The 288,358-nt window shown below is 42.7% G+C and overlaps 2 protein-coding genes and 1 pseudogene across 2 annotated transcripts; all 3 read left to right on the top strand.

Moving 5' to 3' along the window:
* The first annotated feature begins 10,203 nt into the window (after positions 1-10,203).
* On the top strand, positions 10,204-55,863 carry LOC124776506 (allergen Cr-PI-like). Its single transcript, XM_047251529.1, has 10 exons — positions 10,204-10,380; positions 14,618-14,748; positions 15,053-15,211; positions 28,182-28,359; positions 35,284-35,591; positions 35,674-35,829; positions 42,934-43,098; positions 43,186-43,314; positions 43,404-43,716; positions 55,171-55,863. Exons 1-10 carry the CDS (start codon positions 10,212-10,214, stop codon positions 55,572-55,574), a joined length of 2,112 nt encoding a protein of 703 aa, XP_047107485.1. The 5' UTR covers positions 10,204-10,211; the 3' UTR covers positions 55,575-55,863.
* On the top strand, positions 40,242-40,359 carry LOC124778565 (annotated as a pseudogene).
* Positions 55,864-158,547: 102,684 nt separating the features above from the next.
* LOC124776659 (allergen Cr-PI-like) lies at positions 158,548-279,381 on the top strand. Its single transcript, XM_047251750.1, has 10 exons — positions 158,548-158,743; positions 173,291-173,424; positions 173,507-173,665; positions 186,596-186,773; positions 197,503-197,813; positions 215,761-215,919; positions 225,790-225,951; positions 226,041-226,169; positions 258,911-259,226; positions 278,277-279,381. The coding sequence occupies exons 1-10, from the start codon at positions 158,671-158,673 to the stop codon at positions 278,678-278,680; spliced, it is 2,025 nt and encodes a 674-aa protein (XP_047107706.1). The 5' UTR covers positions 158,548-158,670; the 3' UTR covers positions 278,681-279,381.
* Positions 279,382-288,358: the final 8,977 nt, after the last annotated feature.

Here is a 288,358-nt window from a genome sequence, read left to right as displayed (position 1 = left end):
TTTTAGCTATAGCGATCAACGGTGTCGATAAATATTTTTAGACAGAACGCAAACTTTTAGTTTTTATTATGATATCGAAAAACAGGCTTGTTTATCACTGCCCTTTAGTCTCGTCACCGTCTGCGAAACTCTTTCCACGAAGGTTTCCCTTTAGTTTTGGCACGAACTAAGAAACCTCTTGATACGCGAGGTAAAAATGCGTCGAAGGACTGCAGCAGAACATATTAGAAACGTGTTGTTGTCGTACGGTCATTTTTACATGAAACGTGTTGTTATAAGGTCATTTTTGTGTAATAAAGGAAATCAAAGCCAAGGTATTTGGCGCCTTTCATTTTAAGCAGCTTTCCTTTCTTATCGTAACTGTTGGACGAATAGTGGAGGTGGGATACTTTTACTTCGCTGTAAGTGCTTCTATTACGCTTGAATATTCTAAGACATGGCATCCGTAAGAATGAAAACAAACTTTGCGTTCAGTGGGATTGAAATCTGCAGTGCCATTCTGAACTTTTAATTTTGATCACAGATATAGTGAACTTGAAATCTAGTGAATTGCACACTGTAAGGTAATGGAAAGGCTACGAACTGTTTTCTAAATTGTATTATATTTCCGTTATTACTTTTTTCATGTGCTTAAACTTCAGAAACAAGAAGTTCGTCGTAATATAAACATACTAGACTTATCGTTTACGAAGTTCGAAGAAAGTGAACTAATACGAGGAGCTGTTGTAAGAAAGCTTATATTTTACGCAATGAGTATATTCGCTTATATCGGACATGCTTGATCTGTTTGGATCCGTCCCCTCGTTCGATATTGTATGTATCGTATTGTATGTTAACCGGGGGCCTAGAAACGACGGAGCGGCTGCGTCCCCGCCGCAGCCGCAGTGGTCCACAACCCCACGACGACTACCGCAGTCCTCTTCACCCTTCCGCCGCCCCGCACCGAACCCATGGTTATTGTGCGGTTCGGCTCCCGGTGGACCCACCCCCCTTCCCTCCCCCAGGGAACGTCTCACACCAGACGAGTGTAACCCCCTACGTTTGCGTGTTAGAGTAATGGTGGTGTACGCGTACGTGGAGAACTTGTTTGTGCAACAGTCGCCGACATTGTGTAGCTGAGGCAGAATAAGGGGAACCTGCCCGCATTCGCCGTGGCAGACGGAAAACCGCGTAAAAAACATCCACAGACTGGCCGTCTCACCGGACCTCGACACAAGTCCGTCGGGCGGATTCGTGCCGGGGACCACTCGCTCCTTCCCAATCTGGAAACCCGCGCGTTAGACCGCACGGCTAACCGGGCGGGCCTCTTTCGATATGATCAAAATCACTAGCCCTTCATTTATCAAGATTTAACTAGCTTAACACATGTTTGGAGCTGTGTCACTGTCATCCAACCCCCCCCCCCCCCCCCGAATTGTAAATTGCTTACTTTCTCCGTGGCATTGTGCCCTCTAGGAGATCGAGACACTGATATTCATGCCAGCAGGACCCTACAACGGCGGTCCTGCTGGGATCATCCAGTAGCTGAGGAGGGTTCCTCCGATGACGCGTTGCAGGATTTCGTCTGTTACCAAGCGTGATCAGTCCGGTTCATGTCAGCAGGTTCGGCAAGGCACATAATTCGGTTGAATGTTGCCTGCTGAACGAAAGTGTTCATATGGAAGGCACGAAGCATCCGTGCATTACCGTCTTCATACAGGAAGCCATCCCTGAAATGTTATCTGCAGAACTGGACAATAGGTGGAGGACAATGTCCAGTTCCTGCACTGACTTCAAATTACTCTCAATAGTAATGAGACACGTCCGGCTGCTTTATGTGATGTCGCCCCAAAACATGTCTCACTGTATCAATAAACTTGTGGGGCTGCCCGACTGAGATGTGCATAGGTACCTTACATACACCTCTACGACAGTCATAGGGTGTCACACAAAACCTGTACTCGTCTGGAAAGAGAAACCTACGCCTTAAAACCTCGTGTTTTGCAAAAACAGACATAATGTCTGATAGCATAACCGCAATCAGTGATTTTGCAATGTTACTTAGAATCCGTCTCGATTGCAAAATGTTTATATTCATATGACCGGTTTCGGTTCCTGTAGAACCATCTTCAGATCTGATATTTCGGTTACAGGAGTAACCCGTCCAAATACAGCAACTTTCACATGCTGCTATATTTGGACGGGTTACACCTGTAACCGAAATATCAGATCTGAAGATGGTTCTACACGAACCAAAACCGGTCAAATGAATAAATATTTTTCAATCAAGACGGATTGTAAGTACCATTATTAAAACCTCTTCGGTACCACTGGTCTAAAAGTATGTTTATTCATTAAACACGCCTGATACGTGTAATGAAATTACTAACAAGGTTAATAAAATGTAATTACTTTCTGTAATTATTGACTAGATTTTCATAAAAGCTATGTATTGTACACCAATCACACACGTGAGATGAGACTCATACTACAAAACAGTGGAAACTACACTACTGGCCATTAAAATTGCTACACCAAGAAGAAATGCAGATGATAAATGGGTATTCATTGGACAAATATATTATACTAGAACTGACATATGATTATATTTTCACGCAGTTTGGGTGCATAGATCCTGAGAAATCAGTACCCAGAACAACCACCTCTGGTCGTAATAACGGCCTTGATACGCCTGGGCATTGAGTCAAACAGAGCATGGATGGCGTGTACGGGTACATCTGCCCATGCAGCTTCAACACGATACTACAGTTCATCAAGAGTAGAGACTGTCGTATTGTGACAAGCCAGTTACTCGGCCACCATTGACCAAATGTTTTCAATTGGTGAGGGATCTGGAGAATGTGCTGGCCAGGGCAGCAGTCGAACATTTTCTGTATCCAGCAAGGCCCGTACAGGACCTGCAACATGCGGTCGTGCATTATCCTACTGAAATGTAGGGGTTCGCAGGGATCGAAGGAAGGGTAGAGCCAAGGGTCGTAACACATCTGAAATGTAACGTCCACTGCTTAAAGTACCGTCAATGCGAACAAGAGGTGACCGAGACGTGTAACCAATGGCACCCCATACCATCACGCCGGGTGATACGCCAGTATGGCGACGACGAATACACGCTTCCAATGTGCGATCACCGCGATGTCGCCAAACACGGATGCGACCATCATGATGCTGTAAACAGAACCTGGATTCATCCGAAAAACTGACGTTTTGCCATTCGTTCACCCAGGTTCGTCGTTGAGTACACCATCGCAGGAGCTCCAGTCTGTGATGCAGCGTCAAGGGTAACTGCAGCCACGGCCTCCGAGCTCATAGTCCTTGCTGCTGCAGATGGTGCAGATGGTTGTTGTCTTGCAAACGTCCCCATCTGTTGACTCAGGGATCGAGACGTGACTGCACGATCCGTTACAGCCAAGCGGCTAAGATGCCTGTCATCTCGACTGCTAGTGAAACGAGGCCGTTGGGATTCAGCACGGCGTTCCGTATTACCCTCCTGAACAGATAGAATCCATATTCTGCTAACAGTCATTGGATCTCCACCAACACGAGCAGCAATGTCGCGATGCGATAAACCGCAAACGCGATAGGCTGCAATCCGACATTTATCAAAGTCGGAAACGTGCTGGTACGCATTTCTCCTCTACACGAGGGATCGCAACAACGCTTCACCAGGCAACGCCGGTCAACTTCTGTTTGTGTATGAGAAATCGGTTGTAAACTTTCGCCATGTGAGCACGTTGTAGGTGTCGCCACCGGCGCCAACCTTGTGTGAATGTTCTGAAAAGTTAATCATTTGCATATCACAGCATCTTCTTCCTGTCAGTTAAATTTCGCGTCTGTAGCACGTCATCATCGTGGTGTAGCAATTTTAACGGCCAGTAGTGTATTGTATTTATGTCCGCAGCTCGTGGTTTCGCGGTCGCGTTCTCGCTTCCCGAGGACGGGGTCCCGTGTTTGATTCCCGGCAGGTTCACGGATTTTCACCTGTCTTTGTGTTGTCCTCATCATTTCATCCTTATTCCTGGCGTTGGGTAGATTGGACTGAGCAAAGTTTGGGACTTTGTACGGGCCCTGATAACTGGGCAGTTCAGCGCCCCAAAAACCAAACATCTTCATCATATTATCTTTGTGCTGCAAGGTGTTAATCTTCCATTTACAGTCTGTAGACAATCAAATAGGATTGGGCCAAGACGGACAAGAGATGAACAAATGAATGAAAACACACACCTGCTAGCCGGCCGCGGTGGCCGAGCAGTTCTAGGCACTTCAGTCTGGAACCGCGCGATTTGCTACGGTCGCAGGTTCGAAACCAGCCTCGGGCATGGATGGGTGTGATGTCCTTGGGTTAGTTAGGTTTAACTAGTCCTAATTTCTAGGGGACTGATGACCTCAGATGTTAAGTCCCATAGTGCTCAGAACCATTCGAAAAAACCTGGTCAACCTGGACACTGGATTTGCCGTTCATCACTGAAGAGTTAGGGAAACAATACGACATCGCAGTGCCTGTGTTATTCTAAATTACAATGAGTGGTCATTCGGACATGCACACATCGCTGGCGGTGTATGGAAGTTTGGTCTGCCCGTAGGTTGTACTCGGAGAGCCAAATGGTAAGGCGACCACTCGCGATAAGCGGGATATCCGTGTTCGAATACCGGTCCGGCAAAAATTTTCAGTGACTTCATTACAGTCTGCACCTGATGGTTCTCCATATTCGCAACTGCGAATACATTTAATGTATCAGGGAAACAATGCCTGATTTAAATTACTGACGATGCAGAACGCTGAAACTTACTGTGGTAGGTATCAACATCTTAATAAAGGTTAACAAAGAATTGGCACTTCTGTATTTCACGTAACATCAGCTCCGTATGCAGACTAAGGTTACCACGTCCATATTTTGTATACAATACGCGAGGTACGAAGAGGATATTCAGGTAAAATTCGCGTAGTACGGTGTTAGGTGTATGTATTATTGTGCGTACGAAACTTTTAGAATCAAAATTGATCTTGACACGTGGAGTCTGGGTCGACACAACGTTCCCAGAGGCGTCCAAAAAGGTAGTGCGGAATAATGATGCTATGATGTACACTAGTCGGCGGTCAACTTCCCGTGTTGACAACCCGCCTGGCTGCAGAGTGACAACGTCCGCACGCATGGTCTAAGTAAGACTGAAACGACCTTTCAGGGCACGCTGACGGACTGAACCGTGCAGACCAGCCGCAATGTCCCATTCCCGACTGGAAACACACGGCTCTCTGCTGAAAAGCACTCACATTTCCCTTTTCTTTTAACTCTATTGCACAGGTGGAGAGGTACTTAGCGAGATCTTCTTCTAGAGCAAGTATTGAGAAAGAGGTTTCCAATAAAAAGTATTGGCTGGAGCATAAGCCGCGAAAAAATTGACTTAAAAAAAGGATCAATAAAGGTAAGATTGAGTGGAAGGAAGGTAGAGAAAGGAAGAAGATCTGGAGTGCTGGAGGCCACGAAATCAATAGATTATCCGTAGATTAAAGAAGAGAAGGTAAGTGGAGAGCTTCATTCGATTCCTGCTTTAAGTCGTTTATACCAAAGAAGAAGAATATCCGTTATTGGTCTGTGTTACATTGATGCGGACTGAAATGATCGGATGTATCAGTCGTATTTACAACAACAACAACAACAAAATACAGACAATGTACATATGCGTGGTTAAAAATTTTGAACAGTTTACGTAAGTGAGACGATAGAAAATATCTCGAGTTCTGAGAAGTCTTTCATGGATTATACCATCGTATAAGAGTATAGGCGCCGGCCACTGTGTCCGAGCCGTTCTAGGCGCTCCAGTCCGGAACCGCGCTGCTGCTACGGTCGCAGATTCGAATCCTGCCTCGGGCATAGATGTGTGTGATGTCCTTCGGTTGGTTGTGTTTAAGTAGTTCTAAGTCTAGGGGACTGAAGGCCTCAGATGTAAAGTCCCATAGTGCTCAGAGCCATTTTTGAAGAGTATAGGCGTCCGCAAGAGGGGAGGGGCAGCATGAGGAGGGGTAAGAGGAGAAACTCCACCCCTCCCGCTACGATCTGGAATACAGAGTATTAATTCATCACAGATTTCTAACAACCTCTAGAAGTGGGTGGATAACCATCAATTCTGTGGGTGATTATAAATTTTTGGGTCATCTACAAGAGTTAGTTTTTATATCATGGCACATCTCGAAACTGACCAACTCATTTATATAAAAATTGACACTTTTACAGTCTTATTCCTCCACCTCACTTTCTCCCGTGGAAAAATTTCTGCTGAGGCCTATAGTCGCAGATATCGGAAAATTGTAGCGAAACACAGGAAATTCTGAAGAGCATCGACGCTTGGTGTAGCGACTGGCTGTTGACAATCTACGTAACCGGATGTGACGTATTGCTCTTCAGTGAGCGTAAACACCAATTATTTTTGTTTCATTATACTTCCTCTTCTTCGTTGCATTGTCCCTTACTCTCTTGAGGGTCGGCCGTTGAGTAAATCTCATGTGCAAGTGTGACGACGTTCTCTAAACGATTGTGTAGCGTGTAACTGAGGTCGAACATGGGTACCAGAGCGGTATTTACTAGGGCTGTTGATAAAACATCGTTATATCGATTTATTTCCATTACACATCGACTTATGTCGGTATTGTTACACCCACGACATATCGATATCGAATGGCTATATCGAGTGCCTACATTTTATTTTGTATAATATTTATTTCGTAATTTTCGGTAAATATTCGAAAGTCTTCTTTTGGCATTGTAGTAGAACACAATTTTACTCTCACTGCGTGAAGGGAGCGTTACTTCTTTTTGACCTTCCATAAAGTCCAGTCTTTCTCTTCGACGGTGTAGCAAGTATAGTGGTCACAAAGAAGAAGTCCGATTGCACTGGGGGGTCGCGGTGTGAATGGAATAACAAGATTTCCGATGTGAAGAAATAGCACACGAGTTCGTTAAAAATATTTTTTAACCCAAGTGGTGTGCTATTTCTTCACATCGGCATTCTTAAAAAACAGTTGCTGCAAATGATGAACAAAAATCTGAATGAGAAGATTGTCGTTTGCGGTGGGAGGAGACTTGTGAGGGAAAATATCGAGGTAATCGGCGCTCGGCGCTACCAACAGAAATGGCAACGTTTAGCTTCACCATGCGTTCTTGACACCACAACTGCTAGGTCACTGGCGTTAGCAGAAATGAAAAACAACGAAGTCGACACGAAATGTTCCGGAGAAACCCGATGTATGACGAAACCGAACACGGACGACCCATCGGACGCCTTTTATTGTGCCACTTACATGCAGTTACCACTTTTAGCAAAGTGGTTATAGGCAAGCGTGAACGTGCATCGCTTCCTTTTCAATTCTTGCTTTAATGGGGCTAAGCAGGTTACTAGCTTGCTGACGTACAAGGTATCCAATAATAAATCAATACTTAAACATACAGATTTAAAACCGGCAGCGTATGTGCAATGTGCAGCCTATATTTTTGTAGATCAGTATGGCGATAAATTTTCCGTTGATGTAACGGTGCCTTTTTACGATTTATCGCATATTTATCTAAATGAATGTCAGAAAGCACCTAAAACCCACATCCAGGCTGGACAGCTCACCAGCCGTCGTTATTCCGCGGAGTCGAGGTACTGTAAGTAGGGTGTTTAGGTTTTTATGTTTGTAACGCCTCGTAGTGCTCTGTATGAAAATCTCTGACTGCGCTGTGTGCAGTCTGTGGCTGGTTGGACTCATTGTAGGAATATTCGCTTGTCTAGTGTTGGGCAGTTGGATGTGAACAGCGCGTAGCGTTGGGCGGTTGGAGGTGAGCGGCCAGCAGTGGTGGATGTGGAGAGAAAGATGCCAGAGTTTTGAGAGATTACTATAAGCGGACGACCTGGACGTGTGCCCGCCAGGAAAAGGAAATTTGTGAAGATGGTTGTCTTGAATTGATAGATATATATGATGACTTTTGAACATTATTAAGGTAAATAAATTGTTTGTTCTCTATCAAAATCTTTCGTTTTCTAACTATGCCTATCAGTAGTTAGTGCCTTCAGTAGTTATGATCTTTTATTTAGCTGTCAGTATTGGCGCTGCTGTATTGCAGTAGTTCGAGTAACGAAGATTTTTGTGAGGTAAGTGATTCATGAAACATATTGTTAGTGAAGGTCATTCTTTTGTGGGGATTATTGAGAATCAGACTGCGTTGCCCTAAAGAAATATTGTGTGTCAATTTAGTGATGATCAGAATAAGTAAAGAGAAAACTGTTTAGGTACGTTGAGTTTTAGTCAGCCGTTTGAAAATCATATAACGTAGAAGTTTACGAGCAGAGTCATTCATAATTTTTCAATGGGACGTTTCAGTACGACACGAGGCTCGCCTATAAGAATTCCAGAAGCGGCACGTTAGCGCGTTTAGTGGTTTAGTGTTCGATTACACTGCAAAACCGAACTTCGCGTAGGAGTGGGCGGCCAGAGCGACCTAAAATGGAAGGACGACGGACAATTCCTTGCCAGACTACAACACGTTACAAGCTTCTAGTTCTTGTAGAGAGGACTGAGTACATAACATTTTGAATAGGAACCTACATACGGAAACTTACTTGGCAACAATTGGAAGGGAAACCTGACGGAACATCCATTTAACATTCAAGCACATTTGTTGGTATTAACACTTAAACATTACGTTTTAACATTACTCGAAAACAAAACAAAAAACCGCATCCTTTATGTACAGAACAGTACTGATGAACTACAACGGCGGCTCGATGTGGCGACCACCAACGTTGTTACAGACACTGTACCTACGAAGCGTTCTGGCACGCACTGTCCTTTGCACCAGTGTTTTTTCAGTTACTATTGCACCGGCCTCAACTTTTGCCAGCAGATTTTCCTCTGTCTCGGGTATAAAACAAATACTGTGTTCGTCGGGGCAGAGACTACTATGCCTTGTAAATTCTTAAGTACCACTAGTCATAAAATTTGTTTACTCATCAAATATTTCTATCACGCGTAATCAAATGACCAACAAGGTTAAAAAATGTAATTATTTTCAATCATTATTAACCAGCTTTCCAAAAAACTGTGTGTTGTATACGACACACATACACATACACTTGAAAGTCATTCTGCAAAATACTGGAAAGTACTATGATAATCCTGCAAGAGGATAACATTTCATGAACAGTCTTTTGACAAGCTGCATTGGTTCAAGATGGATAGAACAATTAATAAAAACACGCCGCTGCTGAACGTCGACAATGGGTTTGCTTACCTTCTCATGATTGGGATTCACAGTCATATAATATTTTTTAAAAGACATCACAGTCGCCGTTGACAGTATAAAATATTTATTATTACGATTGTAATTTCGGCCTTGTGCCCATTTTTCAAGTAACGCAAGATCCGTGTCATGCTCATCGGATCTGTGAAACTCTCACAGTCAAAAGGCTGCATTTTGACGACGACATGTACTCATGTCAGATAGTCTAACATTCTGACAGAATGTAACTTTTGCAGTGTTACTTGAAAATGGCCACAAGGCCGAAATTGCAATCGTAATAGTAAATATTTTATACAGTCAACGGCGTCTATGATGTCTTTTAAGAAATGGATTTGCTGTTGTTCATTGAAGGCTTCAGGGAGACAAACCCCAACTTCAATAACTGACGATGCAGAGCGCTGAAACTTGCTGCTGTAGTTGGTAGCAGGTGAAGGAAGATTGACGAACTATTGGCACTTCTGTCTTCGCGTAACGTGCCTTTTGCATACGACCCCACAAGAAGTTGTCAATAGGATCTACATCTTGCAGTCACGGCCACACGGTTGGACACCTCTGCCTATCCATCTTTCAACAGCAGACGTATCTTTCAACAGCAGACGTTGAAGTGTTATTCGTCTGAATTGAAACCGTTGTAGATCGAAAACGGTAGTTTCCGGACGTGGGTCCATATGAAAAAATGTTATGCACTCACTTCCATATACAAGTCTTAGATATCAGTAACGGGAATTTCCGAACGCCCAACATAAAAAGTGGCTAGTCGCCGTACTTCTTGAAGTATAGGGCTGCGGCCTGCCAGCCACCAGCGCGCCACCTTCTCCAGTCATGATCTCTCACAGCTTGGGGGGGGGGGGGGGGGGAGGGGATGAAGGTCAGGGCACGAGCGACAGGGACCGGTTTCCAGGAGCGGTGCGCGCGCACGGGTCCACGGCAGGCCGGGCGATGACGCGCCGACGGTTATCTGCGGGGACTCACAGAGTACTTAAGGCGGGGCGAGGTAGCCCACTGCAGGCCCAGCACCAGCCGCCAGCTGCCGGCATGTGGTCGACGCTCCTGCTGTCTGCTCTCTTCGCCTGCGCCTCCGCCGCCGCCCTCGGCGGCTCCACGGACGGTGAGTGCCGCCTCTCTCGCGGTCACTGCCTCTGAAGGCTCACACTCGCAACTCCACTGGTCTAACGAACCGGCCGGCCGCGCCCGTCCGCCAGGGTGAACAGATTGGGCCGCGGAGCGCTCTGCAGTCTAGGTTTCGCTTATTTTAAACCTACATACAAACTCCGCAGGCCACCGTACGGTGCACGGCAGAGGGTACCATGTACCACTACTAATTATTTCCTTTCGTACTCTACTCGCAAACACAGCGAGGTAATACGACTGTATATATGCCTCCGTACGACTCCTTATTTAGCTTGTCTTCACGAGGGCTATTTGGAAAGTAAGGCTTGACTGGGCGCGAAATCCCATGAAGCTTTACACAGATGTGTTGGGTAGTGCCCTAATATCCCCTTCGATCGCATCATGTCGCTCTTTTCAGTTATGAATGAGCACCCACAGCCGGCCGGAGTGGCCGTGTGGTTCTAGGTGCTACAGTCTGGAGCCGCGTGACGGCTACGGTCGCAGGATCGAATCCTTAGGTTAGTTGCGTTTAATGGTTCAAACGGCTCTGAGCACTATGGGACTCAACATCTTATGTCAGAAGTCCCCTAGAACTTAGAACTACTTAAACCTAACTAACCTAAGGACATCACACACACCCGTGCCCGAGGCAGGATTCGAACCTGTGACCGTAGCAGTCCCACGGTTCCGGACTGCAGCGACAGAACCGCACGGCCACCGCGGCCGGCAGTTACGTTTAAGTAGTTCTAAGTTCTAGGAGACTGATGACCACAGCAGTTAAGTCCCATAGTGCTCAGAGTCATTTGAACCATCTTTTGAGCACCCAGAAAACAGTTGTTCCCGCATAGTATGAGGGTCTGGTGAGGGATTTCGCCTGTTATTATACAGCCCACATAACATAACTCTCATGTGTTTGGTTCTTCATGACAGTTCTCGGCCGCCCTCGGCAGGAGCAGCCCCTGCATTCAGTGGGAACTGTTTCATCACCTACAATACAGCTCGTAATTGGTTCCCCCTGAGTTTAATCTCTGCTGAAGTGAACCGCTGGCTATGAAGACAACATTTTGGTGGTGGTGGTGGTTAGTGTTTAACGTCCCGTCGACAACGAGGTCATTAGAGACGGAGCGCAAGCTCGGGTTAGGGAAGGATTGGGAAGGAAATCGGCCGTGCCCTTTCAAATGAACCATCCCGGCATTTGCCTGAAACGATTTAGGGAAATCACGGAAAACCTAAATCAGGATGGCCGGAGACGGGATTGAACCGTCGTCCTCCCGAATGCGAGTCCAGTGTGCTAACCACTGCGCCACCTCGCTCGGTCACAACATTTTGGCACAGACATTGAGTTGTAGACTAGTTTATAGTGCAACGTCCGGGGATATAATGAATATGAAACTTCTTGGTTTATTACTACTACCTGACCTCGGCTCTGTTTCAATGTGCGAATATACCCCCTGTATCGTTTGCATCGTTTTAATATGATGATATATTTTATTAATAAAACCCTTATTCAATCAGTAGTTTGCTACCTACAGAAATGACAATGCTTTGATTATGGTCTGTTATTAAATCTTACTTTTACTCATTAAAAACAGGATGAGCAATATTCCTAACCTGAAACATTACAATCAAATTAAGTCCCTAAACTAACTATCCCACCATTGGCAGAATGGAGACTCTATCCCTAATCGTCCCTTTCCCTAACTTAGTAGGTTAATACTGGCCACGCAAGTGGTTTTACTGAAGTTCCACCTAGACGGACACGGAATCAGAGAACTCAAGCTAAGAGCTAGTGAAACGCATACGCAGTTTCAGTTACAGTGCCCTACTTTGCCAGATGTTTGCTCTAATATCACCATAATTCAGCACGTAGATTACGACAGTCGTCCCAGGCACCAGCGTGATGCCGCATTTCCCCGGTGAGAGCTCTTGCGGAGAGGACCCTCAGCGACCGCCTCGCACCACCGCCGACACCAGAGTCCCGATCTTGTTGCCGCCAAACTGTGCGGTTCCTCGCACATGTATCCATACGCGTTTTATTTGGCCAGTCAGGACTCTGAATTTTTGCGCGGTTCTTGTTGCCATCAAACTTTTCCGTTCCTCTCACATGTTTTCCTACGCTTTTTGGCCAATGGGGAGTAAAATTTCGCACGAATCTCCCGCCTTTCATGGGCGCGCCGTATTTGCGACCCGTTAGCCTCAAAGGCGGGAAACAGTCTCTCTGTGTCTCGCACTTACGCCCTCTCTCTCTTCTTCCACCTGTGAGGTCTCAGGCTCGCCCAATACCCCCTGTGGTCACAAGTGCCGCTCAACCGACAAAGCAGCCGCCGTGTGCAGCATCGACCAGCTGCCGGCCACCTCGCTTGTTCGACATCACAAACAACTCTTTCCTGTGTCCCTCCAAACTGCTTTCCCAATGATAATATGCACGGTTCTAAAATCTTACGTACCAGTATTGACCTTGATATGTTGACATTAGTATCGTTCTCTCAAATGGCTATCTCTATCCGCGCGTTATTTGTCATATATTATTTTCTGAATACATATCATGTAAGGTGCTAAAATCCGCCACCTTACAATAGAATTGGCGGAAAACACAGGCGGCTGCCTTCTATGACTGGGATATTGGAACGTTGGTACAACGTTGCGACAGATTTCTAAGTCGGAGCGCCCACTGTATAGAAAAGTAGCTGGAAGGTAGCTGTTGCAAATAAAACTTTTTTGATTTTCACAGGACCTTTCTTTCAGAATAGCTTTGGTATCTTAGTAGTACTTAAGCGAAGTATACGTTCGCGGCAGTAGAATCAGTCTGTAGTCAGCTTAAAATTCCGGTTCTTTAAATTTCCTCAGTAATGTTCTTCAAAAAGAACGCCATCTTCGCTCCATGGATTCCTATTTGTGTTTCCGAAGAGTCTCCAAACACTTGCTTGTTATTCGAAACCACTGGTAATAAATCTAGTACCCCGCCTCTGAATTGCAACTTCGCAATAAAATCGCGCGGAATTTTCGGCGTAAGTACCATAACCACTTAACCTCAAGTATTTATTTTCGGTGTATTTCAACGTTTGGAGGTTAGTTATTTTCACATAGGGCGCTTCTAACACTTTTTTCCTTCCGTAGGGCAACAACACACCAAAAATACTTCGCCACAGTGGAATAATAAAAATCGGAAACGGACGATAATGTAAAGTGTATCTTGAAAATCATGTGAACAGCCGTCTGATGATGAACTTGCCAGTTCGAAACCGGTAACTGCGCAATTTACCTAAATAAACAGCAGTGTTAATAGTGGATAGTTGCTGTTTTCTTCTTTGTAATAATTAACCTACATTAAGAGAATAGAAGCTTTCGAAATGTGGTGCTACAGAAGAATGCTGAAGATTAGGTGGGTACATCACATAACTAATGAGGAGGTGTTGAATAGAATTGGGGAGAAGATGTGTTTGTGGTACAAATTGACTAGAAGAAGGTATCGGTTGATAGGACATGTTCTGAAGCATCAAGGGATCACTAATTTAGTATTGGAGGGCAGCGTGGCGGGTAAAAATCGTAGAAGGAGACGAAGAGATGAATACACTAAGCAGATTCAGAAGGATGTAGGTTGCGGTAGGTACTGGGAGATGAATAAACTTGCACAGGATAGAGTAGCATGGTGAGCTGCATCAAGCCAGTCTCAGGACTGAAGACCACAACAACAACATGCTGCCACTGGTTGCTCCGACTAGGATGCAAAAGTCTATCTGGGAGCCCTTATACATCTCCCATACCGTCCCGATCTCTCCTCATCGATTTCCGTATTTTTGGCGCTCTGAAGAAAGACGTTAGTGCCATCGATTCGCTTTGGAGAAGAAACGCATGCCGTGTTACCATCATGGTTCAATAGGGAGTCGCAAACATTTTTCCATGACCGTCTTATCTGATAGTGGGACACATATATTGACGATTATGGCGATTATTTTTGAAATAATAAATACTTCATTAACTTTACATCAGACTCCTTCTTCATACAATGCATTAATATTGAAAAGCGTTTCTAATCAAAATTGTGGGTCTTTCCTAGCCTCTAAAAAGAGATAAGTTTGTTTCAATTTAAACCTAAGTACGTTTCATGAAATGCTCAACGCTAAATCTATCGAAATACGAAATTTTTCTCTGAACTGCTACCTAATGGGACCTATACGGTTAGTAATTAGAACACTAACTCCATCTTACATCTACTGTTTCTGTATTTTCAACAGGTGCCGACTTCGCCCATCATCAGTTGGAGGTTCTGAGGCTCTTTGCCAAGATTCAGCAGCCGGTATTGATCCCAGAACACGATGAAGTGTTGAAGGCATTTAAATGGGAATCCATGAAGGACAAATTCAAGGTACGCATATCAGTTGTACTTAGCAATAGCCGGCCGGGGTGGCCGTGCGGTTCTAGGCGCTCCGGTCCGGAGCCGCGCTGCTGCTGCGGTCGCAGGTTCGAATCCTGCCTCGGGCATGGGTGTGTGTGATGTCCTTAGGTTAGTTAGGTTTACGTAGTTCTAAGTTCTAGGGGACTGATGACCACAGCAGTTGAGTCCCATAGTGCTCAGAGCCATTTGAACCAACTTAGCAATAACGGAACACACTACTTACTGAGAAACCCTAAAGCAGAAATGTGTAAGGTTACGGGTCTGACCGTTTCAGGATCCCACCATGCTGGAACGCTTCATGTACTTGTACGACCATCACGTGTTCCTGGAGAGAAACAAGGACTTCAGCATGACGTATATGGCACACTTCTGGCAGATGAAGCAGCTGTACAAACTTCTTCATTCTGCCACCGACTTCGAAACTTTTTGGAAGGTAAGAGGGAATCTACACTATGAAATAATATAGTGTAAATGAGACTGAGAAAGGTATCAGGACTCGCCAAACACGTAACTGGTAGAATGTGTGGAAGGGTAAGTCAGGGCTAACATACCAGAGAGTGTTTAATTATGCTCGGTGTAAAGCTCTGTTTCCGTTGCTTGTTCTGAGTGCACTCATCATGCTGTGTAAACAATTGTCTCCAACGTTTAGCATCTTATTTCATTAGATGTGTGTCCAATAACATGAATTTTCTTGGATGTCGGAACTCCTGACTTTATCTCAGAGAAGTACTCAGTTCTGTAGCTCGGTATACACTATGAGAAGTTCCCTTTTCTTGTTCCAGTCGTGAATCGTGCGTGAGAAGAACAACAGTTGGTTAGTTTCCGTATGACCCCAAATCTCTCTAATTTTACATTCATGGTCTTTCCGTAAGACATATACATATAAGACGAAACAATATATTAGTCGACCCTTCTAGCGAAGCTACCACTCGCTATTTTAACAGCAAATCACGCCGTGAGACATAACGCTCTCGCACAGCGCCTGTCACTGGGATTGAGTGCGAACCTCCGTCACGCTTCCGCACTTATTTAACGAACCCATGACAAAACACGCTGCTCTTCTTTGGATTTCCTATATTTCATTTATCAGTTCCACACTGTAAGGGTCTCATTCTGAGGAGCAATATTCAAGTAGTTATCGAAAGTACATTTTGCAAGCTATAATATTCATGAGTATAGTCCACTTCCTGAGAATTTTTACCATGAATCGCATCTGTCTTACGATTGTTTTTATGTGTTCCTTCCATTTTAAATCGCTCCACATACGTACTCTTGGATATTTAATGGCTATAACTGTTTTAGTGACTTTTTGACAATCGCTTAATCGAAAAATAACTGATAATTCCGCCTATTTTGGCGTAATACTTTAAATTTGCTTCTATCGAAGATTAAACGTGAATCCATTTACTAAGAATTAATCCTCTGGAGATCTTCTCAGTACAGACAGCACTATTCGCGAACAGTCTAACAACGTTATCATTTGTGTTCGCACGAAGTTGCTTTTACATCCGATTATCTTTCCCCTAAGAACGACATGCTACATTCATTTTATGGTCCAACTCAGCCACCAACGTGGTCTGATATTCTGCACCCTTGCTTTTTGTTCATTAGGCTACAACGGGGAACTGTATTGAAAGTTTTCCGAAAGTTAAGCAACACAGGATGAACCTTGGTGCCAGCGTCACCTATCATCTTGCTCCCGTGGATGAATAGAGTAAGCTGTTTTCCACACGATCGTTGTTTGCATAACATTGACTCAAAATGTGGTAGAAACCTCAAAGAGATTCTCGTCGTATATAAAGTGTACCAGTGGAAAAAAAACAGCCTATACCGTCACCGCGCCATGGCGATGGAAATGTCACCGATTATGGTGCCACTAAAGCGGAGTTACTAAATACACTTTTCTGTAATTCCTTCAGGAAAGAAGACGAAGTAAATATTCCAGAATTCCAAGCCAGAACTGCTGTTAGCATGAGTGACATAAAAGTAGGTATCTTAGGTGTTGCGAAACAACTCAAATCACTTAAGAAAGGCAAGTCTTCCGGTCCAGATGGTATACCAATAAGGTTCCTTTCAGAGTATGCAGACACAATAGCGCCTTTCTTAGCAATCATATACATCCGCTCACTTGACAAAAGGTCTGTTCCTAAAAACTGGAAATTAGCACAGGTCACACCAATATTCAAGAGAGGAAACAGGTGTAACCCATTGAATTACAAACGCATATCACTGACCTCAATTTGCAGTAGTATTTTGGAGAATATACTGTATTCGAACATTATAAATCACCTTGAAGAAAGTGACTTACTGATACATAACCAACATGGATTCAAAAAATATCGTTCTTGTGCAACACAGATAGGTCTTTATTCCCACTAAGTAATGAGTGATGTCGACAAGGGATCTTAGATCGATTCCATATTCCTAAATTTCCAGAAACCTTTCGAGACTGTTCTTCACATGCGACTATGAACCAAATTGCGTGCATATGGAGTATCGTCTCAGTTGTGTGACTGGATTCGTGATTTCCTCTCAGAGAGGTCACAGTTCCTAGTCATAGACGGTAAATCATGGAGTACAACAGAAGTGATATCTGGAGTTCCGCAAGGTAGTGTCATAGGCCCTCTGCTGTTCCTGATTTACATAAATGATCTAGGTGATAATCTGAACAGCCCTCTTAGACCGTTTGCAGATGACGCAGTAATTTACCATCTAGTAAAATCATCAGACCATCAATTCCAATTACAAAATGATCTAGAGAGAATCTCTGTATGGTACGAAAAGTGGCAATTGGCACTAAACAAAGAAAATTGCGAGGTCATCCGCATGGGTACTAAAATAATTCCGATAAATTCTGGGTATACGACAATTCGCACAAGTCTAAGGGCTGTCAATTCGACTAAATACCTAGGAATTACAATTACGAGCAACTTAAATAGGAAATACCAAACAGATAATATTGTGGAGAAGGCGAAACAAAGACTGCGCTGTGTTGGCAGAACACTTAGAAGAGTCGACAGACCCACTAAAGAAACAGCCTACATTACACTTGACGTCCTCTGCTGGAATATTGCTGCGCGGTGTGGGATCTTTATCAGGTAGGATTGACGGAGGATATCGAAAATGTGCAAAGAAGGGCAGGTCGTTTCTTGTTATCGCGCAATAGGAGTGAGAGTGTCACTGATATGATACGCGAGTTGGGGTGGCAGTCTATTTAAGAAATTTCAATCACCAACTTTCTCTTTCGAATGCAGAAATATTTTGTTGACACTCACCTACGTAGGGAGAAATGATCATCAGAATAAAATAAGAGAAATCAGAGCTCGAATGGAAAAATTGTGTCCTTTTTTCCCACGCGCCATTCGAGAGTGGAATGGTAGAGAAGCAGTATGAAAATGATTCGATGAACTCTATGCCAGGCACTTAAGTGTGAATTGCAGAGTAACCATGTAGATGTAGATGTAGACACGTGTTGATTCCCATAGAGATTTTTGTTGTCCAGGTAGGCCACAACACACAAAACGTGTTCCAAAATTCTGCAATAGGTTGAGGTTGGCGATACAGGCCTAGAGATGTTTACAGTTGTTCGTCCGCCCTTCTCTTAAGAAGACCTGCACTTATACTAATCACCTGGAACATTTAATTTTTCCAGTGTCTTACAACAGACTACTTTTAGAAACGGGGAAAGCTGTTTCACATTATCTAGAATCGTACAGGAATCCCATCATGAGCAACAGTCTTATCTCCTTCGACCAATTTTAGCTGATTTTGTATTCTCATGCCACTTAATTCGATATCTGCCATTCTGCTGTTAGTGCGACGATTTTAAGGAGTAATCGCTCTACGAATTTCCTCAGTTAAGCAGATTAGCAGCACGAAATTTAGGATTTCAGCTCTCTATCATCTTTCGTTTTTGCTGTCAGTATGGTCCGTGATTAACTGGTGAGATGACTGTGCTGCATTCGCTGTCATAAATTAAAACAGCAACTGCAAAGGATTTTGTATCAGATAGGTGCTTAGAATTTTATACTCCATTTCGTTGAACCCTTTACGCATTATTCTCTTAACACTCATTTTGGTTTCGATCACATTCTCTTTGTCAAAAACGTTTAGGTCTTGTCTTGAAATTCTCTATGTTTACCGAGTAGCTTGGTTTCTCTTTGTCGAAACGCTTTGGTTAGGTGGTGAATTTCTCTCTGTTTTCGACGTTACTTTCCTATATGGCTGTTAAATCCGAAGGATTTTTCTCAACTATCAAATGCTTCTCACCTTTCTCACCTGTCGGTTTAAGGCGTGATGTTCAACACTCTCGAATTTTGTCCATTTATACTCAGGCGATTGCCTGATTATGATAGATGAGGTAGACAGAAATCTGTATCTTGTCGCATTTACTAAGCGGGAATATTTTCCTACCTTTCTGAACTTTCCTACTGACGTATTCAGTGATGTTAACCGGCCGTATGATCACTAACTCCCTTCTCTACGTTATTTGAAAAGAAAAGTTCGGGCCTGTTCGTAGTCATGAGATCTAAAACGATACCCGCTTCAGTGGGTCCTCTAACCACTCAACATTATTTCTGGATAAGGCATTTAGTACATCACACGAAACGCTGTGTTTACTACTCATACCAATCACTTGAGTCCCCAATCTTCTTTTTTTTTGTGTATCATCGGTCTTCCGACTGGTTCGATGCGGCCCACTACGATTTCCTCTCCTGTGTCAACCTCTTCATCTCAGAGCAGCACTTCCAATCTAGAGCCTCAATTATTTTCTGGATGTATTCCAATCTCTGTCTTCCTCTCCAATTTGTACCCTCTGTAGCTCCCTCTAGTACCATGGAAGTTATTCTTTGATGTCCTATCATTCTGTCCATTCTCCTTGTCAGTGTATTCCATATATTCCTTTCCTCACCGATTCTGCGTAGAACCTCCTCATTCCTTACTTTATCAGTCCACCTAAGTTTCAACATTATTCTGTAGCACCACATCTCAACTACTTCGAGTCTCTTCCGGTTTTCCCACAACCCATGTCTCACTGCCGTACTTTGCTGCTCTCCAAAAGTACATTCTCAGACATTTCTTCCACAGACTAAGGTCTGTGTTTCATACTAGTAGAATTCTCTTGCCCAGGAATGACCTTTTTCCAGTGCTAATATGCTTTTGATGTTCGCCTTGCTCCGTCCATCGTTGGTTGTTTTGCTACCTACATCGTAGAATTCATTAACTTCACCTACTTCGTGACCATCAATGCTGATGTTAAGCTTCTCAATGTTCTCACTTTTGCTACTTCTCATTACTTTCGTCTTTCTTCAATTTTCTCTCAGTCCATATTCTGTACTCATTACATTTTTCATTAGCACATCATCACTATCACTCAGGACAGCATTATCATCAGCAAATAGTATCACTGATATCCTTTCACCTTGAATTTCAACCCCCTCTTGAACCTTTCTTTTATTCCCATCATTTCGTCTTCGATGTACAGGGGGCGATGGACAATTTCCCTGTCTTACACCCTTTTCAATACAAACACTTCGTACTTGGTCGTCCACTCTTATTATTCCTTCTTGGCTCTTTCACATATTGTATATTTCCCGTCTTTCCCTATACCTTACCCCTCCATCTAATAGTATAAAATGATCAAGAAGAAATTAAATTTTCGTGGAATGTTGCGCTACTGCGGGCCATGTGACAGGGGTTTTGTAAGAGCACCTATTTACCGCATCTGATCTAGGGAAAAACTTCTTCATGAATGACAACGTTCACACAGCGGTTCTCCAAAAGATCCGTGACCAAGGCTCGGATTTCTATTGTCGAGGAACTGAATGTTTCGGAACGTTAATGCTTGCCCGGTGTCGGCAGATAAATAGGATATTTCAGTGCCTGTGTTGTTTAAAAGTGCGAGTCATTGTTCTTCGGATATGCATGCGTGTCCGAATGAACATTACATCGCACTTCTCAACAACACAGGCACTGAAATATCGTCTCCATTCTTATTGTTCCCGCTTAGTTCTAGTATACATTGTATATTATTGAATATATTGTATATTATTACATTTATAAAAACATAGCGTCTGGTTGGTTATGATCAGCTTAACAGATTTAACCCTTTGTTTTGGATTTAGGATTCAAATTACACACGGTGTAACAAAAATCCACGGCACAAATGACAGGACACATACCTCATACGTAGACGAAGAAATTATGTTATATGAACATGGGTCTGGGAACGCTCTGTTTTCATGTTACAATTCAATTTCATCTACACGTTAATCATGAGAAACACACACGACCAGAACGTTAGAATCATGGGGAACATGCACTCTCGGCGACGTCTGGTTACGTTGTGCAACACCAGTGGTTTGTTTTAGATGTACCTGTCGCTATGCGACGTACGTCATTGATTATTTACTAGTAACATCAACTATTCCAGCAATCAGTACGACCGTTTCAAGCACATAGGTTACAGCGTAGAGTTAATCACAGACTTGGCTCGTGCAATGGTAGTGTACACAAATGCAGACCTGGCAGATGCCCATTTTATGTATGGATTAGCTTGTACCGGCAGAAATTTCGTTACTGACGGATAGGTAGAGATGGGCCAATGGCCTAGCCTCCACGCTCTCCAGACCTAAACCCACTGCCGGCCGGAGTGACCGAGCGGTTCTAGTCGCTACAGTCTGGAACCGTGCGACCGCTACGGTCGCAGGTTCGAATCCTGACTCGGGCATGGATGTGTGTGATGTCCTTAGGTTAGTTAGGTTTAAGTAGTTCAAAGTTCTAGGGGACTGATGACCTCAGATGTTAAGTCCCATAGTGCTCAGAGCCATTTGAACCTAAACCAGAGCCATTTGAACCTAAACCCACTGACCGTTTACTTGTGGGGGCATTTGAAAGTTCCGTAGTACAAAATGTTTTCAGAGTCTCCGTGCCTGTATTATGGGAGGCTGTGAAACTATAAGCAATATTTCAGGGAGACACCAGCGCATCCGATATTCACTAACAAGGCGTGTTGATGCTTGAATGTATGCTCGTGGAGTGCATATGGAACATCTCATTTGAGAAAGAGCTGCTTGTGGTATGCTGGTGTGTTGTGTTCATGAATGATTAATGAATTGGAGAAAATGAGTTGTAACAGGGAAACAAAGCGTTTCTAGACCCATGTTCATAAGACATAATTTCTTCGTCTACGTGTGAGGAATGCGTCCTGCAATTTAGACTGTACATTTTGCTACACCTTGTATTACTCATTTCATAACGCTAATGCTTCAGTATGCATTGCCAGCTGTTCAAGTAGCGATTGGTTTCCGTTTGATACGAAAATTAGGTTTTTCGCGCCATCTCTATGCTTACTGGTTAATGGCGGCTAGTCGTCAATGATGGCACTCCACTGGGCTACCAGCTCCACATAAAAGCACCGGGTGTATTGCCACACAGGCGTTCTGCTGACAGTCTGCGACCAGCACAACCGCGGTCTATATCTGCAGACCGAATCATGGCATGTTAGAAACTGCACGAAATGCTGGACCCTAGATGTGAGCAAAAAAATAAATACTGTGACTAGAGGTGTTACAGTAAATGAGTTCAAAGGCCCCTTGCGACGGATGTAGTCACCTTATGATAAAGTAGAGAGAGGTTTTCGAAGGTCATCTCACGACATCTGCGCTAAGACCGACGAACGGGGCACTTTTCACCATCACGCCTTCTCCAACCACTGACGAAGATTAGGTCCAGAAGCGGAAAAATAAGTCCGAGTCGAACTCCTTCACAACAATTTGCGTCAACAACGTCGTGAACAGGCTTTACTGACTACTCGTCGTTACTCGTAGAGAGATGGTGCACGTTCTCAGCCATAATATAAGAGAAAATGTCGTTCTGCTTCCAGTCTGGTGCAAGTGTTTAGATTTGACACCACTTGGGAGGCGCGTTCTTCATTTTTGATACTTTTTTCTATCAAGCAGCTTCTTATTAGGCCTCACCCGAATGGGCTGATCCCGTTCCAGACCTCCTCGTTACAATAATTTCTGACACAGTTACTATAAATCTAGTGCAGAACCTCAGCGTTAGTAACCAGCGGCGCAAACCACAAGACCGTGGAGACGGTCTGCACACCCATAGAAGCTCAGTCTGTAAAAGGATGAGGCGTTTTAATGAATGAATTTTCGACTGCACAACTTATGACGAGCTACGCGATAATTTTAAGATCTGAAGATTACTGATAACACAATCAAAACCGGTCAAATCATTATAAAAAATTGCTATCTAGGCTAATAAAAAGAAATTTATATTAAAAAGGACAAATGAACAGCCTCAATACAATACATCTCCTCAATTTTTCAGATGACATCTCGTAGCTTTTTGTTATCAGAACTCGTACAACATTGAAACAACAAATTAATCCGAGGTTGGAATTACCGCATAACGTATTTCTTTTTAATATTATGGTTTTCGTAGGCGACCTTGCAGTTGTTCAGGATAGCGAGATCCATCTATAAATTGAAACAAATTTGTAAAGTCTATAACATGAAAATATCCATTCGAAAAACAGGAGTGATGGCTTTCAAAGGGCCAATAGCGCTGAGAATTAAGACCATAATAGGAAATAAAACAATTGAACAAATTAGTCATTTCAGTTACCTTGGAAATACAATAAGCTACCATCACCAGTTGTACGATATTATATGTCAACTAGCTCCGCAGACGATGAAGAGATTGAAGAACTGTATGATGAGATAACAGACAGTAGGTAAAGTAAAAGAAGGAAAACTATTTGGTGAATATGAACCTGGGGGGGGGGGGTATAGAATGAAAGTGAAGCAGCCGAGATAATTTTGCACAGAGCATAACTTAATCATCGCCAAGCCAACACTTGGTTTAAGAATCAATCAATCAAGACTTGGAGACACCGGAATGTTTCACATCGATTAAATAATGGTAAGACAGAGATTTAGGAACAAGATTTAAAATTGTAAGACGTTTCCAGGGGCAGAGGTGGACTCCGACATGAATTTATTGGTTATGAACTGTAGATTAAAACTGAAGAAACTGCAGAAAGGTAGGGATTTAACAAGATGGGACTTCGGTAAATTGAAAGAAGTACAGGTTGTAGAGAGTTTCAGATGGAGCATTAGGGAACGATTGACAAGAACAGGTAAAAAGAATACTGTAGAAGAAGAATGGCTAGCTTTTGAGAGATGGAATAGTGAGGGCAGCAGAGGATCAAGTAGGTAAAAAGACGAGGGCTAGCAGAAGTCCATGGGAAACACAGGAGATATTGAATTTATTTGATGAAAGGAGGAAATATAAAATATGCAGTAAATGAAGCAGGCGAAAAGGAAAGCATACGTAGAGGTCAAATTTAAGGATGTAGAAGTATATATCACTAGGGGTAAGACAGATGCCGCCTGCAGAAAAATTAAAGAGACCTTTGGAGAAAAGAGAACCACCTGTGGGAATATCGAGAGATCAGATAGTAAACGAGTCCTAAGCAAAGAAGGGAAAGGCGAAAGGTAGGAGGGGTATATAGTGGGTCTATACAAGGGCGATGTACTTGAGGGCAATGTTATGGAAATGGAAGAGGATGGAGATGAAGGTAAGGTGGGAGATATGATACTGCGTGAAGAATTTGACAGAGCACTGAAAGACCTAAGTCGAAACTAGGCCCCAGGATTAGACAACTTTCCATTATAACTACTGATAGCCTCGTGAGAGCCAGCCATGGCAAAACTGTATCACCTGGTAAGCAAGATGTATGAGATAGGCGAAATACCCTCAGACTTCAAAAAGAGCATAATAATTACAATCCTAAAGAAAACAGATGTTGACAGGTGCGAAAATTACCGAACTATCAGTTTAATAAGTCACGGCTGCAAAATAATAACCTGAATTCTTTGCAGAAGAATGGAAAAGCTGGTAGAAGCCGACCACGTGGATGATCAGTTTGGATTCCGTAGAAATATTGGACCACGTGAGACAATACTGACCCTACGACATATCTTAGGAGATAGATTAAGGAAAGGCAAATCTACGTTTCTAGCATTTGTAAACTTAGAGAAAGCTTTTGACAATGTTAACTGAATACTCTCTTTCAAATTCTGAAGAGATAAAATACAGGGAGCGAAAGGCTATTTACAATTCGTACAGAAACCAGACGGCATTTATAGGAGTCGAGAGCATGAAAGGGAATCAGTGGTTGAGAAAGGAGTGAAACAGGTTTGTAGCACATCCTCGATGTCGTTCAGTTTGTATATTGAGCAAGCAGTAAAGGAAACAAAAGAAAAATTTGGAGTAGGAAGTAAAATCCGTGGAGAAGATAGAGAAACTTTGAGGTGTGCCGATGACACTGCAATTTTGTCAGAGACAGCAAAGGACCTGGAAGAGCAAATGAACGGAATGGACAGTGTCTTGATAGGGGGATGTAATATGAACATCAACAAAAGCAAAACGAGAGTAATGGAAAGTAGTCTAATCAAATCAGGTGATGCTGAGAGAATCAGATGGGAATGACTTAAATTAGTAGATGAATTTTTCTATTTGGCACCAAAGTAACTGATGACTGCCAGAGCAGAGAAGATATAAGATGTAGACTGGCAGTGGCAAGGAAAGCGTTTATGAGGAAGAGAAGTTTGTTAATACCTACAATAAATTTAAGTGTTAGGAAGTCGTTTCTGAAAGTGTTTGTATGGAGTGTAGCTATGTATGGAAGTGAAACATGGACTATAAGCTTTCGAAACGTAGTGCTACAGAAGAATGCTGAAGATTAGTTGTGTAGATGACGTAACTAATTATGAGGTACTGAATAGAACTGGGAAGAATATAAATTTGTGGCACAACTTGATTATAAGAAGGGATCGGTTGGTAGGACACCTTCTGAGAAATCAAGAGATCAGCAATTTAGTATTGGAGGGAAGCGTGTAGGGTAAAAATCGTAGAGGGTGAGCCAGAGATGAATACACTAAGCAGATTCAGAAGGATGTAGGTTGCAGCAGTTACTCGGAGATGAAGAGGCTTGCAAAGGATAGAGTAGCGTGGAGAACTGCATCACACCAGTCTTTGGGCTGAAGACCACAACAACAACCAGAGTGAACTTGACAAGAAATGGCAAAAATATCAAATGATTTATGGAACAATCAATAGAACATTTAGAAATAAAGTGAGGAAAGAGATAGAAGTCCTGTTTTACAAGGCAATGGCCACTCTCTCTTTGCTATTTGGAAGCGAAATCTGGACAATTACTAAAAAGCAAGAAAGTAGAATCCAAGCGACAAAAATGAAATCTCGTATGCTATAAATGAGAAGATGATGTCCAATCGTCAAAGCTATTTAGAACATCTACAAAGAGTGCCAGTTTCGAGTAAACCAAAACAAGCCTTAAATTTTAAGTCTTTAGGACAAGATCCATAGGAAGACAAACCGGAAATGGCTGGATACTGTTAATATTGTGTGCCAAGCCATTAATATCCAACTTGAGCAACAAGGCTCCTAACACACTTCCCTGGGCCACGCCTAAAGTTACTTCTGCATTTGTCGTTGACTCTCGCTCCAACATAACGGGCTGCTTCCTCCCTATCAATAAATTCTCAACCCAGTCACAAATCTTGTCCGATACCCTATATAGCTGCACTTAGTAAACGTTGGTGTGCTACGAATGCAAATGATCTTCGGAACTCAAGAAATACAGCGTCTATACCTGTTTTCAGTGATCCATGGTCTCCACAGTGGGGAGTGAGAAGTGCACAAGTTGCATTTCGCATGATCGATGGTTTAGAGGTCTGTGATTGTTGTTGTCCAGAAGTTCATTCAATCGGAAATGCCTCATTTGTTTTGAGCTCTGAAAATTGTCTATGGCTCTACTACAGATGGACGTCAAAGAGTGTGGACGGTAATTTTACGGATGACTTCTGTTATCCTTCCTCATCTACATCTACATGGATACTCTGCAAATCACACTTAAGTGGCTGGCAGAGAATTCATCGAACCACCTTCACAATAATTCTCTATTATTCCACTCTCGAACGGCGCGCGGGAAAAACGAACATCCGTATTTTCCCGTGCGAACTCAGATTTCCTTCATTTTATTATGATGGTCGTTTCTCCCTATATAGGTCGCCGTTAACAAAATATTTACGCATTTGGAGGAGAAAGTTGGTGATTGAAATTTCGTAGGAAGATCCACCTCAACGAGAAACACCTTTGTTTCAATGATGTCCACCCCAAACCCTCTATCATGTTCGTGACACTCTCTCCCCTATTTCTCGACAGTGCAAAACGTGCTACTATTCTCTGAACTTCCTGATGTACTCCGTCAATGGTATCTCGTAAAGATCCGACACCGCACAGCAGTACTCCAAAAGAGGACGTAGAAGAGTAGTGTAGGCAGTCTCTTTTATAGATCTGTTGCATCTTCTAAGTGTTGCCGCACGGGGTAGCCGCCTGGTCTAGGCCGCCTTGTCACGGTTCGTGCGGCTCCCCCTGTAGGAGGGTTGAGTCTTCCCTCGGGAGGAACCATAGCGTAAGAAAGCATAGCTTAACTTAGTTTAAGTTAGATTAAATAGTGTATATGCTTAGGAACCGATGACCTCAGCGGTCTCCGCAGTAGATCTGTTGCATCTTCTGAATGTTGTGATAATAAATCGCAGTCTGTGATTCGCTTCTCCACAACATTTTCTACGTGTTCTGTCCAATTTAAGTAGTTAGTAATTGTAACTCTTTGGTATTTAGTTGAATTTATTGCGTTTAGATTTGATTGATTTATCGCGTAACAGAAGTTTAACTGATTCGTTTTAGCACTTATGTGGATGACCTCACACTTTTCATTACTTAGAGTTAGTTGCCAATTTTCACACCATACAGATTTCTTTTCGAGATTGTATCTTGTAGATGAGTGTGACCTGTTATTAAAATATGAGCTAACTCTGCTGCAAATTGTGTACAGAATATGACAGAATCCTATAGGGTCTTTGAGTGTTGTTTAATTTTAGAGAAAACTACATTGGCACAGTAATGCATCTTCCTTAGGAAAGGAGCACTTGAAAACGGAGTTCGGTACTTTTGCTTTCGCTCTGCTGCCCTCAATTTCAGTTCCTTTGTCAGTAGTCAGTGTCTGGACACTAACTTTGTTGTCACTGTCATCATCTGCCTATGGCCAGAATTTATTTGCGGTTTGCGAGGAACTTCTGACAGGATTATGCTATGGTAGCCGCTTAGTGTGAGGGTTACTCCGCTACACTTGAATCTGTCATAGAGCGGCTGGTAGTGCCATGGTAACTTGTTCTGTGGATCCCCAACGAGCTCCAAGTGACAGTGCTTAATACCTTCTGTCAGCTGGCTATTAGAGTGTCAGGAGGGTGCCGATCAGTACCGCAAGCAGCGTGATCAGCGATCTCTTGTTGCACGTGCTGCAGATGGCGGTGTGGATGCGCTACCACATGAACGAGAGGATGTTCGCGCACGCGCTGTACACCGTCCTGCTGCACCGCGAGGACACGCACCACATGATGCTGCCGCCGCCCTACGAGGTCTTCCCCGAGTACTTCGTCACCAGTGACGTCATGCAAATGGCCTACGACGCCCATCTCAGAGGTGAGTCCACTCCGCTGCAGTACATCTCTGGGGCTTACAGGCCAATTAGCTTAGCCACACTGGCAATCTGCGCTGATCAATCAATAAAATTGTAACACCGTGAAGTTGGCATGAAACAATCTCCAAATCGGCGTGAAAAGTGCTACATTCTTGGATATGTGAACTATCGGCATCTCAGCAGAAACTGGTAAGAAAAACGCCATCAAAATTTTGTCTAAACGTTACTCTGTGGGTTCTTATGCGGAAATCGCATTTGAATGTTGGTTGGTTGTGAGAAGTTCATATTACGCCTCATATAAAAAGAATACCGTCTACCACCACTTGCAGGAATTCCACAGGGGGAGGATCTCAATGGTCCCATGCGACTAGCGCTCGAGAGGGCAGCCCTACCCTGTCAGTCCAAAAAGTTTGTAGATTCTATTAATTCATGTTATCAGTGAGGCAGATTGTTGTTTTCATGTTGAAACTGTTCTATATAGTTTCCCCCAACCCAGCCCTGCACTTCAGAACATGGCACGGAATATTCATACAGCCGTGTGACCTTGCCAGAGAAGTCCTTCTTTGGAACGTTGCTCAACTAGCGCATTGCGTTGGTCTGAATGTTAGTCATGTCTTCAAGTCGTTCACCCTTCATCTGATTTTCTGCACTTTGTTTTTTAGTGGTAGGTTCCAGAGAAGAACTGTCCGCTTTTTGCATTGCAATTCAGTCTCGGCAGGCGTCCACACTTCGTTGATTTCGTTCGGGATGCAAGGTATGCGGAACAAACTTTGCACACACTTATCTCTTCTTCGAAGCAATCTAGAGAGTTTCTCGAACACTTAATTTAGATATGTTCCTCCTTTGCGATTTGTGATACACCAACGTTGGCATACTACTGCGGCCCGTTCACTGCTTAACACTGCCTGCTCTCCACTGCTTGGTGGAATGCACACCTGTTGCTTGCAGTTGTTGGTTCCAGCTGCCACTGTAGTTACTGCGCCGATGTCACTTACACTCCAGGAATAAAATCAACCTCGCAAGTATTTGGACGGGCGATGCATTGTTCGCTCAGCTCCGCAGAATCGTATGTCACGTAACTTGGGTCCGGGAAGACGGTCGATCTAAGGCCCACCTCAGGCTGGGCCTGCGAAGTAAGATTTTTTCAGGATTCGTAATTCAACAAAGCATGAGGGAAAGGTTATGTCTGACAATAAGTTTTCGTTATAAGTGTCGACATTCAGGGGGCGGATGAGGAAGACCGCCTTCATAGAATGATCTCAAGGAATAAATGTATAATTATAACCGTCCAAAAGCAGGCATACTCTTTCACCACATCAAGTAGAATTTTATTCCGTGTCTAGGAATAAGACACGGTAGTTCCTTTACTAGAAGGAACAATATTTGGCTACTCTTTCGTACTTGCTATGGTCGAAACGGGCCTTGAATCGAAATCCCTGACCTCTAATTTTTCATCTACATCTACATCATACTCCGCAAATCACTTAATCCTGTGTGGCGGAGGGCACTTTTGCACCACTAACTGAGCCGTCCACCGCTATTCCACTCATAAATAACGCGTGGAAAAAATGTTTGTCGATAAACCTCTGTATTGGCTCTAACTTTTTAAATTTTCTCCTCGTGGTCATTACGCGAAACATATCTGAGGGGGAAGTAACATGTTGTCCGACGCTTCTCTGGAAGAGCTCTCTCGAAATTTCAATAGTAACTCTCTCCGTAGTGCACAACGTGTTGTAACGTCCGACACTGGAGTTTTTTCAGCGTCTCCGTAACGCTGTCTAAAGAATCCCGCTACGAAACACGCCGCTATTCGTTGGATCTTCTGTATCTCTTCTATCAGTCCCACCTGGTAGGGATCACAGATAGATGGAAATACTCTAGAACCGGTCGAACAAGCACCTTATAAGCCACTTTCTTCGTGGACGAGTTACATTTCCTTAAGATTCTTCCTATGAATCTGAGTCTGGTATCTGCTTTTCCCACTATTTCTTTCACGTGTTCACTCCACTTAAAGTCGCTCTGGATAATTACTCCTAGATATTTTACGGTAGATACTGTTTCCAGCTGTTTGTCATCAGTAGTGTAGCTGTACAGTAGAAGATTACATTTCCTATGTATGCGCAGTATTTTACATTTATTTACTTTAAGGGTCAACTCTCAGAGACTGCACCATTCATCAGTTCTTTGGAGGTCATTCTGCAAATCTTTACTGTCTTCTGGCGCTGCTGCTTTGTTACAGACGACCACATCATTTGCGAAAAGCCCTAAAGAGCATCAGACGCTTTCTACTAGATCATTTATATATATTGTAAATAGTAACGTTCCTATCACACTTCCTTGGGGTACTGCGGAAGTTACCTATACATCTGTCGATTTTGATCCGTTAAGAGCGATGTTTTGAGTTCTATCTTCAATTAATTTAGCAACAGCAGCATGAAGCCAACGCGTGATCCGTGACGACCTTTCGAAAACCACATGTTAATGTTATGAATTTATTTGTTCCCTCACGGTGGGCATCACAGCTTCTTTGTTATTTCATACGTTTCATCAACATTGTTTTTGCGTTGTATGTTATTAAAAGAAGAAATATGTAGTTTTAGTTTATTGCAGGAAAACTAAGTATTGATTGCAACCGAAACATGATTAGTCTACCATATGTTAACATTATATCTGTGTGAACACTTATTTCAGTAGTCAAGTCTCTCAATATGTGACGACTGCGAAAAAGGAGAGAATGGCGGAACATGACCGTTACTACGAGAAAATTACGTTAGTGGTTACAAAGAAATGGGAAAGGGTTACCAAGCAGCCACCACTGAGGATAGATAGACGGGGAAATAATTCGCTACACGTGAGGAAAAGGGCAAAGGAGGATCCCCTCCATATGTTAGGTAAATCACTGGGGCATTTATCACATGATCTGTAGCTTACTACCGTCCACATGATGGATCCCTCAGTCACGTATAATTACAGTTCTGTTAAGAAATGCTCCAGCTAATCGCTCGCCACTTGGTCCTAGGGCCAGGAAAAAAGCAAAAACATGTCTCACAAAATCTGACCGTTGTAGAAATACTCATTTCACTCGCGAAATACTGAATCGGATGAATGGGATGAATTTAATTAACGCGGTTATCAAGTGTTCCACGTGGTCTTAAGATCAGTGACAAAGCAACAAGGTCATGTGCCACGAAAATTATCAGTTTCAAAAATATGCACTTCACTTACGAAATACTGTAACCAGTATAAGACTCGCCGAAGGCTAAACAAATGTATGGAAAGCCGATGAATTTACTTAACGTGGTTATCAAATGTCTCCACGTGCGTGAGAGCTAAGTAACGGAGAAAAACTCGGATGCTGAGTCCAACACAGATCAACATTCAATGAATTTCAGACACAAAAGGATAAAGAAAAATGGAGATAAGAATAAGTAGATGAACAAGAAAGCGCTGATGCTTTCAAATCTATAACTTAATGCAGAATCACGACTTCGTGTAATTCTGTGTTCGCTTACTCATCTACTGCAGAACTACTGCTCCTCTACCGAAGTCATCTTCTCTCCCCTGTTCAAAGTAGCGACCGGGCTTCATGGGGGCGAAAAGTGCAGGTCGCCATTCTGGTTAATGACGCCACGCCAAATTGCCGCGTCAACTTTAAGCTATTCTGACATGGTTAGGTTGGGTTAGTGTTGTTTAACGTCCCGTCGACAACGAGGTCATTAGAGACGGAGCGCAAGCTCGGGTTAGGGAAGGATGGGGAAGGAAATCGGCCGTGCTCTTTCAAAGGAACCATCCCGGCATTTGCCTGAAACGATTTAGGGAAATCACGGAAAACCTAAATCGGATGGCTGGAGACGGGATTGAACCGTCGTCCTCCCGAATGCGAGTCCAGTGTGCTAACCACTGCGCCACCTCGCTCGGTATTCTGACATGTAACCCGAATGCAGTAAGATGGCTCGTGATTCACCAAAATGTAGGGAGAAGAATCTCTTTGCGTCATGAAACATGCAATAGAGGCTATGTTTAAACCTCGAAGAATGCACTGATGACCCAAAAAGTTATGACCACCTGCTTATTAGTTTGTTTGTCCGTCTTTGGAAAGAAATACATCACTGATATCTGCGTATCAGGGATCCGACAATTTTTTGGTAGGTTTGTGGAAGTATGTGGTATTAGATGACTACGCACATATCACGTAACTCGCGTAAATAATGGGCTGATGATTTGTGTATGCTGTCATGGCGCCTCATGGGGCCCTAGATTGGTTTGATAGGATTTGCATCAGGCGAATTTGGCCACCGAGACATCAACGTGAGTTCACCATAATGATCCTCAAACCACTGTAGCGCAGTTCTGGCTCCGAGACACTGAGAATTATACTGTTGAAAGATGACATCGCCGTCGGGGAAGAAATCAAGCGTGAAGGGAAGCAGGTGATTCGCAGCTGTCTGCGTGTCTTCAGTTACCACCGCGGGTCCCATGAAAGCGCAGGAGGATGCCTCCCATTGCATAAGACTGCTCCCACCAGCCTGTGCCCGAGGCGCGAGGCACGGTTTGAGCCGCCGTTCACCTCGATGAGAATGTTTGTGGAGACGACAATCGACCTAGTCTAGCACAAATATGATTCCCCCGAAGAGCCGACATGTTTCCGTTGATCGATGATCGAATCCCAATGGTCCCTTGCCCACTGCAATCCTAGCTGACGATGTCAATGAGTCAACATGTGGACACGTAGGGATGGTCTTCTGTGGGGCTCGTACGATGAAGGTTGTGCTCTGAAACACTTCTGCGTGCACCGCCATTGTGTTCTTTTGGCAGAGATGTCACAGATCACCATCTGTCCTACTTTACAACAGACAGGCTCCCGAACCTCACTTCCTGTGAAGAGTCGTGGACGTCCTTCCATGTAGCGCCTAGTGGTAGTTTCACTGTCCCACGTCTTTCCGTAGATGCTCAGAACAGTAGCATTAAAAATTCGATCGGCTTCGCCGTTTTCGAAACATTCGTTCACAGGCCCTGCGCTTATCTCAACGGATTTTCCCATATGCAGCCCGTATCTTCGCTATGGTGACCTCTCGTACGTGTGTGCTTCGCTTACATACTTTTGTTATCACGTAACGTGCCCGCAACGTGACCGAGCGTCATCCAGTGTCGAGGTCGCAGTGGTCATAATGTTTTGGTTTATCACTGTAAGTAAGGGGACTTCTTCTGCCCCTACAAACAAGCCACACTATCAAGCTAAATGGTCTCGGCGCGGAAAGGACTCCATTTTGGCTACTTCAGAGAGACTGCAATTTTTAAGAAAATAAATACCTTGTTCCCATCCTCTTTCACGTATCAGAGAGATTGCCAGATAAAGAAAATGATAAAGATACGATCAAAGGATTAAATATTATAGAAGTATGAAAAGTTTGCGAAATAACGCACGTGGCTTCCCTTGCCTAGCAACGAAGAAAGGAGGAGGTGACTAGTGTGCCGTCGACAACATGGTCATTAGAGACGGAGCAGCAGCTCGGCCTAGGTAATTATGGAGAAGGATAGCGGCCGTGCCCTTTCGAAGGAACCAGCCCGGCATTTTCAGGAAAATCACGGAAAAGCCAAATCAGGGTGGCCGGACGCAGATTTGAACCGTCGGGCTCCCGCATCCTAGTCAAGTATGCTAACCACTGCGCTATCCTGCTCAGTGTCAGCGAACAGATGCGCGTCAACAGCGGCAACATTTACCGCAAACATAACGTCATTTTGACGTCACGCGCAATATCGACGACCGCTTGATCGGTTATTTATTTCTGTATTTAACGTGATCAGATTATGGGCATCAGGCCGTCTCTTACATCGGGCCTTATTGGTTAACCCCAGAAAAATTCACAAGAGTAGAAAATTGTTAAACTTGTTTATTAAATTATCGTTAAAACTCACAAGGTCTGTTGCACTTAGCCGGCGAGATTCTGATGTTGGCAGAACCAGCTACGTTTCGTAGAATTTGGACACAAATGCTTCGGGGATGCCGCAGAGGACACTGGTTTCACGGCTTGAAGCAGCGCGCTAGGTCTTAAAGCTGTAGATCGGGTTGTCTTCGACTTTGAGCACAATACAGAGGCTGAGCTGAACTTAAAATTTTCAGCTACTACTGCAGCCGTCTTCTGCCCTTGCGCAACTTATGAATGGAAAGCATGGGCTGTCACTGCTTCCATCCATTAAGGTGAGGTGAGTGTGACGTCACTTAATTGTAATCAGGCTTTCATTCTGCATATATAATTTTCACAGCCGGCTAATTGCAACCATAGTGTGATTAGATGATATTATTGATTTTTGTTCATGCTTTTCCAGGGCTTTTCTTTAAATCACTCAGATTTTTCACTGTCATTCGCCATGTTCATGACACAGGTTCTTAATGTACTTTTAGGTCGCCACCCTTCTGTGCCAAGGCTATAGTTGGTATATGCAATGCCTTCTCCAATTGTTAAATGGTAGTATCTTTGATTCAGTGGACAAATAATTTGTTTCGCAATAAACTAGTTTGTTATAGTGACCATTAGTTACCTCTCATAGTTTGATAGATAACATCATTAATATGTTCTTATGAGGTTCGGTGTCCAAATTTTCACCTTTAATAGCGCCAGCACTAGTAATTTTCACTCAATAAGGCGTTATTCGCAGTGCAGCCCCGTTTCTTTTGAAATACGTGATCGTATCGGGACCTTTCCATCCCTGAAGGTCATCGAGGATAGGATCTGTAGCATCTCAAATGTATGCTAAACAGCTCAGACAGAATCTCACAAAGTCATAAAAATTCTGAGGCTTGCTATTACATTCCGTTTTTCTTCTTACTGCTTACAGTGCCTTACTTGTGTACCTATCGTTACAAAGAATATTGCTAAGTGAAATTATAAACACTTTTTAATTTGAAATCTGCCTCATGCACACAGGCCTGGATACTAAAGAGGATGCCCCGTACATCATCGAAGCCAACTACACGGGCTGGATGGAGGCGCGAGACACGGAATCCGTGCTGTCATACTTCCGGGAAGACGTTGGGCTCGCTGCATACTGGGCTTTCTTCGGATACAAGTTCCCCTTCTGGGTGAACACCGCAGAGAGCTCCCAGCCCATGCTGCAGCACCGGGGCCGGCTCTTCTACATCCTGATCCGGAACCTTCTGGCTCGCTACGACATGGAGAGATACTCCCGAGGCATGCCACCCGTGTGGCCGGTCGAACTGTGGGAGCCCGTTGAGGTGATTAACAAGTCGTGCATGAAGTAAATACGTAACAGTTCCTCCAGAGTGATGAATCAGATGGATATGGTTCTTCTTACAGGGTTACGATCCGGAGATCAGGCACCAAAGTGGACACGAGTTCCCGGCCCGCCCGGAGGGTCTGAAGCCCAGAAGTACTGACGTGTTGTCCATGGAAGACCTCATGGACTGGGAGAGGAGAATTCGCGACGGCGTCGCCATGTCAATTTACCTGGACGTAAGTACCCAGCAGCAGCAGCTGCGAGCTACATAAATCAGTATGTTACATAGATTACGTCCAGTTCTGTGGCGCTATGAAGCTTCTTAACGAGATATGGATAATAAACATTAATACCTGTAATAGGATAGTGACGAAAATAAGTTATATAATTCACAATCCTGCATATGGTGAACACATCGCATTAATTACTAGCTCGACACAAAATAATGCAGTGATGTAAATAAAATCAAAGCACCTGGAAGGAGTTGTGTGACATAAACGAAGGTTGGTAGGCGTGTTTGCACACCTGTATGATGATTGTTGGAGGTGAGGTTCAAATGGTTCAAATGGCTCTGAGAACTATGGGACTCAACAGCTAAGGTCATCAGTCCCCAGGACTTAGAACTACTTAAACCTAACTAACCTAAGGACACATCCATGCCCGAGGCAGGATTCGAACCTGCGACCGTAGCAGTCGCGGGGTTCCGGACTGACGCGCCTAGAACCGCACGGCCACCACGGCCGGCTGGACGTGAGGTCCGCCAATTATGTATAACACTGTTCTTTCTCAGTACCCAAACGTGTTTCAGCACTACTGTTCCATCATCAGTGGGTTTACGTTTTTATTTATTCTACAATGCGAACATTTTTCTTAAATGATTATAAATGTATGTACATCTTTAGTTCAAACAATAGATGCACATAATTTTATAATCATTCAAGAAAAATGTTCACATTGCAGAATAAATAAAGACGTAAACTCACTTATGATGGCACAGTGGTGCCGAAACATGTTTGGGTACTGAGAAAAATCGGTGTTTCGCATAACTGACGGACCTCGCATCCAACAATTTTAACTGCAAACACGGCCAACAGAAGGAGCTGCAAATCAAAATGCTGAATGATGATGTCTACCCCAATTTCGCACCAGTCGCTAAGAGTGGCACTTTAGCGCTAATATGAGGACGCAAATCATATTTGATTTAAACGCACACTGCAACGGTCGTGAGCGTTGGTGACCTTTCAGATCAGACGTGACGAGCTGATGTTAGTCAAGAACGCCTTTAAAGTGACCAAGGCAGCATTATTGATTTCTCACTGATTTTGGACGAGGTCGTGTAACAGGGCTACGAGAAGCTGTCCGTTCCTTCTGTGATACTGCAAAAAGACTTGGCAGGAATGTGGCCAATGTGCACGATTGCTGGCAGCGCTTATCACGAGAATGTACAGTCGTCAGAAGATCGGAGTCCAGACGGCCATGTGGCACTGGCGCAATATACTGCATCTGCAGCACCACAGTGACACAACGGACTGTTACAAATCGGCTACTTGACTGACAGGTCCGAGGCAGACACCTTGTAGTGTGCGTTCCACTGACCCCAAACCATCGCAATCTGCGACTTGAATGGTGTCAAGCGAGAGCTCGTCGGAAGGCAGGGTGGAGGTCTGTTGAGTTTTCTGATGAAACCTGTTTCTGCCGCGGTGCCAGTTACGGCTGTTTGTTGGTTAGAAGTAGGCCAGTTGAGGGACCGCAGCCAGCCTGTCTGCGATATAGATACACTACATCTACAACTGAAGTTATGGTCTGGCTTGAGATTTCTTATGACAGCAGGAGCACAATCCTGGTTATCCCACGAGCCCTGACGGCAAAACTGTACGTCTGTCTTGTGATTAGACATGTTGTGATTTCGTTCAAGAACAGCATCCTAGGGGCTGTTTTCCAACAGGATAGCGCTCGTCTACATACCGCTGTTGTAACCCAACGTGCTCTACACAGTGTCGACATGTTGCCTTTGTGGACCATGGTACTACTCAATTCTTTAGAAAATCTAAAATTACAATCTGATTACAGTTATTTAAAGGAAATAGGAAGCCCGGGATCACTGGTGATGGACAAGCTTCTGATTGTTTTACATTTGTAATTTGACTTAAAAAAGAATTTATTATAAACTTCAATTCGGACATTTGCCCTCTTATTGATGCAGTATACAAATGTTCACTTTAACTAAATTACATACACACGAATAAGAATCATATTTTGCGTCCGCAACCAAAATCATAGATAGTAGGAATGGTGAATAATCAATCATAAACAATCTTTCTTGTTTAACCATATCTCAAAAGACTAGTAACACTATACACTTACAACCCAAAGTTACACAGTCACATAATACCACAACTTCATTAAAAAACAAAGATCTTAAAGCTTAATAAAACTGAACTGCCCACATAAATGTCCACAGTGAAACATGCTTATACTAAAAATGCAAAGTGGGCCAACCGAGGTCGCAAAACTGGCATACAGGAAAAATAACAAGAAAATGGTTCCAATGGCTCTGAGAACTATGGGACTTAACTTCTGAGGTCATCAGTCCCCTAGAACTTAAAACTACTTAAACCTAACATAAGGACGTCACACTCATCCATGCCAGAGGCAGGATTCGAACCTGCGGCCGTAGCAGTCGCACGGTTCCAGTCTTTAGCGTCTAGAACCGCTCGGCCATCCCGACCGGCGAAAAGTAACAATTTGCACATTCATTAAAGATACACAAATGATTAACATAAATGTTAAATAAGAATGGCTATTAATAACTCAAGCAGTGGCCTCACTTAAGTAACTGACATAATGACTCAGAATGATTCCCAAATTGCACTTAACTTTAGACAACAGCGTTAAGGCCCACAGCAGTATTTGGAAGCAATAACGCTACGGCCGTCAGGCAATACGAGCGTTCACTCTCTATGGCTTGTGCACAAGCAGGCGGTATATATTTATACATAGTCCGACCGGCCTCACAATGAGCGGTCCTGACAAGAATCATAACCGCACCGAGGTCAGGAAACGAGCAGACTTAGCAAATGGCCTGCAGCACAAATAGAAAACAAGGTCAAATCACAGCCACACTGGAATATAGAATAAGCAAGCCCCCAAATTCTTATGGAGCAATACTCTAACCCAGTGAATTAGCAGGAATCTTAGAGATCACTTGCAGTTGCCTTACGGCACTTTCAACATTAAATAAACATACCAAATCCTGCCGTGATAAATGATTAAACCATTAACTCTACTGCTGCCGTGCGCTTACACAACCCCAACCAGTCCAAAAGCGGCCACTGTGTCCTAAAACAAGTTAAAATTTGCACGAAAGCCACTTAAAACACACACTCCACAGATGATGAGAAACGAAATGAGGAACAGCAGCCTTCTTAGAATAGCCGCTGTGGCACCAAGTTGAGAACTATCTCCGGCAGCTACCCATGCCACAACAAGTTTCAACAATCTTCTTAGTTAAACACAGAATAAAAGTCATACGTAACTTGGAGATTGCAAATTAAGAGCTGGGAAGCTGTTCAGCGTGAGACGACGAACCCACCACAATTTTGCGCTTCAAGGTGCTCAATAATCGGCACCGTACATCCGGCGCGACAAAAGACAGGGGCGGCGAGCACGGCGAGGCCCATGCAGCACGGTTAGGGACGCGGGCTTGTTTTCAACACCAGCTTGCTCGTTGAACGCCGAACAGAGACTCTCTCGTCACACGTTCACCCGGAAAACCGCCGGGGGAAACAGACAAAGATAGCAAGACAGCCGAATAAGTGAGTAGAGCACTCTGGCTCCAGCCGCCACGGCTCACTTTGCCTGTTCGATCACCACATCTGTCTGATACATCATCGGACGACAACTCAAGGCGAAGTATTAAGCAATGTGCGAATGGACGGTGTCATATTAAGAGGCGGGTAAGAGTTACTTCATCTCGTCAGTGGCTGTTACGAGGTACGCCCTGGCCGGACATCTTGTTTCACCGACAGGACTTTATTTTCCCTAACCAGCTATTCCGCCATTCAGAGTTGCATGGCTTTCCGGTTCAACAGCAAAATGACTCCCTGCAGCGAGTGGCGCATTGCGCCGCGTTATGTTCCCCTTAGGACATCTTTGCAGCTTTACCTGCTTGCTCCTTTCTTCAGATTAGCAAGTGTTTTGGAACCCAGCAGAATGAGACTGTTTCCATGCTATTGAAGAACGAGCGACCTCGCTACTTTTTCTCCACTTGGTACTTTTGTCGTAATGCTGGTAGGGCATTAAGGGAGTTATAGCAGATGAGAAAATTGTTGCTCTAAAGTTTCCTTGTCTGCTCCATTGTCTTGAGGACGGCATGTATCTCTAGAATAAACAGACTGTATTTATTGGGAAGGCAAATATTAAGGGAACGATCGGAGGACAAGATGACACAGGTAAGTAGTGCCTGCTATTTTGAAACCATAGTGTCTGTCTAAAATGAGATAAACCAAAGATTTAAAGGTTACATCTGGAGTGATTTCTGTTTTAAAATCTGTCAAATACAAAGTAATTCTGGTCCTTGTCAGAAGATGTAAATCTGCTCAAACGTCATCTAAAACTTGAAAATCAGCCACGCCACACTCTTCTCTAAAGCAACGGCCTTGCCGCAGTGGATACACCGGTTCACGTCAGATCACCGAAGTTAAGCGCTGTCGGGCGTGGCCGGCACTTGGATGGGTGACCATCCGGGTCGCCATGTGCTGTTGCCATTTTTCGGGGTGCACTCAGCCTCATGATGCCAATTGAGGAGCTACTCGACCGAATAGTAGCGGCTCCGGTCAAAGAAAACCATCATAACGACCAGGAGAGCGGTGTGCTGACCACACGCCCCTCCTGTCTGCACCCTCAGTGAGGATGACATGGCGGTCGGATGGTCCCGATGGGCCACTTGTGGCCTGAAGACGGAGTGCACACTCTTCTCTAAAAGGCAGACTTTCTCGCAGATGCTATAGGGTTCTATAATTAGAAAGGCTTTCCATTACCCATTAGTGGGACACGAACAGTATGGTATGCAGGCGTCTGTGGATCGGATGTTCTCGTACAAGATCGGCGCACAGTGGGCAGTCGACTTCTGACGTTACCCGGCGGATCACCAGAGGCCTGGTACAGAACTGGCTCTAAAGGCCTCGGTGGACAATCTTCCTTGTGCACCACGTTCAACATTTCTAAATAGGAGGGTCTCGCAAAGGCAATACACCTTGCATCCACAAGTCAAGCCGAGGTAGCACGTAGGCTCTCGAAACCGGGATCACGCAGGTTCGGTCCGCTTTGGATAATACATTTTGAAACATTTAATGCTTTTAGGGCCTGTGCTTACACAATCCTTTGATATCACAATAAGTTACACTGAAAATCAAGTGTGGGACACAGAAACATCAACATTCCTTTGAATTTAAGGATAGTATCCCTCACCCTCAACACAGGAAAGTTAAAAACAGAAGCGAGCAGTTGAAAGGACACAAACAGACTTCAATGATGAAAAATTAAAATATATCTTATGCGCCTGTTCCTCTAAACTTTTTCATCAGCGGCAGCCTTACTTTAAGGCTGGAGGGGGAATAAAAGACGGCAATGTCGTCCACAAACAAAAACACTGGACTGGACGTTTTACTGTCGATGTTCTACAATTAAAGACAATCACGCTTAAAACACTATTTTGAGAGTCACCGTACTCTTGCTCGAAGCAGTCAGTGACAAGAAGTCGCTTTAAATAACATGGCATAGTAAGATCCGTTTAGAGTACGAGAAGATGTCCTCGAAAGGCCCATTCATGTAGCTGCCCGAAGATATAATGCATACAAGTAAAATCTTAGCTTTCTAAGTGTGAAATAGTACCCAAAACCCAGTCCCTGAGCGGATAAAATCTCCAACCCAGCCGGGAATCGAACCCGAGTCCTGGGGATTGACATTCTGTCAAGCTGACCACTCAATTTCTCAGTAGTGTGTGTCGATAAAAGAACGGCTTCTTCCATCCAACGATTCCCGTTTGAGTTGTTGTAGTACTCGCGTGTTGATCGAACCTACTGGTAACAAATTTAGCAGCTTACCACTGAATTCCTTGGATGTTTTCCTACAATCCGATCTACCGATATACGTGGCGTAGTCGCTAACCCATTGCACTCGCTTTCGGGAGGACGACGGTTGATCTCCGTGTCAGGCCATCCGGGTTTTGGTTCTCTGTGACTTCTCTCAACCGCTTGAGGCAAATGCCAGTATGGTTCGTTTGAAAAAGCACGGCCGATTTCCTTCCCCGTTCTTCCACATTCGGAGCTTCAGCTCTGTCTCCAACCACACCACTGTTAACGGGACGTTGAACTCCAGTCTTTCTTTTAATCCGACCTGGTGGGTATCTCAAACATTCGAGCAGGATATTTTCAGATGTCAGTGCCCCACAGTCGTAAGAAAGGTCTGTGTACCACTTTGGTTCAACCGGTACACAGTGACCAGCTGTGTAGTAGACAGCATGTAAAATGGCTCCATTCATAACATGAATTCTGACTGTTGATCTACTACTGTCTGGCACATTTTGTGACAGACGATGTAATCTATATCATTATGTGTCAAATTCATGGATTTTATTTTATCTGATAGTGTTGATTTTATATCGTCTAGTCTGACGTTTTAAATGCTTTTATGAACCCTATGATGGATCTAAACTCGTTGTTCAAGAAAGAATACACGCAGTAGGATCGTACAGAGATACCAGTCTGCAGCTGAGGAAATCGAGTTCGCCGAACCATTCGTAGCCAGCCAATGAAGGTTCGTAGAGTGCTCACCGTTTTGCACGACACAGAGGTCACGTGAGCCTTATCGAATGCCATAGACGTGGCGAACCTACGCCTCTGAAGTTTAAATTCCTGCTGAGATGTAGAATTAAGTTTCCCGTGCCGTTCATAAACAACCTTCGGTGATCGCCGGGATGGTAGACAAGAAGAGAAATATTGGAATCTGAAGCATCCATTGCTAAAAATGAGGGATAAAGAAAGTATGTAAAGGCGATTATATTAAACCATTTCAAAATATCGACCATTCTGTGACTGAGAGATAATGACAACAAGTGAGATCAGTCCTGTAACACATTTTGCAACGTATCAATACTTAATCTTAAGAACAATAATACGAAGGAGCATCGAGATCTAGGGTAGTGAGTAACTTTACCTGCTCAGAATCAGCCGTTATGGTACATATTTACAATTGTCCGTAAATTAGTTTGCATCATATTGCTATTTGGATGGGACACGAATAAAACTGTTTTATGTGGTCTGTTTTCCTTTTATTACTAGGATAAAGTACAAATCCAGCAACTGAATGAGGAGAACGCAATGAAAATGATTTCTCTCATGCTCAAAGGCGGTGAAGATTCACCGAATATAAAATACTATGGTTCCGTATACTATGGGCTGTTCACCATTTTCGGACATCTGATGGATCCGTATCACAAATACGGAGTAAGTAAACCGGTATATTAAAATGGCAATGAAGATTCTCATTCCCAAAGTGTGAATGGACTGACGTGGGTTCTTAACTTGTTGCAGATGACGCCAACCGCTCTCGAGATTCCGGAAACGATGACGAGGGACCCACTGTTCTACAGAGTCTTGAAGCGCATGTGGAAGGTAATGGACGGATACAAGAATACTTTGCCGCCATACCACAAGGAGGACGTAAGTTGCTAACCCATTCCGTTTAACCGAATGTATAAAACGATGTCTAGTAAACGGGAAAATAAGAGGAACTGTTCCTGCTTTTGTAGCTGATGGTACCGGGTGTAAAAATTGAGAGCATGAAGATGGACAAACTCATGACGTATTTTGACGACTTCGATATTCACGTCGATAACGCAATCGATGTGCAGAAGATCGAGGATGCTGGCAAGGTGAACGTGATTGCGCGCCAACACAGGCTCAACCACAAACCGTTCACTTGCCTATTGAAGATCAGTAGCGAGAAGGAGATGAATGCCGTGGTGCGCCTCTTCCTGGGACCGGGTGACGGCTCCGGCAAGATCTGGACGGGTGACGACATGAGGCACCACTTCTACCTGCTGGACGCCTTCGAGGTGAAGCGTAAGTGCCCGCTTTCTTTCTGTTTCAGTTTTGATCATTTGTTACTTTGGGCGATTTGTTTTCCTCTATATTCGTTTCTTACTCTTGGTTTTTCTTCACTTATTTTGATTACACGGTCAGTAACTTGTTTACGAATTCCACAATTCTACACCTCAGAAATGACTGCTGTCTGGTGGCTTTTTAGCGTCCCCACTTGCAAACACCGCTTCACTCAGACTCATAATGGTGAGGAAAGGTATTGCTTGCCTTTGCTCTTCCATGATTACGCTACAAAAATTAATAAAACAGTAAAACAGTAAGTTCGATGTTATCACTTGCAGAGTACTCTTATAAAAAGGAATCTTCTGAGTTATTTAATTTTAATGCTTCAGTTGCCTAGGGCGTCGTATGCCTTTATGTCTTCCGAAGCAGTATACATATTTCTCCTGTTTCTTTCCCAACCAAGTTATCCGCATAATAATGTTTGTTTGTTTTCTTTTCTTATTTATACTCTGTTGCTTCCGTTTAAAGACCTTTCATTCATCTAGGAAAGGCTTCATAGGTATAAACTGAAACTGTGTGAATAAAACAGGTGACATATAGTGTCACGTGGATTGTCTCCTCAAAAAGCTGTCGATATTTTTTTTTTTTTTTGAATTCTGTTTCACTTAAAGCCATCGAAGAGACAACTACATCAAAAACTTGCATGTTCTCTATTTCCTCCAACAACGAAATTCCATAAACTGCTCAGCCAGTCTTGAATCTCTACCTTACCTTGAGCGCAATGCTTGGTGTTCACCTTTAATTAATGCCTACAGGAGCTCACATTGGAGTACAAAACTGGGGCTTGCAGAAGACACTCATGATCTTGTCGATGATTTTTGAGGGATCATCTGTCTTCTGACTTTTGGCCGCCCACGAAGTGCTCTTTTGTACCAATCTCTTCATCTCAGAGTAGCACTTGAACCGTAAGTCCTCAATTTTTTTGTTGGATGTATACCAACTATTAGTATGCTCTTTGCCTGTCTAGGCTACTTCTTATATCGTCCTTGTTTCGTTCGTCATGTGTTATTTTGCTTCCGAGGTAGAAGAATTTCTTCGATTCCTCTCCTTCTTGATCTCTGACTTTGATAACTTTACGTCTAATTCTCATTTCCTCTCCTTGTCATTATATTCACTAATTTTAGTTTGCTCTCGATCGATGTTCTATGCCGATTAGACTATTCATTGCATTCAACACGTCCTGTAATTCCTCGTCACTGACGACAGCAATATCATCATTGATGTCCTGAATATTAATCTCACTCCTGAACCTTTTTTATGTTTGCGTCATGCATTCTTCCCTAGATAACTTGACCAGTAAAGGATAAAGAATGCATTTCGCTGCTACACCCTTTCTAAACCAAGGACTTCCGTCTTGGTTTTCGTTCTTACAGTTCCCTCTAGGTTCTCTACATGGCACTACGAAATGAATAAAACGATTACAAAAGGCTATAAATATTTAACACACCGCGATAGATGGTTAAGAATTACAGTGAATCCAAAAGAAATATCAATTTTCTTTTTGCATAGATTGTGGCTATCCTACATGATTACTGTTGGTCACACAGACATTAGGCAATAATTCGTTGTACGCCGCACACACTGAATTATATGTGGAGCACCGACGTGAGTACATTACAAATGCACAGTTTCAATTTTGGAACTGTTTTTGGGAAACATGGCACCTACTCGTACACAAGATCTTTCACATAACCCCATAAAAATGAATCCATGGGTGTCAAGTACGGAGATCTAAATGCCCAAAAGCAAAACACAGGTGTCAGCATGTCCAGAAAGAGAAATTCGGTGGTTAGGAATTGAGGGTGCTCCATCTTACTGAAAGATGTAATCTATGGAACACGTGTCAAGCTGTAGCGTCAACCAGTGTTCAAGTATGTCTAGATAGGGTTTTTTTAAAACATTTAGCTCGATGTTCAGTTACACACCAAGGCATTTCCTGTACTCACATTTGAATGTTGTGCTGGGTAATCTTACCTTCCGAATTGTGGAATGTTGTTTACGGCTTAAAATGTGACATTAGCAAACGTTTCTTCCTGCCTGGCTTCCAAGATTGTCGTAGCGTAATTGAGTTCCGAACGATATCATTTACAGCTCTCTCTCTCTCTCTCTCTCTTTGCGAATGTTGTTGGCGTTTTGAGGTGATTGTATCGCCGAAAAAATCTGAGCTGTGATAACAGAACGGCAGCTATTAAATTCCTGCGGGGAGAATGCCTTCTGAACGCGATCGCAATTTTCACGTTTGACGCAGGACTTTTCATTTACACATCATCGCACAGGTGACTGCTTCCGATTCAGTGCGTATACGCAATGATTGGAACTATGAACTTCCTTTTATATCGCTGCGCTTTGCATGTCGATCGAAATTCTGAATTTTCTGTTACATTCTCTGTAATTTTTATCGCTATACCTACGTCTATTTGACTACTCTGCAAGTCACACTCACTTTTGGCAGAGGGCTCACAAAACCACTTCCCGACTGTCTCTCGGAAGTTCCACTCTCGAAAAGCACGTGGAAAAAGGCACATCTAAATAATATTTCCATGCGAGCTCTGATTCCTCTTTCTTTATTACAATGGCTATTCGTCGCTGAGGAAGTGAGACTCAGAAGAAGATTTTCGCATTCGGAGAAAATAGTTGGGGATTGAAATTTCGTGACAAGATATCTTGCTTTAATGATTGCCACACCAACTTGTGTGTCATCTCCATAACGCTGTCTCGCCTATTTTGTGATAACACAAAACGAGCTGCCCTTCTTTCAACTTTCGCAATGTCCGCCGTTAATCCTATCTGGTAACTATTCCATACTGCACAACAATATTCCAGAAGAAGACACGGAAGCGCGTTTTGTAGGCAGTCTCTTTAGCAGATTGGATGCATTAAACCTCAGTCTTTGTTTTAACTTCCGGACAACATTTTCTGTGTGATGGGTCCAGTTTAAGTTGTTCATAACTGTAATCACTATGTATCTTAGTTGAAACAGCGATCGTTATATTTCTATGACCTATCGCGTAATCAAAATTTAATGGAAACTGTTTAGTAGTCATATGGAGATTTTCAAACATTTTGTAGTTCAGTGTCAATTTACACATTTCTCACAATACAGGTATCTTGTCTAAATCATTTTGCAATTCGTTTCGATATTCGGGTAAGTTTACTAGGCGGTAAACGACTGCATAATCAGCAAACAAATGGTCTGTTCAGGTTCTCTCCTAAATCGTTTACGTAGATTAGGAATAGCAGAGAGGCTTCTCCCTTGGGAAGTCTCTGGTATAAGTTCGGTTTCACTGTATCACTTCCCGCCAATTACCACGATCTGTCTTTCTGACAGAAAATCGTGAATCCATACGCACAATTCAGATGATACTACACGTAATTTGATCAGAAGCCGCTTGTGAGGAACGGTAACAAGAAACTCTGAAAATGTAGAAACATGGACTAACCTGAGATCCCTTATCTGCACCGTTCATTATTTAGTGTAAAAATACAGCCTGATGCATTTCCCAAGGACGGCATTTTCCTAACTCTTGCTGGTTATGTGTCAACAGATCTTGGAGATATTACCTAATGTTGTAACATATTACAAGTTCCAAAATAATACTGCAAGTCGATGTTAGTGATATGGGTCTGTAATGTAACGGATTATTTCTATTTCCTTTCTTGAGTATTTGTGTGACCTGTGCAACTTTCCAGATTTTTGGTATGGCTAAGTATTAAATAGCCATGGCCGTTTATAATTGGTATATTCTTCTATACACCACGTAAGTCTACAACTTCATATGTTTCCGAAAAGAAACAAAATGCGAAAAATGCTGGTGGCCAGTGATGCGCCTATGTCAGGGGCTCACATAATGGACAGCAATGCTTAATCTCTAAACTGGACGGTGTAGATAGAACTTGCGTATTGTCAGAAGTTTGTTTACTGCAGAACAGTGCAGAAACCCTTTCCCTGCTTATAGGGCACATAGCGTGGCGTCGTTGCTACCTTTATAGTATAATATTTCGGAATGTAGGAAGTTCATAACAGTGAAACCAAGTCTGCGGTCACTAATCGTACCTCTAGTTTTCATTGTCGTACAGAAAAACGTACATATGCCACTTAAAAAATCTGACTTGTGCTGAAAGTGGTATTCGTTCACTTCTATAGATTACGCATACCTGCCCATTATGTGAGACCATGACAAAGGTGCATCCCTGGCCAATTTCATTTCTCACATTTTGTTTCATTTAGGTAAGATATGAGGTGGCAGAGTTGCGTGGGATACCCTGTATATACAGGGTAGGTCAGGAGAGAAGGAAAATACTTTAAAGGGTGATAGTATTAATGATTCTGAACAAAAAACATCAAGTTGACGTATGCCCTATTCCGAATAGTTTTAGAATAGAATGGATTTAATGTAAATTTCTGTCTCGGATCCGTTTGGAATAAGGCGTATGCCCACATGAAGTTTTTTGTTCAGAATCACTAACACCGTCATCCATCAAAGGAATGTACTTTCCCTCCTGACACACCCTGTATACACACGGTGTCTCTCCTAAGAGTCGTGTCCGCAGCTCGTGGTCTCGCGGTCACGTTCTCGCTTCCCGAGCAGGGGGTCCCGGGTTCGATTCCCGTCGGGGTCAGGGATTTTCACCTGCTTCGAGATGACTGGATGTTGTACTGTCCCCATCATTTCATTATCATTCATCAAAGTGGCGAGACTGGACTGAGCAAAGGTTGGGAATTTGTACGGGCGCTGATAACCGCGCAGTTGAGCGCCCTGCAAACCAAACAACAACATCATCATCATCATCCTAAGGCCCGTCGGACAGATTTTCTCTGGGTATTCCTGCAGATGTTTACAATTTCGTTTTTGGATTGTGTAGCTGGGGTCAGCTCTGACAAATAGTTCTCATTACGACTTTCATGCGACGCCTGATGTCAATGGAAAGTGTCAATTTGTGTCCCAGTACAGACGGAATTTTACGTGCCCATTCGACAGTGAGATCTCAGATTAGTCTAGTGCGATATTTGTTTTATCGACATGAATATAGAAGGACAGTAAGACTGGAAGAGTAACCAGCATTCCAGCAGCTACAGTACTGTCCTAGACCGCACTGACTGCTAGCATGTAGTGCTACTGAATTACTGCTGAATAGCTGTTCATTCTTCCTGTTATACTGACGCTGTGAATGCACATCGATAGAACGAATATCGGATAATTTGGGAGCACTGTATCGAATGAGCACGTAAAATTCCTATTTTAAAATAATTTTGTTTGTAATGGAAAACAAACGGAGATTATTGAACAAGGCCTCGAATGACATATGTGACGAGCAGTAATTGCTTGGGCTGACTCCATCTATACAATACAAAAACGAAATTGAAAATGTCTGCCGAAACACCAGAGAAAATGCGTACGACGTCTCTTAGAAGAAACAGGGTCATTCACAGTTATTCGAGAGAAATACGTCTGAAGGTTACTTTTGTACGTTTTTGTTGAATCATTCGCCCAAACTACGTATCCAAGTACAAAACTTAACTACATTAAATTTCCTACAAAAAGATCGTGCTCGTTTTTCTGTAAGACTAATAGTGTGCACGTAACGAGCGAGAGAATATGAAAATCTTGTGTGAGGTATTTAATGGTGTTGCGGGTTGCATGAAACTCATCGTAGGGCAGCTGAATCACCCTGTGTAAGATAAAAAGTCAAAGTCCTGACTGACTGATTCACTCACTGACTCATCGTCACCCAGACCAAATCACTAAAAATAGACATTTGAAATCTGCAGAGGGTTTTGGTCTTCTACTGTGAACGTCTTTTAAGGCGGGATTTTTGGATTTTCGATCCATATGGGAGTGAAATAAGGGGTGAAAGGCTTTGTGAAAGTATGTCGTTATTAAGGCAATTTTGAAGCAAGAACTACGAAAATTCGAATTTGGCTTCTCAGTCAGAAATAAAATAATCCTCTCTCAGAGATTCAACAAGGGATGACAAGTCTTATGAAAATCTTCCATTATGAAAGCGTTTTAAAGCCAAATCTATGAAATTTTGTATTTGGCATCACAGTTAGAAATACAAAAAATACCGTAAGTATTTCAGTATTTTTGGAAATTTCATCCATAAGGTCGGAAGTAGAGGATGAAACTTTTAACGAAAATATTTCACTATGAATATTTGAATCTGGCTTGTCTTTTGTAAATAAGAAACTTTGTGTTGCAGTGCTTTTGGAAATTCAACCGCTAAGCAGTCGAAATAGGGCCTGGCTGGTTCACTGACTGATCGTCGCATTGTCAATACCGCTAAGGATAGAAACTTGAAATTTGGAGATTGCGTTACCTCATACTGTCGACATCGTTTAGTAAGAAACTGTCTGACATTTCATCCCTATGGGGGAGACGTAGCGAATGAAAAGTTTTTTTGAAAATGCGTCACTATTAAGGTCACTCTGAAAGTAGATGTATGAACACTGGTATTTGGTTTCTGGGTCAGAAATAAAAAAATACATGCTTCTGCATTTTTGGAAATTCAACCACTAAGGGGTGTAAAATAGTAGCTGAAAGTTTATTTTCAAAATATATAATTATTAAAGTACTACTAAAGCATTTTTAAAGCTATATCTCTGCAACTTGTTATTTGACCTCCCGCTAGGAAATAAAAAATACAGGTTTCAGTGGTTTTGGAAATTCATCCACTAAGGAGGTGAAATAGGAGATGACAATTTTTATCAGAATATTTCGTCATATTAAAACATTTTTAAAGCTGAATCTATCAAATCTGTTATACGACTTCTAAAGAAGTGTGTGTTAGGGTACGGTAGTTTCTATGGAAGTATCACCAGAAAAATTCAAAACGCATGCTTAAGAAAGACATCTGGCTCCAGCTGCAAGAGTCGCCTTTTGGTCAGAAATACGTGCGGAAAAGACTATGCTGCTATGGTCTTAACTGCTGTGAAAAAAGTTTAAAAGATGTTACAGTCTGTGAACAATATGAAAATTCAATTAAAGATTAAAAAATCTATCCAGACCATACAGTCTACACTTGTAAAACATAAATTTTTTTATCTTATTATATATATATATATATATACACCCGTTTGTCGGAATACTTGGCGGAATACATACACATCGTATTGAAAGAAGTGGTAATAAACGATGTTCACTTCGAAGAGGGACATCCCTAACATAATGCTCGACCCCACCTACATCACCCCCGTGAACAGAAGGGGGGTGACTTTGAAATCTTAAATAGGAACCCCTATTACTTATTGTACATTTGGATTATCCGTGAGAAAATATGTAACTTTTGTATAAAACATTTCTTTCGTTTAATAATAGATAGTAATCGATACACGTGAATGTGGGGTGACAATTGTTGAAAAAAGGGTAGGGTCTCAATCGAATACACATCCGATTAAGACAATGGAAGTACTTTTTTGATATTTTTGGTACTGCTATCATGTGACACCTCCCACAATCGAATGAAGTACAGACCGTGATCATGCACTCAGTCCGTGGTCAGATTGTGCTTGTTACTTCAGTGATTCTGACTGTACACATCACGTCGTAATTGTTCCACAGTGTTAACGATTGCAGAGAGGGTCGATATAATTTCCGCGTATTTTGAGGCTCGTCGAAATTTTGATGGGGCTCTCGGCAAAGGTATACTACTCTGTTCCCCGATAAAAATGTTCCGTCTGCAACGACGTTTCGCAGTATTGTCCACCTGTTTACTGAAATGGGCATTGTTAAAACTAGAGAGAGAGTCCGGCCACGGCCTGCGACAATGTTGCTGCAAATCCTCACATCAGTTCTCTGCAAATTGTTCGACGTTGAGGAATTTGAAAAATGGCTCTGAGCACTATGCGACTTAACTTCTGAGGTCATCAGTCGCCTAGAACATAGAACTAATTAAACCTAACTAACCTAAGGACATCACACACATCCATGCCCGAGGCAGGATTCGAACCTGCGACCGTAGCGGTCGCTCGGTTCCAGACTGTAGCGCCTAGAACCGCATGGCCACTCCGGCCGGCTGAGGAATTTCGCAAAGAAGTGTCCTATGCATACTGCATACACAAATGGCATCAGTTTCATCTATCGCTGCATCAAGAACTGCATGGTGATGATTTTCACAGTCGCCTGAAGCTCTGCAACGGGATACAGGAATAACCGGGATAATTTCGTTTCACAGATACTTTTCCCCGATGAATCATATTTTACGAATCGTGGTCAAGTGAATCGACATAATACGCATTATTGGTCGGTGGAGAATCGCAACTGGGTAAGGGAACTTCAACGTCCATGGAGTGTCAACGTTTGGTACGCAGGTAATTGGTTAGTACTTCATAGGAGGTAAAATGACGGGTCAAATGTACAGCGACATTGTGGATAATGTGTTACCCAGGCTAATGGATGATGTTCCACTTCAAACGAGAATGGATATAAGGTTTCAATACGATGGATGTCCAGCGCATTATTCACGACTAGCTTGAGGATTTCTGAATCGAGACTATCCAGGTCGATGTATTGGACGTTGCCCACACGTTCAACCGATTTGACATCTGCTGATTTTTTCCTCTGGGGATGACTAAAAGACGGAGTTTACATGGATGTACCAATAACCCTCGAAGATATGCGGCAGCGAATTCGCAATGAATGTGCAAAAATTGTCGCAGAGACACTACTACATGTCGGACAGTCATACAGACACAGAGTTGCAATATGCATTAAAAACAATAGTCAACATTTCGAATATTTGCTGCACTGAAACACTTATGAGAGGCAAGGGGACTAACAGCAATCGAGCACCCCGATATAATGAGAGGCAAAGGGAGTCACAGTAAACAAGCACCCTGAGACAGTGAGAGGTAAGGGGCTCACAGTACTCAAGCAGCCCAAGATAGTGAGAGGCAAAGGGACTCACAGTAATCAAGCACCCCAAAATAGTGAGAGGCAAGGGGACTCACAGTAACCAAGCACTCCGAGATAGTGAGAGATAAGGGGCTCACAGTACTCAAGCAGTCCAAGATAGTGAGAGGCAAGGCGACTCACAGTAATAAAGTATCCCAAGATAGTGAGAGGCAAGGGGACTCACAGTAACCAAGCACCATGAGATAGTGAGAGGCAAGGGGCTCACAGTACTCAAGCAGCCCGAGATAGTGAGAGGCAAGGGTACTCGCAGTAATCAAGCACCCCATGATAAGTGAGAGGCATGGGGACTCACAGTAACCAAGCACCCCGAGATAGTGAGAGGTAAGGGGCTCACAGTACTCAAGCAGCCCAAGATAGGGAGAGGCAAGGGGACTCACAGTAATCAAGCACCCAAAGATAGTGAGAGGCAAGGGGATTCACAGTAACCAAACACCCCAAGATAGTGAGAGGCAAGGGGACTCACAGTAACCAAACACCCCGAGATAGTGAGAGGTAAGGGACTCACAGTACTCAAGCAGCCCAAGATAGTGAGAGGTAAGGGGACTCACAGCACTCAAGCAACGCAAGATAGTGAGAGGCAAGGGTACACACAGTAACCAAGCACCCCAAGATAGTGAGAGGTAAAGGGCTCACAGTACTCAAGCAACCCAAGATAGTGAGAGGCAAGGGTACTCACAGTAATCAAGCACCCCAAGATAGTGAGAGGCAAGGGAACTCACAGTAACCAAACACCCCGAGATAGTGAGAGGTAAGGGGCTCACAGTACTCAAGCAGCCGAAGATAGTGAGAGGTAAGGGGATTCCAGGAATAAAGCATCCCAAGATAGTGAGAGGCAAGGGGACTCACAGTAGCCAAGCACCCCAAGATAGTGAGAGGTAAGGGGCACGTGTCACATGATAGCATTTTCCCAAATATCAAATAACGTACTTTGTTTTTCGTAATTGGATGTGTATTTTAGTGAGATATTACCGTTTCGGAACAATTGTCATCCCATATCCATGTTTGCCGATTGTAGCGCCATCTATCATGAAACGAAAGAAATGTTTTATACAAGGGTTACATATTTTTTCACGGATAATCCAAATCTATCCACAGCTTGTGGTCTAGCGGTAGCGTTCTCGCTTCCCGAGCACTGGGTCCCGGCTTCGATTCCTGGCGGAGTCACGGATTTTCGCCTGCCTCGAGATGACTGGGTGTTATTGTGTCGTCTTCATGATCATCATTCATCCTCATTGCGGTCGGAGGAAAGCCAATGGCAAACCACGTCCATTAAGACCTTGCCTAGTACGGTGGTGCGGGTCTTCCACATAGTTCCCCTACGCTCTGCCAAGGAGTGTGGGACCTCATCACCAATCGAAATCTCCAGTAAAAAAAATGGGGGTTCCTATTTATGATTTCAAAGTCACCATCCCTCTCAGCTTCCCTCTTCGAGGTGAACAACGTTTATTACCATATTGTTTTTTTAATCCGATGCCTATTTCGCCATATATTCCGACAAACAGTTTTAAATGCCTCATCCTGTATGTATGGCGTTTCCGCAAGAGCGTGCATAAATGTAACACGACATAGAGAATGCTCTACTGAACAATTTGACGTATGGAACCTGGGGTTGTGCAACTTTAGAAGATATGGAAGTAAACTTGTATACCGTTTTGTCTAGTATTACTGTTTTCCAGCTTATTTACAACTAACATAAGTACAGTATTACACATATTGTGCTGTTTATTTACATGGACATTCTTTATTTCCTGCAAGGTACATTCTTTACTTCCTGCCAGGAAACAAGAAGCACGATCTTGATTGCTAGGAAGTCATGATTCAAGCTTTGTTTACTTTACTTTTCCGTAAGGTGGCTCTGTTCAATCGTATTTACATTGTCTCATTACGGAACGTTCTATGAATCACAGACCCATTCAACATGACGGTGCACCACCTCACTTCAGTGTGGATGTCCGCAACCATCTTGTTGCTCTATTTCCTGGTCGCTGGATTGGAAGGGGAGGCACTATTCCATGGCCCACGAGATCACATGACCTGAAAGCCCTTGATTATTGCCTATGGCCATACCTGAAGTCACTTGTGTATGAGTCCCCAGTGGATGTGGACATAGAATTAGTTGCCAGAATTCTAGCTACCTGTGATGCGATTCGAAACATACCAGGGGTATTTGACAGGACGCGTCAGAGTCTTGTTCGCCGATGTCATGCTTGCATTGAAGTTTGTAGCAGTCAGTTTCAGCACATTTTGTAAGATAGGGGACAGATGGTACGTTCATTGTGTCAATGATGGTATATGCAGTTAAGTGTAACTAATGTAAATAAAAAAGTACCTCCTTAATGCCCCCTGGCGTGTCCGAACCCAGGTTCCCTACCACAAATTGTTCAGTCCTCTTAAATTTTTGCACGCACTTACGGAGACACCCTGTTGTGTATGTTGAATCGTACCTTTATGCGCCGTTGATGAGTGTTTCCACGCCAATCCGATCATTCTTTGTCGACAGTGAATAGTGGTGAGAACAGTATCGTGCGCGGCTCGCGCCAAATGTTCCTCGTTGCGGAGGAGGCAATGGCCTTCCGCCAGATGCTGAACAAAGTGGAGGCGTCGCTGAAAGGAGGGGAGAAGCTGTCGCCAGGGGCGGACAAGGAGAAGTACGACGGCTTCCCCCACCGCCTGATGCTGCCCCAGGGCCGCCGCACCGGCCTGCCGGTCACACTGGTCGCTATCGTGACCGACTCCAAGGGCAACGGCTGGGAGGGCCAGAGGATCACCGACCACCGGGACCCCTTCTTCCCCATGGACCGGAGGCTCTTCATGTGGGAGCTCGAGACCGTGCCGAACGCGCACGTCGAGCACGTGAATATCTTCCATCGCAGCATGAATGAGCTGAACGTCTCTGAGGAATGAGGTTCGCTGCTCTGCCTAGCTTCACCGAACTCCAACATCAGACAGTGAGGTATCAAAGTATTGCCCGACTGTTGTGATTATGGAGTACCGCACACCGTTTGTATTCCGTGATAGTATGAGTAGAGGCAATTAATGAACTTGTTAAGTAACAGCTACCTTTCCTATCGTTCTCTTGTCCCTCAGTCGTATTGTGTTGGCAGACATTCATAATAAATGATTACAGATGGTTATTTGGGTGTCCCTGCAAGATTGTTTTGTAACTTTTTAAGAAAATAAAAATTTTTCAACTTAACATTGTTAATTTTGTGTAATTTTGTTACTGTTTTTGCTGTGGCTGTTGGTTGTTTGCACTTCTACTACCTTTTTCCCTCTGTAAATATTTCTTTTCAAACCAAATACTAAATATTGAAACAACAATATTCAAATATTTACTTATTGCATTCTGGCAACATTCCCTCCAGTAAACAAATCCATACAGCACAAAAACGTATAACGTAGAAAAGTCTCTACATGGACCCGCCAGGTTAGCCGAGGGCGCAAATGCACTGCTTCCAGGACTCTGGTAAGCGCTCCAGCCCCAGATCAAATCCGCCCAGGGGATTAACTACTAAGGCCGGTGTCCCGGCCAGCCTGGATGTGGTTTTTAGGCGGTTTTCCACATCCCAGTAGCTGAATACTGGGCTGGTCCCCATTTCCCGCCTCAGTTACATGACTCGCAGTCATTTGAAAACTTTCGCACTATTTCATGGCTTACATTAGACGCAGACAGCTGGGGTACACTAATTTCATGACGGGTGATACGATCCGGCCGACCCCACGTAGGAGTTGGACAAAGGCTCAAAGACAATGTTTCTACATACAAGGATCTTTTTTTTAATATTTTAAAATTTGTTTCTCTAATTACACATTAATAATATTAATTCATACAATATGATGTAACATGTAAAACAACCATAACCTCATTTAATCCATGCTTGGTCTCGTAAAATCAGCAGCCATTGAGGGTTAATGTTGATTAATGCAAGTGGCCACAAACACTTTTTAAAAAGCTTTATTTCAACGCCATAACCAATGTCTCGCCATCATACCCACCTCGAAATGGCTTACGTTTCAGATTACATTAATATTTTCATCACCAACGTGTCCCCCACTCCTGCACTGCACAAAGATACACGTCGCTTTACATGTCGTTTCGATATGAAAAACATGCTAAAGTTCCTGTAATCTGTTATACAACGTGAAATAGTTCTATGCACTTATATATCTTTCGGTGGATGGCGTTTTATGTTGTTTTGTCCTGGTGCTTTTCCAGGACAATGTATAAAATTATTCTTGAGTTTCTCCCGGCGTATTTGATAATCAAAATATCCACGGGTGTACTGCCGGTCTGTAGTGTCCAACGGGCACAATATTTCCGCGATCATACATGTCGCCATCATCAGGTGAACTGACGGACTGAGCTCCTGTGAACGTGCCGGCACGGAGATCCGTACGCTATGGCTGCTCAGAGGGAACAGCCATAGCGTACGGATCTCCGTGCCGGCACGTTCACAGGAGCTCAGTCCGTCAGTTCACCTGATGATGGCGACTTGTATGATCGCCGAAATATTGTGCCCGTTGGACACTATAGAGCGGCAGCACACCCGTGGATATTTTGATTAATGTATAAAATGTTGCAGTGCAAACACTACACATCTTTGAAATGGATCACTCTGGCACACAAAAATTTCATACTATTCTTCAATTTAGTTTCAGCTTCCGACGTGTGCTTTACATTCGATGTTTCTGTTTATAATGCAAAGAGCGTCCATAAAGCAAAGATATCATTCATTCTCTGTTAAGCAAACATAAAAACTAAGCAACGAAAAAGTGTAGCAGCTGTAGCACATTAATAATGGAAAAATGCTTTTACTGTAAGAGTGAAATTATATACACTGAAGAGGCAAAGAAACTGGTACACCTTCCTAACATCGTGTAGGGCCCCCACGAGCATGCAGAAGTGCCGGAACATGACGTGGCATGGACTCGGCTAATATCTGAGGTAGTGCTGGAAGCAATTGTCACCATTAATCCTGCAAGGCTGTCCATAAATCTGTAAGAGTTGTGACTTAACGGGCGAATTGTGGCGCCCTGAAAATATTCTAAGTTCGGATTTGGCGTGTCTGCACGGGCCGCTCAGCAGAAGCAAGAGGAGTCCAGCCTGAGCACGTGGCTGGGAATTCCATAGTGACGCTGTGTCGATGAAAGAGACTTGTATGTCGAGAGTGCCAAAGATGGTTCAGATGGTTCAAATGGCTCTGAGCACTATGTAATGCGGCAACCACGTATCCCAGCCCCTAGACAACGAAACAAGCCAAAACTTTTAATATTTCAACTTTGAGTCTGAGGGTACGTAGTTGAGGGCCAGCACCTCACATCCTTTAATCAATAATGTTCATGTCTGGTCAGTCTGGTGGCCAGCGGAAGTGTTTAAGTTGAGAGAGTGTTCCTGGAGCCATTCTGTAGCAATTCTGGTCGGTTGGGTTGTCGCATTGTCCTGCTGGAATTGCCCAAGTCCGTCGAAATGCACAATGGACATGAATGGTTGCAGGCGATCAGACAGGATGCTTACGCACGTGTCACCTGTCAGAGTCTTATCTAGATGTATGAGGGATCCCATATCACTCCAACTGCGCACGCCCCACACCATTACAGAGCCTCCACCCTACTGACATGCAGCGTCGATGGATTCATGAGGTTGTCTCCATACCCGTACATGTCCATCCGGTCGATATGATTTTTAACGAAACTCGTCCGACCATGAAACATGTTTCCAGTCATCAACGGTCCACTGTCGGTTTTAACGGGCCCAGGGGAGCTGTAAAGCTTTGTGTCATGCAGTTATCGAGGGTAAAAGGGTGGGCTTTCTGCTCCGAAAGCCCATATCGAAGATGTTTCGTTGATTGGCTCGCACGTTGACACTCGTTGATAGCCTAGCATTGAAATCTGCATCAATTGCAGAAGATTTGCACTTCTGTCACGTTGAACGATTCTTTTCAGTCGTCGTTGGTCCCGTTCTTGCAGGATCTTTTTCCGGCTGTAGCGATGTGCGAGATTTGATGTTTTATCAGACTGCTGATATTTACGGTGCACTCGCGATATGGTCCAACGGGAGAAACCCTACAACATTCTTACCTCGGAGATGATGTGTCCATTCGCTAGTGCGCCGACTATAAGACCGCGTTCAAATTCATTTAAATCTTGTAAACCTGTCGTTGTAGCAGCAGTAACCGTTCTAACAACTGCGCGAGACCCTTGTTGTCTTATATACACGTTGCCGACCGCAGCGTCGTATTCTGCTTGTTTACACATTTCTGTATCTGAGTATGCATGGCTATACCAGTTTGTTTCGCGCTTCAAATAATGATACTTGTAGTTTAGAAGTTACTTGAGGGCATAACTATTTCAAAAAGTGGTGTGGACAGCTACACATTTGCTGGATATTACAGTTTAGGTTTAATTAACTTATACGGACTTCATAAACAGGTTGTTTCCAATATAAATAAATGAAAATTACTATTAAAGCATACTCTACGAAAATGTAAAAATTAATAGTTTTTTATCATTTATGGAGTATTTGTCGTTAGGCTATTCTGAGTGTCTGTCTAGCGTTTGATTATGGCCGCTGTTCCTTTCCTTCTACAGCACTTGTTAGCACGTTAAGAAGTGCAAGTGTCTTTCTGTTTTAGTGACGATCTTTTTGTTTAGATTCTGGTCTATGTTGTGTTTAATTTTGGAATAGCCAAAGGAACATATGTAGAAATGGTTTGTTAGTTATCAATAGTTGCTCTTGTTGGATGAACTGACAGTATCAATGTATATCTCTAGTTCTTCTAGGAGATCAATTTCTTTCCTTTGTTTGTGGAATCTAGTATCTGTAAGACATCTTTAATACGGCATATGTTAAGGAATCATGGAGTAACATCCATAGTACTAGATGGAACTCTAGGGGACAAAAACTGGAAGGGAAGACAGAGAATGGAATGCATCCAGCAGATAATTAAGGGACTAGGCCGCATGCAAGTGATAGTCTGAAAGGAAGGAGTTCACGCAGCACAGCAATTCTTGGCAGGTCATATTAAACCAGTTCGAAAACAGTGTTGAAGTTGATCCATATGAGTGGCGATTGCAGAATTACTCAAATTCTTTAATCTGAAGGTGTCCATGTGTTTACGGTGTCTATTATTACAGCACCTAACGGTCGGGCTAGGCTCTGGCTCTGACCACTATGGGACTTAACATCTGTGGTCATCAGTCCCCTAGAACTCAGAACTACTTAAACCTAACTAACCTAAGGACATCACACACATCCATGCCCGAGGTAGGATTCGAACCTGCGACCGTAGCTGTCCTGCGGTTCCAGACTGCGCGCCTAGAACCACTAGACCACCGCAGCCGGCGGGATTCTAGTTCGAGGCGTTTAAAAAAGATATGGTATTTTGGAAAGTTTCCACAACGCCACTTGTTTATGCCATTCAACTTGCGTAGTCCCTATGTACGATGTTTTCATGTTTGCTTATAGTGCGCCTGTGTGTTCCTTCGGCGCATAAGAACTTGCTAGTCAGTTAGTGTGTAACAGTCCAAGCAGTAGGTCGTGAGTGGACAGTGGGATTCTATCAATGCAGCAAAAGTCGACATGCTCACGATGTATGTAGAGTGTAGGAAGAATGCAGTTCGTTCTTGTACGGCGTATGTAGAAATACATCCGAACGGAATTCAACAATCTCGGCAATCATTTATCAGCCTCTTCGACCAATAACGTTAAAGTTGTAGTGTAAGACCGAGACAACGTAACAGAGGGAAACAAGTGACGACAGAAGAGGGGGAAATTAATGTTCTTGCTGCTGTTGCAGATGATCCGGACGTTAGCTCTTGCTCAGTTGCAAGAGGAAGTGGTATGAGTCAGCAAGTGTCCTACACACATCAACAAAGGCTCCATCCCTATTACATAACCCTTCTTCAAGAGCTGCAGAGAAACGATTATGAGAATCGTGATAACTTCTATACACAGAAATCAAGCCGGGTTACTCCAAACGTATCATGTACCTTGTTTAGTGATGAAGCCACTTTTATTAGTAATGGCTAGGTAAACCGCCTGAACGTGCGCTTTTGGCCTGTTGACAATTCCCAGTGGTTTCGTCAGATGGAACGTCAGCGTCGATGAAGTGTAAACATACGGTAAGGAGTAGTGAACAATCGACTCAAAGGTTTGTTTTTATAGACGGAACACTGAACGCGCGCAAGTATCGCAGTCTCCTAACAGGACATTTTATACAGATGCTAGAGGACGTTCCTCTGCAGAGTAAGAGGGACCTTAGGCATCAACATGATGGTTGTCCAGCCCATAGTGAGCAAAGTACTACAGTAGGTCTTCACAGATTATTTCTAAATCGTTGGATCGGACGCAGAGGACCTGTACCTTGGCCAGCCCATCCTGCAGATTTGACGGCTGTAGAGTTTTTTTCTGTGGGGAAAGCTTAAAGACTACACCCGATGATATTCTACGACGTATTACTGCAGCCTGCTCTGACGTCCCCGCTGAAATGCTACCACTTGTTCAATAGTCGTCCAATACCAGAATGGATGCGTGTACTTCCGCTGCAGGTGGCCATTCTGAACACAAACTGTGATGGTCAGTTGTCTCGCTACTGGTTAGACCCACATGACTAGTGTATGCACTTGTGTTGTTGTTTAGTGTGTGGTGATACAGGTACTGTACAAGTGTGGCAGTGGAAAATTTTCAAGCCAGTCGCACTGGAATCCTCAAAAAACACCACTTACATTCTAATTTACCCTACTTTTAGTCTGTTAATGTCCATAAGAATTGTTCCATGTAAGAGCAATGTCTGCAGCTCGTGGTCGTGCGGTAGCGTTCTCGCTTCCCGCACCCGGGTTCCCAGGTTCGATTCCTGGCGGGGTCAGGGATTTTCTCTGCCTCGTGATGAATGGGTGTTGTGTGATGTCCTTAGGTTAGTTAGGTTTAAGTAGTTCTAAGTTCTAGGGGACTGATGACCATAGATGGTAAGTCCAATAGTGCTCAGAGCCATTTGAACCATTTTTAAGAGCAATGTATGTGTGCACAAAAATATTCCTTGTAAATATTATTACAATCGGTAGATTTGCTAACAACACGACCTATCCTCTGACTACCAATCCATTGAGTGAAAACCGCAAATCAATAGCACTTTCCATTTCCTCGATATTTGCGCTTCAGGTTTTAGGTGATTCACCCTATAAGTATATATAGCAACATTCTTTCCATTGCTAGACCGACTGGCTGCATGTAGATTTAGTCATTCAGTGATTCGTAGAAAAGTGCTGTCATTAATGCTAAAATTTTTATGATTTTGTATACCTATGCATAGTGAAGATGTTCGTTTTTTTACTTCATTACACTTACGAATTTCAGTAGCACCATGGACAGGTATATTTGCGTAAATCTTTTACAGTGTCTAAGGATATAAATCTGGTATTATCTGGCATGTGTCCGCCTCCGTAGCGCAGCGGTAGCGTTACCGCCTACCAAGCAAGGGGGCCCAGGTTCGATTCCCGGCAGGGGACTGGGTGTTGTGTGTGTCCTTGATCAACATTGTCATCATCAGTGATACGCAAGTCGCCAAAGTAGCGTCAACTAAAAAGACTTGCAGAACGGCGGCTGAACCCCGAAAGGGGATATCCCAGCCAATAAATGCCAGACGATCATCTCATTTATCTGGTATGCGCACATAAGTGATGTCATTATCAAGTTCTTGCAGATTTCTAATGGAAATGTTTTTGTGTGTGTGTGAAATCTTATGGGACCTAACTGCCAAGGTTATCAGTCCATAAGCTTACACACTACTTAACCTAATTATCCTAAGGACAAACACACACCCATGCCCGAGGGAGGACTCGAACCTCCGTCGGGACCAGCCGTACAGAAATGTTGTTTTTAAATTTACACAATTTGCAGATGCTATTTTTAAGCTTGTTTGAGATGTAATTGTAACTTGAATTAAAACTAGACGTTTTTGGCAATGAGGTCTACGAATTTTTATTGAAATCTTAGCTTACGTGTAGGGGGATCACGACTGAGCTATGTTGAACATCAGCATCTAACATAAGATCATTGTCCGAAGAATATTATGAAGTTCCTGTGCGCCAAAGCGATTTTTTTAGAATATTTGAGGTTTTTACACTGCAGAAGTTTGTATCTCGCTCTGGAAAACCTGACCAACAACAGTTTCACTTTATATGTAATCTAATGCAGGTATCTTAAATGTTCTTGCTGTCGAAGCTACGTATAAAAGTGGCGTTAAATATTCAAGTATTCTTGTTCAGTACAGTAACTGTAAATTAGCTGGAGTCGAAAACATTAAGATAATCAGAAGCGCAAGCCATCTTAGATGAGCATGATAGCCTTATATAGGATATGGCACTGAAACAAAATCTTCCTAGCGGTCTCAAGATGGGCGTGATGGCCCAAAATGGGCTGTGGCATTCAAATGAAGTTTGTTTGAAAAATATTTGTAGCTGCTTGCGATCCTGAACTAAGATCATCATTAATTAGAAAGTAAATGAATAGAAAACAAATTATGAAAGATTTAACTACAATGAAACAATTAAGTGTCTTTTGGTGCAGATTTATCTTGCTGTCTTTCACTTACATCGATATTTCTTCGACTTTCGCCAGCACACAACGGGAAAATACTGTAAACTCGCGACCATCTGAGCATTTCCTACAACTAATCTGCATTATTATTAATACGATCGTTATTCGACTTACCCATCTAATCTACAGCATTCGTCTGTAGCACCACATTTCAAGCCTTCCAGCGTCTTTGTGTCTAAACTGTTCATCATCCACGTTTCACTGCTAAACAAGGTTACAGTCCAAATACCTTCAAAAAATACTTCCTAACACTCAAAGTTGTATAACACGTTTAAGGAATCTAATATTTCATGCTCCGACCTATAGAAAATCAGTGTTGTTTGTTCTGGTGATGACCTCCTTCTGAGTGGTCCAAGCCCAGAGATCCGGATGGGCGACTTTTTTACGTCTGAATAATTATACGCAAGAGGATTTCATTATCGTGTAGCCACACAGTAGAGCAACATGCCCTCGGGAAAAAATATCACAGCTGTAGTTTCCTCTTGCTTTCAGCTGTTCTCAGTAGCAGCACAGCAAGGATATGTTGGCTAATTTTATAAGGTCAGATCAGTCGATCATCCAGACTTACTCCTGTAACTACTGAAAAGGCTGTTGTAACTCTTCAGGAACCTAGTCTGGCATCTCCGCAGATCCTCCGTTGTGGTTGCACCTACGAACGTATGATTAAGACACGAAAGCCATTACACTTTGGCAAGGTTCATGGTTGATGTGGACATATTACGCACAAGGAGTTTAGTTTTATTCTGTATTATTAATATCCGTCCATTTAGCGTATAGCTCGGTAACTGTAGAGCCAACATCACTCTGAACAGATTTCAAACATATTTAAAAACTTTAATATTGTAATTATAATTAACTATCTAACTATTGAGCGACTCGGCAAAATATCGAGACATCACAATACTTGTGAATGAACCTGTTATGGTATTATATATGGTATATTAATGAATTTTTTTCAGACTAAAATGCAATTGCATATGTTACCATAGAAAAATACAACACAGTATTTTATGCCTACTTGTGAGGTTGTACTTATATATTTATATACTTTTCCTGAAAGCGTTTGTGGCTCCTGCGCGTGCCTTTCTTCGATGCATAAAACTGTAACTTGTAGCTCATGAAAGTTTATTTGACCAAAGCGCAACATGATTTCTACAAGTTAATGGTAAATCAATCCTTAGATATTAGACGTTGTCATTGTAAGTTGGTAGCTAGGAGATATTTACATCATTGTTTTTTATCTTCAACCTGCCAGTTACAGTATTTACGCTACCAATGGTAGTATACACTCAGCAGATCACCGATTTCGCTCATCTCTCACACGATTACAGCACGTACAAGGATTAACAAATGCTGCTTTACTTTTACGCACTCGTTAAGTGTTTTCGAGAAATGGTGGTTCAAGGTTTTATGAGGCTTTTGAACACCGAGGGCCAGCAGCCCCTTATGTGGTCTTCAGTGAACGGCGTACAATTTGGAAGGCACCTCGGCGGTCATTGCGGTGGAAAACGTAAGCGCTTTTGGCTATAGCACATCTTCTTCTGAGTTATTTCACGAATTTACGTAACTATGAGATAGCAGTTTAATTTATCAACATACAGCTTTGGCGTACCAGTAGAATATTGCCATACCTGTTTCTTCAAAACCAAATGCAGCTTATTATGTTGACATAAGTGCTATTTATGGCATTTCGTTGTTTAATGCTCCAAAGTTTTGAAGTGAAATGTATATGTCATCACATGGTTTCTCCGGCATCTGGTGTGCTAAATCAATACCATTTCGTGCAATATGTAGGTGAGTTCTTATATCTGACTGAGTGGTGTTCGTCCAACATTTGAGCGACTTCACGGCCCAACAGAATGAAACGTTTTGAGTCTCATGTCTGCCAGGATTGTGAAAGATGGCGGATACTGTTTAAGAAAACGATCTAAAGTCAGTGATGTATAACTTCTGAAAACGTTATACTATGGCCGATAGTCCAAAACTCTGAAAGATACTGTTGGTTCGATTCTCGAATTTATTCGTTCAACTCTTCACAATTTTGTTCACGTACACTGGAATGTGTAGACAGTACAGTTACGACTAACAAACAGACGACGTACACACCAACAAATACACTGTGTGTATGTGGGATCCTGCGTACTCGTCTCTTATAGGGTGCCTAGGAAGCTGTTTTCTCGGATAACTAGACAACATGCAAGCAAATCATATTAATGGAGTTTATTACTGTAATTCAATTGACAATACTTAACTTCCGTTTCTACATGATGGATCGCAAGCAGTTGGCGACATGCAAATAATCAATGTCCTTTGATAGATGCAATATCCGTGTAAGCTGATCACGGAAGTTGACAAGTCACTGCTATCGTTAATATCACTGCAACTCTTCTAGGTCTACTAGTACGGCCGAGGCTAGGCGTCGCTTTTATTCGCTTCGTAGAGATGCCGCTTCAGTCGTGGTGACGTAATAGTCGGCGTGCTATTGGCCGTCGTCGTCTCACAGCCCTGTCTGCTGTATCGTCCTTGATTTTCGTTCCGGCTCTTGTCGTTACGCTGGAACAGTGTAAAACTTAAAAACGTTAGAAATATCTGCATGACAATTCGCTGCCAAGAAACACTCCCCAATAAATCTTGGATCTTACAGAGAAAACGTGCTACATCATAGGACAGAAGGCAACTGAAATAAATACGCTTTAGGAGTTTTATTCGAAGACCACAATTGCATTGAAGTCATCGCGAGTCATGATAGTTCCCTGGACATTAAAAGCAACGTAACATGACATTTAATAGGGTTTGTGGCCATGACGGACGGCAAAGCATGCTCTCTCACGTGCTCCCATCATATAACTCTTCAGGCTTTCCCGGCGATCTAATGACATCTTGGGTTGTCGGGTGTTATGCCGGATATCAGCATCGTACTTGCACGATATTTCGGTCACGTTGCTCGTGGCCTTCATCAGGTGCGACCTGAGACTACTCTTCGAGTGGACCTGGTCCAGTATTTATGCCTATCGCCTTCCCCCTCCACCAACGGCTGCAGGCGCTTCCTCTGTGGTCCGCGCCCATTCCCTGCGACCTGCTGGAGCGTTGCTGCTCCGTTTTCCATTCGCTGCGGTTCTAGGTGTTCCCTCTGCGGTCCGCGCCAACCAAACCCGCTCGTGGGGGTTTCATCTACGGTCTGGGGTACCAAGCGTTCCACCTGCGGTCCGCACCCGCTTACCACGACCTGTTGGAGCGTTGCCGCTCCGTTTTTTGTCCGCTGCGGCTCTGGATGTTCCCTCTGCGGTCCGCGCCCACCAGTCCCACTTCTGGGTGTTCCATCTTCGGTCTGGTGCACCTGGCGGTTCGTCAGGGGCTCGTTTTCCATCTCCATGTCTCTGGTTTTTCTGTTTGTGTAGTGTTGAAGCTGGCCCCGTTGCTCCTTTAACAATTCCAGAGCCGGATCCCAGGCTCTGCTTAGCTGGTACCCTGTGTCACAGTTCATAAGATCGTCAGCCATTTTAATTTCTATCGATTCTCTTATAACACTGTCCCAAAATCTGGGTGTTTGTGCTAGAATCTTGGTATCCTCATACTTCATGGCATGGTCTAGTTCTAGACAGTGTTCAGCAATGGCTGATTTAGTCACCTGTCTTAATCTAGTGTGCCTCTGATGTTCTTTGCACCTGATCTCCACAGTTCTTATCGTCTGGCCAATGTAGGACACGCCACATTGACAAGGTATATTGTAAACCCCAGGTCGTCTTTGACACTCCCCAGCAGTCCCCCGATCTTGTTGGATGGACAGAAAACACATTTGATATTGTGTTTACGGAGGATCCTACTGATTCTGGCAGAAATAGAGCCAGCATAGGGCAGATATGCCACTTTCTTTGCTTCATCTTGGTCTTCTTCAGGAACCTGTGGTATAGTGGCTGGTTGGAGTGCTCTCTCAATTTGTCTGTCCGTGTATCCATTCTTGGAGAAAACTGTTTTGAGACGTTCTATCTCTATAGGTAGATTCTCTTGGTCTGACAGGGCACGTGCTCTGTGGACCAAAGTCTTCAGAACCCCATTCTTCTGTGCAGGGTGGTGACAGCTGCTGGTCTGCAGATATAAATCAGTGTGTGTTGGTTTTCGGTACACACTGTGGCCAATTGATCCATCTGCTTTCCTCTGGACTAGTACATCCAGAAATGGCAGCTGGCCATTCTTCTCCAGTTCCATGGTGAACTTGATATTAGGGTGGCATGAGTTAAGATGTTCAAGAAACTCATTGAGCCTGTCCATCCCATGTGGCCAGATCACGAAGGTGTCATCCACATACCTAAAGAAGCATGTGGGTTTAAATGTGGCTGTCTCCAATGCCCTCTCCTCAAAACTCTCCACAAACATGCTGGCAACCACAGGGGACAGTGGGCTGCCCATAGCTACACCTTCAGTTTGCTTGTAATATTGATTTCTGTACAGGAAATACGTGGATGTCAGTGTATGACTGAACAGGTCCAACAGAGCACCGACAAATTTCTCTGCAATCAGTTCTAGTGAGTCCTTCAATGGGACCCTGGTGAACAGCGATACCACATCAAAACTAACCATGATGTCCGAATCTGTGATGTGCAGTTGCTTGAGGCATTGCAGGAAATCTTCTGAGCTGCGGATGTGGTGAATACATTCCGCCACATATGGAAACAGGAGACCTTTCAAGTACTTGGCTGTTGTGTACGTAGGTGCCCCAATATTACTGACAGTAGGCCGTAGGGGCACGCCCTCCTTGTGTGTTTTAGGTAGACCATACAGTCTAGGTGGCACTGGCGCTTTTTCCCGTAGTTGTCTGATGATCTTATCCGGCATCCCTGTTTCCTTCAAGAGAGCACCAGTCTTCTTGGCCACCTTGTCCGTGGGGTCACACTCCAGAATTCTGTATGCAGGGTCCTCCAGAAGTTGGCGTACTTACTCATCATAATCCACCCGCTGCAAGATGACAGTGGAGTTCCCTTAGTCTGCTGGCTGTACCACAATGCTGTTGTCTTCCCGTAGTTTCTTGAGTACAAGCCTCTCCTCGGTTGTGATGTTCGATTTCGGCGGCCTGGCCTTGGTGAGGGCCCTGCAGGCCTCTCAGCGGACTTCCTCTGCCACATTAGGTGGAAGTGTGGCTGTAACTTGCTCTACTGCACTGACGAAACCTGAAATGGGTACGTTTCTAGGGGTCGTAGCAAAGTTGAGACCCTTGCTGAGTACCTTTAAGGTTGTATCATCAAACTGTATGCCACTCAGATTCGTCGCAGTGCATGTCTCTTCCATCTGCTGTGCTTTCTTACTCATGTGGTCAAACTTTGCAGATTGGCAAGATGAGGCATTCCTTCTAGCACACTCAGCTAAAGACCAGGAGGCATGGTCTACCCAATCCCAATCTTCTCTTGTCAAGGAGGTTGCCATGTACAGATGAATGTGTAACAGCTCCCTGGCCACAACATCTAACCTGTGGCGCATATCTCGAATCCTCTCTCTCACCAGTGCCATGCTGGCTCTGCGTTTTATCTTGTTCGCCGCTCTGGAGTTGATGTGATGTTTAATTCTGGCAAATACTGGTACTACTTCTCCATCTCGACACCTCAGGAAAAAGCTGAGAGAACTCAGCATCTTCCCTTTCTTCTGCCATAGCTGGCTCTATTTCTGCCAGAATCAGCAGGATCCTCCGTAAACACAATATCAAATGTGTTTTCTGTCCATCCAACAAGATCGGGGGACTGCTGGGGAGTGTCAAAGACGACCTGGGGTTACGAAAACCAGGGATTTACAATATACCTTGCCAATGTCCAACATTGGCCAGACGACAAGAACTGTGGAGATCAGGTGCAAAGAACATCAGAGGCACACTAGATTAAGACAGGTGGCTAAATCAGCCATTGCTGAACACTGTCTAGAACTAGACCATGCCATGAAGTATGAGGATACCAAGATTCTAGCACAAACACCCAGATTTTGGGACAGTGTTGTAAGAGAATCGATAGAAATTAAAATGGCTGACGATCTTATGAACTGTGACACAGGATACCAGTTAAGCAGAGCCTGGGATCCGGCTCTGGAATTGTTAAAGGAGCAACGGGGCCAGCTGCAACACTACACAAGCAGAAGAACCAGAGACATGGAGATGGAAAACGAGCCCCTGACGGACTGCCAGGCGCACTAGACCGAAGATGGAACACCCAGAAGTGGGACAGGTGGGCGCGGACCGCAGACGGAACATCCAGAGCCGCAGCGGACGAACAATGGAGCGTCAACGCTCCAACAGGTCGTGGTGAGCGGGCGCGGACCGCAGGGGGAACGCTTGGTACCCCAGACCGTAGATGAAACTCCCAGGAGCCGGTTTAGTGGGCGCGGACCGCAGAGGGAACACCTAGAACCGCAGCGGACGGAAAACGGAGCGCGGACCACAGAGGAAGCGCCTGAAGCCGTTGGTGGAGGGGGAAGGCCATAGGCATAAATACTGGACCAGGTCCACTCGAGGAGTAGTCTCAGGTCGCACCTGATGAAGGCCACGAGCAACGTGACCGAAATATCGTGCAAGTACGACGCTGCTCCCATCATGTTCACACGTTGCTAATGATTCACATTACTCCACCAACTCGATTGTCATCCGCAGAAAGGTCGCTAGTTCATGTGGACGTGCTGTAATGTGTCTCCCCAATGCATTCCAATCGTGAGCTGTGGGATTTACGTAGGGGAATGGACAGGCCAGTACATTCGGCAAATATCCTCTTGTTGCAACAGCTCTTCCTCCCGTGCTGTTCGATGCGATCGTACGCTGTAATCCATAAAAATGAAGTCAGGGCGCAGTGCATCTCCAATTCTTTGAAGGTGGTACACTCAGCGGTCAAAGTTATTCTGACGCTATGGTCCTTCCCATTGTGCGTGTTTCATCGGTGCATTTGGCCTTGCCTTCGTTTTTATGGAGAATTAGTGAATAGATGTATGTACATTTCACATCCTGTGCAAATATATTCCGAAATTTCTGGAGGACATACTGACAAGCAGAAGTCTTCGTGCACTTAGTGCCAGTATTTTCAGCCCATTTAAAGTGCTTATCTAAAGTTACACCTAACTTCTTCACCGTTTTCTGATATGGTATTGCGATTCGCCTATGGAACTGTTTCAAGTGTTTGCTGAACAGTAGACAATAAATTGAGTTATAATATATTTATTTCACATCATTAATTACGGCAGAAGATAATACTAATCAGTTTTGAGGTATTTAGGTCCACCTGATAATATAGTAATTTCGATTCAGAAAGTGAAAGATATTTCATTAGAAGATGATACTGCCTCCTATATGTGATGCAGTCACTATGAGTGCAGTTTGTGTGGTTTCGTGATATCATTCCAAATGTATGAGCGGCATTTTACAGTAGAAGAGCAGAGTTCTTTCTAGATGCCGGTTAACCCTGAATGCAGTCATTAACCTTGAAGACATTATGTAATCAATGACCTTGAACTTTTCGAACCAGCTTGCCTACATGCAGGAGCCACATTAATAACCGTTGAATACATGGCATCACCACTCACTTTCTCCCACCCTGTCCCCTCCCCACCCCCCCCCCTTCACCTCCCATTATTACTTAACTCATTCTTAAGCCATGCCCTTCTCTTGGAATTAGACCAATCACAGCTCAAATACACAGCTTCTGCTCTCCTCTAATCACAGCTCAGTGTTTTGCCAGACATTAAAAGAAAATAACCAATCACAGTTCAGTATTTTGTCAGGCATTAAAATGAAAGAGCCAGTCAGTATGTATACCAGAGTCAGCTGTCTTGTTCTCTGTACTCCCTTTTATCCATGATTGAAGTTGTATCTTCGTGCTTAACATAGAGAAATATGTGGTTGAACACGAGTTTAAATAGGTCTATTTCTACAGCTAAAATGTCTCTACATGTGACTCACTTATTGGCACTACAGATCTAAGTTACGGGTTAAGACATACATGCCGCCTAAAGCACAACTGTGGACTTCGAAATTATGTGGCCCAATGCTACATCCACGTCTAAATTGTCCGTGTTCTGTAACAATACAAAATACATGTGGCTAAAATTACATACTAAGCAGGCGATGCAGTAATACTTAAAAGTCCTCTGAGGCCTAAATGAGGATTTGTTACTGGCAATACGAAATGAACTTTTGTCACCTGACCAAGCAGCAATTTAGAGAGGAAATAGATATTGCGTCACGTTCTACTCTAGAAAAATAAGTTGAAGGTATTCACTGGTTAATACTGTTTTTCTGTTACTTTTGATCTTATATTTGAAACGCCTAGTTAAATCCGCAGGACAGAACAGGTAGTTGGAATTGTGGAAAGGGTCCAAAAATGAGCGGCCGTCGGTTACACTCGAACACATATAACTTTATTTAGTTGCCCAAACATTGCAGCCTAAATTACCGAGATTAACTATCGACTGAATATGCCACACAATCTCATGGCTTAAGGGCACAACCTCTTTCATTTTTAAAACGGCTGCTGGCCCATGATTTGAAACACAATTACAATAAATGTTCAAAAGGCAGACAGCGCAAGGTTTTTTCCTTAAATAATATTTCAAATGAGGCTGAAGGCCCAAACAATCTAAGACTTGATAAGTAAGGAATTTTAACTTTAAAAAGGCTGAAGGCCCATGATTTTAAAAACACAACTACAATAAATTTTAAAAGGCTAAAGGCCCAAAGCTTTATCCTTAATTAATTTTAAATAAGGGGCCTAAGTCCCAAACAATCCAAGACTTAACAATACGGAATTTTACTTTTAAAATGGCTGAAGGCCCATGATTGAGAACACACCTACAATAAATTTTTACAAGGCAGAAAGCCCAAGGCTTTATCCTTAAATAATTTTTTTTAATGAGGCTGAAGGGCCGAACAATGTAAGATTTAACAAGTAAGGAATTTAAATTTTAAGACGGCTGAAGGCCCATGATTGAAAAACACAACTACAAAAAACTTTAAAAAGGCAGAAGGCCCAAAGCTTTATCCAGAAATAATATTTTAAATGAGGCTGAAGGCCCAGACAATGCAAGACTTGACAAGTAAGGAACTTTCAATTTTAAAACGGCTGAAGGCCCATTATTTAAAACCCAACCAAAAGCATACAAATTCAAACCATCGGCTATGAGCCATTAAAATACACAATGTAACACCAATAAGAAAATGCAGTACAGCCAGTGGCGCTCAGAAGTTTCCGTGGGTCGGTCTGCACTTGAAACATTAACGTTCGCTTAGGGGAGACAGGTAGTCGACCCAACTATATCCGATCCGCCGGCAACCCAACCAAGAGACAGTCAACAGACCCACCGACAAGACGACTTGGTTTCCACCCGACCATTACACAAGGAACTCCAAGGCCATAACGTAAAAGATGTAGCCGCTCACAACCGAGTATGCATAACCTGTCAAAACTACACACACGTGTTGGACAGCGACAACATGGCGAGGAAAGGACTCTGCCTGAATTTTACATCAGCGTCCAGGGCAGTTAAACGGAACGCTAACTGCCACAAGTCAGAAAATTCCGCTGAGCACCTGGACTTCACATAACCAAAATACAGTTAACGTTCGCCAACTCGAAAGTTTTGAAATCTTGCAGTGACTATCAAAGAATTACGAATGAAATTGCTGCTAAATAGTTAATACCTATGTGGCTTTGTTGATAAATAGGTGAAGCAAACGACACGACAAACGTAGCAACTGCAGTGCGCCCCGATAGCTGGGTGGTCAGTGCGGCAGACAGTCATGCCAAGAGGCCCGGGTTCGATTGCCTGCTGAGTTGGAGATTTTCTCCGCTCAGGAACTGGGTGTTGTGTTGTCATAATCTCATCCCAATCCACGCGCAAGCTGCTGAAGTGGAGTCAACTCAAAAGACTTGCACCAGGCAACCGGTGTAGCCGACGGGAGGCCTTAGTCACACGACGTTTCCATTTTTTAGCAACTGCAAAACTGGCGTAAGGCCCAGTTAATGGTAAGTGTCATTGGAAAGCCAACAAAAAACTGTTAAAAGCAGACATAATAACAGGCTAAATCCAAAATCATTCTTAACAACTCCACCAACGGCCGAATTATAAAAGTGCACTGTAATAAGATCAACAAATATGAGGAATAATTACAGATTAAAAAAGGAAATTCTGATGCCGATGATTTATACTTGAAAATTTCATCAAAAGGCATATGACCTAGTAAAGTTACTAACCACGACCAAGGAAACATCAAATTTTAAGCGGACCACAAATTTTACAAGCAATTTTCAAAAAAGCCAGAATATATACACATTAACTCAATTAACGGCAGGTTCCCAAGGAGACAAGTTTAGTATCGATGGAGGCTCTTTAAGATTTGTCTGAAATTCCCCTAAAGATCAAGATATCTATTAGTAACGATAGTGAGACTGACAGCACAGTGGCCTAGCTAACAGCAGGCGGAAATTATATTACAGGTTGTCTCTATGTGGCGTCTCTTTACTAAAAAAATTTTTAAGGAACATTTTCATATAAACACATACTATTTCGATAACTTAAAAATTCAAGTAAGGTAGGTTGTTGCAGTTATAATAGCAAGAATAGTTACACATTAGGAACGTAAATACTAAAAGTACACTGAGGTGATAAAAGTCGTGGGATACCTCCTAATATCGTGACGGACCTCTTTAGTCCGACGTCCTGCAGCAACTCGATGTGGCATGGACTCAAAAAGCACTTGGAAGTCCACTGCAGAAGTATTGAGCCATGCTGCCTCTATAGCCGTCCATAATTGCGAAAATTTTGCCGGTGCAGCATGTTAAGAACGAATTGTCCTCTCGGTTATGTGCTAGAAATGTGCGATGGGATTCATGTTGGGCGATCTGGGTGGCCAAATCATTCTCTCGAGTTGTCCAAATTTTTCTTGAAACCTGTAGCGAACAATTGTGGTGCAGTGGTATGTCATCGTTGTCTGGGTACATGAAGTTCATCCAAGTAGCTGAACATTTCCAGTCAATGATTGGTCCAGTTGGACCAGAGAAGCCAGTACATTCCATGTAAACACAGCCCACACCATTATGGGGTCCCGACCTGCTTGGACAGTGCCTTGTCAACAACTTTCGTCCATGGCTTCGTGGGGTCTGCGCCAGACTCAAACCTTCTTATCAACTGAAACCAGGACTCATCTGACCAGGCCAAGGTTTTCTAGTAGTCTAGGCTCCAATCAATATGGTCGCGCAGGAGACGCGCTGCAGCCGATATCGTGTTTTTAGCAAAGGCATTCACCTCGGTCGCCTGCTGCTATAGCCCATTAACACCAAATTTCAGAGCACTGTCCTAAAGGATACGCTCACTGTAAGTCCCAGAGTGATTTCTGGGGTTATTTCGCCAGAAACTAAGTCCCACTGCCTTAACAGCTTCTTTAAGTCGTTGCGTCACTTAATCAAGCACGTCTTTAACTTTGATGACCCCACAGAGACACACACATTCACAAAGACACCCATAGACTCAGGGAAGTCTCAGAGAGCATCCCAGAGTGCCCCAGAGACCATCCCAGAGAGCTAAAACACTAAGAATCGTTTCTCGGTTTTCGGCAAGATTAGTCTGTAGTCTTTTTATTCAAGATCAACACTATTTAAGATAATACAGACTGTAGTCACAAACAAGTGATACATCTTCACAGCAACCATGTCCTTTACACGAAAAATATACAGTCTTATCGCCGGCCGAAGTGGCCGTGCGGTTAAAGGCGCTGTAGTCTGGAACCGCAAGACCGCTACGGTCGCAGGTTCGAATCCTGCCTCGGGCATGGATGTTTGTGATGTCCTTAGGTTAGTTAGGTTTAACTAGTTCTAAGTTCTAGGGGACTAATGACCTCAGCAGTTGAGTCCCATAGTGCTCAGAGCCATTTGAACCATTTTTTATACAGTCTTATCATCATCCACCTTCCTGCGACCACGAGTACGAGTAAACAAAGCTTGTGCAGGAACTAAATATGAAGTACTACCACCTCCAACTTCACTAAAGAGAAAAGTACGGTAACAGATTACATCTCTACGAGCAAACCTCTCATGGCCACCGTTCTCACTTGTGCCACCGCATCTAGCAAACACTGTCAGCACTGACAACTGAAAGTAAATGCCGCTGCTCGCGATGGTTATGTGAAGGGCGTCGGCCTAGCATTTTCCGTGGTGAGAGGTAATGCCTGAAATTTGGTTCTCTCGGCACACCACTGACACTGTGGATCTCGGAATACTGAATTCCCTAACTATTTCCGAAATGGAATATCCATGCGTCTGGTTCCAACCAGCATTTCGCTTTCAAAGTCTGTTAATTCCCATCGTGCCACCATAACCCCGTCGGAAACCTCTTCACATGAATCACCTGAGAACAAATGACAGCTCCGCCAATGCACTGCTCATTTATACCTTGAATACGCGATACTACCGCCATGTCCATAGCGCTATCGCATGACGTCTGTCACCTCATTGTAAATTATAGCCAGAAACAAACTCTGAGATTTACCAGGAATTTTAACAGTAGTTTAAAAGAAAGACATAAACTGAGTTAACGGCCAGCGGCCACTTAAGCAAGCTTTGCAGTTGGCGGAATTGCCATAGGATTGCTCTGAAATTTGATGAAAACACAAGAAGACCATAAATAATTATATATGAAGTTGTTACATCCCAATGGTCTAACACAGCAGCAGGCTAAATTTATACTACAGGACGCCCTCAGACGATACCAACGCTTAACTTCAGAGTCACTCAAATCTATCGACAAATGGTTCAAATGGCTCTGAGCACTATGGGACTTAACATCTGGGGTCATCAGTCCCCTAGAACTTAGAACTACTTAAACCTAACTAACCTGAGGACATCACACACATCCATGCCCGAGGCAGGATTCGAACCCGCGACCGTAGCGGTCACGCGGCTCCAGACTGAAGCGCCTAGAACCGCTCGGCCACACCGGCCGGCAATCTATCGACAGACTGGGCAAAGCCCAGGCGGTACGGTCCCATAAATAACTGTCAAATAATTAATACACAGAAGGCTAGTTCACCATTAACAGCAAGTATTACGGATCTAAAATACCCAGCTCACCAGCAGTCTTCCAAAAATAGATAATTATTAACGGACGTATTACGAATCCTGTTTGACGTCTGCCACAGCACTAACTAAGGCATGTAGTTAAGTCCCTGAAAAGGAAGCTTTAAATATTAGATTACATTTCCCGCAACACACACACAGAATTAAACTGCATGAGAATGAAAGACAATGCGTAAAGTACACTCTAAGGGAAAAAAGAGAAAATAGATAGAAGAAAGAAGACCCATGAAGGAATATCCGAATGAGACCGAAATTGATGTATGTGACGTCTGTGTACAAAGAAGTGATTGCAATTTCAGAAAGAATTGACGATTTTGTAAAGAGAAAGAGGTATGTAAATCGAGCTACTTTAGTCCGTCTCCAGCCCTTATGAAAGCAGTTATTTGGTTTGCTATTGATTGATAGAGTTGTTTAGTGTCTTTCTGAGGGATATCCTGCCAAATTCTTTGCAACTAATCCCTTTAGATGGTCAAAATCACCGCTGGTTGGAGGGTCCTACCCTTAATGCTCCAAACGTTCTCAGTTTGGGAGAGATCCAACCCCTTTCAACATGCACCTCACCATATTCCACAAAATGTGCAGGCAACAGTTCCCCAAAAAGGCTCTCTTTCTTCAACGATTAAGTAAAAGAAATTCAAATTCCCAGGCTGTGTGACGGTACAGATGACTCTTTATAAGCAAAGCTGCATGTCATCCAGCAATCGTCGGTCAACACGTAGTGTTCATACGCCCTCCATGAAATCGGACCTCCAAGTACTAGTTCTGCGACCCAGCCACGTCCCTCATTACGGGGTGAGCACGGAAATATATCCTGCCAGCAGCCACTCATGCATGCCCTCTAGCGACCCAGTATTCCCTAGTCACCGAGCGCAAATAGAATCGATACCAGTGAAGATATCACGCACAGGTGGCACAATCCTCCCTTCATTGAGTTGGAACCTGCAGGGACAGGAGGGGCAAAGTATGAGTAGTGAGCCGTGGCGGCTTTAATTTTGGTAGACATGGCTCTCCCATGCCGCCACTAACTACTCGGGCTATGGATATCGATCCAGGTCCTACAGCTACATCTACATGGATACTCTGCAAGTCAAATTTAAGTGACTGGCAGAGGCTTCATCGAACCACCTTCACAAATCTCTATTATTCCAATCTCGTATAGCGCGCGGAAAGAATGAACACCTGTATCTTTCCGTACGAGCTCTGATTTCCCTTATTTTATCGTGGTGTTCGTTCCGCCCTATGTAGGCCGGTGTCAACAAAATACTTTCGATTTCGGAGGAGAAAGTTGGTGACTGGAATTTCGTGAGAAGATTCCGTCGCATCGAAAAACGCCTTTCTTTTAATGATGACCAGCACGAATCCTGTATCATTTATGTGACACTCTCTCCCATATTTGGCGATAATACAAAACGTGCTGCTTTTCTTCGAACTTTTTCGGTGTACTCCGTCAGTCCTACCTGGTAAGGATCCCACAACGCGCACCAGTATTCTAAAAGAGGACGGACAAGCGTAGTGTAGGCAGTCTCCTTAGTAGGTCTGTTACATTTTCTATGTGTTCTGCCAATAAAACGCAGGCTTTGGTTAGCTTTCCCCACAACATTTTCTATGTGTTCTTTCCAATGTAAGTTGTTCGTAATTGCTACACCTAGGTATTTAGTTTAATTTACGGCTTTTAGATTATACTGATTTATCGTGTAACCGAAGTTTAACGAGTTCCTTTAAGTACCCATGTGGATAACTTCACACTTTTCGTTATTTAGGGTCAACTGCCACTATTCACACCATTCAGATGTCTTCTCTAAATCGTTTTGCAGTTTGTTTTGGTCTTCTGATGAATTTATTAGTCCAGAATGAGGTTCGCAGGAGAACTTCTGTAAAGTTTGGAAGGTAGGAGACGAGATACTGGCAGAAGTAAAGCTGTGAGACCGGGCGTGATTCGTGCTTCGGTAGCTCAGATGGTAGAGCACTTGCCCGCGAAAGGCAAAGGTCCCGAGTTCGAGTCTCGGTCGGGCACACAGTTTTAATCTGCCAGGAAGTTTCAATTTATTAGTCGATAAACGACAGTGTCATCTGTAAACAATCAAAGACAGCTGCTCAGATTGTCTCCCAAATCGTTTATATAGATAAGGAACAGCAAAGGGCCTATAACACTACCTTGGGGAACGCCTGAAACCACTTCTGTTTTACTCGATGACTTTCCGTCAATTACCACAAACTGTGTCCTCTCCGACAGGCAATTGCAAATCCAGTCACATAATTGAGACGACATTCCATAAGCACGCAATTTTACTACGAGCCGCTTGTGTGGTACAGTGTCAAAAGCCCTCCGGAAATCCAGGAATTCGGAATCGATCTGAAATCCCTTGTCAATAGCACTCAGCACTTCATGTGAATAAAGAGCTAGTTGTGTTTCACAGGAACGATGTTTTCTAAACCCATGTTGACTGTGTGTCAATAGACCGTTTCCTTCGAGGTAATTCATAATGTTCGATCACAATATATGTTCTAAAATCCTGCTGCCTATCGACGTTAACGATATGGGCCTGTAATTTAGTGGATTACTCCTACTACCTTTCTTGAATATTGGTGTGACCTGTGAAACTTTCCAGTCTTTGGGTACGGATCTTTCGTCGAGCGAACGGTTGTATATGGTTGTTAAGTATGAAGCTAATGCATCAGCATACTTCGAAAGAGACTTAATTGGTATACAGTCTGGACCAGAAGACTTGATTTTATTAAGTTATTTGAGTTGCTTCACTACTCCGAGGATATTTACTTCTACGTTACTCATGTTGGCAGCTGTTCTCGATTCGAATTCTGGAATATTTACTTCGTCTTCTTTTCTGAAGTCATTTCGGAAGGCTGTGTTTAGTAAATCTGCTTTGGCAGCACTGTCTACGTCGGAAACTATGGTCTTTGCTCGAGGAGTGTGTTGTTGGTTTGGTGAACCATGGTACCGACAGTTATCTAGAAAGCATGTGGCTGGCAGGTTGTTGGTCTTGGGGGTAGGCAAGTTCCAGGCCAACTCTGAAAGCTTAAATTTTATGACACCTGGAAGATCACCTGTATGGCCTGGAGGCAATAATACCGCTGCCTGGAACCCTAGAAGTCACGACTCCTTCATAGATGAGTGGAGTTAAGTTTTGTTTCTTATTGGTACTTGCTATCGTAAGGCAATGTTTCTGTTAATGTGGAATTAGCCTGTCATATTAGCGCCCCTCTGAGTGATTGTGTGGGTAGTCATCGGTCAGTGTAACTGATAAAAATTTGTTGTCCAGGCCATATTCCATGCAAATGTACGTGCATTCCCTGTTGCAAAGCGTACTTATGAATCTGAAATTGTAACGTAGTCCGTGTCAACGGCAAGGCACTTTTCATGGATGAGTATGCCCTAATAACTGGATCTGCAGGCGCTGATATTTCACCTTGTTAATTTTTGAGTAATTTTAATGAGTGTTAAGTTTGTAATTTGTATGTGTAGTCACTTTCTCAATAAACTTGTATTGTCTACATCCTAGACATTCTCACTGGTAGCCTTATTTGGGCAGGTTACTGTTCCCTGCTGATGTGTGTCGGCAGGGTGGTCCTGGCAGCGGACGACGCGTTCCTGTTTCCTGGGCCAGGAGCAGAGACGTGTTTTCTCTCTGCTGCAGCGACACTTCCATCGTTGCATGACGTCAGGCACGTCTAACAGCCGCCTCGTGTTGACTCCAGTAAAGTAAATTTGCCCGTTTGATATGTGCCACAGCGCAACGTCGGCAAGTAATTACAGATCTCTTGATCTACTCAGTACTGTGAATTCAGCAAGCACATAAACTTTGAAGTTTGTTCCGCAAGTCAGAATTTGCTTCTCACTATATTTTCTCTTTTACTACTTTTTTAAACCTTGCAGCCTTATTGCTAGTTCTGGAGCATGTTAATTTTAAAAGCCCTTTGTTTATATGAGCTGTGAAGTTTTTCCGTTTTTATTTACAGTCAATAGCTGACTCCATTCATTGTGAGACTTGCCTTCTTATTGCCTGTTGGCTGTGATAGCCATCAGTTGTAATTTGCCCCCTTTTCTCATATTTTGGGGGACTGCATATTTATTTAAGGGACATTGTTAATGTTTCTGCTGGTGTGTTCCAGTTGGGAGTCTCGTTTAAATTGCATGTCTTCCCAGCTTATTTTGTATTTTGAGGGATTGTGTATTTCTTTAAGGGTAATTGTCGATGTTTCTCCTGTGTGCACTATCTGGGAGTCACATTTAAATTGTATGCCTTCCCAGTTCTTCTTGTATTTTTGGGGGCTGTGTATCTTATTGCTTAAGGGATTTTATCAAGAATTGTGAATTGTTAAGGGCTTCCCGGTGTGAGTGGCGTGACTTATTGTCCTTTCTGTATTTTGGGTGGGCGTTGTTTATTTGTTTAAAGTTGCCCATGCTTTGGAATTGTTAGTACTTTCAGTGACAGTGATTTTCAGTTCATTTTACTGGGAAAACTCATTTGTTGAATCAGCTTGCAGTCACATCCAGTTCCTGTAACTTGTTATTTGTATTTGGGGACTTATCGTTTTGAGCTCCCTCCTAAATAGTGTAAATTGATAGTTTTTTAGTAATGAATTTATCCTGCCCAACCCAGTTAAAACTTCCGGGGTGAGAGGCCGTGGTCGATGTATAAAATTTCTACCTGACGTTTCGTCTCCAGCTGCGGGAGACATCTTCTGAGGCCGTCCGGCTACTGCCACTGAGGCTCCAGGTACTCTAGCATTTATAGAGAGCATAGAGGGCACCACCATTCGTCACGTGATGCCGACGGTATGCCTATCTTTGGAAGGCGTCATCATTCTCGATTAAGAGTAATCGATTGTCATTCTGCTGCCGCAACGTCGACATCCATATTTTGTCTAACTTTAAAACTTCCTCTTTTCTATTAAAATTGTTATGGTGTTTCTGAATCTCTATTGCTTCTCTATACATGCGCGCATGATAATGGGATGTTCGTGCTAGAGCGCTTGTCTCATTAAATTTAATTTCGTGATTCCCATCTCGAAAAACATGCTCAGCTACGGCCGATTTCTCGATGTGTCCTAAGCGACAGTTTCTTTTATGTTCGGCTAAGCGGGTGTTTACACTTCTTTTCGTTGTTCCAATATATACTTGTCCACAACTGCATGGAATTTTGTATACCCCAGGTGTTGCTAGGGGGTGTCGGGAGTCTTTTGCAGTTCTTAAATATTCCTTAATCTTCTTGGTGGGCCTGAAGATTGTTTCGATCCCATACTTGACCATAACTTTCCCGATACGGTCCGTGACTTTATTGATGAAAGGTAGGAAAACTTTTCCAGTAGGTGACCGTTGTTGCTCTGGACTTCTGGCTTCTTTTCTTCTTTGATGGAGGGCTCGATCAATTTCCTTGCTGCTTTATCCGTTTTTCATGAAGGCTGACCGTAAGTGATTTAGTTCATTTTGTATGCAAGCCGGCTCGCAGATTTTGTTGGCTCTGTCCACTAAGGTTTCCATGACACCTCTTTTTTGCCTTGGATGATGGTTAGATTCCTTGTGGAGGTATCGATCCGTGTGAGTGTTTTTTCTATATACCTTGTGGCCCAGCGTCCCATCTACCCGGTTAATTACCGATACAGCCAAGAAACTGAGTTGACCGTTGCTCTCTTTCTCCACCGTAAACTGTATCTTCGGGTTAATACTGTTCAGATGGACCAAGAAGACATCCAACTCTTCTTCACCATGAGTCCACACTACAAATGTGTCACCAACATAGCGGTACCATTTAGCAAGCTTTTTACTGGCAGTCTGCAGCGCTCGCTGTTCGAAAATCTCCATAAATAAATTGGCAACAGCTGGACTGAGAGGGCTTCCCATCGCCATCCCGTCGATCTGTTCGTAGTACTCGTCGCTATACTGGAAATAAGTTGTCGTCAGGCAGTGTTTAAATAAAGCCACTATGTCAGTAGTAAAAATATCTGCTATATATGAAATAGCTTCGTTTACAGGCACCATGGTAAACAATGACACTACATCGAAGCTCACGAGAATATCACTTGGGCTGACGTTAATCTCCCTCAGTTTTTCAATAAAATGCGCCGAGTTTTTAATGTGACTGTCCGTTCTGCCAATGTGTGTTTGCAGCAAGCAGGCGAGATATCTGGCCACCTCTTGTGTTGGAGATCCTATGGCACCCACAATCGGTCTCAACGGGACCTGTGGTTTATGCACCTTTGGGAGTCCATAAAGTCTGGGTGGATAAGCTTCCGTTTTGCAGAGTTGTTTTTTATCATCCGAAGAAAGAGAAGATTGTTTCACCAGTTGATTGGTATTTCTCAAAATTTTGTTTGTAGGGTCCTTCTGAAGCTTTTTGTACGTAGTCGGATCCAAAAGGTCACTAATCTTCTTGTGATAATCTTCGGTGTTCAGCAAAACCGTAGCATTTCCTTTATCAGCTGCAAGTACAATAATGCTCTTATCCGCATAGACGTCCCTCGGTGCCCTCCTTTCCGCTTCAGACAAATTGTTGGTAGGTGGTTTCGCTTGGCGTAATATTCTGGCTGTTTCAGACCTGATTTCATCCGCGGAATGCGATGATAACAAACGGATTCCTGCCTCCACATTCGCTATAATGGCCTCCGTAGGAACGTTTAGTGGCGTGACTGCGAAGTTGCCTGCTGTCGATAGAACTGAATGTTCCTCTTTTGTTAATTCTCTCTCGGACATGTTAACCACAGTTCGAGAATTGTCAGCGACTGATGTTCCACTTCTGCCTTTTTGTAGGCCATCGAATTTCCTCTTCTGCCTGTTAGTTGCCGTTTCTGCAAATGGTTCAAATGGCTCTGAGCACTATGGGACTCAACTGCTGAGGTCATTAGTCCCCTAGAACTTAGAACTAGTTAAACCTAACTAACCTAAGGGCATCACAAACATCCATGCCCGAGGCAGGATTCGAACCTGCGACCGTAGCGGTCTTGCGGTTCCAGACTGCAGCGCCTTTAACCGCACGGCCACGTCGGCCGGCACCGTTTCTGCACTGAGCTCCAAGGTACTGAACGTTGGACACTCCACCTTATTCCAGTCATAACACTGTATTATGTTACTGATATATAAATGGAGATATAACAGCTTACTGCTAGTTTCCGCTAGTTCTCGCCGCGTCTGATGAATTCGTTCCCAAAGCATCGCTAGTTCCATGCGGTTGTACATACGGTGCGCTTGCACCGAGTGAAACATTCTCCTCGCCTTCGGAAACTTCGACACTGTCGCGGTGTCCCGGCAGCGTAGCAGGAAAGTAAGCGTACACAGTTGTTGTGCTTTCTTCTTGCGCAGTCCCTCCAGTCACCGAACCAAAACTGACACTTTCTCCCCGTAGAGGAGTTTAATCATACAATGTAGGCTTTCACGGCCGGTGTTGTCTTCAGTTAAAACTTCCGGGCTGAGAGGCCGTGGTCGATGTATAAAATTTCTACCTGACGTTTCGTCTCCAGCTGCGGGAGACATCTTCTGAGGCCGTCTGGCTACTGCCACTGAGGCTCCAGGTACTCTAGCATTTATAGAGAGCATAGAGGGCACCACCATTCGTCACGTGATGCCGACGGTATGCCTATCTTTGGAAGGCGTCATCATTCACGATTAAGAGTAATTGTCATTCTGCTGGCGCAACGTCGACATCCATACACCGGCCGTGAAAGCCTACATTGTATGATTATCCTGCCCAAGTTCTTAAACTTATTGTCAGAGGCGCTATTCATTTTTGACAAGAATTTTAATTTGTAATCATAATAATTGTGGTTAATCAATAACGTGTATGCCATGAAATGACAAATGATGAATTATGTTGGTCTACCTTCCATGTGTTTTTCCTGACAGTTATCCTAAACCTTGTTGTGAGATATCAAGCAGATTCTCCAGCACTCTGATTCCTAGTGGCGACCTTCAGATAGTTGATGTAAGCTCTAATTCGTTTACTGGTAGAAAGTTCCTGATCAGGAAGACCACTGTTGATGAGTTTTCGACCACCTTGTACGATACCACTGAGGCAAAGCTAGTGCAAGTTGAATCGATACCAGTAAAGATATCACATGCACATGGCACAGTTGTTCCAGGGGATGTTTTCACTCTCAGGGTGTTTTGCTTGTACGTTGACTTACTTCAGAGCTTGAAGTCGGCGTCACCGTGGACTGGTTTCAGTCATAAGTTCAAATGGTTCAAATGGCTCTGAGCACTATGGGACTTAACATCTGAGGGCATCAGTTCCCTAGAACTTAGAACTACTTAAACTTAACTAACCTAAGGACATCACACAACACCCAGTCATCACGAGGCATCAGTCATAAGTGATGCATCTGATTAGGTAGTGGGGTGAGGTTGGTGGATCCCACACTGTGGGCATTGTACATGAATGGTACGTAGCATAACATGTAAGAAGACGAATGCCACGTACGCATTGTCTATAGATGTGGAGTGTAAAACCATCAGAACACAGTAAGAATTGTTTAGATAGTGAGGAAGATCATACTGTTGCTCAATTCTTTAACAGTTATGTTTATCGGCTGAGCTTAGTAAACTAACGGGAAACGCTTGTTAGTATGCACCGAACTAATAAAAATGAATTAAATTTAACATGATAACGTTGTGGTTCAAATGGCTCTGAGCACTATCGGACTCAACAGCTGAGGTCATCAGTCCCCTAGAACTTAGAACTACTTAAACCTAACTAACCTAAGGACATCACACACATCCATGCCCGAGGTAGGATTCGAACCTGCGACCGTAGCGGTCGCGCGGTTCCAGACTGAAGCGCCTAGAACGACTCGGCCACTCCAGCCGGGTGATAACGTTACGAAAACAGTGTTTTTTAGTAATACAAAGTGTCCAAATTTGTCACGAATTAGCAGGATAATACACAATTTCGGCTTGGAAACGGTCTGTCTCTACGTTCAGTCCACAGCCATACTGAAGTTGCGTTATAGGACTAAGCTTATCCTCCATATACGGTGGAATGGTTGTCGATGAAAGTGGAATATCGACGATTTCATTACAAGTAACTCCTTCAAAGTTTATGCCGTTCTGTCAACCCTAAGACGAGAACTTAAACAGACGGATGAAGAATTAATTATATTCGCCCGTTACAAAAGTGCCGTATTCTCATCTCAGAGCAAACGGAAGTTACAATTTGAAGCGAAGAAAATAATACTTAAGCAATTGTAGGCTCGAGCTTTTGAGAAAGTACTTTGACACGGTTTGTCTGCCGCAAAATTATCGCCAGATCGTGAGCTATTTAGAACGTTAAGGAACTTGTTTTTCCTAATGATTTTCAATTTAAAGGATATGACTGTGACATTATACTTTCGCTTGTTGCTGGTGGTGGTTCTACTTTTTATGATCTGAACGTTTTTATGACACATGTAACCCTGCGGAATGTACGGGTTCTGTTGACATTTAAAAGTTAAATCAATAATTGATATAGTAGAATTTATATGTTTTTCATTTTCAGTTACTGTTAGTTCAGTAGATTATATAAGATTTGCCATGGTAAACTATAATTTTAAATAATATTCCAAGTTCTTATTTACTTTATAAATAATTCCAGCCGGCCGCTGTGGACGAGCGTTTCTAGGCACTTCAGTCCGGATCCGCGCTGCTGCTACGGTCGCAGGTTCGAATCCTGCCTCGGGCATGGATGTGTGTGATGTCCTTAGGTTAGTTAGGTTTAAGTAGTTCTAAGTCTAGGGAACTGATGACCTCAGATGTTAAGTCCCATAGTGCTTAGAGCCATTTGAACCAGCCAATAATTCCATTGTATTTCTCGATGTAACATAAATATTCATGTCACAGATCTCACATACTTCTGAGGCAGCAAAAGGAAAAAATGGTATCATCAGACTGGATTTGAAAACCAAGCGCGAAAATTTGAACCTACGGTGTTACGTCACTGCTATACCCTCTTGCTTAGTACGACACCATTTGTGCAAACTGACGCTGTAGTACCAAAACTTTGACTCTCACTTTGTCGGAAACTAAAAGTCAAAAATTAAAAATCAAATAAATCAATCGCGTTTTCAGATGATTTTGATATTTATTTGCTAGCAACCGGTTTCGGCCCTTTTCTCAGACCATCTTCAGGGCTTGAGTAACAACCACACTTCTATGAATCTCGCTCCGTCTGCCGCCACCAGCAGCCATAATGGCGGTCAGTAACCTGAAGATGATCTGAGAAAACGGCCGAAACCTGTCGCTAACAACTAAACAATAAAAAATCTGGAAACGCGATCGAAATTGTTTAATTTCATTTTTAGCATTTTATGCCGATCGCTCTGCTCTAGCATACTTTCTAGAATTTCCCGGAAACTATTGAGTGTTGGCACTTCAGACAATGTAACTATCCATTTATTTCCTCCATTTTTTCACCAAGCGAAGTGAGCGACCTATTGTGGTCACTCCTTGTAAGATGTAGTTTCAGGACATTGGTGATGTAAATCCAACCCAGCGCATGGAATATGGTGTTCTTACGGTATTTCCGCACCTATCCGTAAGTCCCTGAATGTCGGTCTTCAGAAACTGATGTACTATCGAAATTAACGACCACGTCCTGCATCCCTCAGGACTACTACGATGTAATTACGTTTGTTAAAATAAGATTAACTCTTACTGATTCCGTGGAAACTGACACGTTTAATTTCCTTCAATTTGTGAACTCTTTTGTTCTATCTCTCTCTCTCTCTCTCTCTCTCTCTGTCTACATTCTTCCTCACACTATATCTTCGTTAAGTTTTTCGATGAATCTGTAGGACGCTAGGTGGGGACTGCATCACATCGGCACGGGAATGACTATAGTGTCGGATGGTGGACATCTCTCACTGCTACCTCCAGATAGCAAAGTGTTGAAAACAATTGGAAGAGATTTACAAATTCACGTAACTGGTGATCGTTAGCCACGTAGGGACGATTCAAAATGGAAATACTTACTGAGAAAATGATTAGATTTCATCTCAAAAAGTTTAATTTATTTCATCAACGTCATATGATCTAAATTCGTTGGCTTACCAGGGCTTAACTTTTTTCGAGTTATTCCACCGTGATGTAGAGATCTAGGTGTCTACTATCAATGCCTATTGCTCCCGCTGGTTTTACCCCACTTATGCGACCCTCAACTTTTTACTTAAACAAGAGCCGTTGAGAAACTGTCTCAAGTCGATGTGAGCAGCGAGTATCGTGAATGCATCATTAAGTCTATCCAGCAGCCCCCAAGATGAGATAAAATTACAACTAGAATTGTCTCCCGAGTCAGATCCGGCCATAAGTGCGTAATGTTAAAAATAGCAGTCTGTTTTAACAATTACACTTGGATATTTCACATACGGTGTTGTGATAGCCTGTAGGGGTCATTGGCGTGAAACAACCGAGAAATAAACTATGCGCAAAATGTGCCAAATGCTAGATACTGCATAGAAATTCCCTCCCACGCTCACCTAGCATAACATCTTCCTGTTACCTTGGTTCCATACCGTGTTAACTTGTTTGACAATTGAAAAGCTCATTCATCAACCACTTTTCGCTGATATTGACAGAGCACCATCAAAAGTTATGCTAAGATTTAGGATTGAATGATACTTTCTTGTGGAATGAATGACAGTATTGCTTAAGGAACGTGAACGATATTTACCCACAACTTTAGTACACACATCAAAAATAGTTTTGCATCACCCCGGTTCCCAGAACTGCTGAAGGTAGACGTTCACTGTGGATATTGTATGACAGACACAGCCCTTTGACTATTCAGAGATGTCACTAAACCCGCCCAAAGATGTAAACAGCCACCCATCAGCAGCGCCTATTAAACGGAGGGGGTCCGATAGCCGTTAGTTCCAGTCATTCCACCAGCAAGGAGGTACACGGTTCGTGTTGTCAGTAGTTCAACCATGCCTAGACGGTCAATACCGTGGTTCGATCGCGTTCGCATTGTTACTTTGTGCCAGGAAGGGCTCTCAACAAGGGAAGTGTCCAGGTGTCTCGGAGTGAACCAAAGCGATGTTCTTCAGACATGGAGGAGATACAGAGAGACAGGAACGTCGGAGGTAGCCCGGTCTGGCTGAACACCTTACACACACTGTCCAGCGAGTGCAGCAAGGTGGAGGTTCGCTGCTGTTTTAGGGTGGCATTATGTGGGGCCGACATACGCCGCTGGTGGTAATAGAAGGCTCCGTAACGTCTGTACGATACGTGGATGCCATCCTCCGACCGATAGTGCAACCATATCGGCAGCATATAGGCGAGGCATTCGTCTTCACGGACGAAAATTCTCCAGACATGAACCCTATCGAACACGCCTGGGATAGGTTGAAAAGAGCTGTTTACGGACGACGTGACCCACCAACCACTCTGAGGGAGCTACGCCGAATCGCTGTTAAAGAGTGAGACAATCTGGACCAACAATGCCTTGATGAGCTTATGGATAGTATGCTACGACGAATACAAGCATGCATTAATGCAAGACGACGTGCTACTGGCTATTAGAGGTACCGGTGTGTACAGCAGTCTGGATCACCATCTCTGAAGGGCTCGCTGTATGGTGGTACACATGCAATGTGTCGTTTTCTTGAAAATAAAAAGGGCGGAAACGATGTTTATGTTGTTCTCTACTCCAATTTTCTGTACAGGTTCCGGACCTCTCGGAACCGAGGTGATGCAAAACTTTTTTTTATGTTTGTAGTATCTGCTGAAGCTAAAAAATCAAATCGTTCCAATTAATGAGATTTTTACTTTGCAGTTGGCTTAAGGCAGAAAAAGAAAAATACCTACAACGGCTATAGATGAGGAGGACCGTCTAAATAATTATCCTAGCACTTTACTTATCATGCTCGAATTGCAGTCGGCGCATCTGGATATTATTCGTAATCACTCATTGGCCCAAATCATATTTCCAGAAATGCGAATGAAGCTCATTGGCCTGTCTGGTATTTCTGCTCCCAGCAAGTGCAGTGGCAGCCGGTGACACAGCGTCTTCAAAAGGCGAGCTTCCTCAGCGCAACCCAGTCCAAGACTCACATTCACTGAGCAGCCGTATTTTGCCTGTCGACAGTCTTATGGAGAATTGGTAACACTGTCAAATACCTTCTGCAACTATCTGACGGTAGATTTACTTTCTGATTTGGTTCAGCCTATCCAGGTAGGCTGACCTGATATTTTCTTGTCATTAGATTAAATATTCTGAACTATTTTTGCTTAAGGGATGGCATAGAGGTAGGAAATGTATTGTTTTGAGTCCAGGAAGCTCGTTCCAGCAGAAAATTCAGTTGCTTTTGCTATTTGAATTGCTCATTCTCTGTCATGACCATCACTGACAAAACAAATCAGCCGCTGCTTGACATAGTTGTATGCAAGCTTCGCGGTAAAGGGTTCGCAGTTCAAGCGGAAGAGTGCTTTAGTTTCCGGTTATAATCTCGTTGAAAACAAGTGTTTACCACTTCTGTGCAAGAGCCACCAGGAGGCAGATCGACAATCAGTAAGGGACTCCTGAGACAACTTCCCCTCCACAGGTTTTGTCACCACTTTATCTCTGAAGGTGAAAACTTGCTGAATTCAACACATATTAGTGCCTGCTTTTTTCTGCTTCTGACCATCGTAGTTTCATAATTTTTCAAACAGTTAACTGGATTTTGTTATGTAACTATCCCTAGTGCTATGTTTGCATACATTAGTGGTAGTCCTTCAGCGCTGCTTAATTACGCCTGTGGATTGAACGTAGAGACAGACCGTTTCGAAGCCGAAAGTGCGTATTATCCTGCTACCTCGTGTTAATTTGGGATACTTTGTATTACTAAAGAAGACTTTTTTCATAACGTTATCACGATAAATTGTAATTTATTTTTATTAGTACGGTGCATACTAACTAGCGTTATCCGTTAGTTTATTAGGCATAGCAGATAAACATAAGAAATAAATCAGCAATAATATAGTCTTCCACTGTATGTCAAACAATCTCAGAGTCTTCTGATGGTTTTTCGACTTCTCGTCTGCAGGCAATATGTTGGTGGCGCTTCATCTCCTTACATGTTATTCTGTGTTAACAGCCAGTAAAACTGTGCAATCTGACGTGAGACACGGTGCTCTCCATATTTTAGACATTTGATGTGCCCACTGTCTAAATGGACCAGAAAAAACTTTCCAACGAGAGTTCTTTCCCACTTCTGTGACTCTGATCATAGGTAATGTTTATCCAGCGATATTCTTTACGGATACTGACAACAAATTACTCCATTAAATAAGAACAGGAAGGCTAACAAATACTTCCAATAAAGACTTTCTAACATTCAAATATATCTTTTATGTTAGGATGTTTATCTTTTGAGGAAAGCTGTTCTTACGTTTTATATCTGTTTTGCCTCTTTCCCCGTCAGTTATTTTGCTTGCTATATGGTAAAGCTCCCTCCACATCATCTGACTTAGTTCGACTGTAGCTTATTTTGCCCTTCTTTTTACGTTCATGCATAAAAAACACTGTAAGTGTCATTTGCACGTAATGTTAACTGCATGGTCTCTCAGGAAGCTCGCCAATAAATGCCAACAGCGTCTGGTGAACGAGCTTCTTGATTTTCAGATCACGTCAGTTCGAAAGAAAGAATATAATAATAAGATCAGCTTGTTTACCACCTTGAGCGTGGGCAGTGCTGAGCTGACGCCCTGAAGTTTCCTCCCAAATTACTACCTGATTGCTCCTAAGGGTGTTGTTAATACAAAAACATCGCCATTACTATCGATATGATATCGATAAAATACTTTGCTACATCAGATCCCATTCGCTGTCTGATTAATATTAGTTTCATCCATTCTATTGACGACCTACTGAGTGTATACCGAAATTCTCTCACTGTTGCCTGCCTCATTGATTTTTCGGAAAGCATTAATTCGTCTGGTAGCCAGAACTTAATGTAGGAAGCTCCTCATTTTTGTGTACCATCAAACCATTTAAGGTGCTACTTTCTCTGAACGGCGATTCGGAAATAAATGATATCTAAAACGGTAGCTGCAGTTGAAATCATTTACAATTTTTCTTAACAAGCTGCATCTTCTCATTTCCCTGGACTTCTACTTTAATTTAGCTGGTAGCTGCCACAAGTTAAGTGGAGAATCTTAACACTTGGTGTCGCATGTTTCCTGGTAAACTCGCAGGAGTAGCCACCGTCATCGGCATCGCGAATACCACGTTACATATAAAATTTGAAATTTCCCGGCGAATCAATTGTTCAAAAAGATTTCGGGCTTGCAGCCGGTCGTCGTAAACTTCATTGCACGAATTTTCGGCTGGACAACTGCCAGCCACCTTCAGGTGAGTCGAGTCCTCGTTCGGCTCACCTGAAGATGGCTGGCAGTTGTCCAGCCGAAATATCGTGCAATGAAGTTTACGACGATCGGCTGCAAGCCCGAAATCTGTTTGAACACCACGTTACATCTCCTACAAAACAAGAGAAAACTTCTGAACAGATTCCGAGAAATTGTCGATGACACGAATGTGTATTTTGTTCGTCATCTCGGTATCAAACCAAGACGAGATAAATCACTGAAGCAATGAACACTCTCGTTAGTAGCAGATCGAGACGCGAAAAACACTAAAAGTGCAAAACTGCTTGTCTTCTTGTTTTGTTTCTGATTTTTTTTCTCTCTTGGGGGGTTGTGGGGTTGTTTGGGGGAAGAGACGAAACTGCGAGGTCATCGGTCTCATCGGATTAGGGAAGGATGGGGAAGGAAGTCGGCCGTGCCCTTTCAAAGGAACCATCCCGGCATTTGCCTGGAGCGATTTAGGGAAAATCACGGAAAACCTAAATCAGGATGGCCGGACGCGGGATTGAACCGTCGTCCTCCCGAATACGAGTCCAGTGTGCTAACCACTGCGCCACCTCGCTCGGTTTTGTTTCTGTTTCAGTAATCGTACGTTCAATTTTTCCAGTGAATCCGTAGTTACATGTATTACTCTAAGTCATCGATGTATTAGTCTATCATCCATAAAACATCCTCATTTTGGTTGTATGCCTGATGTTATAGTTATGAATGACGCTAGACTGGACGTACTAACAGTCTATTTTAGGTCAACAGTGCGTAATAGCTTAATTGACATTTTGGGCAAAGTCGTTTTGCACATATTTTTAGTTCTGTTGAAATAAGTTTTCGCCGCAAGCTCATCTCTATTGTACAATGGTGTAGTCAGTCTGAAGCTGTCCCATAGATGAGCTTCTTATAGGGCAGATTCACTGACGGCTGTCTGGAGCAGGCTGTGTATGGCAGTGAGGAAACTGTGAGCTGTCCATGGGGTCCCTCATAAGCTAGTGCAGTTGAGAGTTGTCTGTATAGCTGTCGGTGTTTGTCACCTCGTGACCACTCACTTTCGGGAATGGTGCAGAGTGATCCTGCTAAATTCTCGTAATATTCTCTTTTCGTATTGATACAGTAATCTGAGTAGTTATCGCGTTTATATGAGATCGAGACGTAAATTTAATTTTTACCCTAGGAAGGCAATTTCACGCTTAAATTTCAGCTGCTTTAGTATTTCGTGTTGTGAACTGTCTGCATTGCTACCACCAGAGCAATGGCAGAGAGCTAAACGAAGCAGTATCAGTTTTGCTCTGTGGCGCCATGCTCATCTCGTGGTCTAAGGCAAGGGTATTTGCTGGTTCAGATCTCGTTGGATCAGGGATGTGTATCGCTTCAGTTTTTTCCTCTGAAAATAGCCAGAACGGAATTCAGTAGCAAAATGCTAAGAAAGATTTTGCACTACAGCAGCTGGACATCACCCTATTTTTATCTGTAATTGTCACGATTCTTTTGCAGCGCAATAAACGTCATTCATTATTTGTTAGTTGTTGTTACCATTATACTGTTATTCGCTTATTCGCAATAGCTTTCCTATCGCTGTTTGGTAGCGATGAACATGACGAATGAATCTGACAGACTGGAATGTTGGATGTTTAGCCACGCAGAATACGTAATGTTACAAAGTGCAATTAGATAACGCTGCGTAAAAACCAAACGCGCTCACTCCTCCACACGAGCGAGACAGACATTTCGCTACATAGCTTTTCCTAGCATAGCTAAGAATTTGCAACATTGTTGTAAATATTTGGCCACCCTCTTTCCGGGTGTCGTTCTTGATCCTTCAACACAAATGTCAGAATAAAAAAGAAGCTAAAAGCAGTAAGAAAAGGGAACGATAATTACAACAGTAAAGGAATGTATGAATTAACGTGCAATCGCTGCTCCTGTACTATGTTGGAATGACTGTAAGATACTTTAACATTGGTGCAAGGGCATATAAGATCATTGACGACTGAATGTATCACACATGCTAGACTGTAATAAAAGAAAATCACTATCACACTGGGATAAGAACAGACAACGGAGCAGCGTATCGAATTTCTTTCTTAACATTCATGTCTCAGTACAACCTGCCCTGTAACATCCCTACAAGCATTTCACACATTTTCTGACCACCCTGTATATATATATATATATACGCACGGACACACACACACACACACACACTCACATACACACACACAATGCTCCACCACACACCACACACCATTCCATCATTCCCCACCCCAACACGCAAATCTAGTCAACCCTTCTACAGCTCCCAAGATCACCTCACTCAGGCCTAAGGCATGTACGTAGTGTGCTACAGTAAGGTTATGTGCAAAGAAATATTCATTAGAAGAAACCTCTACTATGTTCATTTAGCACGTAAAGAACAACAAATGGCTGCATGAATAGGACATGCAATGAATGTAAGTAAATAACTCATCCATATATCGGTAAAAAGAAGTTTTGATATGAGCCGCCAAATAATCGCTACAATTCTCATATAAAAATATGTATAATTAAATATTTTTCATTGTATTAACAGAGCAGCGAAGATGCCATGCATGAGGCAATATGTATGGCACACACAAATAAATTCATTTGCAAAATGCGCTATCCTTCTTATGTATGATAAAACGTAATTCAAGTTAGGACTTGAGGAACATGGCTGCAAATATTAACAATGCTAAGAACACATTACCATGCATAATACAGTGCAGAAAAAACCAGTGGCATTCAAAATAGTCGTCGCGGAATGCAAAGTATTGTTTTCAAGGAAATCTTATTTCTTACTGACAAATTCATGGAACGATGATGGAGGGGAACAGCGACCTCCCACCCATATCTCCAACGCAGACCGCAAAGGCTCAATAATATTGAGCTATGGTAACTGTGCTAGCCTGGTCAGATGCGACAGTTAATCGTCGCGCTCACAAAATCAGTCCTGGAAATGCGAGATGCGTGACAGGGGCCCTTTCCTTTTGGAACACAACATCACCACTGTGCAAGAAACATTGTAGCATGAGATTGACCTGATCAGCGAAAAGGTCACATTACCCATGGCAGTAATGCGACCTTTCAGAGTGCCCATGGGGTCCATGGAATACGACAATAAGACTGTCCAAATCATTACCGAACCCCCGCCATGTTTCATTCTCGCGACATAATGTCGGCTCGAAGTCCGAAACAGTGTGAAACTCGACTCATCAGACCAAACAACTTTCTGCCATTGCTCCATACTCCAGGATTTATGTCTTCGACACCACATCTTACTGTTAGGGGATTTGCATCACTGACGAGTCCTTTGGAATTCCAACTCGTGCTGCTTGGGAGCTCCTTTGATGTTCTTTTGGTACTGTCATGGTTCGCGAGTGCGGTATTCAATTCTGCAGTGACTTTTTCAACTGTCATCAGCTTTATTTTTCATCACAATCCTATTCAATGACCATCTGTCACGATCACTTAACACATGATTTCGACCGCGATGTGACTTAGTGGATGATGTTTTTCCTCTTTTCCCGTATGGGGTACACATCTTCGATATGGAACCTTTTGAAACATCAAACACGTCGGCTACCGTCGCTGCGGAAGCTTCCATGCGAGAACCAACAACCTGCGCACCTTGGAATTCACTTAGCATCGACGTAATCGACTCACAACTACATAGATCACTGATCTGACACAACTGAGGACGTTGCGCAGGTGGCGTTTGTGCTCAAATGCAACACCGCAACCTGGAAGCTTGGCTAGCATCTGCATTTATGTTAAAGTATGAATTTCTCGTGGTTTTTCCACATTTTTGCCCAACCCTTGTGGTGATTCGTCTAATGGATAATCAATAGTCTTATTTATCTTTCCATGAGAAGTAGCAGAAAGGATACCAGCGAGAAACTTAACATCGGATTGATGATTACAAAGTAGATGAAGTTCTACTGCATAGACAGCAAAATAACCAATGACGCACGGAGCAAGGAGGACATCAAAAGCAGACTAGCACTGGCAAAAAGGGCGTTCGCGGCCACAAAATTTCTACTAGTATCAATCATAGGCCACAATTTGAGGAAGAAATTTCTGAGAACGGATGTTTGGAGCGCAGCATCATATGATAGTGAAATATGGACTGTGGGGAAACCGGAACGGAAGAGAATCGAAGCATTTGACATGTGATGCTACAGACGAATGTTGAAAATTAGGTGGAGTGATAAAGTAAGGAATGAGGGAGGTTGTGCGCAGAATCGGAGAGGAAAGGAATATGTGGAAAATACTGACACGGAGAAGGGTCAGAATGACAGGACATCTGTTAAGACATCAGAGAATGACTTCCATGGTACTAGAGGGAGTGACTGAGGCCAAAAACTGTACAGGAAGACAGAGATTGGAATACATCCAGTAAATAATTGAGGACGTAGGTTGCAAGCTCTGCTCTGAGATGAAGAGGTTGGCACAGGAGAGAAATTCGTGGCGGGCCGCATCAAACCAGTGAGAAGACTGATGACTCAAAAAATGCGTGTCTGCTCTACCTCAGTTCGCCCAACAAGCAGCTCTTTTCACTTCACGGTCATCTGCTCTTTTTCAGTCTCCTTATCCACAATATAATTCTATTCAATAGCTGTTTTAAATTTACTAATCGCAGCAAAGCACTGACCCAATTTTGCGATAGTTGAGTAATGATTCTGTTCGAGCATATGGACGAATCGGCGTTCAAACACGTTCGTAAAACGTATTCATAGCGAGTTGGTTGAATTACCTGAGCTACTTAAAGAAATTGACGTTAGCCAAAAAACTTTAATAATACTCGCAAGTCAGAAACAGTCAAATATTTAGCTCGATTCTTCGTGTTTTATGTGACAGGCCTTTTTCTTGCAGTCGATAACCAATAGGGCCATGTCATCGTTCTAAATTCAGCATATCAGTGCAGCAGACCACTGGTAACTTAATTATCTGAATCGTTGTCCGTAGACTCAGAGCGGAACGGCTACGTTTATCGAGAGAGTTAAAGCCTTCAGGGACCATTTTGCAGTCGGTCAAAATACTAAGAGTACAGGAGAATGGTCAGAGGATATCTACGTAAGTCATCGTGCTGTACGTCTTTTTGCCCGCATCTCGTGGTCGTGCGGTAGCGTTCTTGCTTCCCACGCCCGGGTTCCCGGGTTCGATTCCCGGCGGGGTTAGGGATTTTCTCTACCTCGTGATGGCTGGGTGTTGTGTGCTGTCCTTAGGTTAGTTAGGTTTAAGTAGTTCTAAGTTCTAGGGGACTGATGACCGTAGATGTTAAGTCCCATAGTGCTCAGTGCCATTTGAACCATTTGTACGTCTTTTTCTGCCATCTGATAAGTAGACAACCACAGTCTTTATTTGTTTATACCTGGGCATTACAAGAGGATTTACATATTTTGCATGTAATACAGAATAAACAAAGAAAAAGACTAAGGACAGCGTTGACGTACTAAACTATTAATATGGTTGACTTTACGTCAGTGCTGTGTATGAGATACTGCGACCTTGTAAAGCTGTCGAGGTAACTTTCTACAAACATCTCTCAGTGCGGAACCATTATACCATGATCTGACAACCCCATTTTATCAAGACAGTTTACTAGTGGCTAGTGCCTATTTGTTGGATAGTTACAGATATACGAATTTGTAAAATTATAAAGTATTTTCGGCCCATATAGACGCCAATAACATTTGTAAACGATTTTGGGAATAGAGTCACTGTATTGAAATACTTCCCTCTTGACAGCAAGGTGACAAAAGTCACGGGATACCTCTTAATTTCGTGTCAGATCTCCGTTTGGCCGGCGTAGTGCAGCAACTGACGTGGCATGGGCTCGAGAAGTCGTTGGAAGTCGCCTGCAGAAATATTGAACCGTGCTGACTCTATAGCCGTCCTCATTTACGAAAGTGGTTCCGGCGCATGATTTTCTGCATGAACTGACCCCTCGATTATGTACCGTAAATGTCTGACTTTCGGAAAAGCATCATCCACACAATTTCGAAGACGGCAAGAGCTGACAAGTGCGAGAATTATCGCACAATCAGCTTAACAGCTCATGCATCGAAGCTGCTTACAAGAATAATATACAGAAGAATGGAAAAGAAAATTGAGAATGCGCTAGATGACGATCAGTTTGGCTTTAGGAAAAGTAAACGGACGAGAGAGGCAATTCTGACGTTACGGCTAATAATGGAAGCAAGGCTAAAGAAAAATCAAGACACTTTCATAGGATTTGTCGACCTGGAAAAAGCGTTCGACAATATAAAATGGTGCAAGTTGTTCGAGATTCTGAAAAAGGTAGGGGTAAGCTATAGGGAGAGACGGGTCATATACAATATGTACAACAACCAAGAGGGAATAATAAGAGTGGACGATCAAGAACGAAGTGCTCGTATTAAGAAGGGTGTAAGACAAGGCTGTAGCCTTTCGCCCCTACTCTTCAATCTGTACATCGAGAAAGCAATGATGGAAATAACAGAAAGGTTCAGGAGTGGAATTAAAATACAAGGTGAAAGGATATCAATGATACGATTCGCTGATGACATTAGTATCCTGAGTGAAAGTGAAGAAGAATTAAATGATCTGCTGAACGGAATGAACAGTCTAATGAGTACACAGTATGGTTTGAGAGTAAATCGGAGAAAGACGAAGGTAATGAGAAGTAGTAGAAATGAGAACAGCGAGAAACTTAACATCAGGATTGATGGTCACGAAGTCAATGAAGTTAAGGAATTCTGCTGCCTAGGCAGTAAAATAACCAATGACGGACGGAGCAAGGAGGACATCAAAAGCAGACTCGCTATGGCAAAAAAGGCATTTCTGGCCAAGATAAGTCTACTAATATCAAATACCGGCCTTAATGTGAGGAAGAAATTTCTGAGGATGTACGTCTGGAGTACAGCATTGTATGGTAGTGAAACATGGACTGTGGGAAAACTGGAACAGAAGAGAATCGAAGCATTTGAGATGTGGTGCTATAGACGAATGTTGAAAATTAGGTGGACTGATACGGTAAGGAATGAGGAGGTTCTACGCAGAATCGGAGAGGAAAGGAATATGTGGAAAACACTGATAAGGAGAAGGGACAGGATGATAGGACATCTGCTAAGACATGAGGGAATGACTTCCATGGTACTAGAGGGAGCTGTAGAGGGCAAAAACTGTAGAGGAAGGTAGAGACTGGAATACGTCAAGCAAATAATTGAGGACGCAGGTTGCAAGTGCTACTCTGAGATGAAGAGGTTAGCACAGGAAAGGAATTCGTGGCGGGCCGCATCAAACCAGTCAGTAGACTGCTGATCAAAAAAAAAAAAAAAAATGTTGGATGGGGTTCATGTCGAGCGATCTGGGTGGCCACACCATTCCCTGGAATTGTCCAGAATCTACTTCAAACCAATCGCGAACAATTGTGGCCCAGTGACATGGCGCATTATCATCAACAAAAATTCCGTCGTTGTTTGGGAACACGAAGTCGATGAATGGCTGCAAATGGTCTGCACGTAGCCGATCATAACCATTTCCAGTCAATGATCAGTTCAGTTGGACCAGAGGACTCAGTCCAATCTGTGTAAACACAGCTCACACCATTATGCAGCCTTCACCATAGTACCTTGTTGACAGCTCTCACCAACTGAAATTGGGACTCATCTGACTGGGCCACAGTTTTCCAGTCGTCTAGGGCCCAACCGATATCGTCACGTGTCCAGGAGAGGCGCTGCATTTGATGTCTCGCTGTTAGCAGAGGCACTCCAGTCTGTCGTCTCCTGTCGTACCTTATTAACGCCACATTTCGCCGCACTGTCCTAACGGACGCGGTCGTTGTGCGTCCTACACTGATTTTTTAGGCTTTTTCCCGGATTGCTGCTTGTCTGACACTGACAGCTCAGGCGAACGCCGCTGCTTTTGGTCGTTAAGTAAAGACTGTCGACGCCTGCGTTGTCCGTGATGAGAGGTAATGCGTGAAAATTGTTATTCTCGCCACTCTCCTGACAATGTCGATCTCGAAACGATTTCCGAAATGGAATGCACCATGCGTCAAGCTCCGTCTACCATTCCGCGTTCAGAGTCTGTTAATCCTCGTCGTGCTGCCATAATCACGTAGTAAAGCTTTTCACTTTAATCACCTGAGTACAAATGACAGATTCGACAGTGCATTGCCCTTTGCGCTGTCCCATGACCTCAGCATAGAGAACGCGGAGCAAAAATTGGAAATGTGTGGTAAGGTCTTATGCGACCAAACTGCTGAGGTCAGCGGTCCCTAAGCTTACACACTACTTAATCTAACTTAAACTAACTTACGCTAAGGACTACACACACACACACTCATGCCCGAGGGAGGACTCAAACCACCGACGGGGGAAGCCGCGCGGACACTGGAAAGGTGCCCTCGACCTCTCGCATAGCCCGCGCGCCCGCAAGCGGAGGAAAACACTATAAGTAACAGATATCGCTTCCCGATTACGTATATCGCAAAAACACTGTATAAAGAATAGACGCATTAGCAGACAGACTGCAAGACACCAAAATGAAAACCTCCGCTCGAAACAACCTAATTCGCAAACTAGCGGGGACAAAGTGGGGATCACATCCACAAACTATTCGCTGTTCTGCAATGGCACTGTGCTTTTCTACTGCTGAATATGCTTCTCCATTCTGTTACAGGTCATCTCATGCCCGACAAGTAGACATCGCTCTCAACGAAACCTGCAGATTGATCACAGGTTGCTTAAGACCTACCCCAACTGATAAGCTCTACTGCCTGGCTGGAATAGCGCCACCATGGGAACGCAGAACAGTGGCTGCCAACAAGGAGAGACTGAAAGTGGAAATGGACAGTGCCCATCCACTGCACGGACATAATCCACCACAACAACGTCTGAGATCGCGCAAGAGCTTCCTGAGAACATCCGAGAAGCTCACCATTTCACCAGAGAAGGCAAGGCTGGAGTTATGGAAGAAGTCGACGCCTCACCTGCAGACGACAGAAGCTGAAGAACTACCACCTGGACACAACGAGAGCTGTTTGGTGTCGAAATCTTTAAACAGATTGCGACCAAGAGTTGGACGATCCACAGACAACCTGAAGAGATGGGGCTTCATAACAGAAGATACGTCCTCTGATTGTGGACGAGAACAAACCACAAGCCACATGCTCCAGAGCCTTTTGTGCCCTACATCCTGCACGAAGATTGATCTCCTGGAAGCCACTCCAAGCGCCTTGGAGGTTGCAAAGTACTGGGCACATGTAATATAAATACAATTTGTATACAGGGTGAGTCACCTAACATTACCACTGGATATATTTCGTAAACCACATCTAATACTGACGAATCGATTACACAGACCGAACGCGAGGAGAGGGGCTAGTGTAACTGGTTAATACAAACCATAAAAAAATGCACGGAAGTATGTTTTTTAACACAAACCTACGTTTTTTTAAATGGAACCCCGTTAGTTTTGTTAGCACATCTGAACATATAAACGAATACGTAATCAGTGCCGTTTGTTGCATTGTAAAATGTTAACTACATCCGGAGATATTGTCACCTAAAGTTGACGCTTGAGTACCACTCCTCCGCTGTTCGATCGTGTGTACCGGAGAGCACCGAATTACGTAGGGATCCAAAGGGAACGGTGATGGACCTTAGGCACAGAAGAGAGTGGAACAGCACATTACGTCCACATGCTAACGCCTTTTTATTGGTCTTTTTCACTGGCGCACATGTACATTACCATGAGGGGTGAGGTACACGTACACACGTGGTTTCCGTTTTCAGTTACGGAGTGGAGTAGAGTGTGTCCTGACATGTCAGGCCAATAGATGTTCAGTGTGGTGGCCATATTTTGTTGCACACAATTGCAATCTCTGGCGTAATGAATGTCGTACACGCCGCAGTATATCTGGTGTAATGTCGCCGCAGGCTGCCACAATACGTTGTTTCATATCCTCTGAGGTTGTAGGCACATCACGGTACACATTCTCCTTTAACGTACCCCACAGCCGGCCGGAGTGGCCGAGCGGTTCTAGGCGCTACAGTCAGGAACCACGAGACCGCTGCGGTCGCAGGTTCGAATCCTGCCTCGGGAATGGATGTGTGTGATGTCCCTCGGTTAGTTAGGTTTAAGTAGTTCTAAGTTCTAGGGGACTGATGACCTCAGAAGTTGAGTCCCACAGTGCTCAGAGCCATTTGAACCATTTGAACGTATGCCACAGAAAGAAGTCCAGAGGTGTAAGATCAGGAGAACGGGCTGGCCAATTTATGCGTCCTCGACGTCCTATGAAACGCCCGTCGAACATCCTGTCAAGGGTCAGCCTAGTGTTAATTGCGGAATGTGCAGTTGCACCATCATGCTGATACCACATACGTCGACGCGTTTCCAGTGGGACATTTTTGAGCAACGTTGGCAGATCATTCTGTAGAAATGCGATGTATGTTGCAGCTGTTTGGGCCCCTGCAATGAAGTGAGGACCAATGAGGTGGTCGCCAATGATTCCGCACCATACATTTACAGTCCACGGTCGCTGTCGCTATACCTGTCTGAGCCAGCGAGGATTGTCCACGGACCAGTAATGCATGTTTCGTAGATTCACTGCCCCGTGGTTTGTGAAACCCGCTTCATCGGTAAACAGGTAAAACTGCAATGCATTCTCTGTTAATGCCCATTGACAGAATTGCACTCGATGATTAAACTCATCACCATGTAATTGCTGATGTAGCGGCACATGAAACGGGTGAAAGCGGTGACGATGCAGTATGCGCATGACACTACTTTGACTCAGTCCACCGGCTCTCGCAATGTCCCGTGTACTCATGTGTGGGTTCATGGCAACAGCAGCTAACACACCAACTGCACCCGCTTCTCCTGTGACGGGCCTGTTACGGACCCGTTTGCGTGCTCTGACCATACCTTTGCATACAGTTGGCGGTAGATGTTTTTCAATGTGCGGCACGTTGGATGCTCTCTGTCCGGGTGCCGTTCTGCATACACCCTGCAGGCTTCAGCTGCATTTCGTCGACACTCGCCATAGATGAGTATCATCTCCGCCTTTTTAGGGTTCGAATACACCATGGTCACAGTTCCTACAACACTACACTATCACAGACGTCTGGTAACACGGTGTACTACAGTTGGTCTGCGTGCGGAGACGAACGCAGAATAACAATAGCAGCAAGCGCTACATGCGGACACTGCGACAGCTAGACCAAACCACAACAGTGCACTACAGCCACACTCGTAAACACGGTCGTCATCGTAAACATGTCCCTGCAGATGCTGCTCGCCGACCGTGGCCCGTGTTTGTTACAACACGCAACTGTACGTCGGAGGTTTCAAGCGTCAACTTTAGGTTACAATATCTCCGGATGTAATTAACATTTTACAATTCAACAAACGGCACTGATTACCTATTTCTTTATATGTTCTGATGTGCCAACAAAACTAACGTGGTTCCATTAAAAAAAAACATAGGTTTGTGTTAAAAAACATACTTCCGCGCATTTTTGTATGGCTTGTATTAAACAATTACACTAGCCCCTCTCCTCACGTTAGGTTTGTGGAATCGGTTCGTCAGTATTTGATGTGGTTTACGAAATACATCCAGCGGTAACGTTAGGTGACTCACCCTATATATATATATATATATATATATATATATATATATATATATATATATATATTGATGTGTATGGATTCTGAAAATTTGTATGATTCTGAGTCGAGAGTAATAAAGCAGACAGACGTGGAGAGAGAAAGAAAAGAACTGTAAATAGTGGATGTGTGTATTAATGGTTATATATATTGAAAGCACGCACAGAAACTACGGTGAGGAACATAATTGTCTGTTAGCATAAATTAACAAAAGATTTGCTACTGGGTGTTTCTGTCTTGAAGCAATTTGCTACATTACCACTTCACTGGAATTACGCTAAATATCTAATAATTCAAACAAGTGTTCTCTAGGAAGGTAAGATTTTTTAGCTCTTATGCCGTGGGGACCAAGACAGCAATGTTCCAGCGAATAACTACGTGTTTGTTCCGTTAAGAAGAACTGCAGTTAATTTCGCACTATGATAATCAATTTCCGGATTACGTAATGGACGTTCTTTACCGTATTGACTTCAGGATGAAGCTTGAAGAGTACCATTTGTAAGAAGACTAAAATGAAATATGATCTATCTGTTATTACACTTCATACAGTATGACCCACAGAGTGCTTACAAGTTGTTAATTCGAAAACCAAAACTATTCAGTCAGATCAGAGTATACTACCTAGTCTCCTTATTCAAAAAACATATTTAGCGACTCTGTTGAAATTCAAACAGTAATTAACAATTAGGATTGTTCTTGGGGAAGCCATTTCACATAAAATAAAACTAAGAAAAACAAACACCGTCCGAACACGCCTTGGAGTGCGGCCTTACCGACCGACCGCCGTCTCGTCCTCAACCTTAGGCGCCACCAGACGCGGATGCGGGGGGGAGGGGGATGGTGATGGGGGGGGGGGGCATGTGGCCAGCATACAACTCTCACGGCCGTTGTCAGTTTTCGTGACTGGTGCCGCAATTTCTCAATCAAGTAGCTCCTCAATTGGATTCACAAGGGCTGAGTGCACCCTGCTTGCCAATAGGACTCGGCAGACCTGGACGATGACCCATCCAAGTTCTAGCCAAGCCCTACAGCGGTGACCTGACGAGAACGGTTCTACCACTGCAGCAAGGCCTTTCCACATAAAATCCATGTACAGATAAATGCCTATACATTTCATATTGACTCGTTTAACAAATTATCACAGACGCAGAAATAAGAGAGATCGCGTTCAATTCCAAAAGTCGTTGATTATTCGTCTGACTTTCTATGCTGTACTCATATCGATTAATAGCGTGAAGGTTACAATCACATTGTAATTAAAACTTAGTATAATAACAGCTGCCAGATTCTGCGGCACGCAACCACTATCGAGCATCAAACGTCAGTCATTTCTTCCATCAGAGTTAGCAACTGTTGAAAGCAAATTTCCTGACCTCTTTCGCGGTCCAGTGTTCCATCAGCCAAGAGATCGGCCCTGCAGCATGTCCACAAGCAAGGCAACAGAGAACAGTCCATGGTTCTTGAGCTTATTATAATGGTCCGTCCATATTACCTACTGAACTCATTCGAAACACTCATGTAGACTTAAGAATGGGAAAGACAAGCGGTAACTATCGCATAATCAGCTCAACAACTCATTAATCGAAGACAAGATTAATGTAGAAAATAATGGAAAATAAAAATCGAGAATGTATTAGATGACGATCAGTTGGGCTTTAGGAAAGATAAAGGGAACAGAGAGGTAGTTCTGACGTTGCGCTTGATAATAAAGACTTATGAAAAATTAAGAGAAGTTTGTGGAATTTGTCGACCTGGAGAAAGCCTTAGGCAATGGAAAGTGTTCCAAAACCGTAATTCTGAGAAAAATAGCTATACGCTCTAGAAAAAGACGGGAATATACAATATGTACAAGAACCAAGACGGGAGAATAAGAGTGGGAGACGAAGAACGAAGTACTCGGATTAAAAAGGGTGTAAGGCAGTTATATTAAACCTATACTTCGAAGAAGCAATGACGGAAATAAAAGGAAAGTTCAACAACGGAACTGAAATTCAGGGTGAAAGGATATCAGTGATGGGATTCGATGACTGCATTGCTATCTTCAGTGAAAATGAAGAAGAATTATAGGTTAACTAAATCTCTCGTCGGTTCTTGGCAGGACACCGGTCAGTCAGGCAGTGACGTAGCAACTAGGCTGGCTGAACATGAGCGCAGCTGGAGGTTGCAGAATTCTGACTTCGCATTGGCTGAGCATGTACTGAGTGAGGGCCACAACTACCAGCCAGGGTCCCATGTGCTTCACTTAGCAAACAAAGGACATAAACTCAACCTGCTGGAAGTCCTGGAAGTCAAAAATCAACTAGCTCAGAGTCCGTATCTAAACTTAAATGACCAGACACAACTTACTACCTTTCCTCTCCTAAACTTCACACAATCCTCTCTGTTTTTCATTACTTCTCACATTGTTTGTTCCCTCATACTCCCTCATTTTCCTGTATTCATTTAGTTATTTTATTTTATTAAAACTGTCTATGTAATCTATATTGGCTGCAGTTACAATTTTTAAGTGTTTCTTTTAACTGGTACTTGTATTACTTTCCATGTTTAATACCTCTTGAAGTTGTTTCATCATGTACTGTTTTTGTTTTACCTGATTCAGTTATTCACTGCAAACTGTTACATAGATGCAATTTTGAGTATAATGTTAATGTTTTTCATGTTTGCTCCTTTTATATTCGTATATTGTTCAACTTTTTAATTTGAAAAATGCAGTACTGCCACACTCTCAAAAATGGAATTTACTGTATGTTCCCTCACACTCCTCCATTTTTCTGCATTTTTTCATCTCTGCTTATCTTAGAAGTACTGCTTAAGTTCCGATTTTTTGTAGTTACATTGATAATTCATTCTTTTAATTCGTTTGTATATGGCTCTTTATGTTTTATACTTCCTGAAGTAGCCTTATCAACTACTAATTTGATTTGATTTTATTGGTTTTGTTTATTAATATAATCTGCTATGCAGGCTTACTGTTTCAGTCTTCTGTTAAAGTTTTTCTGTTTAATCTCTTTGTATTTATTTATTGTCCGACTTTATACTTTTTACGTTGCATTACCACCACACTCTCAAAGATGTTATGCACTGCACGTTTCAGTTTCAGTCTAAATTTGCAACTTCTTTTCCAACGTCGTTTGGAAACACACTAACTTCTTTGGTGACAATAGCCAGTAGATGTCTCAAGATGACCGAAAACCGGTTAACGGAATAAAAGTTATACTGTAGAACAAAAGCAAACTAGGGCTTTTCATTTATTAATAATTACGAGATCTGCTGAATGGAATGAGCAGTATAATGAGCACAGAATATGGATGAAGAGTGAAACAAAGGAAGATTAATGGGAATAATTTGAAACCGAAATAAGCAATAAATTTAACGTCATAACCACGTTGTTGGCAGAATGAAGGAATTCTCGTACCTTAGAAGCAAAATACCGTCCTGCTAGTGGAACCAAAGCAGGCCAAAGAGGACATTCATCGATAAAAGAGGTCCACTAGAATCAAACAAGCCGACCAGTGTGGCCGAGCGGTTCCAAGCGCTTCAGTCCGGAACCGCGCGACCGCTACGGTCGCAGGTTCGTATTCTGCCTCGGACATGGATGTGTGTGATATCCTTACGTCAGTTAGTTAGGTTTAAGTAGTTCTAAGTTCTAGGGGACTGAAGACCTCAGATGTTAAGTCCCATAGTGCTCAGAGCCATTTAGAATCAAACATGGGCCTTAATTTGTGGTAGAAATTTTGTGGAACAGAATTGTATAGATGTGAATCATGGGCTGTGAGAAATCCATAAGGCAAGAGAATCGAAACGTTTGAGATGTTTTGTTATAAAAGAACAGCGATAATTAATGACACTAAAGAGATAACAAACTAAGTTATTCGCAGAATCGGTGAGGAGATAAAACGAGGGAAACACTGACAAGAGGAAGGGACAAGATGACAGGATATGTGTTAACACATCACCAAGTGACTTCCACGGTATTAGAGACGAAAGCTGTACGTTATGATTCGAATATACCAAACAAGTGAGGAAGTTGGGTGAAAAGCTGCGCTGTAATGAATAGGCAGCAGTCTGACGACTTATACAGGGTGGAGCAAATAAAAGTGGCCCTGAGAACAGAGTTTCAGGGTACAAAGATACACAGCAGAGGGAAGGAAACACAGTACTAACCAGATTATAGGAAATGCTGAAAGTGACCACCATTCATCTCTTAGCACTTTTGGGCCCTGGTCAGCAAGTTGCTGAAGGAAATTCGAAGGTGGACTGCTGGAAATGGTGCAGTCTTACCCGAAATGTTCTGCTGCAGTTCTCGAAGACAATGAGGGTTGTTGTGATACTCCTTAGACTTGAGGCCTCTCCAGACAAAGTAGTTTGCACACTGACAAATCAGTTATCTGGGTGGTAGGGCCACGACCACACTGACCTCTGGTAACAATGTAAATATGCTCCAAATTTCGGCCGGCTGTATGCTCTCTCATTTCATCCTGTTGCAAGTAACTGTAGGTCTGTTCTTTCTCCATTAACGCTGCCACCCGTCTGAGCCACTTTTATTTGCGGCATTCTGTAAAACGAGTGATTTAAATGAAATATTTTCTTTGATAATCAGCTGCAGAATAGCGCAACAAAGGAGAAATCCTGCTTGGTGAGGATTCGACAAATCCTTGGTAGATTTCCATAATGATGTGGCACCAGATGTCTACATACTGGTCAGCAGATTGCCATACGTTACTTGTCGATAGGTTCTCTGCGAGGAGCAAGCGCCAGATAACGTCCTGCATCTATCGGGTTCAAATCAGGAAAATTTGGTGGCCGAGATATGGGCGTGAATTCACTGTAATGTTCCTCAAAGTACTGTATCACTATTTTACATTGTGACACGGACAGTTATCCCGCTGGAAGATGGCATCCGTAATAATGTTCATGTCGACCACAGCAGTCCTGGTGTTTCCTATTACAATGAAGGATCCCATGGCAGCCGAGGTGAGAGTCCTCATAGCATGGCGCCTGCGTCCGTGGTGCAGTGAGTGTTCCGAATAGCCGTTCGCTCGGATGACGGCGTATCAGGACACGACTGTCCATCTGATGTAACAAGAAGCATGACTCATCGGAAGAGGTAACAAGTTTCCAAAGATCCACTGTCCTATCTCGATATTCTCCGGCCCACTGCGATCGTAGCTGACGAAGTCGTTGGGTCAACATGCGAATACTTAAGATGCGTCTGTTGTGTAGCACCATGTTTAATAATGTGCGGCGAACGGTGTGCATCGAAACGCTTGTGCCCGCGCCAGCATCATTCACAAATCGCCGTCCACACCGCGTTACTGAGAGGACAAGGTTCCTAGCCGCATATTCTCTGATGAGCCGTGGACGCTGTGTTCCTCACTGGCGTCGTCTGCCCTATCATATATATCATCCCTCGGGAACTCAGTGATAGTGGTAGCAGACTGTACCATAAATGTTACAGACTCTACACAGAAATTACGAAACACTCTGCTGCTATCTAACATACGGTGGGAATTCTAAATAATTATTATGGAAAACCTATAACCTCAGATCTATTAAAATAAATGTAGCAGTGCGGGTACTGGAGTGCGTCTTTTGCTGTGTAACATGAGAAAGAATAATATCATTCATTTTCCACAAGAAATACACTGAGGTGACAAATGTCATGGGATAACGATGTGCACATATACAGAGGGCGTTATTATAGCCTACACCAGGAACAAAACGGCTGCGCATTCGGAAAGTTGCCACTTGTATTCAGGTGGTTCATGTGAATAGGTTTCAGAGGTGATTATGGCTGCAGCACGGGAATTACTACACTTTGAACACGGAATGCTAGATGGAGCTAGACGCATGGACGACCATTCTTGACCCACTATTATTTTCGATTATTCCCTTTTGAGAGAGCGATTGAACTTGAGTAGTCATTATTTCTTCCCAAACTCTCTTCATACATTCACTGTGCTCTCTCTTGGTTTCTTCCGACCATCTTTTCCCGTTCTGTTCTCCGTATGTTCTTGTTTAAGTGTGTGTTTCTGTATATGTTTCTAGCCTGTTTTCTATTGTTTATGTTGCCTTGTATGATCCCCAGTTCTTTAATGTCTTCTTCTGCTTCAGTGATCCACTTTGTCTTGTTTTTGCTCTGGTTTACTATCTCAAAGATTTGTCTTGTGAGCCTGCTTTTATTCATCCTGCTGATATGTCCATAAAATTTAATCCTTCTCTTTCTAATGGTGTCTGTCATCGTTTCTATGTCTTTGTAAATCTCTCTAGTTGGCTTCTTCATCCAAATTCTTTCCCGAAACACTGGTCCATATATTTTCCTCAGAATTTTTCTTTCCTACTTTTCAGTCTCTCTGATCTTCGTATGACAATGAATCACTGTAGTTTCTGCAACATAAAGTGCTTCTGGTAGGACTACTGCGTTGTAATGCCTTAGTGTCGCACTGACAGCAATAGATTTCTTATTATAGTGATTCCAAGTTTGCTTTTTGTAATCTGGAGATTCTATGTTATTGGCTATTGAGTTCAGTCCCGATGGTTGGATTATTTCTCCCAGATATCTGAAGTGGGCAACTTGTGCCACTTTCCTTTATTGAGTAGTAAAGGGGAGATTATCTACAGGTTTGTTTTCCATACACTGTATTTTGTCGTAGGACATTAGTAGCCCAGTTTTCTGTGAGATTTCGTGTAGTTTTTCCAATGATGCAAGTTTGGCTTCCTCTCCATTGTTCGCTAGAATGGCAAGATCATCCGCGAAAGCCAGACACTTCACCCTAATTCTCTGCTCTTTTTTAATCCCAAGCTGAATACATACATATATATATATATATATATATATATATGGCCACCTGATGATTTTACAGCACCCTAGACGTTTACTTCCGTGATGACTGGGTGTTGTGTGATGTCCTTAGGTTAGTTAGGATTTAGTTCTAAGTTCTAGGGGACTGATGACCTTAGATGTTAAGTCCCATAGTGCTCAGAGCCATTTGAACCATTTGAACGTTTCCTCCAGATCAGTTGCCTCATTCATCAATCCACTCTGACAAGCTGGGAGATCCTTCCTCGCCCATGTACTTCTATAATATATTAAACAAATCGAATTAATTCGCACTGTATAAAAGAAGTCACAGTTCATCTAATTTCAACAAAGAAATTACACATTGGTAGTCAGCGCGACATTTAGTTTTACGTAAGTTGGTGATATATCTTTCCTATATGATGCATTACGCTTACTTTGGCCTCCACTGTGTCCAACACCTTGTCACCTATTCGTCATTTCATCGTACTTCAACCACATTCTAGTAGATTCTTACGACAATAGCACACGAACAGATGAGTAGCTTCACCGTTGCCTAGACGCTTATATCCATAACAACTATTCTTTTGGTGCGTGCAGTCTACTGAGTCTTGCTCATTACCGACTGCCCTGCTTGTTGGGGCACGAGTTAAGTAGCCATGCGGGTTAATACTGAGCGATGCATCCGGCTAGGAGTGATGTCAGCTCTCTGCACGACTGGTGCGTGTGGCCGTTGCTGGTAGCCTCTGAGAAAGGCCGCTGGCTTCAACCTAATGTAGACCAGGCCCTCAAGCTGCTGTGACGGAAGGGTACATCACTTGGCAGGGGTAGTAGTGTGGGATAGATCCCTCCAGGCAAGGGAGAGAGGAGAAACATCTTCTTCTTCTACTACTACTTCTTCTTTGCCTGCTACAGAACCGGAGAACGATTCCACTTCTCTTCCTGCCGCTGAGCCATCCCCAATTGGTTCTGCCACCATCGATTCAGGTTGTGACAGAGTGTTGGCGATGGTAAACTCCTTTCGTTCTGTGGCTACCTTCTTCCCTTCCAGGGAAGACGCAGTGACATCACCTGAAACTGAAGCGAAGCTTAAATTGGTGAAGGAAAAATGTTTCCACAGGTGCTCATAACTGATCCAGATATTCGCATCGTCTATCCTTGTCTGCCTTCAGTAAAACATACAACATATTGCCCAGTCGACACTACATCTACATTACTACTCTGCAATTCACATTTAAGTTCTTGGCAGAGGGTTCATCGAACCACATTCATACTATCTCTCTACCATTCACTCCCGAACAGCGCGCGGGAAAAACGAACACCTAAACCTTTCTGTTCGAGCTCTGATTTCTCTTATTTTATTTTGATGATCATTCCTACCTACACTCCTGGAAATTGAAATAAGAACACCGTGAATTCATTGTCCCAGGAAGGGGAAACTTTGTTGACACATTCCTGGGGTCAGATACATCACATGATCACACTGACAGAACCACAGGCACATAAACACAGGCAACAGAGCATGCACAATGTCGACACTAGTACAGTGTATATCCACCTTTCGCAGCAATGCAGGCTGCTATTCTCCCATGGAGACGATCGTAGAGATACTGGATGTAGTCCTGTGGAACGGCTTGCCATGCCATTTCCACCTGGCGCCTCAGTTGGACCAGCGTTCGTGCTGGACGTGCAGACCGCGTGAGACGACGCTTCATCCAGTCCCAAACATGCTCAATGTGGGACAGATCCGGAGATCTTGCTGGCCAGGGTAGTTGACTTACACCTTCTAGAGTACGTTGGGTGGCACGGGTTCCATCGGACGTGCATTGTCCTGTTGGAACAGCAAGTTCCCTTGCCGGTCTAGGAATGGTAGAACGATGGGTTCGATGACGGTTTGGATGTACCGTGCACTATTCAGTGTCCCCTCGACGATCACCAGTGGTGTACGGCCAGTGTAGGAGATCGCTCCCCACACCATGATGCCGGGTGTTGGCCCTGTGTGCCTCGGTCGTATGCAGTCCTGATTGTGGCGCTCGCCTGCACGGCGCCAAACACGCATACGACCATCAATGGCACCAAGGCAGAAGCGACTCTCATCGCTGAAGACGACACGTCTCCATTCGTCCCTCCATTCACGCCTGTCGTGACACCACTGGAGGCGGGCTGCACGATGTTGGGGCGTGAGCGGAAGACGGCCTAACGGTGTGCGGGACCGTAGCCCAGCTTCATGGAGACGGTTGCGAATGGTCCTCGCCGATACCCCAGGAGCAACAGTGTCCCTAATTTGCTGGGAAGTGGCGGTGCTGTCCCCTACGGCACTGCGTAGGATCCTACGGTCTTGGCGTGCATCCGTGCGTCGCTGCGGTCCGGTCCCATGTCGACGGGCACGTGCACCTTCCGCCGACCACTGGCGACAACATCGATGTACTGTGGGGACGTCACGCCCCACGTGTTGAGCAATTCGGCGGTACGTCCACCCGGCCTCCCGCATGCCCACTATACTCCCTCGCTCAAAGTCCGTCAACTGCACATACGGTTCACGTCCACGCTGTCGCGGCATGCTACCAGTGTTAAAGACTGCGGTGGAGCTCCGTATGCCACGGCAAACTGGCTGACACTGACGGCGGCGGTGCACAAATGCTGCGCAGTTAGCGCCATTCGACGGCCAACACCGCGGTTCCTGGTGTGTCCGCTGTGCCGTGCGTGTGATCATTGCTTGTACAGCCCTCTCGCAGTGTCCGGAGCAAGTATGGTGGGTCTGACACACCGGTGTCAATGTGTTCTTTTTTCCATTTCCAGGAGTGTATGTAGGCTGGGCTCAACAAAATATTTTCGCCTTCGGAAGAGAAAGTTGGTGACTGAAATTTCGTAAATAGATCTCGTCGCGACGAAAAACGTCTTTGGTTTAATGACTTCCATCCCAACTCGCGTATCATATCTGCCACACTCTCTCCCCTATTACGTGATAATACAAAACGAGCTGCCCTTTTTTGCACTCTTTCGATGTCCTCCATCAATCCCATCAATCCCACCTGGTAAGGATCCCACACCGCGCAGCAATATTCTAACAGAGGACGAACGAGTGTAGTGTAAGTTGTCTCTTTAGTGGACTTGTTGCATCTTCTAAGTGTCCTGCCAATGAAACGCAACCTTTGGCTCGCTTTCCCCACAATATTATATATGTGGTCTTTCCAACTGAAGTTGTTCGTAATTTTAACACCCAGGTACTTAGTTGAATTGACAGCCTTGAGAATTGTACTAATTATCGAGTAATCGAATTCCAACAGATTTCTTTTGGAACTCATGTGGATCACCTCACACGTTTCGTTATTTAGCGTCAACTGCCACCTGCCACACCATACAGCAATCTTTTCTAAATCGCTTTGCAACTGATACTGGTCTTCGGATGACCTTACTGGACGGCAAATTACAGCATCATCTGCGAACAACCTAAGAGAACTGCTCAGATTGTCACCCAGGTCATTTATATAGATCAGGAACAGCTGAGGTCCCAGGTCGCTTCCCTGGGGAACACCTGATATCACTTCTGTTTTACTCGATGATTTGTCATCTATTACTGCAATCTGCGACCTTCCTGACAGGAACTCACGAATCCAGTCGCGCAACTGAGACGACAACCCATAGGCCCGCAGCTTGATTAGGAGTCGCTTGTGAGGAACGGTGTCAAAAGCTTTCCGAAAATCTAGAAATACGGAATCAACTTGAGATCCCCTGTCGATGGCGGCCATTACTTCGTGCGAATAAAGAACTAGTTGCGTTGCACAAGAACGATGTTTTCTGAAACCATGCTGATTACGTATCAATAGATCGTTCCCTTCGAGGTGATTCATAATGTTTGAATACAGTACATGTTCCAAAACCCTACTGCAAACCGACGTCAATGATATAGGTCTGTAGTTCGATGGATTACTCCTACTACCCTTCTTAAATACTGGTGCGACCTCCGCAATTTTCCAATCTATAGGTACAGATCTATCGGTGAGCGAGCGGTTGTATATGATTGCTAAGCAGGGAGCTATTTTATCAGCGTAATCTGAAAGGAACCCAATCGGTATACAATCTGGACCTAAAGACTTTCCCGTATCAAGCGATTTGAATTGCTTCGCAACCCCTAAGGTGTCTACTTCTAAGAAACTCATGCTAGCAGCTGTTCGTGTTTCAAATTCTGGAACATTATATTCGTCTTCCCTGGTGAAGGAATTTCGGAAAACTGCGTTCAATAACTCCGCTTTAGCGGCACAGTCGTCGGTAACAGTACCATCAGCACTGCGCAGCGAGGGTATTGACTGCGTCTTGCCGCTTGTATACTTTACATACGACCAGAATTTTTTCGGGTTTTCTTCCAAATTTCGAGACAATGTTTGGTTGTGGAACCTATTAAAGGCATCTCGCATTGAAGTCCGTGCCAAATTTCGCGCGTCTGTAAATTTTAGCCAGTCTTCGGGATTTCGCGTTCTTCTGAACTTCGCATGCTTTTTCCGTTGCCTCTGCAACAGCGTTCGGACCTGTTTTGTGTACCGTGGGGGATCAGTTCCATCTCTTACCAATTTATGAGGTATGAATCTCTCAATTGCTGTTGCTACTCCATCCCGTACTGTACCTCAGTATAGGAAACCTCAGTAATTTGGTTCAAAGTCAGAAATCTTCTGAATGGTGTGACGTGGCCCATCATGAATTTCACTTCATGCCAAACTCCATATCTCAGAGTAGCACTTGCACCCTTAGTCCTCAATTACATATTCCAATGTCCTCCCACAACTGCTGTAATACCATGGTAGTTATGGTAGTTATTCCCAGATGTCTTAACACATGTCTTATCATACTGTCCCTTCTTCTTGAGAGTATTTTACACATCTACTTTCTTAGCAGAGTGTGTGGAGAACCTCTTCATTACTTATAGGCCCACCTTATTTTCAACATTCGTCTGTAGCAGCACATCTCAAACGCTTCGATTCCCTTCTGTCTCAGTTTTCTTACCGTCCATGATACATCATTCAATGATGAGCTACAAAAGTATATTCTCAGAAGTTTCCTCCACAGATTAATGCCTTCGTTTGATTCCTGTAGACTTCTTGCTATCAGGAATGCCCTCTTTGCCTGTGATAGTCTGCTTTTTAAGTCCTCCTTGCTTCATCTGTCATGGTTTATTTGGTTTCCAAGATAGCTGAATCAGCTTCCTTTGTCAACTTTGTGATCAACAATTTTGGCGTTAAGTTTCTCGCTATTTCTGCTATTTCTCATTAGATTTGCTTTTTCTAGGTATATTATCAACTTATACTCTATCTCTCTCTTTCCAAGCAATTATCCCGACTTGCGGGTTCTGTTGTTATGGTTAACCGGATTTGGACTTTTAATTTTAAGGGGTGGCCGGATGCCCGTCCTGTGGCCACCTGTACACCCCCCCCCCTCCCCCGGGACAAAATGTGTCTACCTCAACTCCCCAACTGTCTGCATCTAGTGTAATTCATGGAATAGTGCGAATGTGTTACAAAGTGTCTGCGAGTGGTGTAACTGAGGCTAACTGAGGTGGTAAGTGGGGACCAGCCCAGTATTCACCTAGCAGGATGTAGAAAACCGCCTAAAAACCACATCCATACTGGCCAGCAAACCGGCCCTCATCGTTAGTCCGCCAGACGGATTCGATCCGGGGCCGCCGCGCCTACTCGAGTCCAGGAAGCAGTGCTCTCGGCTACCCTGGCGGGTATCAACCCATACTCTATATTGCCGGCCTGAGCGGCCAGGAGGTTCTAGGCGCTACAGTCTGGAGCCGAGCGACCGCTACGGTCGCAGGTTCGAATCCTGCCTCGGGCATGGATGTGTGTGATGTCCTTAGGTTAGTTAGCTTTATTAGTTCTAAGTTCTAGGCGACTGATGACCTCAGAAGTTAAGTCGCATAGTGCTCAGAACCATTTGAACCATATACTCTGTACTCATTAGGTAACTATTTTCCATAGATCCTGCAATTCTTCTTCACTTTCATTGAGAATAGCAATATAATCATTGGATCTAATCACTGATACACTTTCACCCCGAATTGCAAGCTCTCTCTTGAATCTTTATTTTCGTCAAAGTTTTTTCGGTGTACAGTTTGAACAGTCGGGGCGAAAGAATACATCCCTGTCTTACACCCTATCTGATCCGAACACTTCAGTCTTGGTCATCCATTGTTATTGTTCTCTCTATGTTCTTGTATTCTTGCATATTACTCGTCTTTCCCTACTCCTTACTCCTGTATTTTATCAGATTTTCGAACATCTTGCACCGTTTTACAGTGTCGAACGATTTTCGTAGGTCGACAAATCCTGTCACCGTGTCTAGATTTTTTCCACAGAAAAGCAGAACTGCTTGTCTGGTGTCTTTATCTTTCCTAAAGCCAAATTGATCGTCATCTAACAGATCCTCAACTTTATTTTCCATTCTTGTATATACTACTGTTGTCAGCAGCTTGGATGCAAGAGCTCTTAAGCTGAATGTGCGGTAGTTCTCGCACTTATCAGCCCTTTCTATCTTCGGAATTGTGTTGATGATATTTTTCCGAAAATGTGATGGTACGTTGCCAGTCTTATAGCTTCTACATGCCAACTTGAACAGTCGTTTAGTTGCCACTTTCTCCTATTATTTTAGGAATTCCTATGGCATGTTATCTACCCCTTCTGCCTTCTTTGACCTTGCGATTACAAAGCTTTTCTTACTCTAATACTCAATCCCCTATATCTCCCATATCGACTCCAATTTCTTATTCTGTCACATCTTAGGACAAGTCATCCCCGTCATTGAGGCATTTAAGGTACTCGTTTACCGAGGCTGTTATGATTTTCCTACACGCTGAACCAATCCGTCCGACGGTCTTTTCTTTTTCAATTTGTTCACATTTTACCTGCATTCCTTTCGCCTTGGTTGCTCTGCACTGTATTTATTACATACTAAGTGATTTATATTGGTGTATTCCCATCTTTCCCTGAACACTGTAGTACTTCTTCTGTCGTTGATGAATTGAAGTATTTCTTGTGTTAGCTTCCTTCAACCTACGTTCGCCTGGCAACATCTGTCATTGCCGTTGTTACAAATCTCCATATCTTTTCACCTAAACTGCGTCCTCTGGTATTCATTTTCGCAGTATCCACATTCTTAGCGAACTTGGAACGTTTCTCATCAGTCCTTAGTATTTCACCATCCCATTTCCTTCTGCAATGATGATCCTAGACTATTCTATTATTCTGCAGTCTACTCTTCATCAGTACTACTTTGTGAACTGAGTCTATATCAGCTCCTGCAAACGCCTTACAATCAATATCTGACTGCGGAATCTCTGTCTCACTATGCTGTAAACCACCTGGAATCTTTCTGTGTCTCCAGGTCTTCTCCAAGTTTACCTCCACCTCTTCTTAACCTCGAACAGAATATTTGTTAATAGCAGCTGAAATTTATTGCAGACGCAATTAGCCTTTCTCCTCTCTCATTTCTAATACCAAGTCATACTCTTTCGTAACATTTCTTTTATTCTTTCTTCTACAACACTGTTCCAATCTCACATCAATATTAGACTCTCATTGCCATTTATATACTGAATTACCTACTCAATACTCTCATATACTTTTATCATATTCTGCTTGTAACATCGGCATGTATTACTGAACTATTGTTGTCGAATCTGATAACAACCTTTTCACTTAACTGCTCGTAGTAGCTCATTCTCTGACCTACGTTACTATTCACGCCACTTTCTCCTGCTATTGATATTACTCGTATATTCGTGTGGCCTGAAATCCATGTCTTCTTTCCATTTTAATACACTCACGCTCACTAAATCTGGACTGAACCTTCTTTATTTTACATTACTTTATGACTCTGGTTTTTTCTGTCTTTGCTAAATTTATTTCTCAATGGTCTATTGGTTGCTCCCCACATTTGATATCTCTGTAGTTTGTTGTGAAAGTTAAGTTCATTCTGGTAACTTGTAATATTTCCCAGGTAACTGAAGTGATTTACTTGTTCAATTGTTTTTTTTCCTTACTCCTTAGCGGTTTTATCCCTTTGAAAGCATCACTTTTTTTAGAATGGATACTCTCATATTATGCATATTATTTTGAAATTTGGTTAATCTATACATGGATCTTTGTAGCGAAGTGTAGGTGCTCTGTACGATTGCAGGGTCATCAGCAACATGTGATAATATCAATTTATTGCCTCCATGTCTCACTCATATAGTTAATGCATGCATTAACAAGTCTGGGTGATAAACTATACCCTTGTGGCCGCTTTGGTATAAAGGTAATTCGATAAATCGTGGTTAGTCTTCATTCTCACTTTTGTCCTCCTGTTTGGGCTTCCTATCACCTTTATTATGTGCTGAGGATATGCTTTCCTAACTAACATGTTTCATAAGATTTTCCTATATACGTAGTCGAAGGATTTCTCTATGTTTTTCAGATAATAGATTTTCAGCAATAATCTGTGGATATCGATTTATTATCTAAGCGTAAATCTTATACGCTGTGAACGCAAATTTTTTATAGCACGCTTATTTTTCTATTCACTTCATTTATCTTTTTTAAATACTAACATGACATCTGCAACTACCCCTGGGTATGGGATTAGATGTGTTTTCCAGCACATATTGTATAAGTGTAAATAATCACCCATATTCAAGTAACTCTACATTTATGCCGTCAGGTTCTGTCGCTTTTCGTTTTTCTGTTTCATTCAGGGCCTCGTTTAGGTCTTGGATAGTTTTGACATCGCCGTTGTATGGTTTATAGTTTATCCATCATTTCAGCACCGGAAGGGTTGGGGGTGGAGGGGGGGGGGGGTCATTCTCTAACGCTTGGTTTGGTATGTGCCGAAAAAGTGGGTTATGGACGGAAAAGACCCACCGTGGTTTAACGGCGCAATTCGGAGAATGTTCAGGAAGCAAAGGCAGTTGCACTCGCGGTACAAGAAAGATCGGGAGAATGAGGACAGGCAAAAGTTAGTAAAGATTCGTGCTGCTGTAAAAAGAGCGATGCGCGAAGTATTCAACCACTACCACCGTCATACCTTAGCAAAAGATCTTGCTGAAAACCCAAGGAAATTCTGGTCTTACGTAAAATCGGTAAGCGGGTCGATGGCTTCCATCTAGTCACTCACTGATCAGTCTGGCCTGGCAACAGAAGACAGCAAAACGAAAGTTGAAATTTTAAATTTAGCATTTGAGAAATCTTTCACGCAGGAGGATCGTACAAACATACCGCCGTTTGAGTCTCGTATAGATTCCCGTATGGAGGACATAGTGATAGACATCCCTGGGATTGTGAAGCAGCTGAATGGGTTGAAAATAAATAAATCGCCAGATCCTGATGGGATTCCAATTCGGTTATACAGAGAGTACTCTACTGCATTGGCTCCTTACTTAGCTTGCATTTATCGCGAATCTCTTACCCAACGTAAAGTCCCGAGCGACTGGAAAAAGCGCAGGTGACGCCTGTATATAAGAAGGGTAGAAGGACGGATCCTCAAAATTACAGACCAATATCCTTAACATCGGTTTGTTGCAGGATTCTCGAACATATTCTCAGTTCGAATATAATGAATTTCCTTGAGACAGAGAAGTTGCTGTCAATGCATCATCACGGGTTTAGAAAGCATCGCTCCTGCGAAACGCAACTCGCCATTTTTTCACATGATATCTTGCGAACCATGGATGAAGGGTATCAGACGGATGCCAAATTACTTGACTTCCGGAAAGCGTTTGACTCGGTGCCCCACTGCAGACTCCTAACTAAGGCACGAGCATATGGGATTGGTTCCCAAGTATGTGAGTGGCTCGAAGACTTCTTAAGTAATAGAACTCAGTACGTTGTCCTCGATGGTGAGTGTTCATCGGAGGTGAGGGTATCATCTGGAGTGCCCAGGGAAGTGTGGTAGGTCCGCTGTTGTTTTATATCTGCGTAAATGATCTTTTGGATAGGGTGGATAGGAATGTGCGTCTGTTTGCTGATGATGCTGTGGTGTACGGGAAGGTGTCATCGTTGAGTGACTGTGGGAGGATACAAGATGACTTGGACAGGATTTGTGATTGGTGTAAAGAATGGCAGCTAACTCTAAATATAGGTAAATGTAAATTAATGCAGATGAATAGGAAAAAGAATCCCGTAATGTTTGAATACCCCATTAGTAGTGTAGCGCTTGACACAGTCACGTCGATTAAATATTTGGGCGTAACATGGCAGAGCGATGTGAAGTGGGACAAGCATGTAATGGCAGTTATGGGGAAGGCGGATAGTCGTCTTCGGTTCATTGGTAGAATTTGGGGAGATGTGGTTCATCTGTAAAGGAGACCGCTTATAAAACGCTAATACAACCTATTCTTGAGTACTGCTCGAGCGTTTGGGATCCCTATCAGGTCGGATTGAGGGAGGACATAGAAGCAATTCAGAGGCGGGCTGCTAGATTTGTTACTGGTAGGTTTGATCATCACGCGAGTGTTACGGAAATGCTTCAGGATCTCGGGTGGGAGTCTCTAGAGGAAAGGAGGCGTTCATTTCGTCAATCGCTACTGAGTAAATTTAGAGAACCAGCATTTGAGGCTGACTGCAGTACAATTATACTGCCGCCAACTTACATTTCGCGGAAAGACCACAAAGATAAGACAAGAGAGATTCGGGTTCGTACAGAGGCATATAGGCAGTCATTTTTCCCTCGTTCTGTTAGGGAGTGGAACAGGGAGAGAAGATGCTAGTTGTGGTACGAGGTACCCTCCGCCATGCACCGTATGGTGGATTGCGGAATACGTATGTAGATGTAGATGTAGATACCAGGTCTGTTTGTAGCGTACCATCTATTTACCTTGTCCAAGATACGTTATTTATTTTCCTGACAATGGTTTAACCTTTTTTGTTTCTTGTTTATATTCTCGTTTGGCTGAATCTGTTATATACTCGTCTCTTTCCCTCATCTGCTCTTGCGGTATCTTTGTTCTATACAGTAAGTCCCTTCTGATTTCTTCTCTTTTTCTGTTTACCTAGTGACTCATTTGTAATTTGTTCAATACATACCTTTATGAAACTTCCTGGCAGATTAAAACTGAGTGCCGGACCGAGACTCGAACTCGGGACGTTTGCCTTTCGCGGGCAAGTGCTCTACCAACTGAGCTACCCGAGCACGACTCACGCCTCCTCCTCACAGCTTTACTTCTGCCAGTACCTCGTCTCCTACCTTCCAAACTTTACAGAAGCTCTCCTGCGAACCTTTTTTGTTAGCGGGAGAGCTTCTGTAAAGTTTGGAAGGTAGGAGACGAGGTACTGGCAGAAGTAAAGCTTTGAGGACGGGGCGTGAGACGTGCTTGGGTAGCTCAGTTTTTAGAGCGCTTGCCCGCGAAAGGCAAAGGTCCAGAGTTCGAGTCTCGGTCCGCCACACAGTTTTAATCTGCCAGGAAGTTTCATATCAGCGCACACTCCGCTGCAGAGTGAAAATCTCATTCTGGCATACCTTTATGATTTGCCATTCGGTTTCTAAACTTTCAGTTGTGCCCGTCTTGTAAGAGCAAGGATTTAGTCTGTTTTGTTACAGATGCTTTACTATCTCGTCCTGTAATAAGTAGATGTTAAACTCTCAACTCCTTTTGTTTTCTTCCGACTAGCAAGCATAGCTATTGTTGCTACCACTAAGTAGTGATCCGAGTAAATGCCACTACCTTCGAAAACACGAATGTCCTGAGCCTGTCGGCACATTTTATTGTTGGCAGTGACATAATCTGTCTCCTCGACCTCCAAGTGTATTCGTATATATCCACTCCTTAAAAACAGAATTAGTGATTTTCAGTCCGTTACTTGAGGTACAGTGTATAACAGAATGTTCATTATCATTTACGTATTGTTCACAAAAAGTTCCCACTATCAGAGGCAACCAGTTATTTCCTACTCTGGTATTTAATAGGTAGTGCGTGTTGGTGTATTATCTACATCTGTTTGTGCGTTTAGATGAAAAATCCTCAGTCTCTTCTTTTTTCCCATTTTAAAGTGGGTACACTCAAATCACTATTAGATGCCCTCGATGTATTTTGAATCTCGATGTCATGATTGTGTCACTGTTTCGATTTTATATGTCAGTTTATTATTTACTAGTAACTAATTTCCTATGGAGTTGTAAATAATTAAGTATCCACCTACACCTACAATCCCTCTCAGCCTTTTCTTTATTTCTGTGATTGTTGCAATATCAATATTTCTTTGTTTCGGCTCTTTAAATTTTTCTGTTTCTTTTAAACATAGGCTTCTCGCTTTCCAAGTCACAATGTTGAGCTTTTCCATTATGGAAACCGTTTATTATTTATTTGCTTGGGCATCTTCTATATAATCCACGTCCTTCGAACATTATGAGTGAATTAAAGTTCCCGGAACGGAACGCCACCTTATAGCGAAACTGGACGTGTGGTGGGGCAACCTCCTTTTGGCCTATGTCTTACCAGTAATTTCTGTCCGAGGTTTACTTCCTCTAGCGTGTGATAAGCCGGTCACCTGACTCAAGGCAAGAGTTGCTTAATTATTCTTCACGAATAGTTGCTATAGGAACGTTGACTTCAGCAATTCTAAGAGCACTTCCTGTCCCAAATCTGAGTCATCCTGAAAGCAATTTAAACTGAAGCCTTTATGGGTCTCGTTGTGCACTGCTCTTCGTCTAGGATTAACCCTTCGATCTGTCTTCCTTGAGTGTCCCTGCCAGGATCTTAAACTCCCACCAGTATATCTGTCAGGATGTAATGGCACACTCAAACCTCTTCATCATGGTAAGGTGACAGTCCTTGAGGCGTTTCTTGATTTTTCACATTTGAATTTGAAATCCCTAGCGAGGCCTTGCAACATGGCCCCGCATTCCATAAGCGACTGTCTAGGTACTTAATGTGTCCTATAGAATATATGGCGCACCGTTGCGACTAGAGTCACACTTTCAAAATATTCAATTAACTTGTCCTTCACTTCCCCTATAGTCTAACAGACATGAATCCTTACCCAGAAGTAAGTGTTGCACCAGTTAATAGATACTAGCACCAGCACTGAATAATAAGAAATCACGTGTGATAACACCAGATGTTGTCCTGTGTGCTGTAAGGTGTTCCTCCAGCCTAACTACGTAGCTCAACAAAAGGATCCTTCGCCAGGTCAAGTTTATGGAACGCCGGTGGCGTCTGCCTGGTATCATCTTCCCGTTGTCCCCTTCCACTTGCTTTTGTAGTAGCTTTTCCTGGGTAGCTCCAACGTCAAGCGATAGAGGGCACGAATGACAGTTACAACAAGAAAAACAGCACAGATTTCCAGAGCTCGTGAAAGATAATGATATCGAGATCCACGATGACCGCTAAATGACTTGCAGTCAACACTCTCAGTCAGCAAAAGTAGAATAATCCACTGTACTGCGCACCATCGAAAATTTGAAATACCCCGTCGACATGACACGTGTCGAGCACCACCGAAGTATGTGTTCGTCAAATCCTGCTGGGCAGTATGCTAGACGGTTGCAAGAACCTGACAGAAGGTGTTGCGTGGGCTTGAAATTCCGAACGACTGCACCAGTGTCGCGTTGTGTGCAGTCGGCTGAGTCATGTTCGTCAACGACTGAGCCACTGTTGCATAGCAGCTTGTTTCCCGTCACCGCCACAGATGTGTGACTGGATCCTGGAACATGTAATGAAACTGGTCTGACTACTTCATGTTCTATGTACCAGGTGTAATTTCCATTGGATATAGGATCTGTGCGATATTGTTCGGTCCAAAGACAATCCTAAAGTTTTCCTGCCATAAAAACTAGTCAAAGAAAGGCTTGCGGCTCCTGAAAATCTGCCAAGCGTGCCAAGGATATGAAACATGATTACGATGGCGAGTAATCTACTCTCTACGACATCACCAAAGGGTTCGTTCTTCACGTCCCCATCCAGTAAGGGGTCGTCACCGAAAATATCAAATTATCCCAACGGCTACCTGCTGCAGTGATGCCACAAACCCAATACTTCAGGTTTCCCCTCCCTTTCTTCCACACGCATTATCAAGAACTATTGAAACTGCAGAGTACAAGACGAATAATAGTCATATGCAGTAACACGATACGCTATCACATCTTTCATATCATAGAATGCTAGTGGCAAACTATTAGCGTAAATCAAATATTTTATAATGTCAGTGACCAATTCTTTCCAAGTTCAGAAGCAAATTACAGTTTCCACGCGTTTTCGACCTGTCTATACTGGTACGTAAGACGGCGCGTTTCATTGAACCGTGTCACAACCTACTAATTTTTACCCTGTTGATTCTGTACTCAGTAACTGGTCTTCATGATTTGCACATTCTTTCATCATCTGGAAGTTCCATAGGATTTTCACACGTTATGAACGTGCTGCATCTTCAAATTCACGTTTTCTCAGGAAATGCACCATCTCGATTATGTTGCTACTCGGTAGGCGAGCAACAGGTCAGGTTATAGTGTTGGTTCAAACAGCTGCTGGCACTGCAGTACTTCTTAAAGTTCCTGGAAATACAGAATTCACGAGACAAATGACAAAAATAAGTTATTTATTTGCAGTTAACAGTTTTAGACATCACCCAATGAAATAATAATGACTGATGAAAACGTCTGCTGCCAGTATCATTATGAACATATTTTTAATACTTATATGCATTATGTTTGTACCAGGCGTCATTAAGCTAGGCAGCGTTACGCAAGTACGTCATAGCCTACGCATTTTGCTCACGTGAGTGTGGAATATGACTTGTACCTCAAACATGAGGCAATGTGATTGTGTGAGGATAAGGTCGAGAATATTTCGTATGCTGTGGATGACTGCATGGTTGTAAAGAATAAAGCCAATAAATAATTAAAAAACATCTTCAGCGTCTGTGACTCTAATTCATCAACGGAGCTGTGTCTGCTATATTTTATTCTTATTGCTGGCCCGTATGTACTAAAGAAGGAAATACGCTGTTTGCTAGAAGACTTTTTCCGACTGACTTGGCCAGTAAGGGTCGGTGAGTGATTGGGGGGGGGGGGGGGGGAGGGTGGAGGATGTGTTTGTCGAGAAATCATGTAGAAAAAGTGAAGGGGACATCTTTCATAGTCACCCTCATGCCACCATATTATTTGTCGCCAGTATAACATATACTAATCGTAAGTGAATTGGTAAGTCTACACTACAGAGATGAAGTCGACAGTTTGACCTTAGAATATTTATCTTTGTGAATATACCTATGATTTACTAAATTCTGAGTCGCAGACAGGAACAACGAAACACTGCTATATATTTAAGCTTTCCGCTAAAACTCACACACACACAAACACTGTCTCGCTACGGCAGCCGGAACAGTGGTCACGTGTGTGTGAGTTCTGTGAAAGTTAGTGTATGTTTTCTATTTCGGAAGAAAGCGTTTTGGCCGAAAGCTTAAACGTGTAGCATTATTTCATTGTGTCTGTCCGCGACATAGCGTCTCATCTACATTCTGAGAAGCAATCTAATATCTTTGTAATATTTTTCTTATTCGACCCTCGACTTACCATTGTTTTGCTTGGTAGATTCTGGTGGATTTGACTAACAAAGCAGTCTGTGTATTGGACGAAGTTGCTGCTGTTGATTGATTTCCGACAGCTCAGCTCAAGCTGGTTACCCCAACGATGTCGGCAAATCGTCAGTCGAAGGTGAAGTGCCCTCTATGGTCCGGCTAAAATTACTTGATAGTTGGCGTCCTGTCACTTACCGCTACAGTGTTGACACATAGGCAGTCTGCTACCGCTCGGTTACAGACGACACACAAACACGGCAGGTCACTTCACAAATGCCGATAACGTCGAAAATCCGAGATGTCCCGTCGACAGCTAATTTTAAGTGGCCAGCGACTGAATAGTGGTAGAAGACGCGTTTTGTAGCCCTAAATTTAAAGTCGTGACCTGAACTGATCACAATGTATCCGAGAAAACAGCGGTCAACATTCTGCGGCAACCGCTTTGGCCATGGCCATTAAAGTTCAGCTCTAACAGCACACTCAAAACAGAAAAGAATCCGTTTTAGAGCTAAAAGCAAATTGTAATTTCTCACTACCATTGGTTACCTGAAAATATCCTCACGCTGACTACGGGAGCTGCCGCGATTTCAACCGAAGAGCCGTCCACAGTGGCACATGGTTACAGATTATAGGCGACACATGCAAATTTCAAACGAAAAAAGAATGTTCCGAAGAAAAATGAGCAAATAAAAAACTCAATACGATGATGGAGATGACACGGCAAATAATTAGAAATAAAAAAATTCGACGGAATGCAAGACAAGGCATTGGAAATGAACTGACCACTTGTGATGGTATTTTGGCAACGGTGAACGGTTCGGACGTGACGTTGAGCGCTCTGACTGGAGGAAACCAGCTTCAACCGGTGAAGTTTACACTGTCAAGTAATTCTATCAGTAAACCGAAGTTTACTCTCTGCTTTACCCACGGCTGTACCTAGGTGATCATTCCATTTCGTATTCCTACAGAGTGTTATACCAAGGTATTTGTACTGGTTGGCCGTTTTCAACAGTGAATCATTGGTGTTATAATCATAGGATACTATGTTTTTTCGTTTTGTGAAGTGCAAAATTTCACATTTCTAAACATTTAGAGGAAGTCGAAAATCTCTGCATCACTTTCCAATCTGATCAAGGTCTGACTGAATATTTATGCAGCTTCTTTCAGATAGTACTTCGTTATAGATCTGCAAAAAGCCTGATTTTACTGTCAATATTAATATTGTCTGCAAGGTCATTGTCCATCAATGTAGTTTTAACCTCTTTCATGACCATGAATTGTACTAGCCGAAGAAAATGTTCTGATAGTATTTATATCGCGAGAAACGGGGAACATAATAAACATTCCATACCACTACCTCACAGTTGTTAATAAGTGGTCAAAGTATGTTACGTAACGTACTAGAAAGGACTAGCAGGCGATATTGAACGTATACAGAGAAGGATAGCACGAATGGTCACAGGTTTGTTTAATCCGTGGGACAGTGTCACAGAGATACTGAACTGGAAGACTCTTGAAGATAGACGTAAACTATTCCTAGAAAGCCTATTAACGAAGTTCCAAGAACCGGCTATAAATGATTACTCAAGGAATATACTACAATACCCTACGTATCGTTCACATAGTGATTGTGAGGATAAGATTAGAATAATTACTGCCGCACAGAGGCATTCAAACAATCATTCTTCCTGCACTCCATACGTGAATGGAACAGGAAGATACCCTAATAGCTGGTACAATCGGACGTATCCTTTGCCATGCATCTGAAGTTAGTTTGCAGAGTATAGATTTAGATGTAGACAATGGCAGGAGCATTTTATTACCATATTAATTATAGATCTGACAATGATTCATGTGCAATACATCAAATTATTAACTACAAATTTTAATTTAAATCCGAAAACTCACAGTTGCTACCACTAATACAAAAAGGTAATTATCTCTTTCGTCTGAAATAAAAATAATTTTAACAAGTCTTATTTGTTCCTCACTCAGTCGGTTCCCTCCTTATTTCCGACCCTAGTTTGCAACATCGCTTATACCAACACAGGCGCACCTCCCAACTTGTTTCGTGTACCTACATACGCTGCAAATCCAGTGTCCAAATTTTCCCTTCTTACCACTCCCAATAAAGCCGTCCCCATCCTTTCTTACATCAGCCTTTCCTCTTGTTCTATTGTTTTCTTTCCTCTCCATGGTTCGGTCTTCACCAAAGTTACATCTGCCTCAAATATGACATTTTTCTACCATAGAACTATCCACATTACACGACATCTGTCCCCATATCCCAAACCAACATTTCGATTTCAACCTCTCTGCTCTTCCTAGTATAGTTCCTTCCTATTCAGTCTTGCGTAGTTCTTTTCTCCAATTTTATCAGCTTCATTGTTCTCCAAAGGCAATAGAAAATTTATACAGTTCTCAATCTTATTAATGTAAATCACCATTTTTAGAACATGCATACACTAGAACCTCCTTACTAATGTTTAGAATGCGTCTTTGTTACTTAATCTACTTATGTCAGGAAAGAGGCATGCTGTTCTCTTCCCAGGTCTCCCTTGTGAGGGAATGAAACAAGGAGAACAACCTCTCTGGCCGAACATATTGTCTTACTCAAATGAGACAGTTTATCCACTGATCTTCGCACTGGTTGACCGCAGAACGAAACAGTTACTCGTATAATTAAGATTTCGAAAGCAGCTTGCAGAGAACGAAGGAGGAAGAGGTTCTGCAATCAAGGACGACTATGAATGTTTTCCTGTTGCGCGAAACTGCTGTGAAATGCTTCTGAGAAGTGTTGCGTAACAGGGGAACCACATACATTTTTTGCTTGAGCTCCGTTTGCCGTCGTCAGAGACGTTACGAATTCTGTTATGAGAATCGTGTTAGGGGATCGGCTGATAATCACACTGCATTTCAGCTGCGGTGACTCAAGGAAACCATACCAAACAGCAAATCAAAATGAATACTGTGGCGTTTTAACTCACATCCGCGACACCTTCGTGTAATGTGATAAGTCTCTGAGGCTCGATGTTCTTAAATACGTAGAAGGGCAAAGTGAAGAAAATTCGCATCATAGTCCGCATCATCTCTAGATTCTCCGTTGAAGTTTCTCCGACTCATGGATGTCATTTCCATCCACGAAAGTTTCGGCAAATTTGCGTGTAGTCAATGCTCCTAATATCTGCTGGTTAGAACCAAGCACATGTCCTGAAGCACAATTTAAGAAACAAGATGAAACAAGAATATCTACAATTGGAAGCTGGTAGATCATCGACTAGAAAGCTAAGGACGGAACCTGTTACACTGCTTTGGATTCCATGCAGCAATAGTAATAACATCACTCGATCACAGTAACATGTTTTTCGTATAATACTGAATATAAAACATATCGGTTTCTTCCCAATTTTCAAGCAACTTTATCAGATGCATCTTTGTTCGTGTGAGCAAACAGACAATTTATGTTACCTTAATGTAGGAATTCTATTTTCTCGACTAATTCTACCTTAGCATAAATAATTCTTTCGTGAATTTCTGTTCGTTCAAAATTTATCCATATTTGTACCACACACACACATACACACACACACTACACACCTCGCCTAAGCTAGGATTACTCAGTACAATAAACTATCCTTAGCTTTTCGTTACAATCATACTCTGCAATATTTTGGAGGTTCTGGGTATTGTTATGAAACTCCCAATATAGTGCGCAGTCCCTGTTAAGCGATCACTTTCCGAAAAACACACAGCTGCTACTTATTGCCGTCTCCGGAGTACTAATACAGTTCCTTATCATCGCCCATCAATATTCATGACTCCCTCGAGCAGTCACTTCCCACCATTTCTTTCATAAACGTCAGCAACACAGTGAGAATTCTCACTTGTCCTCCTCCACATACACTTCATGCCTCATTAATTCCTTTCTATCGACATTCATTATTTCTGCAAAGCAACAAAATACTCGAATTCATTGATACTTTTCTTCAAACTCATACAACCTAAATCGAAATTACGCATACGCCGTACACTACCATACCAGTTTTGTACTTTATCAAAGTATTGGAAATTCTTACACAGACCTGTTCACAAATATATATGTTATTCTTGCTGTTTTCTAACCCATTAACTTTTCATTTTGACGTAAGCACGAATTATGTCACCTCTAGGGATGTTGTCCAGGTCCCGATTTTTCAGATCTGCACACATTATAGATTGATACTTGAAGAGCGATGCTCCGGAGGATGTCCAATAAGTTTGTCAGTCAATCCCAAGCCGAATAACTGTTTGCATAACTGCCAGAGGTGGACCAGCGAGTTATTGACTTTCTTAGTTTTTGAAGCTCTTTCTCTTGAACATATAATACAATTTCTGTGAAATTGTTATCATTTGTTTTTACATGTACACCACATCTACTGATTTCTGCCCCTCTTGGATAATTCCGTAGTGGGAACGAAACTTGCGTAGCTTCAAGAGGAAAACCATAAACGAAAAAACTACTAAAAACGAAACTTGTCTAGCTTGAAGAGGGAAACCAGATGCGATATGGTTGACCCGCTAGATGGCGCTGCCATAGGACAAACGGATATCAACAGCGTTTTTTTTAAATACGAAACCCCATTTTCATTACACATTCGTGTAGTACGTAAAGAAATATGAATGTTTTAGTTGGACCACTTTTTTCGCTTTGTTATAGCTGGCTCTGTAATAGTCACAAACATATGGCTCACAATTTTAGACGAGCAGTTCGTGACAGGTAGGTTTTCTAAATTAAAATACAGAACGTAGGTACGTTTGAACATTTTATTTCGGTTGTTCCAATGTGATACATGTACCTTTGTGAACTTATCATTTCTGAGAACGCATGCTGTTACAACGCGATTACCTGTAAATACCACATTAATGCAATAAATGCTCAAAATTATGTCCGGCAACCTCAATGCATTTGGCAATACGTGTAACGACGTGATACCACGCACTTACACGTTTGTGACTATTACAGCGCCATCTATCAAAAAGCGAAAAAATTGGTCCAACTAAAACATTCATATTTTTTTACGTACTTCACGAACATGTAATAAAAAATGGGGATTCCTATTTTTAAAAAGCGCAGTTGATATGCATTTGACCTATGGCAGCGCCATCTAGCGGGCCAACCATAGCGCCATCTGGTTTCCCCCTTCAAGATAGACAAGTTTCCTTTCTTGTAGTGTTTTCGCTGAGGCTTATTTGGTGAGATATTTGGCCCGGTCGCGATCAATGGACCACCATATATATATCGCCACAGGATGCAGGTAGCCAACAACAACGATTACGTAGTCAACAGGTGTCATGCTGCCTCTGATGCGTGCTAAGCAAACCTAGGTGACTGTCCCTCATATCATAATACTGCACCCACCGGCTTGTGGCAGTCGTGCGGTACATGTTTTGAGCAACAGTTCATCTGGATGATAGAATGTCCGCACACTTCCATCGACCTGGTGTAACTATAAACGTGAATCACCTTAATAGTCGACATGTTTCCATTCTTCCAACACGTATTGATATCGTGTTCGTTGGATGCTTAACTTGGAAAGACGGAGGATCGTCTCTTCCGGAGCCTCGTGTTCAACAACATGCGCCGAATGACGCGGACTGAAGTACTAGTGCCTGCTGCAGCACTGTGCTCAGCTCAGTTGTCAGATCTGCCGCGAATAGCTGTCCTGCTTCACGCAAGTGTCAAGCCTACTCCCACTTTGTGTGACGATGTACAACATCTTGTTGCCTACTCGTGGTTTAGTCGATTCTCAACCACTATCTACAGAGGACCTCAACAGCAGCACACGAGAAGCGAATCAGCTTTAGCGTTTCCGACATGCACGTTCCAGGGATATGGAACTTAACAATCTTACCTCCCTAAAAGTTTCTTATGTCAGTGGATTTCCCCATATGCGGCCTGGTCGTCGTTAGCAAATTCCCACTAGGTCCTACTGCACTTATGTGTAGGGGATGGACAAAAATACAGAGACACCAAAATCACTCTACGCTACCCTTCTTGGTACTGTGTACGAAACCAAATGACGTCGAAAACCCAAACGTCAAGGGATGGATAAATACAGATCATTTATAGTTTTGAATGGTATGTTAAACCATTCTTCCTGCATAGCAGTGGCAAGTTCACTTAACAATGATGGTGGTGAAAAGCTATCACGCAACACAATGGCTCAATAATATTGACATCTCGTGACTGTAGTGGCCAGGGAAGACGCGACAATTCATACTGGTGATCACAAAACCAATCAACTGCGCCATTTTGTTCTATCAACATAACACGAAGGGAGCTCCTTTACAAAGCTGTGTGAATTGGGACGCTGACGTCTTGGAACACAGCATCATCATTGGAGAACAAGTACTGTACCATGGTGTGGACCTTATGAGCCAAAATGATGACACAACCTCTAGCAGTAATAAGACTTTACAGAGTTAGCATTGAGCCAGTCAAGTTCCACAATATGACTGCCCAAAACATCACCGAAACCCCGCCATAATTCTATCTTGGGAGGTAAACTCGGTCAGGAGTTCTAAACAATGTGCAACAAATTCATCTGACCAGATTACTTTCTTCCCTTCCTCCGTAATACAGTATTATGGCTTCGGCACCACGTTTTTCTGTTACGGGCGTTTCCATTGCTGGTGAGTGTTTTCGGAATTCCAGTTCATATTGCAATTCTCTACTTCTGCAGGTCCCTTTGAGTCACTTTGGAGCTGACAGAATTCGCAAGTGCGACACTATTCTGCAGTGACTTTTGCAGGTGTCGTTCTCTTACGTGTAGTGACAACGTTCGTCAATGACATTCCGTCACGATCGCTCAACATACAAATTCGTCTGGATTGTGAGCTGATGGATGATGTTTTCCCGCTTTCTCCGTAAGCAGTATAAATCTTCCAACTGTGGCTCATGTAACGCCAAACACAGCGGCAACCTTGATCATAGAAGCATCGAATATACGAGCACCAACAATTTGCCGCTTTCGATTTCACTTAGCTCCCGCGTAGTGCAGTCACACCTAACAGGACCCTGTTCTGACCACGACTTGCAACGTAATCTGGGTATTGTACGGGTGCCATTCGCGGTCAAATACAACAGAACCACCTGCAGGTTTTGCTAGCATCTGCTTCCATGTGCAAAAATACGTTTGTAATTGGTTTCATATTTTTGTCCAGCCTCCTGCTGTGAACTCGACTATAAAGGGATAACGACATTCTGTTCATGCTGTTCTGGCTGAATTTAATGTAACACACTTCAGTACTGTAGAGATGAAATGGGAACTCCACGAGATTAACAGAGAAACAAGTGACTTCCACGCGTTGTGCAATCACGTAGTAGTTCCAGGAGTGTAGTTGGCGTTCGGAGGGACGATACTGCTTGCGCCATTCATTGTTTTGCGATTCGTTTGACTGTCTCCAGAGGAAGGCAGTTTCGGATTATTCTACTGAGAATAATGGTGGAATGTAGGTTGGCACAGAACTATACGACAATCGAAAAACGTTATGTTGAACAGGCGTTTGGCGTGCTATGGGATAGCGAATGGCCTGTGTAGATCTCTTTGGAGTAGAATTAGTCTAAATATTTCGGTTGAGGCATTGTGGTCTTAAGCCAGCGGCTTTGCTGTTGTGGTAACACTGGTTCCCATCAGATCACCAAAGTTAAGCGCTGTCGAACTGGGCTAGCACTTGGATGGGTGACTATCCGGTCTGCAGAGCGCTGTTGGCAAGCGGGGTGAGGGAAGCTGAGGAGCACCTGATTGTGCAGTGGCGGCTCCGGTCTCGTAAACGGACAGACGGCCGGGAGAGCGGTGTGCCGACCACATGCCCCTCCATATCCGTATCCAGTGACGTCTGTGGGCTGAGGGTGACACGGCGGCCGGTCGTTACCGTTGAGCCATCATGGCCTCATCGGGCGGAGTTAGCCTGCCCAATGGTTGGGCGAAGTATGATGACCAACCTGAAGCAATGGAGTTTAACCATTTCATGGTTGATGGGACACGCATGACCCACTACGGAAATACGTATTTTTCTGCGTTGGCACGTCTGTATCTCATATCTGTCTAGTGCCAGCAAGTAGCGAGATGCTTTTGGTACTTGGAGAAAAATTCTACGGACCATGGGTTGAGGTATACAGGGTGTTACAAAAAGGTACGGCCAAACTTTCAGGAAACATTCCTCACACACAAATACAGAAAAGATGTTATGTGGACATGTGTCCGGAAACGCTTAATTTCCACGTTAGAGCTCATTTTAGTTTCGTCAGTATGTACTGTACCTCCTCGATTCACCGCCAGTTGGCCCAATTGAAGGTAGGAAATGTTGACTTCGGTGCTTGTGTTGACTTGCGACTCATTGCTCTACAGTACTAGCATCAAGCACATCAACAGGTTAGTGTTCATCACGAACGTGGTTTTGCAGTCAGTGCAATGTTTACAAATGCGGAGTTGGCAGATGCCCATTTGATGTATGGATTAGCACGGGGCAATAGCCGTGACGCGGTACTTTTGTATCGACACAGATTTCCAGAACGAATGTGTCCCGACAGGAAGACGTTCGAAGCAATTGATCGGCGTCTTAGGGAGGACGGATCATTCCAGCCTATGACTCGCGACTGGGGAAGACCTAGAACGACGAGGACACCTGCAATGGACGAGGCAATTCTTCGTGCAGTTGACGATAACCCTCATGTCAGGGTCAGACAAGTTGCTGCTGTACAAGGTAACGTTGAGCACGTCACTGTATGGAGAGTGCTACGGGAGATCCAGTTGTTTCCGTACCATGTACAGCGCGTGCAGGCACTATCAGCAGCTGATTGGCCTCCACGGGTACACTTCTGCGAATGGTTCATCCAACAATGTGTCAATCCTCATTTCATTGCAAATGTTCTCTTTACGGATGAGGCTTCATTCCAACGTGATCAAATTGTAAATTTTCACAATCAACATGTGTGGGCTGACGAGAACCCGCATGAAATTGTGCAATCACGTCATCAACACAGATTTTCTGTGAACGTTTTGGCAGGCATTGTTGGTGATGTCTTGATTGGGCCCCATGTTCTTCTACCTACGCTCAATGGAGCACGTTATCATGATTTCATACGGGATACCCTACCTGTCCTGTTAGAACATGTGCCTTTACAAGTACGACACAACATGTGGTTCATGCACGATGGAGCTCCTGCACATTTCTGTCAAAGTGTTCGTACGCTCCTCAACAACAGATTCGGTGACCGATGGATTGGTAGAGGCGGACCAATTCCATGGCCTCCACGCTCTCCTGACCGCAACCCTCTTGACTTTCATTTATGGGGGCATTTGAAACCTCTTGTCTACGCAACCATGGTTCCAAATGTAGAGACTCTTCGTGCTCGTACTGTGGACGGCTGTGATACAATACGTCATTCTCCAGGGCTGCATCAGCGCATCAGGGATTCCATGCGACGGAGGGTGGATGCATGTATCCTTGCTAACGGAGGACATTTTGAACATTTCCTGTAACAAAGTGTTTGAAGTCACGCTGGTACGTTCTGTTGCTGTGTGTTTCCATTCCATGATTAATGTGATTTGAAGAGAAGTAATAAAATGAGCTCTAACATCTAAAGTAAGCGTTTCCGGACACATGTCCACATAACATATTTTCTTTCTTTGTGTGTGAGGAATGTTTCCTGAAAGTTTGGCCGTACCCTTTTGTAACACCCTGTATAGAAGGCTCTGAGTGATAAAATGGAGCGGTGTGTGTTTGTAGTGTGTATGATGAAAAATGAAATCGAATCACCACCTTCTCCATCCCAAGAATGTGTGAAATAACTAATTGTATTTTCTTATAAATTATAGACATTGTTTTGAAATACCAATGCACACCTCAGTAATTTTGCTCGTTCGTACGTAACTTACATGAAGTGGGACCTATATGCCCCAGAATACTTCATACACTGTACCAAACAGTGGTGTGGGGTATGAAAAGCCATATTCAATGTTATGTTGAAAACTTGTACACGGTATTTTTCGGTACTGATATGTTTTACTTTCTGCCGTAATTTCCATCCTGATAAAATCATTCTATAACTAAAAATTTAACTCTGAAAATCCTAGATTCACATTAAAACATGGATCTAGGTAGATTCGTGGGTCCCATATGTCCCACTTTACCGATTTTTAAAACAGGGCAGCTTAAAAGGTATTTTGGGAGTGAAAGTGTATTATTTACCACAAAGGAAGGCAGCTTTGGACCTCTTATTTGTCGAATTATTCGTATTAAATTTTAACAATTGGAGGGTTAAATCCCAGTCCACATCTAAATTAGTCTCTCAACTGTTTCCGCAAATCGCCTCTAAAAAATGCGGGGATGGTTCCCTCATTTACGCCGACCACTTTGCTCATCCTTGCCATCTGCGTTACTGGTACATTTCTAATGATTTTAGTATCTACAAAATGCTAAATTGCAACCTTTCTCGTTACTACCCTCGAAGTACAAATACCATTCATAATCTGCTAGTACTACGGATTTGGCCATTTTCAACAGCAATACCATATAGGCATTCTCCTTGACACATGATACTGACATAACAGGACTGAAAGAAAAGCGCTGCTGAACCAACAACCCTCAACTTAAGGATACTAGCAGTTGGATGCAGCGCTTGGTGGCCATACTAGATATCCCAATTGTTTACATAGCTTCTCGTTATCCTACAGAAGAAGTGGGAGAAAATATTCCGGGTATTCCGGGACATTCACAGAACATAGTGAACTTCAATCTGAACTACGAGACTTGATAGAAATTCAATTCGCAGAAGTTGATACAGATCCGCACTGAGAGAATATGTTTGTGCTAAGCAGACGGAAAAGATAAATTACGCTCAAATGCGTATGCGTGTCAAAGTCCGGTTATGGAAAGAGAAATAATTAAGATACACTGAAGAAAAATAAAATAAAATAAAACACTGCTTTGCGTCAAAGAATGTTGTATCTAGAGAGCACAAAACATGAAATACTACTATATAAACACTCTCACTAGGTCAAAGATTTCGCTATGATTTAATCACACCATGATTCGCATACTATCTGAATACTTAGTAATCATAGCTGAGATATCGTAAACACTATAGAAAAAAGATGAGACGCAAATAACGTCAGAGTTTCCAGATATAATTTTTATATAGTATGGAATTATACAAGATTCCTCGTACACTTTCAGACCTCTGAGACATAACTGATATTTTATGAACTTCATTCGCCTGAAAAATGCCGTGACTTTCAAAGAAATTCTAAAATGTTATTGCATAAATGCATCCGGTCGTCACAGTTGTCAAGATTACATATAAGGTCAGTGATAAGAGCACTCTTAAACTTACAAGACAAATGCAAAATTACATACTTCACAGCCGGCGTGTTACGCCTGCAGAATAACTTATGATAGCTTCATTTATCTTCGTTGAGACTTTGGTACTGCATGACGTCAATGCCCAACCACTCCCGCCAAGACATCTCTAGGGATCGTCCGCCATGTTGCGAGAGTCCCTTCCCTACCCACTGTCGCCACAGTGCAGGTAGTTCCTAAGATTCTCTGTGGATATTCAAATTAGAGTACTTTGCGTGCCAATCCACAAAGGCGACACCTACACCATCATGAGTGCTCGGTAAGTCTCTGTGTAAGTAATACATAGTTACTTCTGGTGATATCTATAGCACTTTCTTAGGACCTGCACTCGGCGTTACCTTACCTTGTAGTTCCATAAGTAACGACCAGTCATTGTAAAAGTTTTTCGTCAAGATGCCTCGCCGTCGTTCTGTTCATCTTGTGTATAGGCGGGGTCCTACAATTTATAAATAACATTATTATGTTGAAATTGACTGTAGTATTTCTACAGACGCTGTTAAATACTGGCAAATTCCTCCGTGAGACGTCGTATCTTACAAGACTTTAATGTTGTCCGAGACTGTGTGTTTGTTTTCTCCTAGTGCTAGTACATCCGCTGCTATTGATGGACCTTTGTTGTATTCTCTCTCAGGGTATGTGATGCAGAGCCCACCAGAGGAAATTTTGTAACGACCAATAAGCAAAAGTTACATTTTAGAGCCCTTTTCCAATTCGAAATCTACAACGCAGCTTTTGTGGATTGCGTAATTTAAGGTTGAGGGGGCAGAAAGGAGAGGTACTACTAATGTCAGCTACATCGGGACTCTATGCGGAATCAGCTGCCACGAGTGAAAATATGTGCTGGACCGGGATTCGACCCCAGAACCTTGTGCTTAGATGGCAGGTGCGTCAGCCACTGCACCACACGGACACAATTTTTATTGGAATCACAGACTATCTCGGTAGCCTCTCGGCTGACCCACATTCCTAGCCAGCGCCACCTATTCACAGTCCCCGTCCACGACCAACAAGCGATTACTTGTGCTGCTCTGCAGTGTGGGGTGTAGCCAGCATGCTAGTGTAATAGTTATGTTTTGGTTAACTTTTTGAAGTTGTTTCCAGTTGGTAATACTACAGTTTATTATAACGACTAAAAAGGTTTCACACACACACGCACACACACGCACGCACACACACACAGATGGTAACATACACTGTTTATTGAAACACATTTGCTTATCGGAATTCTGAATTTCCCACTAAATCTTTCGCGGATGTTCTCGGAGGTTGCTCGAACGGAAAGACTTTGTTGTTCCTTTTTCCTACGCGCCATTCGGGAGTCGAATGGTAGAGAAGGAGTATGAAAATTATGAAAATGGTTCGAGGAACCCTCTGCCAGGCACTTAAGTGTGAATTGCAGAGTAACCATGTAGACGTAGATGTAAATGTAGATGTACATCATGAGTCACCCAACTGTCTGCCAGACATCTAGTACCTTGTACATTTCCTACAATATCTCATTAAACAAACAAACAGGTTCAAGAAAAGAATCCACGTCCAGCGAAAGTAAATGAAGACAATTATGGAACCTAGTTCGTATGAAATAAGGTACGAAAAGAGTCAGACATTCCCGAAATAGAACATGCTTCAAACTGCCAAATGTACACTTGACAGCAAAAAAAGTGGGTCACTGCTGAATACAAGCAACATAACGTAGCTGTGTTGCAGGTCCTCTAAACATCAAAACCCGGTGGGGTACAGTCGTTTGACTACACACAATGGGTACTGCAAGAGACTACTAGATACCAAAGGTCTTTATGGGAATCTAAGTGTCAACTAATATCGTCATACAAAAACTTATTAAAAAACACGTTCTTAGCGATGAGACACCCCATAACAATCATAAACTAACCTTAATTACAACAAGTGACATTCCAAAAGTACTGAGAAAACCGATTATTTTACACATATCGTACAGTAATCCTTAGTCTAAATTAAATACTTTAGACAATATATGGAGTTACAAAGTTGTACGGCAATTGGAAAAAAGTTTTTCGCTCTCGAAAAGGTTTTCCATCCACTTGCTGAACGTCGCGCAACGGCGAGTGGTTCTGGAAACTGGATATTCGACGAACCAGTAAAAAAACGAAATTAACAGCAACAAGCACACTACGAAAATCTCAACATTGACAACGAATCAACAGTAATATCATTGTTCTTGTAACACATCAACAGCTACGTGTATACAAATTTGAACTTTAAATGACATGACCAACGTCGTTGTTCTGGACCTGGATTCAAACCCAGCATCTATAGCCATTGCTAACTAAGCTAAGATTTGTTTGTGCCTTATTGAGACTCTATCACTAGGCATAAAGAGACGTGAAGTATAGCCGTATGCACCAGTATCAGTTATCAATTCAGATACTGAAAATAAATGACGAAAATGTTTGTACTGAAGTGGGAATCCTGTCATAACAGTTACCTTCCTGGGAACTGTCCCCAACGACGTTTAATATGGTGCAATTCACGTGGAACAAGGCATGCTAATGTTTAAAATTGAAATGCCACCATGTAAAGCTTGTGACAGGGATGCGAACCCAGCGCCTAATCGGATTGTTAACAAAGTACGTAAAATCAGAAGTCAAATATCAAATGTTTTCACCAACAGCGAGATGTTGGAACCTTAAATGACGATAGAATTATTTTTGCCTGTCTGGGATTCGAACCTAGCATCTAGCGCCGTCGTTTTCTAGCCAGGAGCAGACGATAAGTAGCTATTGTTGGTTCACCAGTAGCGAGATGTGCGCATGTTTAGCTAGACATCTGGCAACGAAAAGTTCTTTGCCGAATGGTCATGAAGACACTTTAACTATCAAATTCTTTTCCAATAATAACCAGGAGTGGCATGTTTGTGCTTTCAATGATGTGATGGAAAATACTCTGCTGGCTAGAAGTTGATTCGACAACATATCGTCTCTTCTCAACAGCACTTTGCAAGGCATCCCAGGAATGCTCAATAATGTTCATGTCTGGGCAGTTTGGTGGCCAGCGGAAGTGTCAAAACTCATAAGAGTATGCCTGGAGCCACTCGACGTGAGAGGTGTCGGATTGTCCTGATGGAACTATAGAAGTCCGTGGGAATGCACAATGCACATGAATGGATGCAGGTGATCAGTCTGGATGCTTACGTACGTGTCATCTGTCAGAGTCGTATTTAGACATATCAGGAGTCCATATCACTTCAACTGCACATGCCTCACACCATTATAGAGCACCCACCAGCTTGAACAGTCCCCTGCTGACATGCAGGGTCCATGGACTCATGAGGTTGTCTCCATACACGTCCATCCACTCGATACAATTTGAAACGAGACTCGTCCAACCAGGCAACTTGTTTCCATTCGGTATTGACGGGGAGAGACGAGGTGTAAACCTTTGTATCGCGCAGTAATCAAGGGTACACGAGTGGGCCTTCTGCTCCGAAAGCCCATACCGATGATGTTTCGTTAAATGGTTTGCTCGCTGACATTTGTTGATGGACTACCATTGAAATCTGCAGCAATTTGCGGAAGGGTTGCACTTCGGTCACGTAGAATAATTCTCTTCAGTCATCGTTGGTCCCGTTCTTGCAGGATCTTCTTCCGGCCGCAGCGATGTTGGAGATTTGATGTTTTACTGGATACCTGATATTCAAGGTACACGTCTCGTGAAATGGCCGCAAAGGAAAATCCCCACTTCACCGCTACCTCCGAGATGCTGTCTCCCATCGCCAGTGCGGTGACTAAAACACCACGTCCAAACTCACTTAAATCTTGATTTCCTGCCATTGTAGGAGCAGTAACCGATCTAACAAAGGTACCATACACTTGTTGTCTTATATAGGCATTGCCGACAGCAGGGCCGTATTCTGTCTCTTTACATATCTCTGTATTTGAATACGCTTGTGGCTCAAAATGGCTCTGAGCACTAAGGGACTTAACATCTGTGGTCATTAGTCCTCTAGAACTTAGAACTACCTAAAACTAACTAACCTAAGGACATCGCACACATCCATGCCCGAGGCAGGATTCGAACCTGCGACCGTAGAGGTCGCGCGGTTCCAGACTGAAGCGCCTAGAACCGCTCGGCCAATACGCTTGTGTATATAAGTTTCTTTGGCGCTTCAGTGTATTTAGCAAATGTTTCCATCATTTCAACTGGAATTCTGCTTGGAGTTAGTAACTTTTCAAATCATCTCTTGCCCATAAATATTCTCTTCTTTATTTCTTCCGTGCAGCTTCTGTTCCATGTCATTAAACATCCTAGCTGTATAAATGAATGTATTTTTACTATCTCCTTTCCGCCTAAGAATATGTTAACTGGAGGTTATTCTCGCCAATTTCGTCTTTCCTGTATACGTGGGGAATCCCAAAAGTAAGATCTCCTATATTTTTATAAGTACACAGACCTATTTATTTCTACAACGGTTTCAGTTTACGGCTTGAACATTTAGCTACTTTTGACATAATCAACATTTCTATTGATGCAGGTACTGTGAGACCCTGAAAAAACTTAAACGGGCAATTCAGAACCGGAGAAGAGGTATGTTGAGCATGGGCGTACACATTCTCCATGACAACGCTCGTCCACACATCGCTCTGCAAACCGTTGCTCTCTTGCAACAATTTCAGTGGAACATAATCACCCACCCAACCTACAGTCTTGACTTGGCGCCCAGTGACTTGTTCCCTAGGTTAAAAGAAAGCAATTCAGCTCCGGGGACGAGGTGAAAGAAGAGGTACATAACTTTCTGAACAGCATGGCGGCGAGCTGGTATGACATGGGCATACAAAAACTGCCACAGCGTCTACAAAAATGTATCGACAGAAATGGTGATTATGTCAAAAAATAGCTAAATGTTCAAGCTGTAAACCGATATAAACCATTGTAGAAATAAGCAGGTCTATGTAATTATAAAAAAATAGGAGTTCTTACTTTTGGGATTACCCTCGTATTCACTGCAGACTTCTCGCAATACTCTTCAATATCCTCTGCAGTTCCTTTTCTGATTCTGTCAGTACTGCTTAAGCATCCACGTATTTTGTAGCTTTTAACCATTCTCCTCCAATTACAATGCCTCTTTCATTCTTTACGGTCTTACCTATCAATTCCTCCTCGTATATTTTGAATATCTTCAATTACAGTGAGCATCCGCGACTTAAATCCCTTCCAATACTCATATCTTGCGTCTCTTCATTCCCTACTCTATCACTTTTTGCTGTGTACAATCCTCCTTTATTAAACTTCTTTCTTTCCAGTTTATATCAATATCTTTTACAATTCTCAGCAGTGTACTCCATCTGACTCTGTCGAAAGCCTTCTTCCAGTCGATAAAACAAATATACACCTCGTTATTCATTTCTATCATTCTTCCTCCAGTCATCCTCAGACAACCAATAGCATCTCTTCTTCCTTTACCCTTTCCGAACCCGAAGTAGTCTTCCTCAGTATTTTCCTAAATTTTCTTTTCGGTTCTCCTTTGTATGGCTCTCGTTACAGCCTTTTTAACATGACTGATGAATTTATTTGTCCTATAGTCTTTGCGTTCTTTTGCGTTGCTCTTTTTAGGTAAAGGTATGAGAAAGATCTTGAGTAGATCTTGAAGGCAATTTACTATGTCATAAATTACATTTACTGTCTCAGTCAATATGACTATTGAATTAGACCTAAGACTTTCAGTGCCTCAGATGGTATTTTGAATGATACACACAAATATAAGAACGTGACGGACCTCACCAAGTAATTATATTACAGTCCATCAGGTTAATGGCAGGTGTCTCTTTGTTCTCTGTAACCGGACGAGTTTGAAAGAAAGAAGGGACAACGGATAAAAAAAAAAAAAAGGTTCAAATGGCTCTGAGCACTATGGGACTTGTCATCTATGGTCATCAGTCCCCTAGAACTTAGAACTACTTAAACCTAACTAACCTAAGGACATCACACAACACCCAGTCATCACGAGGTAGAGAAAATCCCTGACCCCGCCGGGAATCGAACCCGGGAACCCGGGCGTAGGAAGCGAGAACGCTACCGCACGGCCACGAGCTGCGGACGAACAACGGTTCAGAGACAAAATTAGAAAATATTTATTTGCAACGCGAGTCCATCTAAAAGATGCGTTTCGAAAAGAACTGAGCAGAGCGTGCAATTAACTTGTGATGCAAACACTACTACGTTGAAAGATGAATTATTATTAGCACTGACGCATTACATTGCTACCTGTTGTGGCTACCTTGTTAGCCAGGATGTCAACCACTTCCCCGATATCTGAAGAATAATACACGTGCATCTACACACCGCTTCCTGTATGTGGTTCTGGTATCGCTATAGTTTCTGTTGTGGACTGGCAAGACAGCCAATCCACTAGGAGGAAGCCGAAAGGCACGCGTTTAAGCTCACGCAGGCTGGCGTGAGGTCTGGAACTGGACAAGGAAGTTAGACTTTAGCAAAAAAGGTCGTAGCTGTTGGAATACTTAACTTTAATCCATAATTGGTGAACTTAGCTCTTGACGGTACATGTTTTACAGCATCAATAGTAACTGGTAATGGTGCCTTGCTAGGTCGTAGCAAATGACGTAGCTGAAGGCTATGCTAACTATCGTCTCGGCAAATGAGAGCGTAATTTGTCAGTGAACCATCGCTAGCAAAGTCGGCTGTACAACTGGGACGAGTGCTAGGAAGTCTCTCTAGACCTGCCGTGTGGCGGCGCTCGGTCTGCAATCACTGATAGTGGCGACATGCGGGTCCTACGTATACTAACGGACCGCGGCCGATTTAAAGGCTACCACCTAGCAAGTGTGGTGTGTGGCGCTGACACCACATTCCTCCCCCGCAAATCGGCGGACGGTTGTAGCATAAGGCTTCCGCCCGCCGTGGAGAGGACCCCATGTTGGCTTATGCAACGAGGTGGGGAGCCTAACAACAGGCGAGGCTGTGCCACCCGCACCCTGCCATTCGGCCCGAGGGGAGCTAGGAAACGCCTGAAAACCTGCTTCAGGGTGCACGCCAACATGCGGTGTATGCGCCCTTAGAGAGACAGGAGGGGCCGAAGGGTCGACCTCCATCGAGCCAGGGCACCCGACGGGCGAAGACGACATATGGTCCGGAGCGGGAAAGAGTTCCATGTCGGAGGGCAACTGGTCACGGGAAGCGATCGGCGGCGCGTGACCCAGGGAGGCGCCCGGCGGTTGCAGCGACGCGTCCATTGCGGGCGTCGCCGGCGGGAGAACAGGCGGCGGTGGCGGCGCGTCGCCATGGGGCAAAATGGAAGGCAGCGTCGGTAGCACCTGGGGCTGAGGCGAGCCAGTAGATGGGTCCCCAGGGCGCTGACCGGACGGCACCGTCGCTGAAAGCAGACGGGGAGCGGCAGATCCCGTGCGACGACAGAGGCGCAGCTGATTGAGACGCACCTCACCAGAGGCCCCCAAAACCAGATACATAGCGCGGCCGAGGCATCGAAGAATACGCCCTGCGAGCCAACGCCGTGAACCTCGATAGTTGCGGTAGTAGACAACGTCGCCTGGGGCAAAGCAGGTGTCTGCCGCTGCACAGGAACCTGATGCAGCGGATGTAGCAAAGACATCAAGGTTCGATGAGGGCGACCGTGAAGCAACTCAGCCAGCGAGCATCTCGAAGCTGAGAGCGATACGAGGACAAAAAGAGCAGTAACGCGTCCTCCCGAAAATGCGACTCTTTCAACTTCAACATCTGTGACTTGAAAGTCCTGACCAAACGTTCAGTGGCACCGTTTGACTGTGGCGAAAACGGCGCGGACGTCAGATGTTGAATACCATTGGCCTTGCAGAATGACTGAAATTCTACGGACATGAATTGTGGGCCATTGTCGGAAACAATAGTCTGCGGCGGAGGCAAGTCTTGTATGGCACGGAGGTGCTCTGGACTGGGATGTATGCCTTGGGCATTGAGTACATGTCCCAAATACGGTAAGTCACGAGCAAAAAACACACATTTGTCCTTCCGCAAGCGAAGACCATTTTGTCGCAAGACCTGAAATAATGTTCTGAGATTGGCTAAATGTTCTTCTTCCGTCTTTCCAGAGATCACAATATCGTCCAGATAGTTTGCTGCAGTAGGGACCGACGCACAAACAGTTTGTAGATATAGCTGAAACAATGCAGGGACGGGTGCACACCAGAATGGCAGTCGTTTGAATCGATACAAACCAAGATGCGTGTTAACCACTAAAACGCGCTGGGATTCGTCGTCCACCGGTATTTGCAAGTACACATCTTCTAGGTCCAACTTCGAACAATATTTACCCGGGCACATTTTGTCAAAAAGGTCTTCCGCGCGGGGTAAAGGAAACGTTGCAGTCACTAGTTGTGGATTCACTGTTGCCTTGAAGTCCACGCAAAGTCTCAATTTTCTGGACGGTTTTTGCAAAATTACTAAGGGTGACACCCAGAGAGAAGCTTGTACACGTTCAATTACACCTTGTGATTCCAAATCGTGTAATGTGTTTGTGACCTCATCATGCAATGCGTGGGGAACGTTGTGCGCTCTGAAAAATTTCGGTTGCGCGTTTACTTTCAGTTCCAAATGTGCTTTATAGTTCTTAGCGCAACCAAGGCCCGGTGCAAAAATGTCTGCAAATTCGTCACAGAGACGAGAAACACTGTCTGAAGGCACAGTCTGGTTCACTGATAGGACCTGATTTACTATAGACAAGTTAAACAACTGAAGTAAATAGAAACCAAATAAGTTCACTGCAGAAGAAGAACGAAGGACGTGAAATGACACAAGTTTTGTTTGTCCCTTGTATGTTGCAAGAAGGCTGCACTGTCCTAACACAGGTAGCCCGTGACCTGAATATGTAGTTAGCTTAACATTTGTGGCACGCAATGGAGGTGTGCCCAGCTGTTTGTACCCGTCTTGATTGATCAGTGAAACTGCAGCTCCGGTATTGAGCTGGAATGGTATCACTTTGCCATTAATGTCCAAGTCTACAAAAAGTTTATTGTTCTGCTGACGACAAGAGCGACTGTCTCGTGCAACGTGAACTGACACTGAGACATAATCACTTGCGACTTGACGTGATTTCCGGCGACGTCGACCCACACGATTTGTGGGACGAACACAGTCGCTGTTAGAGAGTGTGGCACTGGGCGGAGTGGAATGAACTACATGAATTTCCATGGGCAAAGGTTCACGAGCCTGAGTATTTTTGGTTCGATTCCGATTCCGGCGCGAAGCAAAGGGCCTGGAATGGTTTTGAGCTTCCAATTGGAGCTTTTTCTGGCAAACACTTTGAACATGTCCTTTTTTATTACAGAAAAAGCAAATAGCCTGGCGTGACTGGCAATTCTCACGCGAATGTCTAGTAGCACACCACAGGCATGATTTCACTGCATTTGCTTGCTGGCGCGGTACACGTGGCTGAGAGCCAGGTGGATTTGGCACGGCCGGGCGCGAGGACTGTTTACTGTTCCGTGCAGCTCGCCCGGCGGGCTGGTTAACCTGACACATGGGTGGCGAAGTTTCAAATGATTCCTGAGCAAAGTCAAGTGTGTCCTGCCGATCCAATATGTCCATCACTTGTTGAAGGGAGGGATTGACTAGTTTCAAAATCTGTTCCCATATACAAACATCAGAAACGTTCTGTGCAATTGCATCACGCATCATAGTATCTGAATAAGGGAGTCCACATTGACACTCAAAAGCACAATCCCTAGTAAGGCCTTGCAAGGCTGCAACCCATTCCCGGTTAGTCTGACCGGCCGTACGTTTTGTATGAAAGAACGTATACTGTTTGGCAACTACATTGACTGATTCTTTGAAATATGCATCCAATGCAGACAAAATCTCGTCGTAGGACAGAGTTGCTATGTCGCGTCGGGGAAATAATTTGACTATCAAACGGTACGTGGTCACTCCGACGCAAGAAAGGAGAAAAGGCTGCCGCTCATTACCTTGAATTCTGTAGGCGGCGAGATGGAATCCAAATTGGCGTGACCACTTCATCCAGCTTTCCAGTGCCGCATCAAAAGGACGAAAAGGTGGTGCAACTGCATGTTGTGGCTGCGTGAGCGGTGGAGCGGCGGCTGCCGCATCGTTTTGCATTGCACGTTGACCCTGGACGAGCTGTCCAAGGGCATCCAGTAACGCCTGCGTCTTCTGATTCTGTAAGCGATAAAATTCGGACAGTACATCTGGAGATTGTGGCGAAGCCATTACACAAGTAAATCAGGGCAGTATAGGTACGAACGCGATTTGGCCTCGTCGCCAACTGTTGTGGACTGGCAAGACAGCCAATCCACTAGGAGGAAGCCGAATGGCACGCGTTTAAGCTCACGCACGCTGGCGTGAGGTCTGGAACTGGACAAGGAAGTTAGACTTTAGCAAAAAAGGGCGTAGCTGTTGTAATATTTAACTTTAATCCATAATTGGTGAACATAGCTCTTGACAGTACATGTTTTACAGCATCAATAGTAACTGGTAATGGTGCCTTGCTAGGTCGTAGCAAATGACGTAGCTGAAGGCTATGCTAACTATCGTCTCGGCAAATGAGAGCGTAATTTGTCAGTGAACCATCGCTAGCAAAGTCGGCTGTACAACTGGGGCGAGTGCTAGGAAGTCTCTCTAGACCTGCCGTGTGGCGGCGCTCGGTCTCCAATCACTGATAGTGGCGACACGCGGGACCAACGTATACTAACGGACCGCGGCCGATTTAAAGGCTACCACCTAGCAAGTGTGGTGTCTGGCGGTGACACCACAGTTTCCTTCGTTTCCTCTTCGCGGAATCGTGCGGCATGAAATCCCATTAAGCATCCGTATTAGTTCCAATTTCCGTCATTTTCTCGTCGTGGTATTTCCAGAGGTTTGTGTGGGAGAAAGTAATACACTGCCTGACAAAAAAAGTGAAGAACACTGGAAGGGAGGAGGAAACGAGACGAAACTGCACCGGGTGAGAGGGTACGTGATGTGGATGCAGAGATAACGAAATCCAGTCAAATTTTCAAGACGCTTCTCAATAAGTGCCGAAGTTACTCCTCTTCTGGCCTTGTTGGATGGGCTGATTGGTTTGGTGAGGGGGTCATAAAGCCGCTGTATCCCCTCCTGAGGCAAGCTGGCCCACAGCTGTTGTAACTGGGCCTTGATGTCCTGGATACTGAGAATGGGATGGAATTGACGTACGAGCTACTCCCAAACATTTTATATCAGGGAAAAATCTGGTGCTCTTGAGGGGAACGGAAGTACGTCACCATCACGCTGACAGATTATAGAGATATCGGAGACAAATCTGGTGGTCTTGAGGGCTACAGAAGTACCTGAACATCATACAGACAGATTACAGAGATACAAGCCAAATTTGGACGAACATTGTCCTGTTGAAAATGGCAGCACGATACTGTCGCATGAGAGGTAACACACGGATGTACATGACGTCAGGATTCTCTCAATCACTGTCAGAGGTCAACTGAATCATACATCCCCACACCAAGGCACCAGGAGTAATAGCGTTCTGGTCCACCGAAAGATTGGAAGAATGGAAGCACTCCCCTGATCGTCGCCGTAATCGCTGACGATGGTCAACCAGGACAGTGCTGGACCGCAAATCATCGCTGAACGCAACGCGACGCCATTCATCGACGTCTGTGCTTTCTGGTCATGGTTGGTTGGTTGATTGGTGGAGGGGGAGCGGCGCGGAGTGGCCGCACGATCAGAGGCACCATGTCACGAATTACGCTGCCCCTCCCGCCGGAGGTTCGAGTCCTCCCTCGTGCATAGGTGTGTGTTGTTCTTAACATAAGTTAGTTAAAGTTAGTTTAAGTAGTGCGTACGTCTAGGGACCGATGACGTCAGCAGTTTGGTCCCTTAGCAATTCACACACATCTGAACATTTGAACGTTGCGAACACTTGAGGGGCGCGAGGGAGGGGCCAAACAGCAAGGTCATCGGTCCCACGGAATTGGGGAAGGAAGTCCACCGTGCGCTTTCAAAGGAAAAATCTCAGCATTTGCCTTAAGCGATTCAAGGAAATCACTGAAAACCTAAATCAGGATAGCTGGACGCGGGTTGGAACCGCCGTCCTCCAGAATGCGGGTCTAGTGTGCTAACCACTGCGCTACCTCCGTCTCTTCCGGTCATGAGACCACTCCAAACGGAGCCATCTGTTCTGTGGTGTTAACGGCAGCCTATGTCCGGGATGGTAATTCCCTAGTCTGTGTGTTTGGTTCACAAAACGGCGGCCCTCCTTCGTGGTTTTCAGAGGTAGCCGAAAGTAATCATGACGGCGAGTGTCCCATACCTCTCGTTCTCACGCAGTTCAACATCGGGCCGCAGTCACTTTCGAATGCCCCATAAATCTGGATATAGCACAATTCGACAAGGCGGCTGAATGAAGACCCACAATGAGGGTCCTTTCAGACTCTGTTAGGTGCTGATAACGCCGTCTCACAAGAGAACGCGGCATGTCTGTGTAGTTCGCAGTGGTTACTCCACATCTAACACTGTTCATGCCGACTATATACCCAACCGGGCCTGATAACAACAGTAAACACAAACAAAATTAAAGCACACTGCTAGCCGCTTTAAGGGCCACAGAAAATTTCATTTCTAAGTCATTTACACACCAGTCGATGGCGCGTATTTGTACGAAGTTATATTGACATCCGACCATTTCTTTAGGGTGCTACACCTTTTCTGTCAGGTAGGGTATGTTTACAGACGCATTTAGGAAGTACGCTCTCGGAATATTAACAGTAAACTCTCTATGATGCACAATACCTTTCTCGTAGCGTCTGCAACTGCCGTGTGATGGGCACATCCGTAACGATCTCGCCGTTAGTGGTAGAACCCCTAAAGAAACTGGCCGCTCTTCGTTGGATATTCCATATTAGACCAACCTGCAAGGGTCATCCACTGAAGGCGAACACTCAAGAAGCACTCACACACTTTTTTTACTTTGTATATTTTCCTGTAAATTAAACTACACTCCTGGAAATTGAAATAAGACCACCGTGAATTCACTGTCCCAGGAAGGGGAAACTTTATTGACACATTCCTGGGGTCAGATACATCACATGATCACACTGACAGAACCACAGGCACATAGACACAGGCAACAGAGCATGCACAATGTCGGCACTAGTACAGTGTATATCCACCTTTCGCAGCAATGCAGGCTGCTATTCTCCCATGGAGACGATCGTAGAGATGCTGGATGTAGTCCTGTGGAACGGCTTGCCATGCCATTTCCACCTGGCGCCTCAGTTGGACCAGCGTTCGTGCTGGACGTGCAGACCGCGTGAGACGACGCTTCATCCAGTCCCAAACATGCTCAATGGGGGACAGATCCGGAGATCTTGCTGGCCAGGGTAGTTGACTTACACCTTCTAGAGCACGTTGGGTGGCACGGGATACATGCGGACGTGCATTGTCCTGTTGGAACAGCTAGTTCCCTTGCCGGTCTAGGAATGGTAGAACGATGGGTTCGATGACGGTTTGGATGTACCGTGCACTATTCAGTGTCCCCTCGACGATCAACAGTGGTGTACGGCCAGTGTAGGAGATCGCTCCCCACACCATGATGCCGGGTGTTGGCCCTGTGTGCCTCGGTCGTATGCAGTCCTGATTGTGGCGCTCACCTGCACGACGCCAAACACGCATACGACCATCATTGGCACCAAGGCAGAAGCGACTCTCATCTCTGAAGACGACACGTCTCCATTCGTCCCTCCATTCACGCCTGTCGCGACACCACTGGAGGCGGGCTGCACGATGTTGGGGCGTAAGCGGAAGACGGCCTAACGGTGTGCGGGACCGTAGCCCAGCTTCATGGAGACGGTTGCGAATGGTCCTCGCCGATACCCCAGGAGCAACAGTGTCCCTAATTTGCTGGGAAGTGGCGGTGCGGTCCCCTACGGCACTGCGTAGGATCCTACGGTCTTGGCGTGCATCCGTGCGTCGCTGCGGTCCGGTCCCAGGTCGACGGGCACGTGCACCTTCCGCCGACCACTGGCGACAACATCGATGTACTGTGGATACCTCACGCCCCACGTGTTGAGCAATTCGGCGGTACGTCCACCCGGCCTCCCGCATGCCCACTATACGCCCTCGCTCAAAGTCCGTCAACTGCACATACGGTTCACGTCCACGCTGTCGCGGCATGCTACCAGTGTTAAAGACTGCGATGGAGCTCCGTATGCCACGGCAAACTGGCTGACACTGACGGCGGCGGTGCACAAATGCTGCGCAGCTAGCGCCATTCGACGGCCAACACCGCGGTTCCTGGTGTGTCCGCTGTGCCGTGCGTGTGATCATTGCTTGTACAGCCCTCTCGCAGTGTCCGGAGCAAGTATGGTGGGTCTGACACACTGGTGTCAATGTGTTCTTTTTTCCATTTCCAGGAGTGTATATCGCCGGCCGGTGTAGCCGAGCGGTTCTAGGCGCTTCAGTCTGGAACCGCGCGACCTATACGGTATCAGGTTCGAATCCTGCCTCGGGCATGGATGTGTGTGATGTCCTTAGGTTAGTTAGGTTTAAGTAGTTCTAAGTTCTAGGGGACTAATGACCTCAGATGTTAAATCCCATAGTGCTCAGAGGCATTTGAACCAATTTAAACTATACCAGTTCTTGCAAACACTGGGATTTGGATGCTCTCTGTTTACGCTGATAATCACAAGGAGGCGTTTACACAGCAACTGTGTGACTACAACAGTAACTACATCTACACTGACATGATTAATCTGCAATTTACGCTTCGGCGTTTGGCAGATGGTTCATAGAATTACTTTGAGACTATTTCTCGACCATTCCACTCTCGAACAGCGCTTGGGAAAAATGAATATGTTTCCATGAGAGCTCTGATTCCTCTTCTTTTATTACGTTGGCCATTTCTCCCTACGTAGTTGTGAATCAAGAAAATGGAAGTTGGTGACTGAAATTCTGTGAAAAGGTCTTGTGTGAGGAAAAATGCCTTTTCTTGTAATTGTTGCTTCCCGAACGTACTTGCCATATCGTAGTGGATCTTTTCTCCGACACAGGGCACTGATTAAATACACTTGTAATGATAACTGTATATATTTTGTACACCCTTGATCCTTTATTTTTATTATTTTGTACTTCAGTGTAAATGAAACTTAATGTTTCCTATTAATTTTATGTACTGCTTCATGTACCTTCAGTTCCAAGCATATTATATGTATGCATGATCATGTTTTATCTGTAGAAAATTTTGTTAACAGTGGGGTGATACGTGAAAGGTGTTCCTTGGTGCAGCGGCTTAGTAACATAATGACGGGCGGACGAGGATGTGCGTTTAACAGGTGATAAGAGCGGAAATTTCGTGGAGAGAAGGGCAGTTTTGTTTGTGGCGAAAGTCAGATGGTTGAATATGGAAGGTATAATTACAGTAACCAATCTCAGGAAGCAGTCTGAATACGGAGAATCAATCGAACCCGCAACTTTCTAGAAAATCGTCATCACAGTATTGCTGCAGTAAAAGGCGAGGTTTCGGGAATAAATACGACTTTTATAATTACGACGAAGAAGAGGATTTCCAAAAGGAGAAGATTACAAGAAGAGGAGACGCAAGACGTAAGATTTCGAGACCTTATAATCTGGCTGAGGACGGACACAGAAGGTCAAAAGATTTTCGAGGTATCAAAGGTAAAGAAGAACAATTCATCGTCATAGATCGGTACATGGTGACTTCGCTGAGTCAATGTAGGGAACAGACATCAACTTCATTATTCTTGGACAGGAACTGCGAACTACGGGGCAGTAATACAGATGGAGGTGTGAAAAGTGATTATTATTCATTATTTGGCATTCGGAAGAATGCGCTGTGAACAGATTTGCAATTGTTAAATTATTTCATGAGAGTACCAAAGTGTATGTTACCTGAAAAGCGAGATACGGAGATAAAACTGACGCTACACTGCTAAAATACATATTTGCGCGGGTGCCATTGTTGTGTGCGTAAAATAGTGTCTATACTTCAACCGCAGCACATTCTAGTACCACACCCTTTCCACAACAACTTAAAATTTTTCGCCTTGAGAATTCTATGATGGGGTAGCGCATCAGAGAGGCAGCGGGAATTACTTTACAGCAATTTTCTAAAATAATTCATTCATTGACAAGATAGCAACCTGCCACCTTCTCTTGTTCCTGTGGACCACCGGACGTCTACCACATGACAACTCCATCAATAGTCAGATACAGTGGCAGCATCTCAGGAGAGCCAAAAAAAAAATCTGATTCATATTCGGGGCCAGACATTGTTTTCTACATCTCCATAAACAATTATCTAACAACAGACTACTCCTGTAAAGATGAACTAAATTCAGATGAATGTAAAGATCAGTGATGATTAAAGACAGTTATGTGAAAGAATAAGAGTTAGACTAAATATTTATTTTTTTCACTCACGCTTAAATACTCTCTCAAATAAATGTTGCTGTCTCGCTATTTCAGTTGACCATGAAAAGTATAAATGCTTGAATGTAAAGCACAAAATAGAACAAAATTTTTAGCTTTATCAGCAGTGGTTAATAAAATAGTTTTTAAATAAATCCGTTTGCAAATGTTCACCTCCATACATAAATTTGATGGAAACAGTGTTTGAATGATATATACGCTACCAAACGCAATAGTACCGGTATTTCGATAGGCAGTCCCTGTCATAGAAAGGTGTGAGGTTAGTGGGCTATAGCTTCAACAGGAACATTAGTCTCGTACCGAATTATTTTAATGAAACTCTTGCGAGGGAAGGTATGGCATTCCAGGTGACTGTTATTGGTAGTGGCATCGGGTAGTCATTCTGGCATACCTTTGAGGTATTCTAGCGCATGAATGTGGTATTGCAGGGTGCATAGGCGACGTTAGTAGCGGTAAAATACCTTATCATCATGGTTTAAAATTTTTATTTGCTATCAACAATGACGGAGTAGTAAGTGGCCCTTTTTTACGAGAGTCATTTAGTCGGACTTTTAAGACATAATTTGGTCACGGTGTTTTTAAGGTAGACAATGATGACATTTCATTACAATGGATACGTATATATGAATTGTTTTAATACTTGTGACACTGTATTCCCTATTTCCAGATTAGAAAAAAATGATCTTCCATTTTTTGAACTTTTTCGGTGTCCTCGTGAACCCTATGCGATATGTCTGTTGTTAACACTATGAGCTTACTCCCTAGAACTAGCAGATTAATACTATTCAGAATACCAGTCTGCATTTGGATCGCACCTCCTTGACCCCTAGGCACAAAAGCGCATAATATGATGTCGTATGTTTGTACGTATGTATTAAAAACCGAGGACCTAGACACGACGGAGAAGCTTCGTCCCGCCGTAGCCCTCAGTGGCCCCAACTCTACAACAGCCCACGGCAGTCCACCCACCCCACCGCCGACCCACACCGAACCTGGCGTTATTGTGCGGTTCTACCCCCAGTGGATCCCCCGGGATCGTCTCTTACCAGAACAGTGTAACCCCAAATGTTTGCGTGGTAATTGTGATGCACGCGTGCGTGGAAACGGCGCAGCAATAGCCGATACAGTGTAACTGAGGCGGAATAAGGGGAACCAGCCCGCATTCGCCGAGGTAGATGGAAAACCGCCTGAAAAACCATCCACAGGCTGACCGGCACACCGGGCCTCGACACTAATCCGCCGGGCGGATTCGTGCCGGGGACCGGCACGCCTTCCCACTCACGAAGCAGTGCGTTAGACAGTGCGGCTAGCCGAGCGGGCAATATTCTGTTGCTTTAATTTTCAGTAAGCTATCACAAGAATTAAAATATTTTAGCAGTCTAAACTTGAGGTTTTCCTCGTCCTAGTAGAAATGACCAATAGTCTGGGATATGACAGAAACGATAGAAACAAAAATTCTAGTAAACGTGCGCTTTAAAATGCGTACCTAGATAGCTATGAGCACTTGTTCAACTTCGAAATAGCCGTAAAATAAATCTCTTGTACTGCAAGCTGTTTGATTTCCATATTTTGGGATAGATAATATGAACCAAAATAAGAAAAAAAGTCTGGTCTACATGTCTCTAAAATGCCTGCCTTAAGTGCTATGAGCATACGTTCAGTAGAAGAGACGTGTTTCACAGATGAGCAAGAGCCCTTAGCTCTTGAAGTACGCATTTTAGAGCCCATGTTTACTGGATATTGTTCTTTCGTTTTAGTCCAAAGTGCTTGCAGTAAAAGAGATATGTTTCACTGTATCTTTGATGTGGTCATAGCTCTTAAGGTATGCATTTTACAGCCGATGTTTACTTGACTTCTTGCTTCAAGTGATCGTTCCTCTCATGCCGTTGAATATTGACCATTGCTACTGGAGCACCCTGTTTACTCAGGAGCTTGTTGTCTGCATACGACTCGCGTAAATTTTATTTTATCTATTATTAGCTTTTGTAATATTAATTCCATGTACTGACTTGTTCCATGACCATGGACATTTGCTCCTCAACTTGGTCATACGGTACTAGTCTAGTAAAAAAAAAGGAAAAAAATCCCATGCTGCTACCAATATTGCAGAAGAGGATTAAAAGCCGCAGAGTAGACAGTCTCTCCAGAAGCTTTGTTATATCTTGTACATGTGTACCTGGCAATGAAAAGCCGTCTTTAGTTCGACTTCCCACCAACATTTTGCATGTGATGGGACAGATTTACGTTGTTCGCAATCGTTCTTAGTTATTTAGCTGAATCAATAACCTACATGTTTGTTTGATTTATCGTGTAACTGAAATTCATCGCCATTTTGTTTTGTATTCATGTATAAGATCAGAGGCTGTTTATTGTTTAAGGTCAAATCTTACTTTCTCGCATCATCCAAGCACCTTGTCTGAAACATTTCTCAGTTCATTTTGACCTTCTTATGACTATACCAGGCTATACACACAAACGTCATCTGCAAACACTGTAAGACGGCTGCTCAGTTTGTACCCTAAATCGTTTGTATAGCTAAGAGAACAGCAGAGTCTATAACATTTCCTTGAGGAACAGCAGATATCACTTTCGTTTCAGTACGAACAGTGACGTTTCTGACAGGAGTCTACGAATCGAGTCGCACGATTCGGAGGCTACTCCATAAACATGCTGTTTGATTGGACGCCGCTTGTGAGGAACCGTGTCAAAAGTCTCCTAAAATTTTTGAAATGTTGAATCAACCTGAGATTTTCTGTCCATAGCAATCATTTCGTCGGGCGAATAAAGAGACAGTTGCGTTTCGCAGGAACGATACACAGAGTGTACCAGTTCCGTTGCGACTGCTTGTGTGAAATTCCAAACTGCAATGCTGTCTCGTGGCGAGTTGGGCGTTACGATCCTCCAAGTTTCTACAGCAGCTGTATGGATGGTTGAAATACAGCAGGCGTCCTAACCGCAGATGTAGCGGTAGGAGTCTGATATTGGTCAGAAAAAGGCGGTGGAGCAGTGAGGCAACATCAAGCTTTCTCCATCCGTTGTGGGCAAGAATTCGTTGAATTCGACCCAAACACCGAGAGCCAGGTTCCTCCACGACAGTTACCTAGTTCACAAAGCGAAGATTGTCATTTATTTCCCAGCAAATGGATAACAGCCCTAGATCACCCTCCATATACGCCGGATCTGGCCCCAGCCAACTTCTGGTTGTTCCCCGGCTTGAAGCTAGGAATCTTCTTGTTGTTGTCTTCAGTCCTAAGACTGGTTTGACGCAGTCCTCAATGCCACTCCATCCAGTGCAAGCCTCTTCATCTCCGAGTAATTACTGCAACCTACATCCTCCTGAATCTGCTTATTGTATTCATCTCTGTGTCTCGCTCTACGATTTTTCTCCTCCCCACTTCCCTCCAGTACTAAACTGGTGATCCCTTGATGTCTGAGAATGTGTGCTACCAATCGAACCTTTATTGTAGTCAGGTTGTGGCACAAATTTGTCTTCTTCCCAACTATATTCAGTACCTCATTAACTACGTGACCTAGCCATTTAATCTTCAGCCATTTCTTCTGTAGCACCACATTTCAAAAGCTTCTATTCTCTTCTTGTCTAATGCTTGACTTCCGTGCATGACTGCACTCCATACAAATATTTTTAGAAAAGACATTCTGACACCTAAATTTATTTTCGATGTTTACAAATTTCTCTTCTTCAGAAACGTTTTTCTTGCTGTTGCCTGTCTACATTTTATATCCCCCCAATTCAAACATCATCAGCTATCTTCCTGTCCAAGTAGCAAAACTAACCTACCAGTTTAACTGTCTCAATTCCTAATCTAGTTCCCTCAACATCACCTGATTTGATTAGACTACTTTCCATTACCCTCGTTTTTCTTTTGTTAACGTTCATCTTATATCCTCCCTTCAAGTTACTGTCCATATCGTTCAACTGCTCTTCCAAGTACTTTGCCGTCTCTGACAGAAGTACAGTGTCATCGTCAAACCTAAAGGTTTTTATTTCTTCTCCCTGATCTTGAATTCCTACTCCTAATTTCACTTTTGTTTCCTTCACTGCTTGCTCAATGTACAGATTTAACAACACTGTGTATAGGCTACAACCCTGTCTCAACCCCTTCTCAAACACTGCTTCCCTTTCGTGCCCCTCGATTCTTATACTTGCCACCTGGTTTCTTTACAAACAGTAAATAGTCTTCCGTCCCCTGTACTTTTCCCTTGCCACCTTTAGAATTTGAATGGGAGTATTCCAGTTAACGTTGTCAAAACCTTTCTCCAAGTTTACAAATGCTCTAAACGTAGGTTTGTCTTTCCTTAAACTATCTTCTATGACAAATCGTACAACCGTATTGTCTCGCGTCTTCTTAGATTTCTCTGAAATCCAAACTGATCTTCGTCGAGGTTGGCTTCTGCCTGTATTCCCATTCTTCTGTAAAGAATTAGTGTTAGTATTTTGCAGCCGTGACTTATTCAACTGATAGTTCGATAATTTTCACACCTGCTTTCTTTGGAATTGGAAGCAAGCAATAAGGGACACCGTTACGATTGAACTGAGGACATCCAACGAAATTATACTGCAGTACTAAATGCAGTTCCAAAAATATGCTGTAGGGTCTGCTTCAAACGACTTTTAAGACGTTGTAGTTGTGTATTGATTCAGGGGGAGACTAATAGAGTGATTTTGTTCACATAATCAATGACTTTTATTTTTGATAGCCGCAGTTTTAATGAAACTGGGATGCACTGTGTATTATTTGAATCCGTGCTGGTTAGATGTCGATCCATCGTTTTCTGTCGTGTGCTTGAAAATAGCGTTGAAACCTAAAGTTAGCAGCGACCGAAAACAAGTGAATATCGGTCAGCTACTGCGCCGGGTGTCTCGTCAGAGGGAACAGTTAATACAGCGGCGCTTGGCCGCAGAGTGGTGGGCGTTCGGGCGTGCAGTGGCCCGCAGCTGATGGTGAGGGTCAGGGTCAGAGCGTGGCGCGAGATGAGGGGAGTGGAGGGGAGCTGCAGCTGGCTCGTCGCGACGCCGGCGAGCCCGCACTAGCGCCCAGGCGTTGCGCGCGAGCGGCTGACGCCAGCGATTTATCTCGCGCTCTCGCCTACTTAAGGCTGCAACGCCGCGCGTCACTCCCTCACGTCCGGCCACGCGCAGACATGAGGACCGTGGCAGCGCTGTGCATCCTGCTGGCCGTCGTGGCCGCCGCAGCTGCGGCGCCCAACCCGGAAGGTGAGTCTCTGTCTCAGTCCTCGTACCCTGCTGTCACCACCTCCACTATCAGTGGCCGCCATCGTCCGACTGTTTTGCTCCTGTGGTCTGCAGTTCGATAAGTGGCCTCTGACGTCACAAGTTGCGACACTGTCGTGACAAAGAGGTTGCTGTCTGGAGGCAGAAGCCACAGAGCTACCTTCTCTGCGGAATACGAAATCTGTTGAAAGTCCCTACCTTCTACTAAACCAGGAAGCAAAAAATCTATAATTCATTTATGGTCCAGGCATGATAAAAATCACTTTAACTGGTTCTTCGGTCGCTTGTTCGTAGAATAACCCCACAATTATAAACTAAAATCACAACATTATGAATGTTCCATAGTACTCACTTATTTAGTTATCTTGTTTTCGGTTACAAGGCCAGCATCGGACTTCATTTATTTTATTGTGGTTGTCTGTGTGATCCGTATATTCTGTTTCATATAATGTGTACCTCTTCCCTACAGTAAGACAACTTACTCATACTACTGATATTTATTCATCTTACGTATTTCATTTAACAGTTGTCAATTATTTTGCATTTTAACGTGTTTCTGCATCACTTTAACAGTGAAATAGCTTTACATGCTATTCTTCAGTAGTCTTGTATTAAGTTTAACTTGTTGTGAATGTCAGTTTAATTTAATTTCTTTAGCGCTATTGTGGTGTTCAGTCCGAAGACAGGTTTGATGCAGCTCTACGTGATACTCTATCCTGTGCAAGCTCCTTCATCTCCGAGTAACTACTGCAAGCTACATTCTTCTGAATCTGTTTAGCGTATTCATGCCTTGGTCTCCCTCTTCAATTTTTACCCTCTGCGATTCCCTCCAATACAAAACTGATGATACCCTGATGCCTCAAAACGAGTCCTACCAATCGATCCATTCTTCTAGTCAAGTTGTGCCACAAATTCATCTTGTCCCCAATTCTATTCAATACCTCCTCATTAGTTATGTGATCTACCCATTTTATCTTCAGCATTCTTTTGTAGCACCACATTTCAAAAGCTTCTATTCTCTTCTTGTCCAAACTATTTATCGTCCATGTTTCACTTCCATACATGGCTACACTACATACAAATACTTTCAGAAACGACTTCCTGACACTTAAATCTATACTCGATGTTAACAAATTTCTCTTCTTCAGAAACGCTTTCCTTGTCATTGCCAGTCTACATTTTATATCCTCTCTACTTCCACCATCATCAGTTATTTTGCTCCCCGAATAGCAAAACTCATCTACTACTTTAAGTCTTTCATTTCCTGATCTAATTCCCTCAGCATCACCTGCTTTAATTCGACTATTCTTATATAGGCTGTTATATTCTTTCACCATACAACATCCCTTCCTCGGCTGAATGTTCCAACTGATCTTCGCCCCCACCCCCCCAGCCCACCATCACATACACTCACACTGTTCCATGAGGTTCAGTGTTATGTAATTCTACTTTGCCCCCTTTATATTTATTTACTGTGTAGCTTTGTCATTTCTAATTACGTTACCACTGCACCGTCAACGATGGCATTTATTCAGCCTTTCTACCTCATCTCGATGTTTTTTCATTTTTTTCGCCAGTACTGTACTATTTTTGACAAAGATAGTCCTTTAAATTCGGCTGATTGCCTGTTGTTGTTGTGGTCTTCAGTCCTGAGACTGGTTTGATGCAGCTCTCCATGCTAATCTATCCTGTGCAAGCTCCTTCATCTCCCAGTACCTACTGCAACCTACATCCTTCTGAATCTGCTTAGTGTATTCATCTCTTGGTCTCCGTCTACGATTTTTACCCTCCACGCTGCCCTCCAATGCTAAATTTGTGATCCCTTGATGCCTCAGGACATATCCTACCAACAGATCCCTTCTTCTAGTCAAGTTGTGCCACAAACTTCTCTTCTCACCAATACCTCCTCATTAGTTATGTGATCTACCCACCTAATCTTCAACATTCTTCTGTAGCACCACATTTCAAAAGCTTCTATTCTCTTCTTGTCCAAACTATTTATTGTCCATGTTTCACTTCCATACACGGCTACACTCCACACAAATACTTTCAGAAACGACTTCCTGACACTTAAATCTATACTCGATGTTAACAAATTTCTCTTCTTCAGAAACGCTTTCTTTGCCATTGCCAGTCTACATTTTATATCCTCTCTACTTCGACCATCATCTGACAGAATTACAATGTCATCGGCGAACCTCAAAGTTTTTATATTTTCTCCATGGATATTAATACCTACTCCAAATTTCTCTTTTGTTTGCTTTACTCCTAGCTCAATATACAGATTGAATAACATCGGGGAGAGGCTACAACCCTCTCTCACTCCCTTCCCAACCACTGCTTCCCTTTCATGACCCTCGACTCTTATAACTGCCGTCTGGTTTCTGTACAAATTGTAACTAGCCTTTCACTCCCTGTATTTTACCCCTGCCACCTTCAGAATTTGAAAGAGAGTATTCCAGTCAACATTGTCAAAAGCTTTCTCTAAGTCTACAAATGCTACAAACGTAGGTTTGCCTTTTCTTAATCTTTCTTCTAAGATAAGTCGTAAGGTCAGTATTGCCTCACGTGTTCCAACATTTCTACGGAATCCAAACTGATCTTCCCCGAGGTCGGCTTCTACCAGTTTTTTCCATTCGCCTGTAAATAATTCGCGTTAGTATTTTGCAGCTGTGACTTATTAAACTGATAGTTCGGTAATTTTCACATCTGTCAACACCTGCTTTTTTGGGATTGGATTTATTATATTCTTCTTGAAGTCTTAGGGTATTTCGCCTGTCTTGTACATCTCGCTCAGCAGGTGGTAGAGTTTAGTCAGGACTGGCTCTCCCAAGGCCGTCAGTAGTTCTAATGGGATGTTGTCTACTCCCGGGGCCTTGTTTCGACTCAGGTCTTTCAGTGCTCTGTCAAACTCTTCACGCAGTATCATATCTCGCATTTCTTCATCTACAGCCTCTTCCATTTCCATAATATTGTCCTCAAGTACATCGCCCTTGTATAGACCCTCTATATACTCCTTCCCCCTTTCTGCTTTCCCTTTTTTGCTTAGAACTGGGTTTCCATCTGAGCTCTTGATATTCATACAAGTGGCTCTCCTTTCTCCAAAAGGTCTCTCTAATTTTCCTGTAGGAAGTGTCTATCTTACCTCTAGTGAGGTAAGCCTCTACATCCTTGCATTTGTCCTCTAGCCATGCCTGCTTAGCCATTTTGCACTTCCTGTCGGTATCATTTTTGAGACGTTTGTTCATTGCCTAGTAAGCCGAAACTCTCTCAACGAAAGATATTAACCGTAGCATTAGGAAGGTAATTTTTGTTACATATAATACCAAGGGGGATTCGGAGACCGAGAAGGAAAGTGTCAATTTAATTTGTCGTAATGCAAGTCCATTTACTTCTGATAACAGTGGGCACACTTAAATCTGCTTAGACATTGTTACTGTGTACCGGTTGCATAATAAAATATTAAATTATGATTGGAAAAAAAATCGAAAATCATAAAATTCACGTTGTATAATTTTTTTCAGTAACGATCATAGCTGTGTTCTCTTATATAAAACAACTATTTAATTTCAGTCCACTCCATGAAGCAAACGCAATTTACTATCTCACTCTGAAACGCATTTTTCACACAACACTGTCTTCTTGCTGGGTTTTCCACAGACGTGTTTGCAGCACTGAGAGCAGGTAACAGTTGATTTTCCCGAGTTTACTTGATCGTTTTAGACACAGTTGCTTGGCAGCATAGGTTAAACCATCCAAGAGTTCCTGGCTGTGCTGTTGATGGTCAAGCTTCCATAGTGCAGTTAAGCTTTCCATTGCCATTCTTACTGACTTCCGAAACCCACACAAATTTCGGGCCGTTTGTCTGCATGGGGCGTTATTAGTTCAAGACATAGGTTAGTGAGAAAAACTAGCAAATTCTTTTTCCAATTCGGAAAGCAGATAAGGAAGATTGAATATGCATTTATTGCTGATACATCAGTGAGGGTGTAGAAGACCAACATAGGTCATCTTCTTGATCTTCTCTTTGTACTGTAATGTTTGTTCTACGATGTCTACGCCTCCCTTTGTAGAATTATAAAAAAGATTTATGATGGCCTTTTTTAACTAATCACCACTTCTGAGTGATACGTCGAAACCATCAACAGCAGTCGCTTTGGTTTCTCACGGACTAGAGTTTATGCGAGAATAGCTGATGGTGTCTGTGTCCGTTAAATGCCGATTAATTTGACTTTGGGAAAGATAAAGACAACAGAGAGGCAGTTCTCACGTTACGTTTCATAATGGAAGGAAAAACGATGAAAAATCAAAGTGAGGAATTGTAGACCCAGAAGAAGCATTCGAAAATGTGAGATATTCGAAATTCTCAGAAACGTAGGGATAAACTGTCAGGAAAAGACGTATAATATACAATGTCTAAGAGAAACAAGAAGTGAGAGGACCAAATATGATGATCACGGATTAAAAAGTGTTTAAGACGAGGAAACAGTCCTTTACCTCTACTGTTCAATCTACACATCGAAAAAACAACGAGGAAACAAAAGAAAATTTCGGAGGCGGGATGAAAACACGGGGTGGATATCAACATCAATTATAAAGCTCGCTGATGACAGTGCTAATCTCAGAGAAAGTGAGAACTTTCCCTGCTGGGGCCTCCCAGCCAACAATGCCATACGCTCATTTCATATCATTCCACAGCCATGACTACTACAAATAAGTTTTTGTTTATTATTTTACTGATTAAATCAGAACTTGTTCTTCTGTCGAAATTCTAGTTTTATTATAATTTAATTCTCAGTTTCTTACGTTGTTCATATCTACTGCACACAAAAGATTCTTACTTGTGTATTTTAATTGGAGATAAAACGTTCAACAATGTGATAATGTTACACTCCTGATGGTTCGTCATGTGACCGCAACGGGAAAGAAAACTATAAACCGATTATCCAACGTGTGCTCTTCCCGGTGAGGGCAGCGGTATGCCATGTTGTGTTTCGCATGAAAATAAGTGGACTTATTCCTCTAGTACCGGCAGATGAAAATTTGATCACTAAGCGTATTCGTATTATTTTCTTGTATGGAACAAAGATTGCGGAATAGTCCCCCATTGGGATCTCCGGGAGGGGACTGACGAGTGGTAGGTGACCATAAGAAAAAAGATTGAATAACTAACGAAAGGATAAGGTTCTATGGGTGGGGACGTGGAATGTCAGAAACTTGACATGGTAGGAAGACTAGAAAATTTGAAAAGAGAAATGCAAAGGTTCAATCTAAATAGAGTGTAGTAGGAGTCAGTGAAGTGGAGCTGAAAGAAGACAAAGATTTATGGTCTGATGAGTATAAGGTTATAACAACAGCAGCAGAAAATGGTACAGCGGGGGTAGGGGAGTGGGATTCGTTACTAATAAGAGGGTACGGCAGAGAGTGTGTTGCTGTGAACAGTTCAGAGACACGGTTGTTTTTATTAGAATCGACAGCAAACAAACACCGACAACCGCAATTCAGGGATATATGCTAACGTTGCAAGCTGAAGATGAAGAGGCAGAGAAAGTATATGAGGATTCTGAAAGTGTAATACAGTACGTAAAGGAAATCTAATAGCCACGGAGGACTAGAATGGTACGGGAAGGAGTAGAGGGAAAGATAACAGGACAATACGGGATTGGAACAAGGAATGAGAGAGGAGAAAGAATAATTGAGTTCTGTAATAAATTTCAGCTAGTAATAGCGAATACTCCGTCCAAGAATCACAAGAGGAGGAGGTATACTTGGGAAAGGCCAGGTGATACCAGAAGATTTCATTTAGATTACATCGTAGTCAGGCAGAGATTCCGAAATCAGATACTGGATTGTAAGGTGTATCCAGGAGTAGACGTAGACTCAGATCACAATGTAGTGGTGATGAAGAGTAGGCTGAAGTTTAAGACATTACTCAGGAAGAGTCAATACTCTAAGAGGTTGGATACTGAGGTAGTAAGGAATGACGAAATACGCAAGAAGTTCTCTAAGCCTACAGATACATCACTAAGGAATAGCTCAGTATGTAGAGCAGTTGAAGAGTAATGGAAATTTCTAAAAATTGCACTTACAGAAGTTGGCAATCACGGATCTTGGAAAGTAAAACATAGGTACAAAAAAGGTAACTGCGAAGAAACCATGGGTAACAGATGACATACTTCAGCTGACCGATGAAAGAAGGAACTACAAAAATGTTCAGGGAAATTCAGGAATAGAGAAATACAAGTCGCTGAGAATGAAATAAATAGGAAGTGCAGGTAAGCTAAGACGAAATGGCTGCATGAAAAATGTGATGAAATCAAAAAAGAATTGTTGGACGGAAGGACTGACTCGGCATATACTAAATCCAAAAAATTCTTCGATGAAATTAAAAGCTCGGGTGGTAACATTAAGGGTCCATCTGGAAATCCACATTAAATGCAGAGAAGAGAGCAGATAGCTGGAAAGATCACATTGATGACCTCTATAAGGGGGAAGTTTTGTCTGACGTGATAGAAGAAGAAATAAGAGTCGATTTAGAAGAGATATGGGATCCAGTATTAGAATCAGAATTTAAGAGAGCTTTGGAGGATTTAAGATCAAATAAGGCAGAAGGGATCGATAGCATTCCATCAGAATTTCTAAAATCTTTTGGGAAGTGGCAACAAAACGACTATTCACGTTGGTATATAGAATGTATGAGCCTGGTGACATACCATCCAAGTTGCTTACAAGATCAATATACAGACGAATGGAAAAGAAAATTGAGGATCTGTTAGGTGACGATCAGTTTGCCTTTAGGAAAAGTAAAAGCACGAGAGAGGCAATTCTGACGTTGCGGTTGAGAATGGAAGCAAGCCAAAAAAAATCAAGACGCGTTCATAGGATTTGACCTGAAAAAACCTTTGACAGTCTAAAATGGTGCAAGATGTTAGAAATTCTGAGAAAAATAGGGGTAAGCTCTGGGGAGATACGGTTAATATACAATAAGTATGCATACAAGCGCCAAGAGGGAATAATAAGAGTGGACGACCACGAACGAAGAGCATTGGACTAAAAGGGATGTAAGACAGGGATGTAGTCTTTTGCCCCTATTGTTTAATCTGCACATCGGAGAAGCAATGATGGAAATAAAAGAAAGGTTCACGAGTGGAATTAAAATTCAGGATGGAGGAATATCAATGATACGATTCGCTAATGACCTTGCTAATCTGGGTGAAAGTGAAGAAGAGTTACATGATCTGCTGAATGGAATGAACAGTCTAACGAGTATAGATTAAGCATTGAGAGTAAATCAAAGAAAGACAAAAGTAATGAGAAGCATCAGATATAAAACAACGGGAAGTTGATGGTCACGAAGTAGATGAAGTTAAGGAATTCTTCTAGCTACGCAGCAAAATAGCTAATGACGGGCAGAGCAAGGAGGATATCAAAAGTAGACCACTGGCAAAAAGAGCATTCCTGGCCAAGAGAAGTTTACTAGTAACGAACATACGCTTTAATTTGAGAAAGAAATTTATGAGAATGTACGTCTGGAGCACAGCATTGTATGGTAGTGAAACATCTGTGGAAAACCGGAACAGAAGAAAATGGAAGCATTTGAGATGTGGTGCTACAGACAAATGTGGAAAATGAGGTGGACTGATTAGGTAAGGAATGGGGATGTACTGCGCAGAATGGGAGAGGAAAGGAATACGTGGAAAACACTGACAGAGGGGACACGATTATAGGACATCTGTTAAGGCATTGTGGAATGACTTCCATGGTACTAGAGAGAGATGTAGAGGGCAAAAACTGTAGAAGAAGACAGAGATTGGATTACACCCAGCAAATAATTGATGACGTAGGTTGCAATTGCTACTCTGAGATGAAGAGGTTGGCACAGGAGAGGAATTCGTGGCGTGCCGCATCAGCAGACTAAAAAAAAAAAAAAAAGAACGAAGAACAAATGTCTTGTGTTTTGGAGTTAGGTCCCATAAGCCCTATGTGTGCTTGATATACAGTGGTTATGAAATGCACTACTATCCATTGAGAAGCATACTTCACTTGTTGTAACTGTAGTTCTGTAGGTATAAAACGGATCTAATTTGATTCTTCAGCTCCATTTTGTTTTCAGGAAAACTAGTCGCTGACATTTTTTCAAATCTACTTCTGTCTCTTTGTGTGCGATATCAGAAATTTTGTTTTTCTCGGAAGGGAAGTGGTCTTTGCGTGGTAGCCTATCTGCATGAGAGTTTCCAAAGGGGTTGATCTGCTCAATTAAAAAGGAGACCAGGAGAAAGCAATTTGTGAGGGGAGGGGGAGGGTGGTGCTAATCGATCAGGTTCTCAGTGTTTTGCTGGAGAGTTCCTATGGTTAAAAAAAAACAGCTCGGGCAATGTTAATGTTGTAATTTATCACAAAGAAAATTTATTTTCTTTCTATTTGTGTATCACAGTCCCTTTGCTATCTTAGGATATGCTGCATAATTTTCTGCGATAGCTTATCGTCTCAACGTGCTTCCTTTATTACCTACAAATGGCAATGTCATTACGAAAGGGCAATCATTAATCGCTGCTTCCCCATAACACAATAATAGAATAACACGTTCCCTACGTCTAAAAATCGGGTTTAATGTCTCCTTGAATTCTGATATCCTCGTTTTGTGTCGCAAGCGACAGATGTCTTTCGAGCTGGAATTCTTAAGTGTACCTACAAAGATGTACATCCCTACGAAGGCGATAAGGGATTGCAAAGGAAAATGGACGATAACGGCTATCTTAAACCAGCCTAATTTTGGCAGCGCATAACCCGAAAACAGATCTGCTGGTTATGACCGGAGAATTATCGACCCGACGCCAGAGGTTACGTGTCAGCCCACTTGAAGGTCACGCACGGAGTTCGTGATGACATCATTATCATCAGGTCGTTTACTGTCTCGCTCTGAAGAAAACGTGGCACGACACGCGCAGCTCCTTTCCTGGGAAAAGGACGTCTTTGTTGTGGTATCAAAACTTACGAGCCATCAGTGCCAACAGATAACAGACATCCTTACATGAGCGTGAGTCATTAATTATAGCCCGCATTTTTGTTCTTTCAATTTGACAGTTCTAGATTTGTTTGTCGTTATCGTAGGTTGGAAATTCCTTCTGAAAAGAGAAAACCAGAGAAAATTTTTTGACGTTTCTTGCATTTCTTTCCAGAAGAAACTTCAGAGTTCCTTCACTCCACAGTGGTACTTACTTCATGAGAAGTCATACTGATAAAAATGATTTTTTCTCTCATTGACAGACAAAACACCTTACGCGGGGTAAACTTTAAATGAGTTCTGATTGTAAATTATTAATAGCATCTTCTACTACCGTCAAGTGACAATATATTCGGTTCTAATTTAATTTGAAAATTAACATCCTTTCTTTTTTCTTTGGTTCTGAAAGAAGTTGGCAGACGTTTGTTATGGAAAATCGGTCTGTAGTTTCAGCGGCTCAGGTGAACTGACTGTTCTAGACAACACCAACCTCAGGTGATGGTACTATTCTGAAGATGGTCTAAGACTAGGCCAAAACCGGTCATTTTAACATTAACGACCATCGAGATTTAGACTGTTTTTTCGCTGATATTACATAGCTTACAAGATCGCTGTTTTCCAAAAATGTTATCAAAAATTTTGTTTCTTGTTATCATTGCTATTTTCCAAACTGAATTTCTACAGCTTATCGAACATTAGTTTACGTATCTGCTCATCCCATACTCTACTGGCCATTAAAATTGGTAAACCATGAAGATGTGCTACAGACGCGAAATTTAACCGACAGGAAGAAGATGCTTTGACATGCAAATGATTAGCTTTTCATAGCATTCACACAAGGTTGGCGCCGTTGGCGACACCTACAACGTGCTGATATGAGGAAAGTTTCCAACCGATTTCTCATACACAATCAGCAGTTGACCGGCGTTGCCTGGTGAAACGTTTCTGACTTTGATAAAGGTCGGATTGTAGCCTGTCGGGATTGCGGTTTATCGTATCGCGACATTGCTGCTCGCGTTGGTCGAGATCCAATGACTGTTAGCAGAATATGGAATCGGTGGGTTCAGGAGGGTAATACGGAACACCGTGCTGGATCCCAACGGCCTTGTATCACTAACAGTCGAGATGACAGGCATCTTATCCGCATGGCTGTAACGGATCGTGCAGCCACGTCTCGATTCCTGAGTCAACAGATGGGGATATTTGGAAGACAACAACCATCTGCAAGAACAGTTAGACGACGTTTGCAGCAGCGTGGACTATCAGCTCGGAGACCACGGCTGCGGTTATCCTTGACGCTGCATCACAGACAGGAGCGCCTGCGCTGGTGTACTAAACGACGAACCTGGTTGCACGAATGGCAAAACGTCATTTTTTCGGATGAATTCACGTTCTGTTTACAGCATCATGATGGTCGCATCCGTGTTTGGTGACATCACGGTGAACGCACATTGTAAGCGTGTATTCGTCATCGCCATACTGGCGTATCACCCGGCGTGAAGGTATGGGGTGCCGTTGGTTACTCGTCTCGGTCACCTCTTGTTCGCATTGACGGCACTTTGAACAGTGCACGTTACATTTCAGATGTGTTACGACCCATGGCTCTGCCCTTCATTCGAACTCTGCGAAAACCTACATTTCAGCAGGATAATGCACGACCGCGTGTTGCAGGTCCTGTACTGGCCTTTCTGGATACAGAAAATGTTCGACTGCTGCCCTGGCCAGCACGTTCTCCAGATCTCTCTCCAATTGAAAACGTCTGCTCAATGGTGGCCGAGCCACTGGGTCGACACAATACGCCAGTCACTACTCTTGATGAACTGTGGAATCGTGTTGAAGCTGCATGGGCAGCTGTACCTTTACACGCCATCCAAGCTCTGACTCAATGCCCAGGCGTATCAAGGCCGTTATTACGGCCGGAGGTGGTTGTTCTGGGTACTGATTTCTCAGGATCTAAACATCCAAATTGCATGAAAATGTAATCACATGTCAGTTCTAGTATAATATATTTGTGCAATGAATACCCGTTTATCATCTACATTTCTTCTTGGTGTAGCAATTTTAATGGCCAGTCGCGTATATGGCCTGGTGTCACTTTCCATTGATTTGGCCTATAAGTTGTTGACTTGGAATTCTTTAGCGATGTGTTTCGTTTCAGAATCGCCATTTCGGCATTTAGTTTATAAATACCACATGGAAAATCCTTCTGGAGTGACTCGAGTATCTCCTTACCTTTCAGCTTTCTTGACATGGCTTGTCAGGCAGAAACATAGAGCTATAGACGTGACTGGACTTGCAAATACAGAATTTTTTCACGCGAGAATTGTGAAAACATTTCAAATATTATGCGCTTCAAATAAATCGGTTTTCCACAAAATGGGGAAAAACTATGAAGGCGAATTTTAACACGGTAAACACTAAGTAACTCACTTCCAACTCCACGCAAGCAAACAAGGCAAAGCCTGCGCGTGCTGAATTTCAAACTGCTACGAGATGGACTGTACACTGTACGTCAACAGTCTGTGCAGAGGCGACCGCAGTAGTGGGGAGCCAATACGCTGGTACGTGTTCGCATTAATCAGAGACACGGCCGCGCCTGTGTCCAACTGGAACTCCGCCGTTGTTCCATTAATTAGCAGCAGAAACGTGAGCTCCTGCATTCCGTCTGGTGCCGCTGTTCACACCGCCAAGGCAGCGTACTAGGAGATGGCGCGTGTCGCTGTCACTCGTCAGCCGGGCCGCACGCCTGTTCCAGGCCCCGCTTTGCGGCGTACAAAACAGGTGAAATCACGGGACAGGCACTGACGTTGTTGATGCCTTGGGCCGCGATTTGTACACAGTTTCATTAGCCCTTTTGTGGGAATCTTTGACAACAAGGTGGAGGAAACTTTGTTATCAGTTTCTGCTCGTATTTGCGACACATGAATGGCGAACAACGTACTCTTTTTGTACGCGTTTGACTGTGCTAACTTTTCTCGGACGCTTTGACAAAGATTTGGAGTAAACTTTTTTATTCGTTTCCACTCACGTTGGGACCCTCGAACGGCACACAATCTCTCTGTTTGCGAGCTTCTACCAACTATGAGGTCGGTGAACCGTTAACTACTGTTCCAACTACTGAATACCCCTTCCCACAGTAAATAGTATAATGAAGCTGATCGGCTGACATCAACTGATCATAGAACACAACGATGACGACTACTTCTAGGGAAGTTGGCACCAGAGAAGTTCGAACTACTGGTATCCGTGAGTGGGTGTCATTTTAGCACCTCTGCATACCATTTATTATTAGAAAACAAAGAGGTGAACTCTGACGATCAAGGTAAGTCATTTGACTTGCCTTCTAGTGAAGAACAAGGTCACGTAAATGTTGCTGTTGTGGTCTCCAGTCCTAAGACTGGTTTGATTAAACTCTCCATGCTACTCTATCCCGTGCAACCCTCTTCATCTCCCAATAACTACTATAACGTACATAATTCTGAATGTGGACACTAGAAATCATCACGAAGTATAATACGTATTTTCGTACATATTATCACAACGTTAGTTTACCAACATTTTTATTTCTCCTTAAACACGAAGTAGTTCAGATTAGTAGAACCTGCCCTGAGAAAACATTTTATGTGCACTTGCAATGTTTTACGCTGGAATAAAATCATAAATGAGTGGAAATTTTTGCAAAAACTCAGTCATTCGTTTTGGTCCATTCGTCGCTTCACCGATGTTTTATACACATTGCTTTAAGTTTGAATTTGATCAGATCTGTCACACCTCCATTTCTAATTTTGTGGATTATTTTGAGACAATTTTGAATGATGGTGGGCAGATAGTCTTTTTCTGGCAATCCACAAACTTTTTATGGCAATTAAGGGGCATAAATTAATGTGTTCTTGCAGACTTGGTGAATGATTGTCCTTTTTAGTCTGTGTAATAGAATTCGCCCAGAAAAAGTCAAATAGACAGCATACCTACACAAAGTCAATGCGGAACGATCTCAAAATTGCCTCTTCAGAAAAAGCATTTTCAGTCTATCTATAAGTTGCCGTGATAGAGCATTATTTGAATGGCTCAGTGTATACTGCACATCTATGTTTCAAATACAACAGCCTACTTTTTTTTCAGTTGGGCTTGCAGCGTGTGAATTAAGTCAAAAGTCCAGCAGCTGCAATATAATCTTTATTTTCTTGTATTTAGAGATTTCTGCACAACAGTCTTACCTGTTTCACCTTACAATGCCATTTGAAAGTTCACCTGTGGGTGTAGTGAATAGTAAATCATATTTACGTCTTAATTATAATCAATAATGTCATCTTTATAAACTACATTTTTATTTGCGTCTAGATTGCGATGAAGAGCATATGGCATCCTGGGACAACTGTGAGCTGTCTGTTATGAAATAATATTACTATAAACAAGTAGTTTTTATAACATCAAATTTTTCGTGGTAATTGACAGCTATTTGAGATCTGGGATCCTTAGATGGATGTTTACAGATTTCCCTTCTTTGAGAGTCAGGGATGGTGTGTTTGTTACATAGATATTATTTGGTTAAAATTGTTTGTGTATGTGTTATCTGTGGTTTCAAATGTTCATCCTTTCAATGATTTCAATAAGGTATTCTAAATATGGCTTGTTTTTAAGGTCAGTTTCTTCATCGAGTAAGTCGTCCGGGAAATTTTTCATATGTATGTATATCTCTAATTCTTCCAAAATATTCGGAGTACGTCCTTTAGATATCTAGTGCAAAATTGGTACAGGGCAGCTTTCATTTTTAAGATATAGGTACATCTTTGGAAGAGTTAGAGATACACACACATGCAGGAAATTTCGCGAACGACTTACTCAACGCACAAACATAGCCCCTAATTAGACAATTTTATCGAAATTTTCTTTCACAAGAAAGGATGAACATATGAAATAACTGATAACACAAACATAAAAATTTTTAACCAAATAATATCTGTGTAACAAACACACCATTTCAAAGATGCTAAATCTGTAAACGTACAACATCCAAGGATGCCATCCCTCAACTAGCTGTCAAACAACTACCAAGATAATTTCATGCTATAAAACCCATGTGATTTTTGTAAGATTATTTTATAACAGACAGATCACAGTTGCTGCTGGATGCCATGTCGTCGTCAACTCAGCCTAGACATAAGTAGAATGTAAATTATAAAAATAATGTTATTGATCGTAGTAAGAAGTAAATAAGATGCACTATTCGCATACCCTCAGGTGCACTTTCAAATGGCATTGTAAGCCGAAACAGGCAAGCTTGTTGTGCAGAAATCTATAGATACATTGCTGCTACTGGAAACGCCTTCTTACAGCAGAAGATAATACGCAAATATGGAGTTACTCTGAACAATATTTTCAAATGTAGTTTTCAGAGGGGCATATTTGTCAGAAGGAACAAAAATTACATTTTAATAACGGCAATTTCAGTTGTATGTTGCTGTAATATTTATACACATTCTAAATGTAAGCCTATTAGTATGCATACATGTGTTATTTTGCAGGTGAAAAAGCATTTTTGACGCGCCAGAGGGACATCTTGAGATTATTTGTTAAGATACAGCAGCCTGCTATTATCCCAGAACACATCGATATAATCAAGTCATTCAAATGGGAAGAAATCATACCAAAACTTCAGGTATGAAATATTTATACAACTATTGGGCGAATATCTTAAGTTTGACAGAAGATCGCTGAGAGATGATGTCCTTATTCCAAAGGATAAAGCACCAGTGGAGCGCTTCCTGCAGCTGCGCAAAGAAAAGGTCCTGCTGCCACGTAAAGAGGACTTCTCCATCCTGTACGGCAAGCACCTGTGGCAGGCCGTACAGCTGTTCAAGGTCCTCTACCACATCCCAGACTACGACACTTTCCATAAGGTAAGGGATACGTTGAGCTTCTTCTAGCATATTGCATATAACGCCAACGCTATGCTATGCTATGAAAATCGGTTGAAAGTTGGGCACCTGCACCTGCCTCTGAAATAGATTTGTGCTCTAAAGGTGTAAAAATGTTCGGCTCTTTTAACAATCTGACGTCAACTTCAAGATTCAGTTTTCGACAAGATAATTGGAACGTTTCTCTATACAGGGTGAGAAGGAGCAACAGTTAATGTTTTAGGACATGGTAGTACAGACTAATCCGAATGAAACATTCCATGCAACATGTGTCCCTAGTTTCTCTATTATTACAGAGTCGCCGCTGGTTAAGGTATCATTTCGCATGTTGGCCCACCATTGCTATGGGTTTTTTTGTCGACTATCATTCTTGTTTTGAAATTGAAGTATTCAGTTTGTTCATCATTTGGATTTGCAGCTCCTTGTGTTGACCGTGTTTGCAGTTAAAACTGTAGGATGTGTGGGGGACCTTACAACCTACAATTATTCAAGTTGTGTTTGAATTTACACATATGAATTTTTCAAATGTCATTGTGATTACAAATGTGAATTATTGATGAGCTCTACAGTATAGTTTAAGCATTACATTTTCTCCTAAACGAGCTCCCAGCAGTAATGTAGGAGACAACTTCATGGGTGTGTTCTTCCAGTATTAAAGTGCCCCTATTGTCAGTTGGCTGATGAATCTACAAATTATATATCCTGCAGACGGCTTCTGACTAGTCTAAAACTAAACTCCGCTCGAACAGGCCATGGAAGTCCAACGGTACCGACTGGCTTCCGTGTCGTCCCCTTTAATTACAGAATCCCAGTATGTAGGAGCCTGGGACAAAAGTTTTGTTTCGTCAAAAAATATTTTGTGTTTGTTTGTGAGGCTGTATTCAGCAACTGCAGATTTCTCCAGTGCTCGATTTTTTATATACCGCGGTCGGAAACGGTATGGATGGACTGACGGATGAAACTGCTTCCACACTCGCGAGGGATGTTGTTAATCTCAGGGATCCTGAGGCCGAGACGTACTTAACAGGGTCTAGCAGTTTTATCTCTTAGGACGGAAAATATGTCTTATATCTCGTCTTCCCGGGAATCTGCATATTTTTCTGGCTTTAGCACCGCAGAAGGAATAAAATCGATGGCTCATCACGTCAAAATTCAACATTTTTACCATTCCGTCCTATATAAGACCGCCATAGTAGCAGTTCAGACAGAGAGTTGCACCTGACGAAGGCGATGGATGCAATCATCTAAAGCTCGAGGTTTTACCCTTAACTGACGTAGCAAGAAGTCCGAGAGTGTTTTTAAAACAGTGCTGTCGCTAAAGAATTCGTTCTCACATCAAATATGTACTATTCCTCCTGAAACAGCCGGAATACACTGATGAGCTTTTTCCTGCATCTGGTTTGTAAATGGGCGGATTTAGCTAATTTTGGAGTCCTGAATACACTGCTAAAATCAGTTTTTCTCTATGACGTCACATGTCCTAGATATAAAGCACTATAATAGCGAAAATTGACACAATTAGGTCAAACAAAAATACACATTCAGAATGTTTGAAATCAATAATGTTTTGTTTGCATATATGGGCATGATGCCAATAAAAGGTCCAAATTAGTTCATAAGATATTTTCACCTTTAATCGTCTTTGGGTTTTGGAAAATACGACGACAGAGCTCTTCTTTTGTTTGCCGTTTCATCAATCTCCCTAACAAGACTCCAATAGCAGTCACTCATCATTAAATGGTCCCAATGGTCTTGCTAATGGTGTTCCATGGTAAAAATGTCTTGGTGAAAGCGTTCATCTGCTCATCGCTTACGGCTTCCAAATTTTCAGGGAAGAAATCAAGGTGAGAATGTAAAAAGTGAATTTTAAGCAACATTCTACACCCCATGTTCTTATAGTTGTCCAACAGATCATTCACAATGCTAACAGGTTTTTGTCTTTTCTGTTACCCAAAAAGTCCTTCACAACTGCTTTAAAAGAAGACCAACCAACTAATTGGATAGCTGTGAGTTTGGTATCAAAGGTTAGATCTTTCAGCAATTTTCTTATTTGTGGTCCAACAAATATACCTTCTTTCAGCTTTGCCTCATTTAATTCGGGAAACTTTTCTTTTAAATGACTGAAGGTCTCACCTTCTTTATGCAGAGGTTTTACAAAATTCTTGATAAGGTCGAAGTTGGTATGAAGGGGAGCCAACATGATTTTATTGGGCTGAACCAATGAGGGATTGTTCGCATTTACGTTTCCAGGAAGAAATGACTTCCTTGTAGGCCGTTCCTTGACTGTATAGTGGTTCTTCGTGTCACGGCTGTCCCAAAGGCACAAAAAGCAGCAGTATTTCGTGAATCCAGCCTGTAAACCTGTAAGGAGTGCAACATCTTTTAAATCACAGCAAAGCTGCCATTCATGATCCTTCATTTCATTGCCACCAGCAGCAAATGCATGGTTTCATAAGTTTCTTTCATGTCTACTGCGTAAGCCAAAGGTACCGATGGAAATGCTTTGCCATTACGCAGTAGTACGGCTATCAAGCTGGTTTTACTGGAATCAATAAATAGTCTCCACTCCCGTAGATTGTGTTTTACACCTAGCTGCATCATCAGACCATTGAATTCCTTATGTCGAAATATTGAGCGAAGGAAGCACCTCTTGATCGGAAACAGGAAATTTTTGTCCCTGGAGCTAGAAGGTTCCGTTGTTGCAGTCTCGACCCCAAGAGTTCAGCTCATTGTTTCGAAAGTTTTAGATCGCGAACCAAATCCTTCAATTCCTTTTAATTAAAGGGCTGACGCAAAGTGTCATGTTACTGAGGGCAGCACTCTTCTATATGTTCAATACTTTCTGATTCACTTGACATGGTGTCAGGTTCCTTGGCTTTCAAAATACAGACAGGAACAGGCAACTCCTCATCATGGGGCACAGGGAAATGCACATTTGGATTATGTTCTGTCTAGTTTTTCTTGAACGTCCCGAAATATTTGTAAGAAAGAAGTAACAGTCTGAACAATAGTCTTTAGGCTCACACCACAGAATCGGGCCATCGGAACAGCGAATGGCAAGGCTCGGCTTTTTACTTTCAACCACTTTGTTAAGGTTGTAGTACAGGTTATGCAGGCAATATGACGTGCAAAATTTTTACCTTGATGAAAAACAGGGCAATCACAACCAAATCAGTGACTGGACTTCTTATGGCTTTTGGGGTGAATTTCGCACATATAACAAAAGTTGTTGGGGTGTCTCAGACAGCAACGAGAATTACTAGTTGCCATTTTTCGTAGTATAAGTTTTAAAAACAAAAAGTTTGCACTATCTTTCAAAGGAAACACTCACTGAGGATCACTTTCACACCACTGGATTACCACACCAAACATTTACTGACGATTTGTAGATCTTATAGCTCTCCTCTGCAAATCAAAAACAAACAATTAAATATCAAAACAGAAGAACAGTGAAACGCGAAATACTGAATACGAACAGTAAAAACCTTTAAAAACTCAAAAATGGTACTTGCTAGAACATTATAAAATGTATATTCGGATTCTACACACCAGTTGATGTGTTACATCGCAGATGCAAAATGGCTGTTGACTAGTGTCATAATAGTGTGTTGGTATGTCTTTGGAACACTATACAGCAGCCATTCTGAGTGACATAGTCTCAAAACGTCTTTGGCATGTTTTCGGAGGTGTGTGAAGACGCATGTTTATCTACATCTGACAGTTCTCGTAAATTATTAAGTGGTGATTTTGGGCGCGGAGTTGACAAACGGCAGCTTTCCAGTTATGTTCCATGAGGCTCACACGTGTCGAATTTCGTGGCAAGGACATCAACATGAGATTAGATTAGATTCAATTTTCGTTCCATTGACCCAAAAATTAGATGATTCTCGCAGATGTGGAACATGTCAGAAAGTATAACATAGAAAACATAAAGCATTTGAATATAATACTTACTACCCTGATTATTTGTTAAGAGATTGTCGAAATAGGTGAATACATTACAATAACTGGAAATTCTAATGTGTACCCAATTAATGTATTGTCAGAATGAAACATTTTTATGCACTTTTAATAAATTTATCATATACAAAATAACTAATCTTTACTGTTGTGATCAAGTGCTGTCAAAACTTAAATCTAATAGACATTTTTACTGAAGCTTGTGTAATAGCCTATTTTAAGATATTCATCTATAGAGTAGGAGGAGTTGTCAATCAAAGAGTCTTTCAAACTCTGTTCAAACCGTGCTTTATCTGAAACCAAGTTTTTAATGATTCCTGGAAATTTGGGTTCTCTCAATGCTGGATCCCTTTTTGGACCAAGATAAGTGATTTTAGGCCTTTATGTAGATTGTTCTTATCCCTAGGATTGATACTATGTATTGAACTATTGATTGGAAGTAGATATATATTACTTGCAACAAATTACATTAGGGATTAACTATACTGAGAAACAGTGGTTGGAATACAAAGTTCCTTGAACAGGTTTCTACATGATGTTCTCGAATTTACAGCGCAAATGATTCTTGTTACACGCTTTTCACGCTAAAAACTTTTGCTCAGTTTGATGAATTACCCCAGAATATGATCCCGTATAACATAGAATGAACGGAGGCAAGGTATACACGTTTTTTATATTTATATCTCCTACATCTGACATCATGCCTTCCCAACTGAATTTTTTATAGAGCTGTAATCCCAGAAATTTAACTCTTTCAATCTCTTCGATCCGCGCCGGCCGTTGTGGCCGAGCGGTTCTAGGCGCTTAAGTCTGGAACCGAGAGACCGCTACGGTCGCAGGTTCGAATCCTGCCTCGGGCATGGATGTGTGTGATGTCCTTAGGTTGGTTAGGTTTAAGTAGTTCAAAGTTCTAGGGGACTGATGACCTTAGAAGTTAAGTCCCATAGTGCTCATAGCAGCCAGCCACCCAGTCTTCGATACGCATGTCTTCATATGTTATACGCGCTGGATGGAAATATGTTACAGATTGTGGGTCATTTCACAGTTTAATAATAGCTAATTAGCTTTAACCCATTTACTAAAGTTAGTGAAAATTTGATTAGCAGCTATTTCTAAATCTATACTTGACTTGCTACTTATTGCAATGTTTATATCATCTACAAACGAAACAAACTTAGCATCTGCAAATGTAACAGTCGACAGGTCATTAAATACAAGAGAAAAAGCAACTGACCCAAGATGGAACTTTGAGGAACACCACATTACTTAATTCACAATTAGATGACGACTGACATTACTGCAGAGATATTTCGCAACGACGCCCTTTGTTTCCTGTTAGTTAGATAAGACTCAAACCATTTTGCAGCATTACCAGTCACGCTGATTTACTTAACATAAGGCTGTGATTCCGTCATAAAATACGATACAGAAGCTGTTAAAATACCATGATACAGGGCAATTTTACACTGTTCACAGATACAAAGGGCATCCGGTCACAAAATTAAAATACACTCCTGGAAATGGAAAAAAGAACACATTGACACCGGTGTGTCAGACCCACCATACTTGCTCCGGACACTGCGAGAGGGCTGTACAAGCAATGATCACACGCACGGCACAGCGGACACACCAGGAACCGCGGTGTTGGCCGTCGAATGGCGCTAGCTGCGCAGCATTTGTGCACCGCCGCCGTCAGTGTCAGCCAGTTTGCCGTGGCATACGGAGCTCCATCGCAGTCTTTAACACTGGTAGCATGCCGCGACAGCGTGGACGTGAACCGTATGTGCAGTTGACGGTCTTTGAGCGAGGGCGTATAGTGGGCATGCGGGAGGCCGGGTGGACGTACCGCCGAATTGCTCAACACGTGGGGAGTGAGGTCTCCACAGTACATCGATGTTGTCGCCAGTGGTCGGCGGAAGGTGCACGTGCCCGTCGACCTGGGACCGGACCGCAGCGACGCACGGATGCACGCCAAGACCGTAGGATCCTACGCAGTGCCGTAGGGGACCGCACCGCCACTTCCCAGCAAATTAGGGACACTGTTGCTCCTGGGGTATCGGCGAGGACCATTCGCAACCGTCTCCATGAAGCTGGGCTACGGTCCCGCACACCGTTAGGCCGTCTTCCGCTCACGCCCCAACATCGTGCAGCCCGCCTCCAGTGGTGTCGCGACAGGCGTGAATGGAGGGACGAATGGAGACGTGTCGTCTTCAGCGATGAAAGTCGCTTCTGCCTTGGTGCCAATGATGGTCGTATGCGTGTTTGGCGCCGTGCAGGTGAGCGCCACAATCAGGACTGCATACGACCAAGGCACACAGGGCCAACACCCGGCATCATGGTGTGGGGAGCGATCTCCTACACTGGCCGTACACCACTGGTGATCGTCGAGGGGGCACTGAATAGTGCACGGTACATCCAAACCGTCATCGAACCCATCGTTCTACCATTCCTAGACCGGCAAGGGAACTTGCTGTTCCAACAGGACAATGCACGTCCGCATGTATCCCGTGCCACCCAACGTGCTCTAGAAGGTGTAAGTCAACTACCCTGGCCAGCAAGATCTCCGGATCTGTCCCCCATTGAGCATGTTTGGGACTGGATGAAGCGTCGTCTCACGCGGTCTGCACGTCCAGCACGAACGCTGGTCCGACTGAGGCGCCAGGTGGAAATGGCATGGCAAGCCGTTCCACAGGACTACATCCAGCATCTCTACGATCGTCTCCATGGGAGAATAGCAGCCTGCATTGCTGCGAAAGGTGGAAATACACTGTACTAGTGCCGACATTGTGCATGCTCTGTTGCCTGTGTCTATGTGCCTGTGGTTCTGTCAGTGTGATCATGTGATGTATCTGACCCCTGGAATGTACCAATAAAGTTTCCCCTTCCTGAGACAATGAATTCACGGTGTTCTTATTTCAATTTTCAGGAGTGTAATATACGTTTGTCAAATCACGAAAAGAGCATTAAAAGTCAGACGGGTAAAGACTAAAAAAGAAAGAGAAAGAGAGAGAGAGAGGGGGGGAGGGGGACGACTTATATTAGCGAGCTATTATTTACAATACATTCTAACTTCAGCTGTATATGCCCTGTGGTTAAACTTAAACTGACAGTTCCAACTGCTGCAGTGCCGGCTGTATACATACTGGAACATTTGATCTTCATTAAGGAGCGAGCTGAAAATAATATTTCCACCGTCTGCCACCAGGTGAAAATATGGCGCTGTAAGTAGTCGGAATGTGAAATATTTCCTTTTTTAACGTCAGTTGTTATTTGTCTCTAGGCGGCATATGTTGACTTCTTTTGTGAAGTGACTCTTGGGTTAAATGGTTAAGAAGGTCGAACTTATTCGTAATAAAATCAATGGTTATTAAAAAGAAATACCGTGCGCTGCTGGTGAAGCTGTTTTATCAGGACGGCAGTAGCTGCAGTGCTGCAATGCAGAAGGGAGAGGCAGGCGGTCCATTCCTATGGCAGTTGTTGATAAAGTTGCTGTAGCTATAGCCGACCGTACAACACATGTCTCAGATTCTGCAGCCAGTGATTGAGCTGGGTCTTGGCAGTTGTCTCTCTCCTGTTCAACGTATCAAAAGATTTTGCAGAGCATTGGTATCCCTACAAAATGTGCTCCAAGTGAAGCTCTATGGTAGACTACTCCGCTGTCACTTTTCCCTTCTTTTTTGGCACTCATGGACGGACGAGGCACATTTTATTCTGTACGGTGCCGTAAATGCACAGAACTGTTGCATAAGGGGTTCTTCTACGCCCACATGTTGTGCTGGAACATCCACTGCACACTGGAAATGTGACTGGACTGTGTGGTGTGGTTTCACCAGCTAATTCGTTCTCGGTCCGTTTTTCTTCGGGGAGATGACACCTCGCGGGCCTGTTGGGTGTCAGTTACATTTGTACGTTATCTGGACCCCTTTCTACTACAAGTGATTCCAAACTTGCAAGAACGCAACTGTGTCCACACTATTACTTTCATGCAAGAGAGGGCGACAGATGTCACATGCCAGGTGAAAGGTTTGCTTTAGTATCGAGCTCATGATCTCTAGGTGATTTCAGGATGTGTGTGGCCTTCCAGGTCCCCCGTCCTGAATCCACGCAACTTCTGGTTGTGAGTGAGTTTGTTTGTTTGTTTGTTTTCTGGGGTGGGGGAGGAGACCAGACAGCGAGGTCATCGATCTCATGGGATTAGGGAAGAACGGGGAAGGAAGTCGGCCGTGACCATTCAAAGGAACCATCGCGGCATTTGCCTGGAGCGATTTAGGGAAATCACGGAAAACCTAAATCAGGATGGCCGGACGCGGGATTGAAACGCCGTCCTCCCGAATGCCAGTCCAGTGTGCTCACTGCGCCATCTCACTCGGTGTGTGGGTGAGACTGGAGGATCGAATCTATCACGGATGTAACAGGCCTCTTTCTCAGCCGAAGGATACCACACGAAGAGTATCGCTCTAATTACCGCGAATATACCGCAACCAACTGTCGACCACACCTTGTTACAGGGTGTAGCATATTACTGAGTCGGGAGAGCATACTCAACACTTGCTATGACTTGTGACCATACACTAACAAACTAGAATCACCGTTACCATTTGTTTGATGGTACCTCATTTTTACTGCAAACACACAAAATTCTAGCTGCATAAAGCGCCATGTTTTCACCTGGTGACAGAAAGTGGAACTGCTGTGTTATAGCATTCTCAGCGGGGGTACGTAATAATTAACACATCTATAGCGTTTTAGTGTTCTAAAATGTACATGGCCGGCACTAGAGCACTCGGAACAGCTTCAGTTTAATTATACCCACACCGTGTAATTTGAAATCGGTGATAAGCTGTTGTGGGCGTCTCTTTTGTTCTCCCACAGCAACTACAGAATCTGTAATCAATGTGAACACAGAATACTCGGAAATATCCATAACAAACTTCAGGCACTTGTAGAGTAAGTACATGATACATTAAACAGGTACCTTTGTCGGGAAACTATCGATTCCATGCTATAGCCGTTTGAAAACATGCTTGATAGGTAGGTATGCAATAAGGTAGTCATGGTAGGGGATGCTTACGTCGGATTGGCTGATGTCGTGTGATATCTGTCCCACCTCTCTAACCTGGTTTGCGCGTCATTCACGTATCTGTGAGTGTTAGAGCAACATGCCTTTTCGCCACAATTACGCGGCCGGCTTCGAGAAAGGGGTACTTCACCGACAGCAGGTGTGGCCGTAGTGCTCCAAGGAGACGACTCATACAAGAAATGGAAGAGGCCGTACTGGGTTATGTTGAACAGAACCCGTCAGCTAGTACTCGAGCAGATGCGTGAGGCGTGGGCGTGGTATGGAGTGTTGGAGGTGGTATGGATGTAGTCCACAACATACTAGACGGCACTGGGAGCAACATCCATCTTCTCGTTGGCACGTTCTCCTCGACATGATTCAGTATGGCTTACTCCAGATCGGATGTGCGGGATCTCCTTGGAGAACCATTGTCACGCGTGACCCTTTCTTGAAGCCGTTGCGTAATTGCGGTGAAACGGCTATGCGATGGAGTCATACGTCGTGCATGACGATCTTGATAAAGGCGACAAGCAGCTCTTCCATTACAGTGAGCTACACCATTCCGAAGAGTCACAACGGTGTACTCTGCAAAGGAGTACTCAACCGTGTTGCTCTAACACTGACAGACACTTGAATGAGCCTTCAACCAGGTCTGAGAGGTAGGACAGACGTCAAATGACACCAGCAGATCCGAAGTAAGCGTCTCCCACAATGACCACCCTGCTGTAAACCTACCAAGCAAACATGTTTTCAGCACGGAAACGGTACGTTTACGGACGTGGGTTCGTATTAAAAATATTATGTACTCCCCTCCCCTCTACAAGTTCTAAAAGTCTGTAATGGGAAATTCCGAACACTGCATTATGTGTGATGAAACGCCCGCTAAACATGCTGGGCAGAGCAGGTGATTAGGATTTTGGAAAGGGCCAAATAACGCTGGGGTCAGTTTCACCTTACGTTGTAATTTAATAACACATTTACAACCAAAGCCGCACATAACCGAACTTTTACAAAGGCTGAAAGCCCCCAAACAAGAAATCTTAAAAAATCAACAATGTAGATTCAAAGTGACGGAAAACAGGCAGTTACAATTACAAATAGTATACATGACCGCTAGGCTGAAAGCCTCAAGGCAAGGGTGGATAGACAAACATAAACAAGATGCAATGCAAACGGCTGAAGGCCCACAATAAAATTTTCAAGATTTTAAAATAAATTACCATAACCTTTCAAGGGCAGAAGGCCGCAATGTTTAAGCTTGAAAGGTAATTTTAAGAATAAGTTTCCAAAGCTGAAGGCCCACAATTAATTTTCCACAATTTTAAAATAATATAACCATAAACCTTAAGTTTTAAGCAACTCAAACCTGACTAAAAGAAAAGACCACACAACGGCAATAACCTTTCAGGAAATATCCACTTGCCAGAATTCAAACTTACTTACATAAAACATCGGCTGTGATAGATTACAAAGAGACAGTTAAACACCGGTGAGAAAGACAGTGAAGACAAAAGCACTCAGAAGCCTCCAGGGGGTCGGTCTGCCCTCGTTCACTTAGGTGAGATAGGTGGTGAGCCCAACTACACTTGATCCGTCGGAACCTAACCAAGGGACAGCCACGGAACGACCGACAAACGACTTGCTTGCCACCAATGGTACATGAGAATTCAAAAAACACCAAAATGTTACGGGCGTCATTATCCACAATCAACTATGTGTATTTATTAAGTTGTCAAAACTACACACCGTGTTGGACAGCGACAACAGGTGAGGAAAAGACACTGCCTGAAATTACGTTATTGGCCGGGGCAGGTGTCGGAACAGTAACGGCCACAAGACAGAAAATTCCGCTGGTGCATTTGAATTGTAGTCAACCAATATACAGGGTTATTACAAATGATTGAAGCGATTTCACAGCTCTACAATAACTTTATCATTTGAGATATTTTCACAATGCTTTGCACACACATACAAAAACTCAAAAAGTTTTTTTAGGCATTCACAAATGTTCGATATGTGCTCGTTTAGTGATTCGGCAGACATCAAGCCGATAATCAAGTTCCTCCCACACTTGGCGCAGCATGTCCCCATCAATGAGTTCGAAAGCATCGTTGATGCGAGCTCGCAGTTCTGGCACGTTTCTTGGTAGAGGAGGTTTAAACACTGAATCTTTCAACCCCACAGAAAGAAATCGCATGGGGTTAAGTCGGGAGAGCGTGGAGGCCATGACATGAATTGCTGATCATGATCTCCACCACGACCGATCCAACGGTTTTCCACTCTCCTGTTTAAGAAATGCCGAACATCATGATGGAAGTGCGGTGGAGCACCATCCTGTTGAAAGATGAAGTCGGCGCTGTCGGTCTCCAGTTGTGGCATGAGCCAATTTTCCGCGGGCTACGCGTGAAACTTTGCCCGCACGCGCTCAACCGTTTCTTCGCTCACTGCAGGCCGACCCGTTGATTTCCCCTTACAGAGGCATCCAGAAGCTTTAAACTGCGCATACCATCGCCGAATGGAGTTAGCAGTTGGTGGATCTTTGCTGAACTTCGTCCTGAAGTGTCGTTGCACTGTTATGACTGACTGATGTGAGTGCATTTCAAGCACGACATACGCTTTCTCGGCTCCAGTCGCTATTTTGTCTCACTGCGCTCTCGAGCGCTCTGACGGCAGAAACCTGAAGTGCGGCTTCAGCCGAACAAAACTTTATGAGTTTTTCTACGTATCTGTAGTGTGTCGTGACCATATGTCAATGAATGGAGCTACAGTGAATTTATGAAATCGCTTCAATCATTTATAATAGCCCTGTAGTTAATTCCACCGTATGGCTGCTAAATTTCAGCAATACAAACACTCGGTGTTGGTCAAAGGAAAACCTCCTCAACAGCGAACCACCGAAAAGAATCACACAACATGAATGGACGTGGCTTGGGTACTTCAAACCACTCAACTTTCACGTCCTGGGTCGTAAACCACGAAGCTCGTAGCTATCAGACAGCTCCACACACGCTCCGACACTGCACTATGACCCCCAGCAGACCAAGCCGACTGCACCGCGCAGAGACATCTTCCCTGGCCTACAGCAACCGACCGATTCACGCAGACCCCCTAGCCGGAAATAACGGCAACTACACATACAACCTGATAAACACTTGCACGAAGACATGAACGATACCCAACAGTAACTAAGCACACACGAAGACAAATCGGGAGTCGATGAACACACACACACACACACACACACACACACACACACACAACTGACTAATGAACGATCGGCGAGCCAAGACGCGTGGTCCGGTAGGACGACCGACCGACGATCCACCAAGACCGTGGCCCGGGTCAAGTGATGCGTGGCAGCAATGGTCGGGAGAGCCATGTCAACGCAGACCGCGACTACACCAGTGCCGCATTGCAACTCCCCGACTGGCAGGTCAGGACTGCGCTCCAGACCCGTTCCAACTGACTGGCAGCCCGAGCTCGCGACCGGAAATCGCTTACGACAGACAACGACCGGGAAGTAATGGCAGTCGAGCAAATATACTACGAGAGGGGATACATCAATACGCGCTGCTAGCGCCGGCCATAGTCAGACAAAGCAGCTACTCAGTGAGAGTAGTAATTTAAATTGACGTAGTGAGGGGGGAGTACGTTAAAAACAGAGTGTAAAATACATGATGTCGGGAACACGAGCCACACACGGCTCATGCGGGGTCAATGCAGATAACGTACCCACAGTTCTGTACCCTCTCGTGTTTTTGTGTGCGAAACGGACTGTGACGTAGAGTTAACTATGTTGATGGAGAGCATTGTCGGTCAGTGGGGATAGCCTGCATGGCATGACTACGTTTCCTGCATACGGCTGTGATGGCAGCACTTGTCCCGTTGCGCAGGTGGCCGTGTGGCTGCGGTACAACGTGAACGAGGGCCTGTACGAGTACGTGCTGCGCGTGGTGCTGCTGCACCGCGACGACACCAAGGACCTGCTGCTGCCGCCGCCGTACGAGGTGCTGCCGCAGTTCTTCGTCACCGCAGACGTCCTGCAGGAGGCCTACGACGCCTGCCTCAGAGGTACAGTGCGCCCTCGCGCGCTGTTCCGCATGTGATTCCAAATAGCCTTCCCGCGAAATGGCAGCCAGTTTGCAATCAGGAGCTAATATAATGTCGATGAACTCTGTTCAGTGAGGACTGCTATCCCGTATGTCCACTGACTCTGCATTGGCTGCCTCCTACGCTCTGCTAACGCCATGAAGTAAGAAAACAGCAGTCATTCCTTTCTTCTCTCTCTCTCTCTCTCTCTATTCTTTTAGTCGGTTCCGACTCTTCGTGACCCCATGAACAAAATCACGCCACTTTTTCCTGTCTTGCACTTTCTCCCGTAGACCTTCCGGGTTGGAACACATTGCTTCTGTGATGCCATCGATCCATCTCATCCTCTGACGTCCTCTTCTTCTAGTTCCTTCAATCTTCCCCAGCATTAATGTTTTTTCCAGCGAGGCATGCCTTCGCATTGTGTGTCCAAAGTAGGTCAGCTTTTGTTTTAACATTAGACCTTCCAGGGAGAAGTCTGGTTTTATTTGCTCCAATATTGATCTGTTGGTTCTCTTTGCAGTTCATGGAACTCTAAGAAGTTTCCTCCAACACCACAATTCGAAGGAGTCAATTCTTCGCCGTTCAGCCTTTGTAATGGTCCAGGTCTCACATCCATACATCACAACTGGAAAGACCATAGCCCTCACAGTACGGATCTTTGTTGCTAGTGTTGTATCTCTGGACCTTATAACCTTGTCAAGGTTTGACATCGCCTGTCTACCGAGCAACAGGCGTCTCCGGATTTCATGACTGCAGTCGCCATCAGCAGAGATCTGGCAACCGAGATAACTGAATGTGGTCACTACCTCCATGGTTTCTCCTGCTATATCCCACGAATTGGTAGGTGTAGTTGCCATAATTTTCGTTTTCTTCACATTCAGCATAAGACCGGCCTTTTCACTTTCGTCTTTCACCTTCAGTAAGAGTGTTCTCAATTCTTCTTCACTTTCTGCCAACAGGATCGTATCATCCGCGTACTTGAGGTTGTTTACATTTATTCCAGCTATTTTAATTCCTGTTTCTTCTTCATCTAGCTTTATTTAAACCTACATGCAGAGATTATTAGAACAGGTGCAAAAAAATAGCTGCTTATACGAGGGTCACTCCAAAAGAAATGTACACTCTTTTTGTAAAAATACAGTCTTCATTCCGCATGTGTGAAGATTTTTCAGTGTGTAGATACATCCTTCCCGCTTGTTTTCAAACTTAGTTCAACCAGTTCCCGTGAGTGGCGCCGTCACAGCATGTCTTCAAGATGGCTGCTGCACTTTACGTTCGTCAGAAGCAACGTGCTGTCATAGAACTCCTGTGCTGTGAAAACGAGACACTGGGAAACGTGCACAAGAGGTTGAAAAACGCATATGGAGATGCTGCTGTCGATCGAAGTACAGTTAGTCGGTGGGCAAGAAGGTTACGTGATGAAAGTGGGCACGGCAATATTGAGGACTGCTCTCGCAGCGGCAGGCCTCGTACTGCACACATTCCAGACAATGAGCACAGAGTTAACGAAATGGTGACTGCTCACAGACGCATCACAGTGAACGAATTGTCACGCTAAGTTGGAATAGGGGAAGGAAGTGTTTGCAGGTTTGTGCCAGGTGGGTTCCCAGGATGTTGACAGTGGCTCACAAAGAAGCAAAAAAAAAAAAAAAAAAAAGCGGTATGCAGCGAACTATTGGAACAGTACGAGAATGGTGGAGATGAATTTCATGGAAGAATTGTGACAGGTGATCATTTTTCACCAGAGACGAAGAGGCAATCAATGAACTCCCATCATGCAAATTCACCGAAGAAAAAAAAATTCAAAACAACACCTTCTGCTGGAAATGTTATGGCTACGGTTTTTCTGTTCCGAAGGACTGTTGATTGTGGACAGTATGCCAAGCCAAGTGGAACCACCATAAATTCTGATGCATATGTAACGACACTGAAGAGACATCAAGTTCGGCTGAGTCGTGTTCGACTAAATCGGCAAAAGCAGGATGTTTTGCTGTTGCACGACAATGCATGGCCACATGTCAGTCAAAAAACCATGCAAGCGATCACAAAACTCGGATGGATAACACTGAAACATCCGCCTTGCAGTCCTGACCTGGCTCCATGTGACTATCATCTATTTGGGAAACTGAAAGACTATCTTCGTGGAAGAAGGTTTGAAGATGATGACTCCCTTCTGCACGCTGCCAAACAGTGAGTCCAACAGGTTGGTCCAGAATTTTACTGTGCGGGTATACAGGCGCTGGTTCCAAGGTGGCGTAAGGCAGTTGAGAGGGATGCAAATTATGTGGAGAATTGAAAATATTGTTCCTAAAGGATGTACCTACACACGGTAAAACTTTCAAACATGTAGAATAAAATATCGATTTAAAAAAAAAAATAGTGTGCATTTCCTTTGGAGTGATCCTCGTGGTAAGTAATCTTTACTCACCTCAGACTGTTTCGGTCTTTATCGCTGTTGTCAAGTACTTGCGATTACAATTTTGGTGATTTATTTTAAACTGGCTATAATGTACTCACGCCTGTAGTGATGTGACGTCCATATTACGTCGTTAGTTAACTGTCACTCTTTTAATAATGTGGTCAATGATGTAAATATATTCAAAATGAAATGTTAATTATGGTGTGACAGTAGTTTGACAGTTCCACTCTTACGACGCTACATGTTTACAAACAGTCTGCGGATGAACAGGGATATTATTTTAACAACTAAAATCTGTTACGACTCTCTTCGGTTATTGCATATGTTACTCCCAATTTATCCAGTTTCGCCTCCTAAAAGTTCAATCAAAGTATTGAGGTAGCACTTGTGTCTAAATTCTGTATGTTCGTTTAATATTTCTTGTCAGTATTTTTTCGTATATATATAGATTTCTAATTGTTCAAGAATGTCCATTGCAAAACGTTTTGGTATTCTGTGGGGAATCTGGAATGTATTTTTGATCGTTTCTGCAGTTATAAAACAGTTAACTAACGACGTAATATGGACATCACATCAATATAAACGTGAGTACAATATAGCTACTTCAGTATAAATGACATTCACATTGATACATGTTCTCAACGAAATCGTAATCGCAGGTACATGACACCTGGCAATGAAGGCCGAAACAGTCCGTCGTGAATAAAGATTTCTTATTAGAAGCAGCTGTTTGGTACATCTGTTCTAATAATCGAGTCGTTATCAGACATATATTATGCTGCTGGCTTAAAGATGAAAAACTATTGACTATGTATAGATGATTGCGCTTCATCGTTCATCAACTTTTGGATCGTCTAATGTTACTCCAACTGTATATCTGGCTAAAATAGTTCTCATTACGAGAGATTCGTTGTAGTATGAAAGCGAAGTAATTTTTTCAGGGGAATACTTAGCTTTGAACCAGCTGAATCTCATCCACCAATAATGTCCATTAGGGACTGTATATTATAAATTTGCCTGGATTTTGGACGTGATGTTAAAAATAATATTTTTCAACACACTCATTATTCATTTTATCAACAGTTGTATTTTTCGTAAGTATTTACAAAGATATTAACACTAAACTAAGTAGTTCTAAGTTCTAGGGGACTGATGACCTCAGAAGTTAAGTCCCATCGTGCTCCGACCCATTTGAACCAATATACAAGCTGCTAAACTTTTAGTGGTATCCAAGCATTCATTAATTACACTATAAATAGTCCTATTGCAACCGCCATTATAACATAATGTCGAATGTGAGAGACAAAACTTCATGAGTATTAATTAAAAGTTTTGCGAATGAGATAAAGTAAGGGACTTCATTTCTGATGCCGAGAGACGTTGGATGTTATTTTGATTTGCTTTACGCATGAGTAGAGGTAGTCAGTCTCGTTTACCTACTGCCCATTTTTGTATCTATGTTAACAGAAAACTTTCCAACCGCCTACTGGTTCCACAGTAATGGCGATTTATAAAATAGGGAAGTAACTTCACTTTAGAAAATTTATAAAGCAGAGTCACAGCAATTGAAACCATGTAATAATAATTACTTACCCAGTACTCAATGTCAAACTTTTTTTGAAGACCTATTGAAAATGTTCTTAAAATGTCAACTGCTTACCGCCAACCATAAAAGCTGGAACGCCTAATAATGGGCTGTACATACTAGGTTGACTAACACTGATGTAAACCAGTGCAGCAAAATGGGTTTTATTCTGCCATTAATCATACGTATACTTGCATCTACATTGCCTTAATTGCGTACAAAACTTCTAGATTTACGTTGCACTGCATAACGACAAAAACGATAAGCGCCTTTTTTTTTCAGCCTCTTGTAGGGACGGAAAATGAAAGAGAAGTGAGTATTCGAAATTGCTTGTGTACAAATACTTCATTTCTGTGGCAAATGTTTTTCAACATAAGCACAAATCTTCTAATAACAGGGTACCAAACCCTATCCCTAAAGCAAAATTTAAAAAAAAGTCTCTGATATTTTCATCCAGACACATCGTCACGAAACCCTACAATTTCCTTTTGTGTGCTTGAGGTTCAACCCACTCGTATAGCATTTAACTTCCACCATTCAGACTACCATTATATCCATCCCATAAGCCTCTGAACTTGTTTCATCGACACACAGAGAGCTGTTGAGAAATAGGTATGCATTTACATCACTCGTAACTATCTTGATCATAAACAAGAGTCTCATCATCATTTCCACTTCCAAAGTCAGTCTTCACATCACCATCGCCTTACCATAAGTCAATTTTCACATCAAGATTCTATTTTTAATTTAAGAATTCACTTATCTCTTCATTTTTTATCATTTCTACCAAGATTTCAAAAGTGTTTGTATACATAATTTTCCTTATGTCTTACATTGCTCCACATGTAAGCCTCTTTTCTTTCCTTTGTTGAGGGAACTCTGTATGACAGACGGTGTGGTATCGTCCAGTTCTTCGTTTTGATAGCTGTCATACATGACCAGTATGTGAATGAATGGGGTTGTGTATTACGCTCCTTATTTCGTATATTTTCTTCTGCTCCCCCTTATCATGTGTTTATTTCTTCTCAAACTTTCATATTCATTGTTGTGGGATAGACTTTAAATTCTTCCTCATAATTCCTTATTAGATCCTTTAAGTCTTCTGTTCGTATTCTAGACTTTCATGCTCATCTTCTGTGACGCGTATACAATCTTTGGCCCTACAAGTGCCTGGCAATGTACTAGTTTAGTCCTCAACTAATAATACATAGGGTGAAACAAAATTCGCACGCCACCGTGCGATTCCCTACATACCAACAGTGCAAAAAAGTATGTAACAAAATTTCGTCCTGCGTGTATTTTCGGTTAACGGCAACGATAACAGCGTCTCTTGTGCGTCCATTCTCTACATGAAATACGCACTGGACGAACTGTTGTTACAGACATTCTTGTGCTGTCGCCACGAAAGAAATCGCGCTGAGGTGTCCGAGTGCGTGAATTTTGGTTCATCCTACAGACATTGGGGATATTCCATGAAGCATACTCAGGTTCCTTTTTCTCTTATGAAAATACATTATACAGCAAAAGAGCAGCTGGACAAGAGGTGATTGAATATCACCTTGAAAAAGAAAAGCCCGACATAATGTCTGTAATGCTATACAACTACAAAGAAATAATACTGATATGTGTTTGAAAAGGAATTGATTTACTACCTGAAATTCAATGCTAAAATGTCTTGGCCTCCAAATCGGCAACATACTAAAATGGGAACTATACTTTAATAAATTGATCCACAAAGTCACTCCATCCTACTCTCTGTTCAAAATAATTTGTTACTTTCTTGTCCTAAAGACACAAATTCCGCCTTATCTTGGGTATTGCGATTAAGGTTACTGACTGTTCAAAAATAACCGAAAGGAATTGCATATTACCTAATGACTCCTTCTACAAATTATTGGAAGTTATTGACTTCCTGCTGATAAGTGCTGCCACCATGGAAAGCAACTGCTGTTTTAAAGAAGTCTCCATTGTATGGTATATTATGTTATAATATATTGTATTATAATTATAGTAATAATAATAATGAGTTACAGATAAAAATAAAGAAAATAGAAACTGCAAATTAGTTAAAATAAACGAAGTTTGTTAAGTGAAGCTATTAGTAATGTAAAAGAGAATAAAAGAATGATAGGAAGAGGAACGGAATAACTGGGCTAATTGTGTGCAATATATTTTACAATATTTCAAAATTGATTAAATAGATGTTAAACTTTATCAAATGTGCATACCAGTCAGTCTTATTTTATTCAAACTGAGAATTCAACAATCAAACAAATCGAAGTCTGTAACCCTGAGAAAATGGTAAATTACATTCAACAATAATAAACTCAATAACACTAAAACCATTCCGATAATCCAAATTAACTTTGCAACATTTAAAACACAAAAATACAAAAATATATATGTGCCTTAAATATTAGGCTTGCCTTTCATAACATCCGATTAACTGGAAGTGTTATAATAAATATCAGCCAGGACATGAACAAGATTCCATTAGTAGAATATTAGGGCATGCAATGGTTTTTCCTTAAGGCTGCGCCATAACTGGTGACTGTGCTAATACAACATCATTGACTTAATCACATTATTTCGAAAAGCACCCACCCGAACTACGTATAACTGCGGCGGGAGGAATCCAACAATACTCTATGGCAGAATCGTCGACAGTCGGATGTCCGCAGCGTCAAATCAGTGTGTGCCCCGGGCAGTACAGTTGCGCCCAATGTAGCACTATTGCTTTCTGTTTGAAGTCCAGTTTAGGAGAAGTAGAAACAATTAAAATAATTAAACATGCGCAACACAAGACACTAAGGGATGTCTTAGAGGAAAAGAGCGATCGCCGAATAATTTCCATGTGTGTGTGTGTGTGTGTGTGTGTGTGTGTGTGCATTCCTAAGGGACCAATCTGTTGAGGTCATCGGTCCCTAGACTACATACTACTGAGACTAACTTAAACTTAACTTACGCTAAGAACAACACACACACCCATGCCCGAGAGAGGACTTGAACCTCCGGCGGGAGCGGCCGCGCAATCCGTGACATGGCGCCTCAAACCGGGCGGCCACTCCACTTTCCGTGGACGAACATATTCGTCCACCTTGACTAAGGCGAGGACAACAGTGCCTTCGATTTCGGTGAATTGTTTTGATACGCACCGTCACCGGGGAAGTCGTGTTGAACGGTGCCGTGTCCATTACGGTGCAAATTAAATAATGCTGTGACCATTACAGTACGTGTTTCCTGTCTTATGAGTATTTGTGGAAACGCCAAATTGTAATTGAAAATATGTCAGAAGTGTCATCTTGGAGAACAGGTGGATGGTCTGCATGCTTTCCCGTCGTTTTTACTGCTGAATACTGATAAATCATTTGATGTCGGTCACATTGTTGTTGCTGCTGTTGTTGCTACAGACCTCAGCCAAAACATTGGTTTGGTGTTGGACTCACACCAGTCTATCCTGTGCAACTCTCTTCGTCTCTGAATAGCTGTCACAACCTATACTCCTTTGAAACTTCTTTCTGTATTCCTGTCTAGGTCTTCTTCTGCAATTTTTACCCCAGATACTTTCATCCATTACCAAACTGATGATTCCTTGATGCCTCAGGATGTATCGTATCAACAGATACCTATTTTTAGTCAGGATGTACCAGAATATTTTACCCAGTATTCGATTCAATACTTCCGTCATTCGTTACTCGCTCTCCCTATCCAATCACCATTCGTCTCTAGCACAACAATTTAAAAGCTTCTATTTCTTCTTGTCTCAACCGTTTACCGTTCACATTTCACTTCCATACAATGCTACACTCCAGAAAAATACCTCCAAAAAAGCTTTCCTAACATTCGATGATACGAAACTTCTCTCTTTCAGAAATGATTTCCTTGTTGTTCCCAGTCTGCATTTTCTATCCTCTCCACTTCTGTCACCATCAGTTATGTTACCGCCCAAATAGGGAAACTCGTCTACTACTTTTATTGTCTCAGTCCTAATCTAAATCCATTAGCGTCGCCTGATTTAGTATGACTTCATTCCATTACCTCTGTTGCTGAAATTCATCTTATAAGCTCTTTTCAAGACATTATACACTCAGTTCAGCTGCTCCTCCAAGTCTAGTGCTGTGTGAGCGAGAATTACAATGTCATCAGCTAGTCTTAAAAATGTTTATTTCTTCTCTCTGAACTTCAGTTCTCTCTCCAAATTTTTCTTTGGTTTCCTTCACTTCTTGTTCATTATGCAGATTGAATAACATCATGGGGACGCTACAACATTTTCTCACTCCCTTCTCTACTGCTGAATTCTGCTCAGCTCCTTCGATTCTTACTGTAATGTAGTATGGTTTCTTTAGGAGCTCCAAATAACCATTCCCCCACTGCATTTTATCCTTGCTAGCTTCAGAATTTGCCAACGGCCTTGCCGCAATTGAAACGTGAGTTCTCGACGGATCACTGAAGTTAAGCGCTGTCGGACTTGGCTAGCACGTGTAGGCAAGTGGCGTGAACTCAGCCCTTATAAAGCCAGCTGAGGAGCTACTTGACTGAGAAGTCGCGTCTCCGGTCACAAAAACTGCCAACGGCCAGGAGAGAGGTGTGCTGATCACTTACGCCTCCATATCCGCAACCAGTGATTCCTATCGCCTGAGGACGGCTCGGCGATCGGTCGGTAACAATGGGGTTTCGGGACCCATTCAGGTGGAGTTTTGTATAGGTTCAGAATTTCAAAGATTCTAGTCGAATCAGCATTGTTAGTACCTTTCTATTGTGTATTATAAAAGTACGTTTCACTTTGCTTTAACCTAAATTCTTAAGATAACTCAGAGGGTTTAGCATTTGCCCGCGTGTTCCTAAATCTCTTCGGAACCCAAACTGATCTGCCCTGACGTCAGCTTCTACCAGTTTTCTTCCATTCATCTTTAAATAATTCATTTTAGCCTACTGCAGTCATGGTTAATTAAACTGATGGTTCGATAGTATTCACTAGGGCTGGGCAAACGATACTCGATATTTCTTGATACACCACAGCGTTCGATACAGTATCGATCATGTCCGAACAACCACGTGACAGTTGATTCACGAACTGCGAGTGCAAGAGACAGGGATGCGCGAGAAATAACTAACTAGCAACAACAATAAGCTATGGCCCTGTTTAAAATTATACAGTTTCATGCAACACTGGAGGAAGTAACATTAGATCCTACCACTGCACAAACTCCTACTGTCTTTGAACGAATTTACAGTACGAGTTCTCACACAGTACCGGTACGTACGTATATACGAACACTTATGCTGGTTTTTGAGTAAAGGTGACAAAGACGAAAATGTGGTCCTCCAAAAAATATTACTTGACTGAACCCAATACAATAATATCTTTGTTTATGAGAGATGGTTACGATGTTCCAAATAGACTGCAAATAAGTGATTCAATGGTTGTTGACATATTAGAGTAACAGGTAAAAAAGTTACCAGATTTTAATAAGTTTGAAAACAAGACGTCAAAATTCAGATGAATCAAACAAGAATTAAATGCTGAACAAACGAAATACATCATAATAGAGTGCCTGATATTTTTATCCCGAGAATGAGTGCCAAGATCCTTCTTGGAGATTGTAGCAATAGACGTCATTAGATTGCGGGACGACCGAAAGCTCAATAATATGAGGGAGCCATTATTGCAATCTTTTATTTATTTATTAGTTGCCGTTGTACCACATTACCTGCACCCTGGAAGGTTATTTTAGTCAGCTTTTCATAGTTATTTTCATTATTACAATTAATACTGCATTAAAACACTCAGACAAGTCGTTGTGATAGTACCTACAGAAGATGAAACTTCCCCTTCAGAAATTAAGAATGACTGTGCTGGTAAACTTCTACGTTATTTGATTTTCAAATACCTGAGCAAAAAACGAACGTACTCACACAGTTCGCTCTTTACTTACTCTGATCATCACTATTCTGAAACACATATTTTTTAGGGCAACGCAGTCTGCCTTTCAATAATCCCTACAAAAGAGTGGCCCTGACTGACAATAACCTATACCTTTCATGAATCACTTACCTCACAAAAATCTTCCTTAGTCGAACTACTGCAATACGGCGAGCGCCAACACTGCCAGCTAAATAAAAGATTCTAACTACTGAAGGCACTAACTACTGATAGTTATAGTTAGCAAATGAAAGATTTTGATAGGGAACAAACAATGCATTTACCTTAATAGTGTTCAAAAGTCATTATATATATATATATATTATATATATATATCAGTTCATGACATCCAGTCTTACAAATTTCCTTTTTCTGACGGACACGCGTCCAGATCGTCCGATCTCAAAACTCAAAACTCTGGCATCTCTCTGCCCACACCCACCACTGCTAGCGGCTCACCTCCAACTGTCCAACGCTACGGGCTGTTCACATCCAACTGCTCAACACTACACAAGCGAATATTTGAACAATGAGTCCAACCAGCCACAGACTGCACACAGCGCAGTCAGCGATTTTCATATAGAGCACTTCGTGGTGTTACCAACATGAAAACCTAAACAGCCTACTTACGAAGTCACTAGATCGCAGGCCGATCAAAAGATGCAACAGAACCCGAGATTGCCCGAACTGTGACGTACTCTGTCCGGAAAGTTCAAGTCATGTTCCAGCGCAGCGCTAGTATTCTCTACTGCCAACACCTGACTTCTCTCGGTTGCCACAGGACTCTGCGCTGAAGAGGACCACCCGTACGTGATCAGGGCCAACTACACGGGGTCGCGCGCGTCTCGCAACCCCGAGGCGCGGCTGTCCTACTTCCGCGAGGACGTGGGGCTGGCGTCGTACATGGCGTTCATGGGCCTGCAGTATATCGTGCCCTGGGTGAACGCCACCGAGTGCCCGTGGCCCGTGCTTCGGATGCGCGGAGACCTCTACTACTTCCTGCTGCGAAACCTGCTGGCGCGCTACGACCTGGAGAGGCTGTCGCATCACTTGCTGCCCGTCAGGCCAGTCGAACTGTGGGAGCCGGTCTCGGTAAGCACGCCGCGTCATACTCGTGCAACTACACTTAAAAACTAGACTTTTCTTTACTGGCCACCACTTATTAAGTAGAAATTCTTCAATGGTATACAAGGAATTGTACAGGAGAAATGCTATTGAATTACATTTACAACTTGCTTATCTATCTGTCAGAAATTTTATGTTATTGATTAACTGATCAAAAATTTTTTTTGTTCAATGTTGAACTCGTATCTCAGTCATTGACACCATTAATATTAGGTAATAGAGGTCAGTTGAAAAGATGAAAAATGGGAAGGCAGTTGGCCCAAACCAGATCCCCTCGGTAAAAAGGGAGCTGAGCTCCTTTGGGATTTAATGGAGAAGATTTGGCGACAGGAGGAGATGCCAGACGAGTGGAGAACTAACGTACTGATCCCAATATTTAAGGGGAATGGTAATGTGCAGGACTGCAGTAACTATAGAGGTATTAAATTGATGGCACACACAATGAAAATATGGGAAAGAGTTATAGAAGCAAAATTACGCAAGGAGACTGTGGTGTGTGAAGAACAGTTTGGGTTCAGGCCTGGAAGAGGAACAACTGATGCAATACATGCTTTAAGGCAGATAGTGGAGAGATACAGGGAGCTACAAGACGATCTACATATGGCTTTCATTGATTTGGAGAAAGCATATGAGTCCCAAGGAACGAAATATGGAGAAGAATGAGAGAGCAGTGCGTGCCAGAGAAGTGTGTGAGGTTAGTGAAGGAAATGTACAGAGGAGCAATGACACAGGTGAGAAGTAGTGCAGGCATGACAAAGGAGTTTCCAGTGAAAGTGGGGTTGCATCAAGGGTATGCGCTTAGTCCCTGCCTCTTTGACCTGATTATGGATGTGATGGTGAAAGATGTGAAGAAGGAAGCGCCGTGGAATATGATGTTTGCGGATGATGTTGTTCTTTGTGAGCAGGGTATCGACAGACTTGAGGAAAAGCTGGAGGATTGGAGGAAGGCACTAGAAGAAAGAGGGATGAAAATTAGCAGGACAAAGTCAGAATATTTAGCACTGAACGATGTGCAGATGAGGTCTTGCAAGATCCAGGATGATGAGCTGAAATCGGTCTGCAAATTTAAATACCTGGGGTCATTCATACAGAGGGACGGAGGACGAGATACAACACCGAATAAATTGCGGTTGGAAGAACTGGACGAAAATGAGTGGAGTGATGTGTGATAAGAAGGATGGAAGAAGGAAGAGGCAATGGATAGAGTACTATGGAGGAGAAGTATCCAGAAGAGCAACGCCGACCCTACGTGACGTGGGACAAGGCGACGATAAAGACGAAGAAGAGGTCATTTCTCACTCTAGTAGTAGGTATTGACATCACTCTTCTGAAATTTTGATGCATCTAAGCGAAATATGTATTTTGACGGCAAAGTTAAAATCGTAGCTCCTAGAAGAGGTACCTACATGACGCGAACACATTATTCTTGCTGCTAGCTTTTGTGCAATGAAAACTTTCTTTCGAGTGATAAGTCACCCAGAAAAATATTCTGTATTATTGAGTGGAAATATGCAAATATGTCAGGAGCCTGATACATTTGTTTCCAAGATTAGCAATTATATGAAGAGCAAGATAGGATGAACTTAACGGTTTGAGAATCTCATTAATATTCATATTTCTGTTACAGTTTTCGTTAATATGTACACTCAAAGATTTGGAACATTCTATCCTAGTTACTGACTCCTGCTCATGTGCTACATAACTTGCTGGTATGCCACTATTTGTTACACAGAGCTGAATAAAGTGTGCTTCTTCAAAACTTAGGGAGATACCATTTCCAGGGAACCACTTAATAATTCTTTGGAAAATATCATTTACTAACTCATCCATTGCTTCCCCTCTAATGAAATTTATTACATCGCCAATAACAACTGCAAAAATTACAAATTGGGCTTGTTGAATGTTAAATGGAAGACCATTCACTTATACAAGGAATAGGAGTGGACCCAATATTGAGCCCTGTGGGACTCCCTTGGTAATGGTGCCCCAGTCACTAAAATTTTCTGCCTTTCCGGCAATGTCTGAATTATTCAGCACAACCTATGCATTCTTTGGTCAAGTGTGATTCAAACCAGCACTGTGAAAAGTCATCAGTTCCATAAAACCTGAGTTTTTCTAAGAGAGTATCATGATCTACACAATCAAAGACCTTGGAGACATCACAAAAAATACGAACTGGCGATGTATTACTATTTAAGGTTTGTACTGTCTGATGAGTGAATGTGTAAATGCAATTCTCAGGTATGCAACCTTTTTGGAATCCAAACTGTGATATGCTAAGAAATTTGTTCCCACTTAAGAGTGTGACTATTCTTGACTTCATTACTTTTTCGAATATTTTGGAAAAATATGTAAGCACGGAAATTGCACTATAATTGTTTAAGTCTTCTTGTCACTTTTCCTATGAAGTCGTTTACTAATAGAATCTTTTAACCTGTCTGTAAAAATTCCATGTACCAGTGATGCATTACATATATCAGCAAGGACATTACTTATTCAGTTGCTACTAGTTCTCATAATTGTGATAGAAATTCCATCAACGAAATAAGAGCTTTTATTTTTTAGAATTTTTATATCTTTATTAATTTCATTGAATAATGTTGACACTGCTTCTAGTTCCTTAATGTTTTGTGGAATGACGTTTTCAATACAGTCTCTTGTTTCTTCAGTTGAACTATTTAATCCTGTGTTTGCTGCTATGTTTAGAAAGTGATGTTTAAAAGTACTTGCAGCTTGTGCTTTACCAGCCACAACAATGTCATTAAGTTTAATTGTTATGGAATATTGTACTATACTGAGTGGCTGTCCTATCTCCAAATTCTGGACATTTTAGTGACTTTGCTTACAATATTATAGTATTTTTGTATTATGCAACAAAAGTCAGATGTTGACTTACTCTAACTTTGCAAAGATTTTCCCTTCTTTTCTTACATGAGATTTTAATTCCTTTAGTTATCCACCATTTACCTATTGTTTTTTTATGTCTTTTATGGATCTTTTCGATGACTTTTTAGGAAAGCAACTTTAAAACATTGACAGAAATTTACCATGAAACAAATTGTGTTTGACATCAGCAGCTCTTTCTACATATATCTCATCCCACACAACCCCATTGAGCTTACTCTTGAAACACTGTATGCTGTCTCACTAACAAGCCTCACTGCTTTGTATGAATTTGCGCCCGCCTTCTAAGATGCATACTGTTTATCTCCATTAATTGTGCATGGTGATCAGATACTCAGTTAGCATTTGGGTAAACATTAATTGTTTCAGTCTGAGCACTGTCTATAAAAATGTTGTGAATCAGTGTACTACTATATTGCTAAACACAAGTTCACAAGTTGGAAAACTGACTACTGAAATTAGTTTGAAACGCTCAAATAATAGTGTAGCTCGTTTTCCATGTCTATATCTTTTAAGAAATCCGCATTGAAATCTCCACTAACTATTAACTTTTCTGCTTTCTGACAAGCAGCTCAATAATGCAACTAGATTTCCCAGAAATAGCTGAAAGTTTCCTAGAGGGGATCTGTAGACTGTTTCAATTATCAGACAAATATTCTGCAATACAATCGCACAAGAACATGCTTCTAGGATCTGATAAATATAAGATCTACCTGTGTCAATACTTTTGACTTTGTGTCCAACTTTTACATATTTGGCAACTCGTCCTTTTTCCATGCTATCCCTACATGAAAATCATGCAAGTCTATAATCCCTGATATTTAACTTTTCCATCCCACCGTTACAAAGGTATAATGATTGTCGATATTCCTCTGTATTAGCGCTAATTTCTAAAATTGTTTCATCTTTGTCATTTCGCGAGATGTGTGTGGGAGGAAGAAATATACAGGGTGTTACAAAAAGGTACGGCCAAACTTTCAGGAAACATTCCTCACACACAAAGAAAATATGTTATGTGGACATGTGTCCGGAAACGCTTACTTTCCATGTTAGACCTCATTTTATTACTTCTCTTGAAATTACATTAATCATGGAATGGAAACACACAGCAACAGAACGTACCAGCGTGACTTCAAACACTTTGTTACAGGAAATGTCCTCCGTTGGCGAGGATACATGCATCCACCCTCCGTCGCATGGAATCCCTGATGCGCTGATGCAGCCCTGGAGAATGGCGTATTGTATCACAGCCGTCCACAATACGAGCACGATGAGTCTCTATATTTGGTACCGGGGTTGCGTAGACAAGAGCTTTCAAATGCCCCCATAAATGAAAGTCACGAGGGTTGAGGTCAGGAGAGCGTGGAGGCCATGGAATTGGTCCGCCTCTACCAATCCATCGGTCACCTAATCTGTTGTTGAGAAGCGTACGAACACTTCTACTGATATGCGCAGGAGCTCCATCGTGCATGAACCACATGTTGTGTCGTACTTGTAAAGGCACATGTTCTAGCAGTACAGGTAGAGTATCCTGTATGAAATCATGATAACTTGCTCCATTGAGCGTAAGTGGAAGAACATACTGACGAAACTAAAATGAGCTCTAACATGGAAATTAAGCGTTTCTGGACACATGTCCACATAACATCTTTTCTTTATTTGTGTGTGAGGAATGTTTCCTGAAAGTTTGCCTGTACCTTTTTGTAACACCCTGTATTACTTGATTCTTCCCGAAACTACTGAATCCAAATTTTAGTACCAAATCTCTGCGTGATGCACAACGCCTCTCTTTTGTCGTCTGTCACTGGAGTTTATCGAGCACCTCTGGCGCCGACTAAACGATCCCATGACGAAAAGCATCGCTCTTCGTTGGATATGTCTTCCATGACTCCAACCTGGAAAGGATCCCAGGCTGATGAACAATCTCAAGAATCGGTTGATCAAGTGGTTGCAAGCCATCTATTCGATGGATGAATTGCGTTTCCATAGGATTTTCCTATAAATGTCAGTCTGGCATCTTCTTTTCTTACTATCTGCTTTATGTGGTCATTCCACTTAAAGTCACTCTGTCTAGTTAGTTATTGCTAGATACTGTTTCCAGCATAATTATCAATGGTGTAGTTGTACAGTAGTGTATTTCTTTCATATGTCTGCACACTATGTTAAATTTATTTACGTTCAGGGTCAGCTACCAGTATCTGCACCATTCATCCATCTTCTGCTGGTCATTCGGCAAGTCGATACTGTCTTGTGGCGTTGTACTTTCTTGTAGACAACCGAATCATCTGCGAACAGTCTTAAAGAACTTCCGACACTGTCTACCAGATAATTTATGTACGCTGAAAATGTGTAACGATGCTATCACACTCACTTAGGTTACTCCGGAAGTTACCTTTACATCTGTCGATTTTGTTCCGCTAAGAGCGACGTGTTGAGTTCTGTCTGCAAGGAAGCCCTGAATTCAGTATCAAATCTGGTGCGATACGCGGTACTCTAGTATTTTTTTCACTAGACAGCAGTGAGGGGCGATGCCAAATGCATTCCTGAAACCAAGGAATACAGTATCAATCTGAGTGCTGTTGTCTTCAGCGCTATGGATCTCATGGAGGACAAGAGCGAGCTGAGTTTCCCAAGATCTCTGTTCGCAAATCTATTTTGATTTTTATAGAAAAGATTTTCATTCTCCAAAAACATCACAATTCTTTATCATAAATCATGTTCTAGAGTTATGCAACAGACTGAGGTAAACGATCGTTCTTTGGATCCTGTGCAGTTGCCAAATTGGTGAAATGTTTACTGCTCCATTACGCTCTCTCTTCCAAACAGTCCCAGAAATTTTGTGTGAGGTTATTATCGGGGGATTTAGTGGACCAGTCGACGTGTCTGAGCCTTCGTCAAACATGGAACGTGTGAACATGGCCGTTATCATCGTTGGAAAAGAAAGCGACCACATCGCAAGCAGCATGAAGATGTCGAAAGAAGGGCAACGCTGACTAATCGATAATGTTGACTAGTCGTCCTGACTCTTGTTCAGTAAACGCGATTGAGCGAGTCTAAGTCATGGTAAGAAACCCGCAAAATGTTACAAAACCACCATCCGTCTGACGCTCACACGCTGCGGGTTAAATAGTTCATTAGACTGAATCATTAACATAAGAGACAAAATCGCGTCCCATCCGCTTACACTACACGCCTTCAGGCGGCTAATGGCAAATTTCGATGCTGTTTGGTGCATTGATGGCACGCAGGTATAAGTGCGACTGTGAGTAATGTTCATTTTATACAGTTCCCTTTGGAGTGTTTTCCTGGAAAATGGTTGTAGTGGTATTGCATTCACTGACAGCACCAATTACTTCGGAACCAAATAGCATTAACAAGACGTAGCATACGTCTTTCATTGCTGTTGTTTAAGATCGTTTTACTACCACAGTTCTCGAAATTTGTTATTAGGGAGCGAGATCCACTTGACAGTTCGCGTTGATGAACAAAAAAATAGGGGAACCTCATTCATGGTGTGGTCGCAAGAGCACCAAAACGAGGTAGGTCCTGTCTGTCGTTCTGTCACTTTTCATGTACGCTATCTGAGCAGCAGTATCGGGACACACGTATGTAAGGCAGAATTGATAACTACATGTCACGAGAGGCTGACTCGCCGGTGTAAAAGAAGGTGTGGACAGACGTATTGTCACTAGAGGAACGCTTCACTCAAACTTCGTACTGGTTTCTTTGACATATTGATTTCCATTATTTTATTCTGTCGTATACTGCTGCTCCAGTTTCTGTAATAACATAAATTTTAGTAGCCTGAAAAAAGGCTTGTTGCGTACAGGTTCCAAAGCATCAGCTGAGCTGGATACAGGAACCTACGTCCCTACCAATTCACATTAAAAAGAAACCCAAATAATGACCACATACGGTATTCTGGCCGTGCCTACTATTCAAACACCACTGTTATGCTATTTCATTCCGTAACATCTCATTTCCTGCTTCCTCACAGACTCTTGTCTCATGATTTACACTGAATTGCAGGCATCCTACAGAGATCCACCCCGACACCAGCGACAATCGAAGCAGCTGCATAAGCAAACGAAGAGGCTCTGCTGAGTACCTGTAGCCCTGCTCACCGACTGTGGCCGGCCGCAAACTTCTGTACACAATTAACAACTTCAGTGATTTATCAGGAATCCAGACTTGGCATTAAAGTCCTCTTACTTTTCTCTACAGATGAAGAAGTGCATGGACGGGCAACGACATGGGGTACATAATGCCGTTATTACGACGTGGACTGCCACGCATGTTTTGTAGAAGGGGTGTTGTTGTTGTGGTCTTCAGTCCGGAGACTGGTTTGATGCAGCTCTCCATGCCACTCTATCCTGTGCAAGCTTCTTCATCTCCCAGTACCTACTGCAACCTATACCCTTCTGAAACTGTTTGGTGTATTCATCTCTTGGTCTCCCTCTACGATTTTTACCCTCCGCGCTGCCGCCAATACTAAATTGGTGATCCCTTGATGCCTCAGAACATGTCCTACCAACCGATCCCTGCTTCTAGTCAAGTTGTGCAACAAAATTCCCTTCTCCCGAATTCTATTCAATGCCTCCTCATTATTTATGTGATCCACCCATCTAATCTTCAGGATTCTTCTGTACCACCACATTTCTGAAGCTTCTAGTCTCTTCTTATCCAAACTATTTATCATCCACGTTTCGCTTCCATATATGACTACACTCCATACAAATGTTTTCAGAAACGACTTCCTGACACTTAAATTTATACTCGATGTTAACAAATTTCTCTTCTTCAGAAACGCTTTCCTTGCCATTGCCAGTCAACATTTTATATCCTCTCTACTTCTACCATCATTAGTTATTTTGTTCCTCAAATAGCAAAACTCAAATACTATTTTAAGTGTATCATTTCCTAATCTAATTCCCTCAGCATCATTCGATTTTATTCGACTACATTACATTATCCTCATTTTGCTTTTGTTGAAGTTCATCTTATATCCTTCTTTCAAGACACTGTCAATTCCGTTCAACTTCTCTTCCAGGTCTTTTGTTGTCTCTGAGAGAATTACAATATCATCATCATCATCAACTAAAGACTATGCCTTATCGATTTAGCCACAGCCCTCTCTCCACTGTCATCCTCTTCAATTTTTCATACGATTTTATCCCCATATCTTCTTTGATGTTATTAAAATACGTTGCTCTTGGCCTGCCCCTTGGTTTTTTCCCTAAAACTTTTCCTTCAAATACATTCTTTAGGAACTGGTTGTGTCTCTTTACGTGCCCTATAATTTTTTATTTTCTTTTCCCTACATAATTCAGCAACATTGTGTTCTCATTCACTTCTCTTAAGACCTGTTCATTACTTTTTCTATTTACTCAGCTTGTTATCGTCATTCTTCTCCGTATCCACATTTCCATTGATTCCAATCTCTTTTTCTCTGCCGTTGTTTCCTTTACTGCTTGCTCAATATACAGATTGAATAACATCGGGGATAGGCTACTACCCTGTGTCACTCCGTTCCCACCACTGCTCCCCTTTCATGCCCCTCGACACTTATAACTACCATTTGGTTTCTGTACAAATTGTAAATAGCCTTTCGCTCCCCGTATCTTACCGCTGCCACCTTCAGAATTTGAAGTGGAGTATTCCAGTCAACATTGTCAAAAGCTTTCTCTAAGTCTACAAATGCTAGAAACGTAGGTTTGCCTTTCCTTAATCTTTCTTCTAAGATAAGTCGTAGGGTCAGTATTGCCTCACGTGCTCCAACATTTCTACGGAATCCAAACTGATCTTCCCCGAGGTCGGCTTCTACTAGTTTTTCCATTCGTCTATAAAGAATTCGTGTTAGTATTTGCAGACGTGACTTATTAAACTGATAGTTCGGTAATTTTCACATCTGTCAACACCTGCTTTCTTTGGGATTGGAATTATTATTATATTCTTCTCGAAGTCTGCGGCTATTTCTCCTGTCTCATACATCTTGCTCACCAGATGGTAGAGTTTTGTCAGGGCTGGCTCTCCCAAGGCTATCAGTAGTTCTAATGGAATGCTGTCTACTCCCGGGGCCTTGTTTCGACTTAGGTCTTTCAGTGCTCTGTCAAACTCTTCACGCAGTATCATATCTCCCATTTCATCTTCATCTAAATACTCTTCCATTTTCATAAAATTGTCCTCAAGTACATCGCCCTTGTATAGACCCTCTATATACTCCATCCACCTTTCTGCTTTCCCTTCGTTGCTTAGAAGTGAGTTTCCATCTGAGCTCTTGATAGTCATACAAGTGGTCCTCTTTCCTCCAAAGGTCTCTTTAATTTTCCTGTAGGTAGTACCTATCTTACCCCTAGCGATATATGGCTCTACATCCTTACATTTGTCCTCCATCCATCCCTGATTAGCCATTTTGCACTTCTTGTCGATCTCATTTTTGAGACGTTTTGTATTCCTTTTTGCCTGGTTCATTTACTGCATGTTTGTATTTTCTCCATTCATCAATTAAATTCAATATCTCTTCTATTACCCAAGGATTTTTACCAGCTCTCGTCTTTTTACCAACTTGCTCCTCTGGTGCCGTCACTACTTCATCTGTCAAAGCTACCCATTCTTCTTCTACTGTGTTTCTTTGACCCATTCTTGTCAATCGTTCATCAATGCTCTGCCTAAAACTCTCTACAACCTCCGGTTCTCTCAGCTTATCCAGGTCCCATCTCACTAAGTACCCACGGTTTTGCAGTTTCTTCAGTTTTAATCTACAGTTCATAACCAATAGATTGTGGTCAGATTCCACATCTGCACCTGAAAATGTCTTACAATTTAAAACGTGGTTCCTAAATCTCTGTCTTACCATTATGTAATCTAGCTTAAACCTTCCAGTATCTCCAGGCCTCTTCCGTATATACAGTCTTCTTTCATGGTTCTTGAATCAAGTGTTAGTTATCATTAAGTTATGCTCTGTACAAAATTCTACGAGTCTGCTTCCTCTTTCATTCATTGCCCCATTCCATATTCACCTACTACGTTTCCTTCTCTTCCTGTTCCTACTGTAGAATTCCAGTCACCCATGACTATTAAATTTTTGTTTCCCTTCACTATCTGAATAATTTATTTTATCTCATCATATATTTCATCAATCTCTTCGTCATCTGCGGAGGTAGTCGGCATATAAACTTGCACTACTGTGTTACGCGTGGGCTTAGTATCTATCTCGACCACAGTAATGAAATCACTATGCTGTTTGTAGTAGCTTACGCACATTCCTATTTTTTATTCATTATTAAACCTACTCTTGCATTACCCCTATTTGAGTTTGTATTTATAACCCTGTATTCACCTGACCAGAAGTCATGTTCCTCCTGCCACCGAACTTTACTAATTCCCACTATACCTAACTTTGGCCTATCCATTTCCCTTTTTATATTTTCTAACCTACCTGCCCAATTAAGGTATCTGACATTCCACGCTCCGATCCGTAGAACGCCAGTTTCATTTCTCCTAATAACGACGTCCTCCTGAGTCGTCCCCGCCCGGAGATCCGTATGGGGGACAATTTTACCTCCGGAATATTTTACCCAAGAGGACGCCATTATCATTTAACCATACATCAAAGCTGCATGCACTCGGGAAAAATTAGGGCTGCAGTTTCCGCTTGCTTTCAGCCTTTCGCAGTACCAGCACAGTAAGGCCGTTTTGGTTATTGTTACAAGGCCAGATCAGTTAATCATCCAGACTGTTGCCCCTGCAACTACTGAGAAGGCTGCTGCCCCTGTTCAGCAACCACACGTTTGTCTGGCCTCTCAACAGATACCCCTCCGTTGTGGTTACACCTACCGTACGGCTATCTGTATCGCTGAGGCACGCAAGCCTCCCCACCAACGGCAAGGTCCATGGTTCATGGTTCATTTGGGAAGGGGGTGGGGATAGAAGGGGTATGAAAGTGTGTGGTAGGAAAGTGTGCTTCGGCTTTCACATCCCTTCGTAGAAATCTAGTTATACGTGGAGGTTCAAATGGTTCAAATGGCTCAGCACTATGGGACTCAACTGCTGAGGTCATTAGTCCCTTAGAACTTAGAACTAGTTAAACCTAACTAACCTAAGGGCATAACAAACATCCATGCCCGAGGCAGGATTCGAACCTGCGACCGTAGCGGTCTTGCGGTTCCAGACTGCAGCGCCTTTAACCGCACGGCCACTTCGGCCGGCATATACGTGGAGGCGCAATGAGAATACTGCCCAGGTAAATAGTGTGGAATGGTTTTATTGAACCATTAAAGAAGTGAAGTCTCACTGCGGAATTTTGAGTTGTATACTAGGAACGGAAATAATCATTCAGTGGCTGAAAGTCAAAACGAATAAGAAAAGATTCAAGTCTAGATCCGCCAATAACAAGCTTGTGGAAATTCCGTACAGACTACTGTGGGTTCCTAGCAACTCGTCCCTTATAGGGTGCCGAAAGGATGCTGCTTTCTCGGATAGCCACACAACAATTCAAGCAAATCACATTACTAGTTTTTATGACGATAAAGTAGCTTGACAACACTTACCTTCGGTTTACAAGAACGTGTCGGAAGCGATGGGCAACGTGCATACAATCTGCGTCCTCTGCTAAATACAAGGTCCATGCATATGATTAATGCGATGCACAAGTCTCAGTATAACAGTTAGGATGACGGCTCTACTAGTGTCCGCGTGTTCTACTCTACGAGTCTGCTAGTGGCGGTCTACTGTCGTCTGACCGAGGCTGGCTGGAGCGGCGCTTTTATTCTCTTCGTATAGGCGCCGCTCCTATCGTGGTGCGGTCCTAGTCAGCGGGCTATTGACTGACGTCGTCTCACAGCCTTCTCTGATCTTGCGTTCTTCATCTTCGTGCCGGCGCTTGTGGTTATGTTGGAACAAATACCACTTGGGATGTTCGGAAGTTAATCACACAATCAGTACTTAGGTGGCATAAGGCAAAATTCTGAAGAAGTAGGGTCGCTAGCCTTAGTTACGTGGAGATTAGAAGATAACAACTGCAAGGCGACTATTCCGACGATGATTCCTTAGTGAGCTTCTGATTTGTGGGCTGCAGATGCTGCCGGCGCCTGGCGCAGAGGGATCGACGGAATAACTGATTCACTAGCTGACACCGAACTGTCGATTCGTGGTTGAGAGCCGGCTTAAATACTGTCACGATGCACGGATACAGGACGAGCTGTTGGCGAGCACTTCACGTGTTGCAGGAAAACAGTGCCCGCTGTCGCGGCGCCGATCTGTGCCGGCGGTGGACTTCGTACCTCTCACGGCGGCTGCAAGAGATAACGGGGCAAATAATCGTTGTCGATGTCCTTGTCCGGAGTAGTCAGCAACACGAAGAACGAGCACGGATCCGTATTCGGCACGCAGGCGCGTGTTCCTGTCACGGCGGGCGACGCCTGATTCGTGGCCACCCCCGGGACACGAGTGTTATGCATGGTTGCAGGTTGCTGTCATGTAGGAGGTACACCACGTCTGCTCTGGGTAACAAAATTAAAGGCTCACATTTACGGAACACCATAACTCTCTCCTATTCAGTCGCATAAGTCTGAAATTCGAATCAAGGATACCTATAACCTTCCTCTGTAATACTGAAAAAGCGTGGCGCACAGTGGTCACTATCAGGTTCGGCCATACTTCAAGCAACAAGGTGTCTACACATCCAAGAAAAAGGCATCAGGTCAGAAGTTCACATGAGCTCTATAGTGGGTTAATGATGGGCACTAAACATCACCACAAATCTGAAACTTGCTGGCAGATTAAAACTGTGTGCCCGACCGAGACTCGAACTCGGGACCTTTGCCTTTCGCGGGCAAGTGCTCTACCAACTGAGCTACCGAAGCATGACTCACGCCCGGTACTCACAGCTTTACTTCTGCCAGTACCTCGTCTCCTACCTTCCAAACTTTACAGAAGCTCTCCTGCGAACCTTGCAGAACTAGCACTCCTGAAAGAAAGGATATTGCGGAGACATGGCTTAGCCACAGCCTGGGGGATGTTTCCAGAATGAGATTTTCACTCTGCAGCGGAGTGTGCGCTGATATGAAACTTCCTGGCAGATTAAAACTGTGTGCCCGACCGAGACTCGAACTCGGGACCTTTGCCTTTCGCGGGCAAGTGTTCTACCAACTGAGCTACCGAAGCACGACTCACGCCCGGTACTCACAGCTTTACTTCTGCCAGTACCTCGTCTCCTACCTTCCAAACTTTACAGAAGCTCTCCTGCGAACCTTGCAGAACTAGCACTCCTGAAAGAAAGGATATTGCGGAGACATGGCTTAGCCACAGCCTGGGGGATGTTTCCAGAATGAGATTTTCACTCTGCAGCGGAGTGTGCGCTGATATGAAACTTCCTGGCAGATTAAAACTGTGTGCCCGACCGAGACTCGAACTCGGGACCTTTGCCTTTCGCGGGCAAGTGTTCTACCAACTGAGCTACCGAAGCACGACTCACGCCCGGTACTCACAGCTTTACTTCTGCCAGTACCTCGTCTCCTACCTTCCAAACTTTACAGAAGCTCTCCTGCGAACCTTGCAGAACTAGCACTCCTGAAAGAAAGGATATTGCGGAGACATGGCTTAGCCACAGCCTGGGGGATGTTTCCAGAATGAGATTTTCACTCTGCAGCGGAGTGTGCGCTGATATGAAACTTCCTGGCAGATTAAAACTGTGTGTCCGACCGAGACTCGAACTCTGGACCTTTGCCTTTCGCGGGCAAGTGCTCTACCAACTGAGCTACCGAAGCACGACTCACGCCCGGTACTCACAGCTTTACTTCTGCCAGTTCTTGCCCGCGAAAGGCAAAGGTCCCGAGTTCGAGTCTCGGTCGGGCACACAGTTTTAATCTGCCAGGAAGTTTCATATCAGCGCACACTCCGCTGCAGAGTGAAAATCTCATTCTGGGATCACCACAAATCTGTCCAGCCCATCCATGAACATGTTGCACTATGAGAAAGCGTCACATCCCCCTCTTACTTCATTTCGCCTGACGCTTCAGCGATAAGGATCAGAAAGGCTGCAATCATCATTGAAATCACGCGCTTTTTTGTGAGTGGCCGAGGAAAACATTTCAGACAGAATGGACGCGAAAGGCGGCCGCTGTGGCCGAGCAGTTCTAAGCGCTTCAGGCCGGAACCGCGCTGCTGCTACGGTCGCAGGTTCGAATCCTGCCTCGGGCATGGTGTGTGTGATGTCCTTAGGTTAGTTAGGTTTAAGTAGTTCTAAGTCTAGGGGACTGATGACCTCAGATGTTAAGTCCCATAGTGCTCAGAGCCATTTGAACCATTTTTGAATCGACACAAAAACGTCACAGGTGGCGGCTTGTGGCGCTGACTCCCACACATTTCGCGGTCGACAAGGACAGTTCTCAGTGCGATGAGCAACACGGCAATGTTCTTCACAATTTTCGACACTGCTGTCATTTCTTAGTCGTTTAAAACCACATTAGAGGAGCTGAAACCCCAACAACGAGATCTGACCCTTTGGAGTAGGGCGACCGTAATTTTTGCTCTGATGTATAGCTTGGAAACAGTAGAGACTTAAAAACCATCCGACGAAATCAGAACGTGATGAGAAGCAGCAACGGGTTCATATTCTTTTTCATCCTTCCTTTCTTGTCTCGCGCCCTCCGATGGTGTTTTTCCAGGGGGCGGCGGAGGGGGGGGGGGGGGTGAATAAAACGACAAAGCGTCCCTTTACGATCTCTCAGTTCAGCAACATCCTCGGTGCCATCCATTCAAATCACATTACAAATGTAACTGTCAGAAACCTCGACAGACGCTCAGCCTCCTGGCTACTCTGGCGCCTGAGTTTTAGATAACCGCTTCGACACCGCTCAAGTGGTGTTTGCCTGCCAAGATAGGCTACAATGCCTTGGATTTTCACTGAGTTTTCCGGCAAGCATGAAAATGTGGTCGGTGAATACCCTTCGCACGGCGAGGCACATTTCACTCTGGACAGTCAAATGAATGCACAGAACTGTTGACACGAGGTTCTACTCCGCAGCATGTCGTGCAGAAACATCGCTGCGCTCAGCTTATGTGACTGTGTGATGTGGTTTCACAAGATCCGTCATTCTGGGTCCGATTTTCTTCGAGGAGATGACGCTTCGTGTTCATGTTAGATGTATAGTGACATCTGCATGCTATAAGGACCTCCTTGTGCAACACATGATTCCAAGTTTGCAAGAACGCAACTGTGTTCACACCACTATTTTCATGCATAGGCCGCGCGCGATTACCCGAGCGGTCTCAGGCGCTGGTCATGGACTGTGCGGCTGGTCCCGGCAGAGGTTCAAGTCCTCCCTCGGGCAAGGGTGTGTGTGTTTGTGCTTAGGATAATTTAAGTAGTGTGTAAGCTTAGGGACTGCTGACCTTAGCAGTTAAGTCCCATAAGATTTCACACACATTCGAACATTTCATGCATATGGGGCGTATCGTACGTCATTTGCTTCGAGAAACCTTCGGTAACGACCTTATCATCTTGCGCCCTGGCGGGTTGCGCTCTCACTTTCCATTAAACAAGCATTTCACCTACTTCTATAGCTTCACGTTGTCTGCCCCTTCACTCTGCGATGGAAAATACTGAAGAGGCAAAGAAACCGGTACTACTGCCTAATATCGCGTAGGGTCCCCACGAGCACGCAGAAGTGTCGCAAAACGACGTGGCATGGACTCGACTAATATCTGAAGTAGTAATGGAGGGAATTGACACCATGAATCCTGCAGGGTTGTCCATAAATCCGTACGACTACTAGGGTGTGGAGATCTCTTCTGAACAGCACGTTGCAAGATATCCCATATATGCTCAATACTGTTCATGTCCGGGGAGTTTGGTGGCCAGCGGAAGTGTTTAAACTCAGAAGAGTCTCCCTGAAGCCACTATGTCGCAATTCTGGACGTATAGGGTGTCGCATTGTCCTGCTGTAATTGCCCGAGGTCGTCGGAATGCACTATGGACACTAATGGATGCAGGTGAACAGAGAGGATGCTTACGTACGTGACACCGGTCAGAGTCGTATCTAGAAGTATCAGAGGTCCCGTATCACTCGAACAGCACACCCTCTACACCGTTACGGAGCCTCCACCAGCTTGAACAGTCTCCTGCTGATGTGCGGGGTCGTTGGATTCATGAGGCTGTCTCCATACAAGTCCACCCGCCCGATACAATTCGAAAAGAGTCTCCTCCAACCAAGCAACATGTTTCCAGTCATCAACAGTCCATTGTCTGTGTTGACGGGCCCAGTCTAGGCGTAAAGCTTTGTGTCGTGCAGTCATCAAGGGAACACGAGTAAGCCTTTGGCCCTGAAAAACCATATCGATGATACTTCGTCGAATGGTTCGCACGCTGACACTTGTTGATGGCCCAGCATTGAAATGTGCAGCAATTTGCGGAATGTAACAATTCTGACACATTGAACGCTTCTCTTCAGTTGTCCTTGCTTCCATTCTTGCAAGATATTTTTCCGGCAGCAGCGATGTCGCAGATTTGATAATGTACCGGATTCCTGATATTCTCCGTACACTCGTGAAATGGTCGTACTGGAAAATCTCCATCGCTACTCCGGAGATGCTGTGTCCCGTCGCTCCTGCGCCGACAATAGCACCACGTTCAAACTCACTTAAATCTTGTTAATCTGGAATTGTAGCAGCAGTAACCGATCTAACAACGGCGCCAGACACTTGTTGTCTTATATAGGCGTTTCCGACCGCAGCGCCGTATTCTGCCTGTTTACATATCTCTGTATTTGAATACTCATGCCTATACCAGTTTCTTTGGCACTTCAGTACAAAAGTGGTTCAGATGGTTCTGAGCACTATGGGACTTGTCATCTGTGGTCATCAGTCCCCTAAAACTTAGATCTACTTAAACCTAACTAACCTAAGGACATCACACACATCCATGCCCGAGGCAGGATTCGAACCTGCGACCGTAGCGGTCGGGGGTTCCAGACTGTAGCGCCTAGAACCGCTCGGCCCCACCGGCCGGCTGCACTTCAGAGTATATTACACTTCCACTGTTGTGTGTGTGTGTGTGTGTGTGTCCCCAGATTTTGTGTTTATGATTTCACTACGCATCGCACCAGCTTTTGTAGCTTTTCCATTTGTTTTCGCTTGTACTTAATGGTAAGTATGTGCATGTCTTACCTCACTTCTCTGTTGACTTTTCAGATTTCTTCCCTTCAGTCACAGCTTTAAACGTAGATTATTTTGTGTCTGTTTATTTTTTGTGAGTAAGTCAAGATTTTGAATAATATATTCTATTTGTCATAGTTGAAGACTCTCTCTGTACCACACAATAATTATTTTATTAGAAACACCTAAAGTCGTCGATGTTTTTGGTGGCCACTTTCAGTGGGGTCAATTGTCATCAGTTTATTGTAATATTTTATCCATCTTCAGCAACGTCAGTTTTATACATCGAAATAATCAGCAAACAGCTGCATAAAGGAAATTCAGTTTTCTTAATCGGTTTCAGTGCACTTCCTCAGAAAGTTATAACCATCGCATTTTGTACTGGAGCTGTGAACTACATGACCACAGCAATATGCTGCAAGCATCTTATTGTTGGAACTCACAAATAATGCAATAGTGTTGACATTCGCAAATAATGCTGTGGAAGAAGGCCTCTAAGTGCCTAAGACGGGTAAAGGAAATTACAATTTTTGTATACAACCGATTACTGATGTTTTCGATGTATGATTATTTATGTGTCATTGTTGCAATAAAAGCAGGACCGGGCAATAATCTGTGTCGCAGTACTTGTATTTTACTCGAGTGTTCCAGGATACACTATTTAAAATTAAAACATTGTGATTTGAGTATTAATAGTATTCTTTGTTTCCACAGATCGTCGTATTCTCGTTTAGACACTACGTCTAATATTTCTATAAACCGCTTAGTAAACGTAAAGCAATGTCTGTCTGCAGCTATAAAGTGTTTTGCACATAGTGGGTGGAGGACTGGCTGCTACCCCCTTCGGCTGTTGCAGGAGGGCTACGACCCGCAGCTGCGCTTGCTGAGCGGCCGGGAGGCGGCAGCGCGTCCGGAAGGCCTGCGGCCCAGCCATGCTGACGTCGTCTCCGTGGATGACGTCATCTCGTGGGAGCGGCGCGTGCGCGACGCCGCCGCCACCGCGCTCTTCCTGAAAGTGAGTCCCAACTGCCCGGTACAGCTTGCCCTGTACGCAATACTCGCACTTCAGTGCGACCTTCTGTGTTGCTTCACGACTGATCGTGTTTCGCCAGCACTTCTACTATACGAACGTCCGCAACCGGCGCCCTTAAGACATGCTAAAGAAACTGTGTACAACCCTGAGATAATTGATCAGAATCCTTGAGGCCAGGAAGGGTTGGAGAGTATGAAACGCGCGCTTCTTGATGATTCGACTCTGCGCCAATGTACTCGGGTAAATCTCAAACGTATCGACAGTGCTTCAACTAACGATGACACACATGATGACAAAATTCATCCTCTGCCCCTACTTTTACAGTTATAAACGAAAGAAGCTGTAAGTATCACAGGCCCTCACATAACGCAGAGACTAAATAATGACACACTACAACACTATTTCGTCGCTAGGCAATGAAACCCTCGTAACTCATATTGGTCAAATTTTACAGGAGAAACAAAAATCTAATTGTAGAAATCACATGGGGACCTGAATAGTCAAGTGTAGTGGTTTCTGCTACACAATATGGATCCGGTCATAAGACTTTATTAGGCACTATAACATGGTAGACACGGCTTCTAACAAAAAGTTTTCTTTCACCTCAAGACATATCCTGCCAGAAATGATTAAATATTAGCTGTCTCTGCTCTTCTGTAATATCCTTGCAATTCCTGTTCCGATTTAAGGAAGAATGTTTACAAGTACATCGTGGTTTCATTTCCCTCCTACTTCTCCTCATTGTTGGTCTCTTTTTCCCAAACTCATCTTTTTGCATTCCTAAATAATCCTGTCCCCTCATACGTTTTTCTTTCTCCAAAGTTTGAAGTGATTGATTGCTTTTCCTTTTACGGCGCTGCTTAGTACTTTTTACTCCCACATCAACTTCGTCATCATCCTCTTTCCGTGTTGTTGTTACTGCTATGGTCATTTTTGTTTTTATCTGGATCATACACATCACTACTGCCGCTGGAGATATCATCCTTGCTGCTGAGTTCGAAAAGACTTTCAAACTCAGAAGTGGAATTCGCCTCTGTGTTGGCTTCTTTTTACATATTATCTATAGTGCAAACAATAATGTAATCAATATATCTAAATAATTTAATCACCTCAACTTTCAAACAAGGTTTACCTTCATTTTGCAAGTCTACTCATTCTTTTGTTGCAGGACAAGGAGGAACCTGACTAGAATCTTCTTCCGGTGATTTTATACGATATGACCCGTTGTCGGCTTGTTTCACTAGGTGAAGAGTGAGTTTACTCTTTTTACCCAAAGCTGAAAACAAAGTAGTTACTGTAGAATGTATAGGACTCTTTTAAGTTGTAAAATTAAAACCTCGTATGTACCGAGTGCAGTCTGCTTTACGCTCGATGAAAAACTTGTAAATCAACATTGTATTAAACGAGGTCGTTATTAATTCTGTATATTAAAATACAATACATAAATACCTGGAAATACTAACGCGTACCTTTATCAGTAAAGCAGTATTGGGCCTGTCAGTCAAAAAGGTTACTTCCACATCAAAAAAGTTTTAATCTCGGAGCATGTGTTCACCCTGCACACTAACAATGGCGATTACCGGAGATGCGAGGTTTACAGCACAAACTACATATCGCCAGAGATGTGAGTTTTTCCTTATTGCCGCTAGGTGGCGACACCGTGCAACTCAAAGAAGGAAGGTTCCAACAGGCTATGTGGCATAATTGTCTACATTTGGTAATGGAGTTACGTGGATTTCATTGTCAGATATAGCTACAAGGTATTCATTGCCTAGCGACGATTTATTTATTTGCTATTTTCTGTTGGTCTGTTATCCAGACACAACTACAGACCAAATGTTTCACACAAATTGGCTCGAATGTAACAATGTTTCAACATACATTGATCCTCCAGAACACTACGACCGACTACCCAGTAGCCCATATGTCCACCTTTTGCACGGATAACACAGCGGCACCGCATCGTGGCGTGGAACCAATGAAGCCTCAGTAGATCGCTGGAGGGTGATGGCACCACATCTGCACACACAAGTCACCTAATTCCCGTGAATTCCGGGAAGGGGAGCTCTGACGCCACGTCCAGTCACATCCCAGACGTATTCGACAGGGTTCATCAGACATGGCGAGTTGGGGGGGGGGGGACACAACATCAATTGGGACTCGCCTCTGCATTCCTCTAAACTTTCCACCACACTCCTGGTCTTGCGACGTGGCGCATTATCTTGTTGAAAAATGCCACTAACGTCGGGAAACATGATCGTCATGAAGGGGTGTACATGCTCTGCAACCAGATGTTTTTATTACATATTAACATCTTAATGCATGCATACAAAAATAAGCACTGAATGCAAACACAATTAACATTTTAACTGAAATGGTTCTACATTCACAAAGGAAATATTTTTGTACTGTATGCAATAAAAAAAATTGTTCAAATGGCTCTGAGCACTATAGGACTCAACTGTAGAGGTCATTAGACCCCTAGAACTCAGAACTAGTTAAACCTAACTAACCTAAGGACATCACAAACATCCATGCCCGAGGCAGGATTCGAACCTGCGACCGTAGCGGTCTTGCGGTTCCAGACTGCAGCGCCTTTAACCGCACGGCCACTTCGGCCGGCTGTATGCAGTAGTTGAATGTGCAAACTGCACGTTAAGTTTACTTTATATGAAACGTTTCTTTACATGTGAACACAAATATGCACTTAATGCAAATACAGTTAACAGTTTATAAGAATTAAGTACAGCATTCACCAAAATTAGATTTGCACTTTGTCCAATTTTTATGTTCAAACAGTACTTTAAGCAAAGAATTCCTTTCTTTGTAGTAACTGTTCCATTTCCATCACAGGATAAATTAATCACTTGAATACAGATGGCAACACATGGATCTTATGAAACAGTCTTTTACAATTTATAATTTTCCTGACGCCAGTGCACTAATCCTCAACTGGCTGATTAAATGTCAAATCTTGAAAAAATTATTGTTGAAAGTTATTTTAGTCCTGCATATAGATATAAGATGTTATTTGTAATTGTAGAGACAGGAGCTATAAAATTTCAACAAATACCCTGCTATTGTTCACAAAATAGCCTGCTTCTGGATAGTTGTGAAACACAAATTTTCTGTCTTCTTGTATTTTCTTTAACCTTTTCCGTAACTAAAAAGAATAGTGCCAAGTTAGTATGGCAACTGAGATCTGTCTTCAGGCAGATGAAGGTAATCTTCTGATGATTTAAAATGTCTTCTTGTAGAAACTAATATTGACTCCTTGCCAAATACAGTAAAAAACTAAGAAATAATAACTATATTAAGAAAGGATAGTTCTGTAAGTTTTCTTGGTTTTTCCATATTACTGATGATACGTTGTTTTGTGCTAAGTAGTGACGTAAATAAATTGGTTCATATGTAGACCACAATTTTCAGTATGTTACCATAGGTATCAACGTAATCCCTTTGTCCTCTTATCTGTCCATGTTCGTATTCCTGATATGCACAGTATTCTTCAAGTGTTGTTTGACGATGGTTGATAATATAAGCAGCGATGTGAATTAAAGTCCAAATGGCGGCATTTTGCTTCCTGCGGTGGTATCGCTTTTTTCTGGTCTGGTTAATTCCATGATGTCGACGTTGTGCGGAACCGTGCGGACGATTATCGCCAGTGTACTTCGCATGTGTGCCGTGATCAGTCCAGGTGTACCACAGGTGAACCTGTGACTTCTGTTGTCCACGTGACCGCATATCGTACAGGCGGATGTCGGGTTCAGATGAATGTTGTGGAGTTTCTCATTGGTTGGAACTTTGTCGTTGATGATTAGATACCGTGTAGACCGGACGCGTGATGTCATTAGAGAGCTATGGTATTTCGCTAGATGGTATTTCATTTCGCTTGCGAGTATTTTTGAATGACTTTGTTTTCTCTACCATCTGTCATGAAAACACTATAGATATTCGCATCGATATACAGTGGATGGGTGTTTTCTCGTCGTATGTAACTGAACTCGAAGTAGTAGAGTTTAATATGGTGAAAAGTTATTGGTCTCATAGCTTCATTAATTGGTGGCATTATATTGCATGACTTCCAGTTTAGCGTTAAGTTCTTAATTACAGTCGGCATGTCATTGGTGATAATTGTATGTGTACGGTTGATTAGTAACGCCCGACACTTGTGTCTGGCACTGATGAGACCAATACCTCCTCGTTAGGTTGGTATGGTCAACGTTCCAAAGCTTACTTTGAAAATGTAGCCTCTGAGGACATATCAGTAGAACGCCTTCTGTATGCTGTCTGCTAGATATTTTGAGACTGGTAGGATTTGGCCCAGATAGTACATTCTGCTAGCTATAGATATTCTGACTGTGAGTACTCTTTGCTGAAGATCTAGTTCCCTGTCAGAATGAGTGCATGTTGTGGGTCTGATCTTGTGCAGCATGTCTGTCCAGTTATTTGTCGCCATCACATCTGGTACTGCAGCCCAGTAGACTCCGAGAGATTTATGTTGTCCCCTCTCTGCACGCCAGTCGAGTTGGGTAGCATCAACAATGCCTCCTCCTACATGGAGCAACGTCGTCTGTCTCTTGTTTAGTTTTGTACCGGTGACCGTGTTGTAGTCGCTGACTCTGTTCTCTACTTCCGTCAGATTTGCTATGGATCGTACTGCTGAGCAGACGTCATTAGCATAAGCAATGCTAGCCACTTTATCCGATCCGATGTTGATTCCAAGTGTTCACTAGGTATGCGTACAAGTAAGGGTTGTAACCGCGATGATACCTGATATATCTCCTAATTACAGTTTTGTCGGACAGGTGGCCATTCATGCAATAGTCTGACGAAACTTCGGCCGAAAACCGATCTTCCTGAATACCTTAATCAGTCATTCATGGTTTTTGCGGTCATGTGCCTTTAAAAAGTTTAAAAATAGCATCGTGCGGGGATCTTTATTGACCACCAGACTACAGGTGACATCCCGTAGATCGCAGGCAGCTGATATTTCACTGCGTCCAAGTACCGCACCATATTGGTGTTTTACTAGTATTTATTTGTAACACCGGTTGCATTCGCTGTTTCACAGTCCGTGTTTTGATTTTAGAGTCTGAGTTACGTAAGGTGACAGGCCGCTTTTCATGTATCCTTTTCCTGTTTCCTTCTTTGGGTAAAGGCACAATGAACAGTTCTTTGAGTGCCACAGTCCATTAGCAGATGAATTAATGTTGGGGCCAAGGTATTCCAGGACTTGATAAAATTCCGCACAGAGACTGTCGTGTCCAGGAGATTATCGTTTCGTGGCGCTAAACACGAAAAGTTATACATCGTCTAAAATGAATGGGGCCTCAAGGGCGTGGTAATAAAGTTCTGGATTATCAGTTTAATTTCAAACGTGTTAGTATAATTAAACATTATGGTTAAAGGGGAGGGGGATAGTCTGCATCAAAAAATCGTAATAATTTTTAAGAGAAAGAAAAAAATTCTTTCGCACGCAGATCTACGTTCATCCGGAATTCAAGAGGCACATGCAATTGCTCTACTATATTATGCTGCAGTGTCGGACCACCAATTTTGTAGTTTTTAATTCTAGACTACACTTCTATACAACCTTACACAGCACTACGCTACAGCAGTATAGTGACTACTGTAGTTGTTATTATAACCTAGCTAGATTCTTCATTTCTCTTGATGGTTGTCCCCCAGCGCGCTGGAGCATAACTGGGGCCGTGCTGCTATGCAATCCAAGGTGTGGAGATTGGGAGATGGCTGTCGCGGTCTCATAAAACCCCTCTCGGTCCTGCCCCAGCCTGATCTCCCGACTGCTTCCGGAACGCAGTTGTAGGTGGATGTTCTGCCGTGCTGAGTCTCTTTCTCATGCCTCTTCTTGCTTGTCTCTGAGCCATGTAGGCTTGCAGTTCAAAAGCTAGTATTTTAATGTCAGCGGGCTCGGCTTACGCCACAGTTCCTCGTTCCTTATTATGTTATAAACAGTTATATTACCAAAGACATTACAGCATTACTCCTACACCTGTATCTACGACTACACCCGGAAAACCTCCTTATAGTATGTGACGGTGGATCCTTTGTGTGCCACTGTCACAATTCCGCTTTTCCTGTTCCAGTCGCGAATGGTAGAGTGGGAAGAACGGTTGTTGGTAAGCCTCTTGAATACCTCTTACATTACCTTAACAGTATTTCCAAGAGATATACATAGCAAACAATACCTCTGATATTACATTAACGGTCTTCCAAGGAGATATACATAGCAAATAATACATCGGTAGACACTTCTAGGTATGTACGCTCTCGGAACTTCAACAGCGAATCACACTGTGATACGCAACACCTCTCTTGTAGACTCTGTCCATTGAGTTGTAAGACCATCTTCATAATAATTTCGCACTTACTAATCGAACCTATTACGAAATGTGTTGCTCTTCTTTGGATCTTCTGCGTTTCGTCTATGAGTCACATCTGCTAAAGGTCCCAAACTGACGATCAAACTAAAGACTCCGTAAAACGTGGACTCTGAAAGCCACCTATTTTTGTGGTGGACTATACTTCAATTCCAACGAATTTCACTCCGGCGGATTGTACGACTAGTTTAATGAGGTCTTTCTAAGTTAAATGGTCGGGGACGCCTACACCCAGATATTTTATGGACGTGACTGCTTCCATTGAATGTTTGGCAATCGTGTTACCATACGATAAAAGCTCTTTTAAACTATATATGTGCAAAACATTATATTTTTTATGTTGATGGTTAACTGCCAATCCTTGCACCTGTTGTAGATTCTCTGTTCGTCTTTCTAGACCTCACTACAATTTTCTAGCATTGCGATCTCTCTATATAAAGCAGCATCACCCAACAGCCTCCAATATTCTCCTCAAGGTTGTTTCTGTGTAATGTTAACAATAACTGTGTTATTTGCTAGGGCTATGTCTGGAATTACTTTCCGCCTAAAGATTTCTCACAACTCGAATCACACGCAGCGTTCTATTTACGAGGAACTCTGCAGCTACAAAGACGATCTGGTATTCCATATCCTAGTATTTAGTGCACTAGGCGACGATTCAGAACTGTATCAAATGCATTCCGGAATTCATGAACACTGCATCAAGTATGATGCAGGAATTTACTGTCTGCTGGGTCTTTTCTCATCGTACTTGGTATAGGTGAAACACAGTTTATCGTCAGTCACACGGTTGGCGATGCGAAGACCTGTGGTACAGACATGTAGTTCCTGTGGTGGATGACAGCGGAGTCGACTCGAAGTGAATAACTAGCCCGAACCAAGGTCCAGAAAGTCGCAGTACGCAAGCGCAAACAGTCCAGAGAACGAACTGAATATAAGAAAGTGAACACAGGCAAGGTCAATCTACTGCAGACCTCGTGTATCAAATTCTTGCGGGAATAGCGAGACCTGTCGGACAAGAGCTGGGCCGCATTTTTTACGGACGAGCCGACGCGACATGCCTGCAGCGCTGGTAGCGCCCCTTGCAGGGGCAAGCTCCGCCAGTGGTATGAAGCCCAATTACATCTGACTGTCCCTCCATCTGAATACTCGGGCTGGGCGAAGAATCCGAATCACTGTCAGATATGAAAGGTCTTGTACTGTTTGGTTATAATTAAAGTGCAGCTACTCACAGACGTCCAGAATGGGCAGTAATTATCACATGGTAGCGAAACATGGCAGATATTCTAATGATACTCTCGAAAAAAGTAATTTCACATTTGGCAAACCATGTAAAAATCGGGTTCTGTGAAATGCAAGAAGACGTACCGAAATTTTTCCGTATGAGATGGATTAGGATCTGGACATGGGCAGAAAAGATCAAACAAGTGGGAAAGGTGTAATGTTGATTTTATTATTAACCCCCACTTACACATCTTGTTCAATATCAGCGCCGGAGACGTACGGCACCAGGTTTGCACCTGGCGGGCAAACTTGGAACAAATTTTTTTCGAGCTTAAATAGGTTCCGCATTAACACATTAGCATGTCTATCAAATTTCGCTGCCATACCATTAATATAGCCCACATTTGTCCTCTGCGAGAAATTGCACTTTAATTATAGTCAGCTGGTATACGAACAGAGCAAGCTGAGTTTCTCACGATCCTTGTTTGCAGAACCCATGTTAATTCCCGCAGCGTTGAACTGTTATTGGTGTTAACCAAGGGATGTTGATGCTAATGCAGAAGAGACTAGTCACCCGATCATTTACTACACACCCTATGTAATGAGCATGTGGGGTAAATGTATTGGCCCAGCAGGAACATGTTCGAGAGTACTTTAGGTAATGCGAGGAATATTACCCACTTGGGAGAAAGGGTACCGAATGAATTAATAATGTCATCAAAGCCTCCTGTCTGCTAAATATTTGCACAGCATTAGTATTCCTGCATACTTTATAAGCAATCTCTCTTCACGCCATTATCCTCGAAATTGTATCTCTATTTCAGAAAATTGCTGCTTCTTTAGCTGATGCCTCCAACTCTGGCCCCCTAAGTGCAACAAGGCAAAATATGCTCTTACCTATGAACTCAGCTGTGAGCCGTTCGACTGTATATTCCATTTTTAACTAGAGCGTATGTGATTGGATTCACTGTGCTGAGGTATACGAGGAAGGTTAACGAATGGTCATCTTGATCATATCTTAGCTTCCAGTAAACGAGTCCAGAGGGGCCTAATAATACCATGTTGCAGTCAGCATACTATTTGCAAACTGAGACAGTGTACCCCCCTGCTGACGTGATCAAAATTGCAAACAGCTCCATCTTCGCTGCATCACTAACATCAGGTGTCTCGCCCAATGTATTTGGGTATTGTTTATAACTGAAACTTCCGCTACAGTCGTACAAAATTTTTGTTATTGAACTCTTGTACAACCCTCTTTTGGGATCTCAGACTCATCTTCAGGAGCAACTAAAGTCACTACGAAGTGTACATGTCCAAGTTAAAAGGCAGCACATCTGCCATACACGATTCATCAGAAGGATTATGGAAATGTGATCGTGCTTAAACCACCTTTCAAATGCGCCTGACGTAAATATTTGCTAATTCTTCCGAACGATCATCACACAATAACATTGTTAACTGCAACACTGTATTCCCAGATGCATAATAACAAATACGATGCTCCAAGAAATAAACGCCTACTTTAGTAAAGTATTCTGTTTGTTGTGGCCTGGCGTCAACTTGATCAGACGCTGGTCTGTCTACAGCGTTTCGAATGAATGCCCTAGATCAATACGAAGTTTCTGGGTCAGGCATTTAAGATACGTTTTCTTTTTTTCTTCTTTTACCACCTATGTATATAGGAGCAGAGTGTTGGACATGTTACACTGAAATCACAAATATCATGAGGTACCTCGCTTTGCCCGGCGTAGTGCAGATGCTCGACGTGGCATCGGTTGGAAACTTCCCTCATGTTAGCACGTTGTAAGTGTCGCCACCGGCGCCAGCCTTATGTGAATGCTCTGAGAAGCTAATTATTTGCGTATCATAGCATCTTCTTCCTGTCGGTTATATTTCACGTCTGTAACACGTCATCTTCGTGGTGCAGCAATTTTAATGGTCAGTAGCGTATAATGTTACACGAACATCTGTATTTAATGAACTGTATAAGGAACAGTACCCTTGTCTTGCTGCACTGTTAACTATAATTGGCCTCAGTATGCCTAGTCGTGTGTTTATTTTGTTCTATGTACCTCTGCAATGTTCTGTATTCCATGCCTCGGAAGACTTCATCTTTTCATAATTATCCCCAAGCCACTTGTTGATACCGCCTGATGTATTAAACGGCGATGAAGCAACAAGTGACGAGACACTGCTAACTCTAACTTGGGGGCTGATCCAACAGGAGAAGAAGCTGGAGGACCTGGAGGAGAGCGACGCGGTCAACAGGCTGGCGTCGATCGTGATGGGCGGTCCCAGCTCGCCGGCGCCCAACTACTACCGGTCGGTGTCGTGGGGCCTGCAGGCTCTCTACGGCCACATCGCGGACCCGCTCCACGAGTACGGGGTGAGTGGCCGGCTGGCGCGCTGCCGCTGCCGCTGCCGGACTGCTCTCACACCCCCACTGAACGCCTCGCCTCTTCCTTCTGCCCGCAGATGGCGCCCAGCGCACTCGACCATCACCTCACCATGTACCGCGACCCGCTCTATTACCGGATCATCAAGCGCGTCTACGGCATCTTCGAGGTCTACAAGAATAACCTGCCACCGTACCGCATCCAGGAAGTAAGTTTCTATTTGTTCGATTCCCTGGTGGATCGCAGATTTTCTCCGCTCAGGGGCTGGGTATTGTACTTACGTTCGTATCGTCATAACTGATTTTACGCTACTGATATGGCTGTATGACACGACCCGAAAGCCACTAAATTAAAAAAAAAGTTCCTATCAACATTTACATCATCATTACGTTGCTAAAATTTCTTCCTCACACCTTCATGCCATTCTACTAAAACTTTCGATTAGTTTCAGCTTTAACAAAAAGTAACAAAAATGTTAACACATATCGTGGTTGCATCGCAACAAATGCAGTACCTATTCTGCTACACAATCTTAGTGGCTATAATGAAACACGCGACATCTTCACGATGATCAGACGTAAGTGCGCGGCATGTTTCATCGTGATCCGTTTATTCTTCACTCTCTTGCGTTAAAAACTCTCAGGTGACGACGATGAATGGCCCTTAGTAGCACAAAATATTCTTCCGTTAAAAGTGTGCTATTACCTGTGATAACACTCCAAATGTTTGATAGATAGTGGCAAAGAGGTAACCACTTAGATTAAATCAGAACAGATTATAAGTACTTTTTGTTCCACGCATCCACAGTGAGGAGATCCCCAAAGATGTAGAACATGTCAGAAAACGAGAATACACAATTCATATTAATAAACCAAAAAAATGCTAATGTATCGTCCATACATTCCAAGTAAAACGGCCCTGTGGATGTGAAATAAGTAAAATCAATTCTAAACATATTTACCTTTAAAAAGTAATAAAAACGTGTCATAAAATGTTTAAATATACAGTACACTGATGTACATATGATACTTCCTAGCCCTCTGTAGCCCTGAGCAGTCAAAGACAAATTCTGTTTACTACACTTATTTTAGCTCATCACATTACTATGCTGCAGATGTATGGAAGTCAAATTTTATGTGATACATTATCTGATACTGTTAATAATTTGTTACGGTTAATCAAGGCACCATTTCTAGATTTTTCGAAAACTATCTTTGATTTGCTATTCATTGCAGTGTTTTTTTACCGTCTCCGAACAGTAAAAACTCGGCGTCTGATAATGTTACTGATGAAACGTCATTAATATACAGAATAAAAACTGTGGGCCCTAAGATGGTGATTTTGTGGCATATCACATGTAATTAGTTCCCAGTTGGATGATGCCTTATAGCTTAACACAGGACTCTTTCCTACTGAAACCGTTTCCTTCCTGTCTGAGAGATATAATTTGAAAAATTTTGCTGCGTGTCCTGGTGAACCTTGATATTCATTCGCTTTGAAGTACGTTTTTATTTACACAATAAAAAGTCTTTGGAAGATGACAGAGGATACCAGATAATGTCTACTGCATTGTTCACTGAATTAAGTACGTTTTCGATATATGTGTAAATAAAACGAAACTCCACCCGAACAGACCATCAAGGCCCGTCCTGCCGCTGTGTCATCCTGAGCCCACAGGCGTCGCTGGACGCGGATGTAATGGAGCATGTGGTGATCACACAGCTCTCCTGGCCGTATATCAGTTTACGAGACCGGAGCCGCTACTTCCTCAATCAAGAAGCTCCTGAGTTTGCATCGTAAGGGCAGAGTTCACCCCGCTTGCTAACAGCGCTCGGGAGACCGGATGGCCTCCCATTCAAGTACTAGCCCAGCCCGAAAGCGCTTAACTTCGGTGATGTGACGGGAACCGGTGTAACCACTGCGGCAAGGCCGTTGGCAGTATGTGTAAATAGCTTTCCCAAATTTGGAATCCTCTAGAAATCCGAACTGTGGCTATGGTAATATATCACTCTTCCTAATATAGGTAACAAACACGGGGATAATTTGTAATGTTATTGCAGTGATTAGAAAGGCGAGTCAAATTTACAACGAACTTGGAAGTATCTGAGCAGTTATTAGCGTCCTCTTCCACTCCCTGTGGACTGAATATAAGCACTGATTCAGATGGGAAGGGTATCCAAAAGGCTTTGCATCATATTAAATAAAAGTTTTTAAAAGTTAAACTTTTAATGCCTAGACCACGATTTTTCTATCATAGTTAAAGTTCGATAACTAGTTTCGGTTGCTATCTGCAGACATCTTCAGATCGTTCAAAATTTGAAGAGGTGGTGAATCTGCTCTGGAAAGCATCGTTAGCTGAACTCATGCAACAACATGCATTCGTAAGTACCAAAACAATGACAGTAAACAATTTAAAACTTCACCGTGTGCAAGCCAGGTTGTAGACGGTAATCCGCAAGTTGACCGTAACATGGAAAATTGTCCAGTTGCAGGAGTTGAAGTTGGATCGATAGGTCATTACGTGCAATAGTATAATGGGTATTATCGTGAGATACAAGCTGACCCACAGCTGTTGTAACTGATGCTTGTCGTCTCGGTACAGTTGACTTCCGGGCTGGTCTCACTGTGTTCTATAGGGGAAAGATATGTTGGCCACGGGAGTACCTCACCACCACTCAGGCAATTCATAGGGACAAATGGCAAATGTTCGCGAGTATTGTCCTGTTGATAAGTGACACCACTATACTGTCTTCCGAACATGTCTTCTGGGTGCTTCACTTTCTTTGTCAGACAATATATTTGTAGTCATGTGGTTAAGAAGGCGATTGTATACAATATTTTCTAAAATTTTCTAGAATGTTGGCTAAAGTGAAATAGGCCGGAAATTTGATGCTACTGCTACATCTCCTTTTCTGTACAAAGGCTTAAGGGTTGCATATATCAGCCATTAGGGAAACGTTCCACTGATAAATGACTGGTTCCACATATAACTTAATATCGATGTCAGGCAATGAAAACCCCGTAACCCCATTTTGTTAAATTTTGCGGGTGAAACTAAAGCAGTTTCTTAAAAAGTAATATGAAGTGATACAGAAAGTTGCTAAATTTGTAACTGTGTAGTAGAAGCCTAGTTATTGACAGTTAAGAGAAATCCATGGACTTACAAGTTTCTCTCTGTTTATTGAGTTACTGGTTGCTGAAATTAGGAGTTTTCACAGACAGATAGAGTTACGACGTTTTGTTTGCCTACCATCGATATGTTCCAAAACTCACACTCAGAATAACATTCATCAAGTAACTCTGTTAATATTTTATCGTCACCACTACGTGTTTTTGATTTTAAAGATTTTCTGGTGTAATTTTCTTGCACTGGTTTACTGAGGCCCATATTCATTTTCGTAAAGCTACTTGTAGTGGCGGGACTGAGATATTCCATAGTGCATCTACTGAAACAATCAATGCGTCATTTCAGTGAAAAGTTTACGACATTTTTCACATATGTTACTTGGTATTACTTACTCTTAATTCCAGCTGTTAGATAAATAAAACATTGGACAGATGAGGCTATATTTTTCGAAACTCATAGTAGATACATTAACCATGAGTTTATTTCTTCTACTTTGTCATTCTCCTCTTGTACCGACCACATATTTTTACAGAACTTAATCCAGTCTTTTCTGTTTAGAAAGTTTAAATTTGCCTTTTCTTCTTTGTTTAAATGTTTCATTATTTGGAAATCACAGCTGTGCGCATGTATTTCTTTATTAACTGTATATATTTCACGGTTGTCCATACGTGCAGCTCTTGCTAACTTTTTTGTTTCTTGTCTTTGTGTTTTATAATCTTCCAATATCTGAGGAGTTTTCTCGTAAACTCCAGTAAATATTGCTCTTTTTTCTGTTGAACAGCGTAATTTAATTCCTCATTCCTAGTACTATGTTCACTTTTTACTTTGTATTTATTTTTTTTCCGCGGAGTTTCGAAAGCTACCCTTTTGAATCTGTTGAGTCAGTTTCTGTGTGGGATTTTAGTACATTGCACAGTGTCAGAGTCATCCATCATTTTAATTAATCACCTCGCCATTCCAATTTGTCCTCATTTAATGGTTTTGTACTGGCGTTTTATAGTTGATTGTATCTACAGTTATTCTGCTACATTTTATCTGTATTTCATGGATTGAATTTTATGACCCTCCATATGTCAATAGGGTGTTTTAAATTCTTGTTTATTGTGCAGTGTTTGCTGATGAAAAAGCTTGATTTTAGAATATACTGCTCTTTCAATACAGTCTCACCATCCTCGTCTCTATTTATTTCATGCAAGTTCCCTGATAACCTCCCATTTAGCACCCTGAAAAATTGAAACACACACACACTCTCTGTCTCTCTCTCTCTCTCTCTCTCTCTCTCTCTCTCTCTCTCTCTCACACACACACACACACACACACACACACACACAAACACACACACATGGTTGGGAGAGGGGGGGGGGGAGGGTGTAATAACTACCTCTCTTTTCAAAATGAGACGGAACTTCCCAAGTGTCAAACAACTTCATTCAATAATTTTTGTGATGTTACATTTGTCTTTGGCTGTATGTGTTCAACCTGTGTTGCATGAATAGTTAGATATTTAGTGATTATGAGTTCACTAATAGATTTCAGAAACTCAGGGATAAGGAGTGAATATCTCTTATCAGCATCTTGCACTGTCTCCTTGATTTAAATTCACCTAATTCTTGTGAGTGACTACAAGGCTTCTCCCAGTATTGTTTCCATCATCTTGCCTTATAGTCTTCCGTTACTAAGTTACCTTTATCAGCTAAGTATTCCTTGTTTTGTACACCCCAAAGTGATTGAACGTACGAATTGGTGGGTGGCCGATGGCTTACACACCACCTTACGGTAATTCAGTCTACACTGTCGCTAAATATCTTAAAGGGAGTTCTAAGATTTTTCTTCCGAAAGTGCACAGACGGTTTCTGTCCACGCAGTTCCCCTATCCTAGGACGCCTCCATCCGTAGTGACATTGTTGCCTACGGTACGTTAAACACTAATCATCGTTTTCCTAAAGTTGTCGTTTATTTTGTCTGTGTGCATCATGTACATTAGCCTGTCTCATAAGATGTATCTTCTTGGACTTCTCTACATTTTCAGAGACTTTCATTTCTGATTAATTTTCGGTGTCGTTTTCCACACCCAACGTATTTCCTTTTTTGTTCTACTTTTTGTTAATGAAATTATATGTGTTATTCATAGCTATCTCTTTCCCGCATTCAAATTCTAATATTTTTCTGCCTCATTTATTCATTCAGTTGCTTTTCTACACTACAAAGACTGTATTTCTCCAGACTGTCTTAGCGTTAGAAACAATTTGGGTTCTGAACCTACTTCTTGTTGTGGTCATGTATAATAGCTTCTCCTATGTGAGACTATGTTGTCGTCGGAATATTTGTATCCAGCATAAAAAGCCATCATGACCCATTTAGCAGAGAACTGTATGTACTACGGATACATAACATTGTAGTCTAACAAATGCCCTTGATGTCGCGGTACTGAAGACATAAACTTGTCCTATCCACGCCTATAGTTAGCATCAGAGGTGTTGTTCCTGCCTTCTAGATTTCTGCAAACTGTGACCACAGGAGGAACCGCTGCTTCCTCCAGGGAAAAGGGGCTCTATGAACCAACTTAACAAAGAAAGCTAATGACTCCATCCTTTGAGCTGTACTAGTCAGCTCCCATTCGCAACGCAGGCCGTTATAGAGCAAGTGCCCCTTACATGATACAATGAACAGGGTCAGCTGGTCCAAGGTTTTCTAACTACGATTACTTTCCCACATTCCTCAGATATCCTAGCATGTGACAGGAAGAACCTGCCCTCTCAAGACAGACATCAATGTAATGGTCCTGAAGACCTGATCCTAGTCACGTAAGTTCAGTGTTTCCTTTCATTCAGTATTACCATTACGTGTCGCAGAGATACAGAAAACACCACTAGCGTGAAGCGCACATTTTATCCTCACATTTTACTTCATTTATTTCCCACTAGTTACCACTATACAGATATTCCCCGTGCATGCACGAAAGTAATTTTGTATGACTTGATATCCTGCATGCGAAACTAACGGTCACCACTATCCAAACTGAAAAAAATCTATGGCTCAAAAATAACTACTTTGGGGCCGATAGCTAACCGATGCAAAACGATTAAGAAACTTTATTTGCATAGATTTTAACTGCTCAACCGTCGGTGGTGCAAAACATACTCCTCTAATGCGTCACAAAATGAAACAGGTTCATCTCCCTCTCCTTTACTCCTTTTGTAACGACACCTGATGGAAACTACAGTTTTAAAAATAAAATGATTCGCAAAAACATCTAAATCCCACACTGGCTTCTTTCGCAGAATTTATGATTTTCGACTATGCTACGGCACCTCCACATGAAATCTTCACTCCACCATCTCCCAGCGCCAACCTAGCTTTCCCAACCCCAAGCAACAACTCTCGTACAACCCTTACCCTTCAATCCTGTGTCTTGCGCCGCTGCCACAGCTATACAGCCTGTAATTGGCTGTCGCTTTTTCTGCCTTCATTCTCGCTAGTGACGCATCTTAGTACAATATAAAATTCACAATTTGCGTGCCTATTAACAATTTACAGAAATCATGTCTTATACGAAGCATGCTAAGAAGCTCGTTAATCTTGTGTTATGCACCATATAAACATATAAACTCACCTCCACTCGATGTTTAACTTGTAATACCGCTGTATTAGGGTTTTTTCTTCTAGTAAATCAAATCACAAGGAATTACTACCAAGGAGAAATATATGATACAACAGATCATTTATTCCACCTGTACCATGTCCTTGACTTGCAATTATAGTTCGATATTTACGCAGAAATTCTGCACAGGTCTTACTTTTATAGAATGGGTATAATGAGATTTCAGTTTTTGCAAATCGTCTTTTTTTCAAATGTTATTCTATGTACCTGTGCGGAAGTTCTATCTGATTCTGGTAGCACGGAATATTAAGTTTAGCTGTTCCTGTAACTCCTCAATATATGTTTGTGTGTGTTTTCCACGTCTATTTCCTCTCCCTCCCTTCCCCCTCACCTCCACCCCCACCTCGCAGCATACCAGAATTGATTGCTACGTACTTGTGTCCCATCGCAGTGCAATAGGCCGCTCTCAGCTCTCCGCAGCTAGGCATTCCTGTTTCCATTCATAAAAGCAACTTTTCCAAAGCGTATACTGCGTGAAAACATCCTTACCCAGCACGCTAACGACTTATAGGCGGGCTGGCCGCTCACAGCTATGTGAGACGGAGATACAATCTGTGCCCAATCCCTCGCTAGAATTTCATAGCATCCTCGAAGCCGACGCAGCTGTTCATTGTGGTAAATCCTCTCATAGGTCAAAGTTTCCGATAGAATGTTACAACATTGTTCAGCGCTCACAATCAAATTTGGGGAAGCTGCCACTTATTTAGGCACTTGCGGGCCTCAACGATACAAATAACCGTAACGTGGGTGAAACCATAACGGAGGATTATCTGTTGATATGCCAGAAAAAGGTGTGGTTCCTAAAGAGAGGCAGTAGCCTTTTCAGTAGTTGCAGAGGCAACACAGCTGAAGTGGCCTTATCAGGAAAAAACAAAAGTGGCATACCACAGTTCGGAGAGTGGGTTCGGGTAAGTAGGTAAGAAAATTTAAAAAGGGAAATGAATAGGTTAAAATTAGATGTAATGAGAATTTATGAATTTCGGCAGCAGGATGAACAGGTCTTCTGGTCCGGTTACTAGTGAGTTATAAACACAAAACCGATTAGGAGTAACGCACGAGTAGACTTAAAAATGAGTAAGAAAATAGGAATGCAGGGAAGCTGCTATGCACAGCATATTGAAACCATGATGAAGAAGAAATTGTAGGGGTTCATAATGAGATTAAAGAAAATTATGGAGATAAATGAGATAAAAATTGAACTGTGATGGGTGACTGCAATTCGACTGCAGGAAAACGAAGAGAAGATAAACAGTAAGAGAACATGGACTTGAGGAAAGGAACGGAAGAGGAAGCTACCTGGTAGTTTTGCACAAAGTGTAATGTAATCCATTTGGTTTAAGCATGAAAGAAAATTGAGCACGTGGAAGAGCCCTTGGGACAATGGAGGTTTCACATTAATTGTATAATGGTAAGACCGATTTAGAAACCAGATTTATGAACTGTAATACGTTTCCAAGGACAGATGAAGATTCTGACCGTAATTTATTAGTTATGAACTGCAGGCTGGAGAAACTGTAGAAGGGTAGGAAATTATGGATATGGGACCTGGACGAACAGGAGGAACCAGAGGTTGTTGAGAGATTCAGAGGGAGAATTGGGAAAAGTTAGACTGGATCGGGGGAAAGAAATACAATAGAAGACGAATTGGTAGCTTAGGGAGATGAAACAATGAAGGAATCACAGGATGACATAGATAAAATGACAAGGTCTATCAGATATCCTTCAATAGCTCAGGTGTTATTACACCTGTCCTGTAAAATGGAACAGGTGTAACATAGCTTACAGGTGGCACAAGTTAACTGCTCGTCACGTACACCCCTCGTTGCTGCAGTATCTCGGAAAAGTATCTGAATTATGAGAACTTCGATGCACTGCGCACAGGAAATCCAGCCGTCAGATCATCAGATCACGTGAGAACACAGATAAAACGATTGCTTGTCCGGAGTACACACTAGATGTGTCAGAAACATCAATAATCTCCTTTTATTAGACGCAATTACTCAATTAACAGTATAAACACAGCCACATGACATTGTATACCATAACAGCTACGTGATTGCATTTTATGTAGCAAAAATCGCTACATTATAAAAACGTCTTTAAAAAATATCAAACAGGTTTAAGAACTCCAGTGTAGTTAATGGTTACACTCCCTCTATCGGTGGAATTAAGTGAACAATTTAAAAAATTAAAGCGTGAAGGTAAAAACGAATGGTATCCAAACTTCTGACAGGCTATAACTCTCTGCTACCTTCTTTGTACTACTGCACACATGTTACGTTTTATGTCAACGTCTAAATACAATTCCCTCTCAGGTGGCGATGCCACAGCCAAGTGAGCGGTTAGTCAGTTTTCCGCTTTTGTGACATGTACCACATTCTCAGTACTGATGGTACGTATGTCTCAATGGATATTTTATTTTCCCAATTAATATAAAACCTATAACAAACTAATTTCCCACAGCTTTGTAATTTAAACTGTTCGCTGCTAGAAATGTGGAAGATAATACAATTTTGCAACTCCTATTTCAGACTAAATTACTTCACAGCACATTTAACTTTAAATGTACATCCACCATTAATCCAACGCAGTCACCGCAATTACTGCCCTATCATGCAATCACACATTCGTGTATAGCGTTTATTAGTGATTACGTGTAATGCAGTAGTTATCTGTTCCACCGGAGCTGTGATCGGAAATCAGTTTGTCCTAATGTCTCACCACACGTGTTTGCTCTGCCACATCTATGTGTCACATTGAATATTGACTTTTACGAGGAGAGGAAGTCACTGTCACAGCTCCCTGTGGGATTTATGAATTACAAACTATGTTTTAGATGATATTTTTAGTAACACTTTTCGATGGTTAGTGGTTTTCATCGGACCACTAGCAGCGAAAACAATTAACAGGAAATAAAGTGTGTGCTAACAATGCGGTTAATAAATTAGACTCATATACAAATATCCAGAGAAAGCAGAAGGGAACAAGCCAGTTCAAAGGAAACGGGTTTTAGAGTAGTAATGAAATGACGAGTTCGGGACAAATATGAGCAATGAACTGCCGGCTCTGCTTCTCCCAATCACAGCCCAGTATTTTGGAGTCATATAAAATGAAACAAACAGTCATTATGCACCCCAGAGTGGGACAACTTGTTCTCTTGAACCACGTTGCAACTAAATATGAGTATAGTTACGTCAGAGATGGGCGAGGGGCATAATGTCGTTCTAGTCGAGTGGCATGGCACTTGTGTAACATCTGCATTTGGTTATCTGCAATGCATCTACTTTCCTTGACTGTTCTGAGGCAAGTCCTTGCTCGTGACTCTCCGAAAGCTGCCTACGACAGGTGGAGACAAGGAGAGCGACGGCGGGATCTTTTGTCAACAAGATCCAAACAGCTTCAGCGGCATCCACAGAATCCACAAAATATCGTCAGCAGGGCACGCACGTGCGCAAACACACACACACACACACACACTCACACACAAACACATGCAAACACACGCACAATTTGTCACTATGTCTTGTTATCTGTACATCTCTTGGCATCAACTGAATTTCGATATTTAACCACATTTGGTGCAAGGTACAATGGACTCTCAAATTAAATATCCCCATGTTATTTCCACGTCTTATACTCTCTGTATTACTTATCGAAATGTACAAAGATTTGACACTACTCGTGTAACTTACAGGCCTAAAATTCGGCCGGAGACTAAATTTAACTGTCACGACCTTTTTCCATGTCCAAAAGGTCTGTATTACGGTAGTGTAACAGTAGAAACACTTGTGGCTGAAATAATAAGCTAAGCAGGCAAATAGTGATACTTGACAGTTTTTCTTAGGCCTACTTGAATTTATGTCCAATCAACGTGATACAAAAAACGTTTCGAGAAAGACTGGGACTCTTATCACTCACACTATGATGCGAAAGCTGTGTGTAAAGTTTAAAGTCTTCTTTCCTGTTCATAATCAGCTGCTGAACAACACTAATAGCTAACGTGAAGAAAGAATCCATAGAATGTTTAATAGCAGATGTCACTTTTTCTGACTCATTTGTACCAGAAACCATACTAAAAATACGCATCTTGGAGAGGTCTTTAATGTAGTGTGTCGTCCAAGCTGCATCATTTTCTAATACGCATAAGTAGCTACAGAAAGCACAAATACAATATATCAACTCTGAAAACCCGTAGATCCACATGGTGCCAGCTCATATTGATTGAAATGAGTAGCTCTGAGAAGTTGTAATGTATTCGAACACAGTTTCACACATGAAGTTCAATCTCTGATCACAGACGAAAATTATATCTTTGCATCTAATTTAGAATTGCATTTGAAAGAAGTAAACAAAATTCTGTATTATTTATCAAAATGCATAAAGATATCTTCTATGGCGTTACAAAACAAAAGTAATCTCATATGAGCATGGGTGGCGATGACTGACTTATACCAACCTGCCCTGGTAACTACATGACTCTGATGAAAAGAAAATACTGAACGATAGTTTTAACATTTGAATTTAATGTGCATTCGTAGAAGCAAAAAGCGAGAGTTCCTATGCAGTCAGCTACCCACTTGCAGCTAGTTCCTCAAAGTCAGACAAGCATTGTACCGACCCCATTCTAGGGTATTTCCTTTATACTACTGTACAAAATATTTTTATCTTCTGCTGATGATGCTAACTTACTCCGCCATACAGTGGAAGTTGATGTTTAAGAAGCTTGGACAGCCCCCTACAGTATCAAACTACACCATCCATTCCGAAATTATGAATCACAGTTTAGAGTCTGGTTATAGCATGTTCTTTAGCTACGAAACAAAAAAAATTTCTCAAAGACACTACTCAGAGACACTTTATAAAATCTATAAGATGGTTACCGATATTAGCGTGCGCTCCTCGACTTGTAACTTTATATATAAATTTGTTAAATCTGTATATCTTTATTCTGCAGCTGGAGCTCTTTCACATTAACCTATTCCAACTGTGTTACCATTGTTTAACTCATAATGTCGCTACATTGGTAGCCTTCTTGCATATAGAACTCGAGGTTTGATGTTAGGTAATCACGCCCTGTCACTTTTCTTAAATCCCAGCGAAATAATTATTCTAGACCCAAATGGCAATAGAAATTTATACAAAATTATCGCAGTATTCCAGGCAGCTCATCCTGGAGCATTACCATGTACTTAACTGTTTAACATACCGCACGTTTCCTTCTTTAACATTATAAGCTGTCCATTCTATAATTGTGTTTGGCAGTCCACCAGCACCCAAGTGTGTCGACGACATCGTACATGTGCAGCCTGCACGTTATTAAGACGCTAAATAAGACATGTGCAAGTCTGAAAACATCAGTAAGTCCTGACATGTCTGAGACTTTGCTGATTAAGCATATGTACAAACCTAAGCACAGTTCCACTGGCATAACACACACATATGTAACAAGGCTGATGGGGCGCAACTTGGTTGTGTATCATTTCAGGGAGACTGTCCGAAATTGTGTATTAATGCTTAATCAGCGAGATCTATGACAAGCTTAGATACCGTGATGCGTTCAAATTTACACATGTCTTATGATCCATGTTACAGAGATGCCGGCGGCAAATGTGTGAGGTACTGGGCAGAGGGGACACCGTTGTCACAATAGAGTGCCAAGCACAGTTGGGGGAGGAATGGCCTGTAATCTTCAAAAAAGATATGCTTCGTGCATTTAACAGTTATCTACTTGGTGAATTCTCCAGGATCAAATGCCTGGGACGTGGCAGCAGCTATGTGTAGAAAACTATTACCTTATGGACCTGGACCTAACGCAGAATTTTGCTAGGATTTTCATCAAACTGAAGATGTGAAACCTAACATCAAATAATAATTTATGCATGCAAATTGTCTACCAATGAAATATGAATATGATTGTGAACAACGATAAGATAGTGTGAATAGACAGTTCAATGTGGAAGAACTTCATTTGCAGAATAAATATGCGTAAGGAGTTCGTACGTCACACACGAGCCCAGGAGTGAATAATACTGTGGATAACAACCTTATCGTCTTCGTAAAGAGTTCCTGATGGGAGTTTAAGAGAAACATTTATTTCTTCCTTAGCTAAACGATATGCTATTACCAGACTAGAAGCTATGATCCATAACGACAGAATAGATGGTACATTTGACTCTGTGGAAGATTATCTAAGTGTATTAAACACCAGCATCTACTGTGCAACAGCATAAGTAAATATTATCAGCAGAAGATGACAAACGTTTTATACTGCAACATCATACCGCAGGACAGGGTCCCTGCACCCCAATAGGTATGGGATGGGGAGGCTGGGTAAGCTTATAGGTGACAGTATAGTGGGTGGTGGTGGTGGTGGTAGAGTCACTCATCGAAAAATTCCTGTAGTAGTTGGTGTTAGAGCTGCATCTTTTTTAGATTGAAGTTAGCTGAGAGGTATACCTGATTAAAAGAAGTCCCTCTAACTAACGGCTCACCTTTTGAGGATGTAATGTTTCCAAGTTGAGAAGGAATTGGCATATTTCATCAAAATAAAAGAGGTATTAGAGATAAAGTCAGTGAACTGCTTATAGATGTTGATTCTGAAATTATTGATATATCAGAGCACTACTTAAATAATTTGATAATTCAGAGACTTCCTTTACCAAGATACAGATTAGTTGGCTGTTTCTCAAGGAGTTCCTTGCGGGTTGGGGAGTGGCTATGTACGTAAAAAACACTATTCCATTGAGTCCATAGACATATCATGAGACTGCACTGAACAGATATTTGAATGGTGTGCAGGGGCAGTTGAATTTAATGAAACTAAACTTCTAATTGTTGTTGTTTATAGGTCACCTAACTCCAACATCAGAGCATTTCTGCTCAAGCTAGAGGGGATTACTGATTCACTTTGTAGGATGTAACAGAAACTATTTACATGTGGTGACTTCAGTATAAATTTTGTATATTATGCTGCAAGAAAAAGGATGGTGGTAGATCTCCTAAATTCATATGATCTGATGCAGACTGTGGTTCTTCCAACCAGGGTGCAAGGGGATAGTAGGACAGCCATAGACCATACTTTTATTCATTCTTCATTACTAGATGGGCATTCTATTAGTGAAAGCGTGAATCGCCTGTTAGATCATGATGCTCAAATTTTAACACTAAAAGGCTTCTGTACTCAAACCAATGTCATATTTAACTAAAAACTATGTGGGAAAGTTACCCCAACAGCAATAGAGTTTTTTAAACCTTGTCGAGGAACAAGAGTGGCAGGATGTTTATAGTGCTGATAACATAGACGATAAATACAATGCTTTCCTTGACGCATTTTTCATGCTCATTGAGAGTTGCTTTTCATTAGAACGTTGTAAACGGGGTACTAGCAGTAATAGACAGCCTGGGTGGCTGACTAGTGGGAAAGGATATCTTGTAGAACAAAGTGGGAATTATATCAAAATGATAGAAGTAGTCACAATGAAGTTACAGTAGCCCATTACAAACAGTATTGTAAGGTACTTAAAAATGTTATTAGGAAGGCAAAGAGTGTGTGGTATGCAAATAGAATAGCTAATTTACAGGATAAAATTAAAACCATATGGTCAGTTGTGAAGGATGTGTCTGGTCAGCAGCACAAGCCTGACGATATAAAGTCAGTTCGCAACAAAAATATTTCTGTTACTGGTAAATGAGATATATGTACAGTATTTAACAATCATTTTCTGAGTATTGCTGGTGAATTAAATAAAAATTTAGTTTCTAAAGGAACTCATATAACTTTTTTGGCAAATGCCTTTCCGAGATTGATGTCTGAAATACTCCTCTGTGATACAGACAAGAGGAAGATTGAGTCAATAATTAAATCACTGAAGACTAAGGACTCTCATGGTTATTATGGAGTGTCTAGCAGAATATTCATGTACTCTGCTGCACATCTTAGCCCTGTATTTATCCATATTTGTATTTTTTTTCCTTTAGGAATGGTCAGTTTCCTGAGCGATTAAAGTTCTCAGTAGCAAAGCTGCTTTATAAAAAGGGAGAAAGGGATAATGTAGATAATTTTAGACTTATTTCTATGCCATCAGAGTTTGCAAATGTTATTGAAAAGGCTGTGTATGTAAGGATAATTGATCATTTTATATCACACGATTTGCTCACAAATGTAGAGTTCGGCTTTAGAAGTCGCTTAACAACTGAAAATCCTATATTCTTTTTTCTCTGTCAGGTAATGGATGGGCTAATCAAAAGGTTTCGAACGCTTGGTATATTTTTTGATTTAACTAAGGCATTTGATTGTGTTGATCACAAAATAGTGCTCCAGAAGTTGGATCATTATGGAATATAGGGAGTAGCTGACAATTGGTTAACCTCTTACTTTAGCAAGAGGCAGCAAAAGGTTATTATTCATAATGTTGATAACGGCTGTGATGTGGGGTCTGAATGGGCAACTGTCAAGTGGTGGGTCCGTCCCCCAGGGATCAGTGTTGGGGCCACTCCTGGTCCTTATTTATATAAATGAAAACGGGTAACTCCAAAATATTTCTGTTTGCTCATGACACTAACTTGGTAGTAAAGAATGTTGTGTGCAACATTGGCTCGGTTTCAAAGAGTGCAGTACATGACCTAAGTTCATGGCTTGTAGAAAATAAACTAACGCTAAATCACATTAAGACTCAGTTTTTACAGTTCCTAACACACAATTTTAATTTCACAGAACAGGCATATGATTAGTGAGACTGAACAGTTCAGATTTCTAGGTGTTCAGATAGATAGTAAGCTGTCGTGGAAGGCCCACATTCAGGATCTTGTTCAAAGACTTTATACTGCCATTTTTACTATTCGAACGGTATCAGAAGTGTGTGATCATTCAACGTGAAAATTAGTCTACTTTGCTTATTTTCATTCGCTTATGTCGTATGATATTATATTTTGGGGTGACTCTTCCCATTCTAAAAGGATATTTTTGGCTCAGAAACGGGCGGTTCGGTCAATAAATTTTGTAAGTTCACGAACCTCTTGTCGACCCCTGTTCACCAGTCTGGTATTTTGACATTGGCCTCTCAATATATATATTCCATACTGTCATTTCTTGTTAACAATATTAGCTTATTCCCAAGAATAAGCAGCTTTCACTCGGTTAATACTCGGCAGCAATCAAACCTGCATTGGGATCGGACTTCCTCAGCTCTTGTGCAAAAAGGTGTGCAGTATACTGCTGCATCCATTTTCAATAAGCTACCACTCGAATTCAAAAATCTTGGTAGTAATCGACGTGCTTTCAAATCGAAACCGAAGAGTCTTCTCATGGGTCACTCCTTCTATTCTGTCAAGGAGTTCCTTGAAAAATTAAGCTGATTCTTATTGTGTTGTTTATTGCGTTTACTTAAACTCATGGACTGACTTTTTCGGGTTCATGAACATTTATGTTTATCTGTTATTACTTTTACATTGTAATTTCATGTACTGACACGTTCCATGACCTTGGAGATTTGCTCTTCAATTTGGTCCTAAGGAACTTAATGTGTAAATAAATAAATAGATAAAAAATAATTGGCTAACTTTGAAAAGCAGTTGAAAGTTAGTAGATTACAGCATAGCAATTCTCGTTTCGTACCTATACAAATGTGTGTTAAATTCAGCCGGCTGGAGTGGCTGTGCGGTTCTGGGCGCTACAGTCTGGAACCGAGCGACTGCTACGGTCGCAGGTTCGAATCCTGCCTCGGGTATGGATGTGTGTGGTGTCCTTAGGTTAGTTAGGTTTAATTAGTTCTACGTTCTAGGCAACTGATGACCTCAGAAGTTAAGTCGCATAGTGGTCAGAGCCATTTGAACCACTTGTTAAATTCAGATGTTAAAACTACTGTTTAGTATATTATTTCATAGAAATTTCATGTTGTTTCCACTCTTAAGCTAGCATTTTCAGAGGACGAAAATGAACATTTTGTTCAACAAGATAAATTCAGTACCCCACCATGGGGAGGGGGGCGGTATTATAGTATTTGGGTGACTCTGACAAGTAGTTGCAAGAGGTTGTTGACAGCATGGCAACCCTCGTTTCTTACCTATAAGAATGAGCATTAAATTCAAAAGCTGAAACTACAGTTGAGTATTTCATTTCATCAATGTGTCATGTGGTTATTAAAGCACGCAGTGTAAGTCAGTCATCGGCAGTAATCCCAATAAGCGACCATTGCATGTGTTGTACTGTTACAGAAGAAATCTTTTCACATTTTCATAAAAAACACAAGCATTTTATGTTTCTTTAATGTGCTACTCACCTTTCGACAGAAAGATCGAATTTTCGTCCACGACCACAGATCGAACTTTTCATTGAATGGAACATTGTCTGAAGGCATTAATACTCCTGATAGCTACTCTTTTCAAGGAAACCGAGCGGAAATCATGTTGATCTAACAGTCAGTGATATAGACTGTTGCCCCTGCAGCCACTGAAATGGCTGCTGGCCTCTTCAAGCACCACCCGTTTGTCTGGCCTCTGAACAGATGTCTGTACTGGTGAGGGAGCTAAATTGTCATATATGGTGCTTTCTATAATTATACATAGGTATTACGAAAACATGTGAAACGTCCCCTTTGAACAATTATACACGACTGTGCTTAACCTGACACACAATATTTTCTGCGCAACGCAATCTGACTTTCAAAAATCCCTACAAAAGAATGGCCCTGACTAACATTAACCTATACGTTTCACAAATCACTTACCTCACAAAAATCTTGGTTACTCGAGCTACTGCAATAAAGCGAGCGCCACAACTGCCAGCTAAATAAAAGATTCAAACTACAGAAGGCACTAACTACTGATAGGCATAGTTAGCAAATGAAAGAATTTAATACAGAACAAACACTGTATTTACCTTAATAGTCATAATATATATAGCAGTTCATAACAGTCTTACAAATTTCAAAACTCCGCCATCTCTCTCCCCACATCCATCACTGCTGGCGGCTCACCTCCAACTGCACAATGCTACGCGCTGTTCACAGCCAGCTGCCTAACACTACAATGGCGAGTATTACAACAATGCCAAGCAGCCACAGACTGCACACAGCACAGCCAGTGATTTTCATACAGAGGTGGCGTTACCAATAAAAAAACCTAAACAGCCTACTTACATAGCCCCCATGCTCCCCACAAAAAATTTTACAAAATGTTTTGGGCAGTGGCCAATAATGATTTGATAAAATGTTTCATAATTACAATAACAAAGATATCAAATGCACACACTTATTGATACAATGTTGGTCAAAAGCTAAAATATTCTCATAGTCCATAAAGACAGTCCTAATCGTTCATCACAGTAAAATAGCAGTGTTTTACTCAAAGTCTGAGCAGTAAAAGAAAATGCACACGGAAGTAGTGGACTTCAATGCAATCTTGAAAAAGTAGTGTTGTCCTTCCAACGGAAAGACAGTGACGACTCTTGATATGCAGACAGGTATTGGTCCACAACAGAGCAAACCCACAACAGAGTCAGTCGAAATTTTGAAGAGTATTGGTAGGTAGGTCATCACAGAGCAGACCCACTGTAGTCCTGGTAGAGATTACGATACTGGTGGGCCACCAGAGGTGCAGACCCACTGCAGTCCTTGTAGAAATAATGGTACTGGTGAGTCAGCAGAGGTGTAGACCCACTGTAGTCCTTGTAGAAATGGCCAGCAGCCATCTGTTGTGACTGTGCAGGTGCACAATCACCATTGAAGAGTCTTGCGGATAATATAGCAAGTCCATAAACCACCACTTGTGCACTCACAAAGTTTTTGGAATTGTCCTTAGAACCAGCAATGCTGTTATCCAGTCCCTTGCTGAATTATTAACACATGTGAAAACACTATCAGTCCCTACTTCTCACATATTGTCCATATACTTTGACCAACAGAAACGTGTGCAGTAAAATGAAACTTACAAGTTACTTAATATGATGAACTGGTGTCAATTACAATTTTATAACATAAGAATACAATAACAAAGATACAAAATACATCATTAAAGAACATAACAATACAGATAAATTTGTAGTAGTACAGGCTTTACAAAAGAATAGAAATAGACATATACATCAGTGTTACAGGAATTATGACATAAGAAAATAAATAAAATAATGAGAATAGTTTTCGAAACATTAATTTCACACATGAGCATTGAAACAAAACAGAATAAATAATGTCTAAACATCTTTACAAAGTAAATAACATATTATTAATGCAAATTGTATTTGAGGATAACAGTATTCCTCATCATAGTGAATGCAGCTGAGTATTAGAAAAATTCTACAACTTAAATCGTATCAGATAAACACATAAAGACAGGATGAACACAAATACACAAGGGTACACAAACATATAGCGGAATAATACAAAAGGAAAGGACAGGGTTTGTTGTACTGCAGTATTTTGCAAACAAAACTTTCTTTACTTCTTGGAGATCTCCCTTCATTCATCATTATTCCCAAAAAGTCCTATCTATACCTCTTTACTGTATTCTAACCATGTTTCTCTCAAAATAATTATGGCTCATTGTACAATACTCATTTTTGCCCAAATCGTTTTCATATATCTTCTCAATGCATTTCTTCCAATTCATCGCAACTCATTCTCTCATATAGTCTACCCCCTCTTAAGCTACCTTAAATCTACTGAGCTCAGATGCTAAACTAAGGGACGAGGCAATGCAGCAGCACAAAACAAGTAACGCAAACAGCAATGAAAAAAATGCAGATTTGCGAAGCAAGCAGCATTATAGAAATTAGCAAAGCAATTGCAATATTACAACTAATATAAGGCAATGTGCAGCAAACAAGAAAAATAAATCAGTAGTAAACTGGCTTAGAAGAGTAACACAAAGTCAAATTCAGTAACACTACGCCTGGAAAACAGCAGCAGAAAATGAAATAACTTATACCTAAACATGACATAGCTCAAGCAGAAAAAATAGTACACTAAAGATAACAATGCAGATAAGGGAAATGTATAATCACATCTTAATGTCTAAGTAATTAAAGTGGTGCACCACAAAAACTAATTCTACAAAAAATTACCAAGTACTTGAAAAGAAAATTATGAATGCAGTTCCTGTGAAGGTAAATGTCTTTTTGTACTCCCTCATTTTTTTGAAAAAATTATTATTTACTCGATCTGTAGACAGAAAATATTTATATTAGTACATCTATAAAATTTTATTTTAACCAATGCTGCAGTGCAGCTAGAAACTAGATATTTAACAAAATGAGTACATAAATACATAAAGCAAGCCATATGGCATTTCTCTCAATTAGCAAGACAATAGCCGTGAAATGTTTCTCATCGTTTCATTAGGCATTTTAGTAAATATCATAAATTAAGAGCTCCACAGTATAATAATATGTTTACAAGTTCGACCGTGTCGTTTTTTGCGATGCTTTCTACAAAGGAATGTCAATAGCGAGGATAATGGCCTCCCTTTTTTTTCACCTGTGCCTCTGAAAAGCACTCGCTAATGACTTCTTTCCAGGCGACTGTCGCCCATCTGGGTGCCCACGACGCATTACGTGCAGGTGGTCACTTAACTTTCTTACGAAAATATTTACGACAGCACTTTCCGCTACAGTGACAGTCTCATATAAAAATATTTCACAGGTCAAGAATTTGGGTTACAAATCTGTAGAAACAAAATCCTATTGATATAACAGTCTCAAAAAATTTTTCGTCTGCATTGTGATACATTCACGCATTTACACACATTTCATAACTCTTAAAGTACGATTCTTGGTTTCCAACAACATTTTTCACAAACCAGAGTCCCTAACCACTATTCATTATTCCTTACCTTATTCGTCGACACTTCTTCAATATTTCATCATAACATACGTTGTATAATCAAATAACTCATATAGCATCAGCTTACTGATCATAAACATACCGCAACAGCATAATACACATAGTCATCATAATAACAACATCATAACACCTCAGTCAACTCTCAAAATCGTCGTAGCTTCCTCCAATAATTTCATAACCAAAAACAAATTCTCTGCTCATGTCAAAAGTGTCATCTACCTCAAACGTACTTTAAAAATCATGATCCCATGCCAAATACATCATTCAAAGCTCTCGTAGTATCACAATGGTTCCAAAAAAAAAAAAATATGAACTGTTCGCAAAGTACAGACAAAATTGAATTTCATAAGTGTGAAGTTATTCAACTGTGTAATTACGTAAACATCTCTCACTGATGTATTAAAATAAATGTTTGTCTCTCTCAGTTAAATGATCAGATATCTGTGTAATTTGTGTGATAGAGAAATATGGTACCGATGTGTAAAGTTGTATAAGCAAATACCATATTAGCTAGGGCTCCTTGTGCTTGCCAAACACATGGTACACAAACTAAGCGTGTACCCCCCTGAGGATTAATGTAATTATACCCTCAGGTGTTACAGATTACAGCAATGGAATGAAATGTATCATGGAAAACTTTCTTTGTAATTCAAAAATCTTTAAAAAAATTAATGTTTTAAGTACAAAATTAATCACTCAAATACGTGTCCTTTAGCGCTAATTGTGCATCTTGCCGTGGTGTGTTGTTCTCCGTTGATTACCACAAGTGATAAGTGATAAGTGAGTGAAAAATGGGAAGAGCACGAGTAAGCGGCAGCAGGCGAGGCTACAGGGGCGCAGGCAGCGCGGGCGTCCGGTCTCCGGCGGCAGGTGAGGCCTCGCTTCCCGACATCGGGGAGCTCGTCCGGTCCCAGGTGAGTGCGGCGCTGCACAGTAAAGACACGCTAGACGTAATCGTGCAATCCATCACGGACTCTGTGACGGCCGCGGTCATGGACAAACTGCAAGAGTCTGTCGGGCGAAACAGCACCGAAATCCAGTCTCTTAAAAAGTCCATGGCCGCACAAGAGAAAAAAGCCGCCGACCTAGAAGCTAAACTGTCTGCGGCCACCGATGAAATTGAGCAGTATCAGCGAAGGAACAGCTTGCGCTTGTTCGGGGTAGCTGAAAACGATCGTGAAAACACCGACGACCTGGCCATTAGCCTCGTGCGTGAAAAACTTGGTGTGCAGATCGACGTGGCCGATATTGACAGAAGCCACCGTGTTGGGCGCAGGATACCAGGTGCGATGAAACCCAGGCCCATAATAATTAAATTTGTGTCATACCGGAAAAGAGCTGAAGTGTTTGCTCAGAAAAGAAAACTCGCCAAGAGTGGCTTTACCCTGAGGGAAGATCTGACGCGCGAAAGACTAAAAGTTTTGAACACTGCGATCACACAGTTCGGCCTTCAAAATGTATGGACCCAGGATGGCAGGATCGTAGTCAAGACGGAAGGAGGGAGGAAAACGGTGACGAACATGTCCGAACTGAAAGACTGAGCGAAATCTCGCGAGACACAAAGTCTCATATTTTACTCTGTCTAATATAAGTTAATTTTTATTCTTTCTTTTCATTTTTTTTACCTAAATATTGCTTCGTTATTTCTATATGTACCATAAGTACTCTATTTAAAATCAGTCAATTGTTTCACATAAATATTGCTTCTTTAGTTGCCTATCATAAGTGCTCATTTATATTCATATTGTCAATCAAACGGGAATTAACATTCTCCATTAACAGGAATCTCCTTAAAACCGCCTTTCTATATCTGTTATTTTCATCCTCGTCACTACCACTACTACTACTACTACTATTATCTTTTTCGTAACCACTACTGCCACTTTCCATCTTTCTTTTCGCTCCCTTCTCCGATAGATCCAGCTTGTCTTTCACCTTTAGCCCACAGACGCTTGAGTCAGTCACGACCTTGGACACACCTGTAAATATGTCTTCCCCCGCGAAATCCAGCTTTTGTCCCTCTTCCCGCCAGCAGGTAGACGGAGCGCGCTCGGTCCTACAGGCGGCCACAATGGGACGGACCGGTTCCGGCGGCGGGCTCTTTGTGGCCCACGCGAACGCTCAGTCGCTAACGGCTCACTTCGACGAGTTCTGTGACCTGTTCTGCCAATCGCTGTTCCATATTATCCTCGTCTCTGAAACTTGGTTGAAACCAAACATTTCTTCCGACGCTATCCGAATCACTGGTTACTCTCTCCTAAGGGCAGATCGTGAAACACGACGCGGGGGTGGTGTGGGTGCCTATATTCGCTCTGATCTGAGACCTACTATACTATGCACATCGGATGCAAAGGGCGAAGGAGAAGCAGAGTTCTTGTTTTTCGAAATAAATACATCAAATCAGAAACTGCTAATTGGAGTAATATATAAACCTCCAAACGTCGGTGCTATGTCCTCCTTTCAGTCTGCCCTGTCCTCGCTCGTGACACTGTATGAACACATAATCATTTTGGGCGACACAAACATCGACTTACAGTTAAAATCTCCCTCTGCAGAAAAACTTAGGAGACTGTTCCACTCCAATGATATGAGTTTAACACCGCTGGACCCAACTCATCACACGCCACACAGCCATACACTCATAGATATAATAGCAACAAATCGACCAGATAAAATAATTCGCGCCAATCAGACATCCGCTCCAGGACTCTCTGCTCATGACGTGATTTTCTTAAATTACTCAGTACATACTACCAAAGAAAAATCTCACCTGGTAACCTACAGAAACCTAAAAAATGTTAACCATGACGCTCTTCAAAAGGATTGCTCAGACATCCCTTGGCATGATATAAGCAATGAACCGACTTTAGACGGAAAAATTCGGGAATTATGTCGCAAAATTATTGCACTGTATGATAAACATGCTCCTCAACGCACTGTCAAGGTAAAGAGAGCTCCCGCTCCGTGGCTCACCACTGCATTACGCCAGTTAATGAATGAACGTGATGCTGCACATAGGGCCTTCAAGCGTAACCCAACTCCCGAGGCGTACGAAGCCTATAGGAAACTCCGAAATAGAACCAAGCAAAGCGTGAGGAATGCCAAAATCAGACATGCCCGCTCTGTCGTATGCGGCATATCAAAACCTGCTGCACTGTGGAAAAAGCTGTGCAGTTTCGGTATAGGGAAGCGAAGATCTGACGCTGTTTATCAAGCGTCTGCAGAAGAATTAAACGATTTCTTCTCAACAGCCGTAAACTGCCACGCAGCGACAAATTACCAGCCCCAAGATATCAATCTCTCGAGAGACAAGTTTTTCCTAAAACATGTCACTACCGGCACAGTACACAAGGCAATTATGAGAATCTCTTCCGAGGCAGTAGGAAATGATGGAGTGAGCATTGGCATGATTAAGAACGTCGTAAACACTATTACCCCAGTTATCACAGACATCTTCAATCTGTCTCTTGTCAGTAGTACATATCCTACTGAGTGGAAGCAAAGCTTAATTCAACCTATACCCAAGACTGACAACCCTAAGTCGCCAGGTGACTACAGGCCGATCAGCATACTTCCTGCAATATCTAAAGCCCTAGAACACATCGTCCATGAACAGCTGACGGATTACCTCAAAACTCATAACATCCACGACAAATATCAGTCAGGCTTTCGAAAGCACCATAGTACAGCAACTGCATTAATCAAAGTAACTGATGACATTAAACATGCTATGGACAGACGTGAAGCTACCATCCTAACACTGCTTGACTTTAGCAAGGCTTTTGATACAGTTGACTTTGATATATTACTAATTAAAATGAAGCAGCTGAATTTCTCAAACAGCGCAATACACTGGTTCGACAGCTACCTCAAAAACAGAAGGCAACAAGTCATTTGTGGGTCGGAAAAGTCATCATGGAAAAACGTGCGCTCTGGAGTTCCCCAAGGCTCCGTCCTTGGTCCATTACTCTTCTCACTGTACATTAATGATATTTCTTCAGTGATTCACTCCTGCAACTACCATCTATATGCCGACGACATCCAACTGTACATAAGTGGAAGCCCCAAGAACATTGCTGACGCAGTAGCGAGTATGAACGCAGATCTTTGCTCTGTTTCTCGATGGGCACAGAACCTAGGTCTGAAACTAAGCCCCAAGAAATCCCAGGTCATACTTACATCTCATCCAAAGTTAATCAGTCGATACTTTCGCGAAACAGTCCCTCAAATACTCCTCAATGGTACCCAACTACCATACCAAAAAACAGTAAAAGACCTTGGAATAATCTTGGATGAACACCTAAACTGGGAAGAACAAACAGTCACAGCTTGCCGGAAATCGCTCTCCTCCATACATGCAATTCAAAAATTTAGAAAAATATTTCCAACCCATGTTAAACAAAAATTAGTCCAAACACTAGTCTTGCCTAATCTTTACTACTGTGATGTAGTTCAACATGGCACAAATAATGAAAATTCGAGATGACTCGAGCTAGTGATGAATGCTTGTGTTAGATACGTATGCAACATACGGTTATATGATCATATCAGTCCTTCATACTCTCAGCTAGGTTGGATACGCCCACATAAGGCACGCGATCTCCACACGATGTGCTTACTTCATCGATTTCTTAGCCACTGGTGCCCCCAATACTTATCTTCTCACATTAAACACCTATCATCATTCCACAACCGCAATACCAGATCGGATACGTCTAGCATCTTGGCTGTACCTTTACATAACACAAAATCTTTCTCCGTGTCATTCTCCATCTCAGCCATACGACTATGGAACGCGCTCCCCTGTGATCTGCGTCTTATCCAAAACCACTCAACATTCAAGAGGGAACTTAAGACTTACATATTAGGGACGGTATAGCCACCCTTGTTGTGCCCCCCCCCCCCCCCCCCCCGTTGCCCGCATCTCGTGGTCGTGCGGTAGCGTTCTCGCTTCCCACGCCCGGGTTCCCGGGTTCGATTCCCGGCGGGGTCAGAGATTTTCTCTGCCTCGTGATGGCTGGGTGTTGTGTGCTGTCCTTAGGTTAGTTAGGTTTAAGTAGTTCTAAGTTCTAGGCGACTTATGACCACAGCAGTTGAGTCCCATAATGCTCAGAGCCATTTTTTTTGTGCCCCCCCTCATCTTTTTCTTTCTCCTCTCCATCATAGCTTCGAATTTTACCATTCTATTTCTCTTCCTCTAACCTATCTACCTCTTCTATATCTCTTTCACCCCATTCCATCGTCTTATGTCTCTGCTTGATGAGAATAACTCACAAGCTGCAAGAATATAACGAGAAAATTCCCAACTAGCAATAGGACTGACACTCATAAAAGAAAAATATGTTTACTTTCATATACATAGTCATTATTATTATTATTATTATCATTATTATTATTATTTTTATTATTATTGATTGTTATAATTATTTTTTGATTGTTATAATTATCATTGTACTACTTTTATAATCTCTATTTTTTTTCTTTAACATTAATACTGTATAACATGTTATATGTCCTAATTTTCTGTAGACACTGAAATTTGTTGAATCTGAGTATGCCTGGTTAGGTGTAAGAGAGGGCCTGAAGGCCCTAATCTTGGCAGGTAAAATAAATGCATAAATAAATAAATAAATAATTCTGTGGAAGTGTCATAATTATCGTCCTCCGAAAGCTAAGTTCTGCAGAAGTCAATGTACTTACCTCATGATAAACAAAAGTGAAATGCTTTGAGTATAGATATCTTAGTTGTTAGGCTTATTGCCGTGATGAAGAAAGTACTGTGCTGTAACGTATTGTTGTGCTACAGAAAAGGCTGTCTCCTTGTAGCTATACCACAAAAGTAACTACTAAAACATGTTTTACTTTCCAGAAGAATTCAGAAAAACTGTGCAGATATAAAACAGATACACCACAAAAGCAACAATGTAAATTGTGTCACACAGTAGTAGCGTCGTGATATAATTGTGTAGCTGTCAAAGAAACCAAGTGCTAAGTCATCTTTAATCCCACAGAAAGTACTTCAAATAAAGAATGTCTTTTCAAGTAAACCAAAATGTTGCATGAAAATCTCATTAGCAGTGCCAGTATATGTTCTAAGTATGTGAGCCTTATAGTCGTTACGTGATCGTGCAACTAACAAGCAAGAATGTACAAATAACAACACTGTGTCGTCTGTTCACTATAACAACACATTCGTAATTTCTGTTTAAATAAGTTCTCTTGGTTCTTGACTGGATATTTAACTTCAAACATTGTTGCATGTTAACAGATTCTAAGTCTGACAAAGCATACTGGTAATGTAAAGTGAAAAGTTATACGGCAAAGACAAAGTTAAAAAGCAGATTATTTTTCAATAAACGGTTCTACATGTGAAATGTGGTGTAAACCTTTACTCTTCCTAGCGCACAGAGTTTCAACTTCAAAGCAATTATCATGTTGTATACATCGGTAAAAAATGCTAAAATTTTTCTCAAGGCTAGCGTCTTATGTTATTTTTCTCGGAGCCAGCGGGCGCACGCGGCTGCCTGCTGTGCGAGTCATTGTCTGTCTCTTTGTTGGCGCGCGCCGTTATTGGGATTAGGAGACCTAACTTCTACAAATTCACTCTGACGAGAAGGCCCTGCCCTGTTTGAATCCCGCCAGTTCTGATGCAATTCAGGTCTGTCGTTACGAATATATCGTCTGTCGTCATGTCGGTAGATTCCATAGTTTCTTTCTTGTCGGTCATGTGGTGGAGAATTTCTCCCTGAGTCGTAACTGCGCGCTGGACCGTTGCATCTAAAGTTATTCTGTCTCCCTTGATAATAATTATTTTGGTTCCCATATTATCTGTTTCTCTGATTGTCTCTGTGATAGTCATTACTGCGGAGAGGTGATCTTTCCCTGTAATTATTACTACTCTGCCAACGGTTGTCATACGGGTGGTGTCTGTTTTGGTCACGATTTAAGTTGTAAGAATAGCCTTGTCGTGTCCATTTATTATTTCTGTCATCGCGGAATTGTGACAAATGTGACCTGTAATTGTTGTACTCTTCTTTTCGCGTTCCGCGATTATCAGTGTCAATTTCCAGTTCTTGTAACAGTCCCTGAAAAGCTTCAATGTCGTCTTTGCAACGTCCTGCTAAAATAATATGCCGTAAATGTTCAGGCAGTTCGAGTAAGCAAATGCGGATGAGTTCTGAGGGGCTGTGTGGGTTTGAAAGATACTGATTCTTATGCACCATGTCTTCAAAATATGTGACAAGACTGGAAAATTCAGATTGTTCGAAGTGTTTCATCATCATGATGCTATGTTTTACTCGGTCTTGTGTAGCTTGAGACCAATATGCTGAGAGGAAGGCGTGATAAAAATCTCCTTCACTGTGACAATCGTGAATGACCGATCGCATTCTTACAGCTGGTTCATTCTCTAAGTAGCCACACATAAATTCTAATCTGTGTTCTAACGACCAGTTGGGAGGAAAACAATGAGAGAATTGATGGAGCCACGCTTGTGGATGAATGTCGTTGCCAGAATTCTTAAATGTTTTGAATTTACGTGTAGTAATGAACAGCTTATAGTCAAAATCATCATGTCGGCGTGTCGCATATCAGTCATTGTTAGGTCGTGTCGACCGTTCCATCTCAAAATTCGGTGCACATTGCCAATTTCTTTCATAACTTCCGAAATGTCCTGTGTTATTATCTTGTGGGTGTTCCGTATTTCTAAGTCCCTCTTCCCGTGTTGGAGCGTGAGTGTCCTCTGAAATATGAAATTTTTGTATTACTTGTGCCAACTGATCTTGTACTTCCCGGATTTCTCTTCTGTATTGCGTATTAATTTGATTTTGATTTTGTTAGAATTTCTTAATTTGTTCATACTCTTCTGTGTCAGTGATGGCTACAGGTCTTGTGTCATTCATATCATCATCTACTTTTGCAGATAAGTTAGTGAACTGATCCGAAAGTTCGGCTACTTTCTCCGATAGTGTACTTATTTCCTCAGTGTGTTTTTCTGAACCAAGTTTCAGAGTATCTATTTGTGTTGAAATCGTATCTACTGTGTCCATTAAGTTTTCTTGAGTTTTTGCAAGTTGCGTAACCGAATCGGTAGATGCAACTGAGTCAATTTTAGCTTGCAAGGTGTCGTGATTTTCATGAACAATAGTTTGCAGTTCTTTCATGGCTGCTTCGTGATTCTGTAATGCATTTTCATGATGCGAGAAAATAGGTTGGAAATGCTCACAAATTTGTGTTTTTACGTCATTACAGACTTTTTGACATTTCGATTCGATGTTATGTAACTCAGTAGTTAAATCTTCACGTGTTTGTTCAAGCGTTGTGTCTAACTTTTGATGATTTTGTTCCATTGTGTCTAACTTTTTAAGATTTTGTTCCACTGTGTCTAACTTTTGATGATTTTGTTCCATTGTGTCTAACTTTTTAAGATTTTGTTCCACTGTGTCTAACTTTTGAAGCTTTTGCTGTGTTTGTCTCTGATTTTTTTCCATTGTGTCTAACTGTTGATGTGTTTGTCTCTGATTTTGTTCCATTGTGTCTACCTTTTCAAGCTTTTGTCCCATTTGTTGCATTAATTGTAATAACAACGCACTGGTGTCTGAAACATGTTCCTCAGTGCTTTTCGGCAGTGAATTTGCACCGGCAACATTCACATTTTGACAAGCGGAAAATGTGTCTTGACTCATTTGAGAAAACGGTGAGGACGCAAAACCTGAATCTACAGTATTTGCAAAATTGTGTCCTGTCATTTCGGATTCCTGAGGCGAGCTGTTGTCGAGTGATCGATCGATAATGCTTCCCTGTTCACTACCTGTTTCACTGTCTACGCCATTGTTTGCAGCCCGCTCCATTTCCCTATGCACAGTTACCAAATTACTACTCTGAACGTCTGTTAATTCATCAAACAGTGGTGCTGGCAAACTACGCTCGTCGTCACTATTATTTCTCAGTTTACTTTGGAGCCTAGTGTTACGTTTTTCACACGCCACTATTGTCACAATATTTCACACGATAACACAGAAAAGCACAATTTGAAGAGCAAAAATAACAGAACACATTAACATAGCACTGAAAATAATATGTAGTTAATTGCAAGCGCAGCTGCGAAATACTTGGTGCAAATCTACATGCATGCCACAACTTTTTTACTGTACAACAATGAAAGACTGCAACTACAAAGGAGATTCTCTCTACAATTACGCGCTAGCAATAAACAATAGCTACACTAATTACACAAACTACAAGAAAAAAATCAGAAGATTCCAGTGAGGTATCCTGGCAGGGTCGCCATATGAAACGTCCCCTTTGAAAAATTATACAAGACTGTGCTTAACCTGACACACAATATTTTCTGCGCAACGCAATCTGACTTTCAAAAATCCCTACAAAAGAATGGCCCTGACTGACATTAACCTATACGTTTCACAAATCACTTACCTCACAAAAATCTTGGTTACTCGAGCTACTGCAATAAAGCGAGCGCCGCTACTGCCAGCTAAATAAAAGATTCAAACTACAGAAGGCACTAACTACTGATAGGCATAGTTAGCAAATGAAAGAATTTAATACAGAACAAACACTGAATTTACCTTAAGAGTCATAATATATATAGCAGTTCATGACAGTCTTACAAATTTCAAAACCCCGCCATCTCTCTCCCCACATCCATCACTGCTGGCGGCTCACCTCCAACTGCGCAATGCTATGCGCTGTTCACAGCCAGCTGCCTAACACTACAATGGCGAGTATTACAACAATGCAAAGCAGCCACAGACTGCACACAGCACAGCCAGTGATTTTCATACAGAGGTGGCGTTACCAATAAAAAAAACCTAAACAGCCTACTTACACATGCAGTTCAAGTGATGCACTGTGTAAAAGATCTGTCCGAAACACGTAATCGTTAGTAGAGTTGATTGTGCTTAAGTGTCAGAGAATGAGCATCTGTCGCCAAATATCCTGTAGACCTTATCTTGGAATTAGCTATTGGTACTATTTAGTAGTTGCCTTCGAAGAGGAAAGGAAAGGAGACAGTAAGCTTTTTAGAGAGCCTTGGCACCATAGTTCCAAGCAGTAAATGTCGCAGCTTTCCTTAAAAGTTTGTTTTTGTCCTGCCAGTGAGATGTAACCTCAAGTAGGCCTAAGATCTGAAATAATGAAAAAGCTGTGTCAGCCAGTCAAAAACATCAATTATACTTTTCTAGTGTAGAAACATCTCTCTTCCCCCCAATGAAACATGGACCTTGCTGTCGATGGAGTGACTTGCGTCCCTCACCAGTACAGACATCTTTTCAGAGGCCAAAGAAACTGGTGGTGCTTGAAGAGGGCAGCAGCCATTTCAGTAGATGCAGGGGCAACAGTCTATATCATTGACTGGTCTGGCCTTGTAACATCAACCAATACGGCCTTGCTGTGTTGGTACGGTGAATGGCTGAAAGCAAGGAGAAACTACAGTCGTAATTTTTCTTCAGGGCAAGCAGCTCTACTGTATGGCATGGAGATCTACATCAAAACAGTCCTCGGACTCATGACCACAACAACAACAATGTAGAGCGTGATCTATTAATTCCTTGCTCCCAAAGATTTTGGTGGGGTGAAACGTTACAGAAAAACTTCTAAAAACGTTAGCTGATGAAAGTTCTATCTATAGTTCTACCGATAGTCTCAAGTAGGACTAAGAGGAACTGTTAGCTATCTCTGCCTTGAATGTTTTGCATTTTATTTTGTTATAGTCATATGTGCTTTGTAGTGTTACAGAGCATTAACAAAAGCAATTTAGACCCGGAAATAGCATTGTGGAGTGCACAGTCGTGTTTTAAGTTTACTTTAACCGTAAGTTGCATCAGTAGTTTCAATAAAGTGAGCCATTTATGTTTTGTACTGTTTTTAAAGATAACAGACTATTTAGACGTGGAGATAACGTTGTGAAAATAACATTTGATAGTCCATCGTGCCTTGAACCATATGGGGTACAAAGATTGAATCTGGTTGCTACCAAGTGTGATATAGAGAACAAGATGGCCAACTCTGGGTGGCCGGAAAATGGTGTGCTGTGAGTGGCTGTTTCAGAGTAATGTCCAGTAAGATAATGGGATGAGATTGGGAGAACAAAATGTGTATGTGTGTGAGCAAAATGTGTGTGGGTGTGACTTACAAGAGGGGAGGGGAGGGGTGAGAATGGGACGGGGATGTGTGGTGGGGCGAGGTGGAGGGTGGAGGCAGAGGGGTGGGGCATGAGGCCGTCACATGTCTACCTCTGATCATATATGTAGACAAGCCGACAGTTATATGTCATAGGTGTCACAAAGTTGGCACCTGCATTCTTATTTATTAGCAATATTCAGAGTTTATGTTTGCTTAAAATCTCCTATCTTTTGGCTGGTTTAATACACTCTGTTCCATTCTAATTGCTTTCTGGGTACATGTAACACTGAAAGGAGGCGGTATGACTGCTGTATTTCATAATATTTTATATACATAATAGCTAAGCGGACAGACCCTGCTTGTGCCTATGAAAAAGTTTGATATGTATATCTGACTAGCCAACGTGTGTCACGATAATATAAAACAAGCTGCCTTTCCTTATACTTTTTCAGTGAACTCCATCAATCCTATACAGTAAGGATCCCATATCGAAAAGGAATACTCCAAAAGAGGTTGGACAGTTTTTGAGTAGACAGGCTCTTTAATAGCATAGTAGTGCATATCTAAATGCATTGCTTATGAACACAAACTTTGATTCTCCTTCTGCACAAAATTTTCTTTGTGATCCCAAAATAAAATGACTGTAGTTCTATACCCTAAGTGATTAGTTGAAGCGATCATCTTTAAATTTGTATGATTTCTCTTGTACACAAAATTTATTGAATTTTTAAGCGCTCACGTGGAGAATCACGTAATTTTTATTATTTACAGTCAATTACCGTTTGTCCACAGCACATACATCTTAACTGAATCGTTTTACAAATCGTTCTTGGTTCGTTCTCGACTTACATAGACGGCAAACGACAGCTTCGTCTGCGAACAATCCACATCACTTATATGGATTAAGAAGAACAGAGATACTATAAGACTTCACTTAGGAACACCGGATATCACTTGTGTGTCACCAGACGATTTTCTGTGCATTACTGCCACTGTCAGCGTATCACTTAAATTTAAAAATTATGTTATATCCCGTAGCTGACAGGTATCGGCAAATGAAGCAGTTTCATTAAAACTTCTGGATACCTTATTGATAGCATGACTCTTGTTACGGTTGAAACGTGTTTACTTGCGGATATACTTTAAATCATAAGACTGTACTAATCCTCTTTTCACGTTTCCAGCTGACATGGGATGGAGTGAAAATAACGGAAGTGAAGGTGGAGAAACTGGTCACATTCTTCGACGATTTCGACATCCGACTGGACAACGCAATTGACGTGGCGAAGATCGAGGACATCAGGAAGACGAATGTGGTGGCGCGCCAGCACCGGCTCAACCACAAGCCCTTCTCGTACTCCCTGAAGGTGTCCAGCGACAAGGAGCAGCTGGGCCTGCTGCGCGTCTTCCTGGGGCCCTCCGGGGCGTGGGAGGGCGGCTCGCTGTCGCTGGACGACATGCGCCACCAGTTCCTCGTCATCGACGGCTTACACGTCAAGCGTGAGTACACAGGGGCTCGCCGTGCGCTTGTTTCTCACTTGTACACTGTTGTTGTTGTTGTTGTTCTTGTTGTGGTCTTCAGTCCAGGGATTGGTTTGATGCAGCTCTCCATGCTACTCTATCCTGTGCAAGCTTCTTCATCTCCCAGTACCTACTGCAACCTACATCCTTCTGAATGTGTATTCATCTCTTGGTCTCCCTCTACGATTTTTACCCTCCACGCTGCCCTCCAATACTAAATTGGTGATCCCTTGATACCTCAGAACAAGTCCTACCAACCGATCCCCTATTATAGTCAATTTGTGCCACAAATTTCTCTTCTCCGCAATTCTATTCAATACCTCCTCGTTAGTTATGTGATCCACCAATCTAATCTTTAACATTATTCTGCAGCACCACATTTCGAAAGCTTCTATTCTCTTTTTGTCCAAACTAGTTACCGTCCATGTTTCACTTCTGTTCATGGCTACACTCCATACAAATACTTTCGGAAACGACTTCCTGCCGCTTATATCTATACTCGATGTTAACAAATTTCTCATCTTCAGAAACGCTTTCCTCGCCATTGCCAGTCCACCTGTACACTACCTGATCAAAAATATCTGGGCGCCTATCAGTGGCCATTATTATGGGAAGTGTGCACTGCCGATTTATCAAGACTTGAACTCTGCTGAGAACACTTTCAATGAGATGCCACAATGTCTGTGGAGAAATGGTAGCCCACGTAGAAATGGTAGCCCACGTAGAAATGGTAATGCATTCTTCCTCAAGCGCTGAAACCAGAGAATGTGGTGATTTGGACGCCACGGTCTGGGGCGAAGTCGATGTTCTAAATCATCTCAACGATGCTCCATTGTATTTGGGCTTCGACTATGGTCAGTTAAGTCCATTTCAGAAATGTTACTGTCAAAGTACATTGCCTCACAGACGCTGCTTGATAGCAGGGTGCACTGAGAGTCTGATAGAATTATCGTCTCCGAACATTTCCTTTACTGTAAGTGTTGAGAAATTTTTTCATATCCTTCCGCAATTAAAGTTCTCTGAAGCACAATAGGAAGCAGACACCCTAATGATTAAAAACACACTCATCCCATAACACAACCTCACCGACTTCAGCGTTGAAACCACATGCGGTGGTAGGTAATGTTATTTAAGCAGTCGCCAGATAAAAATCCTTTCATCGGATCAACGCAGTATGTAGCGAGATTCATCACTCCCAATCACTCATTTCCAGCTATGCACCATCAAGTGGCATCGGTCTTTGCACCACCTCAAGTGTCGCTTAGCATGGACTGCAGAAATGTTTGACTTACGAGCAGCTGTTCACCATTCTAACCCCTTCTTTTTAGCTTCCAATGCACAGTTTTTACGTTAGCTGGACTGTTGTAAAACTTCATAACTCAGTAGTGATTCCTTCCGCTGATTTCATGCGGCTTCATACAGCCCCCCTCCGCAATGTTCGATACTTCCTGTCTGCGTTGTCTTGATTTATCTGTGGCTATGGTTAAACTATCGTGTTTCACAATCACACTAGAAACAGCCGAGTTGGGAAGCTTTAGAGGGGTTGAAATGTCTCTGACGGATTTGTTACTTAGGCGATATCCAAAGAGTAGTGCACTTTCGAAATCAACGGGCTCTCATGATTGACCCTTTCTGCTGTTACTGTCTCTCTACCGCCGATCGTGACATCTCAATGTAAGCATACACGTGGCAAAATACTAAAGACACACCCTGTCCTACACTGAAACTCCCAAGAAACTGTATTCAAATACAGATATATGTAAAGAAGCAGAATACCGCGCGCCAATCGGCAATGCCTATATAAGTCAAGTGTTCGACGCAATTATTAGATCGGTTACTGCTGCTGCAATGACAGGTTTTCAAGTTTTAAGTGAGTTAGAACGTGGTGTTATTTAAGCAGTCGCCAGATACAAATCCTTTCATCGGATCAAAGCAGTATGTAGCCAGATTCATCACTCCCAATCACTCATTTCCAGCTATGCACCATCAAGTGGCATCGGTCTTTCCACCACTTCAAGTGTCGCTTAGCATGGACTGCAGAAATGTTTGACTTATGAGCAGCTGTTCACCATTCTAACCCCTTCTGTTTATCTTCCAAGGCACAGTTTTTACGTTAGCGATAGGACACTGCATCTCCGAGGTAGTGATGAAGTGGGGATTTTCCCGTACGACCACTTCACGAGTGTACCGTGAATATCAGGAATCCCGTAAAACATCAAATCTCCGAAATCGCTGAGGCCGGAAAAAGATTCTACGACTGAAAAGACTCGTTCAACGTGACAGAAGTGTAACCCTTCCCCAGATTGCTGTACATGCCAATGCTGGCTCTTCAACAAGTGTCAGCGTGCGTACCATTCAACAAAACATCAACGATATGGGCTTTCGGAGCCAAAGGCTCAGTCGTATACCCTTGACGACTGCACGAAACAAAGCTTTACGCCTGGCCTGGGCCCGTCAACACCGACATTGGACTGTTGATGACTGGAAACATGTTTCCAGGTCAGACGAGTCTCGTTTCAGATTGTATTGTATCGAGAGGATGGACATGCAGGGGTATGGAGACAACCTCATGAATCCATGGACCCTGAAGGTCAGCACCTGACTGTTCAAGCTGGTGGAGGCTCTGTAACAGTGTAGGGCGTGTGCTGTTCGAGTGATATTGGACCCCTGATACGTCTAGACACGGCCTTGAGGGGTCACCTGCATCCATTCATGTCCATTGTGCATTCCGACGGAATTGGCCAATTCTAACAGGACAAAGTGACACGCCATACGTTCAGAATCGATACACAGTGGCTCCAGGGAACTCTTCTGAGTTTAAACACTTTCGATGGCCACCAAATTCACCAGACATGAACATTATTAACCATATATGCGATCCTTTGCAACGTGCTTTTCAGAAGAGACATCCACCGCCTCGTACTCCTACAGATTTACGGATTCATGGTGTCCATTCCCCCCAGCACTACTTCAGACATTAGTCGAGTCCGTGCCACGTCGTGTTGCAGCACTTTTGCGTGCTCGCGTGGGCCCTACACGATATTAGGCAGGTGTACCAGTTTCTTTGGTTCTTCAGTGTACAACGCTTCACCTAAAGTGCAAGTCTCACGAACTCCTACAGTAATTTTGGTTATAAAAAAGCAGTGAACAATTCATTGAGGTTTGCTTTAGAGAATATAAAGAAAGAATATGGTAAGCAACAATTCCTATGCGAGACAGAAAGCGTGTTGAGTTACGAGTTAGCCGTTATGTACACACAACAAAAAATGTTTTCCATCAGCCCGATTCCCAGAACTCCTGAAGATAGACGTTGACTATGGATATTGTATCAGAGACACAGTCACTTTGACTGTTCAGAGACGTCAGTAAACCCGCCCAAAGATGTAAACAGCCACTCATGAGCAGCGCCTATTAGGTGGAGGGTGTCCGACAGCCGATCGTTCCAGTCATTTCACCAGGAAGGAGGTACACGGCTCGTGTTGTATGTAGTTCAACCATGCCTAGACTTTCAATATCGCGGTTCGTTCGCGTCCGAATTGTTACTTTGTGCCAGGAAGGGCTCTCAACAAGGGAATTGTCCAGACGTCTCGGAGTGTACCAAATCGATGTTCTCCGCACATGGAGGAGATACCGCTACCTACGGATTATGGCTCGGAGGAACACTAACAGCAACAGCACCATGTTGAATAATGCTTTCCGTGCAGCCACAGGACGTCGTGTTACGATTCAAACTGTGCACAATAGGCTGCACTCCCGACGTCCATGGCGAGGTTCATATTTGCAAACTGTGACACCATGCAGCGTGGTACAGATGGGCCCAACAACTAGCCGAATGGACTGCACAGGATTAGCATCACTTTCTCTTCACCGATGAGTGTCGCATATGCCTTCAACCAGACAATCCTCGGAGACGTGTTTGGAGGCACCCCGGTCAGACTGAAAGCCTTAGACACACTGTCCAGTGAGCGCAGCGAGGTGGAGGTTCCCTACTGTTTTGGGGTTGGCATTATGAGGGGCAGACATACGCCGCTGGTGGTCATGGAAGGCGTTGTAACGTCTGTACGATGCAATGCCATACTTCGACCGATAGTGCAACCATGTGGGCAGCTTATTGGTGAGGCATTCGTCTTCATAGACGGCAATTCGTTCCCTCATCGTGTACATCTTGTGAATGACTTCCTTAAGGATAATGAAATCGCTTGACTAAGGTGGCTAGCATGTTCTCCAAACATATACCCTATCGAACATGCCTGGGATGTACAGGGTGTTAAACAAGGTACGGCCAAACTTTCAGGAAACATTCCTCACACACAAATAAAGAAACGATTTTATGTGGACATGTGTCCGGAAACGCTTAATTTCCATGCTAGAGCTCATTTTAGTTTCGTCAGTATGTACTGTACTTCCTCGATTCACCGCCAGTTGGCCCAATTGAAGGAAAGTTATGTTGACTTCGGTGCTTGTGTTGACATGCGACTCATTGGTCTACAGTACTAGCATCAAGCACATCAGTACGTAGCATCAACAGGATAGTGTTCATCACGAACGTGGTTTTGCAGTCAGTACAATGTTTACAAATGCGGAGTTGGCAGATGCCCATTTGATGGATGAATTAGCACGGGGCAATAGCCATGGCGCGATACGTCTGTATCGAGACAGATTTCCAGAACGAAGGTGCCCCGACAGGAAGACGTTCGAAGCAATTGATCGACGTCTTAGGGAGCGCCGAACATTCCAGCCTATGACTCGCGACTGGGGAAGACCTAGAACGACGAGGACACCTGCAATGGACGAGGCAATTCTTCGTGCAGTTGACGATAACCCTAATGTCAACATCAGAGAAGTTGCTGCTGTACAAGGTAACGTTGAGCACGTCACTGTATGGAGAGTGCTGCGGGAGAACCAGATGTTTCCGTACCATGTACGGCGTGTGCAGGCACTATCAGCAGCTGATTAGCCTCCACGGGTACACTTCTGCGAATGGTTCATCCAACAATGTGTCAATCCTCATTACAGTGCAAATGTTCTCTTTACGGATGAGGCTTCATTCCAACGTGATCAAATTGTAAAATTTCGCAATCAACATGTGTGGCCTGACGAGAATCCGCACGCAACTGTGCAATCACGTCATCAACACAGATTTTCTGTGAACGTTTGGGCAGGCATTGATGGTGATGTCTTGATTGGGCCCCACGTTCTTCCACCTACGCTCAGTGGAGCACGTTATCATGATTTCATTCGTGATACTCTACCTGTGCTGCTAGAATATGTGCCTTAACAAGTACGACACAAAATGTGGTTCATGCACGATGGAGCTCCTGCACATTTCAGTCGAAGTGTTCGTACGCTTCTCAACAACAGATTCGGTGACCGATGGATTGGTAGAGGTGGACCAATTCCATGGCCTCCACGCTCTCCTGACCTCAACCCTCTTGGCTTACGTTTATGGGGGCATTTGAAAGCTCTTGTCTACTCAACTCCGGTACCAAATGTAGAGACTCTTCGTGCTCGTATTGTGGACGGCTGTGATACAATATGCCATTCTCCAGGGCAGCATCAACGCATCAGGAATTCCATGCGACGGAGGGTGGATGCATGTATCCTCGCTATCGAAGGACATTTTGAACATTTCCTGTAACAAAGTGTTTGAAGTCACGCTGATACTTTATGTTGCCGTGTGTTTCCATTCCATGATTAATGTGATTTGAAGAGAAGTAATAAAATGAGCTCTAACATGGAAAGTAAGCGTTTCCGAACACATGTCCACATAACATATTTTCTTTCTTTGTGTGTGAGGAATGTTTCCTGAAAGTTTGGCCATACCTTTTTGTAACACCCTGTTTTGAAAAGAGCTGTTTATGGACGATGTGACTCACCAATGACTCTTAGGGATCTACTCCGAATCGCCTGAGGAGTGGGACAATGCGGACCAACAGTGTCTTGATGAACTTGTGGATAGTATGCCACGACGAATACAGGCATTCTTCAATGCCACAGGACGTGCTACTGGGTATTAGAGGTACCAGTGTTTACAAAAATTTGGACCACAACTTCTGAAGGTCTCGCTGCATGGCTGTACAACATACAGTGTGTGATTTTCATGAGAAATAAAAAGGGCGGAAATGATGTTCATGTTGATAACTGTTCAAATTTTCTGTACAGGTTTCGGAAGTCTCGGAACCGAGGTCATAGAAAACTTTTTTTGATGTGTGTACTTTAAGTTTCCCGTAACCCACTAATCTAAGTTTTGCGACTGTAATACGACTAGACTCTGACCTTAATTTTGATTGAGAACACTAATAAAATACCTTTCGCAAAACATGTGTAAGAATAACGTAGGTTTCCATACCCACAGCTTGCAGTGCAGTCCATTCGGTATAGCTCCTCTGTTTCCCACGTTCTGCAGGGAAGTAAGGGCTGGCTCAATGAATTATACAATCGTTTCCGCGCAACCGGCAGTTTGTGACATATTCTGTAAATATATTAACCAAGACGCATATGTCTCTTGCGCCCAGAAACAGTACCGTTCCAGGAATATCGAGAGTGACAAAGTACCTTTGCTTCACTAAATATTCCGTCTGCTGAAGGCTGACATAGAACTTGAAGCATGATGAAACTGTGATGAATGTTTATTGTCACCTGTACAGGCTACATAGTCAAATTTCAGTCTTTGAACAGCATTCTGATTTTTGCTTTCTTGTTGTAACTTGGTTGCTGGTGAAAAGTGATGAGAAAAACTTTTCACAACGTATTCTTTGCGCAGCCGACGCGACATTTAATATTAATGGGTGTGTATGTTGACATAAATGCCGCACTTGTGGATCACAGTAGCCAACGGAAACACACAAACTGGAAAATCAGTGTAGTCTGCTCTACAATGATGTTATGCCTTTCGCCTCCAGCAAACACCGTAATCAGCAACATGTATCTCGATTTTTCTGGTAATATATGTTTTTCCATGAATAGAAGATTAATAGCTGTTACAGGAGATTAGGCTGCTTTAATGCATGACAGGTTTCGTCCGTATTTCTCCATATCTTTGCTTGCAACTTCAAATGACACTGGACGGTATGCTCTTGTCTCATGGCCTCTGCTAAGTCCGACCTTACACCTATAGACTTATTCTGGGGTTTTATTAAGCCAATTGCATACACAGAAAAACTATGATGTTAGCCATTTAAAAAATCAAAACCTACATGTAACTGAATGTGTAATTGCAAGGAGGAGGATATTAGTGTTTAACGTCCCGTCGACAACGAGGTCATTAGAGACGGAGCGCAAGCTCGGGTGAGGGAAGGATGAGGACGGAAATCGGCCGTGCCCTTTCAAAGGAACCATCCCGGCATTTGCCTGAAGCGATTTAGGGAAATCACGGAAAACCTAAATCAGGATGGCCGGAGACGGGATTGAACCGTCGTCCTCCCGAATGCGAGTCCAGTGTGCTAACCACTGCGCCACCTCGCTCGGTTGTGTAATTGCAAAGACATGGTTTTGGCATATCTCAAACAACTAACAACGCCCATATCAAAGCATACTGTAATAAATACTACAGCATTTATTGCATACATGGATAATGTTTTGCTTAATACAGTTTTGTAATTTACGAACGATCATTGGCATATTAACCGGCCACTACGTACAACATACAACTCTTACCATGTACAGGTGATCATCATGGGGTTATCTCTTGCAGGATGTAAAGAAACGAAACCACAGATTACTGCAGTAACAGCACGTTATTATTGACTGAAGATGAATTAGTAATGTGGTAACACAAAACGTATGGAGATTTAAAACGATTCAGATTTTTTTGCTATTTGACAAAATGGTTATTGCACCTGTGGCTGTAGACGTACCCACCTATCGCATTCACTGTGTAATTTGAGTTCATCACGCACACAATCTATGCAACGCAGGAACATCACATTAAAAACCCGCACCCATTCCCACAAGCACCAGTCTAGCTCACGATCTCCGCTTTAAGGTAACGGTGAGGTTTTCACGACACCAAGGAAATGACACAAATGAGTGTTTCAACACTTTAGGGTTGAAAGGATGACGAAGAGTGGCTCAGACACAGCGCTAGGATTAGTTCCATTCTGAAATTTTTGGCCAGCAGTGGAACGTGTGCAGAATTTAAAACTGTTTAATAATCCAGTGGTTCTGAGTTAAGTTTCTGCGTTTTACTGGCTACGCTTTACCACTGAAACATTCGAACACATTTGACTCGCGATAGTTCAACAAGGACGAAGAGACAAAGTAACGTTTCAAAACATTGAGAAATAAAGCGAAAGACTTATTATCACTGTTGAAATCTGTTTGCTTCGTGATGCGTGTACAATGGCGCACATCAAGTTCGGAAAAATCATTGCCAGTAGCAGGAATTGTACTCGGTTTCCAGTGTGGGACGTGAGTTCTTCACAAAGCTACGCAGGCGGGTCTTTTGAGAATCTGCATTCGATTATTTCAGTGCCACATTCCTTTTTACCGTCTGTTCTCCATTCTGTTCAGTTGATAAATTTGTCATTTTATCATGAACACTTGTACGAATTCCCTGGGGCACTAAAGTAATAAATGCTCCACTCGACTTCACCTAAATGAAAATGAAGAAGAGTGAGAAGCAGGGCGCTTTAGAGTCAATGTAACCTGTTTATAGGACAGGAATTCTGGCTTAAAGTATCGATTTTTTACTTACTAAGCTGCTTGAAAATTCGATAAAAGAAATATGTTAACGTCAGGTGTGACAGACACCGTACAATAGAGTGAGACAATATGTACAACAAAATCCCATATTACCTAAACAGGTCTGATCAAAGTTGACATCAACCAATGAAGAGAAGATTCACACGGTCTATTGTTAAAGGACAATTGAAGAATAATCACAATTTGTGGAGGGAATTGAGAAATTAATGCATTAATGATAGCCATGTGAAATCGGAATCTACATCCACATTCATACATTCACGAGTATAAAGCTGATGATAAAGGCAGCTTTTCATTGTGCCAAAAATTAAGATTTGTTCTTGTGCTAGTCACGGACGGACAAAAATAACTGCTTATATGCCTCTGAACCAATTGTTTTTCGTGCAAAATTGTTCAAATGGCACTGAGCACTATGGGACTTAACACCTGAGGTCATCGGTCCCCTAGACTTAGAACTACTTAAACCGAACTAACTTAAGGACATCACACACATCGATTCCCAAGGCAGGATCCGAACCTGCGACCGTAGCAGCAGCGCGGTTCCGGACTGAAGCGCCTAGAACCTCTCGGGCACAATGGCCGGCTTGTTTTTCGCGCATTTTCGTTTTCGCGGTCAGTACTGGAACTGACAAATACTTGTAGGTACTCCCATAATAATAACATATTTTCTCCAGTTGTACGGGAGATATAAAAATTTCTGATTTCATAGTTTTATGACAATGAATGTAAGAGAAAAACCGTTTTCTAGAAAAGTGCTGTGTTCCAACTAGTCACAACATGCGTAAAATAAGGTAAGATAAGGTAAACCATAAGATGACTCCAGTAATGAGACATATCAAATGAAACTATATGATTCCCGGATTCGAGAGACCTTCTCAAGTCTCAGACATCTATGATGTATACAGGGTGTTACAAACTTTCAGGAAACATTCCTCACACACAAAGAACGAAAATATGTTATGTGGACATGTGTCCGGAAACGCTTACTTTCCATGTTAGAGCTCATTTTATTACTTCTTTTCAACTAGCATTAATAATGGAATGGAAACACACGGCAACAGAACGTACCAGCGTGACTTCAAACACTTTGTTACAGGAAATGTTCAAAATGTCCTCCGATAGCGAGGATGCATGTATCCACCCTCCGTCGCATGGAATTCCTGATGCGCTGATGCAGCCCTGGAGAATGGCGTATTGTATCACAGCCGTCCACAATACGACCACGAAGAGTCTCTACATTTGGTACCGGAGTTGCGTAGACAAGAGCTTTCAAATGCCCGCATAAATGAAAGCCAAGAGGGTTGAGGTCAGGAGAGCGTGGAGGCCATGGAATTGGTCCGCCTCTACCAATCCATCGGTCACCGAATCTGTTGTTGAGAAGCGTACGAACACTTCGACTGAAATCTGCAGGAGCTCCATCGTGCGTGAACCACATGTTGTGTCGTACTTGTAAAGGCACATGTTCTAGCAGCACAGGTAGAGTATCCCGTATGAAATCATGATAACGTGCTCCATTGGGCGTAGGTGGAAGAACATGGGGCCCAATCAAGACATCACCAACAATGCCTGCCCAAACGTTCACATAAAATCTGTGTTGATGACGTGATTGCACAATTGCGTGCGGATTTTCGTCAGCCCACACGTTGATTGTGAAAATTTATAATTTGATCACGTTGGAATGAAGCCTCATCCGTAAAGAGAATGCACTGTAATGAGGATTGACACATTGTTGGATGAACCATTCGCAGAAATGTACCCGTGGAGGCCAATCAGCTGCTGATAGTGCCTGCACACGCTGTCAATGGTACGGAAACAACTGGTTCTCCCGTAGCACTCTCCATACAGTGACGTGCTCAACGTTACCTTGTACAGCAGCAACTTCTCTGACGTGGACATTAGGGTTATCGTCAACTGCACGAAGAAATGCCTCGTCCATTGCAGGTGTCCTCGTCGTTCTAGGTCTTCCCCAGTCGCGAGTCATAGGCTGGAATGTTCGGCGCTCCCTAAGACGCCGATCAATTGCTTCGAACGTCTTCCTGTCGGGACACCTTCGTTCTGGAAATCTGTCTCGATACAAACGTACCGCGCTACGGCTGTTGCCCCGCGCTAATTCATACATCAAATGGGCATCTGTCAACTCTGCATTTTTAAACATTGCACTGACTGCAAAACCACTTCCGTGATTAACACTAACCTGTTGATGCTACGTACTGATGTGCTTAATGCTAGTACTGTAGACCAATGAGTCGCATGTCAAAACAAGCATCGAAGTCAACATTACCTTCCTTTATTTGAACTAACTGGCGGTGAATCGAGGAAGTACAGTACTTACTGACGAAACTAAAATGAGCTCTAACATGGAAATTAAGCGTTTCCGGACACATGTCCACATAACATCTTTCCTTTATTTGTGTGTGAGGAATGTGTCCTGAAAGTTTGGCCGTACCGTTTTGTAACTCCCTGTATATGCAGATTGAAACGATGAATGAACGTTTTTATCAAGACTAGGATTTGAACAACCTGTGTCTGCTACTTGTTAGGGAAGTGCGCTAACGACTACTCCAGCCTGGGACAGTGGCTGTGCGGAACTGCACAGACCACCATAGCACACCTCCGTCCTCAATCGAAACTCCTGTTCAGCCCACTTGGTATCCCCCTAAACTCGAACAGCATTGCAGAGACTCTCCAACGTTATTGGAATAGCACCTCACCATAGAATGAAACGGGGAATGCTGCCTGCAGCCCAGGCAAAGGTGTGTTAATCAAATGAAAGTATGCGGTTCCAGAGACCTTTTCAAGTCTCAAACACCTGTGCTGTATGTATGCAGACTGAAGCGACAAATGAAAATTTCTATCAAGGCCGGTGCTCACGTTCGCATAACAGCAGCTTTGGAAGCTGTTAACTCAGGACATGCTCGCTGCAGCGTTGGAACAATTTGAATACCACATTGACATATGCCGTGAACCTCAAGGGGGGCATATTAAAAACCTATGAGAAAGTATGAAAAAAATCTTTTGAGTTCCCGTTCATCAAAAAAAATTCATTGTATATGTTTTTTAGTTTCAGAAATAAAGACGTGCTAAATCGGATGATTCTCTTTGGTACACCCTATACATTGGACTCTACTCATATGTACATGCACACTCCAACACAATTTAGCAAAAATGGTACGAACTAGTCTAAAATCCAATACAATGAAGATTTTTTGTGGTATGTAAATACAGAAGAATGATTGGAAATATATATATAAATATATAGGAAATGGAAATTAAAAATGAAGGCTGTCGACATCGGATTACAAAATAATATTACTAAACAGCGAGTGTATCACCTATTTCAATGGTACAGCGAAGAACGGTCTTTCAGAACAGGAATATAGATGTGTGTGTAAGAGGTCGCAGTGAAAATCTGCGATAATAGTATTGTCTTCCTTGGGAAATCTGGGAAGCTTCTAGTAGAAGTGGTGAATGAAATCGAGATTATTTTCGGCACTGTTAGTCAGAGCTGTGATAAATGGGACGATGAGAATCTGTAACAAGAATAATCATAACATAATTATTGGAATTAACAAGCTGTGGCAAAGAACTGAGATAGAGTGTTGACGTATGTAACTACGGTCATTATGATGGATGAGACAATGACGACATAAAGAACACTCTTGTACAATGTACAGAGTCATTTGGTTTATAAGGTCGCCCAGCACATGAAAAGTATTCTAATGCGAAAAACTGTAAAGGATACCTAAGATTCCAATAAGTGTTTCAAATTAGTGGACGAGTTATATATCTATAGCTGGAGTCAACAGGTGAAAAGTTTTTCACAGTATCTTGCTCACTACTGTTGTGCTATTCGTGTGAGGTCCTGATGTCTTTCTTTCTGTAGCCGTGACTTCCATATTGTTATTGTTTGATTCACTTGTGGTTTTCAACCTTGGTCTTCCCACTGTCAAATATCCGCCGCCTTCGTATACTCACAACCCCAGCTACCTTCTCTGTTTCTATCTCTCTGTCTCTCTCACTCCAGATCTACATCCATTTGTATTCCCTGGTTGATACTTGTTAATGTTTAAGACGCAAATGATTTCTACTCCTGCAAGCACAGTACGATATATGTCACTGCACGAATGAAAGTGGTTTTTGGTTTCCGGAAATACACTCTATGTCAGACTAGCTTTCTCTAGACAGATATGCTGAATCAAACTTTCTTGATCATTCCTCTTTATTTTTCAAGGCCGTAACTAGTAATTAGAAATTCTGAGAATGCCTCTTTCCGCTAATAAGTGTTAATCTATGCAGTAATACAGTATTTTGCTTCTATGTTATTCATTGTTTTCTTCTTTTTAGTTATACATTTCGTTGTTGTAGCCATGGCTGTACGTAAATACAACAGGAAGTGCTATCCGGACACATGATGTTTGTCTACATTATGTTTGTCTCTCAAAAAATCACAAACCCAAATATATGTGCCCAAATATGGGCTTATTATTTTTAAAAAAAGGTTAAAGTTATGGTCGATTCACACATCATGAATTTTTGCAGCAGGTTGTTGCGTTCTGCAAGCTTTCAACAATGAAATAAACTGTCTTAAAACAACAGTTAAGTGACACATTTAACTATTTTTAACAATAATCTTGATATTAGCTCTTACTTGTCAGTGAGCCCCTGCATGCTATCATCTGTCATTTATGTTTAATACAGTATTTTGCTTTTGTGTTATTCACTGTCTTCTTCTTTTTAGTTATGCATTTCGTTGTTATAGCCATGACTGTACGTAAATACAACAGTAAGCGCTACCCGAACACATGATGGTTGTCTACATTATGTCTTTCTCTCCAAAAACCACAGACTTTAATTAACTAGATATTTAAGTCTTAGACGTTTTCCCAATTCCCCTCCCCTTTCTTCGTTTTCTGTTTAACCTAATCTTTCCTCTTTTCAGTTCTTTGTTTTTGGTCAACCCATTATTTCTTCCTCATTACCATTTCGCTTTTCCCAACTTTTCTTATTATTCCGTGTCGTAGGTTCCGATTTTCCATTACTTTGATTCTTAAATATTACTAACACACTCTTTTATATTCCCATTGTCGTTGAAAAGACGTATGTGCGTCTACGCTGTAAAATACGAATATAATGTTCCTGCACGTTTTCGGAAAGGAACTGAAGGTCTTTACGTAGTCCTTAGAATAAAACAAATAGCTTTGCGCGCACCAAAGAAGACATTTCCACGAACATTGAACACAGAAATTCATAAAAAATAGTAATGTTGTTACAGAGACAGAGTGAAATGTAATACTAGCATTATTAATAGTATCAAATTGTACCCAATAAACAATGTCGACAGTAAATGTCCTCAGCTAGGAAATTTAGCAGCTATCTACTATCGGTGATTCAAATATTAAATTTTAGATGTTATTTTTTTAAAGAGTGAAATATGTTCACTGAACTGATAGTTTATTTATGTAGTTAGTTAGTTTATTGTTCGTAATAATGTGTAAAGAGTCTCACACATTCACATCACAAACTAATTTGTAAGTATGGTTACATCCTGAACATTTGTAAGTTTTTTATTATTATTAAATACACAGATATCACTCAGTTGTTCCTACCTACCACTTTTTACACATCACTACATAATTTCTTTTACGGAATAGAATGAGTTGTTAACTTTTTCAGTTTGTCTTCAAAATTTATTTAGCTGTCTGTCCGACATTTCATACCACTGGATAAGTAATTAATCGGTTTTGTTACAACATTGTGCACGCTTTTTGTGTAATGATAAACTTAATGTGTTGTAATGAATGTAATTTTTCCTTCTGGTATTGTAATTACGTACATCTTTGTTCCTTCTGAGGTGTAGGGGATTATTTACAACAAAGTTCATGAAGGAATGTTCTCCATCTCTTCATACATGTTCTAGTGTGATCATTTTTACGTACTTGTCATATATAATATTCAGCAACACGCTTTCCTCGCTCCTGTTTTCATCTTCTCCTATAACTTTTCGCACTCATTGATCTTTCCACTTTTCGCACTCATTCATCTTTCCAGTGTCAGGTTAACGATTTCTATTTGTCACTGCAGATCTTTCATTAATGTGTATGTCCTGCTAAGAATCTTCCATAGATTTATTTTAGTTCCTTCTTTTAAGCATCTCTTGCCTATGTTCCTACCTGCTAAATTGTTCTTTGACATCCTTTTGCAAGAACATATTTTTCCGGTTTAAGAGCTCTACCGATTTTAAATTTTAGCGTGGGCTTGAAGGAGATGTTCCTGAAACATCATGAAGGTGAATCGCGTAATGCAAAAATTAGAGGGGCAAGGAAACAAAGGATTCCAAATATGTTGTTGCAAAAGGATGTCAAAGAACAATTTGACAGATAGGAACATAGGCCAGGGATCCCTAAAAGAAGGAACTAAAATAAATCTATGAAAGATCCTTAGCAGGACATATACATTAATGACAGATCTGCAGTGACATCCAGAAATCGTTAACCTGACACTGGAAAGATCAATGAGTGCTGCCTGAGTCAATCTACTTCTGCTGTTTACCTTACCTGGAAGTCGAGTGCAGTTCGTTTCCTAACAGGGTTTTATTTCGTCTTCTGCTACTGTCTCTTCCCAGTTCTTACCAACTCGACATCTCAGTCTTAGGTGTGTGTCATTTACATAGAGGATGACTTTCCGTCAGTTACTACGAAGTGTGACCTTTACGACAGAAAACCGTGAATCCAGTCAGGTAGCTGAGCCGATACTCCAAAAGCACACTATCTGATTAGAAGCCTCTTGCGAGAAACGGAGCCAAAACCTCTTTGTAACTCTAGAAATGTCAAATAAACCTGAGATCCGCTACGATATCACTCATTTGATGTTTTACCGGATTCCTGATATTCATGTTACACTCCTGAAATGGTCGTACGGGAAAATCTCCACTTCATCGCTAACTCGGAGATGCTGCGTCTCATCGCTCGTGAGCTGACTGTAGCACCGCGTTCAGACTCACTTAAATCTTGATAACCTGCCAGTGCAGCAGCAGTAACCGATCAAACAACTGCGCAGTTGCCGACCGCAGCGCCGTATTCTGCCTGTTTATAAATCTCTGTATTTGAGTACGCCTCCCTAGGCCAATTTCTTTAGCGCTTCAGTGTAAAATTCAGTGAGACGAGAGTTTTGGAAAGGACATCGTACACTACCGGCCATTAAAATTGTAACACCACGAAGATGACGTGCCACAGACGCGAAATTTAGCCGACAGGAAGAATATGCTGTGATATGTAAATGATTAGCTTTTCAGAGCATTCACACAAGGTTGGCGACCGTGGTGACACCTACAACATGCTGACATGAGGAAAGTTTCCAAACGATTTCTTATACACAAACAGCAGTTCATCGGCGTTGCCTGGTGAAACGTTGTTGTGATGCCTCGTGTAAGGAGGAGAAATCCGTACCATCACGTTTCCGACTTTGATAAAGGTCGGATTGTAGTCTATCACAATTGCGGTTTATCGCATCGCGACATTGCTGCTCGCGTTGGGCAAGATCCAATGACTGTTAGAAGAATATGGAATCGGTGGGTTCAGAAGGGTAATACGGAACACTATGCTGGTTCCCAACGGCCTCGTATCAGTAGCAGTCGAGATGACAGGCATCTTATCCGCATGGCTGTAACGGACCGTGCAGCCACGTCTCGATCCCTGAGTCAACAGATGGGGACGTTTGCAAGACAACAACCATCTGCACGAACAGTTCGACGACGTTTGCAGCAGCATGGACTACCATTTCGGAGACCATGGCTGCGGTTACTCTTGACGCTGCATGACAGACAGGAGCGCGTGCGATGGTGTACTGAGCGACGAACTTGGGTGCACGAATGGCAAAACGTCATTTTTTCGGATGAGTCTAGGTTCTGTTTACAGCATCGTGATGGTCGCATCCGTTTTTGGCGACATCGTGGTGAACGCACATTGTAAGCGTGTATTCGTCATCGGCATACTGGCGTATCACCTGGCGTGATGGTATGGGGTGCCATTGGTTACACGTCTCGGTCACCTCTTGTCCGCACTGACGGAACTTTGAACAGTGGACGTTACATTTCACATGTGTTACGACCCGTGGCTCTACCCTTCATTGGATCCCTGCGAAACCCTACATTTCAGCAGGATAATGCACGACCGCATGTTGCAGGTCCTGTACGGGCTTTTCTGGATACAGAAAATGTTCGACTACTGCCTTGGCCAGCACATTCTCCAGATCTTTCACCAATTGAAAACGTCTGATCAATGGTGGCCGAGCAACTGGCTCGTCATAACACGCCAGTCACTACTCTTGATGAACTGTGGTATCGTGTTGAAGCTGCGTGGGCAGTTGTGCCTGTACACGCCATCCAAGCTCTGTTTGACTCAATGCCCAGGCGTATCAAGGCCGTTATTACGGCCAGAGGCGGTTGTTCTGGGTACTGATTTCTCAGGATCTATGCACCCAAATTGCGTGAAAACGTAATCACATGTCAGTTCTAGTATAATATATTTGTCCAATGAATAGCTTTTTATCATCTGCATTTCTTCTTGGTGTAGCAATTTTAATGGCCAGTATTGTATCGTGGTCCCACATATGGAGAAGTAATAGAAATTTTATTTGTAATCCGTCTTGATCGCAAATATTTTTTTTTTATTCATATGACCGGTTTCGGTTCATTCAGAACCATCTTCAGATCTGATGTCTCAGTTACAGGAGTAACCCGTCCAAATCCAGCAACTTTCACATGCAGCATGTGAATGTAACTGAAATATCAGATCTGAAGATGGTTCTGAATGAACCGAAACCAGTCATATGAATAAAAAAAAATTTGCAATCAAGACGGATTATAAATAACATTGTACAACCACTGATTGTTGCTATCCCATCAGACATTATGTCTGTTTTTGGAAAGTAATAGAAATTATAGAAGGGCATGACAGTTTTAACAGAAAAGATGAAAATTTGAAATTAGACAAAATATGAATGTCGATTTTGTGCCACCATTAATTATTTTTAATCGAGAATGATGACGCCATACAAAGATAGCCATAGAGTCGATATAAGCGCAAGATCCCTTAAGCCTTAATGGCAGTACCCATTTTACCTCGGAAGATGTCTCCGCAGTTGGAGATGAAAAGTTAAGAAGCAGAAGAGGTTGAAAAAAATCGGCCGACCAGTTGCAAATCAATTTTTATGGTCCCTTCACCTTGGTTTCCATATATGTAAAAACATATTCTTCAGATGTGATGTAATAAGGCCGCTACTTCTGAAGAACAAATTTTTGCAAATATGCCGGTCAGGGGCTAACAAACCTTTACTTGCAACTGGGTGGCTAATTTTTCTACCTCTTCTGCTTCCCAACTTTCCAACTGCGGGAGACATCTTCCGAGGTAAAATGGGTACTGTCATTAAGGCTAAAGGGCTCTCGCACTTATATCGACCCTATGACTATCTTTTCATGGCGTCATCATCCTCGATTTTAAAAATCCATTGTGGCGCAAAATCTAAATCCATATTTTATCTAATTACAAATTTTCTTCTTTTCTGTTACAACTGTCATGGTGTTCAATAATTTATATTACTTCCCCATACATGTGAGATTGATAATACGATGTCCTTTCGCTGTTGTCATGGACTGTGCGGCTGGTCCCGGCGGAGGTTCGAGTCCTCCCTCGGGCATGGGTGTGTGTGTTTCTCCTTATATAATTTAGGTTATGTAGTGTGTAAGCTTAGGGACTGATGACCTTAGCAGTTAAGTCCCATAAGATTTCACATACAGACAATGTCCTTTACAAAACTCTCGTCTCACTGAATTTTACACTGAAGCGTCAACAAAACTGGTATAGGCATGCGTAATCAAATACAGGGACTTATAAAGAGGCAGAATATTGCGCTGCGGTCGGCAATGGCTCAGTTTTAGATCGGTTACTGCTGCTTCACTAGCAGGTTATCAAGATTTAAGGGAGTCTGAACGTTGTGCTGCAGTCGGCGCACGAGCGATGGAACACAGTATCCCCGAGGTAGCGATGAAGTGGAGATTTTCCTGTACGACCATTTCACGAGTGTACTGTGAATATCAGGAATCTGGTAAAACATCAAACCTCTGACACCTTCAGATTTACACAGCTGCTGTTTCGCAGCCATGTTTAAGATTTTCAGTTAGGCTGCAGTTTTGTTGATTACCCCGGCCTCTCAGCCTGGAAGTTTTAACTAAAGAATTGATATCTTTTCTTTTCGAGTAACCCGGAGCAGTATAGGTGTGATGTTTTCGGGCCAAATGCTGATCCACTGTACGTGACGTTCTGTTTGCAGTGAAGCCAGGAGACAACACGATCGTGCGTAAGTCGCGGGAGATGCTGAGCGTGTCCGGCGACCCGTCGGGCTTCCGGGAGCTGTACCAGCGCGTGGAGGCGGCGCTCGGGGGCGGCGAGCGGCTGTCGGCGGCCGAGGAGCGGCTGCGCCTCGACGGCTACCCGAACCGCCTGCTGCTGCCGCGGGGGCGTCCCGCAGGGCTGCCGCTCGACCTCTTCGTCGTCCTCACCGACGCCCGCGAGCCCGCGTGGCCTGGACAGGTCTTCAGCGACGGCCGCGACCCCTTCTTCCCCTTCGACAGGAGGGTCCCCTTCTGGGAGCTCAAGACCGTCCCCAACGCGCACTTCGAGCCCGTCACCGTATTCCACCGCCTCACCAAGGACGGCAGGAGCTCGGAGAAGTAGGGCCGACACCGGTACATCCCGAGATTATTCGAGGCACCCATTCTACGTACAGCACAGCAACCCTCTCGAGTAAATACTCGATAGGGTTGCAGTATCCCATGTCGTGCTCCAGTGCCATACCCAGAGGGAGTTTTCCAAGTAGTGACCAAGACACCACTCACTAACGAAACCTAACACAGTCGACATTACGCTCCTTCAAACAACATGTGAAAGAAGTAAGGAAGTCTCTGGAATATTCGATACAGCAATTTATTCACAAAATTTTTAATCCTTTACGCGCGGCGGTTGTTCTGCACAGATGCCTAGTGCACCGTTGTCACTGTGACCCCACACTTCACTTGGCCGAGCTGTGGCCGGCACTGTTTACATAAACTGTTTTGCGCAATTCAATTTCAACCCCTCCCGCCACAAAGTTTAGCAGTGATGGGATCCACAACCGAGCGTACTGGCTAGCTGGATTAAAACATTATCTTACTATCCAATCCCTGTACGTAAAGTTTCTCACGTTGTAACTTGTGTCGCAACTCATAATCATAATACAAAGAAGTTTGTTATTATTTTCTTTACATTTTTAAATGGAATTTACAGTATTCCTACGTTTTTCGTCTCACTGACATTCATTCACTGTACTTGATCGAAAAGAAATTTTATATACCTATTTTTTTATAATGCCTGAAAAATAAACCATATTGTGTGTCTTAGTGTTTCTTATTTTCATTATCATCTCTCTTGCTAATAATAATTAACGTACTGCTTTCAGTACACAACTAAAGCGATTGCAGGACGTAAAGGATCTACAGAGACAATTAGCAGCCAGTATCTGAGCTTCATATGTAATGACCTAGTGTTGTTCCTGTTTGTGCTTACAAGGGACCCTCCCCATCGCACCCCCCTCAGATTTAGTTATAAGTTGGCACAGTAGATAGGCCTTGAAAAACTGAACACAGATCAATCGAGAAAACAGGAAGCAGTTGTGTGGAACTATGAAAAAAATAAGCAAAATATACAAACTGAGTAGTCCATGCGCAACATAGGCAACATCAAGGATTGTCTGAGCTAAGGAGCGCCGTGGTCCCGTGGTTGGCGTGAACGGTTGCGGTACAAGAGGTCCTTGGTTCAAGTCTTCCCTCGAGTGTAGAGTTTAATTTTTTATTTTCAGACAATTATTATCTGTCCGTCCGTCCGTCCGATGCGAGGTAACTGCGCCGTAGTATGGGGACGCTACACCTAAACGGAAAAATTTGAAAACGTTAAAAACATATGTTTTGACAGAGCACAGGGGAAACTGCGACTGTGAAACTGTTGCATACATTTGTTGCAGTTTATGTGACAAACTCTTATGTTTTCAGCACTGGACTCGCATTCGGGAGGACGACGGTTCAATCCCGTCTCCGGCCATCCTGATTTAGATTTTCCGTGATTTCCCTAAACCGCTTCAGGCAAATGCCGGGATGGCTCCTTTGAAAGGGCACGGCCGATTTCCTTCCCCATCCTTCCCTCACCCGTGCTTGCGCTCCGTCTCTAATGACCTCGTTGTCGACGGGACGTTAAAGACAAATCTCCTCCTCCTCTTATGTTTTCATCACTTTTGGGAGTGATTATCACATCCACAAGAAAACCTAAATCGGGCAAGGCAAGTTGGGTGGGTCGACAACATATTCCTGTCATGTGACGCACATGCCGTCACCAGTGTCGTATAGAATATATCCCGTGGAGGAATCGGTTGACCTATGGCCTTGCGATCAAATGTTTTCGGTTCCCGTTGGAGAGGCACGTCCTTTCGTCTACTAATCGCACGGTTTTGCGGTGCGGTCGCAAAACACAGACACTAAACTTATTAAAGTGAACAGAGACGTCAATGAACGAACGGACAGATCATAACTTTGCGAAAATAAAAAAAAGTAGACTTTTCACTCGAGGGAGGACTTGAGGCAAGGACCTCTCGTTCCGCAATCGCTCACGCCACTCACGGGACCACGGCGCTTCAGAGTTCGGACAATCCTTGATGTTGCCTACGTTCCGCATGGACTACTGAGTTTGTACATTTTGCTTTTTTTCATAGTTCCACACAACCTCTTCCTGTTTTCTCGATTGATCTGTGTTCAGTTTTTCAAGGCCTATCCACTGTGCCAACTTATAACTAAATCTGAGGGGGGTGCGATGGGGAGGGTCCCTTGTTAGGAAAGTTCTATACGAGCACTTGAGAGTGTCAACAATATTAAAATAAAAAGAAAAAAATGCTGCTCTACTTAGAACTATGTAGCTACTATTTATCTGCTAGCACTTCTTTCATGTTTGTAAAACAGGCTGATAACTGTCAAAGGATGATAGCTGACTGCAAGATACGAAACTGGACACATTTTTACAATTGACATTATACTTATCGTACTAGAAATTGTAATAATAATAATATCTCTGCAGGTAATCAGATAATCAGAAGACAGACTGTGTAGTAAGATATTAGATTACTTAAGAATTTGGAAGAAGTCATCATCATCATTGGCTCAACCCCCCTATGAGCCTCGGCCTTCTGTAGGACGTTATTCCATTCTTTCCTGTTTAGTGCTGAAGTCCTCCAATTTTGAGTTACAATTTTTCTTATCTCCTCTCTGACATCTCCCTCCCATCTTAGCTTTGGTCTGCCTACTCCTCTGATTCCTTCAACCAATGTGCTGAATATCTTCATAATCTTTCTGTCGTTTCCTCTCAGTTCATGTCCTACCCATTCCATCCTTATAATCTTAATTTACCCGACAATTCAAAATAGTTCAAATGGCTCTGAGCACTATGGGACTTAACATCTGAGGTTATCAGTCCCCTAGAACTTGGAACTACTTAAACCTAACTAACCTAAGGACATCACACACATCCATGCCCTAGGCAGGATTCGAACCTGCGACCGCAGCGGTCGCGCAGTACCAGACTGAAGCGCCTAGAACTGCTCGGCCACCCCAGCCGGCCTACCCGACAATGTCTGGTTCAGTATACGGATCAGATAGTCCATAGTCGAATCTCCTCCTCCAGGTATGATTTTCTTCCACTGGGCAAAGAATGTGTCTGAAGATCTTTCTTTCAAATTTGCCCTGTTTCCTCTCACAAAACTTTGTTAATGTCCACGTTCTATCATCATTTGGTATCACTTAATACATCATAACTTTAGTTTTCTTGAAGAGCACCTTAGGTTTAAAATATTTTCTGAGGGTGTGGTAGCACTTGTTGGTGGACAATATTCGTTTTCGAATTTCAGAGCTGATACTGTTCTTACGTCTGATCTGAGGTAAGTGAAACTAAGCGCGACTTCAAACTTATATTAACCAATTTCTATGGATGGGGGCTCATTTGGACATTTTTTTTATTTACAGGTATGTACTTAGAGTTCCCTTCATTTATTTCTAGATTCATGTTTCTAGCAGCTCTTTCAAGACTTCTAAAGGCTTTTCTCATTGCTCTTAGCGTTCTTACAATTATATTAATATCATCTGCATATACCACCACGTGAATCGATTTATACAGGATAGTCCCTCTTTTACTTGTGCCCACACCTCTTATACACTTTTCCACGCCTGCATTAAACAGAAGACTGGATAATGCGTCTGTCTTACTCCATTTTTTGTGATCACAGTATCCGATAACATGTTCCGTATTTTAATTTGCCTCCACGCGTTTCCCACAGTAGCTTTCACTAACGCAATTAGTTTATCAGGAATGTCTAGCTCTTCCAATTCTGTATACAGCTCCCATCTGTCAGTATCGTCGTAGGCTAATATGAAGTCTAAAAGAAGTGATTTGTGTCAATCCCAAATTCTTTGCATTTTTCTAGTAGTTGGCGAATTGTGAAAATCTGATCAACGGTAGATCTTCCCTCACGAAATCCTCATTGATAGTCACCAACAGCATTTTCAACAAAGGGTGTAGGCCTATTAAAAAGGATGTTAGAGAATATTTTATGATCTGTAGGTAGACCTAATATGCAATCTCCCCTGTAGTTAGAGCACACCACAATATCGCCTTTCCTCTGTACCGGGCATATGAAACCTGCGTTCCAATCATCAGTGATACTTTCATCTATCCAAATCTTGACTACAAGTTTCTGGAAATGTTTGACAGATTCCTTTCGCGCCCTTTTAATTAGTTCTGTTTGTATTACATCCATTCCAGGGGTCCTAGTACTCTTCAGCTTCTTGACGGCTGCCTCTGCTTTCTCTGTATCCGAGTTCGTTGTATTTATAGAGGGTAAGGGTCCTTATTTCTCAGCTGTACCATCATTCAGCAGTTCATCTAAGTGTTGAGCCCATCTTCTACATATTGCTTCATCATTACTCAAAATTGAACCATCTGTATTTCTACATAAATTCATCCTTGGCTGGAAATACTTCCAACTCTTATTTCACCTGTGATAAAAAGTTCTTACTTCGTTCATCCGTCTCATTGTTCCACTTCTTCCAGTGTTTTCCTTTCATGCTCTCTCTTTTTATTTTTGAGCAGCCCCTTCTTTCTGTTCCTGCTCTTCTATAATTTTCTATAGATCTCTGGGTATGGTTTACTAAATGCATTATGCTGTAGGACTCATTTATAGTTCCTGTTACTAGTGCACACTCTTCCTCAAATCAGTCATTGTGCACGGTCCGATCCACTCTTTCTAGACCCTCATCAGCAGCTTTTGTAAGGGTGTGTTTTAGGTTCTTCCATACTTCCTCATTCTATCAGTGTCATAAAAGTGTTCCAGGTCTTCCTTGAGTAAGTCAGAGAATCTCTGAGCAGACTCGGAGTTCTTGACCTTATCAATATGGAATTTCTTTGCACAAAATCCACGTACCTTCCTTGGATTACATATTTGACTTCTGATATATTCTACACCTGGCTGTTGCTGTTACAGAGTCAACATCAGCACGACTATAACTTCTTACAGACATTAAATTGGACAGATGTCTTGGATCCATTAGAAGATGGTAAGTTTGATTAAAATTATTCACATATGAAGATTTCTATATGATTTATGTATGTCATTGTGTGTTAAAAGTTGTACTGCCCACTACCATATTTCTTGAAGAAGCAAAACGGATAAGTCTAATCCCATTGTCATATGAGTCATCATGTATGCTGTATTTTCCAATACAAGACTGCATTCATATGTAAGAATCTATCAGCCTCGATTGCGGTAACAAAACCAACCTTTACCTAGGTTTCAGCCCAAATAATTGAGCCTTCTTCAGAAGATATACCTTCTGAAGAAGGCTCAATTATTTGGGCTGAAACCTAAGTAAAGTTTGGTTTCATTACCGCAATCTTACATATTACATTATCACGATTGCTGACTGGGTTGTAGTGTTGAAAGTACTGATATTCATTTTCTTTTCCTATTTCAGCATTCATATCTCGAAAAATTATATTGAAATGAGTGCCATTACCTTTTTGGACTATGTTTGTAGCTAACTTGTTACAGTCTGTTATGAGCGCATACAGGCCCCTAGTGTTTATTTCATTTACTTATAACATTACAGCCTGTTATATATAATTCAAAATACAAGCTGTTTTCATTCTCACACAAATTATTACTACCCATTAATCCACATATCGGCAACTAGTGGTGTATTATATATGGGGCGATCAAAAATCTTGCGTTCTGTGGCCGTACAGGCCAGAATTGATATACCGATCAGGCAAGATCGCTGTGACCACTGAGGGAATCATATCACTGACGCACCGAGTTGAAAATAAGTCTCTGGTAGAAAGCCGTATCCTGCTGAGTGAAGACGTCCGTAACTGTCTGTTGCACATCCTCGTCCGACAGGAATCATCGACCATTCAAGGTCTTCTCTAAGGGACGGATGGCGTTATAATCGCCTGGGGAGAGATCAGTACCGCAAGGCGTGTACTCGAGTGCCTCCCACTTGAATGGCGTAATTTCTGCGCTACGACATTTGCCATGTGCGGACGTGCAATACTACGAAGCAGCAGCTCCCCTTATCGCGCACCATTCCGCAACGGAGATTTTCGACAGACAGACATGCTGCTCCATACACTTTCCTCATTCTCCGACGGATGCCTACCAGTGTTTGTCCTTCGGCAGTCAAGGAAAGAGTAACAGCACATTGGTTCTGTTTGGAAGCATCTGGTAATAACGTCGCCATAGTTCACATTTCTGCGATTACCGCCGGCCGAAGTGGCCGCGCGGTTAAAGGCGCTGCAGTCTGGAACCGCAAGACCGCTACGGTCGCAGGTTCGAATCCTGCCTCGGATATGGATGTTTGTGATGTCCTTAGGTTAGTTAGGTTTAACTAGTTCTACGTTCTAGGGGACTAATGACCTCAGCAGTTTAGTCCCATAGTGCTCAGAGCCATTTGAACCAGCCATCTGCGTTTACCGCACGCGCGCCGGAAAGACGCGAATACCACACTAATCCGTTGCCTACATATCGATGTTCACATACCCGCATCGGAGTCGCGCTATGCTGCATGTACGCTGCAGCAGTGCCCTCAAACTGAAACTTTCTGATCGCTCTCGTAAATTATTACAACCATTACAATACTACTTCCTACAATATGGCATCTTACATGTACGCATTTTAAAGTGAAACAGTGTACGTTACAATCATCTGACACTGAGGTCTATCATTAGCCACAGTAGTGAGAGTATTTGAAAGTGCTACAAGAGTTCCGAGATCTTTGAGATGTGTCTGGAAGACTTATTGCTCCTTTATTTAGACCAAAAAACCGTGTCACTTTTGCAAAATAAATAATTTGTCCACTTTCCTTGCAATATTCCCAGGATATTCCGTTGGACGCTAATGAGTGTAAGTGTAAACAATTAATTAGCTTCGTACTTCTACAAATCAACAAATTTATAGACCCATCTAAGTGAAAATGTGCTGATTTAAGGTTTGTTATTTGATTGCCAGTGGATGACTAGTCAGCTGAAGAACAGCATTTTTATGTTTGTGGTTCCATTTGGTGCATGGTATTTAATAAGTATCAGTAACCTGTACCAGTAGGCCAATTTCATGACGTGAGGGAGGTGACACAGTGGCTATCAGCCTGGTCTCCCAGTCGAGAGGATAATGTCCACATTCTGATCTGGCCATCCAATGTAAGGTTTTTCCTGATTTTTCTGACTCGACGGAAAGGAATGTCGAGATGGCTCCTATGAGAAACACAAGAACGATTTCCTTGATATTTGTTCTGCCCAAACTTGTGTTCTGTTGGTAATGAGCTTCCCGTGGACCAGACGCTGAATCCCAGTTTTCTTTCTTTCACCCTCATTTAATAATAGAAATTTTTTTTTTCAAATGTTAGCAGCACGACATGCAGTCTCAACTGAATATCTTAGACTAATGTGTCATATTTTTCTTAATTCTGATTACGACAAAAGAAGAGGGCAGGAAAAACATTTTTACTGACGTTATCTGTACTGTCACAAAGCATCAAGTGGATACAGTATGAATATATTTATGTAAGTCTGCAGGCTTTCGTGGCCGTTGTCACTGAAGTTAAACTCTTCTGGGTTCAATAATCGACGTTTCCACCCCTCTCCTGGGATCTTCTTCAGGATCATCCGGTGTCCACTGCTTCTAGAACACTTCACAACGTTGATTATTTTAGAGGGAACATGACGCGGCCTAATGGCCCAGAAGATTTTAACATCAGTGAATATATTTAGTTGATAGGTTTTCATTCACGATATGGCAATCAAAGAAAGTAATGATGTAGTACTGAGACCAGGCATGGGTAATTATCATAATGATTCTGAGTGGAAATCAACAAAGCCTTCAAAATTCATCAATAAATAATACGAAATGCTAAATTAACTTAATTTCTCTCAACATGTAATGCAAATGTTCAGAAATTTTCTGATACGACAGCTATGAGTTTGCTACTTTCATAAGACATTTAGTTTGTACGTGTAACCAGCATAGCACTATTTCAGGTGAATAGCTTGTGCCAATATATGACACAATTGCTACAATTGAGCACAAATTATACACATAGATGTCATTCGGTCTTCCTGTAGTGTATGAGTTACGAAAACACAATTTACATACAGGAACATAGTGATTTTTGAACGGTTGACTTCAGCCAACATATGTATCAACAAATCGCCGAAATCGAAATTATTTAGAAATGGTACATACCTGATAGATCAATATGTATAGTAAGATTTATGTAACTGGATCTCTGCTTCATTTCATTGTTCGTAAGAGAAATCACAATTGTATACAGGAAGAATGGAAAAGAATGCTTTATATGACAGTCACGTTTGGTGATGAGGCTGAGAACGCATCACTGACTCTCATAAGTTTAACAGCGAAATGAAGAACGTACACAGAAAACTACCGACCACATAAATGGCGGTCAGCCATCCAAACAAACATGTGTCTGAGCCCCTTAGCCAGTGCAATTGCCTGCAACAATGTCTACGTACCTGCATCACATCATAAAATGCATAACAGCATTTGAAGACAATTGCGTAAACGCTACACTAATAAATATAGCCATATTTCGTCAAATAGTCCAACATATTAATAATTTGTACGAACTGTATCAGATACGATGCTACAACCAGAATAAGAATAAATGCCGACATCAGTCAAACACTTGGGATTACACCTGCTATAAGGGCACTTCAATTAACAAAACACAGAATAATTGAAGTGTAATCGAAAATAATGCTAAAACACCCAATGGACACGCATGTAAAACTAGAGGACATTCCAGTAGACGATACATGTAACACGTGGATAGACTACAACAAAAACATTGAAACTATGGTGGCACAGGCAGAGAAGAGAAATTTTTTTAAAAAATGAACCTCAGTATCCAAAACATCGAAAACATGCAAATTTAATATCCTTTAACCTCTCTATTTTATAGCTGTTAAGATTTCATAGGATTTCAATGACTTACTGGTCACGTGTGGCTGTTGTTGTGCAGTTCCATCAATTATAGCCAATTACAATAACCGACAGTTAATATCTCTCATGTGACAAGTGGATGTGGGCTTGAGGAACAAATCTCAAACAGCTTCCACCGTTATCCTCAGAAACAAACAGAATGACCATAAAGTAGCACTGATGAAACTGAAAGTTTTCTGCAAAAAATGGCCCTGAGCACTATGGGACTTAACTGCTGAGGTCATCAGTCCCCTAGAACGTAGAACTACTTAACCCTAACTAACCTAAGGACATCTCACACATCCCGGCCCGAGGCAGGATTCGAACCTTCGACCGTAGCGGTGGTGCAGTTCCAAACTGTAGCGCCTAGAACCGCTCGGCCACTACGACCAGCAGTTTTCTGCAATTTTAAATGAATACATGTTACGATTTCTTCTTTGGTTATGCTCGACGTTTTTCAATCTATGGAATTCACTAGTCTCCCGGGTTCGATTCCCGGCGAGGTCAGGGATTTTCTCTCCCTCGTGATGACTGGGTGTTGTGTGATGTCCTTAGGTCAGTTAGGTTTAAGTAGTTCTAAGTTCTAGGGGACTGATGACCATAGATGTTAAGTCCCATAGTGCTCAGAGCCATTTGAACCAATTCACTAGTCCATGCACTACACACCTACACCATTACTGATGTGACAGTTTTCCGTCATTGTCCAAATGCGAATTAAATTTCTCGAAACGAACTGACAAAATGCTCCTTCCATGAGATATTTACTTCTGTACTTATAATCCAAGGTGACC

This window comes from Schistocerca piceifrons, chromosome 2 (genome assembly GCF_021461385.2).
Source record: "Schistocerca piceifrons isolate TAMUIC-IGC-003096 chromosome 2, iqSchPice1.1, whole genome shotgun sequence".
Taxonomy (NCBI): Eukaryota; Metazoa; Arthropoda; class Insecta; order Orthoptera; family Acrididae; genus Schistocerca; species Schistocerca piceifrons.
This window is presented reverse-complemented; position numbering and strand designations above follow the sequence as displayed.

What these genes read in the sequence shown, in the direction of transcription:
- LOC124776506 (XM_047251529.1), top strand. Translation starts at nt 10,212, where the DNA reads ATGACGCGCCGACGGTTATCTGCGGGGACTCACAGAGTACTTAAGGCG. An exon ending in CTACGACGCCCATCTCAGAG is followed by an intron (nt 28,360 to 35,283) that starts GTGAGTCCACTC and finishes TCATGCACACAG; the next exon opens with GCCTGGATACTAAAGAGGAT. An exon ending in AACTGTGGGAGCCCGTTGAG is followed by an intron (nt 35,592 to 35,673) that starts GTGATTAACAAG and finishes TTCTTCTTACAG; the next exon opens with GGTTACGATCCGGAGATCAG.
- LOC124776659 (XM_047251750.1), top strand. Translation starts at nt 158,671, where the DNA reads ATGAGGACCGTGGCAGCGCTGTGCATCCTGCTGGCCGTCGTGGCCGCC. An exon ending in TGCGGCGCCCAACCCGGAAG is followed by an intron (nt 158,744 to 173,290) that starts GTGAGTCTCTGT and finishes GTTATTTTGCAG; the next exon opens with GTGAAAAAGCATTTTTGACG. An exon ending in AAATCATACCAAAACTTCAG is followed by an intron (nt 173,425 to 173,506) that starts GTATGAAATATT and finishes CTTATTCCAAAG; the next exon opens with GATAAAGCACCAGTGGAGCG.